We start from the raw sequence: 288358 nt of genomic DNA, 5'->3' as shown, positions 1-288358 counted from the left end.
ATTGGACCAGATAAACTTCAAGGTTATTTCCAATGTCATGACACAGTGAAAGGAAGGATGATCCCAACTGATATGAATCTAGTGAGATTCTTATTTTTTCACGTAACTCCTAACAAAGGCTCTTCTTCGTGGGTTGGGTGCAATGGCCCCGAGTTCTATAATCATTGGAGGGCCTGTGATGAGAGTTTCCAGGAGTGTGAGTGCTGCCCTTGGGAGGTGGCTGTGGATGGCTTGGGGGCTCTAGGGCACAGAATGATGAAAGGGATGAGAATGAGAGTTCCTGCTGCCAACAGGTCCAGCCCCTTCTGCTTTGGCAATGAGAGAACACGGGACTCTGGTCATCCACTGTCCCAAGGGCCTTATTTATCCCTTCTCATAAGATGTATCAGTGTCCTGAGTAGAAACTGTGCAGTGGGACGGCGCCCTCCAGTCCTTCCCCCTCCACTTCCCCGCACCCCCAGTCCAGCAAGCTGCCCAGGTAAAGCAAGTTCCCCAGACCTTCTTGTATCCTTTCCAGAATTTTCTGTATCTCTGCCCTATTTCTCATTTTCTCAGAGTCCGAGTCTTTCCAAGAAACAGAGCAACCAAGAGACAGTAGAACAGAAAGAATTCTTAGGAATCCTCCAGAACAAGATCAGTAAATAACCATTTGATCTGAGCTTCTTCCCCCACCGCCAATTTTCTCTATTTTCCGGCAGGCATCACTAGCCGACCATGGCTCACTTCCCAGCTGCACTCTGGGCATGGTCTTAGAATTAATTCCTTCTGACACAGTGCTTAAAGGAGTTTGAATTCATCAATCAGAGATTGTTTGGGAGAAAAGGTATATGTGCCATCCTGACTTTGATACAAAACCCTCATGTCATTAGATGGGGTTCCAGGGAGGTAAGATGCCTACACACAGCCACGCAGGTGAGCAAGGAATAACCTAATTCTACATTTTCAGTCCAGTGCTTTGTCCCTGTAACATTGAACTTCCTCCCATATAAAAACGTGAGTAGTTATACATTGGTATTTTACCAGTGGCTTTGGGAAGTGACTGTCTTGACCTCAAGGAGTGCCTGGGACTTCAGGTGTCCCAGCAGAGGTGAGGACAGGGATCTGCCTTTGAGGATCTTTCCTCCCTCTCCATGTGGTACCTGCCCACATGGACCTGAGCTGGTTCTCAGAAGGAGCATCTCTCATTCTATGACTGGTGTTGAAGGAATGCCATGGTCTCCTAAAAGGACACCATTGTACACAAAGACAGGTTCTTCACTGGGTCAAGGTCCCACAGGTAAAGCTATCTGGACTGTAATGGCTAATTTGATGTGTTAACTAGACTGGGCCAGAGGCACAGCGAGCTGGTTAAATGTTATTTCTGGGTATCTGTGTGTGTCTGTGAGGGCGTTTCGAAAAGAGGTTAGCATTTGAATCAGCAGAATGAATAAAGGAGATTGACCTTCCCAATGTGGGTGGAACTCATATAATCCAGTGTGGGCCTGAATAGAACAAAAAGGCAAAGGAAGGAGGAATTCTCTCTCTGCTTTACTGCACCAGCTGGGACATCTGTCTTCTGCCTTCGGACTCAGACTGGGTCTTACGTCATCGGCTCCCGTGATTCTCAGACCTTTGAGCTTGGACTGGAGCTATACCACGGGCTCTCCTGGGCCTCCGGCTTACAGACAGCAGACCATGGGGCTATTCAGCCTCTACAGTTGTGTGAGTCAATACCCTTATAATAAATCAATAGATAGATAGATAGGTAGATACATAGATAGATAATAGATAAATGAATGAATAGATATAGATGGATAGATGGATGGACGGACAGACAGACAGATCCTATTGATTCTGCTTCTCTGGAGAACCCTAATACATGGAGCAGTGGTCCTTTCTGAGATGGAAGGAGTCAGCCTGATATGACTTACTTTGCTCTGTGAACAGGGCCCTGGCTGTCCAACCTGACAAGCTGAGCACCCAACCTCACGGCAGCCTCGTGCACACTAAGGTCACCCTTGGGGACACTGATCCTTGTGAACAAGCGAGGACAGATGAGATGGAGCCACCTTCTTTGTTCTGACCTAAGACCCGCCTTCTCTTTGAGTTAACAGGATTTGGAGGATAATATACTGAGTGCCGGCAAGACAGCAGAAGCCGCCCACCCCAGCTGCTCTTCTGGGCAAGGGAGCACCCATAGACTTTTCAAACCAAAAGTCTTTTCCAGATGAGAGTTTTCAGTTGCACCCTATGAAACTGTCAAAATTGAATGACTTTTGATTTAGTAAATAGCAATTCTAAACTAATTCAATCTAATAATTCAATTAATTAATTAATTATTAATTGTTAATTAATTAATTATTAGAGTCAATCTAATAATACCTGAGATTTATTGAGCACTGTGCTAAGAGCCTGCTTCTATTACCACATTCAAACAAAACAGCCAGAATAGTTAATAACAGCTATTATTATCCTGGTTTACAAATAAGGACAGAAGCATAGAGAGCTTGGACAATGTGCCCAAGTCACCCAGCCAGCAGGTGCAGTGTGAATGCAGAGACAGGTAGGCAGACTGGCTCGCCCCCCCCCCACACACATGTGACATTGCCTCTCAAGGAGCATGAGGCCCTCACGAAGCACAGGAGAGTCCAAGGGACACTGGACACACTATTGCACAAAATCGAAACGGCACGTGGGAAAACCATTTTCATTAAATGCGGGTGTCAGTGTCCGCTCCTTCCTGTTGCAAACTGGGCAGAAGAACATGAGAGAAAATGCCTGAATTGTGCCTTGTCACAGGAGGATGAGAACAGCAGTTTGCTGGTTTACAGCAGTTCCTCCAAAGAGAGAGAGGGAAACCATCACTAACTGTGTACCAAAGACACAAGCCATCCTTGAGTGATGGGAGCTGCAAAGAGCCAGAGTTTGGCCACAGTCTGTGGTCTTGACCAATAGCCGTGGGACAGAGGACATGAAAAGGCCAATGGGCTTGGGGTTGTCTGTGGACCTGGGCTCTCTAACTGTGGTTCTGCTACTCACTTCCCAGCAAGCCTGTAAAGTGCTGGTCTGGAGACTCAGGCTGCAAAAGAAGCACCTCTGTGTGGGGGGCACACAGCCCCCTGCCCTGTTTCCCCCTGGCAGCCTTTTGTGACTCCAGAATCTGGACAAAATGGGTATTTAATGAAGGAGATCTCTCTCTGTTTCAAGTTAAAGAAAGAGAAGCTCAGCGATAGGCTGTGGCAGCCCCTGGACGGTGCCTCGCAGACCTCCAAGTGCAGGGAGCGTCACTGACCAAGGCCTTGAGATACTGCACTTGGAAACCCATCATGGCCATGTTTGCAGGAGGCCAGACTCCCTCCCAACCCCCCACTGGGATGCTGACTGGTGCAGCCAACGTCCCAGGCAGGCTTGTTCCTGGGAGGCACAAGCGTGCCCGACAGCCCTGCAGAACCTTCCAGAGACTGCAGCGTGGCATCCCAGGAGGCGTCCTCCAGGCCTTCCCTAGTTCCTTCTCCATTTTCTCTCACACGGTAGTTTCCCCTAATAAAATCATGTGCATTTAATCTCATCGTGACACGTGCTGCTCAGAGGACCCGGACAATATAGGACTTGGCTTGGTGTGCCAGAGCTCCTTGCTCAAACTCCCTTGATAGTTCCAAAGCTCCCTAATCTTTGCTACATACACAATTGGTGATTTGTTTCCCTCTCTCTTTGGGGCAGTGGCTGTAAACCAGCAAACTGTCAGAGCTGTACGTAAGTGACCCTGAGATACGTGAGTTCTGTCTTCAGAAGACAGTTTACACACTCTGCTGCAGAAAACGCACGTAATGCTTCCATGCTGCTTAACGAAAAGGTGCTGCTTTTCCCCCTTTTTGCTACAGTGCGCCCCATAAAACAGAGAAGGCTTTACAGTAGAACCAGCTTGCTTAAGGAAATGGAGTTCTAGGATCAGGTTGAACACCTCAGCCCAAACGTAGGTCAAAAACAGCATCAGGACATCTCCCATTTGAAGCAGCCACTCGCTCATGGGCAAAACCCTCTACACTCATCACCGCAAAACTGTAAGAGGGCCACCCATCTCAATCAGATGCTTGAAAAAAATACCCTTTCAAGCAGAGGGTGGCAATTCACTGCAGCCACATGTGAAGCTCAAGGAATCCGGTGCAGCCCAGGACAAGCAGGTCACCCCAACCTTGCCTAGCACCTAATGTGCTAGTGTAAGGTCACCAGACTAACTTAAGCAGATGTTCTGGGAACAGGGCGCTGATTGGGAAGGACCGACAGGTTCCCACCCAGCTCACGTCGAAGGGCCTTTTCAAGTTCAGGGACCCCAGCAAAATTAAAACAGTTTAAAGCCGTTTCTCCCTGACTGCTCTCCCAGTCCTGTGGACACACCAGACCAAGAAAACACCCAAGGGTCCAGCACCCATCACTACCAAAGGGGGAGTGATGGCGGGTGCCCAAGGCCTTCATCGGGCTGACAACGCATCCTCAATAAAATGAAGAATGTTCCTCATACGCTCAGCAATGAGGTTTTGAGTAAAATTATTTGTTTCCCACCCAAGCTTACGATTCAGATCATTAATAGTAACCGTGCCTGAAGCCGGTGGCATTTGTACCAACAGCCAGAAAGGACACAATATCATTAATATTAATCTTGGCTGAAGCAGTCATCACATAGCATTTGGGATCATTCATGGGCAGGGCTTTGCTGACACTCTTTTTTTAAAAGCGGAATTTACAACCAGAGGAAAATGGTATTTATTTCTATTATAATAGCAATGGCAGAGGAGGTTGAGTGTAATACCTTCTCAGAGGGTGTTAAATTGATGTTAATAAATAAAAAAGGAGGCCCAGACCATTAGAGCCTCACACACATTAACTTTTGTTATGAATATTTATTGGTAAATATTTACTGGTAAATTTACATTGATTCTTTTTTAAAATATTCACTCACATACACAACAACAAAAACATGGCATTTTGAGCAAGGAGGAGGGAACAATTTTTCTTTAATTCAGATTCTAGTATTCTCTTGAATTCCAAAGCCTAGTCCATAATGAATCTAACCTTAAATCTCTTAATTCCCTTCACAGCCATCCCTCCCCACCTAAGATAAACCACAACAGGTTTCTTTGCCATGAACTAGAACACAGGAAGCTTGCCTCAGATAAAGCAGCAGCCAGGGGTTTCCAAGGCTGCATTTCTGCTGCCCGACCTCCCACGTCCGTCACACAAAACTCACACATTAGATCCGCCTGTTGTTCTAGTTGGGTCTCTTTGCACTGGTCACCCAGCCAATAGGTGGCATCCTGGACCATCCTTGGGACACCTTGCTTGCAGGAAGACTGGGAGAGAACAGGCTATCCCAGCAGATAAATCATGTGGATAATGGCATTACCCAGTCACCTCCCAAAGCACGAGGAACGAGCTTTTCACACACGCTGGGTTTGAGATCAGAGAACAAATCATGGATGTGGGAATCAGATGGGCCTGCATTCCAGGCCTGCCTCTGCCACTTACTGTGTGACTCGAGACAACGTTTGTAACCTCTCAAAGCCTCAGTTTCCCCATCTCTTCAATGAAGATAATACCACTACTGACCTTGCAAGGTGGCTGTGAAGAATAGGTGCGAAAATGGACTTGAAGCATTTAGCAGAATGACTAGCACAGAGCACTGCTGTAATCGTATCATAGTTGATTTTGAATCTTCTCTGCCTGGGGGTGAGGACAAAGGCATGGAAGGTGGAGAGCGCGCTGGATCGCACAGCAGAGCTCAGGAGGAAGACGTCAGGGTGAAGCGGCCCATCCCTTCCACACCAGCAGAGGCAAAGTGACAATCCCCCGACCTGCACTGTCCACACACAGCCACTCCATGACCTTCTTTACAGGAAAAAGGAGAATAGCTATGGAGACGAAGGATGTTCTGGAAAAAAAGTACCATCAGCAGGAATAGTATGTCCAACAAACCCTGCCTACATCAATGATGAAATGTCTACTGACCATTGAGGGCTGAAATGCTAGAGTCCAAGAAGCCACTGCAAGCCAACATGTTTAAAAAGTGAATTCCTGGCTACTTAAATCTTTAAGACATTATGTTCTCCAGACCGGGAGGTAGCAAGCAGGTTTCATTAGAATCAATAGGCAGTGGATTCCAGGGTTTTCTGTTGAGAAAGATTCTGAGGCTAAGAGTGACATCACCATGTCGTCCAGTTGACTGTGAGAATGGGGATGTCATGCTACAAACTTGTCATCCTCCCCCTAGACACCTCAGAAATAAAAACCAGGTACACAAACACATAATATTTAGACGTGCAGGATCCTGACCACCGAGGAGTTAGGTCATTGTTATAAACAACACTGATAGCATAATTTTTTCTATAAAGCTTCCGCTAACTCTCAACGCCAAGGAAAATGCTGACGACATTCACTCCTGGCTTTGTAGTGACCGACTGATGGCAAGGTGGTGCAGGAACCAGGGTCTCTGGCTCACTGACCCCTCTAACTGGGGCCCTGTGGCTAGGCAGATGGGTCAGTGCCCAGACGTCTCACGTCTCAGTTGTGGAGAAGGCTCGGGAACTAGAGGCTGAGGGTATGTGTGTGAATCCTGGCTATCCGTCAGGTAAGCTAGTGGCCTGCTGATTTCACCATCCACCCTTGCACCAGTCAAGTCCATCACTGCAAGCAGTGGGCTACCCAGCCCTGGACTCAGAGCTCTCCTTCAGGGCGCCCCCTCTCACACTTCTTCCTGACAGCTCCCTGATCCCTGAGCTCAGGAACCCAGATACTCTCCATCTGAGGTCACACACTGTTCCTTCTGCCTACTTTCCCCAGACTCCTGCCGGATGCTTCTATCTAGCCCTGTGCATTATCTACTTCTCAGTCTCTGGCTTGTCTGAGGTCTTACTATAACAACAGAACTACCTAACAGGGTTTTTGTGAGTATTAAATAAGATTAAAATGTAAAGAACTTAACACAGAGTTGTAACTATTTCAGCCCAGCTATTCAGGCTTTGAGTCCAAAACTGACCTTCGTGTTTAACCCACTCCCAGGGTCCCCAGTACACTCAGATGCCATCCTCATTAAGGACAATGGCATAAATCCAGGAGACACAGGATGTCCTCCCGACTTCTGATACAAGCGACTTCTCTCCTGATCAGATCGTTAGTGTTTGAGAAGCCACCTAGCACAGTGGGGTGCTGGACAGTCTGTCCCAGTCATTCAATAAAGTGCTGGTTGATCAGCTACTGGGTGCTTAGTAAATGTGGGAGGAAGAGAAAAGTTGGTTTTGGGATGGACACTCAGGAAACCAAAAATTATGAGTAGGACTCTGGACCACGCTGAAGGAAAGGCAATGGAAGGACACCCAGCGCCTTCAAGAAAATGTAGCTGTTAGGCCTCAGAAACACTCCCAAACATAAGCATCTGATGTTAATACAACTGCAGTTGAAAATCACTGGAGTGGAATGACAGTCACACAAAGGCATTTCACATAGACTTATGTTCTGCAGAAAATCTGGTTTTCTTGCACAGTTTTGAATAATAGGCCTCACACTTGGTGTCATGCTGCAATGATGAGAATTGTGGACACTCGAGTTATCATTGTGAACGAAGGGTTACATTCAGTCAACTCCAGAATTAGCTCTTTAGCCGTGAATATAAATGGGTAGCAACTGAATAAATAGGAAAAATAAGATATTTAGATTTTTATTTTCTATACTATAGTAAAACCTATCAAATTTACCTCTTCATCATCAACATTTGAGGACAATAAAAGAAGACTAGAAGAAAATAATAAAAATCAGTTCTCTTTTATGGTCAAAATATGAGGTACTGGAATTCAAAGTATCATAGTGCCTCTTTCACATCTCTTTTCTTCCTACTTTTCATCTTCATATCTATGTTTTGTTTGGTTTTTACGTTTGCACTCGGAATGTTTTCTCCAAATAAATCCACTGATTTATTGAAGTACATCTTAGGTTGAACTTGTTCTGAAGAAAAAAAGCTCCATCATTCCACTGCCTGGCAGCTCTCATAAAACACTCCGATGTGAGATTTGCAAACATTTTCTACGAAACAACAAAATCTCCCATTTTCAATAGTATCTGCTTATAATAGGCGCCATTTGTTATCCTGTCTGATCAAGTTCTCCATAATTGCCCATGAGTGGAAATCTTTTTTTTTTTTTTAAGATTTTTTTATTGGGGAAAGGGAACAGGACTTTATTGGGGAACAGTGTGTACTTCCAGGATTTTTTCCAAGTCAAGTTGTTGTCCTTTCAGTCTTAGTTGTGGAGGGTGCAGCTCAGCTCCAGGTCCAGTCCCCGTTGTTACTTGCAGGGGACGCAGCCCACCATCCCCTGCGGGAGTCAAACCGCAATCTTGTGGTTGAGAGCCCACTGGCCCATGTGGGAATCGAACTGGCAGCCTTTGGCATTAGGAGCATGGAGCTCCAACAGCCTGAGCCACCGGGCTGGCCGCGAGTGGAAATCTTTGTGCTCAGAATTCTCCGGCACAGCAAGGCAGGTTGGCACTAACTCCTGGGAGTGTGCTTGTGGGAGCCCAGCAGAAGGAAGACAGTCTAGCCTCCTGGGGGAGGGGGCGCGGGATGGAAAGCTGAGTCCTATGGGCCCTGATGAAGGCTGTGGCAGCCAAACAGGCCAGAAATTCTCTCGGGTGGAGAGCAGCAGCTCCAGGACTCCCTGCTGATACTCCTTCTGCTACCAGCAATTTGTTAATGTGAGCAACCTCAAGAGGTGCCGGCAACAGAGTAAGTAGAACTACAAAAACATTGCAAGAATAATTCAGAGTGTTCCCACGGATCCTTCACTTACAGTCACCCATTCCAATATTTTACTAGGTTTGTTTTATCATAGTCTCTCTCCCAAAGTCTCAGAGGAAATGACTGTATACACACACACACACACACACACACACACACACTACCTGGGCCTTTCGAAAGTAGGTATTGTACATCATACTTCTTTACCTCTTAATAGTCCTCATGTATATTTCCTATGAACAAGGATATTCTTTAATAAAACACAGTTCAGTTATCAATTCAGGAAATTTAACATTGATAAAATACTTTAGTCTAAATATATACCATATTCCAATATAGACCTGTCAATTGTCCAAAATGAGAATATGGAGAATACAGTCCTTTTGTTTTTTGAAAGGACTGCTCAAAGTGGGTCTCTGATGATGTCTCCTCGTGATTAGATTCCTCACTGGCTGGAATTCCACATGGTGGTGATTTCTCCTTCTCGGGTGCCATATCCAAAGGCCCAGAATGTCCACCACTACTCATTGACGATGGTCGTTTTGATCACCCAAGCAAGGAGATATCTAGGATCTCCATTGTACAATTCCTATGTTTACCCTTGAGATGAATCACCAATTGATAGAGAGACATTTGGAAACCATGCAAAATATTCTTCCATAGGTCTAACATTTGTTGACGTTTTCTGTCCAAATTAGTCTTCACTACAATGGATGGTCAAGATGCAAAACAGTTTTAAGGTTTTGTTTATTTGTTTGTTTGTCTTTGCAACTTTTAATCAAGTGGTTTAAAGTAGAATACTTGATATTTTTTTCAATGACTAAAGAAACACATTGAATCATCCAGGCTTTACTTTCTGGGCCTTTGGACCCAGGCCCTACCTGGTTGCAAGGAGGAAGACTCCTAAGAGGTACTAGAGTCCCCAGGTAGACAAACCTTCCAAGGAGACAGTGAGTGACTTCATCCAAAGTACAGAACAGAATACCTATTTTTCAAATAAATATCTAAGTATTTATTCCAGACCTACAGTGTCTTCTTCTGAAACGGAAAATACAGTTTTTCCTGGCTATATGGATAATTTATCTTCTTTGTAAAAAGAAACTAGAAAATACACAGGCACAAAGAAAAAAAAAGGAATAACACAGTTGATGCCATTTATCAGCTTGTTCGCAGCTATGGTACTGCTTTAGCTTACACACACTTTTACATCCATTTTCACCTTTGATTTTCATAACCACTCTGTAATACGGCAGAGCTGAGGATATTATATTTCCCTGTTTTACAGCTGATGACAACCAAGTTAAAGGATATTCTGCCTTGAAATCTCATTCTGTCTACACTGTATCTCATTGCCCAGGAGACACACGTAAAGGAGACACACGTGAAGGGAAATGCACTTCACGTGTGAAATGCAACCACAATTGTAACAGCAATGAAGGCCAATAGGATTGACGTCTTACCAGGTGCATGCCTTTAAAGCTGTAAGCCACCTTATGAGGTGGGCACTAATGGAGAAAACGATGCTTTACGAGAAGAAGCAATCGTTCAACACCCATCTCACAGCTAGCTCATAAGGGATGGATTTGATATTCAAATCTAAACATGCCTGGTTTCTGTGCCTGAGTTCATGGCCAGTATGAATTAACCCCCTTACATTTTTTTAAAAATCAATCTTATCAAGGTATATTTTACATACAACCAAATGCACCACTTTTAAGTGTATAGTTCCATAAATTTTGGGACAAGTATCTGTGATACAACCATCACCACAAAGATTATGAACATTTTGATCATCCCCAGCAGTTTCCTTGTGTTCTTTTGCAGCCAATCCCCCTCCCCACTGATGCCCCCAGGAAGCCACTACTTACTTTCTATCACTATAGCTTTGTTTTGTCTTTTTCCAATGTCATATAAATGGAATAATACTCTTTAATATAATAAGGATGAATTTTACCTGAGCCTTGTACTCCTGGAAAACAGCAAAGGTTCAAGGCATGCCCCCACCCTTCTGTGTTCTGAGAAACAGTTTGCTACCAAGAACAACCTTCCCAAAATAACTAAAGACGCCTAGATGCCCTCCTTGTTTCTATATGAAAGGACAGGCACAGACCTTGCAAATTCCCTTTCCTTTGCCTCATAAATGATTAGATCAACGGCTTGTGCCCAATAATCAATCAGAACAAAATGCTTGGTCATCCAACTTGGCTTAAGAGTTTCTCCTTCCCACGTCCAACAATGAGATCCAAGATAGCTCAGTAAAGAAACACTGTTCCTGCTTCCTTCTGTGAACACATTAAAATTACAACTAAGTTATAAAACAACCAACCTGGAGAAGCAGGACCAGAAGTTTTATAACTAAGGATATGAGACTGGTAGGAGTGGCAGACACGAAACAGGCTGGTCCCAAACCTCTGTGGGGCAGTTGAGAATCAGGAAAGTTATTTCAGCCATGGAGACTCCCCCAGACGACCGAGTGATCCCAGCCCACACCAGGTTCCTCAGCTCAGAGTACTGGTGCTGGGAAGAAATGCCCCCACAATTTGGCTGCAAAACAGTGGGGATTTGGACCATCCAGGTGGGAGTGAAGGCTGCAGAAAACCCAGGCGTCCTCTTAAACAGCGCGCACACAGACTCCTCACTCGCAGGCACTCACCTTGGACTCCAGCAGAGGAATGATAACTCGGGCAGTATCAGACACACACAACGGGCAGACTGCGGTTTGTGGCTTGGAGGTGAGAACTGGAGGACAGTTACTATTTTCCCTGTGAGGTGGCCTCATCCCATGCAGCTGGTAAGCAGGCACCATGTTTGCTGTGTTGAGCCCGCCCCCAAAAGCCAAATCAGAATCTGATTGGTCTGGTGAGCTCCACTGCTCCATCCTGCTGACTCATGGAGACCCCACTTCGCCCAACTCCCCCAACTCCAGAGGCACTTTCTCCACAAGCAGCCAGCCCTGACCACATTGCAATCTTTCTTGGAAAACTATCAGAGTCGGCGGGCCCCAGGCAGGTGGTGCTGGCCTCGGTGTGCTCTGAGACTTTTGCTGAGTAGCTCCAGGCTCAGCACTGGCACCAAACTAGAGTCTGCATTAACCTGTTGACCACAACCTGTCGCACTCTAGTGACTCCCTGAGACCCTGCCTTGCCCAACTTGCACACCCCACAAGACTTTATCAGCAGCTGAACCTTAAGGGAGCTGGCAGGTGGCAGCAGGCCTTGGGGTGCCTTGGCTTTTTGTGGAGCCACCCCGGTCTGATACTGGTGGCAGCTGTCCTTGGTTCACAGCATGGCCTCTCCCATGTGCCTCCAGGATTAGTACAGGCGACAAACAACTGTGGGTTGCTTTGTAGCACCTACGAAGTAGTCCCTGGCCAGTCATAGGCAGTGAGTGAAACTGGGCCTGCACTAGAGCCCCTACCAAGAGGCCCCAGAACCAATATACTCAGAAGTTGGCTTCAGACCACAGCAGAGCACTTCCCAATTAGCCTCACAAGTGACACACACAAAGAGTGGTCTCAACAAGCACCAGAGCCCATTGGGGTGAAACCCACTCAATTGGGTAAACCCCTGCACAATAGCCCATAAGCTGTGGACGTGGCCAATCCCCACAGCCAGTCAGCCTGAGGGTCAATCCCACCCACTGATGTGCCAGTAGCAATCAAGGCTCAACTATAATAGGAGAGCACACACAACCAATACAAGGGACTCCTGGAGCACCTGGCTCAGGTGACAAGGGAGACTATGCCACTGGACCCCACAGGACATCTACCACATAAGGGCACCCGGCCAAGACTGGGAGACATAGCACATCTACCTAATACATAGAAATAAACACAGAGTGGCAGACAAAATGAGGAAACAAAGAAATACCTCCCAAATGAAATAACAAGAAAACTCCAGAAAAGAAACTAAACAAAATGGAGGCAAGCAACCTATCAGATACAGAGTTCAAAACAGTGGTTATAAGGATGCTCAAGGAACTTAGTGGAAACTTCAACAAAGAGATAGTAAGCATAGAAAAGGACATAGAAACCATGAAAAAGAACCAGTCAGAAGTGAAGAATACAATAATTGAAATGAAAACTGCACTAGCAGGAATCACCAGCAGACTAGATAAAACAGAGGATCGAATTAGTGATTTGGAAGACAAAGTAGCAAAAAACACCCAAGCAGAACAGCAACAAGAAAAAAGAATTTGAAAAATGAAACTAGTTTAAGAGACCTCTGGGACAACATCAAGCATACCAACATTCATATCATAGAGGTCCCAGAAGGTCAAGAGAGAAAGCAAGGGATTGAGAACCTATTTGAAGAAATAATGACTGAAAACTTTTTTAACCTGGTGAAGGAAATAGACGTACAAATCCAGGAAGTGCAGAGAGTCCCAAACAAGATGAACCCAAACAGGCCCACACCAAGACACATTGTAATTAAAATGGCAAAGGTTAAAGACAAAAACAGAATCTTAAAAGCAGAAAAAGAAAGCGACTAGTAACTTATAAGGGAGCCCCCATAAAATTGTTAGCTGATTGCTTAACAGAAACTTTGCAGACCAGAAGAGATTGGCACAAAATATTCAACATGATGAAAAGCAGGGACCTACCGCCAATGTTACTCTACCCAGCGAAGCTATCATTTAGAATTGAAGGACAAATAAAGAGCTTCCCAGACAAGAAAAAGCTAAAGGAGTTCATCACCACCAAACCAGTATTAGAAGGAACACTGGAGGGACTTAAGACAGTGAAAAAAAGATCAAAATTATGAATAATAAAATGGAAATAGCTACATATCTATCAACAATTACTTTTAATATAAATGGATTAAATGCTCTAATAAAAAAAAGTAGGAGGGCTGAATGGATGAGAGAACAAAACCCTTACATATGCTGCCTACAAGAGACTCACTTCAGATTGAAAGACACACACATATGCAAAGTAAAGGGATGGAAGGGAATTTTTGGTGAAAATGAAAATGAAAAAAAAGAACAAGAAAAGCTGGGGTAGCAGTGCTTATACCAGACAAAATAGACTTTAAAATAAAGGCTATAACAAGGGACAAAGAAAGACCTATCAATCCCACTTCTGGGTATTTATCCAAAGAAACCCAAAACCCTACTTCAAGGGAACATTTGGATCTATATGTTCATTGCAGCATTGTTTACAATAGCCAAGATGTGGAGGCCACCTCGATTTCCATCAATGGAAGAATGGATCAAGAGAAGGTGGTACATATATACAAAGGAATATTGCTCAGCCATGGAAGGGAATGGGTTCTTGCCATCTGGGGCAGCATGGATGGACCTGGAGGGTGTTGTGCTGAGTGGAGTGTGTCAGACAGACAAAGACAGATGCAATGTGATTTCACTTATATGTGGAATTCAAAGAACAAAATAAACAAACAAAACAGAAACTAACTCATAGATACAGAAAACATTTTGATGGTTACCAGATGGGAGGGGGTTTGGGGGTGGGTGAAAAGGGGAAGGGATTAAAAAGAAGAAATTTGTTGTTACAAAGTAGTTATGGGGATATAGGGTATAGCATGAGGACTATAGCCAATAATAAGATTATAATAACTGTGTATAGTGTCAGATGGGTACTAGATTTGTTGGAGTAATAGATGGGAGGGAGTTGGTGGCAGGGTGAAAAAGGTGAAGGAAATAAAAAGTACAAATTGGTAGTTACAAAATAGTCATGGAAATGTAAAGTATAGCACAGGGAATATAGTCAATGATATGGCAATAACTATGTATAGTGCCAGGTGGGTACTAGACTAGTCAGGGGGATCACTTCTTAAATTTTATAAATGTCTAAGCATATGCTGTACACCTGAAATTAATATAAAATAATATTGAATGTCAACTGTAATTGAAAAATTTAAAAAGGGGGAAAAAGTTGAAGAGGAATAAGAGGCCCAAATTTCCAGGTATAAAACAAATGAGTCATGGGGATGTAATGTACAGCATGGGGAATATAGTCACTAATATTGTGATAGTGTGGGACGGTGTCAGATGGCTGCTGGACTTATCATGGTGATCACTTCTTTAGGTGTATAAATGTTAAAAAACTATGGTGTACACCTGAAACTGATATAATGTTGTACGTTATCTGTATTTTTAATAAAAATCTTTAAAAAAAAAAACAACAACAACAAAAGAATTTCTCCCTTCGCATGCCCTAAACTTTATCCCACTCTTAGCCGGGGCCAGCAGATAGCCCCTCCAAGAAAAACAGATCCCCACTTCACTGCCCCTCCTGAGAACAGGCTGGCCTCAGGGTCAACATCCGGGCTACCCTGGAGAGTCACCATCCTTTCACCCCGACTTCCCCACCTCAGCAGTTTTACTCACTCTTCTTTCTGAGGGTCAGAAAAGTCTCCCTCTTGCAATATCCTCTTGAATAAAGTCTCTCCATACAAAGTCCTGGTTTGTTTTTCATTTGACATTATGTCTGGCTTTACTTGCTCAGCATAACGTTTTTAACATTCAGCATTTTCCCATGTGTCAGCCGTTGGTTTCTTCTTATTGCTGCTTAATATTCTGTGGAACATGTGTGTATGATGACACGCTTAGTTATTTGCCCATTCTCCAGTTGACAGCCATTTGGATTATTTCTTGGGTTTGGGCTGCTATGACCATTCTTGAGCAGGTCTTTGTGTGGACCTGCACTTTTGTTGCTCTAGTTAAATACCTACGAGTGGAATTGCTGGGAGACTCAAATTATATTTTAAAGTCACAATGTCCTCTCCTTTGATTATAGTAATCCACACTAGGAGACCAGCATAGGAGAGTATTTTCTGATTCAAAGCTTCCAAACGTGATACACCGCCTGGTTTTACTCATTTATAAGCACATCCAATGATTCCTTTAAAAACTTAAGCTTCACATCAAGTTCTCCCATTCCCAAGCAGCTCAGTGTTCACAATTCCAAAGAAGAGGTTGGAACGTGTGTGTATGAGTTTTGTGCAATATGTATGTCCCTCCTGGTGAGGAATTGCTTTAATTCGCAACATCATAAATATTATGTCTTTTTTCTGGTGCATCTGCTGCTCTCCCTCCACTTGTCTCTCCAGTTGAGCCTGGTTTATTGGGTTCATAAATAAGAAATGGCAAACATTCGTTCTTTTTAAGAAAACAAAGGCACATTTCTTTTCACTCAAACAAATTAAATTCAGCTATTCCGCTAGCCAAAATTACATAAGACAATTCCAGGGAGGGAGAAAGAAATCGGCACTAAAAACAAAATCCCCATTTGAATAGATAGAGAGGGAAGAGAATAGACAGGATGAACCTCCAAGGTTTCTTTTGTGAATTTTCATTTCCACCTTAAATGGCTTCTGCTCAGATGCCCATTGAACTTGAGCCTGGTTGATTTCCTCTCACCCTGTGCCCAGAGCAGAGGGGTGAGGACAAGCTATGGACACAGCCTGGAGGTGTGAATGGAGGAAACAGAGAAAGAACACCAGGAGAGAGGGCAGCGCTGGCTATATGTCTCCCCCACCACCACGGCTGGTCTTACAGTTCTAGAAAAGAACTTGCCACAACTCTGTTTTTACTCTGAACATTTCCACCTACCCAGATCTAATGCTTTCCAGCTTCCCAGCATCCAGTCGCCCAGTTCACTGCTTGTCAGAAGCACTGACTACTGCCATCAGTGATTTACAGGATTTAAATGTTTAAGCTCTACTGTTCCTGGAACATGGGCTGATCTGGAAGTAGTGGATTTTTAACAGATGCCCATATTCTCAGGTTAATAAAATAATGGTTCCACTCTCCAAAGAGTGCCATTGAATCTCCACATAAAGAGCCTGCAATTTTATCATTGTTGCAACATAAGTTACTTGTAATTACAGATTTATACAACAATGTTTAGCCCCATATTTAGATATTTCAAAGGACTAAATAAATCTACTTCTGGTTATGTGTATCTGTGAGCTTGTTTTGGTGGTGGTGTTTTGTTTTCCTTCCCTCCTTCCTTCCTTCCTTCCTTCCTTCCTTCCTTCCTTCCTTCCTTCCTTCCTTCCTTCCTTCCTTCCTTCCTTCCTTCCTTCCTTCCTTCATCTCCCAGAACAAAGCAGCCTGTTTCTTTGCTTTGGTTTGTCAGCAGAAATAGGGCAAACTGTAGTCACTATTAACAGGTCCCTTAACCACCCTGTTCTTTCCAAATTCTGTCTGTTGTTTCCTAACATGCAGCTGGATATTGTAAAAGGGGAGCAAAGTGAGAGGCCCGCGTTAGTCTCTGACCATGCTGCCTCTTTATAGGTGGCGAGAACACATCCTGAACCCCCACCCCAAAAGGAGACAGGGGTCCTTTCTCCACTACCTAGGGCCAGTTCCTTCTGCTGAAACAGTCACTGCTGACCCGGTAGTAGAGTTACCAGATTTACCAAATAAAACTACAGGATGTCCAGTTAAATTTAATGTTCCGATATCAACAAAAAAAAATTTTTAGTACAAGTATATCCCAAATATTGCATGACATATTTATATTTCAAAAATGACTTGTTTATCTGAAATTTAAATTTAACTGGGCATCCTGCATTTTATCTGGCAATCCTACCAGGCCGAGATGTCCTAATCTACACCAAGAATTCCTGGGAGGGCCTGCAATCTGTGGTCAGTTCTTGAAGTGTCTAAATGGACTTAAATAATAATGATCAGAAATATAATTTGATTAGTTGTTTTTATGGGCTAGATCCCATGCCAAGTACTTTCCCTGATTTGATCATTCATCCCTACAGGCCCTTTACGAGGTAGGTTTTATTGTTATTGCCATTCCACAGAGGAGGGAAAAGGGGGTGTAGAGAGGTTAAATCAGTTGCCTCGGGGCCCTGACTGATCCCCCAGGCCATGCATTTCACCTACATGTGGTACTGCCCTCTCCACATATTGCACCTTCCTCTGAAGCCATGACAGTCAAAGTTTAAAATACAGAAGCTACCTGCTAGCAAGCAGCACGTGGACTAGCTCCATCTGTAGCTCTCAGAACTCCCTCTGTATCAGAAGCTCCGGGGGTAACAATTTGCATCTCTAACAGGCTCCCAGGGAATGCTGCTGCTGCACACTTTGAAAGCTGCTGGTTTAGAGCCTTGGCTTTGCCATGTGCAGGCCCTGGATTTGTATCTCAGCCCAGCCATCCATTAGCTGTACCTCCGTGCACGCATCACTTAACCTCTCTGTGCCTCCATGTCCTCACCTGCAGCCTGTACATAATGATAGTCCTGCATCATAGGAGTGCACATTGAGTTACAGGAAATACTACATGGAAAATGCTTAGCGCTGCAGCTGGTACTCAAAAAAAAAAAAAAAAAAAGGCGGCTCTTATTATTAACATGATTAATAATCAAATCATGATTTGATTATTGGAAGAGCAGTTGGTTATGGTTCTGTTAGGAAGGAGAGCGGGACTCTAGATTCTTCTGTTTTCTTAAATGTAAAATGGAGCTCGGCATTCATTTCTGAAGACCACCAAGCATTGGACCAGACGGTGCTTAGCCCATCCTGGCCCTGAGAGCTTTGATTCCATGCTTTAGTGGGAGGACTAATGCTACCTGATTTCAAGAATTATTATAAAGCTACAATAACCAAAACAGTGTGATATTGGTGTATAGTTGGAGAATGTAACTACCATGGAGAATGAGAATTGGTTGTACCAGGAGAGATTTGAACTGGGTGATCGAGTCCATGCAGGAGAACATGGGACCGTGTTTCCCCGAAAATAAGCCTTAACTGGACCATCAGCTCTAATGTGTCTCTTGGAGCAAAAATTAATATAAGACTCGGTATTATATTATATTATATTATATTATGTTAATATATTATATATAATTATATTATATTATACTATATTATATTATATTATACCAGGTCTTACAGCAAAATAAGACCGGGTCTTATGCTAGTTTTTGCTCCAACAGACACATTAGAGCTGATGGTCCCGCTAAGTCTTATTTTCCAGGACACACGGGACGTGGGGAAGAAGCACGTCTCCCGTGGGCATAAGCCATGGCCGGTCTCACCCTCTTCCATGGCCCACGAGCCCAAAAGACACAATGCCCTGCATACATTTTTTAAACATACTTTATATTTTAGAGCAGTTCCAGGTTTACCACCAAATTGAGCAGAAGGTACACAGATTTCCCATGTACCCTCTGCCCCCACCCAGACATTGTCTCCCCAACTATCGACGTCCCCACCAGATGGTGCATTCGTTACAATCAACGCGCCTGCCGGACACATCATCGTCACCCCGAGTCCACAGTTGACTTTAGCGTTCACTCCTGGTATTGTATATTCTATAGGTTTGGACAAATGTAGAGTGACACATACAATGACAGAGTACTATCAATGCCCTCAGTATCTTCTGTGCTCTGCCTGTGCACCCCCCACCTGCACCCCCACCCCTGGCAACCACTGATCTCTTTACTGTCTCCATAGTTTTTCTTTTTCCAAAATATCGTAGAATTAGAGTCGTACAACAGGTAACCTTTTCATATCGGCTTCTTTCATTTAGTAATATGCATCACTGCATACATTTTGGAAATATCAGTGCTTAAATTCTACGTTTTTCAGTCACAAGCTGAGTGAATCAGTGGTGCTTACTCATGCTTACTCATCTGACCACTGGGGACCTTGGGTACCCAAGTGAGAACATGCCAGTTTGGTTGAGAGGTGACAGAAGCAACAAGTAAGCCCTACCCCAGGCTCTTGCTCTGATGGGCTAAGCACCATATAAGCTATTTTTCTTTTCTTTTCTTTTAAAGATTTGTATTCAAAACATAGCTAACATACAATATTAACTAGATTAGTCAGGGAGATCACTTCTTAAATTATATAAATGTCTAACCATATGTCATATACCTGAAATGGATATAAAATAATATTGAATATCAACTGTACTTGAAAAATTAAAAAGGGGGGAGGAAGGTGAAGGGGAATAAGAGATCCAAATTTTCAGGCACAAAACAAGTAAGTCATGAGGATGTAAGATACAGCATGGGGAATATAGTCAATAATATTGTGAAAGCTATTTTTCTAATGCAAGCCGAGGAGGATAAAAAAGAACTGAAGAGGAAAGAGAGAGTTTTCAAGGTTTTTTTAAAAATAGATTTGGGAAGAGGTGAATATTATTTAAAACATACTGTTTTCATGCTGTTTAAAGTGAAGCCTTCCCTGAAAATTTTAAACAGCGCTGTGTCGTTCTTTAGAACACATCTTTCTCCCCCACAGCAAGAGTACGGCCACCCCTTTACCGTCGATGCCCGCTTCCCAGTTAAGCTAACTCTGCCTCTCTGAGAACATAGCACAGGATGAAAACTGGACATTTTTGAAATTAAGATTATAGATAGCTGATAGGACATGTCACCGTATTTCAGTTCCTTTAGATGTTACTTCTTCATGCTGCCTCCTGATTCTGAATAATGCTTGTGGTTATGTGACATCTCTGGGATTCTTGAAGACTGTCTGGGTCCTGCTTTTCCTTAATGTCCTTTGGGCCAGGGGTGCAGTTCATTTAGGTTCTGTCTGCCTTGTATCATGTTTCCAGGATCTCAAGGCTAATATTATGCTTATTAATTACCGGCCCTATTCTTTTTAAGTGTCAAGGCTCAGAAACACCTTCTTGGCGATGTTTGCTGTGGGGTGGGGGGGTGGGGATGGTGACAAAGATACTGCCTTTGACCGAAATTTAGTCAGGCTCCTCTGACCTCTCTTCTCAAAACTATGCCTGACTTTGGCCTTCCACGTTTGTCCTGGCCAAGCCTGGTTTTCACAAGAATTCCTGTTGTCCTGTGCCTGGGTCTGAAGGTATGAAGGTGACTGATTGACAACATGGAGAGGTCAACGCCATTGAAAGAAAAGTTTCATGATGCTCACAGTTCCCCTAGGCACAAAAGGCACAGCTCATCGTGTAGTCCCCACAGGAAGAAACCAGGTTGGGTCAGGAAGCAAACGAAGGAGTGAAGGGAGGGCCTAGGCCCGGCCTTATTGGGCTCTCTGCAGGAAAGGCAAGGTAAGACGGAGTAAACAATTTAGGAGCGGTTAGTTTGATTAATTTTGGCGGGTTTTGGGCTGGAGGGGTAGTCCCTAGTGTCTGGTACCTGAGTCTGGGTTGATTTAGGGCAGGGGGAAGATTGGCCAGGTGTGAGAGTTAGATAAGAAGGTGGGTGGGGGAAGGCCCTGGATGGGCCTGTCTGCTCAGGAAAGCGGGCTCCAGGCAAGCTGGACGCCACCTCCAAGAATTAGCAAGGCCTGGGAGGGGCGGTCTCTCCCTAGGGTCTGTAGGAGCCCTGGGAGACGTCAAAACATCAGATTAAAAAATAAAAACATAATCAATACACCTGCTAAATCAGTTGAGTTGGAATCCTCCTCCCCTTGATATTTAAGTCCATGGCCTGTCTTCGGCAAGAATCCTCCTTGATGGCTCTTCTTAGTAATTTTCCATCCACGGACTCCCTCTCACGCCGCTCATTGATTATGACTCCCAGCGGTCTTTGCTGTATTTGGAATTGAGCGCAGTCTGTCTTCCCTATTACAAGAGTCTTGCGTAAAATCTTCCTTACCACTTTAACAAGTCAGAGTAATTTCTCTTTAACAGTAGTCAGACTCAAGTCCAGGGATCAACTCCCCTCCCCACCCTGCCCCCGGTGGGTCAGGAACAGGAAAGCTGTGTGTCCAAGCACAGCACCAATATTAGATGGAAAAATCTCTATCGGCATGTTATTGGCTTCTCAGGTAGCAGTTTTATCAATTTAAACCCATCTTATTCAATTGGAAAATAATTTTTTCAAGAACGTCTGTTTTCTATCTGAAATGTTTGTGTGTTTTGTTTTTTTTTCATAAAACCAATGGCAAAAATTCGTAACCTAAGAATTTGGTAACCCGAGGTGAGCTGAAAAATATTCTGCAAAAATGAATAATACAATTATTGATGGTATTTGTTACCAGAGAATGCTAAAAAATGAAGTTTCTTCAATTAAAGCAACCACCATCAAATTAATGCTGCGCCAAATTCTAGAACTGTTCAGGGAATTTGTGAAAATACTATGTACTGTAGTAGGTGTTATTGGTGCCCTGCCCAGATTCCTGTCACCAGCCAATGCACCCATCCCTGAGGTGCCAACCAATTAAGTGCTCACAGCTAACCCTTCTCACATGAATCGTGGAAAGGTGCATTCATGACCTTGGCCATGAATGATGACCTTGGCCATGAATGCAGCTTCCCACAGTTCACCCCCAGTCTATAGCCAATGACTGACTGATACCAGGATCAAAAGGCCACCGCCCCCTTTCCAGGAGGTGGGACAGGCTCCATGGTGCAATCTCACTGCACAGAATCAGGCTGAAGCAGGCCTCCAGCTGAACCAACACAGCTGTGCTCAGCATATTCCCTCCCCTATTCTGCATCCCTCTCCTGAGAGCTCGGCCTCTGCGAACAGGGCTCCTGAATCCCTGCCTGAGGTTCTGCCTCTGGGGAACCCAACCTGTTCCAAAGGCAGAAGAATCTCCCTGTCCTGACCTAGTCCCATCATGTGCCTTACTCCCTGAATATCATCAAGAGAGTCCCTGGAAGGAAAACCCAAAGCCAGTCTCCTCAGTGTGTTGTTCAAGACCCTCCATGACCTGGTTCCATCTTCATCTTCCTTTTACTCCTTGCTCTTGACCTTTCAAAAATGTAGAATTACTTGTGTTCTCTACCCCGACCCCTCCTTTGCAAATTCCACCACACAGCCATGCATGAGCTCACACACATGTGCACACACACGTGTACATATGCACACAAACACATGTACATGCATGCCCAAATATGCATGTACAAATATGCATATAAACACATATGCCTGCATGAACACACTCTCACGTGCACACATCCACACATGCAGAAACAACATGCATGTACACACAAATATATACAAATACATATACACAAATGCATACATGCACATACACAAAAATACACATGCCAGCATACACATGACAGCCACACTGCTATTTCTTGCCTTTATGGCTTTCTTCATGTCTTTTGCTCTTCCTGGAATGTCTTGTCCCCATCTAATTTTATTCATACTTTCAGGCTAATCTCAGGGGCCACCTTCTCCAAGAAGCCTTCCTGCTTGGATTAGATTCCCCTCTGTGCTGCCAGAGCACTCTGGACTTCCTTCTACCTTAGTTCCTTCATATCACAATAACATGGCTTGTCCGTGCCCAGTTCTCTGGCTAGATTGTGAGCTCCCTGAGCTGCCTGGGGTCACAGACCTCTTCATTGATTCCCCCAGACAGTGCTCAGTATCCAGAAGATAGTCATTGCTTCCTGAATGACCTGGGAAAGAATTGAAAATTAAAAGCTCTCAAGGTAGTCTGAAACAGTGGCCTGGGTTGACACTTATTATCAGAGTAAAGGGGATTTTCTTTTAAGTGTATATAGAATAAGTTTTTTCCAGAACAAAAGGTCTAGGATCTCCTTTGTGAGATTTTCAACAAAGGAAATGGGAAATCGGTAACCAGTTCATAAAAGCAGAACAGGTGGTGTCTGTGCCGCTGAAGGAGACAGGAAAGCACAGCACTGTGGCCCAGGTGACATCTGGAGGCCTCCGTGGTCCTTCTCAGTGAGGGCTGCCAGACAAGAAGATACCGAGCCAAGGCACATGTCTGCCCACGCAGGCAAGGCATTCTGGGGCGTGCCCTGCCTACCTATCCTAACCACTGGGGTGGCTCCACCCTCGCTGTCTCAGCAAGGGCCAAAGGTGACAAGCAAGGCAACAGGCTGTTACAACTGCTAACAACCCCAGCCAGTTTCTCTGAGGTCACCATGCTGGAAGAAGACGTCCAGCTGTCTCCTAGTCCTGGGGTTTCCTTTCCTGCCACGAGGAGCACAGAGGAGGCAGTACGCATGAAGGAACCATTTTCTGTATCTTCACCAACCACCAACTGGCCATAAAAGGGGCTGCAATAACAAAAAGGCACCGAGCCTGCAAGCTCAGCACTGTGCGTCACGCAGGGGCTCAGCTCCCGCGCCCCGCACAAAAACGCAGCATATGGTGAGGCCAAACAGGAACAACAGAGCCATAGATAGGGGAGTCCTACCACTATATTCTCGATGGCTAGTCGAGACACAAAAGCAAACGTCTGCCAGTACCCCAACGAGGGGTCTTCCTGCACCCCAGTCTCGCTGGCGGCCGGGGGAGACACAGAAAGTAGGATCCGCAATCTGCCATCCGCGCTTGCTAACCCCACTTGCTAGCCACAATCCGCAGACCGCTTCTCTGCCAACCAACCAACAACCTTGCCAGCCTAGCCACCGCAGTTATATTAGTGGCTAATGGCTAACCGGTCACAGCTGATGGCCACCCAGCCACAGCGGATGGCCATCTGATTACAACTGATGGCCATCTAATAACTGAGCCAGCACCTTTCCACGTGAGGCCGAGAGCCTGGAAACTGCTCTCTGGGGCTCTGTCCCCACACCGTGTCTACTGTGTCTTTGATTTACAACCTGAAGACACATCCTGCATACTTGGCTGACCCTCCCTCAACCCCCTGCCCAGACCTCCTGCAAGGTGGCTGGAGGAGCCTGCTCCATGCCTATTTACTGCTCACTCCTTTGGCTTGAGACTTTGCCCATTGGGTTCTCAGGAAAAGGGCACAGAGAGCCCATGGTTACCATGGTTACCAAGCATGAAATCAGCACAGGTTCACCTACAAGACATTGTTCCACAGGTAGTCCCAGCTAGTGACAGTCTCAGGAATGTGGTAATTGTGCAAGCTTCTCCTCCTTCTCTTATTGAGGCCCCTCCCTGGACCCATTAAATCAGAAACTCTGGGAGGGGGTCTAGCAATGTGTGCCTTAGAAAGCCTCTCAGGTGATTCTCATGGCCATTTGAGTGTGAGAACCACTGGGCTACAAGATACCCAACGTAATATCCCTTTGTCTTGATGACCCTCAGGGGCTCATCATATTGATCAGTGGGGATGGTCCTTGAAAAGAAGAATCACTGCCAATGATGAAAACAAGGGAAGCAGGAAAACCTCGTTTGTTCACTTTCCCTTCGAGGCCAGCCACCCTCCTGCATATTAAGGTGACCAGACAAAAATATTGGCCACTATTTGCTTCTTGCCTTTTTGGATTAATCAGGATTCATGATCCTCAATGATAGTGGACCCCAACATAAGAGAGCTTATATAAAAAGTATCATACATCATGATGGAGTGAGATTTATCCCAAGAATGTATCTTGGTTTAATATTTTAAAAAGCAATGTAACTCACCATATTAACAAACTAAAAAGAAATTTTTTAAAAGTATATGACCATCTTTATAGTTTCAGGAAATACATTTAACAAACTGCAACCTCCATTCCTCATAAAAACATCTCAGCATACTAGAAACAAAAGAGAACTTCCTCAACTTGACAGAAACATGTATGAAAATCCCACAGTTCACATCACACTTGATGGTAAAGGTCAGGAGGCTTCACCCCTAAGATCAGGAGCAAGACAAGGATGCTTCATCCTCACCACTCGTATTTGACATTGTTCTAGAAGCTCTGGCCAGTGCAATCAGGCAACAAGAAAAAAGAAGCACCTAGATTGGAAAGGAAGAAGCATAACTATCTTTATTCACAGGTGACAGGACCATTTATGTAGCATATCCTACGCAACATACAAAAAAGTTATGAGCGCTCACAAGTGAATTTAGTAAGGTTTTAGGATATAAGAATAATATACAAATGGCAGTAGCATTTCTATATACTAGAAACAAACTATAAGAAATACTTAAGGACAAATATGACAGAAGTTATGAATAACTTCTATAATGAAAACTGTGAAACATTGCTGGCTGAAATTAAAGGCATAAATAAAAGGAGAGATAAGGCTCTTTTATTCAGTATTGTTAAAATGTAAATTTCCCCAAATTGATCCATGGAGTCAATGCGATCCCAATCAAAATCCCAGAAAGCTTGTTCTGCAGTAATTGATAAAACAGATCCTGAAATTCACATGGGAATGCAAAGAACCTAGAATAGTCAAAACAACTTGGAAAAAAGAAAAATTAGAGGGCTAACGCTACCTGATTTCAAGAATTACGATAAAACTTTAGTAACCAAAACCAGTGTACAACTGATGTAAAGACAGACACATGAAGCAGTAGAACAGAATAGAAAATCCAGAATTAGACCCACACATAAGTAGACATCTCCCACCATGTATTGTGTGTTTATTCTGTGCCACACATTGGGCTAACAGCTTGAACGTGCTAAAAAAAAAACTCTTTTAATCTCTGAACCCCATTTTATAAATGAGTGTACTGGAATCAGAGAAATAAATAAACTCACTTGTGTGAGTCACCCAACTACAGTGGTAGAGTTTGGCTCTGATTTCAAGACCTACGTTTTTACCCACTTGTGGAAGGAAGTGGACCACATTTGATGACCAACTAAATAACCATGGCAGATACCTTGCCTGGGCTCCTGCCTCACTCTTCAGTCTTACAACGTTGAGATCATTTACACACGTGCAGGTAGGTGTTACCTGTTCTCAAAAACTGGAAAGGGTCGGCCAGGTGAGCACTCACTTCCCACTTGGCCCACACGTAGCCTGGCTGCAGTGTTGGATCTAAAACTCCACTGGGGTTGTTTCACTTCCTGGATGGTTATCCTGCTAGCCTCCTGCACCTTTCCCTGACCCTGTTCCCAGCAGGAATGTACACAGCCAGCCTAAACTGTAAGCTTCTTTGCCCTTTTTAGACTTTACAGGGACGTCTGGCCCAAAACCAGAACTCTGAGCTCCCAGAGTGCCATTAGGTCGCTGTTCTGGAGTAGAACAGGTGTGGGTGGCTGCCTTTCTCAACAAACTGGCAACCCAGCTTGCAGCTTATAATACAGAGTACTGAGGGCTAACGACAAATTTTCTCTCACACATGACCTTGGTGATTGAGTGTCTGATCACATCTAGGCTGATGATTCCCACTGGCATTTGTGATTCTGTCTCCTGAACCAAAGCTCTTCTCCGGTTGGATTTTGCAAGCAAGAGCAACGATTGATGTTTTCTATGAACGCTTTCATTTCAAAATCCATATACTGTCTGAGGAAGTTCTCTGCAGAAGACCCCAAGACACCTGTTATTGTCAACAACTTTTCCCAGAATCTTGGTTCTCCAGGCCGATATGTGTTATGCAAAGAAATTAAACAGCATGAATAAAATGTTTACCGAGGAGAAGATAAAAAGACTTACATGTTCTTCGTTAATATCCTGGTCATTTGGCTTTATAAGCTACTGTTGCATCCAGATAATCAAAACTTCCGCATCTAGCATCAGAATTAATTTAAATAATTGAGCTATTTTAATGTAAATTATCCGAAAATGCACAGCATGGATTCCTTCTTTCTAAAAAGAGAACAATAAACATAATTTAAAATTTTCTTAACGAATCACATTCTTTTAATACGTTACATTAAATATATTCAGTGTTGTTTTGTTTTGTTTTTTTTTTATCAGCAGTATTTCTGCTGTTGGTGGGTATTCTCACAAGACCTCACTTGTTCTCACTTGCTGTGGGCTGGAAGTCTAAATAATCATGTTTGTTAGGATTGTATATAAAGGTCAATAAGGAAAACCTAGTAAAATGCACGATTTTAACACTAAATGCTTTGGGGAAATTATTTTCCATATTAAAGGCCTTTATTTGCACATTTAGGGTTAGGTTTTAGAAATTTGATAAGTACGGAAGGAATATTTCCACCAGATAAATGGAATATAACAACAGCAACGATTTCCTAGAATTCTATAATTAAAAATGCTTTTCATACCGTGGTTTCTTTAATTCTCAAAACTGAGTCCTGGGGCAAGTAAGTGATTCTCTAACGTCACACTTCCACTATGGAGTGTTACAATTCCGACCCGAAGCCTATGTATTATAGGTATGAGAAAGAAACCCAAACCTTGTAAATAATGAAATTTGAGATATATATCAAATATAACACGTTTGCAGAGGCTGTCCTGGATTTAGTGTTGATATAGGTCAGTCTCTATACTCTGCATCTATTGCATCCATATTAATTGTACTTGGCAATGAGAATTTTTATGTAGGGAGGAAGCAAAGCTAGAGTACCTTATGAACCCTTAGATAAATTGTATTCATCATACTCAGTATAATTATGATAAGTTTATCTTATTATACTCTAATACCTTGGTCTGTAAAATAATTTGCATGGTGATCAGATGACTCATTAATACAACACCCCTTGACTACTCTAGATAAACAGAACTGGTCTCCTACTTTTACAAATAAAGTTTTATTAGAACACAGACACACTCATTGATTTACGTATTATCGATGATTATTTTTGCCCTACAACCACAGAGTTGAGTAATTGAGACATACACTGTAGGGCCCACATAGCCAAAAATATTTACTATCTGGCTCTGTAAGAAGAAAATGTTTCCAAGTCCTGTTTTATGGTGTAAATCATGCCAAAATTTCCAAGCTGACATTTGGAACACACGACCTGACAAGTATCAATGTATTCCCAGGATCACACTTCATTTATTCAGCAAATATTTATGGAGTGTGTCCTGTTGGCACAAGACGGGGAGTTGTGATGAACGAAGAAAAGCATCTCCCTGCCCTTCAAGACAGACGTCAGCCACATAACCAAACATCAAAGTAAAGTTACAACACTGATAAGTTTCACCGAACAAAATCATAGTACATTTGGAACTTCCTGCAAGGAATCAGCTTATGCAATTGTGGGGGCAGGCTAGAATTCTCAGCGAGTAGGCCACCAGTAGGGCAGGCTGGAACTGTGTGCACCGGCTGAAGCTGCGTTCACAGGTGGAATTTCTTCTTTGGGGAAGGCTCAGCTGTGCACTTCAAGTCTTTTCTGCTGATTGAGTCAGGCCCATCCAGATTAGCTAGGAAACTCTCCTTTACTTAAAGTCAACGGATTATGACCATCAATCACAAAATATCTTCCCAACAAGACCTAGATTACTGTTTGACGGAATAACTGAGGACTTAGCCTAGTCAGGTTGACACATCAGAAAACCATCACAGTGCTGAACTATTTTGTTAACTATTTTATTTTATTTTATTTTTATTATGTTCATATTTTTAACAGCTCTGGTGAAGTGTAATTTACATACAATAAAATCCACCCATTTTAGTTTTTCTAGTTTTATTGAGATATAATTGAAATATAACATTGTATTAGTTTAATTAAAATATAATATTGTATTAATATATTTATATATATTGTTCAATGTACAACATCAGGGCCACTTTTTTTTCTGAAGTGTCTAAGGGACAAATTATTTCCTTGTCTTTCCCAAATTCTAGAGTCTCCCACTTTCCTTGACTCAGGACCCTCTTCTTCCATTTTAAAAACCAGGAAGGGTGGATCAAGACTTCTCACATCGAATTACTCTGACCTCCTCTTCAGGAATCATATGTCCCTCTACCTCTCTCTGTCATTTATGAGGACCCTGTGATGACACTGGTCTCACTCAGATAATCCAGGATATCTCCCCATATCAAGGTGTTTAACCTGAATCACATTTGCAATGTCCTTTTTTCCACGTAAGGTAACATATTCATAGGTTTGGGCGATTTAGAACATGGACATCTTGGGGCTGGGGGGTGGTCATTATTCTGCATATGGTGCGTTACATTGATTGATTTGGGGCTATTAAACCCACTTTGCTTTCCTGAGATAAAAGCCAGATAGTCATGAGGTACTATCACTTTACATACTGTTGAATTCAATTGGCGAAAACTTTGTTAAAAACTTTTACATCTACGTACATGAAGGATATTAATCTCCAGTTTTCTTTTGATGCATTGTCTTGCCTTGGTATCAGAGTAATGCTAGCTTCATAAAATGAGTTGAGAATTGCTCTTTCCTCCTCTCTTTACCCAGAGAAAATTGGTATTGTTTCTTCTCTATGGTGATAAAACTCACCACCAAACTCACATCCATTTTTTGTGGGGATATGTGAAATTACTAATTCAATTATTTTGTTTTATACAGGAATATTCAACTATTGCTTTTTAAAAGATTTCTATTAAAAATATAGTTAACATACAATATTATATTAGTTTCAGGGGTACACAATAGTTATTCAACACTTACTTACCTAAAGAAGTCCATGATAAGTCCAGCAGCCATCTGACACTGTACCACGCTACCACAATATTAGTGACTATATTCCCCATGCTGTATGTTACATCCCCATGACTTGTTTGTTTTATACCTGGAAATTTGGACCTCTTATTCCCCTTCCCCTCCCCCCCTTTTTAAATCTATCAATTACAGTTGACAGTCAATATTATTTTATATTAATTTCAGGTGTATAGTATGGTGATTAGACATTTGTATAATTTAAGAAGTGATTCCCCGGACTAGTCTAGTACCCATCTGGCACTATACATAGTTATTACCATATTATTGACTATGTTCCCTATGCTTTACTTTACATCCACACAACTCTTTTGTAACTACCAATTTGTGCTTCTTGATGCCTTCACTTTTTTCACCCTGCCACTTAACTCCCTCCCATCTATCACCCCAATAAATCTAGTCCCCGTCTGACACCATACATAGTACAACAATATTGTTTACTCTATTCCTTATGCTGTACCTTACATCCCCATGACTACATTATAACAACCAACTAGTACTTCTGAATCCCTTCCCGTTTTTCTCACCCACACCCCCAACTCCCCTCCCATCTGCCAACCATCAAAATATTCTCTATATCTATGAGTTTGTTTCTGTTTTGTGTGTTTATTTTGTTCTTTAGAGTCCATATTTGTTTATTTTGTTCTTTAGATTCCATAGACAAGTGAAATCACATCGCATCTGTCTTTCTCTGTCTGACATACTCCACTCAGCACAATTCCCTGCAGGTCCATCCATGCCACTGTAGATGGCAAGAACCCATTTCCCTCCATGGCTGAGTAATATTCCGTTGTATATATATGTACCACCTCCTCTTTATTCTTCCATCGACAAACACCCAGGCTGCCTCCGCATCGTGGCCATTGTAAACAATGCTGCTATGAACATATGGATGCACACATCCCCTTGAAGTAGTGTTTTGGGTTTCTTCGGACAAATACCCAGCAGTGAGGTTACTGGATCCTTCTTTATCTTTTGTTATAGCCTTTGTTTTAAAGTCTATTTTGTCTGGATGTAGGTTCTGGGGATGCTCGGCAGAGGCTCTGTTAGGCCCAGGTCACTCACTGCCTGTGACTGGTCGGGGACTACCAAGATAGGAGCTACAAAGCGATCCACAGTAGGTCGCTGCCTCTGCTGGACATGGAGGCAAGTGGAAGAGGCCACACTGCAAACTGAGGACGGCTGCCACCTGTACCAAGCCTGGGGTAGCTCCACACAAAGCCAGAACACCCTGAGGCCTGCTGCCACCTGCCAGCTCCCTTAAGATTGAGCCACTAATAAAGCCTTCTGTGGTGTGCAAGTTGGGTGAGGCAGGTCTCAGAGAGTTACTAGAGAGGGAAGAGGGATGTTCATCAGATTAATGTAGATTCTGGTGACAATGCTGAGCTTGGAGCTACTCAGCAAAAGTCTCAGAGCCCTCCAAGGCCAGTCACCATCTGCTTGGGGCCCACGGACTCTGATAGTTTTCCAAGAAAGAGTGCAATATGGTCGGGATTGGCTGCTCCCCAAGAAAGTGCCTTTGGCGTTGGGGGAATTGGGTGTAGGGCAGGATCCTAGTGAGTCAGCAGAGCTCACCAGGCCAGTCAGATTCTGACTTGGCCGTTGGGGGCGGGTTCAACACAGCAAAGATGGCGCCCACCTGCTGGCTTCACAAGAGGAGGCCCCTTCACAGAGAAAATGCTAACTGACCTCCAGCTCTCGTCTGAAAGTCACACAGCTCAGTCTGACCCCCCGTATGTCTCCAAGGACCCCATATGCCTCCTATGACCCCCAAGTCACCATCCCTCTGCTGAAACCCAAGGTGAGTGCCTGCGAGCAAGTGCGTCTGTGCGTTGGTCGTTTAAGAGGACGCCTGGGTTTCCAGCACCCAGATGGTCGGAATCCCCACTGTTTTTCACAGCCAGTTGTTGTGGGGCCTCCTCTTTCTGGCACCACTACTCCAGGCTGGACAGCCTGGTGTGGGGGACTGGGGTCACTCGCTCCTCTGGGGGGGACCTCCGCGGCCGAGATAGCCCTCCACAGGGAGCTGTGGGGCTAGTTCCGCATCTGCACAGCTCCTACCAATCAGTCTCCATGGAGCTTCTTTTTTATATCCTTAGTTATAAAACTTCCGTTCAGCTAGACTTCACATGATTCTCCAGGTTGACTGTTCTATAATTTAGTTGTAATTTTAATGTGTTCATGAAAAGATGCAGGCAGTGTTTATCTACTCTGCCATCTTGGAGGTCTCCCAAATTTTGTTTTTTCTTACGTCATCAAGATAATGTGTTTTTTCCCCAAGGAATTTATATATTTCATATAAGTGGCCAAATTTGTTGACATAAAGTTGTTCATAATATTCTTTTATCATTATTTTAATGTCTGTAGGGTCTGTATTATCCCGGTACGAATAATGTGTGTCTTTTCTCTCTCTCTCTCTCTCTCTCTCTCTCTCTCTCTCTCTCTCTCTCTCTCTCTCTCTCTCTCTCTCTCTCTCTCTCTCTTCCTTGATCAATGAGCTAAAGGTTATTCTATCTATCTAATTTTTTAGAAAAACTATCCTTGATATTATTAATTTTCTCTATTGTTCATTCATTTTCTATTTCATTAATCGGTTCTGACGTTTTTCTTTTTTCTACTCAAATTTAATTTGGTCTTCCTTTTTTGGCTTTGTAAGATGGAAACTTCAATCCTGATTTTGGATCTTCTTTTCTAAACCAACGGTTTCTTTCTAAGATCTACTTTAGCTGAATCCCGCCAATTGTATGTTATGTTTACATATTTGTTTACTTTATTATTTCCACATACTTAGGGTTTTCTCATGTCTCCCTTTCTCTCCCTGACTTCTAACTTACATGGTGATCACAGAATATACCCTGGGTAATTTAAATATTTTTAAATTTGTGGGGAACCTATATTATGACTGAGCACATGGTCTACCCTGATGAATGTTCTATGTGCTTAACAGAATGTATCGTCTATTGCTGTTGTTTGGTGACGTGATCTATACTTGTCACTTAGATGTAGTTGATAATGTTGCTCAGTGGTCAATAGCCTTACTGATTTTCCGTCTACATGTTCCATCAATGACTGGTAGAGGAATAGTGAATCCACAGAAATAGTTGTCATTTGTCTATTTCTCTTCAATCCTGTCAGTATTTGCTTCATGTATTTTGTAGCTCATTGTCAGATACACATGCATTTACAATTGTTGTAGCTTTTTTTTAAATTAAAGTTTATTGGGGTGACAATTGTTAATAAAGTTACATAGATTTCAGGTGTACAATTCTGTAATACATCATCCATATATATTACATTGTGTGTTCACCACCCAGAGTCGGTTTTCTTGCTAAGGTATTGAAACTTTTATCATGATAAATGTCCCACTTTGTCTCTAGAAATATTCCTTATATTAAAGTTTATTTTGTCTGATACAGCCACTCAAGCCCTCTTATGTTTCTGTTTGTATGGTGTACTTTTTCTATTCTTTTTACTTTCAACCAATTTGTACCCTTGAATTTAAAGTACATTTTTTTTATAAGCAGCATATAGTTGGAGCTCAATTTTTTTAGTCAGTCTGACAATGTCTACCTTTGGATTATAAGGTTTAGTGCATTCATACTTATTGATTACTGTATGATTACATTTAATCCTGCCAAATTGCCAATAGTTTTTTATTTGTCTCATCTGTTTTTGCCCTGCTCTTCTTTTGCTGCTTTCTTTGTGTTAAACAAATATTGTTTAGCATACAATCTTAATTTTTCCAATGACATCTTAGTTATATTTCTTTGCCTTTTTTCTTTTCAGTTGCCAATCTCCTGACTAGACTATTCGTCTTTAACATATCACAATCTTCTTCAAGTTTATATTAATTTACTCCCAGTAGAAAACAGAAACTTGGAGCTAATATATTGGCTCAAATTATGTCCCCATGGTATTGTGGTCATATATAGTATACATATATGTAGTATAGACCCCAAAATATAGTTGCATCTTGTAAATTAAAAGAACAAAATATATAAGAACATACAGACATATACAAGCACACATATTTACTGTTTTCAATTCTGTTGATTCTTTCCTGTGGATCCGAGTTACCACCTAGCTGGTGTCGTTTTCTTTCCGCCTGAAGGACTTCCTATAGCAATGGAGCACATATGTGTTACCAATAACTTATTTCAGTGTATTTTTTTTTAATCTGGAAATACCTTAATTTTGCCTTCACTTATTTTAAGCTATAATTTACATACATTTACAATTATCCTTGTTTTAGTTGTGCAATTCTGAGTTTTGACAGATACAAACAGTCTAGTAACAATTGCAAAATCAGTATATAAAACTGTTATGTCACCCCTAATTTTCTCTGGTGCTTCTTTATAATACTTCTCTCCTCCCATCCCCAGGCACTAGCAATCGTTGATTCATTTTCTGTTTCATAGTTTCACCTTTTCAAGAACTCATATAAATGGAATTGTGTAGTATGTAGCTAGTTGAATGTTGCTTTTTCTCAGCTAACATAATACATTTGAGATTCATTCATGTTGCTGCATGTATCATAAGTTGTTTCTTTTTATTGCTAAGTAGTATTATATGGAGTGGGTGAAAACAGTTGTCTGTTCACCTATTGATGAACATTTGGATTGTTTCCAATTTGGGGGCCATTATGAATAAAGCTGGTCTAAACATTCACATACGGATTCTTGTGTGAACATAAGTTTTTATTTCCTTTGAGTAAATATGACTAATGTGATTGCTGCGTCTTATGGTAAGAGTATGTTTTTAATTATAAACTGGTCCAAAGTGATTATATCTTTTGAATTCCTAGAAAAACATGAGTGTTCCAATGTGTCCACTTGGTTTTGTCAGGGTAGGTTTTTTCTTTCCCCATTTGAATATATATATATATATATATATATATATATATATATATATATATATATATATCTCATTGCACTTTTAATTTGCATTTACCTAATGACTAATGATGTGAGAAACTTTTAATGTGAGTTTACCATCCATATATCTTCTTTGGTGACGTTTCTATTTAAACTTTTGTCCAAACCTGATTGTTTGTTTTCTTATTATTGACTTTGTGAAAGTTTTATATTCTTGATATAGGTTTTTATCATAGATATGCATTTTGCAAGAATTTTTCCCAGCCTACGGCTTGTCTTTTCATTTGGTTAATTGTCTTTTAAAGAGCAAATGATTTTCATCTTAATGAATTCAAATTTATCAATATTATCTATTATGAATCATGCTTTTGGCTTCATACTTAATTTTTTTATTTTTTTACTTTTTTATTATTATTATTATTTTTTTTTTTTTTTTGCCTAGTACAAAGTCACAAGCATTTTCTTCTATGTTTTCTTCTCAAAGCTTTATAGTTTTAGATTTCACATTTAGGTCTGTAATCTCTTTTGAGTTAATTTTTATATGTGGTACAAGTTTTAGCTCAAGGTTTATCTTTTTTTACGGATGGATATTTTGGGGGAAAAGCAGTCATGAGGGCAGTCTTTCCCCCATTCGGCAGCATAGGAATGGGCTTTGGACCTGGAACATTTCCTTACCAAGAGGTGAAGAGCCTACGCAGCCTGTGCTGGGGTCATCATCTTGTGTGGAAATATCTTTCCTTGTTTCTGGTTCAATGAGTGCTCTTTTGTCTCCACTTAAAGTGCGTGTGTCATCTGGCACCTGGCCAGTCTCACTGCTCTATCTGTCCTAGAAGGGGAGGGGACAGTGTTTCTTCCAGTGAAGCACAAGAGAGGGTATTCATGCCAATTGCCCTGCATCACCCACTCAGTGAGAGACCAGCGGGGTGAGAGGCCCTGGGGAACTGACACCCACTATTGAAGGTGATCTTGCTTAGTCCCTCCTAGAGGTAAAGGAAGTGGTGTTCCACTCAGGGCTTGAATGCCTTGTGTTTTCCTTGGTGACCCAGATACCAAGATGCAATGGGAAAGAAGTGTTTTCAGTCCTCCTCTGGAACTGATAACTGTACCTTATTCCCTAGGGGTTGATAACAATCACATGGCACTCTGCTCATCAATATTCGATTATTCCATGACCATTTGTTGACAAGACTCTGCGTTCTTCATTGATTTGCCTTTGCATCTTTGTCAAAAATCAATTGGCTGTAAGTGTGTGGTCTATTTCAGAATTCTATATTCTATCTCCTTGATGTATAGCTCATTTCTCTGACAATGCCACATTGTCTTGATTGTTTTAGCTTTGTAGTAAGTCTTGAAATCAGGTTGTATACGTGCTCCATTTTTTTCCTTCTTTATCAGTATTGTTTTGAGTGTTTTCATTCCTTTGACTTGTCAGTTAGTCAATTTCTACGAAAATTCCTGCTGCAATTTTGCTTGGGCTTGCATTGAACCTATGGATCAATCTGAGGAGAATTGACATATTAAAAATGTTGAATATTCTAATTCATAGCATGATATATATCTACATAGCTTTAAGTCAGGAGTCACTGAACTTTTTCTGCAAAGAACTAGATAGAAACACAATGTGCGTTGAGGGCTAAGAGGCAAAATCAAAGATAATATGGTCCTACTTATATAAAAGAGAAAACAAATTTCCACAAAAGTTTTATTGGCAAATTTCAAAATATAATAGTAATACTCGAGCACAATTTTTCTGCAATAGGAGTATACTAATGAGAAGAGTGGAATTCTTTTTAGGAGTAATATTTCATGTAACTGAGTGCTTAGTCTGGTGATATCGATGCATGCTTTATTCTCTGGCACAGTTATATTCATTGTATAAACACACATGCAATGCTTTTGCATCTAACTGAATAACACAAGATCCACGTTCAGACTCTCTCATTTTGACATGATGATTATGTACTAGCAATAAGAATATATACATAAAATGGTGAAGTCCACCTCATATTTTTACGTTTGTAAATTTGCCCAACCAAGTCTTTGTGATCCGCACATGTATTTATCACCATCAATTAGCTCGTTATGTAACTATAGCTGACTGACTGAGTTACCTTAACTCTACCCCAAACATCAGCCAATCTCCTTGCTACTCTCAGCCCCTGTCAGAGATCTTCTCTGTCATATAACTTCTTATGTTTTGGCGGGAAAGCAGCAGGATAAGTCTTGAATCCTCTTCAACTGTCCATTTGAAAGTTGTCTCTCAGCCGTGTAATTTCGCTCCTCAAAACCACTGTGCCTGGGCTACCATCACCGTGTAGAACTCTGGGACCAGAAGAATGGTCTGCAATTGGAAACTGCTCCTGTCTCCTCCACAGATGGCAAAAGAGGATAGAGTAAGTGACCATTTTCATGATCAAACTACCCTCTCACCTGTCCAAAACTCAGACACCTATGCTGGCATCTGTGAATCTCTACTGAAAGCCTGGGACAATTTACAAAAGAAAATACTACACATGAGGGGGAAAGGGGAAGGTAGATGCTAAACAGGATATTTACCAGAATTCACAGGGAATGTGTTCTCGTGTGTGGGTCTCAGAGAAGTGTCTCACTCCAAAACTTCTAGAACTTTCCCCTCTTGAATCTTTTCCCACCTCTTAGAGAGCATCACCCCTATCTAGACCCCTAACACACAAAGCACCACACATCATAAATTCCTCTATTACCATCAGTGAATTTCCCAAACTTGAGTCATCCTGCCCGGGAATCAGTACTAGCCACGTGTCAGTACTGGTCCTTGGCCCTCCAGCTTCCCCAGATAGTCTGATGGAAGGGCTTAGGCCCCAAGGATAGACATCTGGGTGGGGTCCTTCAGGGTGGTGTTAGGGTGCTGAGAGCTCAACTTGCAGGTGTACCTGCTTCTACCACTGACATCTACCCATTACGACAGTAACACACACACACACACACACACACACACACACACACACACACACACCCTTTCTCTGAGGCAAACACTCATTCTCAGGGACAATGCTAATTACAAAGGAAGGAAGGAAAGAAACCCTCTAGCAATTTGAACAGTTCCCTTATCTGAAGTCTTTCAGTTGGTTTCCATGAGGGGGTTTGCCAGTGGCTCCACATGCAGGGTAAACAGCTCTCTCTGGAGGGCCCTTCTTCATCCTGGCTTCGTTAAGTTCTTTTCCAAGATCCTCGATTCTCCATAGTCATAAGTGGAGGGAACGAAAAGGTATGACCTATTATCCCAGTTAAAAATATAACATAACAGCACCTAAACTTCACCTGAAAATATTCCTTGATAGATTGCAGTTAATTGCTTGAGAGGGATAGGAATTTTCTTATACATTTCTCTGTGTGTGTGTGTGTGTGTGAAAGAGAGAGAGAGAGAGAGAGAGAGAGAGAGAGAGAGAGAGAGAGAGAGAGAGAGAGAGACTGTGGTGCTTTTTCTAATTACCTGGAAAACACTGCTGCTTAAAAACACATCCTCCACGTATATTTTTTCATCCTAAAACACCATGAATATTTCAGTAGGCCAATTAATAATTGTAACCCCTTTGCTGTTCTGACAGAATTTGTTATCAAAGGTAAAGGAACTGTATATGATTTGTTTCATTTCAGGGAAAAGGAAATGCAAACTAGAATCCCCCATTTCTGTAAATGCGGTGATTTATGGCTAACACTGTTTCCAATCATCTCATACAACCTGGTTGTGAAGCAAAAAGACATAAATCAGAAGATAACTGAAAATGTAGAAAGATAATTGTATGCTTTCTGCAGGAGTTGGACAGTCAGGGTCTGTGTCACCATGACAGTGACAGGCTGGAGTCTGGGGTCTTCCAATGTGGTGCCGTTGCAGCCAGGCACACATTTGGCTCAGTCCCAGTTCCTGGATCCCTGAAGCCGGTGACGAGCCCGAGTCATTACTAATGTCAGCCCGTGTCCACTGGGCACTTCACTCTCTAGCAATTTATTTCACCTTTTATTCAGCTTATAAACAGTTACCTAAAAGAATGGAGTTCTTTTTTCCTTCTCACTTTCTTTCAAGTAAATATGCTTCAAAATTATTTCCATTATTATCAGGAATTCCCATTTGTCTGAATTTATTTGTTAATAATTATAGTTTGAATACCCTTTGGGGTCCATCCCACTCTATGGTCATATAAAAGAAAAAGGAGATATATATTTATTACCCTCTGTTCTGTATTACCCTCAGGTATAAAGGCTAATGGAGCAAAAACAAATAAATACACAAATAAATAAACAAACAAATAAATAGCAATGCATACTTTTGAAGATGGCCCTACTATGAGAAGAGGTTCAGCTGCTTTTGTTGCTGTGTGACTCTGACGTTCCCAACCTTTCTGCGTTTCCAAAATTGCTATAACATAATTCATTACCTAGTGTCTCCTGATATTTGCAACTCTCTTTGTCTATTGCGTTAGTAATTTCATAACTAAGAATTGGTTCTTCCAGGATTCCTTTTGTTCTTACTTAGATAGTCAGGTTATTTAGAGTTCCCAGAATCCACTGATAATAAAGAATCCAAAGTAAAACAAATAAATCATACCCCTACATTGAAATGGCAGTGCTTTGAAAGCCATAAACTGAACTTCCAATCCATTATAAGCTTCAGGAATGGAGTGGTGATCAATTGTTTGGCCTTCAGGGATCTGATTAGTGCTGGCATCCCTAGGAATCAAATAGATGCTTCCTGCTAATAGTATTGCTCTGCCTATAAAATCAGAAAAACCAGTCTGGAAGGTGGGCCGAATCCTAACTCACGCTACCTTCATAGGATTTACAGCCTCTTGTCCAGTTTCCAGACCTAAGTCAGCTCTAGACCCAGAGCCCTGTGATAGAGAAGGTGGAGGCCAGGGTCTTGGAAGAAGAACCCTGTAGTGTGGTCACAGATGTCAAACAGTGAAGTGTATGGAGGTTCTGGAAAGTTCTTGTAGGAGCATCACAATACAGACTTCTAGGCTTTAGAAGTAAAGCCAGGCTCTCTTCTGCTATCTACAATTTTCCATTTGAAAAGCACCCCCTTGCCTGATGTGAGGCTCTGGTAAAGACGAAATGCCTCCCATGGATCATCAAGTGACCAAGTAACTCAAACCATCTCTCGTTAACTGGGTGTTGTCATCTGATCCACGGAACCATCGAAACTCATGTTCATAGCAGCATTCTATTATAGAATGGGAATGGCACTGAATCAGCTATGCATTGCTATGCTCTTCTGCTGGTTTTACCTGGACTCATAAAGGCATGGTATGATTCACCGAGGACCACTGGTGTGACAGTGTACCATGCATTTTTATAAGACCGGTCCAATCAGGTCTGGAAAGTAGAAGTCTGCCCAAGCAAATGGCCGAGACTACTCTGATAGTTGAATCACTCATCGCTTCTTCATCAACCGCACCTATTTTACATAACTTAAAAGTTAAGTAATTTACCCAAGGTGGCTTAAATTTCCAAAGGCTCTATTATTATCTTGTTACCTCATGAAACATCTGGGGAAAAAAATCCATCCTGGTATCATCTTATTATCTTGTATCATTTTCTCTCCTGAATTATGTTTGTGTGAAAAAGATCCTATAACTACGGGAAATAAGTTTGTTCCTTTCATGTTTATGGTACTGAAAATAATCCATTTAACGCATGAAAAAGGATTAAAAAGATAGGAACTTAGTCAAGGAATGAGTCACTTGGAGTCAAAGTTGAGAACCTACAGTTTCAAGGAGAAGAGAAATTACTGGGGTTCAAAGATAAGAAATAAGCTAAACCTCTAAGAGTTAGCGTCAAAGGCTTTTACCTGGTCAAAAAGAGCTACCGACCCAAGATTTGGAAAGTGGAAATGAATCAACGTGTTTTGGTGGAATAGGCAGCCCGAGGGGGTCTTTACTAGGGTCAGAGAAAGACGCATGGAAATTGAAAAAGGGATCAGCTAATCTCTAAGATGACTTATGAATTCTGTGGTCTGTGGTTCTAGCATCTTTATATTGTCATTTTTTATTTTTTTTTAATATCAGTGTTCTCTTTCCTGCCGCTGGGTAGGTCTTGAGTCAGCAGATAAATACATGTAGTGACAACAACACAGGGACTTGTGACTGCAGATGTGATCTGTTCTTTGTTTGCCCAAAGCCATCAATTTCATGGATCCCAGTGTTAAATTGCAGCATAACTAAACCTTCCAGGCTGCGATGCTTGTTTTCCTGGTGGACTCGTTGGAATTTTTATTGACTCTGTATTCCATTTCTTCCACTTTAGTTCTAAATAAAGAGAAAATAGGAGGGGAGAGCTACCTAAATAACTCACTGAATGTTGACAATTACTATAACAAGGCAAAGCGAACCCATTGACTATGGTTACCAAAGTTGCCTATGAGCCTACTAATAGATTATTCTCATCACTATATGTTTTCATTAAAGAAAGAGAGAGAACCAAACTTCCTTGTTGTAATTAGAGGGTTGTATAACACTTACTAAACATGTACTGGTCTCTAGACCCCTTCCTTTTCAGCCTGAAGGAGAAGCCATTGATGCCAGAGCCTTGGGTTCCCCCATTCTGGAAATCTGTACAATAGGGGTGTCCTGACTTCCGCTCTGATGTTGAATCCCTTTGTGAACATTAATGTGCCCTGTTCCTGAGTCAAGGTACCAGACAGGGGTAGCAATGGATTCTAGGTACCAGCAGATCATGTCTAGCATAGCATCCTCTTGGCCCCAGTAGTTACTTCAGGGATGGGGCTCATGGATTCAGAGACAAGAAGAAACATTCTCAGCATTTTACTGGTGCTGGAAGAGGGATTTAAAACTGGGTTGAAGTCCCAATGGACATGAAAGTAGGTGGGAAAAATTTCTGGAGCTACTTGAGAACACACAATCTTGAGTGTGCTTAATCATAAGAATCACAGGTATCACCCATCAATAAGTAGCTGACATTTATTAAGCGGTTACTATACATCAGACCCCATGCTCCACTTTTTATATGAATTATGTCATATAAGTAGTGACAGGAACCCTGTGCAGTAGGTAATGCTATCATCCCCATTTGCGGGAGACATGGAGGTGTGTCACCAAGATCCCCTTCAAGAAAGGATGTGTTGGCCTAGCTGCCACAAGCCTCAGCAGACAGCCTTTAGCCATGAAATGCAGGCTGTTTTAACTCCTACTGAACAACAAGGCTAGTGGTTCATTTTAGCCTCAGAGCTCCCGTGGCATCAGCCAAGCCTGTTGTCAGCCTTACTTACCCATCTGCCCTCTTGCACTTCCTTTCCCTCCCTTCCATGGATGTTGATCCCATGGATATACCATCCCTTAGAAACATCCCTAATAAACCCCCACCACACTAAACTCCATCTCAGAATCTGCTTTCCTAACAACCCACCTGTGGCACCATTTTGCAAGTGAAACAATAAAGTGGAAACCCCTGGCTAAGCTCATCTCTTGGCATGGGTGCTGGGGGCTGAGACTGCTTCAGTATGTCAGTCTTGCTTACGACCACCAAGGCTGATCTGGAACTTGGGATTGGCCTCTGGACTGTATCTCTAGGAAAGAAGGCTGGTAAGACCCCTTGGAAAAGCCGAGGAAGCCTGAGAGTGCTGGGCGGGAGCTCCCCCTGTACTGAAAGCAAACAGGGTCCAATCCAGTCCCTTAGCGACTGCATGATGTGCCTGCCGGGTGATGGCAGGAGCTGAGCCACAGACAGTTGCAGTAACATACACAACAAGAAACTTCATCTCATTCTCTGCTAGGAATGTCAGCAAAAAAAAAAAAATAAAGAACCTGGGCATCTTAGCAAATGGTTAACTGCAGAAAGAGCATCCTACAGATTCAATTCCTTTATTTTGGCCTTCTATATTTTCATTGTGCAGATTTTATGTTAAAATTATTTCCAGTAAGAGGTACAAGAAGTCTAATTTATGCATCTCCTGAGGTGTTTTGAAATATTATATTTCAAATATATTATATTTGAAGCTGTTATGATTTTTTTAAATTGCATTTTAAAGAAATCCTTGGGGGTCACTGCAATTCAAAAAGATACCTACTAAATGATGAACAAATAAAACATTCTAAAGAAAAAAGTTTATCAAATGAGTCTTCAGATTGCACTCATTTATCAAGTCATTGAACAAAAATAAGTTATAATTTCAAAATATTTTATAAGGATATAATTTAAGATTAGTAGGAATAGTGACTGAATGGAACTCTAAAGTAAGAAAAATGTGTAGAAGACGAAAGTGTATCAAAAAGGGTGAAGTAATAACTAAATAAATAACTGGAGAATAAAAATGCTAAAGATCAATACAAAAATGCCTCTATGCTACGTATGGCGCTGAAAACTACCTGAAACCCTCCTTCTTAGCAAAAGTACTGAATTGTTTACACCTGGAGATATTTATTAAGAATGTATGTCCAAATTTATAATCAAAATCCAGAAAGGGAATACAATAACTATTAATAGACAGTCCCTAAATAAGAAACGTGGATGAAATCCAAATCTAGTCCATTGGAAGTAGAGCTGTAGAATAGAATAACTTAAATTTCTCTTTCTTGAAGATGTCCTTTTATAGTTAACATAAGTTATTTGAAAATTATACACCCATCTCTGCATTTTAAAGGTTTTCTGTGTGTTAGTTTTGTTGTTTTGTGATGAAAGAGGTTGGTGGGAGAAGTGAAATGGAAGAAAAACTGAGTCACCACAGAATTCTAAGGTCTTAAATATAAAACAAGTAGGCAAAATAGACAAAAACATGGAAGAAGTCCATGATGGCAGATTAGGAAAAAAAAAAAAAGAATTAAACCGATTTAAAAACTTAAAAAAAGAACAAACTAGACAAATGTATAGACAAGACAGAGACCGGAAGCACCACCTTAGCTGTACTGCCAGCCTGCCCAAAGCCAGGTCAGAGCTACACGTGGGCAAAAGAGTAGACTGGATTGTAGACTGCCACCATCAATGATGGAGAAAAGCAAGATTACCCACAACAAATGATTCCCCGTTGAAATAATTCAGTTTGGCAATTTTGCTACTAAACAGTCTCCATTACAGTGCGTGAAAATCCAGCCTTCTCTATAAAAGAGAATCAGTCAATCCCAGGAGCCACCGTCTTCATCAGCTTTGGAGCACTGGCCTACCCAGAGATGGAAAGAGCTAAAGAGCCCCCCTTCATCTGAGCCTTGCCTTCATCTGAAATCATAAAATAGATACATGAGTGAGATTCCAGACATGCTGAACACAGAGCTCAGAGGACCTGCCACATACAGCTCAGAAGCCCAGCTGGCCTGAGACTCCTAGTTATATCCATGCCAATCACTGTCGAGAGCAAATGAATTCAGTTAAGGAAATTCCTCCTGTCTCTAGTGTTAACCAAATGCCACGTCGTGTTTACGTGCTGCGTCTCATTCAACACAAGGGCCTACACCCCCAGGACACACTGCTGCCCCATCACCCTGGCAGCTCGGCCCAGTTAGGGGAGTTTTCAAAGTGTTCAGAGAAGACAAATCGGTTACTATGCTCTCTTGACTTACTTATTTAATCTGATGTCTCATAAGAAAGAAACTTTGTGAAATCCTTCTACTGGTAGGAATTTACATAATCAAAATTAGTGAGCATAGCCTTAGCAGCTTCACAGATCAAACCAAAGGCTCTTCAGACAAGCAGTCGATGTAAGTTGTTCTTTCAATGCCCGGGGGCTGTTTGCACTGAAATCCTGCATCTTGCATCCTTACTCTGAGATTCCTCAGGGGTTGTTGAATCCTGTTGTTCTGTATTAATCTTTATCTCTGATCCAGCAAGCACTATGGAGCATAAAAATCACATATTGCACATGCTAATATCTTCTGTACATGGGATCTGTGACTCAGAAATAAGAGCAAGTGAGATTACAACCTCTCAGGAAAAATCAACAATTGGAGCTCAAGGCTGTGTGTGCGATTGATTTGTACACAACTGATGGTGAAAATTGAGGAAAACACCTCTCCATACCAGACATCTGCAGAGCAGACAGCGTTGTTCATTCTTGAGGGGCCAACTGCTGTGTAATTAGAATGCATGAATGTAGAATGAATAATCTTGGAAATAAGAGGTCTCTATCAGTCCTTCATATGGAATAGGATCTTCTTGGAGATTAATATTCTTTTTCTATTTGTTTTAAATGGGTAAAGGGTTTAATCAGGCATTTTACCACAGAAGATACCTGGATGGCAAATAAGCACTTCAAAATATTTTGGAAAAATAATTTGGCAATTTCTTAAATAGTTATACATCTGTCATATGATCCAGCCATGCCACTCGTATGTATTTATAAAGGTTGCTTTATTTGTAATAGCCCAAAACTGGAGATTATTCAAGCATCTGTGAAAAGGCGAATAAACAAATGAGATATATCCATCCAATGGAATACAGCAACAATAAAAAGGAATGAACTACTGATACATACAACATCTTAAAATAGTTATGCTGAGTGAAAAGCCAAAGAAAGACAAAAGGGAGGGAGGGAAGGAAGGAATGAGGGAACATATTCAGTACAATTTTATTTATATAAAATATAAATACATGATATATGTAAAATTCTAGGAAATGCATACTAATCTATAGTGACGAAAAGCAGTTCAGTGTTTGCTTGGAGATGGAGCAGGGGGAGCGTGAGAGGGATTACAAGGGGCACGAGGAAACTTGTGGAAGCGATTGATACGTTCGCTATCTTGATCATGGTAATGATATCACAGCTATATACATGTCAAAACTAATCAAACAGTACACTTTAAATATATATATTTAAATATATAAATATACATATATTGAGGTGTCCACACCTCAATTTCTTAAAAAATGACAGAACAAAACAAAGTATATGCAGGGGGAAAAAGTGAAAAAAGTTTAAGAAGAGTCAGGAAGAAGCACTGTTTGTTCAGGAGAGGGTGGGTAGACGGATCCCTGAGGATCTGGAGATGAATATTCTGCATCTTGTGGAAGGAAAGCCACTGTACAAAGTGGCACATGAGCAGCCAGTTATTGAAAGGGTCATTACAAAATTATTAACTAATAATATTCATTGCTCTTGGCAATGTAATTGTCAAGCCATTTATCTGTAGGGAAAAGATGGCATGAAAGAGTGAACTGTACAGAAGTAGGAGCAAGTTATGGGAAGGCTTTGGAAATGTGGAAATACTGTTTGTGATGAACATAAGAAAAAGAGGAGTGCAGAGGGGAACACTGTGATATGCTTCCTGGAATAACAACGGAAAGCAAGTTAAAAAATCAAAGGAGGGAGTAGGCGATTGTCCAAGCCAGGGCAAAGTCAACTTTGAACACAACATGGATTATGCATGGTAAAGGCCATAGTCCCATTCCCCGTCTCCAATGCCAGAGACGTCTCCAAAACAGAGACGTCAGGGTGGGGAGGGGGTACAGTAACAGCGGGGACCCGGTTCCAGTTGCAGTGGACAGGACAGGCTGAATGGAGCCGCTAGCTGAGTCCTGACCAACGCAAGCAAGCAAAGCCCTGGGGCGCGGCCCCTCCCCTCCCACCCAGCCCGCTCGCTGCGCCCCCTCCCGGTCACTTGGACAGTGCGAGCTCCAGCTCCTGCATCCCGGACAGATCTCCTTCATTTCAGCCCAGAGGGAGCCAGTGACAAGACCCTCTTTCTCCTAGTGTCACAAAACCTTAACGAAGTAGCCCCGCCAACCAGCAGCCCAAAACTGACCCCCCGAGCTTCGGCTCTTTCCTGCTTTCCAGGCTTTCCTCTGGGAATAAATTACTTAGTGACAAGAGGGTAAAGGTGAGACCCAGAAGGCCAAACCCGAAGGTTCCCCCAGCACAGAGCGCCCTGAGTTTCCAGTTTCGTATCGGAGGGGCGGGGGTTGGCTGGGTTGTTTCCGCGCCAGCTCAGGTTTGGCGAGGGGTCGGTTGGAGTGCCCTCCTTCCCAGCCTGGTGCACTCCGCGCACCAATAACGGTGAAGATGGGCGGCGGGTGGGTGTCTCCGGGTCTCGGGTGCCAACCCTCCCCGCCCCCGCCTCTCTGGAACGCGCTGCTTGGCCGCTTCTCTCCAGCATGCGGCGCTGCGCTCGCTTTTATCCCCGGAGCCGCGTCGCTTCTTGCGCTGACAGCCGGGCTCAGCCAGTCGGCTGGAATAGAGTAGCGTTCACTGAAGCTGCAGCTTTCATGACGTCTCCCTGCGTGGTCCATCACTTTTCTCCCAGCCGGGGATTTTTTTTCCACCACTCTTGCCTTTTCCCCCTTTCCCTGTCCCTGCCCAAACCCACACCCCTCCGCCCCTCCTTTGGCCCCCGCGCCCACCCCTCCTCTCCGCTCTCGGCCACAGGGAGCCAGTTTGAAGACGGCCGCACCTGGCCGGAGAGGTCGCGCGGGCGGAGGGGTGGGATCCGCGGGAAGCGAGCCCCGGAGCTGGATGCACCTCGAGGAGAATGGAGTCTCCTGACAGACTCCCGGGGCTGCTGTGAAATTTGACCATCTGATTCCAGGGTTGTTTTTTTTTGTTTGTTTTTCTTTTCTTTTATTTCTTCTCCTCGCCATCCATCGGGTAGCGAATGATTAAATCTTGCTCCGTTTCAAGAAAGCAGATCATGATTGAGTGAAATCACCCGGTCCGCAGCAGGTAAGCGGTGTGCTGAGTTGCTCGAAGGCGAGAAGCTGGCATCAATCTGGGCAAGACGTTCCCAGCCCTCGGGTCTCCACCACCCCCTCCCCAAGTCGCCGCTGCCGCTGCATGCTTATCCACTCGAATGAGAAGCCAGATGCCCAAGTCAGGGGAAAGGGAGAAGCCGGTTACATAACAGAAGGGAAATCTGTTTCATACGGTTTTCATTAGCAACTGAAAACTCGCAAGGGAGGTGGGGAGAGGAGGGGTCTGCATGTCCTGGGCTCGCAGAAACCGTCAGTTATTGCAGACATCATTTCAACGTCCTTTGGCAAAGATGAAATGAATGCACTGATTGATTGACAGGGGCGGCTTGCGGTGTAGTCGTTTACAGTTGGGAAAAGCCCATTGTCTTTGTGGAAAGCTGTATCCTTGTTCTTTGCATAGAGGGGAGAGAGAGAGAGAGAGAGAGAGAGAGAGAGAGAGAGAGAGAGAGAGAGAGAGAGAGAGAAGTGAGAGAGAGAGAAGTGAGAGAGAGAAGTGAGGTGTGGGGGGAGGAACAGACAGGCAGTGGGAAACAATAACTCGGAACTGTTGTCTGTCAATATAACCAGAGGTGTGATATGATGACTACGAGCAGTGAAGGGGAAGCTTTCCCTGGAAGTAAACTGAATTATTTTGTAATTGGCAGTGGGGAAAAGCCTTCAGGTAAAATGAGATGTTTTTGGCATTTAGGGGGATGGATGAATCCATTGACTTGCTTCTTCCTGGTATATTTTCATTTGCATCCAGACATTAAGCTTGGATTCGTTTTAACAGAAATCACATTAGTATTCCCAAAATCCAATAAAATCTTGGGTCAATCCACAGGTATATCTTTAGTACCAGGCTTAATATGGAGAGGCTCTTAGGGAGGAAATGGATCTTAATAGAAACAGTCACAGAAATGGGGTGAGGTTAGTGGAGAAACAAAATACCAGCATTTTCCAAAGAATCCCGCCTCCACTCCTAAAAAAGGAAGGGAGGGGGGCGAAACCTCGTGTTTGGGAATTAGAGATTCATTACATGTTTAGAGTGTCTCCTGCCTGCTTTCATGCAAAGTCGGCTAGTCCGAGGGAGCCCCCACAGAACAGGACGTAATGCCACCTTCCAGCTAGCACCGTTCCCTGCCTACCTATCTGCTGCTGAGAAACCGAGGACGAGGATGCCCAGGAGCTGCTGAGAAAGAGAAAGGGGCTTGCTGCAGTCAGGGCTGAGCTAAGGAAGCTTCGCCCATTTTGCCCAGTGAGCCAGCGTCTCCATGGCGACTCAGGTGGGAGGGAAGAAGGCAGCTCCAGTTACAAACACACAAAAAAAGTTGGACAAAACTTTCCCAGCTCCAGGCAAATAAATAAGCTAGCCGCGTGCCCTGTGGAAGGTCCCAGGGCATCGGCTCTGCCCAACTTCCTGTCAGCGACTCGCGAGGGGGCGCCTAGAACCGGCAGCTGCCCCGCAAACCTCCCGAAGTTGCCCGGGGCCCCGCTGACACGGTTAGGGCCGCGGGTTCCCGATTCAGCACCAAGGCCAGAGCACGAGCGCTGGCGTTCCCCCTTCCTCCTGCTCCGCTGCCCCAGGAAGCAGTTAACTCCTTTGATCGCGGGAAGTCACTCACTTTCTGTAAAGGACCGATTCCCTTGCCCGTGCAAAATCTGGATATCTCATCCTCCACGGAATCGCATGGGAAAGAGAAGCTTGCACGTCATCCATTCCACACATGGTGGGGCATCAGAGTAGCTATTCAGAATCAAGAACACCTAAGCAGCAAAAGATCTCAGATGAACTGAGAACGGAGAAAGATCTGTTGTTCTTCGGGGGGCAAAGGGACACACACACACACACACACACACACACACACACACACACACACACCACGGATCCGTCTCTAAGGAGAATTGTCTAGTTTCAGCCTTTGGCTTCAAAAGCGTCCATCCATTCCTCACCCTCTCTCTCTTCTCTAACTTTTTATCTGGGGTAAATGGCAGAAACACACTGTGGGAGCACCCTGGTCGGTGAGACACCAGCCAGCCAAGTCCTGTCTGGGGTCCTGAGACCCACCAGGGAGGGTGGAGTAGTTTACTCCTGGTCTGGACCAGACAGACTCCTAAGCAGAGCTGGTGAGTTTCAGGAAAGGGAAGAAGGTGTGTTAGTGAGATGAGACCCACTGACTGTATCTTCAAGCCAGCATTTGAGCAGAGTGGCTAAATTTACAAGGTTGCAGCCATAGGAAACTGAGAGGCGAAGTCATTTTCTTAATAGAAGCAAAGAAGAAATTGTGCAACAGGGGTCAGTGTATTATCAGTCGAGTTCCATTTCAACATTCATACAGGGAACCCAGGTAAGTCCCTCCCGTGTTCTACCTTTACCTTGGGCAAGGCTGGTCTCTGCCCTGCTCTCCTCATCGTGGGTAGCAGCAGGTCCTCACAACCCCCACCATATGGACTGATACTGATGAGGAAAAGTAGTAGAGGAAGGTGACAGTCACATTTTGAGTAGAAAGCTTTTTAAAGTGGCATTCGGGCATTGCAAAGCACAGTTTGAATTGCAGACCCCACTCAGGTTTGGCAACTGGTTGGAAATGCTCATAAAGCCTCTGAAATATCTCTGGCTGCTTTTCTCTGTTGAGGATGCACGTGGGTGGTCTTGAGTTGGTTCTGGTTTGTTATTTATGAAGGTAAACAAGATGTATCCTGTTTTTTCTTGCTGGGTACGTTGGTGCTTTCCAAAGATGATGTGTATGGAGCACTCAGGATTTGATTACAGCAGTGTGTTTATACCTTCTAGTCTTTTTTTTTTTTTTTTCATGATCACTAGTGAAGGCAGAATCAGTCTGTTTCAAACCTGGGGAAAGGGTGAGATATGATACTGTTTCTTCCCTTTCAGTTCCTGATGGATATTGACCAGTTTACCTATGGTCCAATTTATAAAAGAGAACTGATGCAGTGTTAGAACTGAAACAAAGCAGCTGTACCCTGGCTTTGCTCCAGCTGATATCATCTGCAGAAGAGAAGTCGAGATTAGTTATGAAGATAAAGCCATACAAGAATATGGATTATTAGGAAAACAAAGTAATATATTTGTGAGTTCTAAAGTTCCGTTTCTCCCATGAATTAAAAAAACAAAGGTGAGAATGTAAATAATCGAGGTATAGGAATTTGCTCAATCAATAACCTTTAGTTCTGGTAGATTCCATGCTTGTGTCCTCAGTGATGATTTGCCAAACTATGACTTCCTTTCTTCCTCGGTGGTTAATTGCTGAGCAAAGTGTCAACACTTCCTTATGACAGCCAATAGCATACTCCAAAGTAATTGGTTTACCCATTTTGAATAAGATTTGTTAAGGGGAGCCACTTAAAATGTATCCCTATACACTTGGAGCCATTTTTGTATTTTTTAATGTAATACCTCATCCTGGTATTTCCTAACATTAGGGGAAAAAAAATTCACTTGTATGACCCAGGTCTTTATTTACTACATAGAACTTACACAGGTTGTTTCCTTTGAGTACACAAAAAGGCTTTAATTCACACTCATAGTCTTCCCTAACTTCTCACAAACTATCTCTACTTTACAGGACAAAAAGACAATAAGACATGAGAAACTTCAGAATAGCTGTTTAAGAAACAATAGAAAAAAGTCATCATAGAGTAAAAATAAGTAAATAGAGCCTTATGGAAGTGTAACCCCATTCACTGATTTTCACAGGTAGGAAGTGTTCCTTTCCTCAAGGGTTGAATGTTGATCGTGTGAATCTCCATGAAAACAAGATAAACCCTCTTAATTAAAATGAGCAGGTAGGCAAGACAAAGCTCTTCTCTTTTTCACTAACTCTTCATTAATCAAATGATGTAAGCCCTATGTAGATTAATAAAGGAAATGGACCACAGAGTCAGAATAAGGGAAAGGAAGGAAGCTAGGGAAAATGACAGTTATTTATTTTTACCAGATTTAAAGTGATGATACTTTCCAAACCAAGGTTTTGTGTGTGTGTGTGTGTTTTTAATTCATTGTATCAGAACTTTAGAGTTGGTGGAATTGAGATGTTTGAACAAATTTGAATTTATAGCTTATTGAGATAGCATTTATTATTTCTTTTCTTTCTTTTTTTTAAAGATTTATATTAAAAAATATACATAGCTAACATACATTATATCAGTTTCAGGTGTACACCATAGTTACTTAACATTTATATACCTAAAGGAGTGATCACCATAACCAGGAAACATCTGACAACTTCCTACGCTATCACAATGTTATTGATTATATTCCCCATGCTGTAAATTACATCCCTGTGATTTACTCGTTTTATACCTGGAAATATAACCCTCTTATTGCCCTTCACCTTTTCCCCTCCTTTTTAAATTTTTCAATTACAGCTGACATCCAATATTATTTTATGTTAATTTCAAGTATACAGCATAGTGGTTAGACATTTATATAATTTAAGAAGTGATCCCCCTGACTAGTCTAGTACCCACCTGGCACTATACATAGCTATTACCATATTATTGACTATATTCTCTATGCTTTACTTTACATCCCCATGACTATTTTATAACTACTATTTTTACTTCTTAATACCTTCACCTTTTTCACCCTGTCCCCTCACTCCCTTCTATCACACCGATAAATGAAGTACCCATCTGACACCATACATAGTTATTACAATATTATTGACTCTATTCCTTATGCTGTACCCTACATCCCCTTGACTACCTTGTAACAACCACTTAGTACTTCTTAATCCCTTTCCCTTTTCCAACCCCCCTCCCATGTGGCAACCATCAAAATGTTTTTTATGAGTTTGCTTCTGTTTTGTTTGTTTATTTTGTTCTTTAGATGACACATATAAGTGAAATCACATCGCATCTGTCTTTCTCTGTCTGACATACTCTACTCAGCACAACACCCTTCAGGTCCATCCATGCCACTGCAGATGGCAAGAACCCATTCCCTTCCATGGCTGAGCAATATTCCGTTGTATATATATACGATCTCCTCTTTATCCATTCTTCCATCAATGGACACCCAGGCTACATCTTGGTTATTGTAAATCTTTTTCCATCTCTCGACTTTCAGTCTGTGTTGTCTTTCAATCTGAAGTGAGTCTCTTGTAGGCAGCATATGTAAGGCTTTTATTTTCTTATCCATTCATCCACTCTGTGTTTTTTATTGGAGCATTTAATCCATTTACATTGAAAGTAATTGTTGATAAATATGTAGTTATTGCCACTTTATTATTCATATTTTTTATCTTATTTTTTTGTTAAAGGAGTCCCTCTAACATTCCTTGTAACAATGGTTTGATGGTGATGAATTCCTTTAAATTTTTTCTTGCCTGGGAAGCTCTTTATCTGTCTTTCAATTTTATTTTTTTTATTTTTATTTTTTATTAGTTTCAGGTGTACAAAACAATGTAATAGACATTTATACCCCTCACAAAGTGATAACGCCCCCTCCGACAATCTAGTACCCCTCTGATGACACATAGTTACATACAGCCGTCACATTTCCACTGTCTCTATTCCTTATGCTGTACTCCACTTCTTGTGAATGGATATATATATATATATATATATATATATATATATATATATATATATATATATATTTGACATTCATTATTATTGTCCTTCAATTTTAAATAATAACCTCGCTGGGTAGAGCACTCTTGTTTGTAAGTCCGTGCTTTTCATCACTTTGTATATTTCATGTCAATTCCTTCTGGCCTGCAAAGTTTCTGTAGAGAAATCAGCTGACAATCTTATGGAAGCTTCCTTGTAAGTAACTAGTTGACTTTCTCTTGCTGTTTTCAGGATTCTCTCTTTGTCTTTAACCTTTGCCATTTTAATTACAATGTGTCTTGGTGTGGGCCTGTTTGGGTTCATCTTGTCTAGGAATCTCTGCACTTCCTGGACTTGTATGTCTATTTCCTTTGCCAGGTTAGGGAAGTTTTCAGTCATTATTTCTTCAAATAGGTTTTCAATTCCTTGATCTCTCTCTTCTCCTTCTGGTATGCCTATGATGTGAATGTTGGTATGCTTGATGTTGTCCCAGAGATCTCTTAAACTATCCTCATTTTTTTGGATTCTTTTTTCTTTTTGCTGTTCTGATTGGGTGTTTTTTGCTACCTTGTCTTCCAAATCACTAATTTGATCCTCTGCTTCATCTAGTCTGCTGGTAATTCCTGCTAGTTCATTCTTCATTTCAGCTATTATATTCTTCACTTCTGACTGGTTCTTTTTATGGTTTCTATGTCCTTTGTTATGCTTGGTATCTCTTTGTTGAAGTTCCCACTGAGTTCTTTGAGCTTACTTATAACTATTGTTTTGAACTCTGTATCTGATAGGTTGCTTGCCTCCATTTCGTTTAATTATTTATCTGGAGTTTTCTCCTATTCTTTCATTTTTGACATATTTCTTTGTTTCCTCATTTAGATTTCCTCTCTGTGTTTGTTTCTATGTATTAGGTTGAGCTGCAATGTCCCTTAGTCTTGTCAGGTAGCCTTATGTAGTAGGTGTCCTGTGGGGCCCAGTGTTACAGTCTCCATGGTCACATGCACTGGACCAGGAGTGTCCTTTGCGTGGGTTGTGTGTGCCCTCCTGATATAGTTGAGCCTTGATTGCTATTGGCATGTCAGTGGGTGATATTGACCCTCAGGCTGATTGGCTGTGGAATTTGGCCATGTCTATAGCTTATGAGCTGATATGTGCAGGGCTTACCCCACTGAGTGAGATCCATCCTAGTGGGCTCTGGTGCCTGTTCAGACTACCGTTCATGTGTGCCACTTGTGGGGCCAATTGAGTGTTGTTCTGCTGTGGTCTGAAGTCAACTTCCAAGTATGTTCGTTCTGGGGCCTCTTGGGAGGGGCTCCGGTGCAGGCGCAGGTCAGCCATTACCTGTGACTGATAGGGAGGCTACCTGGTAGGAGCTACAAAACAATCTTAAGTTGTTCACTGCCAGTGCTGGACCTAGAGGCACATGGGAGAGGCCATGCTGTGAACTGAGGATGGCTGCCACCAGTACCAGGACTGGGTAGCTCCACAAAAAGCCAGGACACCCAAGGCCTACTCCCTTAAGGTTCAGCCACTGATAAAGCTGCGTGGAGTATGCAAGTTGGGTGAGGTAGGGTTTCAGGGAGTCACTAGAGAGGGAAGAATGGTGTTCACCAGCTTGATGTAGGTTCTGGTTTGGTGCCAGTGCTGAGCCTGGAGCTATTCAGCAAGTCTCAGCACACTAAGGCCAGTTGCCACCTGCCTGGGGCCTAAGGACTTTGTCAGTTTTCCAAGAAAGTGTGCAATGCTGTCAGGGCTGGCTGCTTGAGGAGAAAGTGCCTCCAGCATTGCAGCAGTTGGGTGGGGTGGGGTCCCAGTGAGTTAGCAGGGTGGAGCAACTGAGTTCAACAGACCAATCAGACTCAGATTTGGCTGTTAAAGGAGAGCTCAACACAGGAAAGATGGCACGGGCCTGCCAGCTGTATGGGAGAAAGACCCCACACAGGGAAAATGGTGACTGTCCTCAGCCTTCACCTCAAAACCACACACCTCAGTCTTATCCCCACATGTCTCTGACACCCCCACCCCCACCCCCCCCAAATACCTGTCCCTCCACCAGAACCCAGGGTGAGTGCCTGCAAGCAAGTAAGCCTGTGTGCATCCCTTTTAGAGGACACTTGGATTTCTCCCAAGCCTTCTTTCCCACCTGGATGGTCGGATCCCCACTGTTTTTTCACAGCCAGGAGTTGTGAGGGCTTCTCTTCCCAGCACCAGTACTCCAGGCTGGGGAGCCTGGTGTGGTCTCTTGTTTTTCTGGGGGAAGCCTTCATGGTTGAGATATCCCATCTTCCCATTTTCACCTGCCACAGGGAAGTTTGGGGCAGCCTGTTTTTAGTCTGCACCCCATGTCTTGACATGACTTCTACTTTATATCCTTAGTTATGAAACTTCTGTTCAGCTAGTCTTCAGAAGGTTCTCCAGGTTGATTGTTCTATAATTTATTTGTAATTTTGATGTGTTCACGGGATAAGGCAAACTCAGTGTTTATCTATTCTATCACATTGGATCTCTCCTCTTTCCTTTATTTTCAATAATTGTTATTTAAGTGCCAAAAGAGAATTGATTCATCTGGATTTTTATAAAATTATTAAATTTGGTAATATGAACAAAAGGGGAATTGGTAGTTAAGTTGAAAAATCATCAAGATACTTTCATTGAATTAAGGTTTTCTTTTTAGTTGTAGTTAAAGTGTTTAGGAAGATAGAAAAATTAAATGAAGTCATTTGGGATAAAAATACATTTTATTGTGTATTTTAAATAATTAGTTCTAGAAATAATTAAGATCCTGTAGAAAGAAAGATCATCATAATTGCAGTCAGTGTTTTAATGGTATTCTGACTCTCCTCTGATAAAAATACTATAATATACACCTACTTGATATCATTTTACTAGCACTAATTAATAACACAAAGTAATCTTCCTCAAATGAAGAACATTGTCATTTTAAAAAGAATATTCAGTATTTCCTAAACTGTCACTTTGGTCTAATCTTACTTGTTAATCAATTCTAGATATTCGTTTATTTATTTAATACTGAATTGAATAGTTACTTAAACAGACTCTCAAAGGATGACTCTGCTCAGCGCATAATTTTCAAATGGCCATTCAAATCTCTGTTTTGTCCAGATGCATTAAGACCATCAAGCACTTTCCTACTTACAATGTATGAAGTTAACCTTAAATTTTAATCAAATGGCTATTGAATTCATGTCCTTATAGATGAATACATGTCAGATTAATCCGAATAACCCCTTCAGTCTCACGTTTCACATTTCCTGTCTATGGCTCTGCTTAGGACCGGGGAGCACACAGTACTGGTGGTTCTTTCAGTGATTAGTCCCAGAGATGTGGTTGCTGGAATGAAAACTTTACAAAAGGAACCAGCAAGTGAATCTATGGATAAAATGATCCATGTCCTTCCCAACAATTGTTTTGTGGGACTAAATCTGAACATATTATCTGCAATGCGAGAGACAAATCTATAAATTAAGTTTGAGTCCTGGTGCTGTAGCAGTTTCCTCTTTAAGCTTACAGGCATCCACTTTTATCCTACCCAGAATGAGAACTGATATTTTTTTAACGATGTGTTATTTCTTCCTCATATCATCTAATAGAAATGTATGAGAGTGGAACGTTCTTGAGAAGTGCTGCTTGGTGATTAAGAGCACAGGCTGTGGTGTCTAAGTAGTAATAGCATTTGCACTGAGCTCTAGGTGTATCTGTCAGCCTTTACTGGGTTTGGTGTGCTAACAGCCATCCCGATATCTCAGTGGCTTACAAAATAAAGGGTTCTTTCTTCTTCACGCTGCATGCCTTTACTGCACAGCTGTGGCTTTACCCCCACCCTTGAGTCTTCTTCATTCTGGGATCCAGGCTGCAGGACCAGTCTGGTCAGGGTCATTCCATGCCAGTGTCAGAGAGAAGGAAGAATGCCAAATTAGAACTCGCTCTTCCAAGTCCTGCTCAGAAATGGCACAGGTTATCCTCACACATTTCGTTGATCAAAAGCAAGTCATGTCACACCAAGACCAATGGTCAATGAAATGGAGATGTATATGTCTCTCACAGTGAGGTACTGCAAGTCATATAGCAACAGGCAGAGACATATAATCTTCAAGAGAGGGAAGTGAATAATTGGGGACCGTTATATAATCCACTACACTAACTGTGTGTCATTTATCAACCTTAAGCTCTGGGCTGGCTTATCTCTAAAATAAAAAATAGTAGTACTTACGTGTACCCCAGAGATGTTACAAGGATTAATGTGAGAATGTAAGGTTCTTAGCACAATGTCCAGCACAAAGTAGGCACTTTATAAATAGTAGATGCTATTATTCATTTGTTACAATGAATTAAGTTCCATCCTCAGTGAAGTTATGCAGACTGTGTTAATTAGGTAGCTGCTGTAACTGAAAATCCCTAAATCTCAGCATTTTAGCAAAATAGAAGATTATTTCTCATTCCTATAAATCCAATTGGCTGATTCCATACAGAGACCCAGGGTGATGGACACTTTATCATCTCTAACACTTGGTTTTCATGATCTCCTGAGTGTTGATATCCAATTGGCAGATACAGGCAGAGAGGGAGTAGGTGATTATCCAAGAGATTTTTCTTTTGATGATCCAGGCCCAAAAGTAATTATATCACTTCTATCCATATTCTGTGGTCATACCTAACTGTAAGAATAGCTGGAAAATGTTGTTTAGCTCTGTGCCCAGGAGGAAGGGAATGGATAAGGTGAATACACTTGAGTCTTTGGCATATACATCCAATGTTAAACATGCCTGTTTGACTTCCCAATGTAAATGTCCAGCATCAAAGAAATACAGCTAGTGTGGGCCACAAATACAGTTAGAGTGGGGGCAGAGCAGGTCATGTGTCCCAGCGGTGAAAAGGTCCCTGATGGAAACTGTATATTGTTGAGACCTGGAATCATTCTTCAGTGGTGCCTTTTTAAAAAATAAATTCATTGGGATCTTCTTTTGACTTTTGGAGTGGGTGTGTTTGACTCTTACAAAAGAGATGCAAATCCATATTGTTTAACTGCTGGTGGCTGAACCATTAGACACAAAGAAGAGCCAACTTCATAACCCATGTTCAAGAGCAAGTTGCTAATCTTGACAGTTACACCCACATCGTGTCTAAGCGTGCTGAAGAATTAGATGCTGTCCCCCAATATCTAGTACTTGCTGTTGACTAGCAGTCTGCATGTTGTTTTGAATTGCGTAACTACCTATAGGTTAGACACATGCTCTAAGTTTAGGTTGAATTAATCTAACAGTAGTCTGTGTTCTCCTAAAAATAGACCACGTAATCTGCAAGTAGTCTTTGAGAACTCCTGCCTGCCTCAAGAAAAGCAGGTACCCTTGGAAACTAAAATCTATACCTTTTCACTAGAACGGAGAAAGACCAGCCTTAATGACAAACTTGTAATCTAGAAAAGAGAAATATCAGGGGGAAATAGAAGCGAAGCTCCGAGACAAAGAGTCGGGAGAAACATGGTGGTGACCCATAATGTTATAGCTCTCTGATGTCATTCCTACCCAACCGGGGCCCCAAAGTCACGGTCCACTGATGCAGAGCCCAAGGTTCCCAACCGGAAGTGGTGAACACCTACCACACCTGCCACTAATATGATGCCTTGGTCCTTCTCTGGGGCAGTTATCCTGGATTTGCGTACTCTTGAACATTTTGAATATCTTGCCATTCCAAAGTGAATAATGTTCTATAGTGTGTCCCCAGACCAGCAGCCACAGCATGACCAGGGAAAATGGTTACACGTGCAAATTGTCAAGCCCGCCTCACACCCAGTGAATCAGAAACTCTGCGAGTGTGCCAACCATCTGCATATCACCACCAGGGATTTTGATGTACATCAAAGTTCAAGAACCACTAGCTTAGGTTTTCCTCAGATCTGCTCTGAGGAGGAACTCTGAGGGAGCTGCCCAACTCACCAGCTTCTCATAGTGAAGCCCTCCAAGCGTGTGCATTTGAGAGCCACACAAAGCCACAGCTGGAGATGGAATGCCTGTCTTTAACTTCCACTGTAGAAGCAGATCTCACCTGGACTCAATGCCTAGGGGAAAGGACAGAAACCAAAAGGCTTTTGTTGCAACAGATAAAATATGCACCATCACACTAAGTGGCAAAGGTTATGGGCACAAAGCAAGGGCTTCTCAGTTGCCCTCATTGTAGAAATTAACTGCTTAGTCTTTTGGAATTCCAGTTAATCCATCCAGAAGTTTTAATTCTTATTTTAATTTAATAGGCTCGTGTATTATCCTTTAAATAAAAGACACTGTCAGTGAAATAATAATGGTATGCTCTGGAGAAAAGCCACATTACAAAAATTGAATAGAGGGCTTATGATGGCACACCTTCACGCAGTCAAGTGAAGAATAATTATAGTTACATAAGGTTCACTTTTACTTAAAACGTCTCTTGACCATCTGCATATTTCCAGAACTTGACCTTTAATAGTGACAGCCTGTATTATCATGGCTCCTTGGACCAGTCAGTCAACAAATCTTTAAATGGATCTACTAAGTAAAGAAGATAGAAGGGGAAACAGAGAAAAATGTCCTGATTCCACCCTCAGGGGCATTAGAGTTTAAGGAAATAAGAGTATCAATGCAACAATAAGGTACCAAACTAAGAAGCATAGCGTTAAACAAGAGAGTTTAAGTAAGGGAGAGGAATCTTGATGAGGGCTGGTGTCAGTAGGAAGCATCTGAGAAAATGGTAGAAGATTAAGGAATCTTGGAGGAAGAGTAGCATTTTGGTGGGGGACGGGGGCAGGGAGGGCTTTCCAAATGAGGAATCCACCTTCATCCAGGCAGTATTGGCAGTGAGGGTTGGTCAGGCAGGGCTATGGAGAAAACGGAAAGCCGTACATTGGCATGAAACATGAGGTCATAGATCTTTGAGCAGTAACTGCTTTGATTGGGAGCAAGTAGAAAGAGACACAGAGATTTTCACTTGGCAGCCATGGGCAAGGCAGCCTTGAGAGGATATAGTGGGATCAGGAGACAGCTGGCTGCTGAAAGAAGGGGAAGAAGACCAAAGCTCTCTTAGAGTAGTGAACTGATCCCGTGTTAGTGCCTCCAGTGGTGTTGAAATCACTCATGAACTGAGAGACCCGGCTGGTGATGGATTCAGCCCAAAGAAAGCTCTAACATCACACCCCATGAGCAAGAGGGACCGCATGTGGCCATGGTGCAGGTGTGGAGTGTTGAGGTCATTCTAATAAACAAATAACGTGGTGGGGAGAAGGCTGAGTGAGCACTACAACAGCGAGTTATGGCTGAGGTGAGAGCAGTGGCTTCACGTGCAAGCAGTAGGCGGCAGCATTTCAGAGCATGTCTTTGGGGATTTCTTTCCTGACATTGTGGGGACAAGTATGCCCAGGGGTGCAAATGGGGTATTTGTTAATCCTGAAGATGACGGGACCATTTTATTTTGTGGTACAGAGCAGAGAGAGGAGACAGGACTCCTTTCTCATCGGCAAAAACAATGTTGCTTGATATTCGTCTCAGTCATTGGTGGATGTCACAGATGTCAAACGACAGCATTTTCTCTGCTCGTGGAGAACACTCACTTAGCCCTTACGGAAGTCACTAGGGTTTAGCCTGACCCTGAATAGCGTGAATGGAGGAAACATGGAGTCTCAGGTGAATCCTCAGGACCCACCACGATCCCAGAGCTCCCACTGAGCTGCCACCAAAGAGAAAATATGAAACTACATGGATCCATATTAATCTGAAAGAGCCTCAGTGGCGTGGCCATTCAGTACAATGTGAGGTGTGGGTCAGATCTAGAACTGCCAAATAAGTGAAGATCATGTTCACAACACCTCAAAATCATAAAAATAATGAGCTGACATACTTTGTTCTCACTGAATTTTATTTGTCAGGGAAATAGTTTATTGGGTGTGGCCCATGGAGATAAGAGTCTTGATTCTCTGTTCCTGTCATGTGTATAAGGGGCGTTTATTTTAAATGAGCAATGCTGACTCTTGTGAAACTTGGCGGTCATGGGGAGAATAAAGAGATTATGCTGGGCACTGGGTAGTAGCGGCTTTATGTGAGGCTATCGGATCAGAACATGTATCTTGCCTGAACATTTCTGGTTGTCAATAATCACCAAAACAACACTGAAGTCATCCACAGTAGCCCACCATGAAGTGGGTAAAACCTGGATTTGGGGGCAATTGATAGAAAAGATGACATTGTGGTTATACTGTGTTTTCCCCAAAAATAAGACCTAGCCGGACAATCAACTCTAATGCATCTTTTGGAGCAAAATTAATATAAGACCCAGTAATGTATTATATTATATTATATTTATATTATATTATATTATATTATATTATATTATATTATATTATATTATATTATATTAAAGACCCGGTCTTATAGCAGACCCAGTATTATATTATATTATTATACTATACTATACTATATTATATTACATTATATGACCCAGTCTTATATTATCGCAAAATAAGACCAGGTCTTATATTAATTTTTCCTCCAAAAGACGCATTAGAGCTGATTGTCTGTCTAGGTCTTATTTTAAGGGAAACACGGTATTGACAAAACTAGTCTGGGATAATTTAATTAAAATCCACCAATCATTTTCAAATTTTTGTCACTGAGTTCATAAGATTTTCTTAAAATAAGCAATTGTTAAACTATATTAGACCTTTTGTGGTTACCCCCAACCAATCCAAAACAGATTGTCCTTTTATTACAAAAGGAGTGTCCAGAGGCCATTAGCACTGAGGACGGACCCTGAGTGTCCTCGTGAGAAATCATAATCCTTATTCAACTTCTCAAGCTCTGGCAATATGCAAGTATTGTTCTAGTTCTTTCCTTCCTTCGCGGAAGGAATCTGGATTCAGATGGATTCAAATCTTCTTTCCTTATTAAAGTTCCAGATGAGCTAGAATAAAGCAACACTGGATCCGTGGAAGGCCATACACACAGCAGTCATCTAAGTGACAATCCCTCCATACCCATCCTGGCTTCTTCCCATGCCTGATTTCAGATGCAAGGGACCTGGTTCAGTCATTTGTGCTTCAGACTCTAACCACAAAACAGATCAAATCACCCTTTGCCCTTACAGCACACCCAACGTTTCATAAAGGACCAATTACATGAGAAAAAAAGGAGAGAGAGAGAGCAATCCCACTGAGGTGACAAAGAAAGGGAAAACGCTCAGTAGGGCCTTGAAGCCCTTAGCACAAGAGAAGGATCTCAGACAGTGGGTAGGTGAAAGGATAGAGATTTCTAATAAGAGAGAGAAAATGGGCCTGAGGTATACCCAAGAGGGCCTCGCTGGAATCAGAGCTTCTGACACCCCTAGAATCTCTTTAAAAGGAAGAGAGGGTAATTCCTTTGCTGTCGTCTCAGAGAAATCAAAAGGATACACTAGGTGACTCCTAAGCTAAATGTCCGGGTCACAAAATTTGAGATGTCAGTTAGAGCCTATTTGAAATTTTCACAAAAATTCGAGGTCCTGTTCTCAGGCTTGAGCTGTCTCCCTCTCATGGTGGCTGCTCTTCCGTGGGCCTTGTCGTGCAGCCACGGCGCCAGCTGATGTGTGCCTGCAGCTGCCAGGCTCCAACCGCTTTGCCAACACGGACTAGGCTTAGAAATCACTGCACCTCCCTCTGTGTTTCTCCCCGTGGATTTCGTGGAAGAGCCATTCAATAAATGGTGTTTGAATAACATTTCTCTAATGCCTAGCATGTTCTGATTCCCGTAAAACTATTAGAAACTCTTAAAATTATTTTTAAATGGCTTTCTTTAGAAAATGAATACAGACTATATTATCCAAGTAGTCAAATTACAGTCATGTCTAAAAGTTGAGCAAAGACCCAACAAACAAGAAATAAAATACCAAATCAGGAGGTCAGAGGGGAGATGTAAAAGAAAGGACGTTTTTCTTCTCTCACAAACATGTACTAGTGAAAACATCTATTTTAGGTGTCACTCACACACAGTACTGGAATGAACGAGGAAAAGGAAGGACTGTGTGTTTCAGATGGGACAAGGCAGTGACATTCACTTTTCTGAACCATGTAAAAATTAGAGCTCAGTCATTGCCAGGTCATGGGTTTCTGACATGTCTGTGTTGGTGTTTTCCTCCGGTTGCTTTAAAGATCTTCAAACCCGAAGCCTTGTGCCACTAGCTGTAACCACAGGTCCTTTCCTGAAACCTGAGAGATGGGTGTCACGCTGTTCTGTGGAGTGAGCTGTGACAGACTATAAACTAGAGCTGCAACAGCTACAATATAGGGATAAATCTGGAAATAAACTCATTAAACGAGTAAGCTGTTTTCTCTATCCTTTGCTTCTAAGAGGATGTGGAAAATTATAACAAGCAATTTAATGATTTTATACTGTTTTAAAATGGCAAGTGTATATGTTACTTCAGGAGGCAGGTGTTACTTGGAGCTTGATTTGTGAGGCTTTGAAGAAGAAATAAGTTTCAGCATAGAATAATGACCCAGATACACCAAGGACACCCACACCCTCAAAGGCTGAACTATGTCTGGCCTGGCACACTCACCAACTTCGGGAAGTAAGCTCATGATTTAGGAAAAATCTTTCACAACTGAATTTCAAATCCTAGGGTGTCATTTTGTTTACTCCATTTTGTTTGTGTCTTTTGGAGTTGAAAAGATAATCCCAATCATTCAATTGAACAAGACCACCCCATTCCTGAGGCAGTTTGTAATCACCCAGTTCTACAGCAAAGTCAATACTGAATCTTGTGAGTACAGATGAGTTTCAAAATGTCTATAGGCTCGTGTGTGTGGATGGGAGAGCCCTCCACGTTCATGGAATCATAGAGTGCATGTGTAGCTTTCATCCAAGTGACACTTTCAAATCCACCCTCCTGTCACTTCCACCAATGGATCATAGAGAAAGTGCAATGTGGGCATAGCCTGAATTCTGGAAACCCATCTTCTCTTTCTCTGAGATAACTTACGTTTAAAGTAACCTGCCAATTGTAACTGTCCCATTGTTTTAACATTTCAACAAAGCAAGGAATGTTTATAGCTAATTCAGAAAAGGTAATAGATTTTGGCATTAATGAAGCCTGTACTTATATAGCTTGACTAAAGACAATAAAATACAGTCAATTTATTTTACCTGAGAATGTCTCATTTATTTGTTATGCAAGTAAGCTATACTCAAGGTAGAAAAAGGTGAAAATTCAAATAAGCCAAAGAAAAGGGAGTGGGGAGGCCATAGTAAGCTGGAAAGAAAGGAGGAAAGAGAGAGGGAGAGAAGGAAAGAAACAATACATACATAAAATATATGGGGTTACTTATGTTTTTTAACTAAAACCAGATTGTCTTATATACACTATTCTGTTGCCTTGTTTTGGGGGGTTTTTTTAACCTGATAATTCATCATCAACTTCTTTCCAACTCAGTAACTGTGGGTGGTTGTAGATTTCTTTGGCCTCATTTCCTTCTTTTGTGTGCCTCGCTCCCCAGACTTCAATCCCTTACCCAGAGACCCTGGCTGTTCCACGAACATGATATCGTGTTTCCCCGAAAATAAGACCTAACCAGAAAATAAGCCCTAGCATGATTTTTCAGGCTGACATCCCCTGAACATAAACCCTAATGTGTCTTTTGGAGCAAAAATTAATATAAGACCCGGTCTTATTTTCAGGGAAACATGGTAGGTACTCACTTCATCCAGTCCTCTTAATTCCCTGTTTTCTCCCCTGGGAATGTCCTCCCTACGTATTTCCCTTTCTTCCTTCAAGTCCTTACACGACTGCCGCCTTCTCAGGGACGGTTTCCATGACCACCCTCCATAAATCTGTGACCATGCGGACCCTCTACCCCTCTCTGCCATACCCTCCTGCCCTGAGTTAATCTCCATAGTATTTGTTAGCTTCTACCATGCTGCATAAATTAGATGCTGATTTTGATTATTTTCTGTCTCCTGAAATAGAAAGTAAGCTTCCCAGGGGTAGTGTTTTTTCCTGGTTGTATTTGTCAGGGTTCTCTGGAGAAACAGAACCGAAAGGAAATAGCTGTCTATAGCTATCTAGGTAAATCTATAGAGATAGAGATAGATGAAGAAATGCAGTTATTAAGGCTGAAAGGTCCCACAATGTGCCAACTGCAAGCTGTCCAGGTCGGTAGACCTAGGAGCTGGGGGATCCACTGCTATAAATCCCAGTGGAGAACAGGAGACGGCCTGAGATGTCCCAGCTCAATCCATGAGGCAGGAGAAGAGAGGAAAATGCCTCTGTCCTCCACCTTCTGTCCTATTCAGGCCTCCAAGTGACTGGATGAGCCCCCCCTGGGGAAGGCAATCTCACTCAGCCCAACAATCCAAATGCTAATTTCTTCCTTAAACACCCTCACGACACACCCAGAAATATTTCCTCTGAGCACCCCATGGGGTGTCAACCTGACCTGTAATTAACCATCCCAATGGTGTGTCCCTCACATCACAAACATTGCCCAGCGCACAGTAGGTGCTCAGTATTGTTGAGCACGTATAGAATATCATTGTCATGGCTACACTGTAAGCAATTCTAAAACATGCTTACCGTGTATGTACAACATCGTTTGTTTTGGACATTTAGTTGTTTTCCTACTTGGTTGTTGTCAACACTGCTGTCACAAGCCTCCTACACACATTGTATCTTTGTACACACCATGTCAGAATGGCTCTTTAGCATACAGTATTATAAATGTCATTGCTGGGTAAAAGGGGAGGCACCTTTTGAAAGCTCTTGTTACACTTCACCAAACTGCCGTCCAGAAAGGCTACACTTATTTACATTCCACCAGAGCCCAATAAAAGGGCTCTAATCCACTGACCCACTGACCACATAAGCAACCTAAATGGAAGCAAAGCCGTTTAAAGAAACTGAATCAGGTCCTTCTCAGCTATGAGAAACTATACCCACTTGAGCCACTCAGCTACACACACCAGGCCAATTATAAAGAAGGAATTAACATCAGACATTGGGCAAAAGCGTTCCTGCGGTAGAAATCATATGATACAAGTTTTCAGAAATAAAATCCCAGTCATTAAGCCAATTGATTCTTACAAGAACCCAGTAAGAAAGGGCACACACTGCCATTGTCCCATTTAGTGGATGGTAAACCAAAGGCCAGGTTCACATCGTGCAAAGTAACCAGGATTTGTAATCAGTCAGGAGCCCGGACATCTGCCCTTGAACTCTTCCCACCTCTGCTCTTTGAACGTTCTCCCAGACTTTATTAAGATTCACTCTTCAATCAGTGTTCACGCTGTCTACCTGTATCCAAGGTGTGTTCTGTTGAAGAGATTTTAAGAGTTGGCAAAACCGTGGCAGTATATTAGCTTCTTGAAATACTATTATACAATTTAGACTTAAGGGCTGGGGAGAGAAGGGAGTTGGGAGGAGAAAGGGAGAGGGAGAGGGAGAGGGAGAGGGAGAGGGCGAGGGAGGTAATAATCCAGCTAAGGGCTGTTTCCTTAACAATAGCCTTTGTAGTCTGTTTGGCCATAGCTCAAGGCCCAAAGAGTTATTCCCTCTGAGTTCACGAACTATTATTAGTTTCACATGCGCAAGAATATCATGGAAGAGATGCCATGATTTCTACTGAGATTATACACAAAAGATAAAGTTCTCTTCGTCTTGCACAGCCTTCCACCTCTCCCCAAAGACCTCTCAGCAGAACATTTCTCAGTAGATGGAGTCATCTCTCCCTTTATTATCAGATTCCCCTTAAAACCTAAGACAAGTACACTCATTGGAGGCTTGAAGGGTTTTACTTCTTCACAGAAGGAAAAATATCTTCTTTTTTTTTTCTATGTGAGATTTTTACCTGTCTTTTTTTAAAACATTGAAAAATATTTTGTCAAAAAGGACATTTAAATGTTTTGTCTGCATTCAAACTTCAATGAAGAAATATTGAAAGGATAGTATCATCAACATCTGTAAATTTTGCATAAATTAATAGGAAAAGAAATCTCTTTCCTGGGCTATGTCTTTCATTTTTAAAAGCACAAATGCGTAGATATTATAACGATTCAGCTCTTCCAATACCTCTGATACCCACGTTTGGTATTACCCACGTTTGACAGATGGAAAGACCGAGGCTCAGAAGGAAATAGCTTTTGTCCCCCAGCAATGCAAGGAGTTTGTGGGTTGCAATCTGTAGCTCTATCCACCAACTATAGCCTTTCCAGAACCAAAAAAAAAAAAAAAAAAAAAAAAAAAAAAACGGTAACACATTATTGGCTTTTTTTTTTTTTAACTTAAAAGAAATGAAATCCACTGGGAGCAACGCTTTGCAGTGGCCCATCTGGAGTGGGATTTTCCATGACCAGTAAAGACTCTGGAGCCAATCTGATGACCATTCAAATGAAAACAACAGGTTCCACTGGTGCCAGGCTGGAATCAGCACCGAAAATACTCAGACAAACAACGCTGCAGGGCCACCCCGGCCACCCCGTCATACAGCTTTAACAGGTCTGTGGTGACCACACACACACACACACACACACACACACACACACTGCTACTTCTTCAGAGCCTCCCAGGTGGCTTGAAAGGGCAGCCAGTGTGGCCGACTCATGCTGCTGAACACAGTCCAGTGTTCAAGGTTTGCTTCAAAGGCAATAACAGATCTCTTCCTGTATAGTCTCTCATGAGCTCCAGCTCCGGAAGTGCTTTCCCGTCTGTGATCTCATTGGACCTTCCCTCTCTGGGCAAACAGGGATTGGGTTCCACAGGGTCGCAGGTGCTGTGGTAGCTCAGGAGCCAGATGAGAAAAGCATGTCTTAGTGACAGGTGGAGCAGAACCCACGGCTGTGGTGCTGAGGCTGTCCCTGAGGTGGCTGTCCCCAGTGGGTACGGAGCAGTTGGGACATCTGCGCAGACCTCTGTTGGAGCCAAGGGTTAGAAGCAGAGATGCACTCAGTGAACAGAGGCGTCTGAGGTGTCCCTGGTGAAGAGAGAGGCTTGGCAGAATGAGGGAGCAGAGGGCAGTGTGACAGGACAAAGCTGTCTGTTTCACGGCCTGGACTACAATCTTGCATTAGCTCCCCGTTGAGATGAAACCTAAGGTCCTGGTCCTAAAGTGCAGGGTCACGAGGTTGGCCCCTGGCCGCCTCCTCCAGCCACTGCCAGAGCCACACCCAGCAGGCCTTCGCTGTGAGATCTACATCTAAAGCCTTCGTACTGAGCATAAGCGCGTAAGTGAAAGGTGCGTGCGGTGGAGCGCGCCCTCAGCGTGGTGTGACAGGTCATTCCATCCACCATGGGCAGCGCTGCCAGGGCCTTCCTTCTCCCTCCCCAGTCGCAGGCTTCACCTGGCACGTCTTTGGCTCTCATCCAGAGTTACTGTGCTCAGAGTCCTGTTCCCCATCCTTGCTGGGCAGCACCTTGGATAGCGCCAAGCATAGCAACCAGCTTGGATGGACACCCCAACAGGACTGCAATGTAACAGTAGAGGGGGCCTCTTTTTAGAGCTGTCTTCAAAAGATCTGTGGAAGCCAAAGCAGCCTCGTAGAGTGGCGAGAATCCGCTTCTCCCCAATTCTGTCAATTCTTGCATTTAGATGTTCTGTTTAAACCGCTCAACAAGATGAAGCCCGGTGTTGGTTCCTGCACGCATGTCTCCCTCACCTGATTTCTTTCTGGCTCTGATCCATCACAGCCTGCTGGCCTCCCTCGGAAAAAGCCTGGGCAGTGGTGCCACAGCTCCGAGATGGATTCTCAGTGGTCCCAGCAGCAGACACTAGCTGCTGCTTTTCCTTTTTGAAGCTCAAGTGCATTTTCCGAGGCAAACCCAGTGCTCCAGGCACTGTCTCCTCTCGCCTGTTTTTGGCAGGGACGTGTCTGCTAGCATAGTGCTTCTGGGGCCCACGTTCATTCTCTCCGAAGGTTGTCATCTTGTCTGTTCCCCTGACAGATGCTAGCTCCTGCCAGAGAGAAGTCCTGACTGTTCCTACAAGGCTTCAATGAGTTTGTTCACCGCCAAGACCACATGTCACCATCGAGCCTCCAGAATACGGAAGTGCAGGGCCCTGCCCCCTAGCCACACTGTGTCCTTGAGGTTCACCTTGAGGCCCAAGCAAGGTCACCTCTGCACCTTCGTGGCCCACAAGAGCATGCAGTTCCCACACCCAGATGCCCAGGCACCACCCAGATGAGGCACAGTCGAATCTCACTATCAGGCCAGTGAGAAGCTGCAAGCCCCACACCAGCCTTAACGTCTCAAGTGAAGCCAAGTGTGTGAAGTCACCAGCCTCCGCGAAGTGCTTCTGAAACATCAGCAGCTACTGTGGGCCAAGCAGCACTTAGCAGACTTTTGTGAGAAACAGTCCTGTTTCTGTGATTTCACCCTGGTCATGCCTGAGAAAATGCAGGATTCTATACTAAGACTTCACCACACCTTTCCATCTTTCAAAATAGGGAACTGAAAAGGGCACCCCTGTGAGGCTGGGGGTGGGGGTGGTCTTGGACACCCTTTGTACCTCACACCTCCTCTATCCTTTACACCCTCCTTCCAACTCCCCCCCACACACACACACACCCTTAGAGAAGCAATCAGAAGGAGGATGTGCTGAGACGATCCACTCTTTCAAAGGTGGGAGGGAAGAAGGCGAAAAGGGTTGGGCGTTTTTAACTAAAGATGCTGTCCAAAGAATGACCTCCAGAGGGTGGAAGGTCAGCACGAGTAGAAGGTGGTGGGAGCTGGGGAATGGGAGCAGAGATGGTGGGTCATGGGGACGGGGATCTGGGAGGCGGAGTACTAAAGCAGGGACACTGTCATCAGGCAGAAACAAAGTCGGTTCAAGGCTCTGTAATGCTCCTCCACCAGGAGCAGACATCCCCAAAGGGGCTATTAATGGGGTGATAGTAAGGCCATTGCTCCCCATTCTATCACCTGAGGGGGGACTCTAGGCCCCTCTCATTTTGGAGAAGCTGAACTTGGTGAGTCTTGATCTTTCGGGCCTTGAAGGACAAAGCCATGTTGACCCATAAACCCTTCAGAAAAGTCCTTCACTTGCTGATCTCTAAATGTCGGGACTTTTATTTAGGTTTTAGCATGAAGCTGACCTGGCATAATATGAAAGTTGTGTGTATTTCTCTTCCTTCCTTAGGATATATAATTTTAGTTAGAAAATAGTAACTATGACCCTGTGAATACAATTTAAAATGAAGTGATAGTCTCTAGATTCCTTCGAAAACCATGAAATCGGAATCATCACTCCTGTGTTAACGAAAGAAATTTGGAGAAAATGTTGATAGATTGGTGCTTTTTCCCCTAAAACTGCCTTACAAATAGAGGACCCAAGAGTGTCTCAAAAGTGGTGAGCCAAATCTCCCAGGCAGGTCCATTAATATTGCATGTGGGTTAATGTTGAATTGAGGGTACAAGTGTTGATTTTGTGCTATAAGTTAATGTGTCTCCAACAGGAACCATCTGGGGCTCTTGTTAAAATGCAGATTCTGATTCAGTAGGTCTGGGGTGGAGCCTGGGATTCTGAATTTCCTTGTGATGCTGGCCCTGCAAGGTTATAAATAACTTCCACTTACTTGCCAAGTGCCTTGTTCCTTTGATGAGTTTAGAGAGACATCAAGAAAGGATGAATAAGCTTCTAGAACGAAACTTCCCAGACCATCCCCTTTACATTTTTGTTTTGAATGGATAAGTAGGAATTATAAGGCTTCCTGACGTTAGGAAGTGATAGAGGATGGCAGGGTTTTGGTTACATCAAAATTTAACAGAGCGTTTTAAGATTTCAGAGGGCATGATGTTGGAGAGAATCCAAGAGAAGAAAAGAGAGGATGAGACCAGCACCGAGCATGGCTTGTTTGTATCTATTTTTGACATTCTTCTGGGTTATGTGTATAGTGTCTCTCTGCCAAAGTGAATTACAGGAACTTGGAAGAGGTTATTTACTGAAGTATTTTAGAATTAAAGTCTACCTCTTCAACAACCTTTTTAAAGTAAACATCTTCAAATGGAAGGACCAAGGAAAGTCAGCTGATGTCCTAGGAATATAATCCAGAACCCAAGGTAGTACTCGTTAGACAGAAATGTCAAAAAGCAGCACTTCCAAACAAAGGAGGGCCATCAGCAGAGCAGAACAAAGAAAGACCTCCCTCTGCTGTCAATGACAGGCACACAATTTGCCATTTACATTTGGTCTTGTTGACCAAAGACATCAACATTTTAATTAACAGAAATGTGGATTAAAAGATTAAGATTAAAAGGAACACCCAGGAACTTAATGAAAAGTCATGAAAGGCACCAGCTGGGTGATGAAGAATGCTAAACTTCTTGGGACCATTCACTTTTCCAAATAGTGGTTTCTTCTTTGAAACTCCTTATTAAAAATATTGTAACCTCATTGCCAGTGCCAGCAATAGACAAACTGGGGGTTGCCTTAGACATCCTAAGCCTCATGCCCATTCTGCACCCCTTTTCCCAACTTGTCTCCCCATCTTTGCCCAGCCTGCTGTCTCCACCATTGCCTCCACCCAGTTCCCTCACTTATACTAAAGTGTAAATGACCGAGAGGGGACCTAAATGAGCAACATGCTTTCTAAATACATTTGCCCAAATGTCCTGCAAATTTCCCAGTCCATTCATGTCTACCAGATATTTTTTAAAGGCCACATTTCAAAACTGGTAGAGAAGTATGGGATACTAATATCCATTAACTCTGCAAATGAAATCATGGGTATTCCGTGTCCTGAATTTTTGATATATTTTGGAATAAGTATTAAGAAATGAAGTGGGTGGCTTGGTTATCAACCAGACTGGTGACAAGGTTGTTCCTTCAGAGGGGTGACGCTACCTGAGTCTCCCTGTCACCGTAGCCTGCACTTAATTGGGACGCTCTGTTTGACCTGCAGTGGCTCAACACCTTGCCTGCACATCAGCTTCTCCCGGGGAGATTTTAAAATATGTCCACATCTGGTCCTCACCCCCAAACTAATTAAATCAGAATCACAGCAAGGAGAAACCTCTGCAGTGGTATATTTTAAAAGCTCTCCACATGGCTTTACTGGGCAGCCAGGGTTGAGAGCCATTGGTTTAAAGAAAAATCATCAGGATGCTTTAAAAAGGTACCTGCAAATTCTTAAGCTCACAATGTGAAAAATCTTTAATTGCCCAAAAATTATTTGAAAGTCATGTGATGTGCGTCCATCATCCTATATCCCATCCCTATCCCACACCTTTCACACTCGACCCACTCAGCACCACCACCATCACCACCACCTCCACCACCACCATCACCACCTCCACCACTACCTTCATCATCACCATCACCACCACCTCCACCATCACCAGCACCAGCACCATCACCATCACCACCACCATCACCAACACTAATAATAGCAAGAATAAAAAAAGGTAAAATACAGAGCTAAGGCATTTATCTTCAATCATCAACTTTTGTAGTTGGGCATTCAAACCCTTGAGATTTATATAGAAGGGGGTCCCAGGGGGATTGGTAGCTGGGAGCTGAAACAGTTGCAACCTGGACTCCCAAGGGTAATTCTAGGTTTAATTGGGTCTAAGAAACCCTGGAATTAGTCCCTCTTATCCAAACAACCTACAATTAGTCAATCTACCAATCTCCCTTTACACAAAATTAAAATCTGCATTAAAGTTAATTATTTTGTAGCTTTTAGGGTCATGTTTCTAAGCAATGCTTAATAATTCTTGGTTTTCCAGCTAGTATGAACCCTTGATAAGTGTGAAGCCAAATTCTGATCAAAGTATAAAAGATATTTTTGCTACAACTAAAATGACATACTGTACAGGGTGGAGAGAGAGATCTCCTAACTTGCTTTTGTAAATCATGTGTTCACCTTTTAATCTATCCACCATATACTGCTGAGAGGTCCAGCCCATGAACTATTCTACGAAAACAAAAGAGAGAAAAACCTCCTGCCCTCTGCCTTTTGTCCCTCTCCTTTCCTCTATAACTTGCCTCTCTGGGATAACTGAACATTATTTACTTAGATTCAGGAGATCAGGGTAAACCCTCAGAATTCCTTGTGTTTAACTTCAGGAAGAAATTTCTAGAATTTAACAGACTTTCCATACACATTATTTTACAGGAAACATTTTTTATAGAGTTGCCCCCACATGCCATCTTGCTATATTCGATTTTGAAAAGATTTTTTGGAAAAACGCAGTGGGTTACAGCTTCACGTGGGTTGGCTTTGTTTGGTGTCTTGCTTGCTGCCTGCTTGGATGGGGGAGGGTGGTAGAATTATAGTCAGCATTCTCCTGCACTGCACAGACATGGTGTGCTTCCCATGTCTGTGGGACGTGCAGGGAAGAACCTTTCGACATACAGAGCCGCCATGCTCTACTCATTTGTATGCGATTGACGTTTGCATGGTTCTTTCAACCTCAGAAATCAGAAGTCTCAGGGTGTGTTTCAGACATGGGAGGTCTGAGTCCAGGCATGAGTGGGCAGCTGTCCTTACCTGCACTTCTCAGCAGGTCAGGGATCTTGGAGCTGCGTCTTCCAGACCCACAGGCGGGGCCTGAAAGCAGAACAATTGTATGCCATCAGTTAAATCCTCTCAGGAAGAAAAGGGCCTTTCCTAGAGAGCTGATGAACAGATGTATAGGGCTCAAGTTCTTTGCCTTAGAAATGTGACTAGATTATAAAACACTTTTAAGAAACATGTAAGTTCCGCAATCTGATTTCCCTAACCTGGCATGCAGACCAGGAAACAAACAAAACAAATGGATTTCTACAAGCTCGCTCACCGTTATGAGTTGAATTGTGTCCCCACAAAAGATGTGGCGAAGTCCTAACCTGGGTACCTAAGGACGTGGCCTTATTTGGAAGTAGAGTTTCTACAAACGTAATCAAGTCAAAATGAGGTCTTTAGGACGGGCCATAATCCAACACAACAGGTGTCCTTATAAGCAGAGGGAAGATGATATGATGACAGGAAGAGAAGAGCCCATGTGAAGACAGAGGCAGAGGCTGGAGTGATGTGTCTGAGATCCAAGGAACAGAAAGAATTGCTAGCGACACCAGAAGCTCAGAGAGAGGCACAGAACAGATTCTCCCCTGGAGCCTTCTGCTGGTTCTGCCAATACCTTGATTTGGGGCTTCTGGGCTGCAGAGCTGTCAGAGAATACACTTCTGTGGTTTTAAGCCAGCCAGTTCGTGGTACTTTGAAACAGCAGCCCCCTGGGAAACGATACACTGTCCGAGAACCTTCTCAGGGTCAGCCGGCCCTCAGCAAAATTGCGGGGCACAGTCGTCCATTTCCGCAGCCCTCTTCCTCCCCTCTGGGCCCTCCTCCTACATTAGCCACCCTTCTCCAGGGACCCCAACATAGATATTCTAGCAAGTTTGTCATGCATTGAGTCTTATTTCTCTTGTGAAACAGAAGGCTCTTCTACCTATTGAAATGATTTGTAGGAAATCACGGATATGAATCTGACAATCACAAAACTGAAAGCGTCAGAGGTAAAACTTCACTTCCTCAGAACTGAACCCCACACAAAGCCCCCATTTCTGGGAAGTAGCAGAAAAACTCTTGCCAATTTACAATAAACCCAGTCACTTATGGTTTATATCTGTGTTTGGGCTGCTGCCCACCCAGCCCCTCCCTTCACCCTTGCAGGTACATGTGGCTTTGGGGAAGTCTGACACAGTGATGATCTATGTCCCCAGCAGGGCCTGGCTCTATGCCCTAACCTCACGGTCTTCACCAGCCTGCACGCTTCCTGACCCTCTGACTCCCAATGACGCTCTACGTTTAGTGTCTGGCTCTCTAACAGGTTCGCAAGTTCCCAAACTTGAGCAAACCAGGTGCCAATCTCCTCTGCACTGTGATCTTCACATTTATCTCCTGCCTTCTCCAGCTTTCCAAGTTCAAGGAGATGGCTGGTGGGCCCCACACCCTCTTCTCACCTCGCCAAGTCTTCTCCACCTTCCTCCCACTGCCAGAGAAAGGGTTCTTATCTCCTATTTGGTGAGGGAACTGCTGCTATGTCATCATGTCTTCCTTCCAAATCTGGAATTCATGAGCTTTGTCCTCCGAGTACCCCAGGCTTTGTGCCTGCTCTCTGAAGCCAAACTCTGGAAAACTTAAAAAACAATCCGTCTGGCTCTCGCATCCCAGAGCCCTGGCTCCAAGACTGTTTGGGGTGTGAAAGCCAAGAATGTGGCCATTTATTCCTGCGGTGTCCTTTTGTGTCACCCTTCCCTGGGCCAAGAGCAATAAGGAGTGACTGACAGTGCTGCAGAAGCACTGAGCAGGGAGGGAGGGCAGTGTTTGGGGTAGTCACAGAGGTTTACCAGCACCCCAAACTCATACACTATAGAGAGGCTGCTTACAGTATCTTCTCTGTCCCTCCCCTATCAACCCAGCTACGCCCAGAAGAGCCAACGCTGACTGCCACAGGCCCCCTCATGGAGGAGACTGGGAACGATCTCAGTTTCCATGGATCCCACCCCATCCGTTGCCCAGGTTTGCTCACGGTCCCCAGACATCCAACCACAGCAGCAAGACCAACACGTGGTCGGGCTGGGCTGGCCACCTGTCTCAGCCCCACACCGCTCCTGAACACCGACTGTCCAGCTGGGGTGGCCATTTATGGCCAAACAGGTGGGAGATTCTAACCTCCCTCGCCCCCTGCCTTCTTCTGTTTTATCCCAGTTCACCTGACTTTCCTTCCACATTTCCAGGGGGAAAGATAAGATAAATTGTATCTTATCATCAAGGCATTTATCATGGTGAAATGCTTGAGGTAAGCTCCTTCTAACCTCAGGACCTTGGCACGTGCCGTTCCATCTACCTGCATCACTTTTTTCCCCAGGAAATATGCATCCTATTCCTTCTCAAATGTCATGTCATTAGAGAGGCAATCTCACCCTAAACTAGCCACCACCCCAGCACTCTTAATCTTCTTTAATTTATAGCATATGCCATTTCCTGAAATTTACATTGTGTCTCTGTGTATAATACAAAGCGATTGTTTCTTTTTTATCTCCTACCAAAGTATAAGCCCCACGAGGATAGGACTTTGTCTCATTCTATTGCTGTGTTCCCAGGATCCGGAACACTACCTGGCATAGAGTAGGCACTTAATAAAGATTTGTTAAGTAAATGGTGACAGCAGCCACTGACAATTATAAGCAAACTTGAATGGGGCTTGGCTTTGCAACAGGCCAGCCTATGAGTAATAGCGGAGAGGGAGCGGCATCTTAGTAAACACAGAACCCGGGCGACTCCAGGGTGAGGCCATTTCTTACAAAACAGAGTAATCCTCCCTCCATCCCTCAGAGCCGGCGTAAGAGTTGTCCCACTTGGAAGCCTCCCACCAAGGGTCACAGGAGTGGAGACAGAAACTCCTTGGTCACAAGGAGACCGCGTCTGAGCCCTCAAGCCCAGGGACATGAGACACTCAAGAGGGTGGAAATGGAAGAAGCTGCTGTGGGGACGAGCATGGTGGTCAAGCTGGACAGAGGGGTAAAAATGAGTGAATTTTAACTAATTAAATCAGCAGACCCTGAGTACTTTCTGGGTGCCAGCACAGGGCTAGGGGCTGGGGGTGACACAGCCGAAAGTCATGATTCCAGCCCTCAGGATGCATAAGCCACAGGTTCTAGAGATGGCTGTGACACCAGAGTGAGAACTAGACTTTGAAGGGGGTTGTTCCTATGCTGGGAGAGCTTCTGCACCCCAGGTCCCTCCAGTGGGTTCATTCACAGACTTAATCATAGGTTATATTTAAAAGTAGCCTATATGTGAGATGCCTCAGTACAAGTGCTTTCACGGACTATTTTTAGAGGATATTAATCACGTTACCTTTGGATTTGAAATTGGGACAGGTTAGCTCTAATTACATGGGATTCGTTAAGGAGCTTGAAAAGACCGAGGTAACCTACCGCTAAGCCCACACTATTGTTGGCCGTCTGCTCTTGTTCTCAGGCAGGAGCCACCGGTCAGAAGCAGACTGGACACTGTACCCAGATGCTCGGGTGTCACCAGGAAGGACTGGGGAACCAAGGGTATCCCAGTAAGAGAGTCAGCAGCCACACGCCCTAGTCCACCATTAAAATGTAAAAGAAAAAACAGGACCCAGCCTCTCTGATGTAGAGTTAGATTACCCCAAAGCTCTGATAACAAAAGATAAAGGGTGTGTGTGTGTGTGTGTGTGTGTGTGTAAACCTTTTTTTTCCTTCAATTTTTTTTGGAAGGCTATGGCCAGCAGTAGGAATTTTGACAGCAAGTTGCAAAAAGAGCCTTTAGAATTTACCTGGGATCCTCTTCCTTTTACCTTACTGTGTTTGGAGAGACTGTCGTATCCATCACGCACCATGCGTCCTAAAGTCATGTATTCCGCCAGGAGATGCAGCCCCGTCAGGACTTCCTAGTACAATCATGAGCCTGGTGGTGGCAGAGTATTCATAGGTCACAAAGAAAAACAACCTGGAGAGAGAAGAAAGAATGCAGTAGTTATTTACCTAGTGCTGTGTAACATACAGTTAGCCACCTAGCACTGTGTACCAAACGGTTAGCTACCTACTGCTGCGTAACAAACAGTTAGTTACTTAGCGCTGTGTAACAAATGGCCACACACTGTGCAGCGTACAGAAGCACTCATTTATTAGCTCACGTTTCTGTGGGTCAGTGCCAGGAGCAGCTCAGCCGGGTCCTCTGCTCAGGGTGTCACAGGCTGCAGTGAAGATGTCAGCAGGCTGCCTTCCCTTCTGCATCCTCCTGTACACTCATGTGGCTGTTGGCAGAATTCAGATCCCTGAGATTTTAGGACTGAAGTTCCCACTGTTTCGTTTGCTGCAGGCCCACCACTGTGCTCAGCTCCTGAAGGCTGCCCACAGTTCCTGGCCATGTAGCCTCCTCCTTTTGCCCTCTCACACCTGAACCCTTCTCTTGCTTTAAATTTCTCCTGCAAGGAGCTCTTTCAGGTGCTCACCTGATTAGGTCAGACCCACCCAAATTCTTCTCCCTCTCTTAAAGTCAACTGATTTCCAACACGTATTGCATCTGCAAAATTCTTTCACAGAAACATCTGGTTTAGCATTTGGGTGGCTAACTGAGAGAAGGCGTGTGTACACCGAGGGTAGGGATTTGGGGGTCCACCAACTCTGCAAACCACAAGACACCAGCACCTTTGTCCATATCTCCTCAGTTTCAGGGGGATATCAAACAATGGTGACTATTTTGAAATTTTTTCTCTGCTCTCCACAAGTCCCACTCTAAATAGAGGACCCAGTGAGCCCTGCTGTGTGTTGAAGGGACCTTTTCTAGGAACCAGATCTCAACTCAGAATTGATCCTAATCCACCCTTCGGCCAAGCTCTCCTGGTGCCATCAGTTGGGGTTGGGATGGGCAGAGTGAGATGGATATGCCAGATAGATGGAATCCAGCACATGGTATCACCTACTATGCTCAGGGAGAGTGATAAAATCAGGCCATAGGTGCTGAGATGAATTGGAAGATGGTTTCTCTGAGGACACAAAACTCTAGACCAGCTTTGAAGGACAACAAAGAAAAAAAGAGGGCAGGAAACTGTGCAGCAGAAAGCTAAGAGGCGGGAGGACACTTTGCATGGTTTGGGTTATTTATAATGAATGACCTTCACTATTGTATTCTGACTCTAGAAGTGACACACATTTTCATTTACAAATTCAAGGACCGATGAACAGACTAGCTTTGTTTGAGCAGAGGTTCCTTCAGGCTGTGGTTCTCAACCCAGCAACTAGGTCCCTGGGGGTGAGGGTCCAAGTGTCTGTATTGATGATGATATTCTGAGAGAAAAATAGAGATCGACTGGGGACAGGGAGAGTATGGAAGTCTGAGGTTTAGTGAAGTTTGGGTTTGACTTTTGGCTTTGGGCATCCAGAAAGCTGAGTAAAGGGCGACTTGTGACATCAGTGGGCAAATTGCCACCTGCAGAAGGTTTATCTAACAACAGGGTGAACAACGGACTAGAGAAGCAGAAGGAAGACCAGAGCAGAGAGTCGACACTCCCTGGAGGATGTGTGGCCGTGGTGGGGACACAGGAAGCAGAGTGGAGCTCGGAGAGGAGATGTTGGAGACATAGATTAAGGCTCACCCACAGGCACCTCTTCAGTCTGTTGAGCTGCCTATGAACTTGGGGGTAATAACAAGTGAAAGCCCGTGACTCTTTCCAGAGCCACAGAAGACATGTCCATCGCTGCACTTCTAGCTACTTTCTTACGAGAGATGGTGCCAAGTGTAGAAACACCTGGACAGAGCCCTGACCCCCTGCCTGGCATATCAGGCCCTGACACTTCGAGCCTCGTCCCAGCAGACACGAGCTGGGAATCAAGCATCCTGACAAGCGGTTCCCTGAGCAGAAAGGTTTCTATACCTGCAACCAGCAACGTGGCTGTATTGCTTAAGACATTTCAAATATGGCAATCTTCTGGAAAATCTACCACAGACATCCCATGACACGCAAAGACAGAGAACAGGGAATGGAGGAGCATGTACCTCTTGACTTGTAGCAGACAGGGAGCTTCCTGCAATGCCCGGGTTCTGAGGTCACAGGCCTGGACAGCCAACAGGGGCTCACATGGGCTGCAAAGGCGGAGGGACTGGAAGAGCCGAGTGTTTACCTGCAAAGGAACTCAAAATACTTAGCTATCAAACATCACTAGAGTATATCATAGGATTTCAAATCTGAAGGGAATCTGAAGAGTTCTGAACACAATCGCCCAGGCAACAAGAGAAGTGACGTGACTTGCCCAAGGCCACACAGCTGGGAGGCAGCAGCATGAGGACACAGACCCTTCCTCTGGGGACAGAGGCAAAGACAGTGCCAGCCTCCTGACCCTCGAACCAGAGCCATGTCCCCACCACCCCTGTGTTGACTGCTTGTTCAAGTGGGACCATCAGATGACAAACCTTGGTGGCAGCTGTCTCACTGGGCCAGGGCACCACTTGACCACCTGTTTTTATAAGGCCTGAGCTAAGAATGGCTTTTACATTTTTAAAAGGTTGGGGAAAAAAGAAGAATATTCACAGACTACCTGGGACTTGCAACGAATAAAACACTTAATAGCTGACCCTTTACAGAAAAAGCTGGCCAACTCCTAGATTTCAGGACAAGCTGTATTTCCAAAGAATTGCCAAAGCCCGAAGGAGAGAGAGAAACTCCGAGAGATTGACCAACTATTTGAGAGAACTGAAAACTAGGACCCAAGCCTCTTATTTCTATTAAATAAAGTGAGGGCCTACACGGGCATAAAAGCATGTGAACACACATGTTTGCACACATATGCACATGCAGACACATGTATGTGTGCATACAAACACATACCTGCACACAAGTGTTCACACATACATAAACATGCACACACAGCCACACACGTGCACATACAACACACGCACACACAGGCCCCCATGAGCACTTGCCTGAGGGCCCATGATTATGGAGTAATGATATTAGCTTTTCTTTGTCACCCAGGAAACATTCCATACACGAAGGCAGTTTGCAAACTCTGAAGGTCCCTCAAGGCAGAGACTGTTCTTCTTATGGTCAGACTTCAACAGTGTCAGCCGTGGAGTACGTACAGGAAGGGCCGTGGTCACCACACCCCCACTGGACTTCCCCTCAGAGTGTTTTGTGAGCAGGGGCTCGTTTATCTCCATGAACAAGCCTCCTACTGTTTTCTACAACCTGTGAGGAGCTTGGCCAAAATGAAGAAACACAGGGATGTTTTAGTTACTCCCTGTCAATCACAGTCCAAAAATATCAAATGGAAATTTCCAGAAAGAATTGCACACCGTTCTGAGTAGCATGGTGAAACCTTGCACCATCCCCCTCCGTCCAACCCCAGATGTGAATCATTCCTTCGTCCAGCGTCTCCACCTGTATACACTCCCCGCCTGTTAGAGAGAAAGAGAGAGAGGCTCTGAGAGACCACATTCAGATAACTTCTAGTACAGTTCATTGTAATCGGTCTGTTTTGTTTTTAGTTACTGCTGTTAATCTCTTCCTGTACTTAATTTATAAATTAAACTTTATCACAGGCCTGTATGGATGGGAAAAAGCACAGTATGTATAGGGTTTGGTACTCTCCCCAGTTTCAGGCATCCACTGGGGGTCTTGGACCATATGCCCCGTGGATAAGGGGGGCTGCTGCATCGTGCAGTGCGGGCAGTCTGAGTAACCCTTGCTTGACGGAACGCTTCCTTCTTCTGTCAGTCTCACAAGTCCCCACTGGTCACAACCACATTCCCATCCCTGCCGTGACCACCCAGGCCCACTCTGTCAGGAAATTTAACGTCCAGAGGACCGTCCTTCCCACCCGCCCCCTCCCTGGATTGTGAAGAAGAGAATGACTCGCACAGCCGAGCCCCACAGTGGTCCAGGCCCTTCCTGGACGTCAGAGCCTGGGCCTTCCCAGAAGCAAGACTTCCTTTCATTATTTCCCCTGGAAGTAGGAAGTGGTGTACATGGGGCTTGACAAATGCTGGTGTCACTCCTCTTTCCCGGGCAATGCCTCTGTTCTGTCCATTTGACATCAGAAATAAGGTATGAATTTCAGGACCCCAAGAAGCCTGTGGGCCAGTCACAAGGTTTTTCTGCTACTGCTTTGGGCTCTGCGAAGATCGCCGGGCCACCTGCAAAGCCAAGCTTGCAAGAGCTCTGTTTCTTGTTGAATGTGGTCTTTTCCAATCTAGTACTACTGCCCACCTCTCGTCCCCAGGTCCGTACACACATACACACACTTTTGCAAGGCAGACCTTGATGTTTTTCCAACCGCTGGGCCTCTGCCTTGAGCTCTGATTTCACTTTGTCTGTAATGCTGGAAACTGACAGAGCCCAGACGTTAGCAAGGGGAAAGGGACCTGTTATTATACTTGGGGTGATAGGCCTTTCCCTGCACCTGGAAATGACCTCAGGTAAACCATGACGATGAGCTTAAAGCTGTCCTGTACGTAAGTGACCCAGTCGTGGAGCCCAGAGCAGCCAATGTTGGCTGACCCCCTCACCACCACCCACTAAGCTTGTTTCAGTTCAGGAAGCTTCATAACTAAGAACTTAGTATTACATAGAGCACCACATTCAGAACGTAAGTGCTAGCGCCGTCCAACAGTGCAACCCAGCTTTGTTCTGAAGACATACTCATACAGGCTGCCCTGTCTCAGAATCAACTGCCCCTCGTGCCCTGACTTGTGCACGTTGTCTGTAGAGCCAGTCATCGGCCTACCACGGCCCTCTCTAGCCTGCGAGCATTTGAAGGAAGGGACGGTGTCTTGTTCTTAACCCCCCATCCCGCGGTACTCAGTTAATTATCAGTACCTGGTCCCCAGCAGCAGCTCATCAACATTTGATGAATTGACGTGCGGTTGAAGATCAGGTTCCTTTTGTCCTTCCTCAGTCCTTCCTTCTCCGGCCCTTCATGAAGAGCAATATGTGAGCATGAAGATGATGGACATACACTGCTTGCCTCAAGGAGTTCAGGGTCTGGTACTAGATCCAGGCATATCCACGACCAATTGTAAAACTAGTTGGTAAGTGTGATGGAACTGAGCGTTTCCAGAACATGATGGAAGATCCCCATCTTCAGAGGGGGTGTGTGAGACAGAAGACAGCCCTCCAGAGGGGCTCAGTGCTGGTCCCCCACATTCCCGAGTCCTCCTCCCAGTGGGCCACTTCCACTTTCCTTTTCTTCTCTACCTGATAGCCCCATCCTGCACCACCTTTATCTTTCCCGTCTTGATTCAGTGGTATGAATACTTTACTAGATACACTAGGGGTCCTGATAGGATTTCAGCTGAGCACAAATGTAAACAAACCAACAAATGTGATTTGAACAAATAGGTCCCCTGGGTTCGGATGCTGGGCACAGTCCCTGGCCAGGGCCTAATGCTGCCACCTTCCTTCACCTTCGCCGGTCTGGGCTTCTTGCTGGAAGGCGGGCTGTGCTTGGTAAGGAGAAGGCTGGTTGACCAGGAAGTGCCCTGGAGGGCAGCCTGACTTCTTCAGGGGTGTCTAGAGAGTTGTGACGGAACCTGCTTTGCCACTTGCCTAACTCACAGTGCCGCTCTATAAATCCTACAATCCGACAAAGCTACTTACCATACTTGGAATTTCAAGTCACAGTTTAAGGAAAGAGGTTGAATATGAGCATATTTATAAGAAATACGAGCTCTGTTCCTCTCTTTAAGGTAATTGTTTAAAAATAAATAAATGAACAGCAACAGTCACGATGGGTTGTGACATTATAACTCCATGTCCCCTAATGATTCAATTGTCCTCACAGGTCACTTAGTTGGAGAGTAAGTTACTGAGTTTTCTCCCTCGAGCCTCGGCTGTGAAAGCTGAATGCGTACTGTGCATTCTGACAGCAGACAGGAAATCAAAGGAGAGCTCTGACCCTTGAGGAACCATTTAGCCATCCTCTCTTATTGAGGGCATTTTCAGAATTAAGTCATTTTTTTTGACTTCCACTTTCTTGAAGAAAATCTCATGATCCCTGTTCTTTCTCTTTAATGTTCTCTTCTCCAACTTGTGTTTTACCTTGCAAAATGCCAAATAACTGAAGTGTATGGACTTCTGGTGTGCTCCAGAGAAAGAGACCAACGATAGACACCCACTTTGGTTCTGCAACCTGGTGTTCCGTTAAGTTCACACGAAACAACTGAGTATCCAAATCCACAGTCCCAGGAAATAGGCCTCTGGGGAGGCAGAGAGGGGAAGGGAGGCCAGCAGCCTCTGGCCCGTCCGGCTGGTGATGGCTGGGAACACACGGGGCCCAGCACCAGTTCTGGGCCACCTCCATAAGGAAAAGCACGCTTACGTACAGGTTTACATCGCCGCGGCCTGTTAGCCTATCAGACGTCATGTCACTCACACTGCACTAGGATTGATGAGCTAACAAAAGATCCCGGCTCTTTCCCTTTCATTTGGAAAGCGAATTGTTCATCAGATTTTATACGTTGGGAAAAGAAGTATCTCGCAGGTTGGCGATGTTTTTCTATGCACATCCTGCAGAGAGCCATTAGATGCCATTAGATCAAAATCACAGAATGTTCTCCTGTGGTTGGTTCTGCTATCAACTGTTGACTGATGTAGAAATCGCAGACAACTCCAAGTGACAGAAAAGAAGGGGAGGCCTGCTTTAGATTTTCAGAGTTGTCAGGGGAGACCTGGGAAGGAAAGGGGCAGGTGCTCAGCGTTTAATCATCATAATTGGATGTTTCCACACCAGGCTTTGGGGCGTTTGCCTTTCTGTGACATCTGCCGCGGTGGATTCACTGTGGTAAGGTACAGCAGGGCGGAATAGCGTTTGCATGGCACCCAGGTGCAAAGCGGTTTCTATAAAACCATTCAACATCAACTCAAGGGCGGAGCGCTTTGGGACACAACTTGTAAGGATAAAAATGTTAAGTTTACTTGCACCTGGACCACACCGGGTAAACCAGTGAACCTATTGGTATTTACAGGTAAGCTAGTCAAGCTTTGCACACTTGCATTTGATGATTAGTTGATCCGAGGTTGCCTCAGGTCTGATATATTGGGGCTCTTGTTTGGTCTTTCCAAAATATGTGATTTCACAGATTCAGTTATTATCCAAAACGCTGCTCTGGACTTGGGCTTGGCCCATTTGCCCGTTTGCTGCTGGATCTACCCGTGTACATTCCACAGTGTGTGTTTGTTCAGTGACCAACCCACAGGGATGTGAAACTGTGACTGGGGCGCTGAGTTTTCATGTATTTATACATAGATGTGCGCTTGGGGATTGTTGCTCTGCAGTCTCTGCCTGGATCTGAATCTTAGTTCTCCTGATTATTAATTGGGCGACTTTGGGCAAGTGGCGTAACTTCTGAAAACCTCTGTTTGCTCATCTGTAAAATGGAAATAAGAAGAGTTTCTATCTCGAGGGGTTTTGATGAGAATGAAAGGATGCCATAGGTGTGAAGCATGTACTTTAGAGCGCTCCCTGCGGTCAGTACCCATCTCATGCATCCACGTGGGCCCAGTGCTCAGAGCGCCTCCACCGTCGGGTTCACGTTCTGCTATCATCGTCTCAAGGTTTTTAACAATTTTTGAACAAGGGGTCCTGTGTTTTCATTTTGCACTGAGCCCCAAAAATGATGTAGCCAGTCGTGAGCCCAGCAAATGTTGGTTATCTCGATCGTCCCCGTTGGTACGTCATTATTTCTAAGCTCAGCACACAGTCAAAACTTACAGAGTAGCACTGATTGCCTTTTAACTATACAAACCACCCAGCAATACCATTAAGGCTCTGAATCACTTTGTAATAAAAAAAAAAATGACTTAGGAGTGAGAGGATCACCAGTGGTGTCCCTGGCATAGAAGCCCCTGTGAGCAGCAAATGGGGAGCTCCGTTTTCAGAAGCGAGGGGCACGAGCTGCTGACACGCGCTTGTGCTGGGATGGCTGCTATGGCAAAGGCCAAGGTGATCCTTCCACCTTTTGAGTCTGGTTCAAAGAGAAAACTACTCAGCTTTAACTTTCACAGAAGCACTGAGGTCTGAGGCTACCTAGTAATAAGGGAAAATCAAACAATCAGCTGGCAGCTGCTGCATATCTGGCGGCAACCCCAGGAGCATACAACCACTGGCAGTTAGACCAAGGGAGTCCAGAGCACAAGGCGAGGTCTGGAGTGGCCTGGCCCCCAGAAGGAGGAGAGACTGGCTGCTCCATCTTCCACCTACCACCCCTCCCCCACTCTCCACCATAGGCTCTCCAGATCAGGTGGGGTTAAAAGAACTGGGCTGGAGGGAAAACAGGAACCGGGATGGGGGTAGGGGAGCCTTGGCATTTGGAATTCATAGGAAAGGAGGAGGCTCCCCACCCAGAGCTGGGCTTGGGGAGACAGAATGGGGCAGGGCTGCAGTTCCAGCCCTTGGAAGGTGGGCTTCTGCTTTTAGTCTCTTTTTTCTTTTACAAAAGTAATGCCTGTTCATTGGAGATAGTTGTGATTCACTCTGGAGGGGGACACTGTTCCAGAGAGCACTCCATATACCACGCACCCTCATTTCTAGAACTAGTCGTGGAGACGGAACAGACCCCCTGGGCGCATGCTGGGCTGCGGACAGTGAGAGAAGCATGCATCTCCCACCAGACTTCTCTACTCTCTGGGGCCTTGGGACTCACGGGAAGGGGACTGCTGGGCCTTAGTGAGACTTTGGCATTGCTGGAGCAAGGGAACACAGGACTGCCAGGACCACACATGTTTTGAAAGGACCACCGTGGCTGCTGTGTTGAGAATCGATTTTCTGGTACAGTGATGGACACAGAGAGGCTGGTCAGGAGGTTGTTGCAGAGGCAGGGACTTGGGTCAGGAGGGCGGAGGTGGTAGAGGCAGGAGCCAAGGCTGCCTGATACGTGAGTCTGCAGTTCAGGGCAGGTCCAGGTTGGAGCTCTAAGTGACACGTTTGGCCATGGTCAGTACATAGTTGGGTATTTAGACCAGAGAGAGAATGGAAAAGAGAGCGGGTCTGGGTCCGAGCCTTGGGGCATCACAGACAATGAGGAACCAACAAAGAAAGAAAAGGCACAGCAATGAGAAACCAAGTAAAGACAACATGTCAAGGACGAGGGAGTGATCGAGTGTGTCACTTGCCATTGATGGTCCAGCAAGAACAGGACTCAGTTACCAGTGAGTGAGCGGTGACCTCCACTGGGCAGGAGCCATCAAGGGCCTGGTCAGGAGCAGCTCACGAGGTGGGAGAGGGCCACGCCTGGTTAGAATGAGTTTGAGAGACATGGAGGGCCAGGAAACTGGAGAGGCAAGTATGGAGGAGTAAGTCTTCTAAGGAGTTCTGCTGTAAAATCGGGTGAAATGAAGGTAGAAGCTCACAGGGGGATGGGCACGAGGAAAGATTTTCTTTTGAGAATGGAGTAACAACAGTGCAGGGGAAGGAGCTGGAAAATGCTAAGAAATGCTGAGCCATGGTGTCTGTTGGAAGGCAAAAGGGGCGGGATCTAAGGTACAGTTGGGGTGGGCCAGCTGGGATGGGGGCCAGGGAGTTCATGGCTACTAACAAGACTGAAGGCAGAGATAGTTCAGGACGAGGGCCGGATACATGTCATCTGGGGACCGGGGGGCATTTCCTTATCAGGCCATGAGCTTTGTCGGTGACAGAGGAGGCTGGGTCTTCAGCTGAGAGCGAGGATGGAGAGAAGGGGCTGCAGGTTTGAGGAGAGAAGAGAAGGATAGCGGGAAAGTGGGTAATTTGCTCATATTTTTATCTTTACTCCCTACATACTGGCTTCATAATAAAGGCTCTTGAATGCAAAAATAAAAAAACTTATACATCGAGGTTAATTAAATGACATCAAGTCTAGACAAGTCTGCATGCCCTATCAGTGCTGTCTAGCTATATAGGGCCAGTATGTTTCATGAGCTGGCTCAGGAGTTCGGGTCCGTGTGTGGTTGGGCATTTCAACTTTACACGGCCCTGCCCTCAATCCAAGCATCCCCACTCACTGCCCACAATGTGATTTCTGGAAAGGTCATTACCTGCTTGAATCTTGGTTTTCTCATCTGTAAACTAAGACTGATAGTGGTATCTGTCCCACAGAGTCACTGTGAGGATTTGCTGGAAGGAGTCATGTAAAGTGTTTGGCGCATGATAAGCCAGGAATGAAGGGTAGGCGTCATCATCACTCCTGGTGTTGTTCCATTAATAAGAAATGACTACCACACGTACATGGTTGGGATGGTGACATTGTCCTGGGTGAGCCTGGTGAGTGGTGATTGGAGTCATCACCTGGTTCCAGGGTCCTCGGGCCCCAGGAGCAGCAACTGGATTTTCTCAGGGCCTGTAGAGATGGTTGCATGCAGGGAGCCAAACTCACATGAACTAAACTCAAAGCAGACAGATGTATAAACCAGAAAGCCCACTTAGAAAACATCACCGCCAGGAGAAGAATCTGCTGAGGGAGCCAAGTTCCAATGGGAAGGCTTTTGTTCATGGAGTCTGGTGAGTGAAGTGAATGAATGAATGAAGGGATGAGATCCGGCTGTGATAATCAGCCATCTATCCTGTGCCTCTACAGAGCATATCTCTTGGGTGAACCGAAGCCTTCCTGTCCGTAGCCAGGGCGCCCTGTTCCCTACCTAATGCCAGTGACACAAAGGAAGACTTGCCCTGTGAGCTTTCCAGGTCCAGACTCCAAGAGGCCAGCTTGCTTGGGTTCATCCATGTATCCTCTCCAGTTATGGCCCCTATAACATCCAGGCCCTTGATGACACTTCTAGGCCTGGGTTGTGCTGCTCTGTCCTGGAAGACGCACTCTTTCCTGGTGACTCCTGCAGGTGATATCTCCATGTTAAGTAATGAGTTAGCCGGCTTAGCTCTCCAAGGACGGCCTCAGATCTATGCTGATTGAGCAGAGCGGCCTGAGGCCACCCAGGCCTTGTCCATATTTATTTTGATTTGCATGTCAACATTTGCTTGGGCAATAATTAAACTCTCCCTCCCCCTAAAAACAGCTAAACTCTATTTTCATGGGGAATTTGCCTTTTATTTTCAAATCCACAAAAATATAAAATAAAAATAAAAATCCACACATTTAATTTAAGAAAAACAACATCCATATGTTTCCAACTTATTTATTCTGAATCCATCAACACATTTTAACAGCTGCCTAATGCCCAAGAATCATTTTGATGTTTCTTAATAGGTCTTTAAAAAAACCTTTTCCTTGAAAAATCAAAGAAAAAACAGGTGGTTATGCTTTATGAATGGGAAATATATCCCAACCCCAAAGTTCTACTTCATGCTGGTGACTCAGCTCTCTCCATCCCTGTTCATCTAGCAGTCCCCCCATCTGTCTGCCAGTGTACTCCTCTGTTGCAAAAGCACATTGTTCTTTGAATGACTTCTTCCGGATTTGAGGAGGGAGCCGTGACTCATGTCTGAACACTACCCAGGAGGACAGGTCTTACTGTTATTCCGGAAAATGTCTCAGAGCCAGGAGTGTGATGGACCCTAACTATATAGGGCCAGTAGGACTCTCCTCTTGTCAGTGGTGGGGTTGGCGTCTGGCTCTCGTCTGGCTCTCCCCCGGCCCTCCACCTGAACGTTCCACTAGGAAGGGGGGCCGGAGGTGCATCAGCCTTACATCTCACAGCACGGCTCCCGCCCACCCAGACCTCTCAGCCCCACACTTTGCTTTGAGTTCTAGCATCAGTCGGAGATTACGGTGCTAGGCAGAGCAGAACACTGGGATCAGAGACGTGGACAAAACTCACATCCTGGGACTACCGTGGCTGTGATGTCCCCAAGTCATTCTTCAGGCCAGCACCCACAGCTTGCCTGAGTCCACCTATCCTTTCATTCCCCGTGTTGCTTCTCATCAACTCCATTGTTATGAGTCCGTACGTAGCCAGTGGCAGTCAGCGGAGCCCTCAGTGTCAGGAGGGAAGATGCAAATCGGAAATGGAAGGTAGTGAGTGAATGGGAAAAAAGATTTGGCAAAGTAGGAAGAAGCCCTGAGTATGACGAAGCAATCTGGGAGACAGAGATAGCAGTGCATTCCCCTAAGGCTTGGAATTGGTGTCTGAGTCTATGCGATGGACAAGGAATTCCCCCAGGGCAATGACAAGACAAGGCTCCCATGAGTGTCCAGACCAAGCTGCAGTCCCCTATGCAGAACCCATCTAGGGCCAGGGGCAGAGGATGTGGGGACAGGCAGACCACGATGGACAGCGGGCTCATCACGTCACCCTTGATGCGTCACTCCAAAATGTATACGCTTCCTCATCAGCATAAACGTCTGATAGGAAAGAAACCAACACAGGCAGCCATACATTATACTGTGTGCACATTCTCTCTGAAAGGATTTAAAACTCATTTAAATCCCTTCCTAAGAGCTGATTTTGAGAAGAAAACAAAAAACTTCTTGAACTGTTTCAGGTTTTTTTTTTTTAATGCACTGTATGGAATATCTCAGCATTCTTCTAACAGAGCTCCGAAATCCAGAGAGACAGCTTTCAATTCTGGCAGACTGGATTTTTTAGATCCCAAGAGGCAACTCCAGGGATGGGTTTGGGTCCTTGCCAGCTAGGTACTTGGGCCTGAGCCAAAGAGATAAATACTGAGCTTCAAGTAAAACAGATGCTTAAAAGGTCTGTTCCGCTCCTGAGATCTCTGTTTAATGGTGGCTATTGCTGACACCATTGCTTTCAAATCTTTAATTTATCTAATCAGATGAATAGTACCACGCGTCCATCTACGTTTCAGCAGACCAGAGAAAGGCCGTCAGTGGTGGGCCCTCCTGGGTACTGCAACACGTAGATGAGAGACAGAAAAGGGATAACTCAGCCTCTACGAAGTGAAAGCTCCTGCCTCTCACACTTCTAGGATATAAGAAGTTACTGTGTAAGATGCCCTCCCTGGAGAACTGGGACCTCATTTTTTCTTCTCTCCATCCTCCCAGGGACCTTGCCATTCTGTCTTGGCGTGCCTCTGCCTGTGCTTTTCAACTCCTACTATCCATAGCACCTCACCTCTCAAGCCTGCCCCTCAGAACACAGTCCCTCATTTAAACTGTAGCGTCCTGGACCCCCAACTTTTCTGCTTAGTGTCGACTAAAGAGACCACAGCCACCTGGTCAATCAACATGCTAACAGAGCACGAGGAGTAGGGCTTTCCAGGCTCGCCCCCTAAGGGACCCTCAAAAGAACTTTACTTACTCATTTGGAAGTAGGAGTGACACAGTAGATTTAAAGCATATATAGAAAGATAAAGATGCCATGTTACCCGAAGGGTGGGAGGAGCTACAAAAGGGTAGAACCTATTTACTTCCTTCGATCCACTACAGGTCATCAACCACTTACATCATGTGTATAAATTGTTGCAACTTTTGACAGGTTTTGAAATGAGCAGAGTGAGCTAAATCCCAATTATACAAACATGTGAAGGCCTGAGGCAAATGTTCCTATCAGAATCCAGCTTAACCAGATCTGAGAATTATTGAAACTGACAACCCGGGGAGATGGTTATGCATTTATAACATGCACGCTAGCTAATTTACCTGTGCTCCACTCAAGTCTGTAAAAACACCTCTTGGATTAATACACGGAAATTAATACATGGAAAGCAATACCTGGCTTATAGTAGGTGCTCAATAAATATTAGCCGTTATTAAGATTAGAAGAAGGGGTCACCCATATGAGGAATGTGCCTTGAAGTCCATGGAAATGTCGATGACAGTCCTGTATCAATAATAGCTCGTCCCAGGCGGGACTCCTGTTCCTTCGGTGTCCGGCATGTGATTCGTTATTTACTCCCAAATCCTGCAGGCAGTTGACTCAGGCTGGTTGGACAGTCCCAAGAAACAATTCACCCAGGGCTCAGCTCCACAAAGCCCGGTCCCTCCCCTCCACCCAGCCCAGGGCCACTGTGCATTCTTGCACAACCTGCTAAATGCACTCTATCATCATTCCTTACTTACATTTTTCCCTCTCCTAAAATGTGAGTGAGACACCAAACACACAGCTTGACAACCATGTTTTAAAACTGTCACCCACATAAACAACTTCCAAGAATTTTCTGTACTGTGAATTCTGAAGGACGTTTTTGGTTTATTTGAAAATTGCCAGCTCCTGTTCCCTCCACACACCATCCCTGCCCATCGCAGAAGCCCATGGCCGTTCTGCTCAGGATACGGTCCGCGTCCTGAGCTGTGTCCATTCACACCAGGATGCTTCCCCGGCTGGCGCAGTCCCAGGGCTCTGAGACTGGTCCTCTGAATTTTCCGACAAATGTTTGTGCCCAACTCCTTCTTCCCTTTGTCTAAACACAGAGATCACTCCTGCCTCAGGACTTGGCAGGTTCTGTTTGTATTTCCCCACATATCCCTGGGGAAATGTTCTTCTTCCTTTATCTGGAGCTCAACTTTGGTCTAGATCCTTCTCTTGACAGCAGTCCCTAGAGAGTAAGAGAGTTAATATTTTACCAATTTCCCAAATGCTTTTCTTGATAAAAGTATGTGATTTACTTCCTGAAGGCACACTGTTCAATTGAATTCTTTGAAATTTTTCTTAAAAAGGTCTTTAAGAAAATATTTTAGAATTACATTCTGGACAGTCTAAATCTCGGTAATCACAGATCTATTCAACGCACCCTGAAGTTTCTGATACTCGCCTCTCTAGACACAGTCACGTAGGTTAAGAAAATAGGAGGATGTGCCTCCCTCTGCTCCGTTTATTGCATTGCCATCTCTATCATTCCCATGGATCTGGAGACAGGATGGCCAGGTAGAAAGGATACCTTACAAGCGGGAGGCCTGGGCTTCAATCTTCCTTCTCCCGGCTGCCTCTGACATCTTAGGGAAGGGACGGTCCCCATTCCTGCCCCAGTGTTTCCATCCACACAAGAGAACTAGCAGTGTCTGCTGTCCCAGGCTGTACTCTCCTGTCCCCACACCTCCAACAGGAAGGACAAATGATACTGAAAGCAAAACTACCCTTGGCTCTTTGGAGCTTGTTGACACAAAGCGCAAGTTCGCTCAGTCTCTCAGAGCTGGTGACCTTGGATGACCCCCTCCTCCCGCATTTCCTTTCTGTTCATCAGTCTCATTAGCTGCCTGCTTGTTGTTGCAATGTATTTACCGTGTAGCCTTCTGTTATTTTTATCATACGCCTATGGTTTTTCACCATCTGCTCTGTGGTTCTACAGATGACATTGCCCTTTGCAAAGTCTGACCTGCTATGCAATCTACTATTCTCTGTCCTTTTACCATTTGATCGCTTTCAAATGTGGTTTTTGGAAACACATAAGATCACACATACACAAACAAATGTTTGTATAAATAGGAGAGACAGAGGGTGCATTTAACTCTTCTTCAAAAAAGCTATAAAAGCATCTCTTGACATTAATCTCAAAGGGCAAGATAAAGGATCTATGAAGGTCTGACAATTAAATTTGCGAACTGGTTGCAACGATGCTGCTAACCTTTTTTGATATCAGAGGGATTATTCATTATGAATTTGTACCAACTGGACAAACAGTTAACCAAGTTTACTATTTGGAAGTGCTGAAAAGGCTGCGTGAAAAAGTTAGGCAACCTGAACTTTTGGCAACAATTCATGGCTCTTGCATCACGACAATGCACCAGTTCACACAGTACTGTCTGTGAGGGAGTTTTTAGCCAGTAAACAAATAACTGTATTGGAACACCCTCCCTACTCACCTGATCTGGCCCCCAATGACTTCTTTCTTTACCCGAAGATAAAGGAAATATTGAAGGGAAGACATTTTGATGACATTCAGGACATCAAGGGTAATACGATGACAGCTCTGAAAGCCGTTCCAGAAAAAGAGTTCCAAAATTGCTTTGAAGGGTGGACTAGGCTCTGGTGTCGGTGCATAGCTTCCCAAGGGGAGTACTTCGAAGGTGACCATAGTGATATTCAGCAATGAGGTATGTAGCACTTTTTCTAGGATGAGTTTGTGAACTTAATTGTCAGACCATCGTATATTCTACATAAAATATAAAGATTTTTCTTTTTTTTTCACTGTCCCTGCTACAAGCATGGCTGCAGAAGCCTTTCTGGGGCTTGTGGCCCCTCGGGTGTTTTCACTGGGCAAAATTTTGTCCCTTGTCTCTGAAAACGATGCAGCTTGTGGCATTATTCCCTGTGTGTATCCAAGACACCTCACGTCTTGGTAGACAATTTTTTTTTTTAAGGTAAAATCATGACTCTCATAGAAGTATAAAATAAACGTGTACCAACGATTTTATTTAACTCATTAATTAAATAAGGAAATCATACAAATATCACACAGATTCCAAGCAGTCAAAGAATCACATATTTATATGGAGTAGAGGAACGTTGAAATGCTTTTTCGGGGGGAGAAAGAGACCCATTGTACCTCCATCTGACAAAATTTATTTGCAGGTCTGTACCTATTTGCATTGGTAAATATAATTGTATTGCCATTGGGTATCTGCAATTTACAAATTATAAAAATAGCTCCAAGGCAATGACAAGCTAGAAACAGAAAATCTAGAAGGGAGTGTTCTCAATAACGCATAGTAGTTCATTGAAAACATCCAGTACTTTTCATTGCTTATTCTTCAAGTTCCTCACACAAAGCTTGGCTTCCTGTTCTGTGCCCTCCGTTCTCTTTCTGGAAGGCACCGGTTATCCCAGCTCATCCTGTGACCTCCTGTCCTGACCATGACCTGCTGGCAAGTAAATCTCTTGATGCTCTGATTTCCCAGGAGTTGCCATTCGACCATTTCAACTCTTTTCTGCACGGAGTTTCTGATCTACACTTCTCTTGCCCACTCTCCCTCTTCCACCCAGTGGCTGTTGAGCAGTGAGCCAATGTCCAGTCAGTCACTATATTAGAATCCAACCCTAGCCTCTGTGTCCAGCTGGGGCCAGGTCCATTCCTCAACAAGCTATTAAAGATCAGGCTTTGGTTTCAGGACGTAAAAAAATCAGTAGTCTGTGGCCTCCCAAAGCCTTACTTTCTCTTTCCATCCATATATGGAAACCCCAGGATACACTCCCAGCCAGTCAGATCCACTTGTTCATTACAATTGACCCCTGGTGTTTCAGTCAAGGCTCAGCCAGAGAAGTAGAACCAGTAGGAGAAACGTATTCAGAGACGTAGTGAAAGGAATTGGCTTTCAGGATTGAGGGGCTGGCTAGGAAAATCAGAAACCCATTGGGCAGGCTGTCAATAAGGGAAGGCTGAAACTCTCAGGCCTGGGTGGAAGCTGCCAGCCACAGGCAGAGTTTCTTCTCTCAGAGAAGTCTCAGCCCTGCTTTAGGGCCCTTCAACTGATTTTGTCAGGCCCACCCAGGTCATCAAAATCAGTTACTATGGTCTTTCATCACCTCTACAAAATACTTTCATAGCAACACCTAGATTCGCGTTTGAGTGAATAACCGGGGACTCTAGCCTGGCCGAGTTGACACAACCCTCGGGAAATGAACAATTGAGTTAATGACACAAATCCAGTCATGCTGGAGTGAAAAAGAGAAACTTGGTGCGTAGTAGTCACAAACCCTGGGTTCTAGACCCGGCTCCCTCCCTGGAGCCATTCAGCCTCCGTGTACATCTCTCCCTTCACCTGGTCTAGGTAGGATTCCTGGTCGACTGAGCTGCTCAGGGCGTGATGTTTTGTATTTGTGACGGGTTGTGACTGACGGGCATATTGGCAAATAACTGGAAACACGGTGTGTTTCTTCCAGTTGACTCCTAATAAAGCATCTGCAAGTTGTAACAAATTACCTTAATGCAACCTGTCTCACCATGAGAGTAGATTAGCAGAGAAGACATCGCCGTAGGACATGGGAGAAGAGCAAACACAGGAACTCCAATGACGGCGCATTTTATTCCTTTGTCCTCGGACGTGTTCAGAGTAAGAACAGTGCCAATGGGGTTAGGAAGCAAACTCTAAACCCAAGTTTGTGACGCTTGCTTCAATTCCATGATATGCAAATACCGACCACACAGAGAGAGAAGCTTACACATCCCCTGCTCTGAAGCTCAGAGATTGAGAGGATGTGCCCCCTGAGAAGGGGAAATAATAGACCCTTAATTTGGAGAATTTGCATGTTGCAAAATTTGATTTTCACACCGTTGAGATGAAGAGGTTTGTTCGTTTGTGTGTGTGTTTGTTTTTCTTCCATTTCGTTAATCATAAAAATTGACAGCTAACCCTTCCTCCATGCAGGTTTACGAACCTCATCAGGCTGCAGTGAGGAGTAATTGGAGGTTGATCAAACCGAAAGGTACTCACTCATTAACCTCTAAAGAGAATCCGTTGATGAAATGAGTCCTCGTTTGATAAAATTCACTTACCCTCAACATAGAATGCATCAGTTGCCTCAAAAAGTATCAGGACGAAATTTTACGACACCCCATAAAAACCAGAGACAATGAATGGGTCAGGATCCCAAGTTATCTTATGTTAAGATGCTCACACAGCATCTTTCTTTAACGCCCACCTGACCCTGTAAGATGACGTGTACCACTTCTTTCAAAGCTGGTTCACCTTTTTACAAGATGATCCCCGATTCGATAAGCTCAGGTTGCTGCTTCTCCCTCTGGCTTTCCAGCAGAGCAGCTGGGATCGCATTCCACAGGAGCAAGGCGAGTCCTGAAAGGCCTGACACATGGCTCCTCATCCCACACCTTTCTCTTCCCTCTTTTCTTGCCCCTTGCAAAATGTCCAAGAACTGGAGGTAGACATGGGTGCACGTGGCTGTCAAAGAAGAATATCCACAGTTATCGAAAATGTGTGTACAATGCCTCTTCCACTTTTTTCTATACAAGTCACTTCTGTTTTTCATGCCGACTGACATAGAATAGGTCTTATCTATTTCACCATCACAACGGAGATCCAGCTCTCTCTCACCTAACACACACTTGCAACAGTTGGGATGTACCCTGTGCATAAATTACCTGGTCAGTGGTGACTCCAGCTTTTCTAACACTGCCATGGAGATTCCTGTGCACTGGTTAGGTTTGGGGTTAGGACGAGGGCTCTGTCCAGGAGACTTGGGTCTAGTTCTAAGCAGTGAAGGCAGGTCACCAGTGTCCTTGAGGCTTCGTGGGCATAGAGAAGTCTTTCTTTCTGTTGACTTTTCTGTTAGTTTATTTGCCGGTACTGGAGGCTGATGGAGTTATGGGGTGCTAACGACCCTGAAAGCACTTCTCAGTGCCTTCTCTGCAGTAAAAGTAAAACAAAGCACACTCTTCTCCACTTTGAGAGGGGGTGTTGGCCAGTTGTATGTTTACTGGGAGCAGATGACTTTGAAGAGATCACTCCCTTGACAGTACAAATTAAGGTGATTCAAACACGTGACCTCAGCGGAAGGAGCTGACTCACGCGCACCCCTGAAGCCCAGTCATATTTTCAAATCTCTGTCTTTTAAGATACCTAATCACACACAAAGCTTACAAGCATGGGTAAATTGTTGTTTACTTCTGCTAGGTTTCATCTCTTCCCTGACTTGCTTTGCAGGGTATGAAACAATGACAAACCAATATTTTTTTTCTTCTTTAAATTGAAGTTTATTGGGGTGACAGTTGTTAGTAAAGTTACATAGATTTCAGGTGTACAATTCAGTTAATACATTATCTATATCTCACATTGTGTGTTCACCACCCAGAGTCAGTTCTCTTTCCATCACCATGTATTAGACCCCGTTTACCTTCTTCTAGAGCCCCGCTCCCCTCCCCCCTTACCCTCTGGTTACCCCTAAACTATTGTCTGTGTCTATGAGTTTTTGTTTCTCATTTGTTTGTCTTGTTTTTTGTTGTTTTTGGTTTATATACCACATATCCATGAAATCATATGGTTCTCTACTTTTTCTGTCTGACTTATTTCGCTTAGCATTATAATCTCAAGATCCATCCATGTTGTCACAAATGTTCCTATATCATCTTTTCTTACTGCCGAATAGTATTCCATTGTGTATATATACCAAAACTTCTTTATCCATTCAACTATCGAAGGACATTTTGGTTGTTTCCATGTCTTGGCTACCGTAAATAAAGCTGCAATGAACATTGGAGCACACGTATCTTTATGGATAGCATTTTTTCATATGTCTATTTGCCATTTGCATGTCCTCTTTGGAGAAATGTCTCTTCAGGTCCTCTGCCCATTTTTCAATTGGGTTGTTTGGCTTTTTGTTGCTGAGTTGTATGAGTTCCTTGTATGTTTTGGATATTAGCCCCTTATCAGAGGCACTATTTGCAAAAATCTTCTCCCATTCAGTTGGTTGCCTCTTCATTTTGTCGATGGTTTATTTTGCTGTGCAGAAGCTTTTAAGTTTGATATAGTCCCATTCGTTTATTTTAGCTTTTACTTCCCTTGCCGTTGGAGTCAAATTCATAAAATGCTCTTTGAACCCAAGGTCCATAAGTTTAGTACCTATGTTTTCTTCTATGCAGTTTATTGTTTCAGGTCTTATGCTTAGGTCTTTGATCCATTTTGAATTAATTTTGGTACACGGTGACAGATAGCAGTCCAGTTTCATTCTTTTGCACGTGGCTTTCCAATTTTCCCAGCACCATTTATTGAAGAGACTGTCTTTTCTCCATTGTATGTTTTTTGCTTCTTTGTCAAAAATTATCTGTCCATATTTTTGTGGGTTTATTTCTGGGTTCTCAATTCTATTCCATTGGTCTGTGTATCTGTTTTTCTGCCATGATTATTGTAGCCCTGTAGTACAAGCTAAAGTCAGGGAGTGTGATACCTCCAGGATTGTTCTTTTTTCTTAGTATTGCTTTGGCTATTTGGGGTCTTTTGTGGTTCCAAACAAATCTGATGATTTTTTTTGTCCTATTTCTTTAAAAAATGCCATTGGGATTTTGATGGGGATTGCATTAAATCTGTATATTGCTTTGGGTAATATGGCCATTTTAACTATGTTGATTCTTCCAATCCATGAGCACGGAATGTTTTTCCATTTCTTTGTGTCTTCTTGAATTTCTTTTTAAAATGTCTTATAGTTTTCAGCATATAGGTCTTTCACATCCTTGGTTAAGTCCATTCCTAGGTATTTGTTGTTGTTGTTGCAATTGCAAAAGGAATTGGCAAACCAATATCTAATATAAATGCTGGCATTTTAAAAAGAAACACTATTTAAAAATCGGACATTCCTTTCCTATGTTTCTGTCAGACATCAGGTTCTTATGCATCGATGCATTGCTGTTTTCACACCAGCCTTAGCCCTCCAACAGGGTGTGTGATGCCAGGAGACACACTGGCCGTGAGGAACCCACATTTTCAAAGGGTCTCTCCCAGGCTCCAGTGATTTCAGGCAATTTGAACTCAACCTCCAAGCTGCCAATATTATAAGCTCCGCCCCCCTCCTCATCTCCCTGCCAAAAAAATAACAAACTCCATATTTCCAAATTGCTTTAAAAAATAATACCAGGCAATAAAAGTTTTGTAAACCGTAGAATAGTTTGTTTCTTACACAAGTCACAGCAATGCATGTAAATATCAGCTGAACATTAGTTTAGAAGTGGAACTTTTGTGTATAAAGGTTTAAAAACCCATTATCTCTGAAGTCCTGCTAATTACGCATTTTGTCACATGTAGCAAAGTGCTTGTGAAAACCTATTTTAATAATATTTTAATGTTATTTCCTTATGCACCAAAATTGATTTTAGATGTCACCCACACACTGTGAATAAAGCAAAATTGAGTCTTAAGACATTAAATATATGAACGTCTAGCACAGATGTACTTCCTAAAGAATAAACTCTCAAGAATATAATCCTAAAATAGTCTTTTCAAATCTCTACACCCACTATAAACCAGATCTTCAACAATCCTAGTTGGTACTTGTGATATGTCCATCAAAATGAAGAAGTTGAGGCTGCAGCATGTGGCCAAACTGCTGTTCAGTTTCTCCTCATTGTCACAGCCACTGTCTTGATTACTTTTCAACGCACAGACCAGGTATTAATTCATGTCCTTACTAATTTAAACAAAGACAAACTAATTATAAGTCAGGCATTACTACTCTAAATTATTAATGGATTAAGTAAGACAAAATAAAGAAACATTTTTAAAGAAAAGAAAGAAGAATACAAAACATGGTTTGCTCACTCCTCGGTTTTACTGGATTGACATTCAGCAACAGTTTCTTCCCAACTGTTAATGTCAAGTGTCCAAATTCCTCATGGGTACTGCTCTGTTATTAGCTGTCTGGAAATCACCTTGTCAAAATCTGTTTTGCTTTTTTAAGAGGCTCTGTTCTACCTCCTGGAAAATCTTCCAGCTGTGGTTATTCTTCTGTAAATCTGACCCTTTCATCTTTGCCTCAACTCTTTTTTTTATAGTGGCAACAAATGATGTCACATGCCAGTCAAGATGTCTGCCCTAGCTCATTTCAATTAAACCCCAAACTGTCGAGGGGAATGACTCAGCAACTTACATTTTTAGGGCATTATACGCTTTCACAAAACGACCAAAATATGTTTAACTAATTCAACCTGCCAGACAGCACAAATCTAAGAGGAAGGAACCCGATTTCTTCACATTTCCCTGACAGTCCATACCTGGTAACCACAGTCTCTACAGCTCCTGCTGCAAAGTCAGAATTCAGCGGGTTAGTGCCCAGAATAAAGCAGGCTCCCCAAAGCTGACAGATGCTGTCTCTAAGTTTTTCATGATATTTTAGGTTAGAATAGGATCCTCATTTTCTACAGAGTTTGAGCTACTCAGTAAAGTCTTCTCCTTTTAGATCTGAGTTTGATACTGGATCCTCACAGAGGTCAAGGCAAAAATGTGTGTGTGTGTGTGTGTGTGTGTGTGTGTGTCTGTGTGTACATGTGTATACAGGTCACATTTACAAAACAGAAAACATAAATTAGATACTTTAAATAGTGAACCCTCCAAAAACCTGGGTTTAAAATGCACTAACAACCTTTGTGGGATTTTACTAGAGTATAGCAGGAGATTTGCCTGATTGTAATTAAGTAAAATACAGCGCTTTCCCACAGCACTCCGAGGAGCTATTCCAACCATCGGAATGCTGACACCTCATGTGTGATCGGACGCCGGTTCCAAGAGTGCTGTCTTCCAGGCCCCAGCCAAGGCGTTGGGGAGCAGCGCCCAGCAAGGGGCAGCAGCTGGCTTCATTTGATTGGAGATCTGTCCTGCCATGGGGCTTGAACCACCTCCCTACCTGTGTGCTGGCCGGCTGCCCTGCTGCCAACAGCTCAGTGCGCAGTGCCTCCCTTTCCTTTCCCTGTCCCTAAATCACCAAAAAGCCCCACGCCAGTCAGCTCCTCAGAGAGGCTGGTGGACCCCTACTGCACTGGGGAGGGGTCACTTGAGTCCCAGCGTGGTGCTTCTCAAGCACTCAGCACGGGCCTCAAAGGCCTCCTGTACTCAGTGTTCCGCCGCCTGTGCTTCCGCCTGTGCTCTGACACAGGGCAGAGCAAGAGACACAGGTAGGAGGTCCTGTCATGTTCTCAAGAGATACTTCTGGAGAAATGGGATACACTGGGTGGAGTAAGAGCCAGGAGGTAGGAGCCACGTCCATTGGTTCAAGAGGTGGCTATGGAGAAACTGAAATGTGAGACACACATTCCTTACTGCTGAGATACCTAGTGTGCACGTTGTAATCCTTGCCGTCCAAATGGCGGGAGCAGAATTGTGTCTCCCCAAATTCATGTGCTGAAGTCCTAACCTTCCATATCTCAGAGTGCGACCATACTTGGAGACAGGGTCTTATAAGTGGTGACTAAGTTAAAATGAGGTCACTAGGGTGGGCCCTGATCCAATGTGACGAGTGTCCTTATAAGAAGAGGTTAGGACACAGCTGGGTCCAGAGGGATGACCAGGTGACGGCAAGGGGAGAGGAGGGTCGTCTACAAGCCCAGGAGAGAGGCCGCAGGAGAAACCAACCCTGTTGATGCCAGATCTTGTCCTTCCAGCCTCTAGAATTGTGAGAAGATAAATTTCTGTTGTGTGAGGCCACTAAGTCTATGGTGCTTCCTTACTAATCCACCAGAGTTGGCCGTCTAGGGTGGGGACTCAAGCAACAATGAGTAAATAAATACCAATTTTATTATAAAGCACATACTTGTGTAGTCTGCCTGCCACCTCTCTAAGTGCTTGTCATTCCTCATGACAGTCCCATAAGTTGGGTATCGCATTACATCCATTTTCCAGATGAAGAAACTGAGCAGGGGGAAATTCGGGACTTGCCCAATGTCACACAGCTTAAGTAGGGGAGCTGAGATACAAACCGAGGCAGCCTGACCCCAGGTGACATTTTCCATTCTCGTACATAGTGAAGATGAATGTTACAAAGAGAAATTAAGCAGGGAAAGAGTTAGGAAGTGATGGGGGAGAGAGGAGCTCTACTCTCGATAAGGTGTCAAGAAGGCCTAGGAGGAGGGGACATTTGGACCATGACCTGAAGGATGTGACAGAGAGAGGTAGCAAAGACATAGAGGAATAGCTTCCCTGGCAAATGCAGCGCCCAGGAAGGAATGAGCTTGGCGAGTGGAAAGAAGAGCAAGAGAACCCCAGGGTGTGGCAGTGAGCTATGGGGAATGTGCTTCAATATCCTGTAGGGACTCATCAGTCCCCTGAAGCTTAGATCTTATCACAAGTGCACTGGACAGCACTTGAAAGATTTTTAAGCCTGAGAGTAACAACACGACTTAATGCTCAAAGCTGACAATGGCTCCAGCTTCCACGTAGAGAACAAACTCCAGAAGGCACAAGAGGAACATCAAGGTGACCAGTCAGGAGTGGACCAGGTGAAGCGGGATGGTGCCTTGAACTAAGGTAGTAGCTGTGAAGAGGGTGGGAAATGGGCAGATCCAGGATTGACTTAGAGCATAGAGCCCCATGGTCTGCCGCTGGAAGGGGTTAAACTCAAGTTGGAGGAAAATCATAGATGAGGTAACCAGAGAACAATTAAAGGTTAACTTGTGAGATATTAACGATGAGTATAGGAGGACTCAGGAGAGCAAGGATTCCATGTAAGACTGAAGAGTAGGTGGGTTTGGGATTATTCCCAACTGGGAGGCAACAGGAGCAAAGATGGAAATAAGGGTCATGCCTGTAGCCAGCAGGTACCTGAAGAGTGTGATGGGCAGACTACAGCCGTGTTATGCTGGGCATTCAGAGCCAGAGAGCAGAGTTCATCTGATGCAGTGCCTACAGGGAGCCATGATGGAAGGGATCCAGAGGGTGGAAAATGGGGAAGAGTGAGACGAAGGACAAAGAGTCCAGAGTCCGGGAGCTAAGCTAAGAGGCATTCTATTAATTCGGGGAAGTTGAAATTGAGCACTCCAACATTAAGACAAAAATTGAAATGGTAACATCGAGAGGCCCAGTGCTTTACAACACCGTAATTGAGATTTTGTTTTTACCATTTTTAAGTTGACTATAACCTATTGAAACCAGGAAACTTCAGACACAAGTAAATCAATAAGACCATCTGCTGGTCTGCCAAAAACCCACACGAAATAGAGACAGCAATCATCATCTGTATCCCTACCACTGAGATGCAATGAAACAGTCATTAGGTAGTCAGAAGCCCTAAAATGAAAAGCCAGGCTGCTCGGCCTCCCATGCAGATCAGAATTACCTGTGTGTCTTTGGAAGTAATTTATATATTTCAAAGAAAATCATAAAAACCCAGTTAAAATAAAAGATACAAAATCACAGACAGTGAAAATCCTCCCTAGACTCCAGTTCTCAGCCTTCTTCCCAAAGACACCTGCGCCCAGTTACCAGTTTCCTCTGTATCCTTCCAGAAATTCTCTATGTATTCACACATACGTGTGTGTGTGTGTTTATAGGTGCCTAGTTATATAGCCTAGAAAAACTTAAAATACATTTATGTACTTTCTTAAACACAAGTGGAAAACTACCCATCCACTCCCTTTCATAAATAGCTTTTTCACTTAACCATTATCTCTGGCTCAACGTGAAGCCCTAATACTGGGTTTTGTCGGAGGGTTTGGTCCTTACATCCCTACAGACAACAAAGATTGGCAGCCACAGAAATGCTACTCATCGGTTTCTCTGTCATCCGCTGCACGGAGAGCCTGCTTCTTACAGATCCGAGCATTTTCTCATTTCCTTCTGTTCCCTCTGTCCCCTCTTGGTGTCACACACTGTCCAGGCCACTCCCACAGCCAGTCCTACACCTTCATCTTGTTCTAAATATTGGTCATGTGTTGGCTGCGCCTCCAGGATAGAAAAGGCCATGCCCTGCTGTCTGCCACAGGCCTGCAGGGCCCATCCCCCTTTCTCACTGACTGCCTTCCCCCTGGCCCAATTTCTGCAGCACGTCATATGCATACCTCCATACAAGCCTTGGGATAATATAGATTTCCTAGTTTCATCAAAAATGAGCGTTCCTTTTCTATGTCTGGGTCTCCTTGCTGTTTTCTGAAAAAGGCAGAGAAGGCTTTGTCCTACCATCTTAAAATTAGGTATCTCCACAGAGAATGGATTCAAGAAATCGCTAGTCTTTGCTTCTATCCCCAACAGTTTCAATTCAGTAAGTCTGCAATGGAGACATTGCATTTTCCCATGTCGGCACCCTGGCTACACACCTCCCCCAGTGCAGAGACCATCGTTCGGACCTGAGGCTGAAGAGAGGGGGCTTATCCTTACCAGGCAGATTTGTCTCATTTTTTTTTAGTTTTGAAAACTTTCAAACCAACAGAAAAGTCACAAGACTAACACAGTACACCCACGTACCCTTCACCTAGAGTCCTCAACCATTAACGTTGTCGTGTTGCCGTATGGGTGTGGTCCCTCTCTGTTTTGAACCACTTGAGAATTCATTGTAGATGCCAGGACACTTCACCACGAAGTATTTGAGTGTGTTATCTCCTAAGAACAAGGACTTTCTCCACACCTGTCCTCAGGCAGACTTGCTTATCTACGTAGAGATAGAGAGCCAGGAACAGAGAGGCTGGCCCGACCTGAACTGCTTCCCACATATGGGCCAGAGGCACAGTCACCCTGAATCCAGGAAGTGAAAGCAAGGAGTAGTGAGAGAGCAAGAGAGATGGTAGCAGGTTCTCTGGGGGAACGGGGCCAGGCCACAGGAAGGAAGTGAATGTGTTTAAGCTGGTTGCTACTTTCAGCACAGTAATTCTATCCCCGCCCCTATCCCAAGAAATATGGCCTCAGTGAATGCCACACATTGTATGGAATTGCCTCTGTGGTATTTAGAAAGCAGAATTATGAGATTTACTTTTTAAATGCAGGGAGCCTGAAGACCTTCAAAAAATGATGGTTGGACACCCCGACCCCATGCTTCTGGCCATGGCTCCCAACGGGTGGAGAAAGCACCATCCCTCCCCGTTGCCTTCTATTGTCCTCAGAGACAGGGAGGGAGCAGCTGCTCCCTGTCAGAGATGGGCTCCCAGCCATGCTTGGCCAATAGCCCACCTTGCACCTAATGGTGGCTGGAGTCAGTTTTCCTGTCCTACTATTGATAAATATCAAACAACTGGGAGCTTGTCAGTGAGCCCCCCATTATTGGGAATACATGTTTCTGAGAGATTCTCCACATGTGAACAGGAAGGGCTTCATGGCTTGGCAGCACCCAGAGGGCCCTATGAACATAGCACCTGGTTACGCAATGGCTGGTCCACAGGGGCAGAGGGTCCCCAGCAGATGCCGTCCCTCTCAACTTCTGCCTTTTGAATTTTTAGGTCTCCTAAAACATAAGGAAAGCTATTTTTTTCTGCTCCACTTAATTTTTTTGTCACAAAACTGCTTAAATTATACAAACGATGCAAACCCATTTTCAGTGACAGAGACTCAGAATGTCAACCATCCTTCTCTCTCCTCTGGTGTTCTGTAGGAAGGGATAGTGAGACCAGAGCAAGGTGAGGGGCGTGGTAATTCTCCAAGAGGAAAGAAATGGTTCTAATTGAAAGGCTTATGCGAATGTAAAGTCCATTCTTCTCCTTCCTTTAAAGCCCTGGAGCATGACAGCCACATGCCACTCCAAAACTCCCGTGAACTACATTCTCCTGCAGTGCGAGTGAGAGCGGCTCACAGTGGTGGGGTGTAGAGGGCGGCACAAATCGGAAAAGGAGGAAAAATAAAAATGGATAGAGGCAACAAACAGAAAGAGAAAAACAAGATTTTCATTTTAGTTTAATTGCATTGTGGTCAGAAAACATAATCTGTGTGATTTCAGTTCTTTTAAGGTTGTTGAGGTCTGTTTTATGGTCTGTCTTGGTATATATTCTGTGGACACCCGAAAAGAGTGTGTATTGTGGTGTGGCTAGGGTGGAGTGTTCTATGAATGTCGATAAGGTCCTACTGGTTGATGGTGTTTCTGAGTTCCTCTGTCCTTGCTGATTTTCTCTCTAGTTGTTCTATCAACAGTTGGGATAGGTATGCTGAAGCTTTCAACTGTATTTGTAGGTTTGGGTATTTCTCCTTTCAATTCTATTGGGTTTGGCTTCACATATTTTGCATCTCTGTTGTTTGGTGTGTATATTTAGGATTGCTATGTATTCTTGGTTGGTTTGACCCTTTATCATTATGTAATGTTTCTCTCCAGCCCTGGTATTTTCTTTGCTCTGAAGTCTATTCTATATAATATAGCCACACCAGCTTTCTTTTGATTATTGTTTGTGTGATACATTTTTTCCATTCTTTTACTTTCAACCTACCTATACCATTACAGGAAATGTAAAGTCTTCTGTATTTACCAATATATTTGCTCTTTCTGTGTCCTTTCTCCATGTATGAGGTACTAAAAATCCTTATTTTATTATTTTCTCTTTGTGTATTAACTTCTTTTCACCATGCCTTGGGTGTGAGTCTGCTCTTTTTTTCTTTCACCTAAGAATGTTGTGACTTCCCCTGAATTCATGCTGGAATAGAATTCCCGGTTGGTGGTTCCTTTCCTTCAGTAACTGAAAAATATTGTGCTATGTCCTTCTGCCTCCATGGTTTCTGATGAAAAATCCAGTGTCATTTGAATTATTTTTCCCCTATTGGTAATGTATCATTGCTCTGGATGCTTTTCAAGATTTTTCTCATTTTCAGAAGTTTGATTATGATGGATCTTTGTGTGGTTTTCTTTAGATTTATCCTGTATAGAATTCACTCAGTTTCTTGAATCTTTATAAAATTTGGGAACTTTTCAGCCATTATTCTTTTGAATACCTTTTCAATCTCACGCTCTTTCCCTCTCCTCCTGGTACTCTATGACATAAATGTTAGATCTTTTGTTATAGCCCCACATGTTCCTAAGGCCCTGTTCATTTCTTTTCCAGTCTATGTTCTCTCTGTTGCTCAGATTGAATAATTTCCATTCTTCTGTCCTCAAATTCGCTGCTCCTTTCCTGTGTCCCCTCCATTCTGCTGCTGATGCCACTCGTTAAGATTTTTATTTCAGCTATTGTAATTCTTAGTTCTAAAATTCCCGTTTGGTTCTTATCTGCACCTCCTAAAATAATAGGCTGAGGCTTATTGTTTCTTTGCTGCAACTTCTGTTTAAATTTGTTTCAGTTATGTTTGTGATTGCTTGTTGAAATGTTTTTACGATGACGGCTTTAAAATCCTCAGATAATTCTAACATCTGTGTCATGTCACTGTCGGTGTCTGTCTTTTCTCATTCAGTTTGATCTCATTCAGATTCTTGCTGTGACAAGTGAACTTTGTCATTGGAAGCTAGACTTTGGAGGTCTTATGTCATAAGACTATATCTCATTTAAATCTTGTATTATAACAAGCCTGCTCTGACACCACTCTGGTGAGTGAGGGAGGCACCGTCTCATTACTGCCTAGTGTGACATCAGTCTCCATTGACACCAGGGTGAGGACATTGACATCCTCCTAACCGCTGGGTGGGAATGAGAGTTCAGGCTCCCCACTGGGCCTCCAGTGATAGGTCCCTGGCTGGAACAAGAGTGTGCCTCATTGATGCTTCCCATGTGGTCTCCACTACACTTTGGGTAGTACCTACCTGAGTGGTAGCGTAAGTCCTGCCCCTACACTAGCATTCTTCTAACAGTACCCCAGTGGGGATGGGGAGGGCTCCTTCCTTACTGCTAACTCTGGAGAGAAGTTCAGGTTTTCCGTGTGGTCTCAGTGAGGGAGGCTCATTCTACCTCAACGTGGAGAGAAATCTGCTCTCCTCACCCTGCCTTCCCTGACACCACCTGGGCAGGAGGCTTGAGGTGCTTTGTTATTGCCTGACGAGGGTGGGAGTCCAGGCTCCCTTCTCATCGTCTGCTCTTGGAGTAGGGTTGCAGTTTTTTCTGTGATGTTTGGTTGGAGTAGAGTGGTTCTAGTCTCTAAGATGTCTGTCTTTCTAAGCTGCCTCTTTCCTGGTTAGCTGGCTAGAGAGGGCTGACTTTTCTTGGGACATTTTTGTCTTTACCCATTGATAATTTCCAAATTTCCAGTTTCTCCAGTATCCAGTCTGAGATGTAAGAAGAAAAAAATATATGGGAAATTCACCACATGCTATTCCTTGGGCCCTAAGGTTTCTGGCCAGTCTGCCTCTTCTCTCCACTTTTCATGTTTGTTTTATATATAATGCCCAGGGATTTTTAGTAGTACTTAGTGGGAGGAATAGAGAAAAGTACATCTACTCCATCTTTCCAGAAACTCAAATCAGGAAATTAATTATAAATAAAGACAGGGAAGGGACAAAAGAACAACAGAAAAAGGAGCTTACCATGGCGTTCCCTTGTTTCCCTTTCTTCTCAAAGATCTCTGCTGCTGAGAATCAGTTGTGAGGTACCAAATGAAAGGGTGACTTTCTCTTTTTTCCCTCCTCTGCCCAAACAGAAGTTCAAGCTGAAAACACGTGGCAAAAAACACAAGAAAATGATATGATTTCTATCAATAAATGTTCCTCATTCTCCAGCCCAGTAAATGTCACATTTGGTTATGAAACTGAATTTTGCAAAATAACATTTTTTAAAATATTCCTCCAACTTAGTATCTTTTATAACTATTGACACAGACGAGAGGTTGAAGAATCACATCTCCTTGTCCCCTACACCCTTTCTTCCATACATAAGTAACAGGCTGACTTCCTGGGGGATTGCAATAACTGGGGCTCCCCATTGCCCTTTTAGCTCCCCTGTGACCCATATTAGCAGGGGTGATGTTCTGTTTTGAGAACAAGCATTCACACCACTTCCCTGGATGCTGACAACCCAAGAGTGGCCTGGCTTGGGAAGGAACTGTTACTGTGCTCCACTGGGTTCCCCATCTGATTGAGGAATTTCCGCATGGATTATCTACTATTGGGCAAGTTAGTCTTCAATTTTAGCATTGGATTAATCTCCTGTCAAAAAAAAACTAATCGTGGCCCTCCCAAAGGAGGTGTATTATCATAGCCTCAGAAAGCTGAGCAATGAATGACCGAGCGAGTGAATCTCTTGCTCTTCACTACAACCCATCCAGTTCTTGAGGGAGTACAGGACAGATTGTCTCACACAGCACAGCACGGCCCTAGGAGAGGAAGCTGGCTCCAGTGGAAACTATAGGCAGAAGTTAAAAGGCAAGCAAGTCTGGAGCATTGAGCAGTTGCTTTCTCCGGGGAACCAGGAGCCTCCACAGTACCGTTGCACAGGGCTCCCTAAAACAACATTAGACAAACACAAGTGTTGCAGTGAAAATAGCAAGCTCACCACTGGACTTGAGTGACGCCTTCAAACAGGGTCAACCTGTCAGGTGATTTTTTTCTAAATATTCCTTAGATGTCAAAGTAACTAACCAGTTACTAGTTATTTTGCCAGTTCGTCCCTATCATCATTCCCACTTTACTTCCACTGCTACCCTCACCACCTGCCTCTGATTAAATAATAGTAAAAAAAAAAAAAAAAAAAAAACTCCATATAAATAAAAACAAAAAGAGTTGGGGCGTTTTTCCCTTGAACTATGACCACATCCCTGAAACAGTTTTAAAGGGTTTTTACAAATCATTTCATTGCACCACTTTCTGGAGCAGAAATCCTCTGGAACATTCTGGACGAATGATCAGCCAGTATCCCATGTCAAAAAAGTCATGACTGCTCCAAGAAACCCTATTCATTCTACGCATTCTTCAGTGTTGTTTGGAGATTCTGTTTCTTTTTCTTTGGAAACAAAGAGAGTAATTATTTTTCAGTTTTCCACTTGCTCCTGAAGTTGTCATGACTTTAAAGTTGCCTCTGGCTTGTTCTGTAACTTCGGAAGTTATGGCTCCAGGAATGAGAAGTCCTAAGACAGAAGTATGCACAGATCCTGGGGTGCAGAGAAAATGGTCACGAGGAAAAGGGTATCCAGGGACCATGTCAAATAAGAAGTCAAATCTGAGCTGAGTCCTAGAAGACAAGTAGGAGTTCACTTTGCAGGCAAATAAAGCAAGAAAAGGGATGAACCAATGCAATGTGTTCAGGTACTGAAAGGGGCTCGTTTGGCTGTGCCACAGTTTAGAACCAAGGAGTGATGGGAAATGGTCCTGGGGAGGCAGGTGAAAGCCAGATCTTGCATGGGAGAATTCTGACATTCTATGGAATGGGGCAGAGCTGGGAGTGCAGAGCAGCTACTGGATGGCTCAGTGTGCCCAGAACTTGGATCGTGGGCAACCTAAAAACAAAACAGAAAAAAAAAGGGGGGGGTGGAGAAAGGGAACAATATAGCATCTGCTCCCTGTCTTCTTGTGAACAGAGACAGTTTAGCGAGGTTTGTGCCTCAGATGAAGGCAGGTGGGAGAGGCATCAAACATTGTAAGGTTTAGGATTCCTGGAAGATAGCCCTGGAGTCAAGGCAAGAGCCTCCAAGAGCTGCTGGTCCAAAAGAAAGCAATATGTTGTGTGAAAGAGACCAAGAGGAGAGTCTCTGTGCTTCCGAGATTCAGCCCTTTGCAGTGGAGTCCTGGGGAGCCCTAGGCAAACCTAGCACAGATGCATCCTGGGAGCAGGAGTGCCCACTGATAGTTGGCAGCAGCATAAAGGGTTCTGAGTGCTTCAGCCGCCCAGACATCTTCCGTGCCTCTCTGCAGTCTAGCTCAGTATTTTCTTTAAAAGAAATTTCTTGATGTAACATTGGTGATAATGCTTGTTCTATATTTTATGATATTTCCAGGAGCTCTAGGAAAGGAGGAATGACTTGTTCATCAATATTCTGAGAAACCAACCACCCTGGGCATTCAGGGAATGTTGCCTGGATATCGATGATGGAGTGTGGACTGTGGCCACAGGGTTACAAGCAGGGCAGGACTCATGCAGAGGTGGGGTTGGGAGAAACTCTGCCGCCATGTGGCCCAGCAGTTTTTTCTTAGCCCTGCAACCCATTGCTCTATGGAAGAGAAGTTCATGTGCTCAAGAAAGCACCCAGGTCCTTGCTCCAAACCTTGCCTGCCACTTGAGACTCACCCTGAAGCACAGGTGAACTGAGGTGATGTCAGTACAAGTAGAACGTCGAATCTGATCTAATTCCTTTTTGGAAGACATCCGAATGCCTCAAGGTCTTAGGACTGTCCCTCGTCTGGTCCACACAGCCGCACCAAGGGCGTCACCCGGAACCCAGCAGGGTGACATGTACATAGGACCTTAGAAAGGGTGTCTGAGTGAGGCAGGGGCTCTCAGCCTTTTGCAAAGGAGGTTCTATCACCAAGAGCATCCCGTGTGGCCTGCCCAGAAAGAATTTTATCTTCTCCTTCAAGCATGCCCCTTCAGATTTTTTTTTTACCCCAAATGATGAAAACTTTAAACCGCTTTGGGAGTCTTTAGCTGAGTAAAGCAGGATAAAAACTAACTCTCCTATGTATAATGGTATCACCTTCTGATGGACACGTTTTTAATTCTTCAAATCACCATGACCCTTAGCTTCCAGGAGAGAGTGTGCTCTCTGGGTTTCTCCAAGGTGCTCACACAGGTTCAGGCCTTGGTCCCCTCCCCCCCCACAGCTTCAAACATCTCAAGTCCAGCCTCAGTCTCCCTCCTGACAGACTCAGCCTGATGCCATGTTTATGCCCTAACTTTTTAAGCTAGTCCCCTGCTATTCTTCTCACACTTGGCCTCATGTCACCTGCCACCTGCTGTTCCTCAGACCAAGGTTCCCCACCTCTAGTCATAGTGTTCCCTATCTGGAATATTCTGCCTTGCTCCTTCTCTCCCCGCATCAATCTTCTTCCCTTTTAGACACATTGACGTTCTTCCTCTGTGAAGCCTACTATGGTTCCATGAGGTAGAACTTTCATGGGTTTGACACCCAGCTCTACTCCTTACCAGCTGTGCGACCTGGGGCGATTTGCTCAACCTCTCTGTGCCTCAATTTTTCCATCTGCAAGGTGGGGACTGCAGCACCTATTTCATAGGGTCGTTGTGAGAATTAAATGAGATTGTCTAGTGATGCATGCCACATAGTGCCAGGCTATAATAAATGTGAAATAAATGTTAGGGGTTACTATTTTTGTATGTCCCAAACCACACTGCAATGCTGGCCACTTATTTCTATTAGGAAAAAATGCTAATTTGTGGCCCTTAAATCCTCCTGCCTGCAGCAACTCAAGGCAGTATATATGGTACCATATTATAAGAACATTTATTTGATTGCCTAGCTGAGAGTGTGACATTTCTTTTTAAATCAGTCCTCAGGTGACCTGCTGTGGTATCATGTCAGGAAAGAGGAAGTGGGCCACAGCTGGCACATTTGTAGAGAACCCTAAGAACAAGGGGGCAGATTTGAGGGCCCCTGTTTCAACCTGGAGATGAGGTCCGATTGAGGATACCAGGTCATAAAATAGCATTGATTTCTCACTTTATATAAATGTTGCTTGAAATGGTTGTAACTTGAAAAAAATCACAGTTTTCTGATGAATATAAGCACACATTTTAGAGAGATAAAATTATCTGAGATGGAAATATGACTGGTTTGAAATGTATCAACTATGATGAGTTTCCCTTAAAGAACTACTTCTGGAGAGCAGAAAGGAAGGCATCACCACCACCGAACATGTAGACCTCACTCAGGTCCACTGACCCCTGTCCTCTGTGTGTCAGGGGGCCCAGCCGAGAAGCACTGCCCCCCCCCCAGGAGCTTGGCGTTCATGAGTCTCTCTCTCTCTCTCTCTCTCTCTCTCTCTCTCTCTCTCTCTCTCTCTCTCTCTCTCGATCTCTCACTCTCCCTCTCTCGCTGTCTCTCCCCGCTCTCTCCCTCCCTGCCTCACAGTGGTTTAGTCCTACTGCTGAGCTACAGTCAGACTCTGCTATAATTGCCTTCATTAAAAACCCCTCTATCATTTCAGACAGTCAGACAGAAGGATATATCTGGCATGGTTCCAGTAGAAAACCACACTCGCCTTAGCTGAAATACAAGTGTGGGTATAAATCGCACACACACACACACACACACACACACCAAGCAAACCACGGAGCTTTTGTTTACATTCCCAGGTGTGGTAGAGAGAATACAGTCAGAAAAAAAAACAAAATTAAATACCCACTGCCCCTGACGGTCAGTACCTAAGGAGTCTGGTATGATTTTAACAAGACACTTACGACTTTTTTTTTCACTATCTGTGGGCATGTTTTGCTCAAACACATCATCATGATTCCCCCCCCAATTTTAAATGTTTCCATTTTTCTATTAAATGTGTAGAAACACAATTGTAAAAGGAGTGCCTCCTAGGACAAAAGAACCCAGCTCTTCCAAGAGGCACGCCAAGGTTCTGGAACCTTGTATTCTGGTAGAAGATGTTAGAAATGGGGGTGGGGGTATGTGGTCCCCAGCTGTTGACACTCATGATGGGTAATCCCGTGGGAGATGGGCAGCCTTAGTGACATAGACGCCCGTCTACCACGTACTGTCTCACAGCCATTGTGGTTGTGTCCATGGGAGCCCCCAGTGAGGCTACTGGGCACAAGACGTGGCTTGTCCAGAGGTCCTGGAGTCCCTTAGCTCCATAACAAATTATGGATGTGATGCGGGACAAATTTGAGCATCGGCATTTTTAGAAATAAAAGTCAGAAAGATGGTCAGGAAGAATAGTGGTGTCCAGTGGTGTTCTTAGGGATGGATTTGGGAAACGCAAGGAGGAAATGGAAAGTGAAGTGTCTAGGGAGAAGGAACAGTGATTGCCAAGGCAGGAAGGCAGCTCTAACTAGAGTGAGTGGAGAGCCTAGAGCACCTGGCAACCAGGCCTGGCTGAAAGACAAGGGTTGCATCCTCATTTGTTAGAGGGGGATTGAAGGATTTTGAACAGGGGGTGCCTGGGTCAAGTTTGCACTTTCGATAACCTCCCCAGGTATTGTTTCAAAACAAACCCTCAGTGCTGCAGGTGACGCTGGAGGCAGCTGGATGCCACATTTACAGTCCCTTTTAGAGACAGCAGCTAAGGAAGGTCAAATTTAATACATGAAATATCAGGCGTAAGGAACAAAGAAGAGGCAGGGGTTTCCACGTTTCTAGCTTAGGCATAATGTGGGTGGTAATACCATAAGCCAATGACAGAGAGTGGAAAAAGAAGCCCAAGTGTGAGGGGCTGGGGTGGGATGGGGAGCCTTGGGGAGGAGAACTGGGGAATAGAGAGCAGCTTTGACCGTGTTGGTTTGGAACATCCATTGAGCATCTGGACGGGACTGTCTAGTAGAGAGCCAGAGTTTGATGGGGAGAGCAGAGCTGGATAAATACATTTGGAAGTCCTCAGCCATTGGTGGAAATCAGGATGGTTGCTGAGAGTGAGATTGCTTGAACAAAGATACAAAGAAGGTGAACACAGCACCGGATTATCGTATAAGGAATCGTGTCCCAATACATTCGTGTGTGGTGGACCTTGAGGTTTCGGGGCAGTAGAGGTTATTGACAAGGGGAAGAGACCAGCTTGATGTAAATTCCTTTCTTGGCATAAGGAGTTTTGCCGACTGCAGCACTAAGGGGTTGGACTTGATGATCTCTAGCAGAATTTCTTCCAGGATAAATATGCTACAAGTCTTCTAAGTCCCTTCCCAGTGTTGTAAATCTTATAACTAGCAATGTACTTTGGAGGAAACCCTTGACTTTAGAAAAAGGAGGATTTGCTTGGGATGGAGAATGGAATGTCAGTGCCTTATGGGGATACATGCCAGGCAAACCTCAACTTTCTGATCATGAGGGAAGGACATAAGGAGTTTAAAGACCCATAGAATAGCTAAAGTACTTACACAGAAACATATGTCATGATTTCCACCGTAAGTTATGATATAGATGAGTCAAACTGAGAGAGCTAAATTTAGGATTGTTAAGGGTCTCTACCCCAACGATGTCAGAAGTTTCCGTTTAACTACAGAGAAGGGAAAAGTGCTGATGCAGGTAGTATTTGGTGTCTCCAGAACTAGGATATCCAACACATCTGAATATGAATAGTTGCAAGGACCACAAAGCAACAAGATTGGGATAAAAAACGATGGCAGGGTCCTTGGCCACAATAGGTAAAGTGGTGACACACAGGAGGAAAGGCCAATGTGGCAGGGCTTTGTAAGGATAGAATGCCTGGCATCTGGGAGCCTGTGGTTTGGGGAGTCTCACCACTGTGGCTGTCAAAGGAAAGCCAAGGTGAAGAGGTCAGTGATCCAGAGACTGACAGGAGGTACAGAGCCAGATAATGAAGGCGGAGCAAGTCACAGACCAGGAAACAGGAGAGATCGAGTAAGAGGGGCCAAACCCACAGCAGACTGGCCTAAGAGGTGAAGTGCAGCACCAATGACAGAGCGGGCAGAGACAGAAGGAGTTTCCTACAGGTCAAGGATGAGCTTCACTGAGTTCTCACCACGGAATTGCTTCCATGTGTGAATTGCAAACCACTAGGGTCAACCTGTCTTGGAAGCAGCCTCTGTGCACACTCCTGTGGGCCAGTGTTGGGGTGACAGGTTCTTCTCTGCGTGTCTTATTTGTCTCTACTACACGACACTCTTAGCCTCTCCAACAGCCAGGCTATTTCTCTGCATCTCGATTTAAACCGCATGGCAGCCTAATATCACGGGTTAAGTGCCACCGCGGGTAGGATGTTGGATTATGCTCCCTTAACGCCGCTGTTCTCAAGGGCAATGATTCGTTTAAGTAAGAGGCATTGCCCTGATTTCATTGCTATGAATACAGGGCTTGTGAAAATCAAGCATCTACTTGTGATGCAAAATGCTGTTTGTTGACACGCAAAGTAGACTCTTAGTGGCACTAGAAGGGTGAATGGTGATTTCGTCAACTGTACTTCAGCACCTGAACCACCATAACACATCAACTCAAGTGCTAGCCAAGCAGCTGTGATGTGCTCGGCATTGTACAACAGCCGTGGCGAAAAATAAGTGCCACCTTTGGCTTCTAAGCACTGAAATTATTGATGGCAGGGGAGATGGAGCACTGCAACAGGACCCTAAGAGTCAAGGTCGTACTGATTACACGTGAAGGAGTGGCCTGATTGTCCATAAAGCAAAGGTCAGAGAAAGGAAAACGACAGTGTGAAATAACAAGATACCACTTTATGCCTATCAGTTCAGCATAGATTGAGGAGGGAAGTGTGCTAGTGCCACTGACAAATTCTCAAGAATGTAAGGAAACGAACAGTTTATACACTATGAGACCCAACCTCCGTGGGGGACAATCGTCAAAATTCTTAATAGTCATACTGTGTGACCTTCCCTTACCTAACCCTAATTATCCTCAGTGGTTAAAGGACGAGGACACCAAGAGGTGAGTTCCAGAATGCTCATCATGGCATTTTATAGTCGTGGAAAATTGTAAGCAAATTAAATGGAATCTGGTTAAGGAAATGATGGCCTAACCCGTGACAAATGCTGTGCAATCATTAAAAAATGATGACGTATTCTAACCTTATTGACATAGAAAGACGGAGGGTATGGTATTAAGTGAAAGACCAACTTACAACATTGTATGTAGCATATAGACATTTATATTTCTAGAACTGTGATCATATTTCCGTATTTGTATATAGTCACAGGTATAGAAATGGAAATAAAAAGGTGTTCACCAAAATGTAATAGTGGTTTCCTCTAAGGGTGGTATTATGAGAGCACTATATTTTCTGATTTATAATTTTTCAATATTTTCTGAGTTTTTAAATAATGAGCATGTATTAGTTTCATAATCAGAAAAAGAAAAGGTCTTCAAAAAAGAAAAATAATAGTGGCCAATAGTTCGGTTGCTGTACATGTCAGAAAATCAAAGAAATATGAAGAAATTGAAGAGAACTTTTCAGTAGAGATGACCATTATTCTTAATATCCCCAAAGTAATTTTTTAATTAGGACAGATTCAATTTCTCTATGTATCGTTCTGGCTCTAAGCTCAGTGGGTTATAACCTATATTCCAGTAGAAACAAAATGTTTTCATCCCCAAATAGATAAGGTTATAAACCCATCAAAAGTGATGACTTTGAAAAGCTTCCAGGACCTCAAAAAAGTAAGACAAAGAAAAATGTATAAACCCTATTTAGCTTTTAGGGAAAAAAGAAGCCAAATGACTTCAAAAATACCAGCTCCAAAAATACCAAAAAAGCTTCAACAGGAGAAAATAGAGAGGAGAGGATTGGTGTGTGGATGTCAGAACTCCAGTGTCAAAGAGGTTCTAGAAACTGGTCGTGCGTCACCAATTATATATATCCAAGATCAGTGTGACAGACGCTCATTTCCAAGAGCAGTGGCAAGTTTTTTAATGTCCTAGAAAAATCTCTTTTCAGTGACTAACTGATCATATAGCTATAATGTGAGAGTTTTTAATTCATTTTATCGTCGGAGACCAAAATTTCACATAGGAAAAAGAAGGGAGAGAGCTAGACCTGTAAGAGACCCATCGTGTTCATTCATAGCTAAGATGTGCCTTATACATAAATCGTCTTTTCTTCTCACCCCCAGGAAAAGCACAAAGAAGAAACTACAACAATGGCCAAGTTGACAGAATCCATGAGTGAGTAACTTGAAATTTATTCTTTGCTTTTGGTTTGGAATGGAAAACCACACAATCTTGCAAAAACCACATCCCTTACGAGTATGTGTTTTCCTCTTTCGATAGCTAAAGTCTATTTGACACATATCTACTGTGTTGATGTTACATCATGCGTTGTTCAAAATCCATCTTGCGTGAGTTCAAGTTCTGTGCTGAAATTGTTGCTGAATGTATGGAGCTGAAAATCAAAATGGATTTTATTTGTAGCACTGCATTGGGGATCAAGACCCACAATTATTTCAACTTGATTTTTAGGAGATTTAGTCTAAGTCAGCTGAAGGTTTATGTGTAGATATTGCATAGGCTGGATAATCTAAAGAGAAGAAAGAATGGTTTCATTGTTAAACCTTTCAGGTGTAGTTCGGAAACTTCAGACAGAACTGTTAAAAAACGGAGTGCTAGAGGTATAAATAGCTTGCAATGATTTAGGTTTGGAATAGATGAGTGGTGTAATGCTCTAAGCTCTTAAGCTACATAAACAGGATATACATTTTTAAGAAGTAGAATTAATTAAAATAAATCCTCCAGCAAAATGAGAAATGCAATTTTTTTGGTTGAAGTTTAAATATTAAAGACCAAGTGGATCTGAAATAAACAGACAATGCGGGGTTTATTCCCTTTGAAAATATACATTGTTCCTGGTGATAGATTTCATATCTAAAGTAACAAGGGAAGCTTACAAACACTTCTCGATTATCATTAGGGCCATGCACACCTAATTAAATTTGGCCTACAAAATTCACCATTACTCTTGTCCACATTTATTGGCCCCTGCTTCCCTTCTACTACTCCTCAAATCATGAAACTATTGAAATACAAGTGTTCTTTTGTAGCATCATTGATGAACACTTACCCCAAAGGTCTGCCATCCAGCCCAAGAAAAGATACTGTTAAAAAGTTATTTACATTGCACTTCTTTAATTCCTGATCCAAAACCCCTGCCTAATTTCATTGCCTTACATGCATACTAACTTCACCATGTCAACTCTGCTTCACGGGGAGTAGGAACAACTGCCCTGCCTTACTCACCACCTCCCTTCCATTCTCATTTCTGTACCACCCCTGCCCTTTGTCCGCCCTGCCCTTCTTCCTCCCTCTAGTCTTGCAGACTGAAAAGCGTTCAAAGGACTTGCCACTTGGTTTGAGGAACCTCGGACTGGTTCTCTGTAAGGAAAAGGATCTGAAAGTCACGGGATGTTCTCTCCTCCGACCTGAATGAAATATGTAGTGAGGTTGCCAGTGTCATCACAGAACGGACGAGGCTGTGTCGGCAAAATATGGAGTGGGGCTATGAAGCGTTTGAGGTGTAAATAGCTTGTAATGACTTAGGTTTGGAATAGGTTTGTGGACAACACCAACTAATCCACAGCATGTTAGCAGGCACAGGTCTAATCCCTTAAGTCCAAAGTCACCAGCACAGAAGACCCACAGATTCTCTGAAGGGTAGAAAAAGTCATAGCTTGGAACCTGGCATCACTGTCAACAAATGGAGTCTTTCGTGTATATGCCAATTAAACTGGGTAGTGTCACACATTGGTGATGATGCTAATGGCGTTTAAGAGGAGGCCCTTGTTAGAAATTGATATTCTAGTTTAGTGAGTATTATTTTTTTTTTTTTTACTCATCTAACTGAATTGTAAAACATTAAGAATACCGTAAGAGATCTACTGGTTAATACTGTCGTGGTCGCTCAGGTCGTGAAAGAATTCACAAGGCACAAAGGGGTGAAAGTCAGAAAATTTATTTAAGAAGAAAAACACTGGCAGAGAAGTTGCCAGGGGCAGAATTAGAGTAGACAACTGCGCTGAGTGTGTCTGTTTAGCTGGGGAATTATACTTTTCTAAGCAGGATGTAACTTGCTTCAGCCTGTAGGGGAATCTTCCATTGTGGTCAGCTTTGTCCGTGGAGGTGAAGGAGGGTATGATTAAGCTTGCTGTCACAACCTTTACAGATGTTGTGTAAACTTAATTTGGAGCCAGAAGCCTGCCCCCGAAGCTAAACGGCTGCCCCCTGGGCTCGTTCCTGTTTACCCATACCTGTCTTATCAAATACTTCCCATGAAGGTATCTGAATTTTTTTATCTCTATTGGACCCAAACGCATTTATATAAGAGCCCCTCACTTGGACCACTGATTTGTTGGTTTTAAGTTTCAGCTTGGCCTCTGCCATAATTGTAATGACTTTGATCTATGAATCCACTGGCTTAACAGAATTCTGTCCAAGTTGAATTCCAAACATTTGGGTGGATGAAAGGGCATGGTCATTCTTTTAATTCGCTTTGTCTTTATGAAAAAGATCACATTTCCTTGTTCAATGCACAAGGAAATTTAAAATGTGAGAACAGACCTTGGAATCACACCCAATATTCCAGTTCACTGATCCTTATAAAGATAAAACATATTATAAAATATATAAGACAAGCTATAACTCTTCTAGGTGCTCACTATGAAAGTTAGTCATGCAGTCAATACTAGTAAACATTTCATCAAAGTTAAACCATGAATAGTGTTATATACAATGATACATTTATTCTAATAGGAAATCTACAGGGAAATAAAATACATAATTATGTGGGGAGATTCTATCAGTAGGCTAAGCAATGGATTAATATATAATTACTACATGGTAAATTTGATGGGAACATCAAATCCACGGCCACCAGAGCAAAGAGATATAAACAGAACCATGAATGCCCAGGACACAAGGCACTGGATGGTTTTCCAGAGCCAAAAAACACTGTGCTTCTTACCCTGCCAAGCAAAACCCATCTGGTTCCTAGATCTCTATGCTTAACGAGAACTGAAGAGAGAGTCTTCTCCTATCGCCACAGGGGTCCACCTGTTATCCATGGCTGTGCTGGTACCATGATGGGGATGGGGTATCCTCTTTGACCTCTGGAGCAGGTATGGGGAGTGTTTCTTGCTATCATGTGCCATTAATCAACTTTAGACATTTTCTAAAAGGGCAAGCAAGAGACATAAAAATATTAGCAGGCGTTTAAATGTTTAATTAAAAGCAACCTATTTAATGAATACAAGGTAATATTTCAAAATATTTTTATGTCATATTGTTGAAATGAGGAGGGAGCATGATAAGGAAGGAAAAAGAGAAAGAACAAAAAAACAAAGGAAGAAGAAAGAGACAGCAAAATTACACATGAGCAAACACATAGGAAAAAACTATATCTATATATCTATATTTGTATATATCTATATCTATCTATATCTAGCAATGTATCTATATATCTATATATATATCTATATATATATATCTACATCTACATCTATATACATACACATATACATATATATATATATATATATATATAAATATATACTGAGGGTGCCAAAAAAATGTATATACATTTTAAGAAAGGAAAAACCTGTATTAAAATTATGCTGATGGTAATCACTTTGAGCACCTCTTGTAATTGCAGAAGTCAAACATGACTTATATTCATCTTTTGTTATGGTATATATTGAGTATTACAATTTTAATGCAGTTTTTTTTTCCTTTCTTAAAACGTGTATACATTTTTTGGCACCCTCCATACACACACACACACACACACACACACACACACATACATACAGAGGATGCCAAATATATATAGATATAGATATATGAGCTATTGAGGAGGAAAGAGACAAAATCACATGGAGAAAAGAGAAGACAGGCCACGAAAGGGAAGGAGGCAAAGAGAAGTACTGACAAAGAGAGGTGCAGTGAGGTCTAAAATTAGTCAGCTATTAACCAGCTGTGGATTTTCAAACTTCCCAAGGCCACTGATTACTGACCACTGCCCTTTGACATGTGAATCTCTGTTTGCATCTTGGAAATGGCTACTTTCCTACTTAGACCACCAGAAGGCCCGTTCCAAATGGTGCAGCCCAAAGCCCCACATTGGAGGTAATTCCTACGCGCTTGCCCCCCAGGAAGCAGCACTTTGTTACCTCTTCCACTGACCGAAATCGAACTGAAAGCCTGACCAGCCCTTTCTGGACACTCCCAGCCCTATCCAGAAATAGATAGATGGTGACCCAACCCAGGAGACCAAATCCTGCACTGTGGAGCCATTAGAGGTGCCATGGGCGCGTCCAGGCTCTGTCCTGGGTACTGAAATCTGAGTAAGACAGTGACAAATTGGAGGTTGTCCAGAGGCGTGCCAGTAGCCTGAGGCCTCTGGGACAGTGGTCTGTACAGAGCCCCTTTGTAGGCTGTTCTTACACAAATTTCTGTAATAATTCACTTCATGGTAACGGCGTGCTGATGTATCACGACCCACCCCCACCCCACACACACATACACATAGAGCTCCCGGAACGTGTCAAATACAACAAAGGAAGTCTCGCTGTGGGTCCATTAACAATGTAGATTATAATCGAATATCTGGTCTTGTGCAAGGTGACAGTTCCACGGCTGGGGCAGGTAGGGAGGCTCGGCCCGGAGGCCTTCTCCAAGCTGCAGGGCCCCTTTCAGAGCCCGTGACCCGGTGTTCTCCTGGCATTCTTGGAGCCCCACTCCCACTTCCTGTCTGCACCAGTCATGTCTCTGCAGTGAATCCGAGAGCATGGTGACCACCAGAGGGCCGTGAGGCCAGCTGGGGCTCACTCTGCATCTCGGCCAGAGGAGTTGACTTCCCACTGCTTTCTGTGGCCATCTGCCCCGCCTCTCTCAGGCATGCATGCCCCCAGGGTTTCCTTTGCCAGCCAGAGTACCCCTTCTGGTCTTCCTCACAAGTCATTCTAACCAGGCTGCCCCCTCCTGCGTGGTCCACCTTGATATCACAACTGTACACATCTGCACAGGACAGAGAAGAGTTACTCACCATCATTTCTGAATAAACAGTGAGTGGCCGCTGTGCCCTGGGAAGCTCCAGGATGGCTGGTCCTTCCCAAGCCAGGGCAGAGGAACTGAGGGTGGTTCCTTCCCCTGCCCAGAGCCCAGGGCCTGCGTCAGGAGGGGCTTAGAGGGCTTGGCTGTCTGCTTTGCTGTACAGGGAATTCCTCCTCCTCCTATTAAAGAAATGGCTCAAATTTAGCCTAGACTTGAAATTTTCTAGTGTCAAGTGAAATGAAGAGTGAGAACCAATTATAATTAGCACACATTAAATTATCTCTATTAAAGTACGGAGGGGGTTTTTTAAATCATTTTTTCATTCCCTCCTCATGGAGTAGTTATTATAACTCTGGCATTGTGTTAAGGCAGGCACAGGTAAGAACATGGGGCCTCTGCCCACACAGTGTACAGCATTTTGGGGTGAAGGAGACAGGAGACTCCCAGCCCCAGGACAGAGAAATGCACTCTTGCAGTGGCCGCCTGTGGAGGGGCCCAGCAAGCCTCTCCTTCCAGCCCGTGTGCATCATAAAGGTGGGAATGTGAGTGCCAGGACCCAGGACCCAGGACGCAGCACTGGGAAGGACATGGCGAACCAAGGAAAGAGTAAAACATGGATATGGCAGCAGCAAGGAGCTGGGGCCGTGAGGCAGCCGCAGGCTGAGTACATAGGCAAGAGCCAGATCATGGAAGACTAGAGTGGGGCTTGGGCTTTCCTCTGAGTGATGGGCAGCACTTTAGGCCTTTAAGCAGGGCGGCATTTTAGATCAATGGCACGAAGGCTTCATGGGGTGGATTTCAGGCTGGGGCAAATGTAGACGAAAGCAGCGAGGAGCTGGTGTAGCAGGAGCTGAGAGCCTCTGAGAGCCAGAGGAGGGTGGACCTGACACATGTGGAAGAGGGTGGTGACCCATGGGATGTGGTAGAGAGGAAAAGGAAGGGCGTGGGGACACTGCCCACGCTTGGAGCTTAGGGGACAGGACTGGCTGAAGCATCCGTGAGCCCCCACGGCTGGAAACACAAGAAAAGGAGCCATGTGAGGAGCTGATACAATGAGTTCAAGTGTGAGGACGCTGAATTGAGGAAATGCACACGGTAGGGTACAGACTTTCGCTGTTTGGAGTCACTGTTAGTACATCACCAGAGTGCCTCAGGAAGGAGTGCCCCAGGCTTGAGGGTGCAAATGGGGCAGCTGTGAGTATACCAGAAGGCAGAGGCTGGGTCATGCTGCAGTCACAATAAAATAGGTATCTCTGTGGCTTGGCGTGTGCACACACACGTACACATGCGCACATGCACACTCCTGCATATGTACACACATACAACGCGTGCACACACATGCACAGCCATATTTATTTCTCCTTTATGTTACTTGTCCATCCTGGTCAGCTGTGCACTTGGCACTTCGGGACCTCCCAGGGCCCCAGCAGTCAGAGGCTCCCTCTCCACCTGTGTCTTCACATTCACTGCCATGGGGTACAGAAACCATGGCATATTGACACTGCACCTTAAAATTCCACCCACAAGGGACCCACGTCACTTCTGCTCTCATTGCATTAGCCAGAGTCAGCAGCCACATCTAACCTACAAGGGGAAAGGGGTACAATTCCTTTCATTCTTGGAAGGCGGACGTAGGCTAGCTCCCACCAGAAGGCAGGGGGCAGTAACTGTATGATGGAAACGCCGAGAAGCCAGAGTGGAGTTCAGGGAGACCATGCACTTGTTGGCAATGGCAGGGGACCACCACGACCCCTAGGTCAGGAGGTGGAGGGGGATAACAGTTTGGGGCCACATTGGAATGTGATTCCTGTTGGAGATTCCTCCTGAGGCTAAGAAGCGGGAGAGAAATACTTTGGCTTCTCTCCTTTCTCCTGCCTCCAGGCTCCTCAGTGGAGCCTCCTTTGTGTCAGCCCATCTGGAAGTCAGCTGACAGGGAGCCCCTGTGATAAAGAACTGAGAGGGGAAGGGGGTGGGGGTTTGAGGACTGAGGACAGGCAGGGTGGGTGCAGGGAACACCAGAATAGTCCACCACAGGGCACACTGCCGCTGTGGCTCCAGAACTACCCCTCTAAGAAGAGGAAGCTCAGGTTGGAACAGCCAAGACCAGGAACCGCAGGAAAGCAGGAATCAGAATTCTCCCCCGGAGCCATTCATCCCAGCGTTAGGTCTCCTTACAATGGAAGCCTGACTCCCTGAGTGTTAAGCCCACGGGGCCTGTCCTGCTTGCTGGGATACTGTAAGCTCCTCATTCCCATAGGAAAAGTGCCCACCCACCCTCTCACACACACTGCTGCCAGCGCCCCAGCCGGGGACCTCTTGGGCAGGGTGCAGGATTTTTACACAGTGTAGCAGTTTTGCCTCCCCCTCCCCCATAGGAAAGGGCAGTGGCCTCGGGTCCAAGCACAGGTGGCACCCAGACTGTTCCTGGCTGGAAACAGAGCCTGCAGCTGGACTGAGAGCTGAGGACGGTTAGGATTTCCGGCAGGGCAGAACTCTTCTTCATGCGCAGTCGTCAGGGCACAAAAGAACACTTTCTCTTCAGGAACTAAAGCTACATCAGGCCCACGAGACGGTGCTTTTTAAACAAGTACCTTCTCCCCACCAATAAAACTCCGACACTTTAAATATCGAAATGGCTCAGGCTCACTCACGCTCACACAGGTAGTTGCAGCGTCACCTAAAAAGTAACACGACTTAAAGCCAAATGCATCGCTCTTGAGTACCCAGTTCCTGCCAGGACACAGTCTGAGTTGTCGCTTTGTTACTTCTCATTACTTGGATGAGCTCCTCAGGGCCGGCCACCCAGGGAAGTATCGCTACATCTCATACCGGGGCAAAAGGTCCCTCTCAAGGGGGGGTTTCAGGTCTTCTTAAGCCCCCCAGGACCCTGTCACTCACTGTCAGCTCTCCCTGGCACTGTGCCTTCCACCCTTGGCTGTCATCCTCTCTCCAAGCCTCTCTTCTCATTTGCCTTCCTTCTCAGTGCAGGGCATGGGTCACTGTGGCCACCAGTATCTCTTCAAGACTCTCTTTTGATACTTTCCCACCTTCCCTCACTGCACACCTCCCAGCCTCCTTTGTGGACCGGGTATCAGCCTGGGACGGGGAGCCCCTCCTACATGTGAGCAGAAGCAGGTGAGCTGCAGGGCCGGGTGCCGCCAGCCCAGGTACTGATAGAAGCAGCCCTTCCTTTACCCAGCAGTTCTGCCAGGTGCTTGTGGAGTGGGTTCTGGAAAACCAACCTGGAGGCTGGTTCTCTCTTCTCCCACGAGTCTGGGAGTCATATCCCTCAATCATCTCGCCCACTCTCATTCATCAGACTGTCTGTCCTCTTGACTCAGCCCTGACAGACAGGCTCCTCTCTGTGTGTTCATTCCTGGGTTACCTGCAGGATGAGGGGAGGATGGCACCAGAGTGGATGCCAGGAGCAGCCAGTTTGCAGGAGAGGAGAAGCAGAATGCAGACCTAGGCAGAAGATCGTACTGCACCTTTGGTATCATTTCAGTCCCACATTAGGCAGATAAGCGTGCTTTGGTCCAAAGCAGAAGAGAGCCAGCAGCCACTTTCCTGTCTGCGCTTCTCTAAAAAGCTGTTATTTGTTCACCAGGAGGCACGTGCTTGTCCTTACTGGAAGACATCTTTCAATTTCAAGGATAGTTGCTTCCTGGCTGAGATTAGGGTCGTGTTCAGTTGGAATCAGAGATCCTAGCTAGAGGCCAGAGGGCCTGAAATGGGCTGTAACCTCCATGGAAGTCAGCGTCACCTCTCTGCTCCCTTTCATGTCCCTCAAGGTGGGGACTTACGCATGCTTCTGTCAGTTCCACCTGCTGTCTCCCCACCCCCCCACACACTGCCAAGACCCCACCCCATAATGGCCAGCTCCAGATAAGACTGCAGTTTCCTCCCTTCCCATTTCCGGGGCTAGCGTGTAGTTTAAAGGATTTACTGGTAGAATTCCATAGCCATGTTCAAAGTGGCAAAATAAGTGAATAAATTTCAGCTTAGGCTGCCTGACATTTGTATAAGTTATTACTGGTCTTCGGGCATGTGGGAATGGCACTAGGTCTGTTTTCTCAAACTCATTTCCCTTTCTTCTACGATCTTGGCGATGACTTTGACCCCCCACCTTCTAATGAATGACCCTGACTGGGTCGGTCGGGAAGAAACTCATCTCTGACACTAGGAAGATCTAATCAGGATTTCTCAACGTGGGCACGGTTGACATTTGGAGCTGGCTGATTCTTCTTTGGGAAGTTTTGTGTGTTGCGGGATGTTTAATGGTACCTTTGATCTCAGCTCGCTAGACGGCCAGTAGCACCTTTTTCCGGTTGTGACAATCAAAGGTCTTCAGACGTTACTAACTTTGCCCTGGGGCAAAGTCAGCCCCTGTTGAGAGGTTGGGAATGACCGCTCTAGATAAAACCAGGCAGGAGATGCAAGGCTAAGCGATGCCAGTCCTTCCTTCTTCTGCAGCAGTGGTGGGTGGGACGTGCTAGTAGGTCTCAGCCCTGCCCCAGGCTTCCGTCTCCAATGTCAGTCCACATTACAACTCCACCTCTAGGTGCTTAATACAGGAAGGATCAACCCGAACCGCTCCTGGAGGCCACCAAGAGCGTCCATCTGCTTTGGCCACCGGACTCTGGGGACAACAAACCCATTGGTGTTTCCATTTTATTGGTGATACAATTGAAGCTCAAAAAGATAAAGTGCTTTTTTTCAATGTGATAATGTTTAAGAGGGGAGTTGGAAATTCCACAACAGTTCTTGGGACTGGCGGAAACAGTGAAGGTGGAAAGTAGATGGGGAGAGGAGGCGGAGACCCCGATTTTCCTGGAAGCCAGCAGGAGTGTCATTCTTTACAAAACAACAGTTTTTAGGACCAAATACATTTGGCTCTCTCAATAATAATTTTTCTCGCTCTTTTGCTGTTTTGAGCTATCAGTGGTAGGAATCCCAGATGTGGGGCAGCCGAGTCCTGTTGGACCTTCTTCACTGGTTTCCGTTCGCCCCAATCTCAGGGGGCACTGGTGACATCCGCATTTCGCTGGGGTGTCTTCCTCCCTCGTTCGGCATCACAGGGACTTGGGTCCTCCCTCATTTTCTTCCCCCTTTACAGAAGGTAATCGCACACAAAGCAGATGTGCAAGGCGTGAGTCTCCACGCTACCAGCCCAGCTTGGCAACTCGGAGACAGCAGACTGAGCCAGGCTGCCACCACCATCGGCTGTGAGTGGCTGTGAGCTCTCCAAAATCTCCATCACACCACCAACCCCACACACGCCCCAGCAGCAGGTCATGCTCCTCAGGCCCACTTTGCCAAGCCAACGGCGGGCTCAGGTGACACCCAGGGCCATGCAGGAGCCACTGCCCCCTGGCAAGACCCCCGTGCAGAGAGAGCCCCCTCTCCAAGCTGGGGGCCCTGCTCCCAAAAGGAATGTAAAACACGCTGCCCTCAACTGCCTTTGCTCCAGCCCAAAGTAAGAAAGTAAACAAATACATTTTTAAACTCTTTTGCCTCACACTTCCTCCACTCCCCTGCCTCCCACCAACTGCCACCCCATTTCGCTGTCCTTCCCCTCCCGCCTCCCACATGCTGCCACCTGGCTCTGAGAGCCTGCTCCACCCTCCCACCACCTGCCACCCTTTCCGTGATCCCTCCCCTCCCGCCTCCCACGGCGGGCTCCATTCCTCCCCCTCCTCATCAACTGTCAGACCCCCTGCTCCTTGCCTCTGGGAAGAAAGACAGAGGGGGGATGAGAGGATGTGCCGCCCCCCTCTGCCTTTCTTCCCAGAGGCGGGGAAGGTCCAGTGCAGGCTGGGGGGCTGGCATTTGGGGTCTCAAGCTTTCTCCGGGGCCCTCGGGTTGCAGAAAGAAGGGTCCCCTGCGCAGAGGCATGGCAGTGAAAAAGGCTGGACAGTGGAGGACAGAGGGCCAACTGGGTAAGCAAGTGTGGCCAGCCCCGAGCAGGGGCCCGTGCCGTGTACGTGTTTAGGAAGCGCTGAGCCTAAGATAACACCCGGGAGATGTGAAGGAGCAGATGGTCAGAGGGAGCCGCAGAGAACACTGGATCCCAAAGGCTCGAGCTCCTGGAGCTCAGCCACAGGGCTGGGGAAGGGACCCTCCCACACCAGGCACACAGGCGCGTTCTCAGGCCTGGACTGATGTGAACCCATGGGTGGAGGGATTTGCGTTTTCCCTGGAGCAGCTCTCTTTGCCTCATTTATATTCCCAGCGAAAGAGAACAGATCCCTTCAGGGAATTAGCGTCAATGATCTGTCACCCACTTGTTCCCTGGCTCAGGGCTGCTGTGCCCTCCCACTCCCACCCTGCTCTTCCTCCTGGCGACAGGTGTGTGAGCTGTGACAGCAGCTCCCTGTGCCTCCCTGTGTTTGTTTGGGGCTGGGGAGAGGCAGAGAGGGGAAGCACCTGGCTTCTGGGAAGATCATAACTGGGAAAGGGGGGTGTCACCTGGTGGGACAGTCACTTCCCAGACTTGACCGATCTTGGCTTCGCCAGGGGAACAAGCTGAGGGGAGATATTCAGCAGTAAAAACATTGCTGCCTACATTTCTTGTGTGCTTTTCTGCTTTGAGTTACTCTCCCTCACAAGATATTAATTTTAGGCTCAAGGGCGTTAGAAGGCGGAGGCATCTTGGTGTTTAAATATTGACTCAGAGAAGGGCTGTGAGGCCCACAACTGCATTCACAGAGGTTTCCACACACTGAGCAGAACATCCCTGATGAGTGTGGCAGGTATGGTGTGACGTGCAAGTCAGTGTGACCTTCGGAGGCAGAGCTGGGTCTGCCTGCCGCTCAGCCACCTCCTAGCTAGGAGCCCGCCCTTCTTCTCTGACTTCCTGCAACTGAGCGTAACAACTACTTGGCTGTGTTTTAATAATGTACGTGAAGCTAATGTGTATGTGTATCCGAGCTAATAGGGGTATTTATGTACGCAAATATGTGTGAATAATTGTGCTTAAATATGTATATACATGTGTAAGCTAATAGGTACATTGAAAGCTAATATATGTACAGAGGGTGCCAAAAAAATGTATACGCATTTTAAGAAAAGAAAAAACTGTATGGAAATTGTATTAATATATACCAATAACAAAAGATGAATACAAGTCACGTTTGACTTCCGCGATTACAAGAGGTGCTCCAAGTGGTTACCGTCAGCGTCCAGACACTTCTGATGACGGCGAACTACTGCTTGAGCAACACTGACCAGTGTTCACTTGTACTGCTGCACACGCCATTTCACTTTCTTCCCAAAGTGCCAACAGTGTAGCCAGTTTCCTACGGTACCCCACATCCTTTAAGGTCCCCCATAGGTAGAAGTCAAGGGATGTTAAGTCAGAATATTCTTGAATTTCAAATACCACTTCAAAATGGTCTCGTGCTCCTCGAACAACAACCGTGCTTTTGCCATTTTCTTTGACTGTCCTGCCTGTCGCTTGGTGACGCTAGCTTCCGTTTGATTAATACCATCTTTTGAGCGAACATCATACTACACATTGCTACTGTAATTCAATTCAACTTCGAAAAGTACTGCATAGGTAACATCTCTTAAAATGGGTACACATTTTTTGGCACCCCTGGTGTAGCGAATATATATTCACATATTGAAAGCTAATCTATTTTAAATGCATGATAACCCAAAACAAAGGCCTTTCAAAGTGAGAGGTAGCAAGCATTTATTTGAGATCCATGAGACTAGCTATTTGGGAATCATTAATTCAGACAGAAGCCCAAGTACTGTTCTGATTTGGAGACAAAGGCAATGAGTATTTATGAGAAGGGCAGGGGAACAGTGCCATCAGTAGAAGGAAGGCGTTGCTATCAGAGCAGATGACACAACAGAGTGATGCCAATTCTAAACCCTATTTTTAATGTTGGGGCCCATAGCCATCAGTCCAGTAATCACGATCGTTATCTTTGCAAACAGTTCTTTGGGACACACGGTTGCTTAGGCCCAGTGCAAAGGTCATTTTGCACTGCTCTCACATTCCAAGGTTTGAGGCAGGAGACGTGCAAGGCGGTTCCTCTGGGATGGCAGCTGCACGCCATTTTAAAGTGGCTCCGTGTATGTTCTTTTATTTGGACATGCATATAAAGCACTTAGAATAGCAACGGTCCCACATCAGGTACACAAAAACAAAAATGAAAGTAATTATTCCTGTACCTCATTTTACTTACTATTCTCAAGCCCGTTATAAGGATATTCGTATTGTCAAGTTTTGTCACTTTGTACTATATTCAACTCTTAAAGAGCCGACGGTCATGGCATGGCTCTAGGATTTTATAAGTTGGCATCGTGTACTAAAAATTTCTTTTGACCAATTTCTGCTACTTAGGGAATTTCAGTATGTAGTGTTTGTTACCTGTAGTACCTTTATTCTGCCAGGTAATACTGTACCTAACACTTGAATTTTCATTGTCGCCAGAGTTGACTTATGGGTTTCATTGCTAAATAGCAGTAATCCTTTTAACTCAGTATACACATGCTTCCCTCCCAATATCATGTGTTCTCCCCTGGAACGGATGTAATATCGATGGTGTTTGCTCCCTGGACTCACACAGGCTAGCTCATAGAATTAAGAGAAATCAACCTCGTTTCTGACTTCCTGACGTCAAACCCAAACCAAACATCATTCCCTGCTTGGTATCTAGGGATTTTTTTCTCAGTTGATATTTATTTAACTCGGATTATGGCTCTGGCACTCACCTAGGAATAACTTTCCAATGAAATCAAAGGAAAGAACCCAATGGTCAGTGTGCCCCAACTCCTAAATAATCCCCTTCCCCAAATCATTTTCTCCTCCAAGTTGCTGAGTCCGTAACCCACAGGGACACGCTTTTGCAGTCCTTTCTCCAGCACACATTCTCAATAAGAACACTCTCAGTAAGATAATAGATAAAAAGAATATGTCTGGATGTTTTTGTTTTTTTTTTAATCCAGAATGCTCTCCTCCTGTGTCTGATTCACATTCTCTTTCCATGGCTTTAATGAAAGGAAAGGTGCCAGACTTATCTCTGAAACTCCCACGGAAAAGGTTTTCTTACCATTTTCTCCCACCATACTTTTACATGTTACTCCAGGGTTATCATGGAAGGAAGAAATAATTTTTTGAGTAAATCTAGAATTGTGTTCCTCAAAAATTACTTTACATGATTCTTCCCTGTATCCTCCTAAAAAAAAAAAATAATATCTGAATTGTTTTTCTAAATCCAGGGTGAGTCCATCACATATAATTAACTAAGGAACCAGTAAGTACTTCCCAGCTGGCACTGCGAGTGTGTGTGGGAGGGGAGGTAAGTTATATAACAAGAGCTGTGCCCTTCTGGCTGATATAAACGGTTCAACACTACTTTGGACAACACAGCAAGAGCTCTTGTCTTGTCATAGGAAGTAGATGATAAAATTCCACAGGAGTGGGGTGCACCTGCAGATCTCACTTTTTTTTTTTTAACCAAGACACAAAATCAGATGAAATTCATCTCACGACAACCCATTTCCCAGCAGAAACTCAAGATTATGTAGTAATTCACCTCCCTGTCTTTCTTTCCGTATTGGAAAGACAACAAGATCACTATAGGGATAACCTGGAATCTGCTCGTTGTAAAACAAAAAAGTAACCATTTGCACGTTTCTGAATTTGGTTATTATTGATCCTGGCATATCTCCACATCGAAGCTGAGATTTGAAAAGGGAGAAACTCTTTCTTGGGGGACCCAGGAAGGCTTCTGGAAAGCTGGGCTTTGGACAATGGCCAGGGCTTTCATGAGGAGAAGCCGCGGGCTAGAGGGGCAGCGGGGAGTTTAGCGGGTCGAGATGGGGTGGGTGGTGCTTCTCTTAGGAGAAAACTAGGGAGGCAGACAGCACAGGTGTGCTGGGAGAACAATGACCAGGACATGTTGGCTAAAGCTGGACATTTGAAGAAGGGACACAGTAAAAATCTAGGAATGGTGCAGTTCAGTTCAAAATGTCTCACTGGGAACATCGTGAGCAACGAGCGTTTCTAAGAATCGTGTGCGATCGTTCCTGCATTGACTCTCCTCTGACCCCTTGCATCACACACGGAACCACATTTCTTGTTGCTCTGGACTTCTGCTTGCATAAGGAAATCTTTAAAATGATACAACTGTTTGACAATATAAATTCTAATCCCATATGATTGCAATAAAACTCTGTCGTGTGGCATTTCCTATGTATTTGCTGTGTGTCTGCCTTTTGCTGAGTAAAATGGAGGGTATAGACTCTCTCTATGGGGCAGAATTTACTACTTGACTAACCAGACCCAGCTGACTAGAATCTTCCTATAACCATATACAATACATTTAGGAAAAATAAGAAAATAAGGGGGGAAAAGCCCTCGGCAAGTATCCCTAACGCAGTAGGAATAAATATTTGTTAGGTGGATGACTGAAAACAGAGATATTGTTTAAAAATAATTACTCTCTGAAGGAGAGTAATTGCTTAATGGATACAGATTGCCTTTTGGGGGTGACGATAATGTGTTGGAAGCAGACAGAAGTGGTGGCTGCACAACATAGTGAATGTACTAAATGTCACTGCATTGTTCTCGTTCAAATGGTTAACTTTGTGTCATGTGAATTTAACCTCAATTTTAAAGAATAATTACTTCCCATATTATGTCCTGAGGACAGAACAAATTTAGTCACATCTTCACAAAACCATGCAGCAGTGGTTGTGATGACGAAAACACAGAAAAGTTGATAGGCCAATAAATCACTGTACGTGAGAAGGAAGCTTTTACTCCGCCAAACTATTTGATAAAACAGAAGTACTTCCAGAAAAGCCGATTCACCCTATCGATTTATGGCCATCTAAGTTAGAATATCCGTTTTTGGGTTCGGACTGCTTGAAGTCTTTCCCGTCAGTATGGAGTTCTCAAATTGAAAAGAAAAAATCTTAATTTCCTAGGCACTGTAGTTTTTGTCTTCATAAGAGAAAAATGTTTTTTTTTAATTAAAGTTTATTGGGGTGACAATTGTTAGTTACATAGGTTTCAGGTGTAAAATTCTGCAATACATCATCTATATATCACATTGTGTGTTCACCACCCAGAGTCAGTTCTCCTTCCATCACCATATATTTGACCCCTTTTACCCTCATCTCCCACCCCTCTCCCCCCACCCTTTGGTAACCATTGAATTATGGTCTGTGTGTATGAGTTTTTCTTTCTTCATTTGTTTGTCTTGTTCTTTTGTTGTTTTCAGTTTTACATACCACATATCAGTGAAATCATGTGGTTCTCAACTTTTTCTGTCTGACTTATTTTGCTTAGCATTATAATCTCAAGCTCCATCCATGTTGTTGCAAATGGCACTATTTCATCTTTTCTATGGCAGAATAGTGTTCCATTGTGTATATAAACCACATCCTCTTTATCCAAAAATCTCATTTTGTTGATGATGCGGAAGTAAGCTACTGGTTAGTTTATTGGCCCAAGATGTTTTATCTCCGTGGGTGGAGATAAAACAGAAGACACAGACCTGAAGTAGAAGCCTCCAAAATGCTATGTTAAGGAAACAATTTTTGACATAAAAGTCAGGATTGAGAGAGGAGGCAAAGCAAAAGCATAAAAGTGATTAAAACTGCAATAGAAGATAGCAGAACTCACGTGTCATGATATGTTAATGTATATTGGCAGAAATCAAAACAAATAACCAAAGAGAGGATTAGGCACTTGACAACAGTGCTAGAGGGAAAGTGACAGATTTGGTCGTGGTGTGCACAAAGCAGCTTATGCCTGATACTGGGGCAATAAAAGCAGGCCTGTGAGTGGCTTGTCTCGTCACTTAGATAGGTATTGTAGTATAATAAGAATATATCTGGTCTTTGTGCTGGGAGCTGGCACAGAGCTTCAAAACCCCTTGGAATTTCCTAAGTGATAAGAATGGCTTTGTTCTGTTATGCAGTGATTTGTGGTAGCTCCAGGATGGGGGGCTGGCCCCCAGAACTACCAAATCTTGATGTCTGTGGGAAGGAGGGACTGGTGATTGAGTTCAATGATGTAGCCAATGATTTCACTAATCATCCTGGGTAATAAAATCCCAACAAAAGCTCAGGACACTAAGCTCAGTGGAGCTTCCTGGTTGATGAGCCCCTTGACGTCCAGCAGTATGATGTGCCCTGGCGCCACAGAGGGCAGACAGCGTGGAAGCTCTCTGCTCCCTCCCACACCTCATCTGTGTGCATCCTTTCTAATTAAACTGTAATCACAAGTGTAGCGCTTTCTTCAGTTCTAAGAGCCATGCTAGCAAATTGTTGAACCTCAGGTGGTCATGGAAATCCCGTAGTTATAGCCAGGAGTATGGTCGGAAATATAAATGAGAAGTGCGGGTGGCCTGGGAACCCCAAAGTACATCAGGAGTCTAACGTGAGGGCAGGGCTGTGGAGAAATGAGCCTTACCTTGTGGCGTCTGATGCCATTGCTGAGGGATTAGTGTCAGAATTGAATAGCAGCACACCCAGTTAGGGTGCAAACAGATTACATACACAGAGGGTGCCAAAAGAAATGGATACATATTTTAGGAAAGGAAAAAACTGTATTAAAATTACACTGATGGTAACCACTTTGAGCACGTCTTGTAATTGCAGAAGTCAAATGTGACTTGTATTCACCTTTTGTTATCAGGATATATTAAGTATTACAATTTTAATACAGTTTTTTCCTTTCTTAAAATGTGTATACATTTTCTGGCACCCTCTGTATATATAAAATTTCAGTTTCTACCTCACCAAACAATGAATAACACCCTTAAACAGGCAAAATTCTGACAGTTTAACTTTGGGAAACAAAATAGGAAAACCTCCTGCAGAACTTACCTATGCAATTTATTTTCATTCATACTTACACATTCTGATGTATTCCTAATGCTATCTTTGGCTCTTTTTTTTTTCAAGAAGAAATATTACTTCTATTCACATGATATTAGAAGTATAGGTGGGTTTTTCAATCTATTTTTCTGTCACCATGGATTCCAGACTTTTCTGGTGGAAATATGACTTAGAATTTAATTAATGGCTTCTTGGTGACCTGGCTGTCTTGACAGCCAAATATAAAAGATAAATGAATCAGCTTTTGGCAATTTTGAAAAGCGTACCTGCATTCTTTTTAGGAGCCTTTATTTACATCTGAACCAGTAGCTTAAAAATACAAGAAGAGGCCCAGTTTTAAGAAGAAGACTGACAGATTTACTAAAATGAATAACCATGTAATTGTAAAAATGAATAACCATGTAATTGTTATTTGAGAGAGAATATGGTTTCAGACATTTTTCTTTGAATATATAATTTCCTTTTAGGATTGTCAAATGGAATATCAATTTCCAAACAGTCTCAAACTGTAATCTCTCACCTTAATCACTCTAATAATAAGTAATGAGGTTTTTCCAATGCCAGGTGTTAAGCCATCTAAGAAGCAAGCAGAAGAAGAACCTCAGGTTTTGAGGCAAGGACGTTCTGATTTCAATTCTGAAATCACAGACGACTTAGCACAGTTTACTTCTCAAATCTGATCCTACATTTTTTCCCTAGAGCTTTCCAAGCAAAGTGGTCAAATTGAAAGAGATTTACAATATCACTATTAGCTGCCATAAAAATCCAGCACAACAACAAAAGAAACAATAAACAAAAAGTAAAACAATAATCACTGGAGTTAAATGTCCAGTTGGTCCAGTGTGGATGACGCCACATCATATGGAAAACTGTTCTAAGATCCAGACAATTATGATACTGAAAGAGCTTTCATAGTAATGAAGAGGTCAAGTAATATGCTTGTGGAAGACATCTGTGGACTCACTGGTTTTTAGCTCACGAAATATGTTTTATCCCACCTGTTAATATTTATCCAATGTACATATCCAGCGCTTTATACCTTTTACCAACAGGATTACTAACTATTTTGATCCCCATCAGAAATACAAAAAGATTGAGTATGTATTGTTGAGAGCCTTAGTACCCATCCTTTAACAGAGAAAAGGTGGAAGAGGATGAGGGAAAGGTTAAAAAAATCAGCGTATTCCTCTTGAAAACACCTTCTTTTCTCAGCAGATTGAAACAATATCACTGTGACAAAAGAACAAGAGAAAACATGATAAACACACAAGAGACACAAAAGGCAGTGAGTTGGAGGAGAGTCGTCTTAGCCTGATGAAGAAATGATCATTTTTAAACAGACTGTGTTGTAGGTTACTATACAGACCTACATTTAGTGACAGGATGGGAGTGGTGAACCCTCCAAAAGTTGTTTGGTAATCAAAGCCTGTGCACACTTAAGCTTTGATGGGTTAAAAGCATGGGATTCCGTCATCATGTGGACGCCCCTGGTTAGTCAGGAGTCCCAAAGAAGGTGCATGGCATGTGGTATATTCTATTAAGTTGCCTCATCAGACCCTTCCAGTCTTGCAGATGACGCATTCCACACTGCAGAAGCCCCAGGGATGGACAGGCTGGTTTCCATGGAGATGTTTCACAGCTTTGCTGGTATTCCCTACAGAAAGGAGAGAAACTACCCCAGTGCTCAGCATGTACACACAGAGATACACACATATATACATGCACACACATGCACATACATATACACATATGCACACGCATACACATGCACACACGACACTCATTCACACACTCGCACACATGTACACGCACATATATACATGCACAAACACACACATACGTTATAGTTAGACAAACTAGTTATAACTGCTCTATATGCAGCAAGAAATGTAAGATAATTGAAAGGGGATGCTGGGGTTTGAGGAACAAGGACAAGACTGGAGAATGTTTGAGGCCACACACCTTTTTTAAGTATCTGTCGCCTCTGAAACATGGGTTTAGCTAGCACTGCATGAGACGAGAATGCCATTTTGTCAGCATGCTGGGCACAAGCAGATGGCCTTTGAACAAGACCACTGTACCTGAGTGGGCAACACTCCCTGAGGGTGGGGGGCCTGGCCTGGGGTGGAGCTAAAGCCAACCCCCGCCCCCTCCGCCCCAATGAGCCTGGGAGACAACAGAATCACTTCCCAGAGTAATTGTCTGGGTGATCAGCAAATCCATATCGAACAAAAGCAACAGCAATAACACCCATCTCTCCCTGACCCAGGCTGGGGGGGTTCTATTGTTAGCTGATTTAGAAAGGGCTGTGCACAACCTGACAGGAAGATTAGGGCTGTGGGAGAAACCCGCTCTTGCTCTCCCTCTAAAGGAAATACTTTGGAAAAACACAGGTACATTTCCCCTTTTATTTGAGAATCTGGTCTCCCCATAGTCTCAGCTCCACCTTTTATTAACTGTGTGACTTCAGGAAAGTTGCTTAACCTCTCTGTTTCCTCATCTATAAAGCAGAATTAAAAAGTTACTGTTTGTATAGCACTTAGTAAGTGTCAGAGGCTTTTCCAAGTACTTTATTTTCTCATTAATTTGTCACAACAACCCTCTGGGATGAATATAGTTATTATCATCATGCTGTTGGGGAAGCGACTCAGGCACAGAGAAGTTAAGAAAGTTGCTGAAGATCACACATCCAGGAAGGAACGGTCAGGATTCCAACCTGGGCCACCTGTCCTTAAACCCAGTCGCCTAGACTCCACGCTGTGGCACCGTGCTGTAATGCTAAGAGGTGCTGAATCAGTTTTATCCTAAGTGCTTTACATGTAATAATGTATTTAATCTTAACAATTCTATGAAGGTGCTGCTAATAGACTTTCAGAGGAGACTGAGGCACAGAGAGGTAAAATAACTTGCCCAAAGCTACACAGCTAGAGTGTAAGGGGCCTGGGATTTGAACTCATGCGTCCAGGATCCGGAGCAATCAGGATGAAGGATCTGAAACGATGTCAAAAGAAACCACCAGAAGGGGGCAGCTCAGAGAAGCGTATGTGGCCAGCGGCAAGGACCAGACCAAGCGGGTCTCCTGGGCCAGTGCAGTTGTGTGGGTTAGTCCCGAGTGGCGGGGGTCTTGCCTTCTTTGGGACCACAGCGGTAGACCAGCCCACGTACCTGCCCACCATCCACACTCAGTGCAGGCAGCGGCGCTCTTTGCATGTGTCAGCAGGTTTCACTGCTACAGCCACAGGGGTGCCCCTCCGCCAACCAACATGTCCCCGCCAACCAAGGTCTAGGCCATTTCCTAACATGTCCCAGTGTCAGGACTACTTAGGATCTCTGGCCGTTCATGGTTCTCATGACAGAATGGGAATGGTGAGAAAACACATTATAACAAAAAATGAAAACCGACTTGATCTTTAAATGTGTAATTAGTTATCACAACGGCATGTATTCACTTGGGACAATAGCAACACCAATATGAACCGGAAACTTCTTTCATCTGTGGATGGTGCTTCAGGCATAGAAGCAGACAGGGCCTTGCCATAACTTCTCCCGTGTCCCCTTCGGGGGACTTTAGAGTTGAGTGTCACAAATCTCAGCCCGCCTTCCTGAAACACAAGGACCTTATCTGTCCTCGGTCCCCTTGGCATCCAGCACAGTGCCGGCACAGAGCAAAGGGATAGTGGAGGTGTTTCGGCGGTCAGGTACTGGGACCCCAGCCCTGAGGGCCCCAGAGACCCTCCAGGACTCTGGGCATGGCCACTTCCCGTTCAGAGGCCAGCATGGCCACCACCTCTTGCTGAGGCCACTTCCAATGAGGACACTGGAAAGGGGCCGGAGGTGAGCGTGCAGGGAGCAGAATGTGTTCACCAAGACGCCCGCCTCACATTCTGCCTTTGCCCCTGTTGGGGTGTCAGCCCCACCTCCCATGCCACACACAGGCGTTCATCTGGCCTCTGTGACACGCCTGAAACATCAGGTGTGCTCATGGGTTTTTCCATGATGGGGCTTACAGCCAAGGGCTTGACGATTTTACCTGATCCCCAAAGGGGAACAGTTCCAGGATGCTAAGATCCATGCTCCCCAAAGTCTAGACTCGGAGTGCTCTTCAGAAGAGTCAAAGGGGTTCCCTCTGTCCCACCAGAGACACCCACCTTCACCCACACCCACCTAAGCCATTTGCTCATTTGGACACCAGAGACCTTGTGATTGCTCCCTCACCATCTGTGCAGGACCCAGAGTTATGGGGAGTGGAAAACTTCCTCGGGCTGCTTTCAGGACCTGCTTTGTCCTGGGCAAACCCGATTGGATTAGCTGCTGTCCCTGGAGTGCCAGCTTTCCAGGACCTCCCCTGGAGGACCAACCGCCAGACCACTGTTCTGGAGACTTAGCCCCGGTTCCCGCTCCAATGGCTTGTGGCGCTGGCGAAGGCGAGGTCCCGTGGTCACGGTGCCACCTCCTCAGCTGCCACATCCATTTCCTTAATGGCCGAGTAAGATGACCTTTGGTTAGATCCCCAGCTCTGAGGCCAGATTAACCAGGTTAACCAGACTCTGAGATACATGACGCTTTACTGCTCACCACTCTGAGCACTAAGGGGAGGGCCGGGGTGTGCCTCTCCAGCGTGGCCGAAGGTGGTGACAGGCCACAGGGTTAATTTTAGCCAGGAGGATCCCAAACGCTAGAATGACAAGCCCAGATACGATTTCATCAGAAAGCTTTTTTATTCATAACTCGGAAGGTAATTTTACATTCTTTCCAATTTCCTGGGGGAGGAGGGACCCCACACGGGCCACGTTCCTTTCGCACCTCAGCTCTTCCAATGTGTGAGACTATTCCCTTCTCTCCACCTGAGCCGTATAAATAGCCCTGCCATTTCATCGTCTCCCCGAGTTGGCAGTGTTGTGATTTATCCTTCTGGGACCTCTTTCTATTTGCAAACTGTTTTTCCAGTGTTGTCTGTTGGCTAGTTTCCCCATGTCTCCCCTTTCATTGCACAATCGCCTCTCAGCCTTCCCTCGGGAGCACTGCTATATTCACCATGAAACTGCTGTGAATTTGTTTCTTCCTGATAAATGCGAGGTGCACAGGGAGCTCTCGTGAACCCCTCAAAGATCCCTTAAATTCCACTGCTTGGTCATTATGTAAGTTTCAAAGCACATTTCACTAGCAAAATACAAAAACAGGGAAGAAAAAACAAACCCACAAATATGAAGAGCAAAGGACAATCTCTTGCAAATGAGTATGAACAACGCAAATGCCCCAACAGAAAAACAGTCCAAATATACAGGCAGACAATAGAGGAAATGCAAATAGTCAAGGGTCAGTAGATATATGGAAAGAAGGTCAATATCAAAAGTAATAAAAGAAATGCAAATGAAATCACCAATGTTACCTCTCTTTGCCTATTTTATGGGCCACGATTCCAAAGTCTGACAATACGAGGTGGGTGTAAGTGGGGTGCTTTTCACTGCCTGTTAGTTGACAAGTTGATTATTATAAACTTTGGAAGGCAGGTGGCAATGTGCCTCAAACCTCTCTTGCAATTCTCTTTCTGACACTTTATCCGGAAGCTGTAATTGGACCAGAGCACAGAGGTTATCCACATGGCTGTTCATCTCAAAGTTGCTTATAATACTGAAAAATTGGAAACTGACCAAATTTCCATCAATGAAACATGAATTCATTTGATTGTGATGCAATCGTTGAATGAAATAGCGTTTGGCTTTATAAGGATGACATATGTTAATGAACAATATATGGCAATATCTCCACCAGAGATCATCAAGTGACCCCGAACTCGTTGTAGTCTGATCCTAGTAGGAAAAAATGGTGTTTGCATGCATATGTGTGGGCACATGGGCTCACCCCCATCAGTGTTACTCATAAAGAGATATCCGGAATTATATTTATGAAAATGTTACATCGTTATCTCTGATGGTAAGATATTGTACTAGTCAGGATAAGATAGACTATGCTGCAGTAAGAAATAAACCCAGGCATGTAATGATCCAATACAATGAAATTTCATTTCTCACTCATGTAAAGTCCAAACGATAGGGGTAGCTGGTTACAGAGGGAATGCAGGCCCTAACATTTTATCTTTTACCATCTCCAGTGTGTGGATCCCAAGGTCACTTTGAGGGACCTCTCTGTCCTTGTCTGACAGGGGAAGAAAGAAAGACTATACAATATCATAAGGAAGGCTTTTAATGAGTCAGGCCCAGAAGTAATACACCTCCACGCCTCATGGCTTACCTACCTACAAGGGAGCTGGGCTGTCAGTACAGCTGTGTTTCCACCAGGAAGAGGAAAGGAGTTGGATGAAAATCCCAAATCCCAGATAGACCAAGATTTTCACTTTTTATATATTTTTTGTATTGTTTCAATTTTCCAAATGAGCTTGCTGTTTTATCTTTTAAATTTTTCAAATGAGCTTGCTATTTTATCAGAAAAAATTACAGGAAATTTTCTTTTCAAGAGTAACAGTATCTTTAAAACAGAGAATAAGAGAAAGAGAATGACAGAAGAGGAAAGGAAGGAGGAAGGGAAGGGAGGGAGGAAGAAAGAGAGAGAGAGATTCAAGACAATTTGGGAGAGCTAGCCCAAGAGAACAAGAGGTTCTAAGTGGTACAGACCTAGTGTAGCTGTGTACCTTCTGGCTTTTTGATCCCAGGGGTCAGGTGCCCTCTCTCTGTCTGGGTGCCTCTACCTTCAACAACAGTCAACAAGAATTTGAAGAATGGAATGATCTCAGCACTTGAAAACTCATCTTCCTGTTTCAATATCTTAGATCTCTAGAGCACAAAGTAGGGTGATATTATTGAATTTGATTTTTAACACAAGGAACAGTCAACTGCATTATTAAAGGATTAGCTGCTGTTTATTGCAAAGTGCACACAAGGCCAGGCATTATCTCATAAAACGAATGATTCGTGTATTTCTGGGATGGAGCGCTGGGAAACCTTACTAAGATTCAAGTTTCTACAGTCCATCTGTTTATTGTTATTCTTGCTCATGACTTCTGTTTAGGGCAGACTGTGGTCCTTAGCTCCATCTTCAGAATAACATGGCAAAGCTACCTTGATAGCTCATGACTGAAATAACCAGCCCATTTGAGATCACACGCAGTATTACGAGTAACACTTTAAACGTAATACCCCACCCCCACCCCCCGCCCTACCACAGGATGAGGTTCTGCAGGTTTCAGCAGAGGCACCCTTACAATGTATTCTAAGGTCATCTCACTACCAGGTTGTTATCACTTAACTCGTAGAAGAACCCATGCATTCCACACTCATCTTATTACACAGCAAATGTGTCACCACTTTGAATTCTACAGAGAAAGGCTTTTGCAAAAGAGAGTCACAAGTTTCCATAAATGGCAGGCAGCCTCCCAGGACATGGTCACTGCCCACTTCCCCTGCATGTCGCTCCTGTGTGCCTGGTTGCTCCCCAGACTCACCAGTACCTGGGAGGTGCAGGCTGTTGCAGAGGCAGGTGTGGGTTTTGTCTAGCCTGATGTCTCAAGGCCCTGCAGGGTCTGGGGTGGACTGGGGCTGTCACATGTGCTTGTCAGCCAGAAAGGAGGCACGAAGATAAATCCAGCCTCCCCAAAGGGGCTCTGTGCCTGCAGAACAAAAGCTGGGTCCTATGGTGTATGCTCAGATGTGACCACGGCCATTGAATCCCCCACAATGCTTGACTTTCAGGGTCACATTTCTGTGACTTTGGGGGCTCGAGAGGTCACTCCAGGGCTACACTGCATTTCTGTTTATTGGTTTAATGTAATTATGGCATGTAGTTTTCTACTCACTTCTCTCAAGGCCCCAACTGCATCAGCAGTTGCTCTAATGAAAGCAATGTTTCCAAAGATGGTGAGATATTAGTTTAACTACACTCAGTGCCCCTGACATGCAGAGAAAGTGTAGGTCATAGAAGTTAAACACTGTCCCCAAATGCACAGATAAGTCAGAAACTTCCAGGGAAATCTAGCTTCTTTTACTCAGCATAATGTTTTCAAGGGTCACCCACGTTCATTCCTTTTTATAGCTGGATAATATAGAGGCATGTACCTCATTACACTTAGCCATTAATCTATTGGCTTTGATTTGGGGCTATTATGAATAATGCTTCTATGACTATTCATGTAGTAATTTTTGTGTGGACGTACATTTTCAGTTCTCTTGGATATATACCTAGGAGTGGCGTTGTTGGATCATACGCTAATTGTATGTTTAACTTTTTGAGGAACTACCAAAATAGTTTCCAAAGCAGCTGCCCCATTATACAATCCTACAAACAATGACTGAGGGGCCCAAGTTCTCCACATCCTCACCAACACTTGTTACTGTCTGTCTTTTTCATGACAGGCACCCTGGGTGTGAAGTTTTACCTCACTGAGGTGTGGGGCTGCGTTTCTCTAGTGACTGTGGATGTTGAGTATCTTTTCATGTGCTTCTGGGGAATCTTTACATCTTCCTTGGAGAAGTGACTGTCCAAATCTTTGCCCACTTTTTAACTGGGTACAGAGCATTTTTGTTCACACGGATTTTGAGCCTAGAAATAAAATTCAAAGAGGGAGATTTGGAAAGAAGTGAAGGGCTGGCAACGTTAGCAAAACTTTTCCCCCAAAGGAGTCCCACTCCCTGACACCTCACCCCTTTACTCCATGCCCCTGGTCACCATGAGGTCAGGAGTTAGATGGAGAAGATACATCCAAAAGGTGAGCCCAGCACAAATGCTAGGAGAGGAACAGATGTAAGTAGAATATTGTCATTTCTTCAGGTGGAAAGTAGGTGTTATCCATTCATCTTAATTTGAAGTGAACACGGTACCACTTTCTTGTCGCTTTGCCTGTTGTCTGTTGTCTAACAGGCTCAGAAATCAGGAGGGGTTGGGGGAGGCTTCTCCTCCAATTTAGGGGAGCAATTGCCGGCCACAGTGGTGCTATCTGCTGCAAAACCACCTCAAAAAGCAAATTCCCACCATGAAATATTGTCCAACACTGTCCAAAGCAGACTCTTAAGCCAATTAGAGTGACAGGCATGATGACAAATGCTGTAATTATGATTCAGGCGGGCTGACTACAGCCGTGAATCTTCTGCCCCCACTCTGGCCCCACAGACTTATCTCTATGGTGAAACGAGGTCTTGTTCTGTTAAGTACCTTCCGAGATCACTTAAGTGCTGTTTTATGGGAAGTGTGGATTTCAGGTCATAGATCCTCAGCCAGGATTGCTGCTGGAAGGAGAGTCCTAAAACAGGAAGTTGAGTTTCACAGTCGACTCAGCTTTCTGGGGCCACTGGGGCAGGAGGACAGGGTTGATTTCTTTGCTCCCCATCACATTCCTGCTCTTCCAACTGGCCCTGGAGAGAAAAATATAGTTTTCTGTGTAATAGTCAAAGGCTTGAAGCTTAACTAGGGCCCTATGCTATGACAACAAAGAACCGGAAAAATTGCCTATTTGAAACTCACCACCTTCAAAGGTTTTCAAAATTCTTACCCCGTCTGATGGAGTTGAAAGCCTTGCTGAGACTTCTGGGTGAAACGAGTCAGGAATGAAGTGTCTGAGTGAGTGTGGTCGGGGCAAAGGATCCCACTGGCCTTTGGGCGAAGATTCCACTGTCTGCCATGGGTGAACTGTTGCTGTGGGGGTTGAACTGGTTCTTTAACTGCTGCAGACACCTCGTCTCCCTGCCTGTTTGTTTCTGAGTCTTTCTTGCAATGTTCTCCCTTGAACCTCTAAATGTTTAAAACATTCTTTTCCAGAGGGACAGCTACAAAACATCTAAATCTTTGTTCTTTTAAGCCACTAAGTTTGTGGTAATTTCTTACAGCAGCAGCACAAAGCTAATAAAGATTTATTCTCTTATAGTTCCCGTGGTTCAAAATCTAAGATGGGTTGGCCTTGGCCGAGTGGAGGCTCAGGGAGGAGTCCATTTTCTTGCCTTTTGTAGGTTCTAGAGCCCCCCATACTCCTTGGCTGTGGCCCCATTCTTCGTCTTTAAAACCATCAGGGTACATCTTCCAATCCCTCTGTCTCTGCTTCTGTCATTATATCCCCTTTTTCTTTCCGACCATCTTGCCTCCTCTTTCTAAGGACCCTTGAGATCACATTGGGCCCATCCAGATAATCCAGGATAATCTCCCCATCTTGACGTCCTTACCTTATCCCATCTGCAGAGTCCCTTTTGCTGTATAAGGTAGTACGGTGCCATATTCTGGGAAGGAGGGTGTGGGCATCTTTTGAGGGGCCACTAACCAGCCTGCCACGGACAGAGTGGCGTCAACGCCATGGATCTGCCCTGTGTCTGTGACAAGAACCTAGAATGTGGCTTCAACTCCAACTTCTCCACTCAATGTCTGCATACTTTTGCAAGCAAGATTCCTCAAGTAAAATGGGGGCATACTTTGATTTGGGGCAAATCACACCTTCTCTCGGCAGTCACTATTACTACTAATTTATTAACCCCTTTTGGAGACTATCTTTTATACCTACCACAAAAGGTGACAAGGAAGAATAATTTTGAAATAATTTACTAGAAGGAACTTTTAGAAATAAAATGTCAAATAAATGTAGGTTTTTCGAGGTTCTCACCTTTGTCCCGAACACACCCCTCTGAGTCAGGGAGAGGGTATGGGGGCTCCACTTCAGGGGTGAAGAGAAGCACAAGCGTTAGAGAAGCAAGGTGGAGACGAGCCCTCCAGGGCTCTGCCTTTGGTGGTGAGTTGGAAGGACACTTGCACGTTAAAAAAAAATAAACAACTGCAGTTCCATGAAGCAAGAGATCTCTGGAAAGTACTGAGTTTACACAGATGGCAGGATGACCAACAGGCAAGCTTTCCCAAGTGCTGCTTTGAATAGCCAAGCACTTCCCAAGTGGAGTTCCCTAGAAGGTATCACAGAGAAAACACTTGGGCAGAACCTTTGTAGAATCCTAATTGTTTTCTTAGAGTTTTGTACACAGTGCATGCTCAAAAAATATTCCCTTGGTATCAATCTGCAGACAATGCATGAAGCTGAAAATTGGGACTGTTTGCAAGATTACTCAAGCAAAATGGGGGTGTACTTTGATGCAAGATATCCAGAAGACTGGAGCCAAAGCGTCAGGTTCAAATACTCCTATTATATAGAAAGGATCCTGGTTATCAGAGTAGGAGAAGTTGGAAGGTTGAATAAGGAAGTAGAACTTGTCATGATGAAGAATATTCCACAAAGAACTGGCTACTTCTAACGACTTGTTCTCCCTTAAACATAGCTCTCCATTTATCACCAACTTCTCTCTTCCCCACCTCTCATCACCCCCCAGCCACGGCATTAAATCCTTCATAGGTCAGTCTCCTCCTGAGTCACAGAGGTTGGCCGGTAATCCATTGCAAGTGGGTTACAAAGTGAAGCGTGAAATCTTGCAGTAGACGCAGGGTTTCATAAAGTCAACTGACATTGATCAAGTTGGGTATCTCAGGGGAACTTGTTGATGGATGACCACCTGGCAGAGATGGGCCCACAACAACCATGGAGAAAATGGCCACTAGGATAGGCCTTCAAAGAGAAGGACGTGAGCATCAAAAGGTTATCAGAGTCCTTGGGAAAACAAAGCCCTGCATATTTTTGTACAACTGACCCTCTTTATTACCTTCCTCACGTGTAAAATGAAGACTACCTAATCGTACTAACATTTAGTGTTGCCAGAAAAACTCACCCAGATGAAAAAGAAACAATTCCTGCATTTTCTTTTTCTCAGAACTTGTGCATAGTTGTAATTATAACCAAAAGCATGTTTAATAGATAATGATGTAGACTTATTTCATAGTTTTTGTTCCAGTTTTCAAGATAAAGTCCCAACAAAAATACCTTTTTTTCTTTTTCCACTGTTCAGCATGAAGTTTTGGTCCCCATTTTATTGAAGTGGATTCCCCCATGGCCTTTCTCCAGCCTAATGGGAGTTTCCCACACTCCACCCTCCCTGCTCATTACCCAGTGTGGAATAGTGGGTACCTTGGCATGTCGCTCGTGCTCTGAGGAGAGAGGTCAGCCGAGCAGTTCTAGATTCTCAGAGCTATTAAAGGACCATTTCCCTTTGTTTCTCTTGGCCTTCTCCTCTTAGAAGTAAGAAGGCTGCCTCAGCTCCACACATCATATCCTGCCTCAACTAAGTTCCAAGGCAGGATGAAGCAGGAAGAGTGTTCTCCTCTCTCATTTCACTTCCACCCACTTCATGTGCTGACTTCTCCTCAGGAATGGAAAACACAGCCAACCCTTAATTGTAAGGGAGGCTGGAAAAGTGGATATCTGGCACGTGGAACTTCTGTTGTGGATGGTGGACTGGTAAAAAAAAAAAAAAAAACAGAACAAGTAGAGAAATGTCTGCTGGTAGTTGGTAACAAGTCAATGTGTCGCCATCTTGTTTTTATTGTTGTTATAATTCTGTATTAAGGAAATGCAACCATATAAATTATTAGCTCTGAAACTTAGTTTTCTATTGCCCACTCCCTGCCAGTGATGGGTTTTACAGATTGTCATGGTTACACAAGGAATCTCCCTTGTTTCAGTTTATAACCCACACCCAAATCCTTCTGCATCGTTGCTGCAATCCAGAGAGACTGCCTTATTGCCAACTGCAACCATACAGACAAATAACACAGGGACTCAGTGTATGTAGTGAAAGTCACACCTGAGCAGGTGGTCTCCAAGGAGACCTGACTGGGGCAGGGATGCGGGATCGGATGTGGGAGGGTCCTATTTTGACTACCTCAAATCTCAGAATTAGAATTAGGAGGGATCTCAGAGACCATCTCATCCAAGCATTTCACTTTGTAAAAGAAAGGAATGAAGCTAGAAAGTCAATGAGATCCAATTCTTCCAAATGAAATGAAGCTTGGGCCTGTCTGGCTACTCAGGTCAGGTTACTGGCCTTGAACCTGCCACCTTAGGCTTCCAAAATAGCCAGCTGTTTCGCCCCTTGACACAGAAGTCAATCTTTCCTGGGGTTCACAGGCTTAATCCATTTCAATAGATTAATCTATTTGAATATCACTTTAATTTTGCTTAGTTTCCAACACACCAAGCTCCTAAAAAAGGCAAAACAAAGGCCATTGATCAAGCTAAGAACAAATGACATCAGCATTCCAGCTGGTCTTGATGGTCTTGGCAGCATTCCAGCCTTTTATGCAGCATCTACAAAAAAAGGACATAAAGAAAGGTCTAGTTGCAACCGTGGGTTGAGGCAAACTTAAACCCCACTTTCTGGCCCCAAAGCATAGACAGTGGCCAATCATAGTTCTGTTCTGTCACACAGCTTCCTGCTCTTTCCCATGCTGTTCTTAAAAGGTCATCTCTCTACCTCAGTCTCTTATAGAACCTATAATGTTTCTACATCTTAAATGCAAGGGGCAGGATGGGACTATGTCAGACTACATCAAAACAGGAGAAATCCCAGGGGGTTAATGGCTGAGATGTACTTTAATGCCTCAGGAAACTTCCATAACCTCTCATGCCTCAGTTTCCTCATCTATAAAATGGGCATAAGAAAATAATACCCACTCCACGAGATTATTTGAGGCCCAAACAAATTATTGAATTTTCTTTCTTTTCTTTACTTAAACTCCAGAAAAGTTTGGTTGAATTTCATGAAGTAATTTCCCCTTGTCAGGGACCTAACCCAAGGAAATCCCGTTGTCCTGCTTAATCAGGGAGGTTGGCCGTGAGGGTGCTAATTTCCTTGTCCCCAGCACCTCCTGCTGTATAAACTGTAAACTCCAAATGGGAAAGTTTTCATAAAGCAAACTTTCATCTTCCCACAGACGTCATGGGAAAATGTCCCCACATGAATGAGTCTCCCAGATAACAGAATTTACCCCTTCACAGTGCCAACCCTGTGGTTTCATTTTATTATCTTGATGGAAATTTTTCTACAGTGTGTTACATGTTTCCCTACTTTTTTACACCGAGTTTAGGCTTCTCTATAGAAATCATGTCTGTATGACGAACATAGAGCTATGTTTGAATTTTAGTTTGGCTGTTTCCTACCTTATATCTGCCTCTAAGTCCTAAAAAAGTGGGGTTTTATATGATTATTACCAGACCTCTAACTCTCTCATAGACAAAATTGCGTCCCTCCCATAGATGCCCATTGCCTTAATTTTTTTAAAGGTTATCAAACAGAAGATATGGATGCCCCACTTAGCAAAACAATATATTGTCGAAAAGTCATTTGTAGCAATTAAGAACTAAATAATAACTAACATTAATTGCGTATTTACTTTCACCAGTCCTTGGTTTCGGCACTTCATCTATATTATTTCACCTATTTGCTATAATAAGTCTTTTTGAGGTAGGTATTACTTTATTATGTCCACTTCATACAAGAGGAAACTGAGGCATGAAGGGTTAAAGGGATTTTCCCAAGGTCAAACAGCCAAGAAGTAGAAGACCTGCACTTCCAAATCAGACAGTCATCCCAGAGACATAGCCCTGTGAACCAGTGTTTGTGACTAGGGGTCACGGTCTCCAGATTGAGAAATGAAACGAATATAACCAGCACTGAAACAATGACTTAGAGAAAAAAAAGAACAGGAAGTCTTTCAGTGCAGAGTACATGGTAAAGAAGAAAGCATTGTTCCATGAAACTTTTAGTTTGGGTCTACACACACATATTTGTAAGTGTGTACACTGAGTCACAATCAAAAATATATTTCTGACTGTGAGGTATTGTCCAAAAAAATGTTAAGACTTTTAAGACACGGAACGATATGACTTTTTTTCTAATGGATGGATTACCCTTTATTTGCCTCATACATGTGTGACTTCCTGCCTTCCATTTCTGATAAGTGAGGGCTGCATTAATTTATTTCAACAAACTTCCATGTCAAATGGCAAATTAGGTACCAGCCCACGCCTAAGCTGTGTGGCAACATGTTTAGGGCCTGAGGCTTGGAGTCAGAGTAACCTGAGTTTAAACCCCAGCTCTTGAACTTTACACTTGCATACATTCCAGGGGTGTCCAAACTTTTTTCAACGTTTTTCACCAAGGGCCGTATGCGGTAAAATACACAAACAGCCGGGCCACTCACTCGAGGTGAAGGACGTATTGCCTCCCCTGGTTTATTTAAGTAAACTAAATATATTTTTGGAATTTGCTGCAGGCCAATAAAATAATGGATTGCGGGCCGCAATTTGGACACCCCTGGCGTGGCTCCCTGGGAATCAGCTTCCCCCGGAATGAGCACCTCTCTTGCCTCGTTCCAGCCAGGAGTCAATGAGATAATGCACTTCACGTGTTTAGTAACGAGCCTGGTACTGAGGAAGTCTTCAACACTTGGCAATTCTTGCTTCTTTAACCACATTTTTTACTCTAAAACACATGTGCCAGAAAGTGGTGGCTTTGAATTCTGGGGTGTCTGCCTGTGAAGCCCAAGGCAGCTCGGCCCATGGCTGGAGGACATGGGGAGAAGGAGAGGGCTCACAGTGTCACAGGTGTAGTCACCTTCGTGGGGTGGTCCCTCTGGTTACATGGACGCCCGTTCACAGCCAACACCATTCTTCAGGCATAAATGAAATAACTTTGTTTGACAAGGCATGAGAAACCAACCTCTCAAAAAACAAAAAAAACAAACAAAAAAAAAAAAAACGAAAACAAGAAACTATTCCTTAATAGGTTGGGAACATTCCAGAAATAACACTTCAACCATGAAGATTTTCTAAGTCTCTTCCAGCTCCCTCAGGATGAAGCCATCCCATCCTGATAAATGGAAAGCATGACTTTTTCTAGATTCTAATGGGGTATCAACAGGGGGTTGACAAGCCTTCCACAATAAGTCTCCCTGTGACCCTGAAAGGGACGAGCAAAGTTGCCCAGCAGGACACCCTTTCTTTGGGTGAAAGTCGGCACCTTCAGGAAAGTGGCTCGTGGCTTCTGGACCTTGCCTTCTGGGTAGGCCTCATACATTAGAAGACCTCGGTCAGCCTACTTGGTAGAAGTGACCGAACCACCAGGAACCTAGAGCATTGACATGCAGGAAGCTACAGCAACCAGCTTTAGGCAAGTGCTCCAGAGTTTACTGACATGCTTTTGTGTGCATTGCCTCATGTAACCTTAACTGAAAAATGCCCCTTGATTAAAGTGGACAGATATTCTCATGGTCAAGAAGACGAAAAGAGGGCAGGAAGCGTAATGAGAACAGGGGTATTGGTGTCCTCGTGTGGTCTTGGGGAAATTACTTACGTTTGCTGAGACTTACATGCCTTGTCTGCAAAACGCAAGTGATAGCTAAATCTATTGTGAGGATTAGATGAGGTAACAAGTATGAAACCCTTAGCTTCTAGTAGATGCTCAATAAATTGCAGCCCCTTACTCCCTCTCGTTTTCTCTCCCTACACTACTGGACTCCAGAATCTGTGCTCTTCCCACAATATTGCATTAAGGTTTGCTTTGCTACTTGCAAATTTTTAACATTATGCTCTTCAAAAAGCTGGACAAAAAGAAACATTGTTGTGTATTTCCCAGGAGGCCACAGGGATAAATGCAGAGAGGGGAATTGAGCTCAAAGGAAACAAAAATAATTAACTTGGTGACTGATTCAGGCAGCTGGTGGCTCAGCCAGTGTGTGAGCTGGGACCCCAGAACTAGAACACCACAGACAGTTGGGCAGTGTTTGCTGGAGACCTGGGGTCTTCACCAAAGGATGACTAACCACAGAGCAGCAAACGGGAGGGTGGCAGCTGGGCCACCAGCATTCATGGTTCACGAACTGAAGTGTTTCTTCACTCGTTTTCTTTTCTTTCACCTTCTGATGAGCCTGCTAGCCCAGGAGGATACACAATAAAGTCACATCTCTCTGATATTAATAAAAAGCCCCCGCCCAATTCATATGCAAAAAAATAACGTGGGAGGAAATAATGACATTTTTTTAAGCAAGCTAAAAAAAAAATTCAATCTTTGCCAACAGATTAGAAAAGCAATGCTGATAGGACTATTTTATTGGCCTGTCACCTTAGAGAATTACAAAAAATGAAAAAAGGTGGGCGTAAAACCTCCCATCAAGAAAACTCTTTTCAAATATTGCACAGCTATGGTCAAAACCATTCCAGAATTATATTTTCTTTTATGTACCCTGGTTCTTTCTTTTATTAGAAATAATATGTGCCAAGAAAAATATTGTTGGCCCAGGCTGCCAGCCCGTCTCTCAAGGTATTCTCGAAAACTTGCTTTCTTCTTGTCAAAGGACAAGACATTTACCTCCCCCACCCCGGGGGCCCTAGCAAACCTGGCCCCGAGCTCAATGGCCAGGTCATTCCAGGATGGACCACAAGAGCTGCGACGGAGGACAGTCCGATGATGATAGCACCTGGGTCTGCGTTCCAAGCCCAGATGAAAGCCATTTGGGAGTAGCACAATCGCGTTTCTTCATTTTAGAACACACAGGGAAATGTGTTTTGTTTTTATGTAAAATTAATCAGAAACTGCCTAGGGGAGTGAGAAAGGGCTGGAGATGTTGTTCAAGGACAGAGTCCTCCTGTGACCTCACGGTCGTTCCAGAGGACGCCGTGCGGCTGAAGACAAGGTTCCCTCAGAGCATCCAAGCCAAGCCTTTGTCATGAGACACCCAATAGGACTGTGAGACGCATCTAAAAATAGTAAAGATCTAGCAAAGGAGAAATCACAACGTAAATTGGCTTTTGCAATCCAACTGTGATAAACAGTGGGAAGTAATGAAAATGTAATTGTGGGGCCTTGCATGAGGGGGTAAGCTGTGAACAGAAAGGATTCACGTTAGCAAACACCGGTGTGATCCTTTGAGGGAGGGGGGTGATTTTGATTTGATTAACCTAACCCTTTCAGTCCTGTTTACAAAACGTTCTCCAAATGCTTGCAAAAGGTCGGGGTGGGGGAGATGAAGAAGCCATCCAGCCAAGCATTCCTCCTGCATTTTGAAAACACCAGAGTCACAATCCCCTTAGTCGTATGGAGTCACCTACAGTGATCAGACATCCGCGCTGGTTCTTAGTCACTTGGTTTCATTCTATGAATGTACACAACGGGAAGCTACCAGGGGTTTAAGTCCTGTTGTCTTGGTCCACAGTAACCTTGGGCAAAGTGTTTGATGGCTCTAAACCTCAGGCTCCTCAGCTAGGAAATGGGGCTAATAACTGTGCCTGGAGCACGGGGTCACTGTGACAACTAAATAAGGAAATATGTGTGAGATATATGGTGATGCTACCTGAGAAAAAGAGGGCAAAAATCAAGCTAATTACTGGTTCATGTGGCTTTCCGTGGCAGACAGGTACCACTTCCTCTTCCTCCTTGCTGATTTCTCATTTCCCTTCATCTCCCTTTGATAAAAATATCTCAGGAATTGATATCGTCTCCCTGATGCAGTCAAAGCTGAAGACGACATGTCTGCCAGTCACAACTCAAGGCGTCGCAACCCAGGGCCCCAAGAAGCCACAAAGAGGGACACTGATTTCAAATGCAGTAACCAGATATGGAGAAACTAGACCGGTCACAGGTGAAACTAGACTGCTATCCATGCCCAACTCACCAGGACCTCAGGATGGCCCTTCCCCCACCCATCTCTCACACGCCTGGGTTGACGTGGCCTTTGAATTCACCAGTACTGTACAAGTTTTCAAGCCGTTAGTCTTCCACTCAGACCACAAACCAGTGGATATGTGTCCAAAGGGGCCCGAGACTCCACGGGTCTAAGCCAGAGGACATGTCTGTCTTACCGGCATCACTTAGGAATGCTTTGGGCTGCAAATGACAGGGAGGCTATGGACAGTGGACCTTACCATGGGGAGGGGTATGCTTTTCTCACATAACATGAATGGTGGTAGGAGTGATGGGTGGTGACTCAGTCACCCACAGGTGCCGTGCAAAAACTGAGGCTCTCCCTTTCATCTCTGCCAGTCTTAGCAAGTTAGCCTTTCATCCTCAAGCTTGTCGTCTCTGGGGTGTCTTAATCTGCTCCGGCTGCCGTAACACACTCCTGGAGACTGGATGGCTTAAAGAACAGAGATTTGTTTTCTCACTTTCCTGGAAGCTGGGAGTCTAAGGTCAGGGTGCCAGCTGGGTAGGGTTCTGGAAAGGACTCTCTTCCTAGCTTGCAGACAGCCACCTTCTCACTATGTGTTGACATGGCCTTTCCTCAGTGAGTATTCATGGAGAGACAGATGTCTCTTTCTTCCTCTTCTTATAAGACCACTAATTCTATCTGATTAGGGACCTACCCTTGTAACTCATATGACCTTAATTACCTCCTAAAAGCTCTATCTCCAAATATGGTCACATTTTGGGGTTAGAATTTTAACATATGAATCACGAGGGACAATTCAGTCTATAGTAGGGATTGAAAGTGGCTGTCATAATCCAAGCATTGCGTTCCTAGTAAAAAGTAGGAAAAAAGAAGTGTAGAAAATATATATCCATTTTTCAGGAAACAGCTCCTTGACTGAGTTTGACTCATGTCCCATGGCTGTTCCTAGCTACAAGGAAGACGTGGGAGTGAGAGAAGAGGCTGGGACTGGCCATGTGTGCGTTATGCCAAGGTGAATGTAACTGTTTACCACAATTTTCTTGAGAGCAGTGAAATGATAAAACTTCCAGAAGAAACTTCAATCTTTTTGATGATGAGTCTATCATGACAGCCATTTTTTTTCGTTAAGGGGTTCTTGAGAGATTAACTTTTGCTACATAACAAACTACCCAAGATAGTAGTTCAGTGGGTTGGTAATTTGACTTGGGCTCCTCCAAATGGTTCTTTGAGTCTTGGTGGGGCTCACACATGCACCTAAGTCAGCTCTCGAGCCGGTGGAAGCTGCCTGAGATGGCTTGTCTCTGCTCTACGTGGTCTGTTCTCGTTGGGCAGGCTAGCATAGTCTAACTCACCCGGGCAGGTTTCTAGAGAGGAAGAGAACTGGCAAACCTTCTCTTCTGTCACATTCTGTTAGCCAAAGCAGAATTGTATTGGACAAAGCTGCAAAGTCACAAAGAGCTTGACTGTGGAGGGCAGAGGGAGGATGGTGGCCATTTTTACCATCTGCAGGTACACCGGTCACACTGCAGGAACTATGCTGAACAAATGTGGAGGTAGGAATAAGAAGGATGCTCCAAATCTGTATTTTATTGAGTTGTGTTAATAAGCATTCCCAAAGCAAATTAGAGTGAACATTCTATACTATATCAAAAAGATCAAAAACATTCTATATTCCACGATGAGCCCCTGGAATTGGGCCCCAACTCTGTTAAATCTTCATATATTCACCTTTCATCAAAGCAAAAGTGACAAGCTCTTTGATGAATATTATTTGTCTGAAATCCATGCAGGACTCCAGAGGAAACCTGGAAATCCTCCAGCAGCTTCATTAAGTGATCAATAAGTGCTGGATGGCATTAAAAGTGCATGCGCGAGTGCCTTGAGCAATAACAGATCTTTCTTCTCATCTTCTCAAGTCTGCACACGACTGAGAAATGCGAAATCCAGGCCATAATCACATTAGCTTTCTGTCCCTGACCTGGAAGGAAAGGTCTCTCCACATGGGATGGTAATGACACGAGAACGAGGGTAGAAGTGATCCAACCTGTGATTCTTAATTCAAGTCACTGCTGAGGGACTCACGACCTCACGGAAAACATTTCTGACCTTTCCATGACTAGGCTCAAACTTGTAGCTTTAATTAATATTCCTCATAGCTCTGCTGCCAGTTGTTTTCTTTTTAACTCCGTTTCAGAGAGTCCTGTGCTGATTTGTTTTGTAGGCCACTTCCTTTATGCTTTCAAAAATAATCAGTATCAGATTCCCGTGGGCAGCAGGCACCACCTTTCCTGTCTTATTCCCAGCATAACTGTATCCATTAAAATTCACTGCGAGTTCCCAAAGAAATATGTTCATGTATTTGGGGATTCCAAGGCGGACCAGCAGACCCAGGCCCCGTCGAAATTCCCTGGGTGTGGTCAGAATGGAGAAGGCTGTCAGACAGCATCTCCTGCTTTCAAAAGACAGTGAAGTTTCTTGACACTCTTCAGTACTCGCCTTTCTACTCTCTAGTACAACCACTCAACCAGGGTAGGTATTGTTCTTACTTGTTAATAGTGCATCCCTGACGAATGTACACATTCTCCTGTGTTAGCAACATACAAACAAAACGTACCCATGGCAAAACACTGAATGCACTGAGATAATGCAAAGTCAGTGCACTGTCATTCCCAGATGTTAAGACATGGACGTCTGTTAATTATGGGAGGACAACAGAGCCTTTTTTGAAACTGCCATGTGGCTTGTGAACAGGGTCGGTTCTCCTTGGCTTGCACATTGCTGGTCTAAAATCTCCTTTTAAGTGAGTTTTGAGCATTTCTTTAATGGTCAGAACTCACTTGTGACCTAACTTTTCCTGCTCCTCCTCCTCACTCTCGGCTGCATGTAGAGTCCTGCCAACAATGCTCACCTCAATTCACTGGTCCTCCCCACGCAGGGTCTCAGCCTCCTTCAGGACCCCTCAGGCTCTCATGGAGACAATCAGTAATCCCTGGGCAGGGCACTGGGTCTAAGGAGGTGACGCCTCTGCTCCTCTAGTTTTACTAGAATACCTGCTCTAAGATATGTATTTGCATCTGTGGGCTCTTTGGAGATATGGCCATGGGATCACATAGCCCCTTGATGGCTGGGCCTTAGAAGAGCTAAGCAACATATAGTGAGTTTCTGGAGGAAGATATTAAAGTTGCCTAGAAGAACCATTTTATGAGAATCCTGAGAGCATTTCTAAGACACAAGTCATAACAAGCAGATGGAGAAACTGGGGTGCTGGTTGGGAATTTTAACATCCAGTGCTGCCAGCAATTCAAACATCCCCAGAGCCTGGCAGGCACACACTCTATGTGCGAAACACAGATCCAGCCCTAGACATCCGAGCAGCAAAACAAGTGACAGAGAGCAGACTGGGGATATCCACTGTGACTCAGCACCGTGTAATAGTTTGCAAGCTCACTGGGTGTCAAGATGCCGGGAAGGCCCCATGCTAACTAGGATGAAGCACCTGTCCTGAAGAGCAGGTGTGAAATCAAATACCTGTACCATGTGGGGTATTGTGTCCCAGGGCTGCCACAACAAATCGTAAAAACTTAGTGGCTGAAAACAACAGAAGTTCATTCTCTCACAGTTCTAGAAGCCAGAACTCTAAAATCAAGTCGTCCACAGGGTCTCACTCTCTCCAGAGTCTCTAGGGCAGGATCCTTCCTGCCTCTTTCAGTCTTTGGTGGCTCCTGGCATTCCTTGGCTTGTGGCCGCGTCACTCCAATCTCTGCCTCTGTCTTCACCTGGCTGCTTCCCTCTGTCTCTATGTTCCTTCCTCTTCTTATAAGGACAATTTAGGAATCACCGTAAATCCAGGATGATCTCCTCTCCAGGTCCTTAACTTGATTACATCTGCAAAGACCCTATACCAGGAGGTCACATGCTGAAGTACTGGGTAGACCTGGATTTGGGGGCACCATTCATTCCCCGACGCATGGCCATGATGAAGCCCAAACTTCCGGTAGCATCAGAGGCAGAGAGCTGGGTCTGGCTGAGGGCAGGAAGGTCTGTGGACAAAGCAGTCTTCCAGTAGGTCTGTACAGGGAGGACAGGATTTTAACTTATGGAGCTGGGAGCAGAGGCTCTGGGGTGGAAGACCACTGACAGTCAGCAAGAGGAGTGCAGGCCTGGCCACAGTTTAGACACATCAGTGCCCTTTTTAGTGGTGGTGAACAGTTTATATGTGGAAATAGAATTGTGAGTGGGAGGGTGAGAGAAAGCTAGAAAGAAAGGGGGTCACACTGAGGGTCTTAAATGCCAGGCTGACCTGGGAGACAGCTGTATCAGTCTGCTCCTGCTGCTGTAACAAAAATCCAGTACAGGCGGCTTCAACAACAGACATTTATTTCTCACAGTTCCAGAGGCTAGAAATCTAAGATCAAGGTGCTGGCTGATTCCATTTCTGGTGAGACCTCTCTTCCTGGTTTGCAGATGGCTGCCTTTTCACGTGTCCTCGCCTGGCCTTTCTTTGTGCATGCAAGTGAGGAGACAGAGACAGAGACAGAGAGAGCTGTCTGGTCTCTTCTTTTATAAGGATACTAATCCTGTAGGATCAGGGTCCCACCCTTATGACCTCTTTTAACCTTCCTTCTTTTCTCAGCATCTCTTTCTCCAAATACAACCACCTGGGGATTAGGACTTCAACATACAGATTTGGGGGAACATAAACCATTCAGTCTATAACAATAGCAAAGATTGTTGATACCTTCAGTCGAGAGACTACAGAACTCCACGTGCTCAGGTGTCAGGCCTGGCAGGTTACACAGACGTTTGCATGCATAACCTCCTTCCAGAGAGTCTTGAGTTGGAAGGCTGGATTTGAATTCTGTTCTGCTTCTTACAACCTGGGTGATCTTATCCCAGCCACTGAATCTTTCTTGTATCAGTTTTCTCATCCATAAAATGGGATGAAGGTAGACCCTACCTCTGTTGCTGTCAGTTAAATAAGTTTATATTTGTGAAGTGTTTCGACCAGTGCCTGGCTCGTGAGAAACACCGGCGAATGTCACCGTCACCATGTCCCTCTTCGTCATTTTCACTAGTGCACTGCAGGTCCTTCTGTAAGTGTGAGTTATGCCTTTTTCATTAGGAGTACATTCCAGCTCTGACGATGGCAGGGAGAGTGACCGCCCAGTGCTGCTGTGTCAAGGATGTAAACGCTTCTTTCTAAATCTAACACGCTGAGACTCTGAGAACACCTCCCGTCTGCCTCCTCACCCTGCCTCTGCCAAGGTTTGGATTATACTCATGCACAAAATTATTTGTCACACAATCGAGGCAGCTCAGATACTCTGCAAACGAGAGAGCTCAAACCTGACATCCCCAGGGGAACACTTGCCAACCAGGAAGCGTCCCTCACGACTCACAGTATCAAAAACTCCATTTGACTAAGTGCGGGATGGGTGGCGGGTTGGAAAAGGTGCTGTTGGGAGCCTGGTTGACGGCAGCAGGCGTGCGCTGCGTGGCAGACTCCACACGTGCAGGAGCGGTGCCTCACCCCTTACCCATGTAACTTCCCTCCCTACACGATGTTTAGCACTCATGCCCTTTGCGCGAAAATGAGACACACGCGCTTCTTTCTTTCCTTCTTCCTTTCTCTCTTTCTTTCTTTTTAATTGACTTTATTTTTTAGAGTAGTTTTAGATTAACAGAAAATTGAGCACAAAGTACGGATGTCCCCTTGTGCCCCATCCCAGTTTTCCTGTTATTGCATTACTGCAGCATGTCTGTTACAATTGTAACAATAGTGATAGATTATTATCGCCTGAAGTCCACAGCTGACATTAGGGTTCACTCGTGCTGTTGTTCACTCTGTGGGTTTGGACAAATGCATCATGACATGTATCCACCATTACAGTAGCATACAGAGAATTTTCACTGCCTTAAACGTCCTCTGTGCTCCGCCTACTCATCTCCGCCTCCCCCCAGCCCCTGGCAACCACTGTTCTTTTTACTGTCTCCACAGTTTTGCCTTTTCCAGGAGGTCATAGAGTTGGAATCAGACAGATTGGCTTCTTTCACTGAGTAACAAGTGATTGAGTTTCCCCCAAGTCTTTTCCAGGCTTGAGAGCTTATTTCTTTTTGGTGCTGAATAATATTATGTTACATTCTTTTTTTATCTTATTCTGTCAAGGTAAAAATTCTGATCGTCACTCTGTCTCCAAACAGGCTGAATGACCCCAGACCAACAGAGGACTCACAGGCAGTTAGAGACACTCCCCATCCCTCCCTAATCCACACACACACACACACACACACACACACACACATCTGTGCGTGAGAGGGCACCAGAAGTCTCCACAACATAGCAGGATAAAAACACAGCTGTGAGCGAACCTGAATCACACCAAGTCCAACAGAACCACATTCCAACGCATACACTCTTACATTTTTATCTCAAGAGTAGAAGATTGTAAGGATATACACTGTCATTTGTAACTCCAAAATGTTTATCTCGGTACCACATGACTTGCAGGCAAACCTTCAAAGGTTTTAGTCATCCCAGAATCAATAGCTTTGGTTCTTTTATAGAAACATTACCCTCTTCTGAAGGAGCTCGTTCCTGTTCCCAGAAGCTCCTGAGGCCCAACCAATCTTTGAACTTCCTCAAGTCCCCTGAGGAGGTTTTTTCAGTCAAGTTCTTCTCTCCCAGGCAGCCTCCATGACTTGCCCATCAAATGAATGCTAAATGTCTAATGCAGAGAAAATTCACTCCCTAGTGGGGTCTACAGGCAAACAGGGCAGGGGCAATGACTGGGCTTTGTACAAGTTCATGGTCCCGCATGTCTATATAACCAGCTTCTCCCAATCGCATTGCTGCATCTTGAAGTAAATTCATCAACAGACACCTCAACGTGGTGCCCTGGGAAGGCTCGAAGAGTGTCAAGTACAGACAGAGCTGCCCTCACAAAGCTTAGAATCAAGTGGGAGAGGAGTTCCGTTGTGTGACAGGGGCCTGTGATACCCCATACACCCCTCACACCTTTAAAGGACTGAATGAACAGGGCTTGGGATTGGGGCGAGGCACTGGCCTTGGGTACAAAATTGAAGAGGCCACCAAACACTCGAGAATCAGGAAAAATACTATTTTAATGCAAGGGATTTAAAACTTAAAATGAATGCAAAAAAATTATGATGAACAAAATATCAACATTGTAAACAAAGGCAAGCTCAATCCCCGCACTTGCACACCGCCGAGAGTGAGTGCCTCACTCTCCTCACCCTGAGATGAAGTAATAGGTGTGGAGAAGCTCTGCAAACAGCCAAGAGCTGTTCAAATGCAAGGCACTCTCACTGTGAGTATAGCATCATTGCAGATAATAAGGGCAGTTAACGATTCAGAGAAGAGACTGCTGTGTCTGGATGGACCCAGCTGATTCAAGACAGTGTCAGGGATCAGTGAGGATCTTTGACAGGCAGATCAGGATTAAAGGGTCAGAGGGACATGGGGGGTGCTCCAGGTGGGGGGGCCAGGGATAGGCAAGGGAAGAGCAAGGGGGACACTCACGCTGGGGGGAGGGAATACCAGAGATGGGGAGATATTGTCTTGATTCAAACAGAAGACGGATATGGAAGCATGAAAAGGACTATGGTGAGAAGGGGCCAGAGTCTGGGGCCTGAAAGCTTCATCAAAGAGTTTGGGATGGATGTGACAGCCAGAGTGGGTTCTCGAGCAGTGGTCTCTAACACCAGTTCAAGAGCAAGAACTAATGAACAGAAGCAATGCTGTTGCTGCCTTCTTTATAGACAGACTTATTTTTCCATTATAAAAAATAATACAAGCTTATTATATAAAATTGGGAAAATACAAAAGAGAAACACCTCCAGAATTGTGATCCATTCTCTAGGAAAAGGTAGTTATGTCAGGAGGGCTTGTGCAACAATCTCAGAAGAAGAGGAGACTCAAAAGTCAGGTGTGTGGAAACAGTGACTTTGAGAAAGCAAAGCAGCCGTGGCAGGGTGTGGGAGAATAGGCCCTTCCTTTGGGAATTCTCACTCAGGCAAGCACTGGCTGAGGACAAAATCGTACTCCGTTCAGCATCAGTAGTTGCCCCCTAGAAAGCTCCTGCCCAGAAGAAACCTCTGCTGTAGATCAAATACGCTTCTTTTGCTAACATGGAACACGCAGAATGGCTTTAATGTCCCGGGCCATGTTTTCCCTTCTTTTCAAACATCTGCTGCCAGCTTGATGGTGAAGAGCGTCAGGAACGTTTTCCTGTTCTTCTGAGACAGGCATGATTCCTGAGTGTCTGAACTCCAGAGACTGAGAATGCCCTGAGCTCCTGAAACAATGGACCACAGGAGAGCTGGGCTTAGGTCAAGCATGGCATCCTGGTGTCCACCCGTGGGAATCCATTGCCTCCCTTTCTTCTGGAAAGGTTAGATTCCTTTCCAAGCACCCATGAAGTATCTCTTCTATCAGCGGGTACCCAGAACTCTGGTGGAAGAGCCAGACTGAGAAGTCTGCACCAGATGCTGTATTTCCTTGGAGCAAATGGGCAAGATTTGTGTTGTGTGATTCCCAAAAGTACCGTCGGATATGTGGCCGTTAACATCACTTCATACTAATCTTTAAAAATGCAATTCAACTTATAGAAAGAGATGCCGATTCTTCACCTTTAAGTAAGCAGAATACTTAGGGCTTCATTTTTAATAAAAAGTGCTAAGCACACACTGAGCTGTATTCTAAGGTCTGGCGTGCACAGCACGGACCATGTCTGTGAGAAGAGAAAATGCAAGTAGCAAATATAGCAACCGGAGGATAAAGTCGTACAGCCAGATACAGTCCTACGGGTCGCCACGCAAGTGCCAGCTCACTGTTGAGTCAGGTCCGTCAGCCAGAACTTGAGGATGGTGAAGCTGTGCATTGGGAAAAGGGCAGCAGAGGTGGAGCTGAGCAGAGGGGGCAGGGGAAGAGAGCAGTAACCTTCATTTGCTCACAGAAGGAGAGCACAGCCCTGTATAGATGTGCATTGCTATTATCTCCTAAAATCTCACCACAAATAATTATTTAGCATCTTAACCAGTCTTACAAAGTAAATGCTATATTGTCATTTTATAGGTGAGGAAAATGAGGCCCAGAGGATTGAGAAACTTGCCTGAGGTCACACAGTTATCAGGGGCACAGCGGGGTTTCAGACCCCCCATGTGACACTAGGATCCTTGCTCTTAACTGCTATGCAGTAAGTAATGACAAGACCTGGATAATCCAGGTATTCGATGTTCTGCCACAAAGATGAGATTTGGTTTGATAAACAGGGAAGCATATGGAGAAAAGGAGGTGTTTAGGAAAATCATAGCACCAGGATGACTTGGAGGGAGCCAGAGCGTACAGAAAAGTAGGGGGCCCACGCATGGAATAAAGAGGGGGTGGCCAAGAGGGCAGGAGGCATGCCTAGGGGGCACGCTTCTAACTGGAACCACAGGAAGGATCCTCGGAAATCCAAGTCCAGGTTGGGGAACTCGGGAGGGAGGGAGCAGCAATAGCCCGAGATAATGAGGACACCGCAGCCCGTGCTGTTAGCTCTAACGCAGGCACGGGTGCCCCCTTGTGGGGCGGGGGGCTGGAGAGAACCAGAGATGAGTGCACAGGGCAACATGTTAAATTCCAGTGTCCGGGTCAAGAAAGCAATTTCAAAGCGAAGTCAGCAGTCCATCTTCCCCTTCCAAAGAACCCACATCCATTGTGCACACGAAAACCACGTCTTTCCCCATTCAGCTACTGTAGAAATGCTGCAGTGAACATAGGGGTCACTCATAAAAAAGATGAACCATCGCCATTTGCGACAACATGGATGGACCTTGAGGGTATCATGCTAAGTGAAATAAGTCAGACAGAAAAGGACAAAAACTGTATGATTTTACTCGTGTGTGAAAAACACAAAAAGAAACAAGCGAGCAAATAAAACAAAACAAAAACAAACTTACAGATACAGACAACAGATTGGTGGTTACCAGAGGAGAAGAGGGATGGAGGGCCTTTTGGTGATATCGAATTATAAAGTTGTACACCTGAAACTTATATAATGTTATTAACCAGTGTTACCTCAATTTAAAAAATAATAATCAGAAAAAAAAGGAACCCACCTCCTCGTGGACGCACCATCGTGTGTCATCTGGGGAGGGAGGGAGAGGAAGGGTGAAAGGGACGAGATGAAGAACAGCCTTAGTGATTTCACACCCTCCCTCGACTCCCTACTCACAGGAAGCAGAAAATGTGCTTACATTTTCCTTACTAGGAACTATCCTGTACTGGGGACATCAAGACACACAGGACATGGTGCCTGCCCTTGGACATGGGTTCAAGCAGGTGGAGTGACTTGCCCGGGCGGGAACCCAGCATGCTACAGAAATGTTCAAAGAGCCGGGGCTGAGCCCTGAAGCCTCTGACCCACCTGCCACCTCCCCTCCCCCGAAAGGCAACCCTCCCAGGCAACACAACAGACAGGGCTCATCATCCACAAGGAGTTACTTAGTGCCTACTGTATACAGGCCCCCACGTGACTTGGTAGACGGGCACAGAAAAAGATAAGTTTTTCTCACTATTTATGATTTTGCTAGTGTGTTATGGATGAAAAAGATCTTTCAAATGAACTCATCATTTTTCCTGAGAAAATGCAATCATTTCATAGTATCCTTGTTGAATTATGTTGTAGTATAGCATATATACAGCATACATATATATAAAACATTAAGAAATGCTAGAGCATATATGCAACATATATATATATATATATATATATATATATATATATATATATATATATATAAAACATTAAGAACCGGTGGCAGATATCTTTACACTACTGAAATATGTAAATTATATATATATATATATATTGTTTTAAAAGTACTTCATCAGATTTAGTAAAAAATAAAAATTTTTAGAATGTAAAGCAAAAGATATGAAATGTATTAAAAATATATAAAAGTAAAGATGATAAGAAAGCCAAATAAAATCCCCAAAATTTTTGGCTGGAAGATACTAAGGAGCAAGAGAAACATATGCTATAAAGATAAAAATTGGAAAATACTAAGGTGGCAGCATAATCATCAGTCTACCCAATCTCTTGAGCTTTATAATTTAGTCTTTTAAAATGAAACTCATTTAGAATATTTCATTTTGAAGCGTTGCTTGTTTCTTTTTTTCACTGTTGGAAAGATCATAAAGTAGAATTTAAGGGTATGATGATTCTAAAATATGTATTAAGTGCCTGAATTGAAAAAAAAACAGATAATTTCCATCTTCTGTAACCCATAAATTGGTTGAATTTCTACTGTAAAATGTGTTATGCAAGTGTGAATGCGTGTGTGTGTGTGTGTGTGTGTGTGTGTGTGTGTCTGTCTGTCTGTTTCTATCAAGGAATCCTAAATGTACATACTAGAGATTTCCTCTTCACCAACTGGGTATAAACATAATAATATGTACAACTAATAATAAATTCTCAGCATGCTCTGTTTCCACTGGGTATCTTTTTGAGAGTAGGATATGAAAAATCTTTTTTCAAATATGGTTTTGGAGCACTGTTTAGTTTTTGATTCTTTGTTGTTATTATGATATGTCTTTAAATGTAGGATCATGGTCTAATTATAATTTACCACAGGTGAAATAAAAGGCAAGTTAATGAGATAAGATATTTCCCATTTAGAATTTTATTTACGGACCATCTATGTGTGGATAAGTGTTTCCTAAAATATCTGTTATGTAATTCTAGTGCTGCAATACCCACAGCATGGGGTGAGGGGTGGGGGTGGGGAAGATTGTTCCATATTCAAATAAAATTAGGAGACATCTCATATTACGTTCATTTTTGGACTGCTAGTGCCCCGAAGCATTATAAAGACTACGAGAACTCCTAAAATAGACAAATCACTTTAATATCATTTCTCAAATGTATTTGGCCAGAGAACACCCTGCTTCTTTTTCCTTTGGGAAGTTCAAAAAGCGATGTACACTGAACTACATCTACCTCAACCAAAAAAAAATAATTATAATCTAGGTGGTCACTAAAACATTTACTATAAGTCAAAATTAACCACCTAGAAAGTCTGCTGGTGCTTTGAGCCCCATTTGTAAGGTTAATGAGAAGATATCCAAGGCACACCCACTAGAAGGTTAGATCAAGTGTATCAGTCAGGGTTTACCAGAGAAGCAGAGCCAGTACGAGACATGTATTAAGATATTTACTGCAAGGAACTGGTTAAAATCATTGTGGAGGCATTTCAGGAACAGCAAGTTCAAACCCTCAGGCACAAGATGAAGCTTCAGTCCACAGGCAGAATTTCTTCTTTGAGGGGAGTTTCAGCCTTGCTTTCAAGAACCTAAACCGATTGAATCTGGCCCATCCAGATTATCTAAGATAATCTTTATTTTAAGTCTACTGCTTATAAAATTTAATTACATCTACAAAATACCTTCACAGCAACTTCGAGGTCAGTGTTTGAGTAAAATACCTGGGGACTGTCGCTTAGCCATGTTGACAGATCTAAAAGACCACTGTCTTTGCCTAGTGGGATGACCCAAATCTTAATTCTGGAAGAGTCAGAACCCAGTCCTGCAAGGATTGGGTTTTGTAATTTCCCGTTGACTTTAATCACAGGGCATGGTAGTACTTTGAGATGCTTTAAAAGATCACCTGTATGGCAGACATATTCTTCATTGCCTGTACTGTGTAGTGGCAGTCCAGTTCCCCTTGGCCCCCGGGATCCATCACTCCAGTCAGTACGTTAACCCCCTTCTTTTCCTGTTGGTTCCGAGGCATGAGATGCCCAAAGTGGCCAATGACAGTCACAATTTTCAGTCCAATGGGGTTGTTGTGCCTCCTGGTGAAAGCATGGCTTCCTTTGGGAGTAAGACCCCTAGACCAGAGAGCCTCAAGATTGAGAGGATGGGAAGCAAAAATGTTTCTAGTGGTTAACTGGGGGTAATGGTGAGTGGATCTGTGAATCCTGGCTGTGGGAGAAATACCACCATGTATTGCACACTGATTGAGAGCATATACTGCCTCCCAGAGGACATTGTCCAAGCCCTGCAGGGTATTTCCACCTAGCTCTGGCTGTAACTTGAGTCTTTAAAAGGCCGTTCCGCCATCTTATTATGCCAGCTGCTTCAGGACAATGGGGAAAATGGTAAAACTAGTGAATTCCTTGAATATGGGCCCATTGCCACACTTTCTTTAATCTAAAGTAAACCCCTAGATGGAAGCAATGCTGTGCAGAATGTCCTGACAGCGGTGAGCCATTCTCTAAATCCACGGGTCGTATTTGTTGCAGAAGCACTGCACGCAGGAAAGACAAATCCAGACTAAGTATCTACTTATGTAAAAACAAAGCACTGCCCCTTCCATGGGGAAGTGGTCAGTGAAAGCCATCTGCCACCAGGGAGTGGGCTGCCCGCCCCATGGAATGGTGCCATGCTGGGAAGTCCACGTTGACCGATCTGCTTTTATAGCTCGGACGTTCAGCAGTGTCGGGAGACGGGTTAGTCTTGCTGAGTGGTAGGCCGTGCATCACCTCCATCCCTGCCACCATGGCCACTTCGTTCACGAGCCCATTGGGCGATGACAGGGGTGGCTGGGGAGAGAAGCTGACTGGCAAACACTGAACAGATCACCCCATTCGCTTGGTTTTTAAAATCTTCCTCCGCTGCGGTCACCCTTGGCGGAGTAGTTACAGGGACCACAGTATCATTACATTCTTTGCACATTCAGAGGGATCTGTCCATATACTTGTATCCAGACCTTCTTGTCTCCAATTTTCTCATCACATTCCTTCTGAGTCCCCGTCTATCCAGCCCCACTATTAAGCACAGACAATGACTCTGTATAGCCTCGTGCTTCTGGCCATTTCTCCTTCCAGACAAACTGAACAAGTAGGTGTCCTGACTGAAGTTTATACCATTGCAGTGGTGTTTTGGGTATCCTGGAGTCAGTGTCAGGTAAGACCCAGAATTCAGTAAAGTCTAACATGACTGATTGTTTCCTTTCCCCACTGCATAATAACCCCCGGTAATGACTATATGTGCCCCAGCAGAAGGCTGGGAGAAAGACTAACAGTACAAAGTTTTCATAGTGTCCTGGAATCCGTCCTCAAGAGAACAGAGCCTCCCCTTCGTTGGACCAGATGTATTACCTGGCCCAAATCTGGGAATTGATTGAGGGGCCCTGACTTTGTTTCAATGAGTCACGTCAGGCTTTTGTTTACTAGACCTAGAGCTCTTCCATTTATACATACAGATCAAGTAAGAATTTAGTAGACTGTTCGTCTGCTTCTTTTCTAGAGAACTGTGATCCACCAGCCAAAGCCATAGGTCTCTGTGAGTCAGACTGTAATGATTACTGCTTTGACACCACTGTCCATCACATGACCATGACTACCTTGTATGGTGCAGTTAAGTGCAGACACATGACCCCTGCCACCCTGGGCTCCAACTAGCCTCATTGTACTTGGGGATTTCAGCTCAATGCTAGAAGTTACCACTGTCATTTCTGCTCTACAGAGAAGAGCGAGCACAGAATTCTTCAAGGATGTGAAGTCTTGCACACCAATTTCCTTCTCATGCTCATGGTGAAAGCCGTGTCCTGTGGACCCTCCCTGAATGAGGCGGCAAGCCTTATATGACAATTCCTCGAACATTCCAGCGTACCCTTCACCAGGGGTTACCTTCCGCTAGAGTATACTGTGGCACTGCTGACATTTCAACTACATTTAGCGTAGGTCACTTTTGAGTCCATGCTTTAGCCAAACACATAAACAAACTCGTAGAGCCCTTTCTAACCCTCCAGATAAAATACTGAATCATAGATCTGTATCAATGACAGCGTGAACCTTGAAGAGAATCGGCCCTGCCTTGCAAGTCAATGACCTGAGGGGCAGCCATTACAGCTCCCTCAGGCAAAGCAAGGTGAGCAGGTGTAGAAGGCCGCTTCTCTTGGCAAAGAAGCCTGGGCAGAATCGAGGGATTTGATACCCCGTTTTCATAAGAATCTGCTCACATGTCCCCATTCCAATTTTCAGGGTCCAGTTCCTTGCCAGTCAGTTCCCTAACTTTCAGGGATTTTTCACTGTTCTCTGAAGCTCTGAAATCTCTCAGGGGGAAAGGAGATGGAAATGAGCAAGTTCTGGATCCTGGCTGCCATCTCATCCAGAGATGCTTGGCTTTTATCTATTACAAACACTGAGTTTTTATGTAAAATTGCATTTGAAAAAAAAAATGTTCTGCTACTTTAAAAACAAATTGTAAACGGGACTAAATTAGCTTTTACGTCTTTCTCAACCAAAAATGTCTGCAGTTGTATGAAACTGAAAACAAGGCAGTATCCCTGGGGGGAGGGTGTACGTTGATGGTCAGAGGCTGGCACAGACACGTTAGCATCTTTGCTTGTGACCGTCCGTTTTCCGGAGGAGCAGGGTTCAGTTTGCATCTGTAACCTCGCACAAGCTCTTAGGGGAAGTGGCTTCCCCATGCAGGGCTGTCCAAACCGACACAGGCTTATAGCGCCCTCTACCTCAAAGCGCCCTGTACCCTTAGGACATCACCCCTCTGTAAGCCAGCTTGTCAGCTTTGGTCTGACCTCGAGACAACTGAACCGTGTGCACTATGTCTGGGCCTGATGACCCCACATTTCCACAGAGGAGGTAGCTAAGGAAACCAGAGTCTAGAGATGAAGAGCTGGATAATGTCTTCAGCCAACATGCGGTTCAATCCGTTACCATCTATGCAACACGCACAGTCCCTGCCTAGGAGGGAGTTCCTCAGGCTGCTTTGTCATGGCTGACATTCTCCCCTAAACACTACATCTGTATACAGGTAAACGTCCACCTGACCTGTGGCTTCACCTTCGAATAGCAGGGCTTCCCCAAAACATGTTTCCACACCAACTCGAAAGATAAGTGCCCCTCTCTATTCAGTTATGCTTTGCCATTTCCCTCTGTCATCCACCTTGTACTGAGAGGCAGTTGAACTAAAAAGCAGAGAGAAAAGTCCTGTGTGTGAATTCCAGGCCAATTGCATACTCAAAGCACTGGGACAGCTCAGCCCTGAACGTGTCGCCTGTCACTTCATTTGCTTATTAGAGATAATACCTACATCCGAGAGTGTCTGCACATTAAATAAATCAGTGCAACGAAGTCCGAGCACAGTGCCTGTGGCTCATCCTAAAGATTTGTTCCCGCCTTTTACAAAGCAGCAGGCACATTGAGAGGGCTGGTGATTCCACATATTATGTAACACCTCCCATCTTCTAGATGCAACTGTTTTATTTTGGCTGCTCAGCTTTTTCATGTTTCTTCTTCCTTACTTTCCTGTATCTTGATAATTTGGTAAGACTAAGAGAGACTATCAGAAATCTTAGAGATACAAGTGCAGTAACTCCTCAACTAGCTTAGCGGTCTTCTGATTGTGTTGTTATTAATGTACAAATTCAGAAGCCAAAATCAAACCACACGGTCCCTCAGAGGATTTCCTGAATGTCCCAGATGTCCCTGACTGCCATATCACACAGTAGGTGGCCCTGAGTATCATGTCACAGGAGATGCCCCTGACTGCCATGTCACAGTGCCCTGTATGGGGTGGCCTGAGACAATCAACTCTACTAACCAACCAGCTCGGGAAGGACGAATAGGCTGACATATGGCTGAGAAGACAAAGTCAGACAACTCGCAATGACTCATACAAACGCTCGAAAATAAAAAATCCATACACAGCCACCTACGGTATTTTAATTTAAAATTTTTACCCAAGTCCTTTGCAAATAAAATTTGCATGAAAGCCCACATTTCTAAAAAGGTTTTCAGTTCTCACATGTGATTTCCCAGACCTCCAGACTTCTATGTGTCCCTCTAAGTACAGATCATTTTTCAAAGCTTTGGTATGTAAAACACAAACAGCAATTTAAGCTGAAATCTAATCAATTCACTCTTTTAGTAGAAACATGAAAATTAAATTTAAATTCTCCTCTCAGATGTTTTTTTAAAGGCAACTTCAGGACTTTGGGAGGGAGAGGAAAACAGACCTTTTGACCCTCTTTTTTTGTCTGGATTTGTAACTTTCCTGCCCTCTCCTCATCCTCTTCTTGGCTGAGAAGTTGCGAGAGGGCAGGGAGCCCAGGTTGCTAACCTTCTCTGGTTGCTTCCTTCTCCACGAAGAGCAAGATTTGAACTTGAAGCTTCAGAGGTCCCTTGCATACCACAATCCTACTCTGCTTGATCCCCCTCCCCCACCCTGTGTTGTCATTCATGGATTTGAAAGCCAATCTGGGAACACAGATGATGACACACACCTAGGATTTCTCTGGGGCGTGGACAAGGCAGCTGGAATCCCTCCACGTCTCTTCTTTCTCACCTGGACAAAGTTGTGTGTCCCACAATTCATAAAGCTATCAGATATGAGGTTCAGAATGATTCTGATCCCATACACAAGGTGCTCAGCGCTAAGATGCGGTATATCGGGGGCGGGGAGACCTCAGAATATCCAGGGTGGCCTCGTGAGAGTTGCATCCCTTTGTGTAGATTCAGTCTTCATTTCCTTTGGTGCAACTGAAAAGCAGGTGAAGCGTGCCTCTCCCCTTGGCTCCCTTGGGGGCCCTCCCTCCTCAAGTTCCCTCAATGCCATGTGCCCTTTTGATGGGTCCTCTCAGAGACCCCATAGTTACTTCTCACACCCGGGGCTTCCCATCCCATTTCTGCTATCATAGTTTGCGGGGCCGGTTTGCCATTTCTTCTGACTTCTGCTCCAGAAGGACTGTAATGGGTCTAATAGATTAAACGCAAGATCCAAATCTTGCCAGAACTCTAGGCAGTTACTACACTACCCACCCCCTGGCCTTCTGTCCCTGCACCCATCCCATTCTAGCCAAGTGACAACCTCTGTCTCCAAAAGGACCCGTGTCAAGTCCTGGAGACCGGCCCCCAGAGTAGATATTTAAGGAGTGGTAGGTAGACTCTCAGTGTGCCCGAGAGAGGCATCCTACTGCACCCCGAAACCAGCCCGAGCACACACCCGCACTCATCCCTACCCAATCCTTCCCAGAAAAGAGCTACCCAGAACTGCACTGCACCCTCTCTCCATGTAAAATTCATGAACATATTGTGTGGGACATAGAACGAGGGCATCACATGTAACATTAGATAACTTTGCAGCTGCTCAAAAATGGTGTGCTGGTAAATGTTTATCAACAGGTTTCCCAGGAAAAACAATGTACACACACACACAAACACGTTTTTAATAAATTGTACTGATCTGAAGGATGTATAGCACACCGTTGGCAAATAATAACATACATAATAAGCCAATTCGTTCTTACAGAATGTTCTTGTTGAATTTTACTGAACATTTATTTCTGAAGCCAAACTATGGTTCCACGTGACAAATGAGTATAGTTCCAACATGAATCTTACTTGAGACCCTCATTCAGTGAAATAAAGACGATGAAGATGCCACCACTTCCCTCATTCATTGACTTGAACAACTTCTTTGCTGAATCAAATAATAGTTTTCCAATACTAGAATATGCCTCAGTTTTTTTTGTGCTACTCACAGTGTAACAGGGATAGGCCTGAGACCGTCTTAAATTTAGTCTACATTATTAATAATTTCCCATTACTTCCTTAAATCTAGACAAGAATTTCTCAACTTCACTATTGACATTTCAGACCAGAGCATCTGATCATCCTTTGTGGCGGGGACTGTCCTGCGTGTATAGAATGTTTAACAGCATGCCTGGCCTCTACCCACTAGATGCCACCACCCTACATGTGACCATCAAATGTGTCTGCAGACATTTCCAAATGTCCTTGGGGCCAAAATTGCCCCCAGGTCACAGCCACTGACCATGACGATCCATAGAACAATAAGCAAAGCCTTGATTGGTTGTGCCTGGCAACTTCCGTGGTACCACTGCTCCCAGCTTGGCCAGTTTCCACTGTCACAGTGACTTCAGGAACAGCATAACACTGTTTTCACCTCAGAGATACAACAGACATAAATAACCGCAAGAACGTAGATACAAGAAAATAAGTAAGAAGGTGACGGCTTTTGAATATTGATTACCTTTGTCTTCCAGATACCTAATTTAATTGTAAGTTTACCTAATTTAATCTCTGACAATGGCTGTGTTTAACAACAGCTCATAAACCTGATAATTTGGCGTTCAGCTCTCGCCAGCCAGTACAGCCAGCCCCAGCTTCCACCCCAGGAGAAGGTAGATTTGGGGAGTGAGATATTTCCTCTGCCTTTAGGCCTGCACCTTGGAGCACAGCATCTGATTTATTTGTATGATCTGCTTCTTCTCAACTCTCCCCTTTCAGAACATGTTAAGGCATGTTCTGAAAGCATTTTCAACGTACTGGAAGGTCGCAGGACAACTGGGCACACATTCACACTTAAAAATACAACTGGCCAGCAGCCTACCTGGAAACTCATTTTGGAAAGTCCCATCCAAAAAAAATAAATAAATTCCTTCAAAATTTTCTTCCAAACATCCCGGGCTAAAGTCTCCCTCTTCTTTTTCTCTGTCCCTCACTTGTCATGCTTCCCAGATTCTCTGTGTCGACATAAGCAACATACAAACCTGTAGAGAATTTTTGTAAGAGTTTATTTGAGCCAAACTGACGACATATGCCGGGGAGCAAGATCTCAAATGCTCCACCGAACAGCAGTTTTGCAGCTTCTTTTATGCATTTGAAATTAAGGAGGGAACATAAGGAAGATGACGTGGAGGTGGGAGAAAGCAAGGTGGGGGTTGGATTACAGGGGAGTTAACAAGATTCTGGGCTCTCCTGATGGTGATCACGCTTATTTCAAAGGTGTCTTAACCTAGATGCACAGAAACAATGGACAGGGCTGCTTAAGGCAAAGATAAGCCTTTTAGGAAAGAAGTTGCATGTCTAGGGCGTTACCCACCAGGGCCAGTTAGATGTTTCTGATCAGAGGTTACTCTCCATAGAATCCATTTTTCATCCCCATTTCCTAATGGCTCACATGGTTCCATTTTCTCAACCTGCTTCTTTGGAAGGAGAGCATCCCTTCGTGCAAAATTCTCCACTACTTATTTCCAGGACAAGACACCTCTCGCAGCACCAGGCTTTCAATCTTACTCACCATCAGTTTCCTAAAGCGACGGTGTCAACTGTCAGTTTCCACAGGTGGCATTCAACCTAGGATTCAGCTTCATTTTAAACAGAGCTTGTGTTATAATAATCTACTTTATTGATCCAGGACTTGGTTCCACTTCTAGTCAGACACGGCCTTTGGATGTGTGGTGAGTGACACGTGGCCCGCGCTGGGGGAAACAAAGGGTTTCAAACAAGCAAAACCCGGTCGTTTATTTAAGACACATTCATTACACTTCCTATGGGCAGGCACGGTCCATACAGACCCTGTCTCCCCCACCCTCTGCAGGGGGTACTCCACCGGGAGGGCCAGTTGTCACTCACAGAACCCCTAAGACACATCATCACAAATCATGCAGAGGGTGATGAGAAGGAGGAACACGTGGGCAGAGCCCCAGTGTCATAGCGGCTAAGAGAGGCAGCAATTCACAGGAAAAGAATGGTTTACCCAGGAAGTCCCCAGGTGGACTCTTGGCCCTCCCCGTCCGCCCTCCGACCGTGCCTCAGAGGACCTCAGGAAAGTCTCAGAAGCCTGAATGGTGCATGTGTAGGCCTTGGTTCTCCACCAGGTCGGGGAAGGGAGGACTTGTGCTCAGAGGAAGCCTGCCCCAGCCTGCAGGAATGGTCAATGTGGCAGAGGAAAAAGAAAACCCTGGACGTGGCTGCTTGTCTTACGTAGCAGAGGGTGAGCCGGAGGGGTCTGTCCGGCTCCTGCAGGCACGGTGGGTGAAAGGACAGCTTCTCCCTGTGCAGAGAGTTTGGCAATCTGGCAGTCCCTGCGGGAGGCCAGGGCAGTATCCCCTCTCCGGGCAGGGACCCAGAAGCTCTCTCCCCTCTTGAGACAGCAAAGTTGGGTGTGGCTCCTCTGAGGAGGCGGGTTGTCCACATTTATCTTGTGGACACCCTGTGGACTCTTTGCAGGCAGCCTGGCTGGGCAGGGCAGGACGGCACCCAGGAACCAGCCCTGACACCTTTCTGCATGGATGTCTCCGGGACAGCCAAGGTGGTGAGGTGAGCCTGTGATCACCAGGCCAGAGGGTTGTGTGGATTCTAGACGTCCTCAGTAAAAGCTGGCCGCTGTGTCCAGGAGATTGTCAGGATCCAGGCTGTGGCCTGGGTGTTGGCCCTGAGGAAGCAGCATCTATGCATGTTGGGGCCATTTGCAAATGTTTCCTTCCTGGAAACGGGCTCGTCTACCTCCATTCCTGCAGGTGGCAGTGTGCACATGTCTGGGGGAAGGTGCCACGGTCAGGGATCAGGAGAGTGGCAGTTCTGTGAGTCACCCTGGTCTCTCTTCACCCAGCACAGGGGTGACAGCTAGTAGCATGCTGGACAATATAATGGGACATGGGGCCTCCAGGAATCCCTGCGAGTCAGGCTCAAATCTTTGAAGGGACCATGGGGACATAGCAGAGAGGGGACAGTGGCACCGTGGGCAGACACATCGACCAGCTCTTGCGGACCCTGTCCTCCCAACATGTAGGAGGCCCCAAGTTGGCTGGGCCCCCGAATCTCAGCCAGCTGCACCACACATAAGCCCCTCACTCTTTCCAGTCTTGGGGGGCTGGCAGGGGTGAGGGTGGTCCTGAGGACGGACCAATTAGCCCTTCCCTGAGGAATCTGACAAGAGGTTGGTCTGCAGCAGAACTCTGATGTAAAATGCAGAGGTTGCTCATCCAAAGGACAGAGGCCAGTGGGCTTTGAGCCAGGAAACGTGGACGGTGTGGGCAACAGTGGCAGCTCACACCAGCGCCCCAGCCCCCATGCCCTGGAGTCGCTCCTGCCAGGGGCTCAGGTGGCCTCGCTGCCCCTGGGCTTAGGCCATGGCGCTGCCCAATCCCCTAGTCAGACTGGGGTGCGGTGAAGTGAGGGAGGGGCCCCCTGAGTCCTTCCTCTGCCAATGGGCACAGAAGGTCCCGGAGTGGGCCCAGCGAGCACCTAGTGACACACAGAGCCACCTGCCCTGCTGGCATGCCTGAGCACACAGAGCAGCTGGGCCGGGATGGGATCAGGAGCGGGAAGCAGGGCAGGGAGACATAAGAAGGGCGGCGATGACGTTTTCCTCGCCATTCCGATGGGAATCGTCTCCTTATCACATGAAGGCAGTTGTATGGCACCCACCCCCAAAGCTCCACCCTGGCCTTCAGGTCCTGGGGGGCAGGAGAAGGGGTCTGCAGGCCCCTCCTGTGGCAGCAGTGCAGGGGGTGGAGGGGGGTGGCAGGCCCAGCCGCTCAGAAGGCACACAGCCGGGGAGGGGGACAGCCGGACTCATGCTCTCCCAGAAACAGGAAAATTCCTCTCGTCATTCGGTTCCATCACTGGAGCCTGCGGATCAGTGCGTTTCGATGACTCGGGGCTTCTCAGAAGCCCAGGAACCACGGGGAGCAGCCCTGTCCTCATGTGCCCAGGTTTATTCCTCGAGCAGATTCGCTGGAAGAAAGGGCTCCCCTGCTGAACGGAGATCAAAACATGGTGCTTCTCACCCCAGCCGCCCATTAGAAACGCTGGGAGTGCTGCAGACAGGCCATGCCCGGGCCCCTCCCCAGAGACTGGGGTTTAATTGCTCTGGGGTGGGGCTTGGATGCTGGCATTTTTTTAAAATTTCCCCAGGGTCCTAATGTGCAAGCAGGCTGGGGACGACAGCTAAGTAGCACTAATCGTAACGTGCACTTCGATGGGTCCCCGAGGCCCCAGGGCAGATGACTGCTCCACACGGGCCTAGTGGGTGCCCAAGGCCGTGGCATTGCCTGCTGGCCTCCTCGGGGCCCCCACCTCTTGGTGGTGAGTCCTCTCAGCTGTCGTCAGCAGGTGCACACAGCTCTGCGTGCTGGCAGCGCACAGGTGTCAGTCTCACCAAGGGCCTGAGGTCTCTTATTTGGGGCACCCACAAAAGGTGTGGGCTGTGCTTCTGGCAAAGCAGCAGGCAGTCCCCCACGCCAGCACTGGAGGGGGGGCCGCTCTCCCTACCCGACTTTAGGGGACCCTGAGGTAAAGCTGTAAAAGGGTCAGCACAGTGAGCATGTGTGCCTGTGCAAATGTGCACCCACACACACCACACACACACCACACATGTGACCTACACACCACATATACACCACATATACCTACACATCACACACACCACACACACACCACATACACATGCACAGCACACACACTCATACATAAACACATCATACCACACACACACACACATACCACACACACACCACACGTGACATACACACCACATATACACCACATACACCTACACACCACACACACCACACACACACCACACACATACCACACGTGACCTACACACCACACATACACCACATATACCTACACATCACACACACCACACACACACCACATACACACGCACAGCACACACACTCATACATAAACACATCATACCACACACACACACATACCACACACACACCACACATGTGACCTACACACCACATATACACCACATACACCTACACACCACACACACACACACACACACACCACATATACAACACACAGACACATACACACACACCGCATGTACACCACACACCACACATACATCACACACACTCACACAAACACATCACACACACACCCCACACACATACGACACCTAGACACATACACACACACACCACACGCACACCACATATACATCACACAGACTCACACACACACACACACACCACAACTTGCCCTTGCTCGGAGGGGCATACCGTGGTAACACTTGCTAGCCCAGTTTCCTGAGCCTGGGCCCAGATCCCCAGGACTCACAGTGTTTCTTCCAGCTCCTTCCTCCCTTCCTGGCGTTGTCTGAGCAGCTGTGCCCCTTTGAGCCCAGGCGTCTCGCCCAAGGCCCTCTGGCCATCACCCCCTTCTCAGCGCAGGCCTAACGCAGTGCCCCCGCCCAACTCCTGAGATGTGTGTTGAAGGGAAGGAAGGTCCATCCCCAGCACAGGTAAGGAAAGAGAAGGGACTGAGCCATGTCCGTTCTCGGCCTCCTTTCTGGATGACAAGAGGGCCAGGCGAGCAGGCTCTGATGAAAGGTGTTCTGGCACCCAGAAGGCCGCGGCCAGGGATGAAAGGAGAAGACAGTCTCTTGAGCATGAAGAGCTCACCTGAAGTTCAAAACAGACACAGAAGCAGGGGCGCCAGCTGGATGGTGTGGTCAGGAGGCAGGATTCCCATCCCTGGGGTGTGGGACCCCAACTGGGTCAGGGGACTCTCCCGTTGGCAGGGCCTGGATTTGCCTCTGGCTGCAGCGGGGAGGGCCCTGTGCCTCCCACCACAATCAGTCCCGAGTTTGGGATACATTGTCCACAAGTATAAGGGTTTGAGGACAGCAACTTATTTGAGGCAGAAAGCAGAGTGTAGTGGTTAGGGGCATGGGATGTGAGATCCAACCACCTCTGTCCAAATCCTGATGCTGTGTGACCTGAGGTGAATCATTTAACCTCTCTGTGCTTCAGTTTCCTTACCCATAAAATGACGATAATGATAGCACTTTAATGTATATGTTAATTCTCTATAGATACATAACAAAAATCCCAAAACTGAGTGGCTTAAAATAGCAGGAAACATGATCTCTGGCAGTTTCTGTGGATAATGCATTTGGGACTGGCTGGGCTGGCTTGTTGGACTCAGGGTTGTTTCAGTTCCCACCTGATGTTGGCTGGGGTTGGAGTCATCTGAAGACCTAACCTGGCTGGAGGGTCTGCTTCCGAGCGGGTCACGTACAGAGCTGGAGAGTTGAGGCTGGCTGTCGGTGGGAGGCTTCTGTTCCTCCTGATGTGAGCCTTTCCCCCAGGGCTGCTTGAGCATCCTCACATCGCGGCGCCTGGCTTCCCCCAATGAGAGTGAGAGAGCGAGAGACGGAAGGAGAGGGAGAGGGAGAGACAGCCAGGCAGCAGCTGTCCTTTTTATGACGTAGCCTGAGAGGGTCTAATGCCATCACTACTGCCATGTTCTATTCATTAGAAGACAGTCACTAAGTCCAGCCCACAATCGAAAGGAGAGCAATTGGGATCTACCTTTTGAAGGAAGGACTGCCAAAGAATGAGGGACCTATCACAATGTGTTTTTTCCTATGAACACGGAGTGAACACATAGAAAAGAAATAGGGTGTTATATGGAGAAGACCAGGAGAGCTACTTAGATGGGATGATCCAAGAAGGCTTTCTAAAGGAGAAGGAGGAGCCAGTGATGAGAATAGCCAAGGAATGAGCATTCCAGGCAGATGGAACAGCAAGCTCAAGGGCCCCACGGAGAGAGAAAGACCTTTGGAGGGTCTGGAACGTCTGTGTGGTCAGGGCGACTAGAGCCCGGTGAGCAAGCACGAGTGTTGCTGGAACAGGGAGAGGGATCGTGTCACTTCTCTTTCTGGTGTCATTCTCTCTGACTTTATCTCCAAGTTCTCAAATGTTCTGCCACTTGGCAGTTTCACCACCTGTTAAGGACAGTGAGAGGAGAGAGAGGGCATTGGGAGACATCCAGAGTATTGAGCACAGGACAAACACCAGCAGCACGGCAGCTCAGAGTTGGCAGAGAGGAGGAAGAGGAAAGCAAGCTGTGGGGCCGTGGGATGCGTCTAGAACAAATCAGCTCTCTAAGGCCGGCTGGCCCCGCCTGACCTGGGGGAGCAGGAAGCTGAACTGAGAGATAACCTCCTCCCCAGCCTTGAACATGGGGCAGTTCACCACTGGGCTGAGAGCCGGATGGGGGCCAGGAGGCAGGGAAGAAGAGGACTCAGTCCTAGCCAATCCTCGTGGGTGAGCCATGTGACCTCTAAGCCTCAATTTCCTCCCCTATAAAATCTCGAAGACTTACCGCCTATCTTTGTAACATCCCCTCCTTGCCTCCTATGTGCTGGTGCCATTCCTCTGGCTCATGAGAACTGCCTGGTAAATAAAGATTGAGGGATTTTGTGAACTGCTGGTTAAACTACTGATAAGCTTGAAATCAGCAGCGATAAGAGCATTTATACCATGGAAATCAGCAAACACTACAAATCAAAGTTTTTTCCACACCGCTCTCCAGAGAGCTAGTCACCAGCTTGCCACTGTGCCCACTCTTGTTTTAAGAACTGAAGGAGGAGAGAATATTTACAGCACCTGGCACACGGCAACTTCTCCCCAAACAGCAGCGATCCCATAGACAGACACTCTCACCAACGCAAACATAGTGGCCTCAGAACACCTTTTGAGTCCAAAGAAATACAGTTACAGATCTCTGAGAAGTCATACTGCATCACCCTTGCAGACAGCTCCATGGTGACCCCTGCTCTGAACCTCACACTCTTAGTCAAAGACTGTGTGCCCAGGGACACTAAGGAAAAGGCAGCAAGAACAGCCGCCCTAAAAGGTCCTCCACCTCGGCCTGGTGAAGCATGTGCCAGGCTCGGGGCCCCTCCTTCACCTCCCCACCCCCTCTACCTGCCCATTTAGGACCCAGAACCTACAACTTACCAGCACAATAGTGGGCAGCCATTCCCAGGGGGTGAGCAAATGAAGGGATATGGGATCAAAACCTGATCTGACGCCAGGAGCTGAGATTCTGAAGCCTTCTTCTTACTGTTTTAATATGGGATCATTTGCTAAGGGAAGCATTTTGTGATAGGTTTGGATTTCCGGTCAGATGACCTGGGCTCAGGCCAGACGGTTGCTAGATGTGTGACCTCATCCAAGTCCAGGCCATTTTCCTCTTTTCTATAATATGGAATGATTGTTTTGACGATAAACGAGACTATGATCCTTATTGTGGGGTTCAGTACGGGCTAGGTGCGCCCCATGGTGCTTTCCATGTGCGTAGCCACAGAGCAGGCAGTAGTGGCCTGTGCAAGTTGGCTGCCCTCCCAAGTGGAGGGTGGAGCTCTGACGGCTGGAGCCCCACGCTCCTGCCTGCGCCTCTCTTTCCGTGCACTTAGGCTGTGTTCTCCCAGGGCCCCACGCCAGCCCCAAGCCCAGGACACGTTCTCTGAGAGTGGGGTCTGTGGCCCACACAGTCTTTCACGAGATGGTCTCATGCTCCCCATGTTTATTGTCAAATAATGTCTAGCCTTTCCTTTCTGGCATCGAATGAAAAATCATCTGTGGTATTGTTTATTTTCTTTGAGTTGCTTTTTCTACTTTTGCTCATTTTTAATGATGGCACTGCCCAGATCGTAAAGGAGGCCAGCAGGCACTAAGTTGACAGCTAGGAGCTTGACCGGCCTACGAGGTATGATCAGGAAATACGGTGAATGCGGCTGCCAAGTGCCATCCAATGGAAAGGCAGGGATCTTCAATACGGGAAGCAGCGCATCGAACCTTAGTAACCTTGTGTGACAGGTTTCACCTTGTTTGGTGCAGTCCATCGGGTGTGAGCTACGGTGGAGAGAAGGTATTTTTGTGGGGTTTTTTTAATTGGGGAATATTGGGGAACAGTGTGTTTCTCCAGGGCCCATCAGCTCCAAGTCGCTGTCCTTCAATGTAGTTGTGGAGGGCGCAGCTCAGCTCCAAGTCCAGTCGCTGTTTTTTTCAATCTTTAGTTGCAGGAGGTGCAGCCCTCCATCCCATGTGGGAACTGAACCACCATCTCATGCGGTAATTGAACCGGCAACCTTGTTAAAAGCTTGTGCTCTAACCAACTGAGCCACCCGGCCGGCCCAAGAAGGTGTGTTGTAAAGAGTGTCGTTAAGTCATGGATCATGAACAACACATTAACAAGAAATTTCACTTCAAACTGTAAAAAAGGACTAAAGAACCCCACGGAATGTTAAGATTAGTTTATGTTGATGCTGCAATGACCTTGAGGATGGTTTACAAGTGGTTTGAGTGATTTCGTAACGGTCGTGAATCAATTGAAGACGAGGAGATATCGGAGGTCCTTCAACATCAGAAACCCAAGAGAATGTTGAAAGAGTAAGCAAAACGATTCCGTCAAACAGGCGAATGGCTATTAGAGAACTTTCTGAGGATCTGAATATCTGTTATGGTTCCGTTCAAAGCATTTTAACAACAAACTTGAACATGAGGCGAGTGAGTGTGAAAGTTGTTCCACGCGTTTTACTGTCGAACGAAAACAACAGCGTTTGTCAATTTTGTTGGAGTTGCACGATCGTGCCGCTTCAGATTCCAGCTTTTTAAGACATGTCATCATGGGACATGAAGCTTAGGTTTATGGTTATGGTCCTGAGACCAAGGTTCAGAGTTGTCAATGGAAATCGCCCAGTTCTCACATGAAAAAAGCATTCAATCAATATCTAACATCAAGGTGATGTTAATTGTGTTTTTTGACCTTGATGGAATTGTGCGAGCTGAATTTGTACCTAGCAACACTACGGTGAACTCTGATTATTATAGGGACTTATTAGCGCATTTAAGAAACGATGTGCGTAGAAAATGGCCTGAGAAATGGGCAAACGGTTTCATCCTCCATCATGACAACACTCTGTGTCACACATTGCTTCTGGTATGGCAATTTCTGCCAAATAAAAACATCACGGTGTGTCCTCATCCACCTTTTTCACCGGATCTGACACTGTGTGACTTCTGGCTCTTCCCCAAAGTCAAAATGACCATAAAAGGTAAACATTTTGAATCGATTCAGGACATCGAGGCAGCCACGACAGCACAACTAAAGACACAAAAGAACCTCCAGAACTGCTTCAGAAGGGGTAAGAATGATGGGATAATTGTGTTCAAAGCGAGGGGGAGTATTTTGAGGGGGATTAATGGCAATGTGTCTTTTACTGTAATAATTTTTTTTAATTTAAACATTCATCATATTTTTCGATCACACCTCGTACCTCACCAAATCCTTGTACTGCCTCCAGAGAGGTATGCCAACATCCTGGTTTCCAAGCCTGGGAGCTGTGGCGTCATCCGTCCATCCATAGAACCCAAGAAAGCTCTAATTCAAAAGCATCTCGATGAAACTGACCCTGTTGGGTATTTATTTTCCTTCTAAATCTCTACTAAGTGACCATTTAGAGCCATGAGTAGACTTCAAACAGTCGTGCATTCTGCACGAAGCATCCACCCGACAGGGAGGTCTCCAGAAGTTGGTGGCTCCACCAAGGGCCAACAGATGCAGTGTGACAAGTCCCCGAGGGGACCAGCGGCCTCCACTTGGCTGGACATGGAGGTCCTGGAGCCTACACCCTGGCCTCTTCTTCATCCCCTCATTTGAGGTCAGCCCCTTTGTAATACCCACCCTGCCCCTACATGGCTGGGGGCTCCCAGTGGCTGGGCCCCATTTCTGGCAGAAGACAGATAGAAGCCACCTTTGCAGCCCCTACAATGATGAATAACTAAACCCCGGCCTGTTCACCCCCTTTTTCCTTTTGCTGCCGCTCGTGACAAAGTGCACACAGATTTGTGTCTCTAAGCCACACTGCTTTCAAGAAAACCGGTCTCTCCCTTCTTTTGGGGTGGGAGAGGGGTTGCTTTAAAAAAAAAAAAAGACTTTCAACTACAGATGAAAAGCTCTTAGGTAGCATTTGAAGATTTACAGGACGTAGATAACAAAGAAAAGTCTCAGAAAAGCGCCTTCTACCTCTGGGGCCCAGGTTTTTCTTGCCTTTGAAGCCTTTGCGTGTGTGTTGCTGTATTTTTATTTTTTTTCATTTTGCCACTAAACATAGATATCCCAGAAAGAGAGAACCAGGGACAGTGAAAGTCAGCCAAGTTCCTTTTGATTCTTTTCCTTCTTTATTGTAACTTCTGTTCCTTCCATGGCATTGGAAAATTCTTTTTATCTTGACTTTCCATCAACTTCGCCTGTTACAAACTTTTTTTCTTAGAATTACAAGTGGGTCTCCTGTGGGTCTTTGGGGAAATCAGACTTGTTCCTCAGGCATACTTGCTGTCTGTGTGTTTTACTGTTGACCACATCTTAGAGCTGGTACGCGTTTGTCACTTCACTACGTGTTGAGAAGCCACAGTCCTTCGGGAAATTTGGAAGCCCTAAGATACCTCACCTGTCTCCATCCTAACTGCATCATTGCTCAGATGTGCTCACACATGCCACCCCTGAGGCCAGCAGTGCTGTAACCCTGGGCAATGAGACTGTGGCTAAGTCTCAGGGGCAGCCCCCCAGAACGGAAGCCAGCCGCTCCCAATCCTGAAAGAAAACCTCCAGGCCTTTCCTCCACCATCACAAACACCTGAGGCAGGAAATGTATACCAAAATCAGGGGTAAGGCAAACCCAGCACGAGTCTTTCACCCCAGAGTAGCACACTACCCCCGATCTGTGCTGCTGTTCCTGGTGTGCACAGCCCTTTCACGTGTTATCACTGGAACTTCACACAACCCATTGTAGGGGTGAGTAAACTGAGGCAGGTGATGGGATTCAGTCCAAGTCCTGTCTGCTGTAGCACAGTCTGAAAACAGATCCCCCAGAACCACAAGAGATAAAAACATAGTGTGTTTCTTCTTTTATTTTAAACCTTCATTTATTTTTTCAACAGTGTAACATTTATTGAGTGCCTAAGTGCCAAGCACTGGGAAGATATGTACATCAGTCCATACCACAGGCTTCAAGCTCCCCTGGCCAGTTCCGTGTTTGCTCACAAACGGTGGCGTTAGAAAAAGGCTCATAAAAGCCCTCCTACTCATTCAGCAACCTCATGGTTTCTTAAAAGGCATGTTTTGTTTTGTTTTGCTCGAGCAAGCAGGAATGGTGACTTAGAATGCTTTGCCTTGTTGGGATCCCAGAAGCCCTCCTTCCTAGGGAAGCCTCACCATCCAAGCAAAAACACGAAAGCATCCTCAGTAACTGCCTGGCATGGGCCTTCCATACCCTGGAGATTCTCTTCCTCTAGTTATGTCTGTTTCGGATGCAAAACTCAGAGAATGAGCTTGTAGAGGCCATCCACGTTGACTTCTCTGTTGGCTGCAGTATCTCTTGTATTACCTGGCCCCAGGTGTTTTCAAACCTTCAGGAAAACTGTCTACTAGCATACTTTTGATCTCAGACCCCACGACGGAGCAGCCCTCTGCTCTGAAGTCGTGTAGCACATGCTCGAGGGTCCAGCCCTGTTCCCAACGGAGTAAAACCAACCAAGGAGGAGGAGAGCGTGGCACGTGAGTGAGGACATCGGGCTCAGAGGCCTCTGCCGCTGAGGAGAGTGAGGACCGAGCCCAGCCCCTGCCGTGAGAGTCAGAGGGCCCTGGGACTTCTCCCGAGTGGTCTTACTCCACAAGGCTCACCTATAAAACACATCAGTGACAGGGTTCCCTTGTGCAGGTAACACTTCACATGATGAAATAAGAGGGATGCACTTTCCTTGACATTGTCCATTCCAGGCTGGTCTTTACCTGCTCTCCCTCTCTAGATTCCCCTTTCAGCACCAGGAGCTGAGCCTGGCCAAGAACATGTGTTCCTAGGCAGGTTGCCAGGCAGACCACCGGCCATCTCTGCAGATCCCACCCCATTTCTAAAGCTGAGACATATCCTTGCTGTGTGAACAGAACACTCGGCAGCCCTGTGGAATTGACGCCTGGCTTAAGCTTCTCACATCGTAGTCTATCTATCTCCCATCAGAAATCTGTGGCTCCCAGGAGGAAACCCAGACGTGCCATCAATGTTGATTACAGGGCACTAGGGAACATCCAAGATCACAGCTGTCACCCAAGCCGGCGAATGCCATCTGGGGTCCTAACTGTTCACTCTGGCTGTCGTCAAAGTTCAGAGTGCCACGTTTCCACCTCTGGGCATCAGGAAGCCTAGTGGATTTGCAGAGACCCCAGCTGCCTTCCTCGCCGTGGTGCTGGCATTGTCACTCCTGAGCACGTTTGCCAGCTGCTTTCTATGTTGCCATCTCACCCACATTCAACATTCAACCCCAGCTCAGGGGCTGCCTCCACAGGGGCCTTCCCGCTACGCCCTGCCCCGCAATTTAGTACTAGGTTGGTGCAAAAGTAATTGTGGTTTAAAAGGTTAAAAATTGCAAAAACCACAATTACTTTTGCTCCAACCTAACATATACCACCTTGGGTTTTTCTTGCATCCTCTGCTTGAGTATAAATTCCTTCCTGAGCCGGGCAAAGCCTGACCGTTTCCTATCGTCCCCTCAGTTCCCCACAGCGCACAGCACCCAAAAATCACAGATTCAGTGCTGCATCTCTAGACCAGCCTGGCTTATTCAATGGACCCCAAACCCAGAGAAGTGAAGTGCAGGGAGGAGGCTGGCGTCGTGGGGTTTATTTACATACACCTGTGGCCACCGGGCCACATTCCTGGGAACCAAGGTCGCATTTGTCACCACGACTTAGCAGCACCACTGGGTTCTGGTGGCTCTGGTGACCTGCTAGCAGTGTGCCCACCGTGTCTGGCACCCGGCCCCTCCCCGCTACTCCTCGGCCTGCCTGCATTTACTGCCGACTTTGCTCTCCTCTCCCTCCAGCTCCCTCAGAGCTGCTTCGCCTTGCCTTCTCTCCGACGCCCTCTCAGCTTTTGCTGCCACCTCTGATTTCTCCATCTGGCTCACATGCAGACTTGCATGGAAAGAGGAGACTGGATGATGGGCCAGCATCCCGTATAGTCATCTCCTATTGGACAGAGCTCCATGGCAGGCCACCTCATAGGCTGCTGGTCAGCCTATCACCGCTGCCGTTTTGGTCAGGTGTCCATCTCTGGGCCAGTCAGCTGTGATCGGAGTAGCAGGGCCTCTTAGGAGGAATCAGGGAAAGTCGCCCTGGGAAACCCCTCCGACGGGAGCTGTGGGGATGGCAGGATCTGGTGTCCACAGGTCCTATGAGGACCCAGAGCCGCCTGCCTTACAGGGCAGTGCTTCTTTGCCTCCCGTGGGGGGAACGATTGACCCTTGAGATTCCTGGAGGGCTCTTCTTTGAGTGACATCACTTCCAGTCGCCGTTGAAGGCTGACTTGAACTTGCAAAGGAACAAGAGCACGGTACATCGTGGACAGCTTTCCATTGCTGCCCTTCCTTTAACTGCGCATGCACTCGTTTGAACTTGATGTGTTCTGTTCACACAGTAGAAATGTCTCTCCCTCCCTCCCTCCCTTCCTTCCTTCCTTTTTTCCTTCCTTCCTTCACCAAGAATGCATTGAGCACTTACCATATGTCAAGTATTGCGTTGGAACCTGAGAGTACAGAAATCAAGAAAACACAGTTCTAGGCGTCAGAGACCTCATAATGGTAAAAAGAGCTCCCAGTGCATTAGTTTGCGATGTGTTCATCATTTTCCCACATCATTCTCTCTCCCTTCTGCTGAGTATTGGAGAGGAAGGATTTTAAAAAGTGCCACAATCACACTTGTAAACTCAGCGCACAGTATCTGAATTGCTTTTAGTCAGGACCCCCCTATGGCTCCATAAACACTGCATCTGACGGGGAGCCCATCCTTGGTGGTGGATTGGGCCAGGACAGCGGGGATTCCCTACAACCCCCCAGTTGTCTGGGTCTGCTAAGGAAAGAGCTCCTCCCACTTCTCACTGCGCTCTCAAGCAGTGCAAACTCACTCCAAACCCAGGCCAACCTTGCACTTCACTCCCAGAGCACTCTTATGTGTCAATGTGGGTAAATAAAACAGCAAACCAACAAACCAATAAAACAGCAAACTTTTTAAATATATAAATAGAAATGTTTTATCTAACAGATAAGGTTCAGCTCTGATGTTCGAGCCCAGCTCTTACCTCTCCTAAAATAATGTCCAACTGATAACCAGTTCACACTGGTTTGGAGCTCTCTTGGCAAAAGATCGACAGATAGGATTGTTATCCTTTGCCAAACGTCAAGCACTCTCGGGCACTGCGATCCAAAGGCGGTGGTCTGCCCTTCATCCCATGCTGCCTCAGTATATTACGTCCTTACAGGAAGCTAGAGGATGTGCTTAAGGCCATTTTTCATCCTTCTACATCTTTTAGATTCAATCTTTGAGCTAATAGAGTGGAAGTCACTTAAGATCATGACCTGCAAACATAAATTTCCTGGTTCCTTGCAATACGATGAGCTTAAACATGAAGCTTCCCTTTATGCTGGAGTCTAAATCCTCTTGAAAAGCGGCCAGGACAGCCCTGACATCTCTGCTTTTTCTCCACAGCAGAGGTACAGCCAGGTTCCAGGTGTGGGTGCTATAAAAGTTCCATCTCACACAGCCTAGTGACAAATCCAGTCCAATATTCAGGAGCTCTTGCCGAGTCCCCGGCACCGTGCCATGTTCTGTCCACTGACAGAGGATGTTTCTTTGGGTTCTGTTGGTATTTGCCCAGCCTTGCCCACATGAACTCATTTCCCAAGCAGACCTGTTCCTGGTACAAACCAGCTTCCTTGGAGTGATGACAACACCCAGTCCCACTCATCTCTTCCTGGGCAAAGATGTCCTGTGACCAGCTAGTTGAAGTCTGCATACCTGCTGCTGTGTTACCCAACCCACCTCCTCCCTGTCCCCTAAACTACCCAGGCTGCAACTCGAAAATTAGAAATTATAGAAATTAATCTCTACATTTCGAAAATTAGTGCCTCCCATCAAAAAGTGTATCTGTAGGGGTAGACGTGTTATATATACATAGGGTTCCATGTCCATTGCATACTCAGGATTAATTAGCCTTGGCCTAGTAAAACAGCACAAAGCAAAGGTCCTTAAAATACATAATGTTTAGGTCTCTCTCACAGCACTACCCCCAGATTTTTCCCTTGTCATGGCAGCTTCATGGTCTCCCAAGTTTCGGTTGACAAAACCCTATTGGGGCACTCAGCCCCCCGGGTTTGTCCCTTGTACTTACTACAAAGCCAAGTATGAATTTGAGTAAAAGGAACAACAAAAAAATCAAGTTAACTGCATGTTTCTGGAACAGGTGTCAAACCTCAGCAAAGCTCGTTGGGACAGTGGGAGGGGCAGAAGACCTGGTAATACTGAAGGAAACTGGATCTTCAAAACTTTCTGCTGAGACCTGACCCTTTGATTGTGAACTCTCCCGTTTTCTATCACCAGTATACGAATTTTGTCCTATTCTCACCCACATGAATGCAAGCTCTGAGAAAACCTAAAACGCTGTTGAGATTTCGAGAGATGGACTCCCGCCATACATTTCTGTAAATTTTTCCTCCTCCTATTCTTGAAGTCAGTGAACTTTGTTCCCACCTCCCCACCCACCAGTCCCTCTCTGTCAAAACCACGACTGAAAACCCACCTCTTTTGGGAGCTCGCTCTGACAAGCACAAGTCTTCAACCATTAGCATATCCTCTTAGGAAACTCTCGATTAGCATAACGTCTGAGAATCCATCACCACCTTCAGGTGCCAGGCACATCACAGCCCTCCATTTTCCTGGATTGAATTCAACTGGCTCCGGTGCGTGCTGCCCAGGTTTGGGAAGCCATCCTGTATCCATTGTTATTGGAGGATACCACCCCTCCCCGGGGTCCTACAAAAGGTCCCAGAGGCTTGCACAGTCTACCAGATGTGTGAAGGGGCTTCCGCCTTGGTGTGAGCTTTATGACCATCTGCACAATCCATTCAAAGGCACAGGACGGTGTGAGCATGGAAGTTCACTCCTCTCGCTCTGACAAGAGCCAGCCGGAAAGCCACCAAGAACTTCGCTGTGTCTCTCTCAGTCTCAGCACTGTGGCTAAGGTAGCTCCATGTCACCCTGTGTTTGTTCCCTCTTGCTGCTAGAGCAAACTACCATGTACGTAGTGGCTTAAGCAACACAAATTTATTACCTGACCAGTCTGTAGGTTAGAAGTCTGAGACAGGTCTCAGTTGGGGTAAAGTCAAGTTTTCAGCAGGACTGTGTCACTCCTGCAGGTTCTAGGGGAGAATCCATTTCCTTGGCTGTTCCATCTTCTAGACACTGTCCACGTGACTCATGGCCCCCTTTCTCCCTCTGCAAAACCAGTGACATTGGGCCAAATGCTTCTTGTGCTGCCATTTCTGGTTTCCGGTCCCGCTTCTAGCTCCCTCCTCTACTTACAAGGACCCTTGTGATTATATTGTGTCCCCTGGATAATTCAGGAGAATCTCCCTATCGTAAGGTCCCTTTGCCATGTAACTAACATACATGGTCACAGGTTCCAGAGATTGGGGTGTGAACATCACAGGAGCCATTATTTTGCCCACTCTGTGCCACATAAAAAGGTTTGGGGAAAAAAACCTATATTCTAATTTGTGATGCCGGCAGCGCAGTGAAATCCTAACCCCGTCTCCTGCTGCCATGCCTTGTGACACGTACCCCCAGCAAACCTGATCTCTAATCTTGAACGTCTCTGAAAAACATAACATAGGAGATAAGTTACCCGGCCTCCGATGCCTGAGCTATTTCTTGCTGGCCCTTCATTCAGCAACCACTTAATCACCACTTCTCTCACCTGAATTATTACTGTAAGTGAAGGATAGTCTTTTTGGGAAAGGCTTTGGAACGGGAGTTCTGCCACTTTTGTTGCCCTTCCCCCTCCCCAAGAAGACATGTGTGATGAGTGGTAAACCATAGCTGAACTCCGCAACGGACCTGATATTTTAACATTTTGAACCTCGACATCTTACTGTGTCCAGTGAATCACAGATCATCTGCCTTGCTCCTAGTCGTCTCTCCTTAAGTTCTTTCATCTGGAAAACAGATATCTGTGCCGTCCATTATTTATAGAGTCGTGTGCTCTCTTATTGATCTGGGGAAAGTAAATTTTCCTACAAAAAGTTCAAAGCATTTTCCTGCAAATACAACATTTTATTCCCCACGAAACCTTTGTGGGACGATCGACAGGAGGAATAAGAAAGGAGGCAAAGTATATATAAGTGGTACTGACCACATTCAAGGGTAATAATTGAGGGGTTCTTTTTATGGTTTAAATGGTCGCCCCATAGAAAGTACAAGTTGCATTTTCTGTTCAGGATGCAAAATGAACCTGATATGTGATCATGCCATGTACAGATATGTGTATGGAAACACACAGGCATTCATCTAATTTCATTCATCCACCCACTTATTCATTCAGGCAATGTCTACTGAGCCTCCACTGGGTTTCCAACCCGGTCACAGACACAGGGCTGTGGAGAACGAGAGTGAGGCAGAGCCGCTTACCTTGAGAGTACAGGGCCTATCAGGGCACAGTGACAGAGAAGCCAGCCACTGTCCTACGATGTGCTGATGCGGTCCTGGGGACAGCAACTGGATGGAGAGGACAGGAACCAACCATCTTGGGAGCTCCCTGGGGATGTGGAGTTGGAGCTGAGTTCTGAGGACTTAGGTGAGCTGTGGGGGGTGGGGAAAAGCATGGAAGACCCTGGAAGTGTCATGTGAAAGGGCGCACGCATCAAAGAGTACAGTACCTGAGAGAACCCTGAGTTCTTTACAGTGTGGAGAAGCAAAGGAAAGTTCAGGCAGAGGGAGAGCCGGGTCACCTCACTGGGGGCATGGGGAGCCCTAATACGAAGCTTGGACTTTATCAGTGGGACCTCTGAACGATCGGATCGGAACTGGAGCAAGCCCCTTCTGAAACTGTGAAAAAGGAGAGGGTGGTAGGAACGCCGTGGAGACAGCCGCAGTAATCCGATGAAAACTGATGAGAGGGCTACAAACACGTACAGGCTGGTCCCTCGTATGTGAATGTGCGCTGATGCACAGAGAGACATCTGGAAAGATGTCACTGAAATGCTAACAGCGGTTACCTCTGGTGGCAGAATATGGACTGAGTGTTTCGCTTTCTTCTTTTACTTCTTATGCTTTTCTGGGTTGCCCAAAATTTTCTACATGAAGATATATTAACTTTATAATCAAGAACCAGAAAAGCTTTGTTATTGTTTATTGAAAACTGACAACGACCGTAAGAGAATGAATATGCAAAGGGACAATAGTCAAACTATATATAAAAAGAGAACTCTGACCCACAACCGACAGTAACCAGCCCAGGAAGTGAACCTCTTGTAAGTCAGAGGCGTAGGAAGCCAGACTGCTGTCTCTGGTAACCATATAGGTAGCCAATCAATAACTCCTGTAACAATTGGCCACAAATGGTCGGAACTTGATTAATCGTTGACAGCTTTCCTAATTTTTGGCTCTGCTTCCAACTTAGGACCAGCCAGAGAAAGTGCAATCTGCACCCTAAACAATCACGGGGGACCCCTGCTCCTAATCAGCCCTCCCGCAGCGTCCCCACCCCCACAGCCTCCAGCCAGGGCGCACTTGAAGGCTTCCGTTCTTCCCACTTTGAGTCTCTACCAAAACACAGGTGGCACGATTGACACCCTGGATATGGCAAACTCTGAATAAATAGCCTTTGCTTTTCTCATTAGGTTCTTCTTCATTTATTTCCACAACCCAACAATTCTAGTGCATTGGAGATAGTGAACAGGGGCCAGGAGGAAAAACTTTTAAGGAGAAACCGTGAGATGTCGTGTCTCCTGGCTTGAGGTCCTGAACAGATGCTGGTACCACCCATGGAGTCGTGTGGAAGAGGAACACATGGGAGGGGTATGCGTCAGAGTCTACAGGACACAGAAGGCACACGCGGTTGGGGGAGGGGAAGGTTAGAGGAGAGACTCTGTGAAGGTGTGGGAGAGGCTAGGGGAAACCATCAAGGGACGGGGAGTCTCTCCAGGGCTGACAACAGTTGCAGCCATGACCACCCTGAGCCTAAAGGAGCAAAGGGAGGAAACCAGGCAGATCTGTGGGAGAAACGGGCACTGGGTGGGACCGTGCTATGAGGAAGAGAACTCAGCCATTGCAACTTCCCCTGGGGCCTACAGGAAGGCTCCATCCTCCACCTGCCCTTCCATCTCCTGCCAGTGCCTCCCAGGAGCTAATCCCAGCAGGAAGCCAGAGGACATGAGAGACCTGGTACATCCGTAAAAGTCCTCCTCCTGGGATGGAGAGAATCAGGAAGGGTTCAGGGAGGCTCTGCAGCGGCAGTGGGAAAACACTTAGTCCAGATAAGACAGAATGGGGAACATGAGCTCCCCCTTGAAAATGTTCATTTCGAGGCTCCCATGGGAAATGCAGATGGAAATGTCTTTCGAGCAAGTCAATATGGCCATGTAGAAATTGAGAGAAAGATCTGAGTTGGAGAGCTAGATCTGGGAGTCATCTGAATACAAGGAGAGTTTCAGCCACAGGGAACCTGTCGCTGAGAAAGAGGGAGGGATGAGAAGAGAAGCAGGCTATGGATAAACCCTGGGGTCCCAGTGCTAAAGTGAGAAGGCAGGAGAGGAGATCAGGGAAAGTCACAGAGAAGGATAATTGATCAGAGACTTAGAAGCAAAACCTAAGCATTCGCCAGATTCTCATGAGTACTTTTCAGCAGTGAGGTCTACCAGAGCATTAGGCAAAGAGCTAAACCAAAGGTATAGACCAACACAAATAATTATTGAAGTTTCTGGTCATTGGAGGCTCCAGGGGAAGGGTAACGGGGATCACACCATTGCACTTTCTTGAACACACCTTTTAAAGTAGTCCCAGCAAGCATCCCTGACAAAGCACTCTGGAGCACTTGACTTGGCAGGGCAGAGCAGAGTGACAGACTGTATGATTGTCACACAGGTGATATCACCAATGCTTCGAAGGTGTGACCAGGACTCATTCCTTCAGCACTAGATGCCACAGCCTGGTCATTATTATTTATTGTAATCCCTGGGGAATTTTTAAAGGACAAAAAGAATTTTTTTAATTAAAAGTAAAGAGATAACACATACATTCACCTAAATCAAAAGACACACTACCTTTCCTCACCTCACTTTTTCCATTTGCAAGTGTCCGTTTTGCTGTGAGCTGTAGGTCCCGCCCCTCATCGTGCAAAGCACCAACACAAGATGCTATCAGTGTCTAGTTTCTCCAGCCAAGCACAAATTAGGATAGTGGTGTGCAGAAAGCCAGTCCGTGCTTGAACGAGCTGGTTAAATGGCCACAGCTTCCAAACCAAGATGAAAAATTGTTTGCACACATATGTCCATAATCTCTCAACACTTTTTCAATTCGTTGGAAGACCTTTATTAATTTTTTCACCAATTACAGGGCCCTCAAGTTCACTCCTTCCGTAGGCAACCCTTCTTTTCTGACGTAAGCCAGCTAGGTGGCAGCTCTTTGGCCCCAATTCCACTTCAACACACTAGAAGGAGCAGGGCTCGCTGGGTACTGGATGTTCTGTAACAGGGCTGTCCAGGGGAAATATAATGCCAGCCACCTGTGTTACCTTAATTTCCTAGTGTGCACACTTCAAAGCAAAAAGAAATGGGTGCTACTACTAACATAATGATGTTTTGATTTAACCCGATACACAGAGTGTTGTCATTCTTTTTTTTTTAATTAACATTTGTCTGTTTGCCTGTTACAGAACATCCAGTACTCAGCGAGACCCGCTCCTTCTAGTGTGTTGAACATGTTTTTTTTAATTAAAATTTATTGGGGTGACAAATGTTAGTAAAGTTACATAGGTTTCAGGTGTGCAATTCTGTAATACATCATCTATAAATCCCATTGTGTGTTCAGCACCCAGAGTCAGTTCTCTTTCCATCACCACATATTAGACCCCGTTTATCCTCTTCTAAAACCTCCCTACCCCCTTACCCTCTGGTAACCCCTAAACTATTGTCTATGTCTATGAGTTTTTGTTCTTTCAGTTGTTTGTCTTGTTCTTTTGTTGTTTTTGGTTTATATACCACATATCAGTGAAATCATATGGTTCTCTGCTTTTTCTGTCTGACTTATTTCGCTTAGCATTATACTCTCACGATCCATCCATGTTGTCACAAATGTTCCTATATCATCTTTTCTTACCGCCGAATAGTATTCCATTGTGTATATATACCACAACTTCTTTATCCATTCATCTATCGAAGGACATTTTGGTTGTTTCCATGTCTTGGGCACCGTAAACAAAGCTGCAATGAACATTGGAGCACACGTGTCTTTATGGATAAATGTTTTCAGATTTTTTGGGTGGATACCCAGGGGAGGGATTGCTGGGTCATATGGTAATTCTATTCGTGATTTTTTGAGGAACCTCCACACTGCCTTCCATAGCGGCTGCACCAGTCTGCATTCCCACCAACAGTGGATGAGGGTTCCTTTTTCTCCACAGCCTCTCCAACACTTGTTACTATTTGTCTTGTTGATGATAGCCATTCTGACTGGGGTGAGGTGATATCTCATTGTGGTTTTTACTTGCATTTCTCTGATGATTAGTGACGTGGAGCATCTTTTCTAACATGTAATCTACATGAAAGCCAGCAATGAACTGTCTGACGTTAGTGCTTTTTCATTGTATCCTCAGCCGCCCCTGTTCACTATATCCCTACAGAACATCTCAGTTCAGCTCAGGCTCATTTCAGATGCTCACCAGCCACACGTGGCCAGTGGCTGCCCTATTAGTCAGTGCAGCTCTGCAAGGTCACAAGACACCAACCAGGGAGCTTCTTGTCCCCTCCTCTGGTGACCACAGCAGAATTCGCTCCAGCAAAAGTTACTCATGTTTTCCAGCTAGAATGAGCCCATCAGCCCCACCGTGCTGGCTAAAGAGGACCTCTTTGTTTCGCACGTATCAGGAATTATCCAAGTGCTGGTGTATTCGATGGCACCCAACCCATCACGCCTCACTGTGTTATCAACAGTGTCATCCAAGTGGGGTCCACCAGAAACGAATACTCAAACAGAATCTCTCCTGGGCCACCTGAGAATTTATTTAAGGAATGTTTCTCAGGGCTGAGGGAAGAGGTAGGACTGTCAGGAATGGGAATATTAGATTTAAATTTGGTATTTTATTGGATTTAAAGTCTTGTTGTTTACATTTAAGGTTGGGTACACCAGCATCACCGAATTTAGGATAGAAGCCAAAAGTTGGCAAAACTGGATAAAACATGACTTTTCAAGGACACATGATTTGCAAAAATTAAGCCCCACAGGCCAGGCCAAGTCGAGAGAAGAGCAGAGACTTCTATTTTTCCTTTAAAACAAACAAACAAACAAAAAAGAACCGATGTAATTACTTCAGTGTACGTACTTGTGTTGAGAATTCAATCAAGTGACTTTAAAGAAATCAAATCAGCCTTTGCCGGAGAACTGAAAGGGAAGAATGATTCAGCTGAGCACAGCCCAGCGCAGTGGCAGTGGGCCTCAGGGGGAGAGCACAGACGCAGGAGAAAATGTAATTCTAAGAGGACCACATCCCAAGTGCACAAAACCCAAACAGCATTACAGCACACAGGCCACAGGGGCAGGGAAGCCCGAGGCCATTTGTCATCTGTGGGCTATTAATAAGTCAACCCCAGGAGACGCAGCCCCAGGAGAACACCAAATGAGGCATCACAGGGCCCTCCCACCTCCACCCCGGGCCGCCTGTCACCGTGTCTCATGCCCATTGTCTGTGTGAGCAGGGAATCAGAAAGAGCTCACCGTCTCACTGTTAAAAAAAAAGAGCATCATGTGTACATCAAATCCATACAGTGGTCGAAAGCCCCAGAAGCCACTGTTCTGGAACCATCTTCCCACCCAGGCTACCCCAAGAGTGGACCAGGTGCAGAGCCCAGAGTCCCTCGTGTTGAAGGAGAGGATTTTCTCCCTTTCTGACCAAGGCATCTTCCATGAGAAGCACCCTCTCAGCCACAGATCCTTCCATCTCAGCCCAAACTCATTCACCTTGGAAAACTCAGGACCAGAACGGCCTCGAGTCCCCAGGTAGGACCCCTGTAAGGCTAGACGGGTTCATTGGGTAGGAAAACGCCCCTCTCTGTATAGAAACAGTCCAGGGCGCATGGCTTGGTGGACAGAGAAGCAGCCCGGAGCCTCTGCCAGCGCTTGGAGTCTCCCCGTCACCAGGCTATGAATGGACAGGAGGAAATGAACAGCCCCCTTTCCAGACCTGTATCCCTTCCAGCACGGAAGACTCATTCGAGATAAATGTGGTCAGGGCGGCCCCAAAGTGTTCCAAAATGCAAGGTCATTGCTAGGAAAGCCGCTTCTTCCTCTTAGCAAGATGACACCAGAAAAAAACAAACGAACCAAAAACCACTGGCAAGCAACTGCAGAGAAGTCGTCCTCCTGACTTTCCTCTGCTCCATTTCACAAACGCACTTAATTTTGCAAGAGAAGCACGCCTCCTGAGCTGGGAGAAGAAGGAAAATGCAGATATTTCTGATGCCTGGTGAAAATCCACAGAGTACCGCAGGATAAAGTAGGGACTCATTTCAAGGAGAGAATGAATGAATGATAGGCTCCAATCCAGCTGGCTTCTGGCCATTCTGACCCCAAATGAGACTTTCTCCTCCAGCAGATGTCCCCAGAGAGAGGCCAGATGAAACTGGTCTCTTGGCCTCAGGCCCTGACAGAGAGGGAGGCCCTCATGGAGAGAACAGCTGTGCTTTCTAAGGAAACTCTGTGATTTCCCCCGCCCCCCACGGCATGTCAATGCCAACACAGGAAGAGAATGTTGAGGAATAACAGGGAAAATCTGATGTCACAGAAGGAAAACCATGGTGCACCCAAAGTAATTTGTTAGGAAGAAAGATGATCGCAGAAGCAAAGCCCGGTGTCACCCAGTCAGCGGCAATGGCCCGGTGTGGCCACTTGTGTCTAATTTGCTTTAGAATCTTATTAAGGATGGTCCCTCAGGTCGAGTGATCAGGACGCGCTGAATTCAGCTGCTGCTCCTAGTTATTCACCCGTCACTGGCTGTCACTGACTTGCCAGATGCTATAGCCCGGCTTTGGGAGCTGTTGTTGGTGCCGCAGACTAGAGAGGTGGACGGTGCGTGAGCAGAGAGCAGACCTCTCCAGCTGACGACAGGCATGTCCATCTGCGTGTGCCCTCACCTCTCTCCATGTCCCCATGGGGGCAGCAGCCCTGGGCAGACATCCCAACGTGCTCTATCTGCCAGATGCCCAGGAGACACAGCCCTGGCTCTCAGGCTTAGGCCGATGGGGAAGTGGGACCCCCCGGAAAAATGGGTCTTCTGGATTTTTACCATCCAAAGCAACTTTTTATAAAGGTGAAATCCACATAAGATAAAAATGAATCATTTCAGTGGCATTTAGCACCTGACAATGCCCTGCAACCACCACCTGTGTCAAGTTCCCAACCCTTTCATCACCCCAGCAGGAAACCTCAAGCTCGTTAAACAGCTTTAGGACATCTCATCTAATTCCAAAATCTATCCCTCCCACCCCCACCCCGCCCTGGCCCCAGACCTGCTTCCAAGCAGAGCTTCCGGCAGGGAGTTGTGCTTTATTCAGCTTTGTGTCCCCGGGCCTAGCACAACACTTGGCACACAGCAGACGCCCAGTAAAACTATGGGATCAAAATGGTAGAGCCAGGGCACCAAGCATGAGCATTTCAAGTCATGGATGAACATAAGGATGAGCATTTCAGCTCATCTGTTTTGAGGCGAGCCCTGCCTGTATTTCATCCAAGACTCAGCACAAAGTTCGCCCGAGGCCCAAGTTACCTTGGGTCAGTGACAGCCAGAAGAGAAGGCTCCTTCCTTCCGGGGTCCCACCCCCCAGGGTGCATCCCACAGCTGAGTACCATGACCCCTTGTCCGTCCTCAGGAAACCCAGCCTGGGATGGCCCGTGGGACGTTGTGATGGATGGAACATCACAGTGGGGATAGCAAGCATTCTTCAGGGAAGGGCATTTGGTTGTGTTTGCTCTTGCCCGAAGAGTTCTGTCTGGCTCCAACAGCGGCAGCTGCAGCCTCTCGAGAGGTGGGGGCTCTGCCCTCAGCCTCTGCCAGCCAGTTTGCTTTCGGCCTCATTCAGAGCAGGTGTCCCTTTGTCTTTGCCTCCAGCTGTGGGTTTCCACCAAACAAGTCCCTTCAAGGACTTCAAGTCACTTCAGGCTTCAGGCGCCCTTTCATCCCCACAGTTCCCACACTTTGCTCCTTGGGGAGGGTCGGGGGCTCACATTGTGCCTTTGGGGTGGGGCCCCGTCTGGATACTGCGTTGGCCCTGGCACCAGGCTCCCTGGTTGTCAGATCATGGTTCACCCAAGCAGAGAGGCATGGGGAGAAGGCCTGGAGGGGGATAAGTTCACAAAAATGTCCAAAGCCTGGGTGCCGAGGTTTGGGGACCCCTGTCACCCTGATTTGCAGCACCATGCTCCAACATAGAAGAATGGCTCCTTCCTCAAGCCCGTAAAGAAAAATGGACTGGGTGGAAATGCAAAACACCATGAATAGTCTGCAGGTAATTCCCAGCCTTGGGCTGTCCCCATTTTCTGGTTATGATGCTATTTTAGAACCTTTACTTTCATTCTACCTTCTAAGTCGAGCAACAGAGTCTAAGCTAACCTCCCATTTGTGTCAGAAAATCTTCCTCTATTTGGGTAATATGTCACTCTCGTCTTTGCTCAGCGCCGGTTGACTGAGTCACGTCTCTCTTTACTAAGCCGAGGCGTGGAGAGGGAAGAGGTGCGTGGGTGTTTGTGCAGAACAATGGGGTTGCTGAGAGCAGGTGCCTAAGCTGCAGCTTGGGCTGTGTCAGAGGGAAACGGAGAGAAACGGGGAGCAGGGGGCAAACAGTGAAGAAGGCACAGTGTGGACCTGACAGTCTCCAATTTCCGTCTTCATTCCATCGAACCCTTTATAGCCGTCCCCCCCTTATCTGCATGGGATATGGTCCAAGACACCCCCCCCACAGTGAATGCCTGAAACCTCAGATAGCCCTGAGCCCTAGATACCTGCCTACGATAAAGTTTAATTTTATAAATTTCTAAATTAGGCACCATACGAGATTACTAAGAATAATTAATAATACAATAGAACAATTTTAACAATATACTGTAATAAAAGTTAGGTTATATCTCTGATAACTGAGGCAGCTACTAAGTGACTAACGGGCAGGTAGAGGACATATTGTGGACAGAGGGACGATTCATGTCCCAGGCGGGTCAGAGCAGGATGGCGCACGATTTCATCATGCTACTCAGAACGGCCGGCAATTTAAAACTTATCAACTGTTGATTTCTGGAATTTTCCATTTAATATTTTCAGACCACAGTTGACTATGAATAGCTGAAACTTCAGAAAGCAAAACCATGAATAAGGGGGGAACTACTGTATATTTCAGAAACATGTTCTACAGAACCGAGATGTGCAGAGGTTGTCTTGATCTTAAATAAGCCTGAGAGATTCTGAAGGAAGCAAATTTAAGCAATTGTGTGTGTGTGTGTGTGTATGCAATTATATATATGTGTATATATATACATATATTGTGTACATACACATATATTTATAGATAAGCAATTATACATAATTTAAGAATATATATGTATATATTTATATATATACATATATGTATATATATATGTATATATATATATACATACGTGTGTGTGTGTGTGTGTGTGTGTATGTATATATATATCTTGGACTCCTTAATATGATAACTTGTTCTAGAACGCTCCTAGAGGGAGACAGGGTAGGTAACATTTTCTAAACCTATTATCCCTTTATTTCCCTTCCCCTTCACCCCAACTCCTCACCACCTCCCAGCAAAACAGAAGTCCTTCACCCCCACTTCTAGGATGTAGGATTCCATGGGCGGGGGGAGGTGCTACAGTAAGCTACCAGTTCATGAGAGGTGACTGTTAAATATTCAGGAATTTTTGGAGCTGGTCAAGAGTTGATCATTTGAAATCAGCCATGGTGGAAGGTTTTATACCTCAGAAATTAGCAGAATCTCAAATCAGAGCTTTTTTTTTTTTTTTCTGTAGAGCTATTTTAACAGCATACCACTGGATTTAGCCCAATGCATAGAGTCTCCTGGAGCTGGAGGGGACTTCTGGGGGATTCCTCATAGTTTACTCTCTCCTCTATGGAATGCTTGGTTTGGGGTCCTCTTTGAAGAGCCTGGTGAGGCCTCAGCCATGTCCCCTTCACACAGACCGGAAGTTGGGAGATACAGGCATGCAGCCACGGGCGACTCAACTTCTCCCCAGGGGACCCCTGGAGACCATCCCCCCACTCTCAGCCCTTCTCAGGTGGGAAGGAAACCCACCACATGGCTTCTATAAAGTATCCCGAGCAGTGAAATGATTTGGAGAAGGAAAAACCACATTCCGGGAACTTGGTAAAACAGAGAACCAGAAACCCACATCTCTGCATCCTGAACATTCAGACCTCTGCTTGTCAGCTCCTCAGAGACTTGGGTGGGCAGCACACCGTGATTCAAACAAGTGAGGAAAGCACTTCCAAGGAAGAGACTGCTGAAAACGGAGCCGGAGAGACTGAACGCTCTCTCATGTGGCCGGTGGCTCGCTTCAGTCTCACAAGGAGAATCCACTTTCAGGAGAATCCGGAATGCTAGTAAACGCTCATAGAAAACCTAGTAATCCAGAAAATGAAGGCAGACAAGAGAGACGGACCAATCAACATGTCTGATGCAAGAGGGGGAGAGTCCTTTTCTTCTCTGAAACCTGGGGAAACACAAGCCTCATGGAACACAATCCTACGTGTGAGAAGGTGGTGAGCCATTACCCTCACATCCCCTGAAACCTGCTGAAGCCTTTTGAGAACTTATGGCTAAAATGATATTTCATTTGCTTTCCAGGGAAAATAAGATGCAATTTATTTCACTGGACACCGGTCATGCAAAAATACATCAAGCTTCCTTTTAAAAGAAATTTCTTATTTCATCCTAAAACACACTGTAGGTAGTGAATATTTATCAGGGTGAAAGCTGGGAAGGTGAGTTGTCTGCCAACAGTCCCTAGAGGAAAGACCCTGAGGTGTGGGGAAGTTAGGCCCAAGGTGAGGGACCAGGTGGTTCTCTGAACACTTGCGTCTTCGGACCCCAAATCCAGTGCATTTCCCTTCACAACACCCTGGCTCAGGAAACGCCCATTTTTGAGGGCTAAGACAATGACAGAGGGCAGCAGGCTTTTCTTCAAAAGACCCTGAAGTGCCAAGTGCAGATTTCTCCAGAACAACATAGATTTAATGAAGTGCAAACTGTAAGACTTTTGCATTCTGATCAAGCTTCACTAGGAATGTAAACCACATCTCAGTAAAAGCAATTCTGTTTTATTGATGCAGGAATTAGAGTAACCACTGAAATACACTCAGAGTACACAAGCCTTCGTAGGAAAAGACGAAATCGGCATTAATCCGTTTAAAATGCTAACCCTTACACTTCAAGTGCAACTTCAAACAACCTGATGCCTGAGTTGTGCATGAAGACAAGGGGGGAAAAGACGCAGGGAAATAACCGTTTTCTTGTGAAATTAAGCATACCTTGTTAGAGCAGAGAAAACACCCTGAGTGCCTGTTCTCCAGGCCCCCTTTTTTCTGCTGGTAGCAGACAATGCAGCCCAACAGGTGTTTCCTTGTGGGGAGCAGTTATCCTGAACTCTCAATGACGCGGTCACTGCTCAAAGTGAATTACCAGGACCCTTCTCCTTCTGGAACCCAGTTATTGTCGCCCCCAGGAGAGGGACAGCAGAGGAAATGAAATTCAGTTTTCCACTTGCTAGAATTCTTAACAGAAAGGGGTTTGTGTGAAGTGGGCTGAAACGTTTGTCTAAAATTGGAACTCTGGCAAATGTGAGGGTGGGATTGACTGTTCTTTCCTCCGCTGTGAGAACACACCATGCGCTGTGGTCTGAGTGACTCCCAACCGGTCTTGCCCCAGAAAATGTACAAGGAAACGTCACGCCCATCAGGTGGAGAGGGACTGGTTATTCTGGAAGAGCTTCCCTTTTCCTCACTCTAGAGCTAAGCAAACACTTGTGGAAGATTTGGCATTCCACAATTCTAGAACCTGCCTGAAGGGGTCTTGTGGCTGTCTCAACTCTACCAGGGAGCCAAGAACCCACTTTCTCACCTCTCCTCACCCCTCTTCATCCCTCCTTTGGAAAATGGGTCTATTCTGTGGGCTCTCAAGGGAGGGTGGGCACAGTCCATGACAGGAAGTAGAAAGGACTAGAATGGCTCTCACCATTCTGAGGTGGGCACAGGCTCGTCACCCCTTCTGTTCCCTGCACAGTGACGTCTGCAGATGGAAAGGGGCTGGTCTTCTTACTGAATGGAGGGCAATGCTTGGCCGTGTATTCCATTCCTTCCAAGCCCCGGGAGACCTTGTTCACTTGTTTTCAGAATCTCCCATTGCTCCATTTCCACTGGCACCTTCCCTCCCGCATTTGGAAGGACCACCCTGCCACCTCCCTCCTTGGCCTACACGCAAGATGTCTCTTGCAGCTTCAGTCCAGCCTCACCCTCTTCCCCTACAGCCTGGCTTTCATCTTGACCACTCTATTCCCAGCCTCCAGGGGTCTCCTGGCTGCCAAAGCCAACGGCCTCTCCTTTGCTGACCGCCCCGCCCTGGCCTCCCCAACCTGGACCCTCCCCGTCCACGGAGCCTCCTGGCCTCCACTCCCTGCTCCTCCCTCGGACTTCCTGCACCATCTGCTCTCCCGATCACTCTCTGTGGATGCCCCTCGGGTGTCTGTGGTCTTCATTCTTCGGTGGTCCATCTACCCCCGTTCTCCCGGAATGCTCATCCATCTGCTCAGCACTGCTGGGCTGGGCTGGGTCTCATTTCTGTGCTATTTGGTTCCTGGAAAGAGCCATGGATTTGGACTCCGACACAACACCCTGGACCGATTCTAGCTGTATAACCTTGGCCAAGGTGTCCAGCCTTTCCCAAACCAATGATGCGATGTACCGCACAGATTTAAGAAGGATGGAAACAAACTGCAATAACAGTAAAGCCACAGAGCTCGGTGCAGGCACATAGGAAGGATTCAATAAATATTCATCCTGCCCTCCGACGGCCAGTCCCTCTTCCCAATATAAAATTTTATAAAAACACCAGAATTTTCCCACTTACCAGACTGTCATCTAGAAAGTCTTTTTGTTCTACCTGCCCCTGCCCCTCTGTCTTCATCCTCCCCACTCTCATGTTGACTTTTACCCCAGACACAACCCTTCAAATCTATTGCTCCTTTATGGCCACTTCTTCCACTGCACTGGGGTAATTCACTCCACTGGCACAAGGGTGAGGCCAGATCCTTCTCCTCCCTACTCTTTTCCTCACATTGTACACACACACACACACACACACACAACACACACACACATACCTGCACACACAACACACACCCACATACCTGCACACATTTCTGTTCATCTATCTGCAATAGCAGGAGAGAAAGAATATGAGCTTCAGAATAGGGCGACTCCTATTTCTGCCAGATACAAGGTGTACTCAAAAAATTACAGTGAATGTTTTAACTAAAAAAATATATTACAGTAAAAGACACATTGCCATCAATCCTCTTCAAAATACTCTCCCTCACTTCGGACACACTTATCCCATCGTTCTTGCCACTTTTTTAAGCAGTTCTGGAAGTCCTCTTTCGTGAGTGTCTTTGGTTGCGCTGTTGTAGCTGCCTCCATGTCCTGACTCGATTGCAAACATTTACCTTTCATGGTCATTTTGACTTTGGGGAAGAGCCAGAAGTCACACGGTGCCAGGTCCAGTGAATAAGGTGGATGAGGACACACCGTAATGTTTTTATTTGACAGAAACTGCCATATACCAGAAGCGATGTGTGACATGGAGTATTGTCATGATGGAGGATGATTTACATCACACTTTGAAAACACACCTTCTCTCAACTGTACCTCACACCCGACTGACTGCACCTGAACAAGTTGAAACTTGTCACACACTGTTACTAAGTTTCGACACGCTGCTTCCCATATTGAAGATCCCTGCCTTTCCATTGGGTGGCACTTGACAGCAGCCTTCACCATATGTTTTGATCACATCTCATATTAGATGTGTAAGCTTCAGCCAGTGACTCAACCCTATGGCCCTCCATTGCCTCATCTGTAAGATAGGTCAGCACTTCCTGTGTGGCTATTGTGCCCAGCCCAGTACTCGGCACATAGTAGGTGTACAGCAAGAGTTGGCTTTCTGCCTTTCACACATCAGAGCCACAATCATTTCCCACCTCCTTCATGATGCCTTTTCTGATTAGTCCAGCCACTGCTGACCTCTGTCTCTGATTTGCTAGAATGTTCTTAGTCCCTTGTCCTAGGCATCAATGTGACTGCACAATGGTATGGCACAGTGAGCAGGTCTTGTGTTACCATGCAGGCTCTTAGCTTCCAGATGGGGCTACCCATCTGTGTCTTAGATTGCTGCTGAATTTCCCACAGTTTCCAGGACAATGTTGAGCTTATAAAAATAGTGATTATTATAGCTACAAACTGTGTACCTTCTCCGACCCAGGCACTATCATAATTGCTGCCATTTGTTCAGCGTCGGTTATGTACCAGGTGCTATGCTGCACGATTCCTTTCTCGCAGTCACCCTGCAAAGTAGGTCTCATTGTTCTCATTTTACAATGAGGAAGCAAACTCAGAGACAGAGTGGCCTGCCCAAATGCACACAGAGTGGAGGTGGAAGAGCGGGGTTCCAATCCAGGCCTTCCTGCTGCCAAAGCCCATTGCCTTGTCACCAGGCTACACCGTCCAACAAGCATTGCATCGTTTATTTCTCCCATCAGCCCAGCAGGGTAGCATTTAACTCTGTTTGCAAATGAAGAACCTGTGGTTCCTTTATGGGCAACAGAGCAGGGACACGCCTGTCTGGGTCACTCCACGCACCACCCTGCAGGAATCAGGAGCAGTGTAGGGATTCTTCCACCAAATCCAAGTTCCTGAGGGACGGAAAAGCTCTGGTTCTGCCTCCTACCAAGTTAGTTGGCTTCTTTGGGCCTCACTTTCTTTGTGTGTAATAAAAAATGGAGATGGAACTAAATCATGGCCATTGTTCCAGGACTGCTGCTAACCCATACCATGCCTTTGAGCAAGTTACAACAGGTGCCCTGTCCTCTGAGTAGGCTCAGGCCTGCAACAGGGCAGACAAGGCACAGGCTGGATTTCAGCCTCCTTGCCTCCCTCATCTTTGTGCAGTAGACAACCTACACAACTGTGTGCAGGGGTCCTAAAAGGTTCCTAATGGTTCTAACTGTTGAAAGTTCTGATTCTTGAAATCACCTTTAAAAGAGAAAACAGGATATTGAATGTCAGTCTCCTTCGTCCAGCCCAAAGTGACCTGTCATTTCTCTCCTTTAAGCAATGATTGCACATTTTATCACGCCACGTCCCACGTAGAGCTACCAACGTTAGTCCTTTGACCTTACAGTGGATACTAGACACTCTCAATTTAGGTTCACCTTGTGAGGCCCCAGACTAAAATGTTAACAGGGACCTTTGCCCTTTCGTATCCGTCACATGTTCCCAGAGGAATGTAGGAGCTGTTCTTCCACACACATCTTTGACTTTAAACTTCCCAGTCCGTCTGGATTTCTGATTATAATAGCCTCCTATAGTCACAATAGCTCAAGGTACATAACAGACCAGCTCACCTTCCCAGGACACATCAGGCATAAAAGACAAGCATCACCACCGGTCCCAGTGAGAGAAAATCTTCAGATTAGGAAATACACAAGAAGACAAGCATCAGGGCAAAGGGTCAAAAGGAAACTACTGATTTTAAACTTCAGGCACCACTTGTAACTACAGCTCCGAGTTGTCTTTCAAGTGTGTCTGGGTCACAAAATGGGAGCATGTAACGAAAAATGCAGGAATGACAGTAACGGGAAAACCCCACCCTGGCCTCAGTCTAGAATAGAGGGGAATGCATTTTAGAAGCTAACCTCCTTTCGCTTAGAAAATATATATCCTTTCCTTTTTATAAGACAATTTAGTTTTCAGTGTGGTAAAATACACATAACATACAGTTTACCATTTTAGCCATTTTTAATTATATAGTTCTGTAGCATTAAGGACATTTATAATACACTGTTGTGCAACCATCACCACCATCCATCCCCAGAACTTTTTCATCTCCTCAAACTGAAACTCCATATCCATTAAACACTAAGCCCCATTCTCCCGTCCCTCCAGGTCCTGAACACCCCTGTTCTACCTTCCGTCTCTATGGATTTGATTTCTTTCTCCTTTAAAAACCTCATATCAGTGGACTCATACAGTATTTGTCCTTTTGTATCTGGCTCATGTCACTTAGCATAATGTCCTTCAGCTTCATCCATGTTGTGGCAGGTGTCAGAATATCTTTCCGTTTTAAGGCTGAATAATATGCCACTGTATGGATAGACCACATTTTGTCCATTCATCCATCCATGGACATTTGGGTTGTTCCCACCCTTTGGTTACTGTGAACAATGCTGCTGTGAACATGGGTGTGCAAATATCTGCTTCTGTGTGCTGTTCTTGTCAGGTAAAGATGGGGAAAGTTTTACCTAATCTGTGATTATACCGAGTTCCATTATTTGCATCGCTAGACACAGGTTCAATTCAATGAGTCTGCTGAGATATGATTTTCTTGAAATTCACTCTAAAAAATGAGTCAGTTTGAAGCTCCTTCATGACACAAAGCCCAAGAGAGACGTCTCCAACATTCCCTTCCCATTTGTCTCCCTTATTTCCCATGTCGTACCTATCCCTGGGAGGCAGTTTCATCCCTTTGTCTGGATTTGCCTCTCCCTCCACCTTTGCTCTTGACAAGGTCTTCTACTGACTTCCATCCAACAACTCATTCCACCACTGTCCCCTAATAGGGTCACCTCTCCTCTTTGGCTTCTTCTCAGCATGTAAATGTGCTTAAAACTCCCCCAGTTCACATAAACACCCATCACAGACACACACACACACACACACACACACACACTCAGTCCGCTTCATCGGCTCCCTCCAGCTCGCTCTGTCTTTATGCTCATCACCTACACTTCCTCTCCCTCACTTCCTCCCGGACCAGTCACTCCTCAACCCACTGCGATCTGGCCTTAGACCCCACCACTCAGCCAGACTCACCAATTTTATTAGTTTCCTGTAGCTAAAGTCAAGGTAACACAAACTGGGTGGCTTAAAACAGCAGAAATTTATTCTCTCACAGAGTCTGAAATCCAGGTGTCAGCAGGGCTGTACTCCCTCGAAAGTTCTAAGGCAGAATCTTTCCTGCCTCTTCCAGCTTCTGGTGGCCCCAGGCATTCCTTGGCTTGTGAGAGCATCACCCCAATCCCTACCTCGGTAATCACATGGCCTTTCTGAGTCTCTGTCTGTCCATTTCTGTCTCTTCTGAGGATGTTCAAATTGGATTTGGGGCCCACCCTAATTCAGTATGACCTCATCTTGATCCGTATCTCAATTACTTCTGTAAAGACCCTATTTCCAAATAAGGTCACATTCTGCGGTTCGGGCTGGACATGAACTTGGGGGAGGCACTACTCCACCCACTGCACTAGTAAATCCCTCTTGCCAAGCCTAATGGACATTACTCAGGAGCCCTATGCAGCATTTGTTTTGCTTATTCGAAACAGAAATAGCTTCATGTTTCTTACTGATCTTTTAGATGATAGAAGCATATATGCATATTAAGGGAAATTTTAAATATAGAAAAATCGAAGAGAAAGAAAAAACACCCACGAACTCACAACTCAGAGATGGATCAAAATTAACATTTTGGAGGACATTCTTCTACACACACACACACACACACACACACACACACACATTCACATTGTTGCAAGAAGGCAATCTATTCAAAGTGGACTACATGCTCCTTATTCTGCATTTTCACTTAACGCTATGGCATGGACAGCCTGCCAGGTCAATAAACACAGACCCACCCATCCATTGGATAAATAGGTGCTGGGGGCCTGCTGTGTACTGGGTCCTTGTTCCAGGGCCTGAGATCCATCAGTGAATAAAACACACATAGATCCCTGCCTTCGGAGAACTTTCCCACTGGGGCCAAAAGACAATAGAAAATTAAAAGAATAAATAACCTCTATCTTGCTAGAAGGTGGAAAGTGCTACAGAAGAACTAAACAGTAGCATGAGACGGGGACGTGAGTGCTAGAGAGCAGTGATTACTGTTTCCAAAAGGGGGGTAAACGAGAATCTTTTTAACAAGATGATCTTTACACAAAGAGGTGAAGACCCCAAAACACTAAAAACTCATTTTTAATGACCACAGAGTATGCCATTGATTATATCTGCAGCAGTATATTTAACCAGTGCTTTGTTGATAGATATTTAGGTTGTTTCTAATTTTTCACTATTATGAAAAAGGCTGCAGTCTATCCCCTGCATACAATTGATGAACGTTTGTGAAATTATTCCTTTAGAATAAATATCCAGACCCTCAACCAAGATATCTAATCATTTCTAAATTAGTGTACCTACTGTCACCCTGCCCCCAGGTGACGCTTACTACTTCTCAGTTCCACTGCCTCTCCCAACACACACACTCAGCACACTGCATGTGTCGTTTATTTTTAATTTTGCTAGCTTTAGGATAAAAAATGTTATTATATTTGCATTGCTTTTGCTTTGCCATGGTTGAACAGACTTTCCCTATGCTTTTGTCTCTGTGTATTTTTTCTCTTATAAGCTTTCTATTCGTCTCCTTTGATCATTTCTTCTATGGGACAGTTATCGCTTTTGTGTTTCAGGAATATATATGTTATGTGCCGCAAATAATTCTCCTGGCTTGTCTTCTTATTTTTCTTACAAACATTTGAAATTTTTATATTGACAAAAATAACAACCTTTTAAAATAGTTTCTGGATTCCTATCATGGTTAGAAAGGCTTTCTCAACTTTTAGAATTATAAAAATATATCTTCTATGCTTCTGAAGTTTTTCTTGTTTTGCATTTAAATTCTTAATTCACTTGGAATTTATTCTGATATAAGAAATAAGGAAGGGACTCATCATTTTTCTCCCAAGTTGGCAACCAGTTGTCCCCATGGCATGTGCCAAATAACACTGTCTTTGTCTGCCCCAAGACACGGGTCCCTTCTGGCTCCCTGCCCATTTCTCTTTCTCACCTCTTTCTCATCCCTGTCTCTGCACCTCCTCTGACTCCTGGACTTCTAACTTCTTCATGTAATTGTTTTCCAGGATCCTGTGCTGCTGTATTGTCTTCTCACTATGAGCAGTCCCTCCATAATTTTCATCCATACCCTTAATCACAACTCCCCATCATACACACTGATAGCATCCAAATCTGGAGCCAGGCCAGGTCACTAATAAGCTTCAGCCCCACACACCTGATTTCCTACAGGGGAGCTCACCTGGGTGTCTGTAGACACTTTAAACAGAACCAACCCAAACCAGCAGTAACCTCAGCCCTCACTGGAACAGCCCCTTGAGGTCTTCAGGCCCCCAGGACTGCCTCCTCTTGTGAGGGCTGCAGGCCATTTCCAGGGACAGCTGACGAGCTTTGCCCATGGGGCCCTGCCCCTCAGGTGGTCTCACAGCCACAGGCATTCTGTTTTCCCACTGCTGCTCCCCCCACAAGACCCCATGGGATTTAGTCATAATTTTCTTAGATTCCTGAAATCACACACCAGAAGAGCCTCAATGTCTTTAAAATTATCTTGTTCTTTTTGATTATAAAGTAATATAAACTCATTCTGGAAAATTTAGAAAACTCAGAATGTTTAAAAAGAAAATCAAAAGCACCCGTAAGCCCCACCCACCCACCTACCCAGAAGTACCGTGGTAACATCTTCATGTAAGTCCTTCCAACCTTTGATTCTGCTTGTGTGTTTGAGATCTACCCTGTTTTTCTGTTAGGTTTTCCCCACGACATTAAAAATTATCAAAGTACTTTTTTAATGTTTTCTTCGATAGTGGTCGTTTCACTCATAGAATACATGTATAATTAGAAATGCAAGAATTTCCCATCAGGAGGACACGTACACGGGTCAGGGCCTGAGCGACAGCCTCCCTCCACAAGCTCTGCAGCCAAAATTCAACAACATGATTGCAATGACTCAGAGACGGGACCCCTTCCAGCTTGTGGCTCTGCCACGCGTAATTATGTCTTTCAAGTTGCATTGCAACACTAGGCTATTTTGCACCTTAGGTCTCTGCAAATTGATCAATTCTCTAAAGAGAGAGAGAAAAAGAAACAAGCATGACGGGAGTGGATCTAGCTTTTTCACACAGACCCACATTTACTCTCAGCCAAAATCGAGAAAAGCAACTCGAGGAAAGTAAATCAAGAGCCTCACCAGCCCCTCCGGTCCTCTTGCACGCTATACACACCCCACCCTCAGAGGAGGGCTCCTCTACATTATCTCTGGTCACCTGCGTGCATGAAGCTGGAGGGTGCATGCAAATAGTGCGTGTAACTGAGTGGACAGCCGGGGCCCAGGGCAACTTCCTGCGCCGGCGTGGGGTCATGGGGGCCAAGGGTAGTGACCAGCTTGGGCCAAGGGCTGTGCAGGAACATGGGAGTCTGCGTTCCCAGCCGCAGGGGCAGCTCGCCCTGCAAAGCAGCTCAGAATGCTCTTGCAAATGCAACGCAGATCACCCCCTCAAATTCACACCTGGGATTCCGAGAAAGAAAGAAACATTAAGAGCTATCGTTCACATTCCCTCCCTTATCCCCCCCACCAACACATTTGCATTTGTGCCCCCTGGGAGCTGAGCACACTCACTTCTCAGACCCAGAACAAATGGGCCCTCGCTCCCTAGTGCAGTGCTCCCCGCGGTTGCTAAAGACACAGTCTCCAGCTTGCCCTCCTCTTCTGCCCACTCCACACCCCACTCTGCCTCTCACTGACCTCACCCTTCCTGACCCATGGGACTCACCTCAGTCTCTTCTACTTCCCAGGTCCTAGTCACATGTCATTGGCTTTTTTGGTTTAAGTCTGAGCCTGTTTCCCAACAGCCACTATGCGGCCAGAGGCCCAGCCTTACCTCACCATTGTAAGGGGAAAAAGTGCTCCTGGACTCTCTTTGGGTCTCTGGTGGGCTTAAGAATGAAACTGATATAAGATAGATTAACAGGAGAAATGCACACAAACTGTATTGAATTTTCACATGCACTTTGGAGACTTCACAAGAGAATGAAGACCTGAAAAAAAGTGACCAAAACAGCTTTTACTCCATTTAGACAAAGAATACATTTGTGAAGGAATAGCAAGACAAAGGTGTTTGGGCTATAGGTAGTACGTGGTGAGACAGTTACCAGGAAGATATGGGTTCGTTGAACAAGATTTTTTGCTCGACTTCTTGGCCCTGAATTCCTGTCTCTGGACGCAAGGATGCTTTCTGCAGGGAGGGCCCCTGTCACAGGGTGCATTTATCTTTTGCTTTCAGGACAAAGGAGGGTCAGAGTGTCCTTCTTACAACAACTGTTTAAGTACCTTTAACTTAAAATAATCAATATGCCAAAGTGGCAAATTTTGGGGTGACCTATTCTGAACCCCTCCCCCATATTCCCATGGATGCCCCTTGCCTGCACACACAGCCTCACCTGCAGAGCACCTTGGAGGCCACCTTCTCCCCACACTCCCAGAAAGGTCTGGCTTTCTTTGCTTATTTCCATTTTTGTTTATTTTGACAAAGCACTTCAATAACATATGCATTTACATGTTCCCCCAACACCACACATGAGCAGGCGATGAACCACATGTTAGTTCTTTACAGACAGCAAACCCAAACCTCCGTCTTCACTCTTTTCTGCTCCCACTGCTCTTTCCCACACCAGTCCCCCTGATCGCTCTTCCATCTGCTTCTCCAGGTCAATAGTGCTGCCCATAAAATTAGAGAGAATGCTTGATTTGATAGCAAACACAAAATACAGAATGGCTCAAAAACAATCATGTGTTTTTTTTTTCTTTTTTTCTAGTTAGCCTAGGGACGCAGCCTCTCCATCATCCCCTGGAGAAGGGCAAGCGCATAGTAGGGGCACATACACTGTGTAAGGCCAGAAGGGCACCTGCTCCAGACAGGCCAGGCCTCAGCACGTGGCCACCCCTCAGTGCAAAGGAGGCCAGGAAATGAGGTCCAGTCCTGAGCTAGAGAAAGGGAAGAAACAGATTGGAGGATCAACAGCCCCCGACTGCCCAGAGCCCCTGACTTACTCATTAACCATTCCAGCAGGTTCCTCCAGCTCAGGATAAATGCCTAGAAAGTGAAGCCAGAAAAGGAGGGAAAACAGCTTCAAAGTGGGTTGTGGGGGTGGCTGTAGATTTCCTCTGTGACATTTTAAAGTATGAAATATCACTGAAGACGGTTAAAAAGCAGCTAATCTGACAAATCCTCTTCTTCCACTGAAGGACTGAGGCAGCTTTGCACGGTCGGGGAGTTTACCACCCAGGTCAAAGCAAGACCGTACACCAGGTCTACACACAAGGCCTTCCCAACCTGGTAGTGTTTGAGCCCAGAGCTTGCGCCATGTGAAGTTATATTTAGAGACTTCCACTCAGGGAAAAAATAGCATCAAGAGCTCAGCCGTGACCACCCTGGGCCACAAACATCGTGCCGTGCAGGGGTGCTAGCAGTGAGCACGAATGTCACTTTTGCTACCATCCAGATACTCCACCCCATCTCCATCTTGCTCCCCTTTGACTCCTGTCCTGGAATCTATTCGAAGAAGAAGAAGGAAAAAAAAAAAAAGGCAAAGTTTCTCCTTTACAAATGAAGGAGAAGTTAGCTATTGAGGGCAGTGATCTCAAAGTCAAAGTTGTCAAGCCAAACAGCAGACTCTGTAGACCAGACCCTGAAACATAAAAACAGATCGATGGGATTGAGTTTTAAGGAAACTAATCAACCATGAGCAAGATTTAATCCATAAATTAAGTTGGTACTACTCAAGTCCCATGCCCAGCTAATTTTTCATTCAGACAAATGTTTTCTCGCAGACTGCATTTCTTTTTTAACCAAGGGGAAATAAATGTAGTTACCACAGGGTAAAAAAAAAAAAATGCATCACAGAGTCAAAAGATACAGAAGGAAAGTTTGGGAGAAGAAACTGCATAAAAAATTTATTATTAAAAGTTATTTTAAAAAATTTTAGAAAGTTTTAACATTATTGGCTGAACAGTAATTTCATATAGTGGTTTCTATATACTTAATAGCAGTATCAGTTCCAAATTTCCCTTTGCACTCGGATTCTAGGAGAGTTTTTCTAATGCATCATTAACCAATTATTATGCCAATGCATTAATCATGAAGACCATAAGATAAAAAGCAAATAACCACCAGCCAAAGCTGCAGATATTAAATGTTGAGGCAGAAACCAAATCAAATGTGTAAGCACATGAAAAGAAAGAGGAGATTTCCCCCATATATTTTTTTAATCTTGGCATTGAATCAACCAACAAAACCAGAATGATTTTTTTTCTCTTGCCAACTTGTTTTAATTGAAAACAAATTTTGTCTATCAAGATTACTATGATTATTCTTTTTTTTCCAGAGAAAACATATTTTTTCAGAGAAAACATAGTTTATTAATTTGCACTTAAAGTATAATTTGTATTGAGCCAGGGTCATGAGATTAGTAGGAAGTGAAAGCTAAGTAAATAGTATCATTTTGGAAAATGATATTAGTAAGTGAACTTAACCTTTAAAATGTTAGTCCAGGACAGTTTTAATCTCTTCCCCATTTTTGGTTTTACATAACTATATTTCAGAACGATTTTTTTTAAACTCTGAAATTTGATTGACAATTTAAAGAGCTTACTCAAAATTCTAGCCCTAAATATAAGGAGAGTAGCAAAGAAACAATTTATTACAAAGGATATTTATTATATGTCTGTTCCAAGCAGGTATATATCACATATGTGGTTTCACTCAACCTAATAACAACACTAGGAATTGGGTTTCATGATCACCATTTTGTAAATGTGGAAACTAGGGTTCAATGAATTTGGATAGTGTGTTCGTCTACTCGGGTTGCCATAACAGAATACCACAGACTGGGAGGCTTAAACAACAGAAATGTATTTTCTGGCCGTTCTGGGAGCTGGGAGTTTTAGATTAAGGTGCCAGCAGGGTTGGTTTCTGGTGACTTTGGTTTCTCTAGAAGACCTTTCTTCCTGGCTGGCAGATGGCCGCCTTCTCATTGCCCTCACGTGTCCTTTCTTCTGTGCTCACACCCCTGGTGTCTCTTACAAGAACACCAGTCTTATTGGATTTAGGCCCTCCCCTTTTGACTCGTTTAATCTCAATTACCTCCTGAAAGGTCCCATCTGCAAATACAGTCACCTTGGAAGGTAGGGCTTCAACAGATGGATTTGGGGGGAACACGATTCAGTCCATAACAGATAGCATGTCCAAGAGCCCACAACTGCTAAATGGTAGAACCAAGACTGTCTGAATCGGAACATTCCTTTATCCAGAGTGCGCTGCCTCTCCCATGCGACGGCACGCCGGTCAGAGTGGGGAGACATCTTCCTGTAAGAGATGACTCTTAGAACTTGCTGGCAAGGAGACAATTTCACAGCAGGAAGGTTCGTCATAGTCAAAGGGTGGTGAAGGATTTACACGAGCTAGACCGCAGAGCACAGGACTGCAAGTCAACTAGAGGCCTGTCCAGATGACACCAAATACAAATGGCTTCATTTACTCTGTTAATAGCTACACAGATGGTATTTGGTTTCCCTACCAGATACCATACACGGTGTGGTTTCCATGATCCCCAAAGAGCCAGCATTTCATTCGGTGTTTCTTTTCTTTTTTCCAAACCACCAGCTAACGTCCTGGAGGGCGACTCCATGGATCAGGACGTTGAGAGCCCTGTGGCCATCCACCAGCCAAAGCTGCCTAAGCAGGCCAGGGACGACCTGCCAAGACACATCTGCCGAGACCGGACCAAAAGGAAAATCCAGAGGTACGTGCGGAAAGATGGCAAGTGCAACGTCCACCACGGCAACGTGAGGGAGACCTATCGCTACCTGACCGACATCTTCACCACTTTAGTAGATCTCAAGTGGAGATTCAACCTGTTGATTTTCGTCATGGTTTACACAGTGACATGGCTCTTTTTTGGGATGATCTGGTGGCTAATCGCATACATCCGAGGAGATATGGACCACATAGAGGACCCCTCATGGACTCCCTGCGTCACCAACCTCAATGGGTTCGTCTCTGCTTTTTTATTCTCAATAGAGACAGAAACCACCATTGGTTATGGCTACCGGGTCATCACGGACAAGTGCCCGGAGGGGATTATCCTCCTCTTAATCCAGTCTGTGTTGGGGTCCATTGTCAATGCATTCATGGTGGGATGCATGTTTGTAAAAATATCACAACCCAAGAAGAGGGCAGAGACCCTGGTGTTTTCCACCCATGCAGTCATCTCCATGCGGGATGGGAAACTGTGCCTCATGTTCCGAGTAGGGGATCTTAGGAATTCCCACATCGTGGAGGCTTCCATCAGAGCCAAGCTGATCAAATCCAAACAGACCTCGGAGGGGGAGTTCATCCCTTTGAACCAGACAGATATCAACGTAGGGTATTACACGGGGGATGACCGTCTGTTTCTCGTGTCACCACTCATCATCAGTCACGAAATCAACCAACAGAGTCCTTTCTGGGAGATCTCCAAAGCCCAGCTGCCCAAAGAGGAACTGGAAATTGTGGTCATCCTAGAAGGAATGGTAGAAGCTACAGGTAAGACATGCTCCATCCTGGAGTATCTGTGGGAGTGATGCTCGCTTTAAACTGGATGTGATTTTCTTATTTACAGCAAAATGTGGAAAAGTGAACCCCACTCACTCTTGACACCATCCCCTTGCTTCATGAAATAGTATTCCTGTGTGTCCTTAAGTATATCCACCAAGAAGTCTAACTATTTAGCTTTTAAAAAGCCCTTTGGAAAATAAGTTAATAAATAAATCTTTGAAAATACTGCTTAATATATGTTAAATTTCCAAATATTTACTTAAATTAAAATTTGTCTCTAATGCACTTTTTAAATGGCTCTAAAGCATTCCTTAATTTAAATACTTGAGGTTATTTATTGCCAAAGCAGGAGGAAGAAGTTGAGCCTTTCAAAGGAAGCCTGACAAATGGCTTTAATAAAAATGCAATTTCATCTCTTCTTTGGGAGTCGTTTGCAAGACCCATAGCATTGGTTTTTCTTGTATATCAAGTGACTGCTTGGTGCCTTTCTCCATACTCTACCTGCTGAATCCCCAGTAGACAGAATACTGCAGATCCAGTAAATAATTCCAGCAAGAAAGAAAAAAAGTAAAGATCCATTCATCATTATCCTATTGAGCCTTCTGCTGTGAATAGCTAATCATTGGTGTGTTTCCAAGAAGGTGATCTCATAATAGAGAAATGGTCTGTTTTTACTGAAGTCTTCATTCATATCGGAACTTTACACGTGTTATACATCCCAACAGCAAAGCAGGTTCTGCCCATGTTTATCTGTAACATTCCACAAAGCAGAGCTGTAAACTCTGACTTCAGCAACAGTGGTACCCCACGGGAAAAGTATAAACTAGAACCCTGGTTCATTAATTCTCTACTGTTCTTCTGAGTATCACCATTAACCTTTGGATCGTGTTTAGTTATACGATCTTCCCTTCTGTGCTTTGAAGTCTCCAACTGGAGACTCAGAGTTGGTTTATATAACCTGAAAATGCATGGCCAACAGCCTGGCCCCAGATTCTTCATCAATCCATGAGCTGATCTCTGTCATCCCTTCAAAGGAACGCCATTGGTCCCATGTCTCTGTCTCCCTGTAGCCAGCAGGCAGGGTCATAACCTCTAACAAACGTCTCTCATGGTGGTAGAAATCTTTGCAATAGGTTTTTTTAAAATACAGCAAGCAATGAAAATGTAAATAAAAGGTTTTGCATGGAGCTCAATGATATGAGTGGGCTCCTTTCCATAGAACAAAAGGAACATGGACCTAATCTGAAAACGGCTTTAAAGAATGACAAAGTAATTCCTGTAAAATACTAAATAAGTGTTGCAGATGTGAACGGGGCTATCTGTACCTTGAGCCTGACATCGCGTGTGCTTGTGAAGCAGTAGTTGTTGGGGAGGAGGTAGGAAAATGGGGAGGAAACAATTTAAACAGGGAGCTCTGTCATTTCCCACGGACCAGAAACTTCTCCCACTCGGCTGAGCACAGGGACTTTGGACGCTCCTAATGGTAGCCACTGAGATGCAGCCTCTGGCGGCACAAACTGACCACTTGTGATGCAGTTTTAATATGAGATTTCTCACTGTAAACTCTCCAAACAGGACGTGAGGGAGGGTAGTGGACAAGCCTTCTTATCATTGCATCTCTGAGCTCAAGAAGCAAAAGCCACTGGAAATACTTACCCTCTGGTTACTGGTGTTAATCGAGCTTTAAATTGCAGGAGCTGAGCGTTGTGTTCCCTCAAACCAAAGGCCACTCAATCTAGAAAAATAAATGAATCTAGACTAAGCATATTATCTTTATGACGTCGCTGGGTCGGCATTCTCCTTGGAGCAGACATCTTTCTGGTGACAGCTTGTAATGAGTGAGCTTTTCCAAAGGAAGGAACGTTGTTTTCCTGGTAATTAGCAGTAATACTTGTCTCTGAGCATCCAGCAGTCTTTCTACTGCTTTCTTAGAGAAAAATGGGTAGGTGCCACCAAAAAAAAAAAAAAAAAAAAAAAAGTCAAACCATTTACCCCTGTTCCTGGGAAAAGGCAACCACTATTAATTTTCTAACTTCCGGAACGTGGAAGGAAGAGTGTTCGAGAAAGTTCTTGGTTTGTCTGGAAGTTAGACATGTCTTGATCCTTTCCTGATGGGATTCGTACAATTCAGCACTTCCAGCACAGCTGATCTTTTCAGAGGGATACTTTTTCTATGTGAATGAAAAGAATAATTGGTATTTATGGGCATTAAACAGGCCCTTAGGGGGCAGAAATGCTTCAGTGAGTCAAAGCCACAGGAAAAAAATGAATGTGGGCCGAATGCACACTGAGGAAAACAAATTCACAAGGGTCTAAGTATTCATTGTAGGGCTAGCTGGGAAGTCGGGAGCCATGAAAACAGCAAGCTGACACAGAACAGCTTCTGCTTTACTCATTTCTGCATTCAAACATGTCTTAGTTGACTTTAAACTATTATCAGTGATCTCAGTTAGCAGGCGTCTTGCAAGGGTGAGCCCCACACGACCACGTCGACGCAGTGCCCCCTTCTTGTCACGCACGTTAGGGGCACACAGAGATCTGAGTCATCTGATCTCTTACCTGCAGTAAACTGGCCGCCAGAGTCCTTCAGTCTCCTGGGTCTCAGGCTTATCACAGGCCACTTGGTTCTCCATTGACACATACTATTCCAACGCCAGTTGTACTGAAGCACCCTGTTTTGCTACATCACTCAGAGTAAAGCTCATTTTTAGAAAATGAAAGTAAGATCCTTGAAGGTAGGACATGCATCTTGCCCACCCGTGATGCCCTGCAGGTCCTGGACACAGTCCTTCAACTCAGCGAGTTCTCTGACCTTATAAAAGACTTGCACCCACACAAGGCAGACCCATATCCTTGGTGGATGGCTTCAGTCTGGTCCATCCCAGAGCCAGAAGGGTGTGTACAATGACCTCTCAAGAACCTTCCAGTCATGTGATTCTATTTTTGAAAATGAATCAAACCCTGGAAAATTCTGCTACCAGCCACCCAGACATCTGGGAACTGGCCGTGTCTCATCCCACAAATGTATTTTTAAAGGGGGCCCTTTATGTTCCTGACACATGGGTGATTTTGAGATAGTGATGTTTACAGAAGGGTTCATAGCTACGTAAACAAACACGCTCAGCAGCTGTGGCGAATGTGCGTTAAAATAGTAAAGCATTCATATAGACTGTTATTTATAGAGGGCAAATTGGCCTGGAGGCTAGATGACAGCTACACAGAGCTGGGCCCGTTGCCAGCAAGCTCCTCACTGTAGTCTTTCTGATTGACGAACTTCCAGATTTACCCCCAACGATTATGCAACTATGACAAGCAGCCCTTTCCAACACCTCAGCAAATGTGCCTTGTTAGGATGAATCCTATTAAGCTTTTTATTTTACATTTTGTATTATGGAAATTATAAAACTTATACAGTAGGCCAAATAGTATAATTAACTTCCATGTACCCATCATTTAATTTCTATAACTGTCAATTCATGGCCAAAACTTGTTCCGTCTATATCACCCCTCACTAACTGCCCTCCAGAATCATATTATTCTATCTGAAAAAGTTTCTAAAAGATAAGGACTCTTTTAAAAACATAATTATACCATCATTGTGACACCTAAAATAATCAATGATCATTTCTCCAGATTTAATATCTACTGTGTTTCAATTTCCAATTGTCTCTTAAATGTCTTTCTTTACTTTTTAAAAATCTGATTGTTTGAATCAGGATCCAAATGCGGTTAATATACTGTGCTTGGTTAAGATCTCCTTTAAGCCTCTTAATCTGTGAATTCCCCTTCCATCTCTGGTTTTTTTTTTTAATGTTGTTTGGTTTTCTCTTTCCTTTTACATTTTCCTCAAAGAAGAGAACTTCTGAAAGATTTAAATACTGCGTAGAAAACTGGAGAAAGTGGAATGTGGGAGGAAGGCAATTTAATGAAGCTACAGTAGATTACACTTTATGGATGAGGAATTAGTACTGACTGCCCAAGTTGGTATCTGTAAGTTACCAAGGAGAAGGGAGGAATGTGCATCAGAAGTAGGTGAAGGCAAACCGGAAGTGGGTGAAGGCAAACCGGAAGTGGGTGGGGGCAAACAGTCCTTTGCTGTAAAGCTTGATCTCATTGCTATGGTGTTTCCCCGAAAATAAGACCTAGCCGAACAATCAGCTCTAATGTGTCTTTTGGAGCAAAAATTAATATGACCCTATATTATATTATATTATATTATATTATATTATATTATATTATACCTGGTCTTACAGTAAAATAAGACCGGATCATATATTAATATATAAAAATAAGACTTGGTCTTATTTTACTATAAGACCAGGTATAACATAATATATTAATTTTTGCTCCAAAGGACGCATTAGAGCTGATTGTCCGGCTAGGTCTTATTTTCGGGGAAACACAGTAAAATAATATTAGTTCAACTTAAAGAAAATTTAATCATATAAGTCACATCACAGATCGCAGCCTTTTTTAATTAGAAAGAGTCTGTACCCAACTCTTACTTTACAGATGAGGAAACGGAAGCCCCGCCAGACTAATGACTTGGCTAAGGCCAAATAGCCACGGGGAGAACAGGAACTTGAAACCCAAGACCACTGATGATGTTGTTCATCCTTCACGTTTAGTGTTCTTTGCATCATGAATGCTATTAGTTCATGAAGAGTCTATAGAAAAATGTGCCCCAAAGAAACAACTGATATATAATATGCAGAGAGGGCTTTCTTCTTGTCCTCTTTTTCTTTAAGGTTTCTCTATTGGTCCCCAATGTTATCAATTCACTTTAAAATTCTTTATGCATTCACACAAATTTTTAACAACCATATATTAAGCAGAGATATGCCACAAAAGAGTTCTGAAATTGAAATTAAGTCAGCATTGTCTACAAAAATACCTCTGGAAGAATATGATGTTTCGTTAGATCTGATTTTGAAGTGCCATCTTTCTTTGCTGTAATCAAAATGCCACTTCTCTATAATAGGGGAGAATATGAGATCACAGAGTTTGAAGAGTTTGAAAAGATGGCATTTCTCAGATAAGATGGTTGAAGATTAGCATTACCGTTCTCCTAAGCTGTTTTTGGTAATGGTACTTCATAGCCATTACGTTTTTCAAGTCTTGTTTTCTCCTTTTTATCAAAATAACTTATCGTTATTGCTAATCCCTCAATTGGCAAGTCATTTTCTCCAGATTTACTGTTTTTCTCTTAAGAGTTATAACCCCAATTAACCTAGCCTGTGAAGAATTAATTGTTGAGATCTGAAATGCTAAGCACTTGGGTTAAAATCTGGTAAATCTCTATAATAAGTAATCTTTTTAAAATCAAAGACGTGTGAATTTATTTTTCCTAGATAGAAATCTACCATTCATCAAGAAATTCAACTGTCCCTTCTTCTTTGAGCATTAGGTTCAAGTGATCTATTCAAGGCTTCCTTCTAAAATGGCCACCTCAATGTAATATAGCCTGGTAGCATCGTTAGCTGGATAAAAACTGATGACACATACTCCCCAAATATGGTAAACTTTTTGTGATCCTCAGCAGTTTGGGGACACTGTGTTCTAGTTCACCCAAGGTCCTACAAATCCGAGGTTGGATGCTGTAGAGCACAGAGAGTTTTAAAATTTCCACCATCTCTCCGAAAGGCAGAATACTGTAACTCTGTGAAACTCTCCCATAACTGAAAAGGCATTTAAGCCCCTATAATAGGCAATGTATCAAGGTCACCAATATATTATTGTGGTTGAAAAGAGCAAAATACTGGATAATTATAAAATTTTTTATTCTTAAAACAATAGTTCCAGAAAATTCATTGTTCTTACTTCTCCAAATGGGGCATGAGATGCTACTAAAATGAACGTTCAGTAGACGTCAGTGATGGTTACCCCCTTGGGTTTGAATTTAGAATTTAGAATTCAAACCCAAGGGGGTAAAAAAATGGACTAGTACCTAAAAGTTAGGTCTGACTCGAGCTCTGAAAGCAATATTCATGGTGGGAAGAAACTGCACCATTCACATCAAGAGAGGAGTATCAAATAGTGGGAAGCCTCTAACTAGCATATCTTTAAATGGAGTTTTATTATTTCCTAGGCCATTCAGTAATATAAGTACTGACAGCATGTTGCCAGTAAAGCAGTTCTACCGAGCAATTTCTAATGACCAGAAGAGGATCATTGGGAAAAACTATAAATTACAGAGAGAGAGAGAGAGAGAGCGGTTCTTCTTCCCCAGTTAAGTATATTCTTATTCTTCTGTCCTACACCAACCCATTCAGAATCTTGTTTGTTATATTATTTAGTATACACCTCTTTTAAATAATAATAATAATAACCTCTCTCAGCTATAGCTCAGTTTTTCTGTGCTTCTTCGCATCATTTAGTGTCAGACCACTTGGGTTCAAACTACAGTTGCTGCACTCCCTGGTTTGCTCAACCTCTCTAAGCTGCAGTTTTGCCACTCAAAAATGGGAACAAAAATGGTACCTACCTCACCAGTGACCTTTCAACTTCCCAAATTCTATTAGATCATTTCTTGCTCCCACTGACTGGACAGGGGAAAGGCAATAGAGAGTAGAGCTTTATGAGGATGAAAAGCTAGGCAGGCAAAAGAGCTTCAGTCCCAGGGAGTGGTGCCACCAGAATGATAAATGACTCTCCTCTGAAAGCTCTCTGAATAGTCAAAATGGCAAATGTTAACCTGTGATAACCAGTGCAAGAAATGCACACTCACCGCGTGAGAGTAAATGCCAGCCTGGCCTCTGCCCCAGTTACCTACCATGAATTGTAAATTGATAGGATCTGAATTAACGGACATCACTGGATTGAGAAGAGACTTTGCATTCCTATTGATAGTAACGTTTCATCATGATCATTTCTGCCCAAAGTGGACATGAATATAGATCATTCTCAGGTCTTCCAAGGCAACAGCTTAGTGAGGATAGACCCATAGCCTGCATTTGAAAACATCTCTATGATCCCAGATCCCCTCCTAGGTTTTTCATAAGAACTGTGACGTGTCAGTTGATCCTTCAATTTGAAGAATGTATTTTTGTGCTGCTAACTCAACTCAAAACTAAACAATATTTACTGACATAATAAGTCCTTATAGATCCTTCTGCTTTAAAATATAGATGTACTTCAACGAAGTGGACAGCAAATGTGAATTTCTACATAGCCAATTCCATTGTTCTCTATTTACTAAGAATGATAAATATATATGGTAGCAGTGTGCTTTGGCTAAGCCATGTTGCAGGAACAAACAACTCCAAGGGCTTAACACACAAAGGTTTATCTCTCATTCACAGTATATGTCAGCTGGGGCTCTGTTCACATCCTGCTTCCTCCAGCATGCAGTCCAAAGGAGCAGCCTAGGTAGAACATGCTATTCTCAGGGCAGGGAGAAAAACGAGAAATGGCAGAATGCCTTGCTTCTGCTCACCATTTATTAGTCATAGCAAGTCATATGGCAGTGCCTGATGTCCATGGGAGGGGAAAATATAATTCTCTCACAGGGACTTGAAACACGTGATTAAGAACAGAATAATACAATCTACCACCAGTACCTAAGCGATTCTGAAAACCAGTAGACTGAGTTGAAAACTTTTTGAAGTTAGACTTTAAAAATGTGTGGTAGTCATTGGTGTTGTTCACCAAATATGTCCAGCTTTCGTCCTTCCAGACACATACATTCACATTTTCCTGTTCCAGTCTTGTGGTTACAATTGTCCCAGAAGTATAAGCATAAGCCATGATTATCACTCGGCTGGAAACCTTGGAAGGTAATATGCATAATCCCTTCCCACTTTTATGGGTCTTTTAGAAGCAGATGTCACAATGACCTTTGTCATCCTGGACCTTTGACTGGCTTTGAAGAGTAGACCCCTGCCAAGTCACTTGGGACATGTAACATGACTGAGAAATAACTTCACGTTGGGTTAGCCCTTGAAATGTGGGTTCTTTGTTACCACGGCAAAAATCTAGCCTATCTTGTCTGATACAAGGTATCATGCTAACATTTTGACAAGCTGGCTAGTGTACACTGCTAATAGCCCAGACTCACCATGAAATGAATTTGTGGCTACCCTGTTTCCCCCAAAAAAAAGACCAAGCTGGACCATCAGCTCTAATGCATCTTTTGGAGCAAAAATTAATATAAGACCAGTATTATATTATATTATATTATATTATATTATATACCCTGTCTTATATTATAGTAAAATAAACCGTGTCTTCTATTAATTTTTGCTCCAAAAGACGCATTAGAGCTGATTATCAAGCTAGGTCTTATTTTCAGGGATACACGGTAGTTATTCTGCAGAAATTCTCCCTCTTTTAAATTCTCTTTACGCTTAAGACTTAGAGGTCAGACAGTCTGACCTCAAATTTGTCTCCACTCATTATCCATGTGACTGGGCGTATCACATCTCGATCACAAAACTTCATCTTCCGTTCTGAAAAATGGGAATGGTAGTTATATTTACAAAAGGATTCCATGAGATGATACAGGGAAGTCATATATCCTGGGGTCTGGTGCACAATGAGTGTTCAGTAAATGTAGAGAGCGAATCAATAATTCTATGAACCACACGATTCTCATCCATCATCCATTAGGTGTCTATTGGATGCCTATTACTTTATTAGATGCTTTAAATAGATTATTTTCAATTCTCAAAACAATTCTGAAAGGTAGATACCATCCTGTTTAACAAATGAGAAGGTTGGCTCTGGAGTGGGGAGTTGGGAGAGTAACCTGACCAAGGTCACCTAACTGGTGAAGTGGCAAAGCCAGGATTCCATCTCAGAGCTGCCCACCTTCCCAACCCATCTGCCTTAGTGTCTCTCCAGAGGAGGCACAGGACACAAAGTCACGCTTAAAGTAGTGGTTATTGATTCAAGTTTATTAGTGCACAGACAATTATGGCTCAATGATATATTTTCTTTTGATTACTAGCCTCGGCTTCCCCATCAGGCTCACCTCACCAGACCACAGAACACAGTCTACTCTTGCATAACAGTTGGCATCGAGTCTCTTGAAAGGGCACCTACTGGCTCATACTCTCAGATTGTGCCCAATTAGATGTTATCAGGTGACTGTGCCAGTGGATGCTCTGGGCCAACCCATCCAGAACACCCTGGTGCCATGCCAACTATCACCCAAGGGGAGCCAAAGAGCCAGCTCACAAGCCCTGAAGGGAGGGAAAAGTAAAGTTTAGCATTGAAAGGGAGGAATCAATTTTGATTCTGCGAGAAAGCCCTATAGTAATAAAATATTTAGGCTTTGCCCAGCCTAATAATCAAACCCGGTTGGGGTTTCCATCTGCAACACATCCAAGAAGACCCGTTTTGGGGTTTCATCATCATCATCATCATTTTTCTCTGGGGCCATCCTTAGAAGTTTGTAATGAAATATTTGCTAAGTAAATACATTTCCTTTTACATTTTCTCAAGCATATTTTATACAGGGTAAATATTAATAGAAATCTGTGACAGCTGATGGATAAAGGAGAAGCCAATACGCAATGACATGAGAGAAAAACACCCAGTAGGGAGGGCCGAGGAGACGAGACTAGAGATTGAATCTAAAACGGACTAGTGCTACCTTCACATTGGAGGAAAACTAAATATATATAATACAACTCAGAGAGCTAAGGTAGTAATAAAATATTACTCTTTTATTTGGTTTAGCTACTTGGTTATCTATATTGTCTGTCTCCCAAAACAAAGTTTGAAAAGGTGTGCAACCTAAGGAGAACAAAAATGATGCTGGTCCATGATTCTCGCAGAAACTCTTAAGAATCCACAAGCTCCAACATGGGACAAGAAAGATGTCCAAACACCTTTCTGGGTCTTTCCAGCATGATTCTGTGGTGTTCACCCAGAGGGACCGGGGCATAGTCAGCCTGGCCTACACGAGCAAGAGGTCACATTCATTAAGCCGACAATAGATGGGTCATGACTACATGTGAGGAGGCAGGCAGTTTCACGGGCCATCAGCAAAGCAGGCCAAGAGCGAGGAACGGCAGGGATGTTTCCAATACAACTTCACAGCCTCCACCGTTGTAGGCACCTGGCAGCTGGCACAGAGTCACACGTTTGATAGATAGGTTTGCAAGAGCCTCACCTGTGGCTCGAAATGCCTGTTCCTGACATTGAAAAGAATACCTGTGGCCACCTCAAGTTCCCATGTCAGCAAAGCAAGGTGTCCTCCACTGCCACGATGAAGGGGAAAATGGCACCGTGGCATTTCTTTCCTTGAGTTTAGCCTGATACATGCTTAGCCAGGTAGAAGGGGGCATCTCATGAACAGTGAGCATCCATAACCTGGGAAGGCGGTGGCCTGGTGGGCAGGAAACAGAGAGGTGTTAGACAAGAACGTGCAGTTGGCTTCAGTCCTTCTCACATGAGCCGCCCTAGGGTCTCTTCTTACGAGGAAACAAAATCCATAGGTGGATCCAAGGAGTACGCATTTAAATTAAATGCTTAGTCTGCTTTTTGTTTTTCCATCCACCAAAATCATCATTTCCACTTTCTGCTCTCTCTTCAATCTTCCAGCTCCTTCATAGATAACAACCTAGCTTCATACTTCGTTGAGAAAATAGAAAAAAATCAACATGCTACATTGCCTTTTCACACGGCCAATCTACGACCCCACCTGGGCCGTAAGCACTGTCTGTCTTCCCTCCTGTTCCACCCAAGGCCAACTCTGGGTCTTATCCCTTGTCCTTACTCAAAGACTTTTAGGCTGCACCATATCGTTTCTTTCCTCCATCATCAGTTTTTCTTCTTAATAGTTTATTTCCATCAACATGAAAACATTCCCTAATATCCACCATTTTCAAGCGCAAACAAAAACAAAACTGTACTTCTCTGGGTACCATGTCCCTTTCAACATTAGTTGACTAATGTCCCATTTCTCAACTCTCCTTCCCACCTTATTTCTAGAAAGAATTGTTTGTCATCTCCATCGCCACTTTTTTACTTCCCATGCCAAATGGGAACTCCCATTGCCACACACCTCTGAAACCCACCAACCGTGTCCGTCCTGACAACTCCACAGTCCACCCTTCTGTCCCTGTCCTGTTTGGCCCCTCCACGTCAACACAGCTAACCACTGCCTCCTTCCCCAAGCTTTCCTTCCTGGCATTCATCATGACTTCTGCTTTCTCTCCTTCTTCAATGAAAGCTTTTTTTCATCCTCTGCAAACTATTTCCCCAAAACCCCAGAGCCCATTCCATCTAGAGTCCTAGTCCCCATTTACCCTCTCAGTGACTTCAGTCAGACCCTTGTTTTAATGACCATCTTTTTTTGCTCGTGACATCAAATTTCTATCCCTGGTCCTAACTTCTCCCCTGGGCTCTGCACTCAGAAATCCAGTTGTATACGGGGAATGCCTGTTTAGACGACCAACAAGCTTGTACCACCAATGTGACCAAAGCAGAAACTAGAGATTCTAGAATCCCTAGAATCTGTTCCCCTCTCCATCTTCCCCACATCCGTGAATGTCATCGTCAGCCATGAAATGACTTACATCAAAAACTTCAGCCTCATCCTCAAGTCATCTCATTCCCTTAGCATCCAGAAGCTCTAGAGATACGACTTCCAAAATATGGCTGTCTCTGTGGCTACCACTCCAGGTTAAGTTTTCATAATATGGAGGTGACGGCATTCACCTGTGTCTCCATGCTTTACACTGACCCAACTACCAAGGTCCATTTTGTACACAGCAGCCAGAGGGCTCTTAATAAAATGTGAACCAGAGGAATCATTCCTATGCTTAAAATCATTCCTGTCCTATCCTCCAATGGATTCCCCCTGCACTTGGAAAATCCAGATTCTTTTCCACGCCTCCTAGGCCCTCTGGCCTGGCTCCAGCCTGTCGGTCTCCGGCCACTCTCCCACCTGACTCAGCATGCTGCGGCCACATGGCTTTCCGCATCCTGAGCTCTGTGCTCGGAGGTCTTCTAGAATCACCCAGTAGAAACCTGCTCCCAGCACTGGGCATCCATCATGCTGTGTGGAACTTGTCACCAGCGGATGTCATTTTGCTGACTTGTTTATTCACAATGAGAATGTAAGCTCCATGCGAGGAGTGCCTTGCCCTGCTCTTTGGTACACTCCCAGCACCTGGGACAGTTCTTGGACCATAGTACGCACTGGATAAATATGTAGGTGCAGAATAACTCATCAGAGAATGAATGAGGGAGATGCCCTATATGGTCACAAACCAAATTGCTCCCTTAAGCACTAGAGAAGGTCTAGAGTCATTTAAAACTGTGGGGGGAAAATCAACCTGGTCTTGGTCAGCCTGCAGCCTCTCCCTCCTGACCTTGGGAATCCCTCCAGGAACACGTCCCTACCACCCCTTCTCGGTCTCCTTCAAGGCTCCCATTTACTACCCACCATTGTAAATCTTGGTGGCTCCCCAAGGCTCTGTCCCTCATTTCATTCTCTACAAAGTAGAGAAATCCTCCCAAAGTAACCCATCCCTGCCTCTTGGCATCAGCTCCCATAGGTGTGAAGGTTGTTCTCACAGGTGCAGCCCGACACGTGTCTTCTGAGCTTCAGACCCAGACAGCTAACTGCCCTGAGCATCCCCACCTACGTGGCTCTCAAGCCCCATAAATCTGCCTTGTCCTAAACTCAGATCTGCTCCCTCTCCTTGACGACTGGAACCGCTAGTCTCCCAGTTGCCCAGGTCAGAAACTTGGCTGTCATCGTATGCTCTCCCCTCCCTCAGGGACTGCAGCCTTCTCACTCCCACCCATTTCCCTAAGCCTTCAATGGCTGCTAGCCCATAGGGCTCTTTGGTGCAAATGAGGAAGACATGTCTCTTCAAAACACTCTACTGCCATCTGCTGGGAATTGGTGTACTAAATCTACAACTCGGTACCCCACACTTAGATGTGGCGAGTTGTGTAGTGTATAACCTGCACAACTGTATGTAGTGGCCCTGGCTAAGTTTGTCTATTCCATCTCGTACTTGTATCTAGTAGCCCAATGTCCTCTTCTCTCCAGCATCTTGGTCACTGCACCGGTTCACACCACCATTCCTTTCCCCTGGACTATTACCCTGTTTCCATATTCGCTATTTATGGACTCTAGTTTCTGCAATTTCCCCTCCTCGCAGTTGTCAGAATAAACTTTATAACCTACAAATCCCATCCCCTCAACACCCCCGCTCAGACATTCTCAGTAGTCTCTGAGTAGCTGAAGAAGAAAGACCAATCTCCTTTGCATGTCACAGTCACACCACCTGTCCGAGTGCCCTGTCACTTGCTCTGTGACATGTATATGCTGCTAAAATTCCCAAACACACCCTGGCCTGCACACGTGCTATGCTATTATCTCCACTAGACTATCCTCCTCCACCCACCTTCCCAGCAACTGCTCCTCACCCACCAGACCTCCCTGCAAACACTGCCCCCTGTGAAAGCTTCCTGGCCGGTCTTGCAAACCCAGGAGTCCTCCAGCTCTGCTTCCCCTGAGTTTCTTCAACTCTCCATAATGTCTTACTGCATTGGGGTGATTGATCATGTGGCTGGGTGTCCCCAACAGACTCTATCTACATTTTTGAGACTAATAATCATGTATTTTATTACTGTTATTATTATTATTATTAATTTTAATCCCAACAACTAGCACAATCTGGCACATGGTAGATGCTCAATAAAAGCAATGCCTACATAAATGATTTTTTAAAAAGCAAGGTCTGGCCTTTCTAAATGTGTCTCAGACTCTCTGAAGCATCATTTCCTTGTCACCTGGCACCATGTCATCTCAACTCTACCGAGAGCCAGTGACTACATCTGCCTTCCCTGTGAGACTGTTACATCATTTAACTGAAAAATTAAAGGCACATTTTGCTAAGAAAGAAAAAAAACCTGTTTATTCTACAGGATCTAATATTCGCCATGCATCTTATAAACTCCATCCGATAGAAATACAGAGCGTTTAAAGCAGAGACCCAACGGGCAAACTTGTCCCGGAATTTGATCTCGAATCACACAGAGGCTGTGCCAAGTAGACATGTCCCTGTGTCCCTTTTTAAAGCAGGTCTAGTCCACTGGACACTCGCCGGGGCCAGGAGACAGGACTCCCAGAGCAAGGGTCCCTCACGGCTTTCATTTGGCCTCAGTCTATGCACGGAGATTTCCCTCTGATATCATCTGGTTCCACTCACGAATCTCTCCCCTCTGCCAAGGGAACAAGTGAGTCTCTCAGAAGAGCAAAGAGTGGGAAAGGGTGACGCCTTTGCTCAAGTTTCTAATCCACAGAGGAGGGTCTCTCACTGAACAACCCTCACCCCTGCAGTAATGAAGGATGAGGGCAGATGCTGAATCAGGACACAGAGCCACGTCACCTAAGCCACATCAGAGTCCTTTCTGAAGGTCAAAACTCAACAGGAAAGGTGTCTTAGGCTGAGGTGTGCTCAGTCTGCAGGCAAGAATTTTCTAGAAACTTCCATGTGCCTGGCATTGTGCAAAGTCAGAAAAACACAGTTCTGCCGTTAAGGAGCTCACATTTTAGAGCAGGGGGTTGGCAAAATGTTTTCTGTAAAGGGCCAGGTAGAAAATGTTTTAGACTTTGTGCTGGTCCCTGTCACACCTACTCAGCTCTGCCGACATTGTGCGAAAGTGGCCATAGGCAAAAGGTTTTAAAATGAGTGTGGCTGTGTTCCAATAAAATTTTATTTATGAACACATATAATTTTCACGTGTTACAAAATATTATTCTTCTTTGGTGTTGTCAGCCATTCAAAAAATGTCAGTACCACATTTAGCTCTCCCCTGTTCTAGACGATAGCGGGACTGACATAAAAGCAAATTACTAGACAATATAAAATGGAATAATGTATATACAGCGGACATTTTCAATGGGGAGGTGGGCCAGCGGGTACAGACGCTCTCCTCGCATACTCCCCACCAGAATTGCACTTCAGATGGGCCCCACAGAGTCACTGCCAGCCCAGGCAGAAACAGCTAGCGTGGCATCTCCCAGAAGAAGGAGACGCAGCCACAGTCCAGGAAGAGATGAAACCGTTTTCACTTCGCATTTGCAGTCCCCCAGAATGCGGCTATAATAGGGAGCAGAGGTTTCCTGACCTTTGAGAGAGAACTAAAATTGAACTTCTGTTCAAATAAAGATTCATCAGTAAACAATACTATGATTAACATCGTGTTTTCAAGAACAAGAATAAAAGAATGTGAGCGTTTTTGTTTCGCAAGAGTTTGCACTGACTGGCCCGTTTCCTTTGTGCTTGCTCTGTTGTTCTCTGGGTGAAATGTACTCCCACTACTTAAAGTTTCCCAACTCTCCTCACAGCAACATTTATTCTTAAATCAATTCATTTGGAGGTTAAAGGTCCTAAACTCCATTCCAACCCGAAAGAGCCTTTCTTTGTCCTAACTCCCCCTGTCACCACCCCAGCTCCTGCTCTTAGGAAGCTGAGTGGAACCTCCAGTAATCAGCCAGCAATGGAGACACTCAACCTTTGCTATAAATTACATGGCCATGCAACACATCCCTGCCATCTATCAGGCAATGATGAGACAGTCTACGCAGGAAGGTGTCCTTATAAACTCATCAGAAATGCCTCCAATCGTACAGAAGAGCGTGCTGTCGACACAGTCCCCAAAGAGACATTGTTCAACCCTTCTAGTCACTGACCCAACGAACTATGGTCATTGAGAAGAACTCACAAAGACCCACCACATGCTTGACTAATCACAGGATCTTGGATCAGAATAATTGCATTTCTATCTAATCACAGGATCTTGGATCAGAATAATTGTAACAAACTCTTAAATAATAGCAGCACATAGGAACTTTCCTTAATAAACATCATTTGTCCTAGGATGGATTTTCACTGGGAAACACCCATCAGGATGCTTAGGTTCTCTCCTGGCTCTCTCTCTCTCTCTCTCTCTCTTTCTCTCTCTCTCTCTCTCTCTCTCTCTCTCTCTCTCTCTTTTTCCCCACCAACCCAAATTCTTCACATCCCATGAGTTTCGACAAGAGGCCACCTCTTCCATGAGGCCCTCACATGCTGCCCTGTGTTCTCCCCTCTAATCAGGTCCTGTACCGTCTCCTGCTTTTCTGAGTGTCACTGTCATCTCCCAAGTAGACTGTAAGCTACATAGTGGTAAGACCCTAGTCTCCTGGTCTCTCTCCCACGTGCCCCTGGAACCATGCTGAGCACATGACGACCACAGGGCATGATTGTGACAATTCAGGGACCTGTCAAGGTACCTCCTGCCCTGCCCCTGTGGATCCAAACCATGCCAGAAGTTCTTTGGCAAAAATTTGACAAGTGTCGGGACCAGAATTGGTTACGAGTTCAGTTAGAGATGCTCAACTGAGCTAACCCCTTTGGGACCCGCCAGTTGATCCTGTCAGCCATGCTATAGCATGACAATCACCTACATTTTACCACATTGGCTTCATCATTCTCTCTACATCGAGATACAGATACCAGCATAGACATATGTGTGTAGCCATGTATATACATTGGATTTTTTTTTAATCATTTGAAAGTCAACTGTAGATAGGATGCCATTTTAACCCCCAAGTTCTTCAGCGCGTATTTTGTAAACGTGAAGACAGTCTTACAAAACCACAGCGTGATCACCAAAATCAGAAAATTCATGTTGCTCTAATGCTATTATCCAATGCACAGATTTTACTCCGATTTTGCCAGTTTTCCCAATAATTTCTCTTCTTGTCAAAGAAAATTCCAGGTCATACTTCATTGTCATGTCTCTTAATCTCCGATAATATCATGGAGCTCCTCTGCCTTTATCTTTCATGACATTGACTTTTCTGAAGAGTATAGACCACTTACTTTGTAGACTGTCCCTCCATTTGTATTTTTCTCATGCTCCCTCTGATTAGACTCAGATTATGTGTTCTTCGCAAGAATACAACCGCGATGATGCTGTGCCATTCTCAGTACGTCATGTCAGAGGTACATGATGTTGGTTTTTCTCAACTTGGGTGATGAACTTCAATCACTGGTTAAGGGGGTGCCTACCAGCTTTCTCCACTGTAATGTTATTATTTTTCACTTTGTGAAAAGAACCTTGTGGATAGATACTTTGTTTGAGACCATATAAATATGCTGTTCTTTCATTTTAGCATCCATTGATTCTGACCTGAATCAATTATTATTAGGATGGTTACCAAATGGTGAACTTTCTAATTTTGTGATTCCTTCTGCATTTATGTATTGGCTTGCAACTATAAGGAAGAGCTTTTCTCCCTCCATTACTTATCTATCTGTCTATCTATCTATCTATCTATCTATCTATCTATCTATCTATTTATCTATCTATCTAAATACCTATCTGTCTATCTCAGCATGGACTCATTGCGTCATATTTTAGTTAGCGGATTATAATCTGCTACTATCACCATTTATTTGTAATGCTCAAATTATCCCAGAGGCTGACAGTGGGATCCCCTTCAAGGGGCTTCTTGTCCTTTGAATATTTCCCCATCATTTTTTGTGCTTGTCTTTTCTTTAGGGTACACAGGTGTTCCAGGCTCACCTTGTAATTTTCCAGTCCCCACTATGAAATCAGACATTTCTCCAAAGATTCCTCATTCCTGTTAGTAGAAAATGGTCTTTACAAACCAAGACCTGGGACTAGGCGTACAGAGCAGGTATCTACAGTAGGCTCCTCCTGCAAAAAAGGAGGTCACTTCTACCCCAGCTGCACTGGCTGCTAAGTGTATGTAACTGAACCAGGAGCTCAGAAGCACTGCACTCCAGAAACTTGTCAGGGAGAAAGCCTAAGCTCATCCCCTCCAGTATTTATCACACAGTTGGTCTGGAGTGAAACCATGGGGAGGCCTTCATGCAGTCGCATAGTCGCTACATTTCCACAAGGTCTACAACCCAGCTTCTGCACCCACCAGAGAAGTAGAGCATGACCCTGTACTTAGCAGCTCGCATTGCGCTGCATGATGTAAAACCAGCCCCTTGAAACTGACCCTGTGTCTGCGAGAAGGCGGTGCCATGTAAGTTCACAAACCCACCACCTTCTCGCAGACTCTCGGGAGAAATGTCCTCGTATTGTATTATCAATACTAAAGAATAGCTGGACTTTTGCTTAACGATGGATTTCCTTTTACGTGATAGATGCTGGAAATTCTGTAACTAGTCCGGTCTCCCTTGTGGTTGCAATAATGAACCAAATTGGTGGTGCATGTAGGCTGCCCGTCATGAAGCTATGCATTTTTATCACGTCGCATTCCTGGTACTTTTCAGGCCCTCTTCCTCGGTGGTTTTTCTCTCCATAGCATCACCCTATCATGATGGTTGCTATTTATATGCTATGTGTATTATTCTACAAGTTGTCTAGGGCTGCCATAGAAAATACCACAGGCTGGGTGGCTTAAACAACAGACATTTATTTTCTCACAGTTCTGGAGGCTGGGAGTCCCAGATGGAGGCGACAGCAGATTCGGTTTCTGGTGAGAGCTCTCTTCCTGGTTTGCAGATGGCCACCTTCTCCCCATGTCTTCACATGGCCTTCTTCATGTGTGCCTCTTCTTATTAGAAAGACAGCAGTTCTATTGGCTTACGGCCTCACCCTTTTGACTTTACATAACTTTGCTGCTTCCTTATGGGCCCTATCTCCAAGAACAATCACACTGGGGTTTAGGGTATCAGCATGTGGATTTGGGGGGGACACAGTTAAGTCTATAACACTATGTAAATTGCTATATCCTTTGGACCAAGTTAGAGTAATAATAACGGATGCAGTGTTTTCATCCTCACGAAGAATGGGCAGCCTTCACAGAAATCCCCACACTCCACGGACACTTAGAATGCAGAACCTGCAATTCTGCAGGTTGAAATGGAGTAAGGACCACACCTGTCACTTGATTAACTGTACTTGATCCAAAACTACGTAAAGCAAAATGCATTCAAACTTGGCTCATTATTCCATAACCACGCGGTATGGAAAAATCCTAAAATGCTTCATTGTCCCTTCCCCAAAGCTGCCACACCCCTTCTCTCTTTACTGGAGCATCTGAGCTTGTTGTTGATAACAGAGCCATCCAGGGTAAGAAGGTCTGGGGTCTGAGGAAAGGTGCCGCGTCGCTGTCCTGGCGAGAACCACTGACGTAAACACACAAAAGGGCATTCATGCGTGGGTCCGGTCATCTTCTGGAAAGTACCTTCAGGAAAAGCCTAAGGACACGTGGCCATCCAAGGCTGGAGTCCAGGACACATCCCATCTGTCCTCCATCTTGGACCGTTCTCCTTCCAGAACTTTCTCTACACTTACCCTCTCTGCTCCCCTGGCAGGAAGGCTGCTGTGTGCCCGGCAGGTGGCACAGCACATAACATTGTTCATCTTTGAGTCCGGGAGCTCTGTTCTGTTTTTATACCAAAATCACCTGTCGGTTCAGTTTGCATTATCAACTGTACTGTGTCACCTCCCCTCCCACAGCTCCCCGCTGACTTTCACCCGACGGGCTCTGTGTTCTCAGGGTAAGCGTGCTTGTCCACTGGAAAGGCCCAAGAGCCCCATGCAAAGCTGCCACCTATTGAGACAACCACCCCGCCCATCTTCTGTCCCTCTCCAGAGCCACACAGCCTGCCTGGCCAGGCCTCCCTGAAGACCCGCTTCTTGTCCACAGGATTTGGCCATTAGGACAGGGGCTGTCATTTCTGAGCCCTCAGCCAGGGTTCTGTCTTCCATCATAGCCCGGACCTACACGCTCCTTCATTCGCCAGCTCAGGCACACCCCCAGACACCCTCCTTGTCAAAGAGGAAGTTGAGACACCATCCCCCAAAACAGTACCTTAACCAAGAGACAACAGTATCCGTACCCCTGCTCAGATGTCCCTGGGTTAGTCATTGCTTGAGTACTGCCTAAAACATCAATTCTGTCTTCAAGAAGCAAGAAAATACCCGCAACGTAGCACCAGGTCCCACCTATTTCAGAAGGAAGAATTATGACAGTTAAATAGTTGATTTGATAGACTTCCCACTTGGATTAGTGGTATTTGTCTTCTGCTGTCAAAATAGAAAATATCACAAGAATGTTTCTCTCTTCCCCTTCACCCTTTTAATCAAAGCTGGGAAACAAGATGGAACAGAAACAGAGCGTAGCTAGTTATTAATGAAGTTGTTTTTACAAGATTGTTTACAGAATTAGTTCCACTGTGGTTATTTACAACACAAACAAAGACATGTATAAAAAGCTACCCCTTCTTGGTATCTATATTAAGAGTACAACTTAACAAATCTAATCCAGCCGTTTTATTCTAACTTTAACTAAATCACTAAATTTGAGGGGAGGGCCTTTGGAATTGGGGCTAGACGGATGGTTCCCTGGCATGTCACCAGATAACTAGATCTCAATGACAGAGGGAAGGACGCGCACTGGGCCCCAGTCCTGTGAGAAGCGGGAGGTCGTCGTATGTCCAAACAAGATGTGGTTCAGACTGGCCCTCACAGTCCATCATTTTCCAGATTTTTCTGCTAAAATGGGATTCAGGGATAGAGGCATTATTCTTATAAGTGTGGGAACTGGAGTTGATATGGCAGAAGAGATTATACTTGCTTTTCTGTCTACTTTAAACCAATGAGTTTTAAACACAACTCAAACCCTATATGCAACACCTTGGAAATTAGTCTGAAAGAGGAAAAATTGCATTGCATTTATTTCTCAAAAGGAGAGAAAGAGAGAGGAAATTGAAACACAAAAGTTAATGGAAATGGGGGTGCCAATCAATGCTTTTTAATCTCTGGAAGTGGATACCTATCAAATTCCATTGCCAGAAACCCCAAGTGACTATCAAAGTGTGTTAGAATTCAACTCCATCAGAAATTGCTTGAAATAAATGGCCAATTGGCTGAGGTTAGAGAAATCTTTCTTTAATTACAGAGCGAAACATCTCAAAAGAGGTCTTTGATCCACGGTGACAGATCCTAACAAAAGCGTATTCGCCTCACCACCGTGAGCAGGTCCTGGGAGGCCCATGGAGTTCTAAGGGCTGTGCTTGCCAGGTGCGCACAGGTGTGCTCGTATCGACACAGATTCCACCCCTGCCAAGTGTCTCATTACACCCCAGTAACGTTATCGGCTTTCGACCTGTGCTTCAAACAACAAAGCACGGCAGACTGAGGCTGTTTGTTGAGGTGGCTCCGGCCAGAGGCAAAAATCGTGAGTCCGATGTGCAATGGGACCTTTTGTAGTCAGGCTCACCTGGTGTTCCCATCCAGGAGGCATCACCTCCTTCTAGCTTCCAGCAAGAGCTGAGGGCTCCACACAGGCTGAGCAAAGCAAGCGGTTGGAACCCAGTTTGGTGGCCCAACTCCTTGTCCACAGTGAGGCCAAGAGGCAGACATTTAACCTCAAAGACGTGACCTGACACCTCTACACCCCCGTACCTGGCCAGGGGCCCCACAGTGGTTTAATGGGCTCACAGCCCTCACTCAGAACCACCATCTCCATCCTTCCTCCTCAAAGGTGGGAGCGCGCTCAGCTTGCAACTGAAATGTCACCTGAAGCTTCACCCCTGAATGTGTGACTCGGCTCTCTGAGGGCCTATGATCCATTTGGGTTTGGAAAAGGAAGGGCTTCTAGGATTTTTAAAAATTCATGTCTGTGCCCTAACTGCACCAATAGGCTGTTAAGGGGCCGGATGCCATGGTTGGTAACTGTGGTGCTGTCCTCAGATTCAGGAAAATATTTAATAGGCCTTTGGCAAGTTCAAAAATCTCCGAGGTTTCCTAAGAGAGCCACAGTGCAGGCCGTTTATCCTACTGACCGATGCATGCTACAAAGAAAAGGTGTGTAGTCCCATTCTAGACCGTTGCTGAAGGCGAAAACCTACCCCACATAGGACCCATTATTTCAATGCAGAAAGACACTTTATTAAAAGTCCTGTGGTGGAGAGTCCTTGAACCTTGATAACTTTAAACAACATTCGAGGGGAGATGGCTTCTGTCGGGTCCGTGTTGTAGAACGGAAAGCCATGAATATTTAAAAAAAATTAAATAGAAAAGGATAAACCTCTGGACATAGAATGTGTCATAATGATGACATAAAAATTATACTCATTGGTAATTATTTCACGCGTGTGGATATTTTAAAGTAATTTATAACATGTTGATTAAATGCAATTTTAATTACATAATACTGTATTGAGAAGGGAAGGGTTTTTATAAGGACAGTCTCAAGCTGATTGCAGATGTTAACTTTCATCTTTCCAATGGCTGTTGGACACAGCAGCATGGGCCATTGACGAAGCCTGAGCTGGTGGTTTGGCCATCTGAGGGCCAACCTGTGACCCTTGGCCTGAGACCCAAGTCAGCCTTGATGATGGGGAGATGGCTGATTCTCGGGTGTGACTTAAACGGTGTGAGGAACGGAGCCTCAGCCCAGCCAGGGTCCCAGCCCATCCTGGGGTCTGGCATGAGATACGTGAGAGACTAAGCCTTGTCTTTCACAGTCAGAGGTTCAAACAGCCCCATGTGCCATGTCATTTGTTCTGACACTCGGTATAACTGTTTCCTCCATATTACCATGTGGGGACAGAGTCCCAGCGAGCAGTTTCCAGGCTCTCAGCCTCACGTGGAAAGGTGCTGGCTCGGGTAGTAGATGGCCGTCAGCTGTAACTAGTTGGCCGTCAGTTGTTACCGATTAGCCATTAGCCACTGATAGAACTGCCATGGCTGAGCTAGCAAGCGCGGATTGCAGTTAGCAAGTGAGGTTGGTTGGAAGAGAAGCAGATGGCGAGTTGTGGATCGTGTGGCTCTTGCTTCCTGTGTCTCCAGCCCAGCCACCCGTGAGAATATAGTGGTGTGACTCCCCTACCTATGGCTCCGTGGGTGTTCCTTTTTGGCCTCGCCATATCCTGTGTTCTTGTGCGGGGAGCGGGAGCTGAGACCCTGCCTGAGTCCCTGTATGACATGCCAATAGATTGTTGATTTTTGACGGGGAGGAAGAGAGGCGTTCACTGAGTGCCTACTATGTACTAAGAAGTAGGGCCTGTGGTTGGATGGATGGAGCCATAAGTCACACCCTGAAAAATCCAAGCTGACTATAAATGCCCCCCTCTTGAGCGGCTTTGATAACAGAGAAACAGCATGAAAACCCTGGGACCCTTAAAGGGAAAGAGAAAAACAGGCGGAACCCATTTGAAGGGGAAAATGAGAAGAAAAGGAAAACACACTTTCCCTACCAAATTTCCTTGTCAACCTTCTCCTTTATGAACCAGCAGACTTTTTAACATTTGTGCTTTTGAAGTGATTCCGAGCAGCAAGTCTATGAAGATTTCATCTCACTAAGGATGGTGGAGAGTAGGAGAGAATCATCTTCTTCATTACTAGGACTCTGTCCACTAAAAAGGGATCTCATTTTAAAAGCTGTAGATTTTGAACGTTCTGTAAATAGGACTTCTCACTCCCTCTGGCACTTTAATTGTACTGCCAAGAATATATATACACGCATATAATATGTTATATATTGTACATATACATACATATATGGACACATTATACATCTATACAGAGGGTGCCAAAAAATGGATGCACGTTTAAAAAAAGGAAAAAACTATTAAAATTGTAATACTCAATATATACCAATAACAAAAGATGAATACCTGTCAGGTTAGACTTCTGCAATTACAAGAGGTGCTCAAAGTGGTTACCATCAGTGTCCAGACACTTCTGATTACGGCGAACGACTGCTTGAGCAACGTTGACCATCTCTTAAAATATGTATACATTTTTTGGCACCCCCGGTATATGCAAATATACACATTCACGTGTATCTATAATATATCTATTTAATATATCTGTACTACAATGGAATTATATTAATTCTATATTAATTCAATATGCAAAGACTTCTCCATTTACTTCTATTATGCTTTCTTCGGATTTGATAGTTCAGCTAACACTTCCACCCATCATGTCACTGTCTATTAAATACGTTTTCTAAACCACTCAGACTAAGAGAAAATACTTATTAAGCAACCAAGTCTGGTCCCCAGCCAAGCACCTGCAAAGACAGGTCTCATTAATGGATAATCTCAGGTATCTCGTCTGACACCCACATCCCTCTTCCCCACGTCTTTGGCCGTTAGAATTCAATATCGCAGAGCAAGCCTTACTGGTGTTAAAGAAAAACTAGAGCCTGACAGTAGCTAAAGCAGTAAAGGCAGATTTTGATCAGGAACTATTGCAATAGAGGGAAAGAGACCTCAGTACAGAGCTGGGCTCAATGCCCGATGCAGCATGGACACGTGGGACAACATATAACCAAGGTGGAGAGTGTGCCAGTGAATGAAGAAATACTGAGGAAACATCAGGGGTCCAGGGGATTCTGGCTGAACTGACCTGGCAGAATCCTTGCTGAAGGCAGGCCGGGGTGATCGAAGGTCACCTGGGGGATAAAGGAGGATGAAGAACCTGGTCAGATATTGAAGGTGATCAGCTATTGAGGGTGGAAGGATTCTGACTTAGCAGGACTTTTGATAAAATTGGGAGTGTAAAGACAAACACAGAAGGTCAAGAGCTAGTTGGGAAGAGGGTTTGGAGGAGCCGGACTAAAGTTGGGTCAGGGAGAGTCTTTGTCACTGGTAACGGGTAATGTTACAAGATCCATTAGGCTGAGGCACGAGTGTGAGGTCCACCGAGGAAAGCCCTGGACGTGTGACCAGAAGACGTGTACATCTTGACTCTGCTTCTCATTAGCCTTGCCCTTGACCTGGACCTAGTTCCTTTACCTGATGAGAAGGGAGACAGTACCTAGGTTTGATGATTATTAAGTGAAATGATATAAAAGAGACAGAATCTGAAATGTAATAGACAATCAATAAAAAAAGTGGCTTTTAAAATCCTGGTATATCTCTAGTGTTCAGAGTTTCCATTCACCTATAAAATGACAGATGGTTTAGACTTCTAAAAAGGTCAAGTTGGAAAAAGCGCTCGTCCCCCTTATTAGCTGGCAGCTCTATCTTAGGTTGAATCTCAACAAGATGATCTGGGAATCCCATCACGTATCATTCAAATATGTTAGAACACTTTGGCTACAAAATTATCTTTACAAGGGAAAAAAAAATACCTATATACCAAGCCTGTACAAAAAATCAGCTGAACTGATTGAAGAGGTCTCTGTTTCTCATTCGGATGTTTTATACCTGGAACAGGTCAGAGAAGAGGAGTGCTTTCCACCTTGGATGGTAGGACTCAATGAACAAAAGCATTTTAAATCCTCCAGAATCCCTGAATATGCAATAAGTAGAACAAAGAAACTTTTCAACCATCTGACACTTATTTATCTGGCAACTTGATCCATCTAGATTCCAGAATATGACTAAGAACCCAACAGTGAGTGTAAAGGTGCAACCACAAAAGATATCACATGTCTATTCATTAAACCTCATGCATTTTAGCCCTAAAAGTAAGACTCATATGAAGATAAGAGGAGTGTGTTTCTCTGTTTTCTGATAAGAAAGCTTAAGTACATTTGACTGGATTCCCAGACCAGAGAAGACTGGATGCTGCAAATAAAGGGAGGTGGGTTTGCTCAAAGCTGGCACATTGAAAGCAGTGTGAGTTGAGTCTGGCAGTGAACGGGAAAAGTCCAGAGCTACAAATTAAAGGGAGAAGAGCCCAAACACGTAGCTGTCTGGAAACATTTCTGAGAGAAGGCAATGTTCCTACCCACGTTTTAATCTCCTGAGCTCAGGTCTGCACTGAAGGACAGAATAATATTTGAGGATTCAGCAAGATGGCACAAAGACATGAAAAACACGCTTCAGTGACACTCAGTGTAGTCTGCTTGCAAAGAAAGGGAAGTGTTTGCCACAATGTAGAAAGATTTCTGGCCTCAGCTGAGAAGTGTTTGTCTATCTATATTGCAATTTAAGGGGAAAAACCTTGGTCATCCAGCAAATTCATCCTGTGGCATCTGATCGCATGTCGCAGAGACGGCGGCTAGGGCCCCACTATTAACCTTCCTCACTTCCAGCAGCCAAGTTTCCCAGACTAGGGCGTCCCGCGTGAGGACACTTTTGTGATGTCGCTTTAACCAAAGCCAGGAACTGAAGCTCCTCTCGGGGCCTGGAGCCATTGTCCTAGCTGGTGTGAGTGAATGGTACCTCAGCCCTGGGGGGCCTCCCGTATCCTAGAAGGGACGCTCCTGGCACCCTGCCCTTCTGGGAGCCTCGCGTGCGGCTCTCTGGAGGGATATGCGGTGGCAGCTCTACCTGCCACCATGTTTCCCGGTTCCTAAAGGCCAGGGGGTCATGAGGACGGCCTGGACAGGAGGACAGACCCCCTGCACTAGCCAGCGATGCTACCACACAAGTCACTCTGGGCCTTGTTTTCCTCGGAAAGGACCTTCATTTGGCAGAGCATTTCTTAGGGACTTGAATTTGCGTGGCTTTAGAAAAGGTGTGCACGCCGCGCTTCGCCCAGGCCTCCCAGCACTCCTTCTCACACTTCTCCACTCTCCTGCCTGTGACGTCTGTGTCCTGGCACCTGGTGCATAGGAGGTTGAGGCCTGTGTCAGATGCATCCGAGTAGGTCCATGTCTACCCTAGGTTCTGATCGGCATCTAACGAGACAGGGGACGTGTGCAGGTCACAGATTAGAAATCCCAGCTTCAGTGCATATTTGTAAGATCCCAGTGGTTCTTTCCTCCCTAGGTGATAGCCATCCAATCTCCCACCAGTGTCGCCAACTTGACTTGCGTAATGAACCTCCCTTTATTTGCTGCAGGCTGAAACAGTTGAATTGTGCCTGCCCCCGACCTCCGCTGTGTGGGAAGAAAGCATCTCAGAGGAGCCCAGAGCAAAACCTCTTTATTGCCAGAGAAGAATCAATTTCTTGTTCCCCATTTCTTTAATTTTAACTTTGATGTTTTAATAGTAAAAGTAATACTTGCACATAGTAAGAAAGTTAAATAGTATAAAAGAATATATAATGAAAACTACATCCCGTCCCATGCTCTGGTCTCCCATCCCTCCACCAGGAGACCGCTGCTCAGTCACTTGTATGCCTTCCACAAATGTCCGAGACTCATTCCAGCATATGCCCACGTGCATTAATACATATTTATATTTTTGTCACACAAACGGGAGCGTGCATTTTGCCCATGGTTAATGCTTTTTTAAAAATGTAATATATACTATAAATTTTTATTAACACATTCACCTATTCTTTTAAACTATGAAATAATATTCTATTTTATGAATGTACCATCACATATAACTAGTGCTCCCTTGATGAACATTTAGATAGCTTCCTACATTTCGTCTATTACAAACAACACTACAAGAAACCTCTTTGATTTCCATAGGATAGATTCTCAGAAGTGAGATTAATGGCGTAAAAGTGGATATGCATATTTTGCTTTTAAAGACATTGAATAGCTGCCCTCCAGCCATTGGAGTCGGATCGGTTCACAATCCTACCTCCCGAGGGGAAAGTGCTTGCGTACACACACTTTCGCCGCTAGGAGACGTGAAAACTAGATGTCACTTACATCTCTTAGGGTACAGTTGAGCATCTTTCAATATATTTATTGGTGTTTCTTTTTCTGCACTTCGCCCATTTCTCTAAAGGATTTTTATTGATTTGGAAAAGCTTGCTTCATATAAAGAAAATTAGCCCTCTGTCCATTATATGTTTCACAGATACTTTTCGCAGTCTGTCCTTTGTCTCATGGCTTTCTCTGGTAATTGTAGTTTTATTTTTAATCTTTTGCCTGCAGGATATTTTTATTTTATGTACTGAAACTTATCAGTGTTTTCCTTTATGAGATCTCAGTTTTATGGCCTAGAAATGTTTTATGTTTTAGGAATGTAGGAATAGTTCATGTTAGAGGAAGAGGCCTTCCCTACCCCTAGATTATTCACTTCAAGTAACACTGCTTTGTTTTCTTGCAGTCCGTTGACCAGTTTTACCTTTAGACTGAGACCTCTGACCCCGCAGTTCTCAGCCAGGCAGCGGCCTGCACTGCCCTCTGGGTGCCCGGCTGACGGCCCTGGCACCACCCACTGAAGAACCCATCTTTTTCCCCACTGACTTGAGTGCTCCCCAGTTTGCCCTCCGGGATCTTGCCCGACCATCTCCAGCAAAAGCAAATGGGAGTCAATAAATACACCTGATCTTTGGGCTGTGGTAACTGTTTCAAATATCAGTCAAGCTCCCGTAAGCTGCCGAGGCCAACACAACTTTTCACAGTTGTTATTGTTGAATTGTGTCCTCCAAAATTCGTATGTTGGAGCCCTAACCCCCAGTACCTAAGAATGTGACCGTATTTGGAAATGGGGTCCTTGCAGATGTAATTAGTTAAGATGAGGTCACACTGGAGTAGGGTGGGCCCCTAATCCAATGACTGCTGTCTTTATAGAAAGGGGACATTGGGACACAGGCACACACTCCGGGAGATGCCATGTGTAGATGAAGGCATACTCTGGAAGCCAGGAGAGATCAAACTGCCGACACCTTGATCTTGCACTTCTAGCCTCCAGAATTGCAAAACAATATACTTCCGTTGTGTCAGGCACCGGTCCGTGGTCCTCTCATGGCAGCCCAGCAGGCTAACATGACAACTGCGGGGAAAGTTATGATTCCTCATTTATGACGGGAGGCCTGTTGTTTATGTTGGAGCAGCTATGATCCCACACATCTCCCTCTGCATAGGTGAGCTTCACACTCCCGGTCACCATGCACCACAGGCATCCAGGAAACGCACTGCAGCCGCGCTGCCAGCCACCAGCACGCAGACAGCTCACTGTACTCCACCTGCCTACGTGATGGTTCCTTCCTCTGTGACACATCAGGAGACAGCCCTGGCCGCAGTCCAGACCACGAATCCAGCGTGGGAGGGTTGGGCCTCCCAGTCCTGGCCAGCTCAGCTCCCCACCCCACAACTCTGCCCACCTCACTTCCCAGGGGTGGCTTTGGCTCAAAGGCTTTGAGTGTTGTCTTCCTCTTCCTGAAAACAAACAAACATGCTGAGCTGGGAAAACAGACATTCTGACCGTTAAAGAGACAGTGCATTGAGGTTCCTCCACGGGCGAGTATCATCTGCAATGTGCTAATCAAGAGGCCATGGCCTGAAAGGTGGAAGAGAGGGGAAAAGAGATGATGGTTTCAGGAAGCTCTGAAGAAGGATTTAGTCAAAGCTGCTCTCTTTAAACGTTGGGTGTTTTTTTTAAAAAAAAAAAAAAAAAAAAGCAAGGATCTTGAAAATCCCTCTGAGAATGGAGGCTTCTCAACTGCACATCGCACTGGTGTCCCCAGCCATTTCTGTCACCCAGGAATCTGCTCCATCTTTTTCTGCAAATATGATTTTCCTTTCAGGCTTGCTTTGTGCTTATGTGTGAATTTTTGGTGATATTTTGTAGCCGATTTCCTCCCCCTGGGAATACACAGCTGAAGAAATTATCGTGTAAATCAGGGTGGTGATATGACTCAGAGGACACACGTTTCCAGGAATACTTCCCTCGGGTGATGCCAGAGTCTGAGAGCAGTGGGTGGGAGGGAGCTGGGTCTACCTGGGGAAACAAAGGCGGTGAACGCAGGAGCTCTGGTTCGGCCTGAGCACCTTCCCAGGGCTGCAGCTTCTGGAAGCTTCCCTGCCTTCGCTCCTCATCGCTCCAGAGCTCGTGGTAGCTAGCGACTCATCACCTCCCTGGCAGGCAGCAGGGGGAGAAGGAGCACTCTTCGGCAATTCTTGGGTCCACAGAGACCACTCTGGACCCACCCAGCTGCAGGGGGTTTGTTGGTGTCCCCTCAAAAGATACATTCACATCCAGAACCTCTGAGTGTGACCTTATTGAAAAAGTGTCTTCGCAGAAGTAATTAAGAGTTTCAAGATTACCCAGGTGGCTTCTAAATCCTGTGACAAGTGTCCTTATAAGATACAGGAGGAAAAGACAGAGGAAAAGGCCAGTGAAGATGGAGGCAGAGACTAGAGTGACGCAGCCACCAGCCAAGGACCGCCTGGGGCCACCAGAAACTGGAAGAGGCGGGAAGGACCCTCCCCTGGGGCCTTGAGAGGGAGCATGGCCCTGAAGACACCTGATTGAGACTTTTGACTTCCAGATGTAGAAGAAAATAACTTCCTGTTGTTTGCAGCCATCCATTTGGTGGTAATTTGTTATGGCAGCCACAGGAAACTAATAAGCCATCCTTACAAGTAACCCTTCAGAGACCATCTAAGCAAATAACATGTGTGGAATGAAAGAAGCAACAAGACAGTGAGGGGGCAGACCAAGCCCAGAACCCGACACGTGGGTTCACCTGACCTGTGTCCCCTGATGAAGAAATGCAGCCAGCCGGGAAGAGCACCACACACCCTGACCTCAAATTGCACAGGAGCTGCATGGCAGGTGTTCTCTGTGGGCCATGGTGGCTGCCCCGAGCCTGGACCTTCCAGAAAACTCAGTCTCGGCCACTCCCTCTCTCCTTTCTCTCCTTGTTGTTGTTGATGCCAACTGACTTCACGAGTGTAATCCACCAGCTACATATACATTCACACAGAGAGTTCATTGAAGAGCAAGATGAGAAAATACTATCCTGTTTTTCCTTTTGGGATGGATAAAGGTTATGAAACATCCGACTCATGCAGACCCTGCCGAGGAGGCCAGCCCTCTTGGCACAGATCAGAGTGAAGCCAGCCGGCGTGTGTGCACACCTGTCAGGAGCTCCTGATCAAATCACAGGTTTCTACTCATCTCAGGACATGCAGGATCCTGTGCTAAATTCACCAGTCGGCACCTGTCTCTTTCCTCTCAGACTGATACCAACACAAGAGTTACCTACAGAAGATGAAGAGAAGGGCCAATCAGAGAGGCTTGGCGAGTTATCAAATTACCATCTGGCTATTTCTAGATCATCCTTCATTAGGCACATTATCCCTGCCTACACCTTTGGGAATTTCCTCCCCTAATAGGAGAATTTCAAATTTCTGGAAACAAATGAAAAAAGCCAGGAAAAGTAACATGTAAGAACCCTCACCCTTTGGAAAGTTAAAGAGACAAGAGGAAATGTGGACCACGGCATTGTTATTTCTGACTGGGGCCACAGGCCCTAAGCCCTTTACTCCTCCATACCTAGAGGACAGATTCCTTCGGGTGAGTTAGAAATCCTGCAGTCAGCTTTGGGGGTCGTAGCTCCCCGACAATGAACATGACTGTCATGCAGGGTGTCATGCAGGGTCTCAGCTCCCGCTCCCCACATAAGAACGCAGGATATGGTGAGGCCAAAAAGGAACACCCACGGAGCCATAGATAGGGGAATCACACCACTATATTCTCGATGGCGGCATCCGCCTCTCTGTAATCCGCGCTTGCTAGCTCAGCCACCATCTTCTTGCTAGCCCCCATTTGCTGCTAGCGTAGCCACGGCAGTTATATTAGTGGCCAATGGCTCACTGGTTACAGCTGACGGCCAACTAGCCACAGCTGATGGCCATCCAATCACAGTTGATGGCCATTTACTACCTGAGCCTGGACCCTTCCACGTGAGGCCGAGAGCCTGGAAACCACTCCTGGCTCTGTCCCCACAATGACCCTCAGCCCAGTGCCCTTGATAGGAACCTCTGCAGAAACCCAGGATTGGCCAGTAGGGGTCAGTGCTGCTTCCCTGGCGAATGGACCCTCAGGTGAGCAGCGAGGTCCCGGAGGTGTGGGTCAAAGAAGCTTCATGAAGGGTCACGAAGGTGGTGGCTGCAGTGTTCTAAGTAGTACGTGTAGTAGACTGGGCTCTTTAGAGACCAAGAAAAGGAAGATAGAGATAGAGATGAGAGAAACAGATAGAGATAGAGACAGAGACAAAGATAGAGATAGCGATAGAGGTAGAGATAGATATAGGTATATACACATACATAGAAAGAGAGGTTTATTACGAGGAGCTCATAGTTATGGGGCCAAGAAATCCCAAATCTGCAGTTGGAAAGCTAGAGACCCAGGAGAGCACACGGTGTTAAGTTCCAGCCCGAGTCCAAGGGCAGAGGAATGTCCCAGCTCAAAGGCTGTCCAGCAGGGGAGCAAATTTCCTGTCACTCCACCTTTCTGTTCCATTCAGGCCTTCAAGGGAGTGGGTGATGCCCACCATGGAGGAGGGCAATCTGCTTTATTCAGCCCATCAATCCAAATGTTAACCTTACACAGAAACACGTGCACAGAACACCCAGAATAATGTTTAAGCAAATGTCTGGGCACCCCCATAGCCCAGTCAAGTTGACACACACAATTAACCATCACAGTATGGAAACCCCAGGTGTGGGGACAGAGTCCCAGAGAGCAGTTTCCAGGCTCTCGGCCTTACATGGGAAGGTGCTGGCTCGGGTACTAGATGGCCATCAGCTGTTACTGGTTAGCCGTTAGCCACTGCTATAACTGCCGTGGCTGAGCGAGCAGGCGCGGATTACAGTTAGCAAGTGGGGTCAGTTGGCAGAGAAGTGGAAGGCGGGCCGCGGATTGTGTGGCTCCTGCTTCCCGTATCTCCAACCCAGCCGCCAGCGAGACTACAGTGGTATGGACTCCCCATCCATGGCTCCGTGGGTGTTCCTTTTGGGCCTCGCCATATTCTGTGTTCTTATGCGGGGAGCAGGACCAGAGACCCCGCATGACACCCCGTCTGACACCAGGTTTCACTGGCGGCCACATGCAGCCCAGAGCTGGTTGGTCAGCTGTTCTGTGCCTCAGGCAGTGAGTACCCTTGGATGTGGTCACGGTGAAACGTGCTGGGGGGTCGTGGGGAACACAAGTCTGAGAAGCAGCTCCATCACCAGGGCTGAAATGGGCGTGCCCTGGACAGCAGCTAAATATTTTGGGAGCGAGCACAGACGGTGTCGCCAACATGCTGCCTGCCTTTCCTGCAGGTGCCCTTAGAAGTTCACTGTCACCAGCTGCTCACAGGAGCCTGACCAATCAGGCCCATCTCCTAGTCTCCTGGCCTGTGGTGATGACAGTCCCGTGGCCGGCACACTCGTGCATCCTTCATTCTTGGCCACACGTCTTTCACTCCAATCTGCCTTGAGAGGGCTTGCTTCCTTAGGCATTTCTGGGAGTTGGAATTTCATTTTTTCACCCCAAAAGGAAAATAACAGCCATTAAAAATAGGCTGTTGTTTATATATACTCCTGGCCAGCAGGGGAGCCCAGTGGAGAGACAGTGAACCATGTACAAATCTAGTTTTTGTGTCTGAGGGGAAAAAGCATGAGTCACCATATCCATTTGTTTACATACAAATACCTGGCTACTACTGTCAAATAAGAACTTTCATAAAAATAGTCACAACGGTAGCTGGTCCTTCTGCTGACTTAGGGATTCCCTGGGCACTGACGCTCACAGATGCTCTCAGTTGCTTCAAAAGTGAGTTAGGTTTGATGAAGCTTCTTAAGGTTAATAATATACAGGATTCTTTCTACCAAGTTAGAAGGTGAGTGAGTGTGACTGCTTTGTCACTGCAAAAGGGGCCAAGAGACTTACCGAGGTAACAGGATGCAGGGCTTAGGGCGCCCCCAGCACACAGGAAGTCCCCCCACACTGAAGGTGAGCTCCCTTCACTCCTTCCCTGATTGGCCCGTGACCTTCCCGACCATTATGCTGAGTCTGGATGGACAGAGCTTGCTAAATGGTTAAGATGAGCGTTGATGTCCACCTTCTATTCATTCAGCAAGAGCTCTAGTTCTTCCCTATTCTTCTACCTTTGCCCAAATTCAAGTAATTCCCACTAATAACACTTAAACTAACACTTATTGAGTACTTACCACACGCCAGGCACTGTTCTAAGTACATTGTATGTATTAACTTACAAAATCTTTACCGTCCTGCTCACCCCACTTAAACAAGTGAGGAAACAGAGGCACAGGGCCTCCAAGGGCACACAGCTTCCGTATACAGTTATCTATTGTTGCACAACTTACCCCAAAACTCAGTGGCTGAAAACAACAAACGTAAGTCTTCTTGTAGGTCTAGAATCAGGAACTGCTTAACTGGGTGGCTTGGCTCAGGGTCTCTGGTGAGGTCACAGATGCAGCCAGGGCCACAGTCATCTGTAGGCAGGAGCTGGACGACCCACTTCCAAGACGGCTCCCTCACATGCTGCTGGGTAGAGGCCTCGCTTCCTTGTGAAATGGGCCTCTCTATAGGCTACTCGAGTGTCCCTCACAACCGCAGCACCTAAGTTTCCCCAAAGCACGTGACACACACACAAAAATACAGACAGAAAGCCGCAGTGCCTTTAATGACCTCGTCTCTGAAGTCCCACGTCACTTCTGCCTCTACTTATTCATTACAACGAGTTACTAGGTCTAGCGCACACTAGGGGGAGGCAAATTAAACTCCACCTCTTAACAAGGGAGTATCAGAGCATGTAAATGGAGAAGATGGGATTTGAGCCCTTCGGTCTGGCTCCAAAGGCCACGTGCTTCACCACTGTGGTTGCAATCCTGAGTTTACCGGCAGACAGGGGCTGCCAAGCACGTGTGCAAAGCTCTGCAGCTAGGACAGTCAGCACTCCCTTCCAGGGCCAAGCACCACTGCTTACCGTGGAGGCTTCCTGGCTGTTCCCAGGAATTGTGCGACAAGCCCAGCACCCCAAAACAGGTTTCTAAACCTCCGAGAGAACCTTAAAACACGTAGGAGAGCATCCCCGCTTCTCTGTGACTTTGAGGTGGAGAAGCCATAGTTCTCAGGCTACGATTCCTGCTCCCAGGGGTGTTGATCTAAAACAAAACACCATGTCGAGCCCACCATTCACCCCCTCAGCTCATCAGTAGTCCCCATTGTTGGCAGGATTCAGTGCAAATTCCTTCTCGTTGAAGGCCCTTCACAGTGTTGACCTAATGTACCTGCGCCATGTCTACTGCTCCCACTTCGCCTCAGTGACCCGCGTCTGAGTCCCAACAAACCACTCACTAGCTGTTCCCTCCAGATAAATGCTAGTCCCACTGCCCAGGACTTTCCTCCAAGGCTCTCCTGCTAAGCCCCTACTCGTTGAGATCTTCCTGACTGCACCCCAAGTTAACTGGCAGCTTCTCTCTGGTCCCATATGACTTTGTACATACCACTCAGATTGCATTTAACACTTTGCATTATGAATTTCTAGCCTCCACTAGAAGGATATCTCTGTGAGAGTAAGTCCTGTAAGCTGGGCAGACAGCAGACACGCCAAAGTTTTGCTCATGAGTAGATGGATGGACAGATAAATGGATGGATTGTTGGACGGATGGATAAATTGATGGATGGATGGGTGAGGAGACGAATAGGTTGATGAATAGGTAGGTGGATGGGTAGATGGTTGGATGGATGGTTGGATGAATGGTTGGGTGGACAAATGGTTGGATGGGTTGGTATATGGGTGGGTAGATGGATGGATGGAGAGACACAGCTTCTGATCTTGTGGAGCTTACAATAGTCAAATGAAAATAAGATTAACTATATATTCTGGAGAAATTTACCGAGGAAAAATGTTATGGAAAATAGCCTAATCTCAATAAAACCATATGAAAGACAAAGCGTAAATGTTTAATGCAAACAACAAAAGTGGAGGAGAAGGAAGGGAAGGGACATGAGAAAAATGGAAAGGACACCAGTATTTTTGCAAAACCATGGATTCGGTTCTCTTGAGCAAAGTGGGGCTATGTGAGATTGTTTTCATTTTTTTCCCCCAGAGGATTGGAAATAAACTCTCTTAGCCAACGGGTTCCCTGGGTGGGACACGAGAGCAGCACATGGCCAGTGTGCAGCAGGACCAGGCTGGGCAGGAGCTGCTCTCCCAGCACTGAGCTGTTGCCATGGCAAAGCCATTGTCTCCCTCCCTTGCAGTGTTTACCAGTCCTCTCCCTCCCCACCCCCAGGCTGCCACACTGCAGCAGGAGGCATGGGCCCTGCAGTCAGAGGCAATAGTCCAAGGCCAGCAGGGCCGTGGGTGCTGCCGGCATCCGGGCATCTGGGGAGAGGGACTTGAACCAGTTACAGATTTCTGCCAGTGGACAGTTGGAGCTCCCAGGCGCAGCACCAGCCTTGCCCCTACAGACAACTCGGACCAGGACTGCAGTCACTCCTAATAAGGGTTCCGGTCCCCGCGCTGGGGGTGGTGGAGGTCGTGAAGGGGACACTGGGAGACCAGAAACCTCCCACAATGCAGACAGAGCCCCTCTGCTTCTTCTCACCGTTAATCAACCTTGGCACTGCTGACACTGGGGCTTCCTTGTGACGGGGCCAGCCTCTGCATTGTACAGTGTTTTCCCACATCCCTGACCTCTAGATGCCAGTGGCATGCCCTCCTCCTGTGGTGACGATCAAAAGTGTCTCCAGACAGAGACAATGTCCCCAGTGGGCAAAGCAGCCCTGCTGAGAACCACTGGTCCGGCAGGAGCACTGGCCCCTCTGCTTTCCCGTTTGGTTCATTCACTTGATACCTCCCAGTCGGGCTGACCCTGGCACAGCCACTTCACCGGCGTGCCAGCGCCCTCAGGCAGACCAGCTGCCCAGCACCACGAACACACGTACAGGCCCTTGTGGCTCCCCTCGGTGGCCCCTCCACAGGGCACTGCGACAGTCTGTCTGCGTTCATGCTTCATTCCACAAGGATGTCTCAGCCCAGCATGGGTGGTAGTGGGGTACCACGATGAGCAATGCTCAGGGACTGCCCTCAGGAGCTTAGCGGCCCTGGCCCCCTTGCCTACCTGAGGTCTCAGGACCATCTCTGGAGGTAGGCCTCACTGCTCCCTCTCAGCCGCTGACCCAGCAGTCAGTTCCCGGGGCTGTGGACCCCACGAGCCTTGCTCGCTGCCCTCTGGCCACAGCCCCTGCCATCCATCCAATGCCAGTACTTGTCAAGTTTTCAGGTGCCCACGAATCCCCTGGGAATGGTACGAAATGCAGGCTCCGGTTTCGGAGGTCCAGGTTCTGCATTTCCATCCATCTCTCTGGGCTGCTGCTGGAGGTGGTCCTGGACCACACTGAGGGTGGAGGGCCACGCTCTAGTGAGAAAATCTGACAAATACACTAGCAGAGTTAGTGCACCCGGCATTCTCACAGACGGGGGACCCCAGGCATTCACCCTAAAGATGACTCTAGCAATAGCAATTCGGGAATCCATAGTGACAGACTATTCAGAGACAGACCTGCAAATTCCCCTTCCCGAATCCAAGGAAGTCTGCTTGCTGGTTGGAAATTGCTTCCGGGAGAAACGAGGGTCCCTACTGACGGCATCCAGAGGTCACTCCACTCTTAACACACACCCTGGCCTCCGAGCTGGAAACTTCTGCTCAGGTTGGGGCAGAGCGGAGGCACCCAGGGACCAAGGAGCAGCTCTGGGTCTAGAGTCATCACCGCAGCCTCCCCTCCCAAATCTGGAGTCCTAGGAAAGAACAAGGTAGAGCCCCTCCCAAGGAGGCCGGGACCCAAGGACCTCTTCCCCCCCCAAAACCCCACCGCCGCTCGAGGCGTCCCGGCGATGGCACCTTTCCCGCACGCATTCGCAATGGCATCCGGTGGACGGCAGTGGGCTGCTCTTTCCCCAGCGTGGTCATCAGTGACCGGAAAGCTGCCGGGGCCGTCTGACCGTCCCTGAAAGACACGCGAGCGCCACCTAGTGGTGCAGTGGCCAAACCAGTGCAATCACTCGCTGAAAAACAGCCCCTAGCTTGACAGCTTCCCTTCTGAGGTTTAATGTGTAGGCATTTACATCGCTGAGGCATAACCATCGTCTCTGAACATCCAGATAACAAAAGGACTTTGGGGTGTGCACTGACCATTAGTGAAAATGTTGCCTGGGCCAGACACAGTAATACCACAATAAACAAAACACGGTTTGTGGCTCGAGGGAGGCACTTAGCCTCTTCCCCTTCTTGCCTCCACTGAGCCACCTGGTAAACTCCTATTCATCCTTCAAAGCCCAGCCCATCTGTTTGAAGACAACCCGACGTCACTTTCACCCAGCCAATCCCTCCTTTCTCCCTACCCCTCCAGCCCTGAACACACCTCTAAAATTACATGAACCACCTGTCCGGTTACTGTGCACATGGCTGTGTGTGTCCTCGGGTCTGGCACCTCCCTATGACCCGATACCCAGCACCGCATCCTGTCTATACCAGGTGTGTGGGAGTGAGGTTCAGCCAGCCACAGAAACAAGCGGGCCCTGCCCCTGGACCAGGAGCAGCACTGGGAAGCGCCCTCATTTTTGAGGCCGAGGAAATGAAGGCTGTCGCTGCAGGAGGGAGGACAGATGAGTTCAAGGAGTCATTCCCTGGAAAGAAACAGGTTTGGAGGGGGGAGGGAAGCAGCCATCTCAACACCCCCTCCTGACCTCAGGAGTGTCTTTCCAATAGTAGGTAAGTCATGCAGGGACTCATGCGGGGTCTGTGGTCCCGCTCCCCACATAAGAACACAGGACGTGGTGAGGCCAAAAAGGAACACCCACGGAGCCATAGACAGGGGAGTCATAGCACTATATTCTCGCTGGCGGCTGGGTTGGAGACACAGGAAACAGGAGGCACACAATCCGCAACCTGACGTCCACTTCTCTGCCAAACAACCAACTTGCTAGCTGCAATCCGCCCTGCTAACTGCAATCTGCTCTTGCTAGCTCAGCCACCATCTTCTTGCTAGCCCCCATTTGCTGTTAGCGTAGCCATGGCAGCGATATCAGTGGCTGAAGGCTCACTGGTTACAGCTGACGGCCAACTAGCCACAGCTGATGGCCATCCGATCACAGTTGATGGCCATTAACTACCCAAGTGAGCACCTTTCCATGTGAGGGCAAGAGCCTGGAAACTGCATTCCTGGCTCTGTCCCCACAAGGTGTCACCATGTTCTCAGCATGCACAGAACCACCAGCACACCTGCAGCTGAGGTCAGCCCATCAAGAGTGTGGGCTCCCATCCACTGGGCGCCAGTGACCAGTGGTTCTCACCTACGGCCGCATCAGGACCTTCTGGGGAGCTCTGAACAAGTACCACCCACAGGCAATGACATCAGATTCTCGGGGGGGTGGGGAGCCCAGGGCACCAGTTCTTCTGAGAAGTTCCCAGAGCTCTGCTGTGCCTGGGGATGAGAAGCCCTGCCCTGGCAGTGTGCTTATTTCCCTCCCCCCAAGGCCAGGTTGGCTCTGGCATGACCCCCCAAGATGGACCTGGAGCAGTGGTGCTCGGGTGGGGGCGAGTTTGTCACCCAGTGACATTTGGCAACGTTTGGAGACATCTATGCAAGTCAGACCATTATACAGTACACACCTTATACACTGCTGTACACCAATTATATCTCACTAAAACTGGGAAAATAAAGGGGATCACAACAGGGGATCAGGGGTGCTGGGCAGAGGCCGAGATGCCTCTCATTGTCCTACAATGTGGGTCCAAGAGCCAATGTGGGTCCCCCTACTCCTGCATCCTATCAAGTTCTGCCAAGACTTCTGCCATCCGTCCCCGGGTTTCTTTGAGAAGAGTCTAGGCTGAGCTGGACCTCCAGGTCCAGGTCGGGTGGGCATGGCTTGGGGGCTCTAAATGCTGAGAGGAATGAGCTATCATGTGCCCCCCCACAACCAAAAATTATCCAGCCCCAAATGCCCACGGTGTGCGGTTGGGGAACCTACAGATATGGAGGGTGACCCAAAAGGAACTAATTGGCCCTTGTTACACACCCAGCTCTGGTCTGGATGCTCTGCCTGTGTTGTCTCATTTGATTTTTAAAGGGAAAACAACGGAAGAGGTACTAGCATTATTATTCCCATTTTCCAGATGAGGAAAGTGCGTCTCGGGAAGGTGACTTGCCCGCGATTAACCAGGCAGCGTGCATTGAACGTCCCAACAGCTTCTTAGCAGCACTTCCCTCTCCTCACATAGCAGCCCCCGAGCCATGGCGCCCTGTCCGGAAGACGAGGTCCAGCTCAGCCTGGGGCCAGCCCCATAAATCCCAGTGTGGGGACTTGACACTACTCAACAGGAAATCAGGACGGGGGGCTCTTGGGTCAACCGAAGCCAACCATGCCCTTCTCAGATCTCTCCTCTGTACCCCATCCTCTCCCTCCCCTCTGAGCCTCGTCCTGGGTTAGACCCCCTCCACTCCTGCTCGTGTGGCTCGGGGAGAATCACTTAACCTTTGCAAACCACAGTCTTCTTACGTACAGAGTGGGCAGTAGTAATATTCTGCTCTCAGGTTCTCGGGGTGGTGGTGGGTAAGAAACGAGACCTCACAAGAAAGGCACCTAGCCAGTCCCTGGGCCTCGAAGGGATTTCCATGAGGAAAGGATGCAGGTTCCTTAGTAGAGGTGTACGGAAATTTTAGCCCAATTTCGTTAACTGTTCACTGTTAGTTGAAGAACAAGCAAATTCCAACAAGTCACAAGAAAGGCTGTATGCTATTGCTGGATTCATGGATGACTTGAGACACTTCTGATAGTAAAAAAGGACCAGATTTATGAGCAAGCTCTAGAAAGGGCAGGTAGGTACCTCTCCACATAATGTTTTTGGGCCTCTCAGCTGCTGCCAGAAGAGGAATAGTGGCTTGGACGTGACAGGTCTGCCATCCAAGGCCACCCAGGCAGCCATGGCTCAATGGCTGGCACAGAAGCCTTCTTACTGAACGCCGTTCAATCAATTCACTGTCACCAAGGCCCAAACCTTTACAAGCATGCGGAATGTAAACTACACTTTTCCAAAATTTGCCCAATATGTCAACTTAAGATCAGATTTATTAGAGAGCCCGTAAGAAGATGCCTTTGCTTTTATAAACACGTTGTCTCTATTGTATTGCCTTCCTGGCACTGGATTTGTGGGTCAGGGTGTAAAGATCTATTTCTTTTTTTTAACAATCTGTTGCTTTTGGTTCAAAAATCCTTTAGGGTTTGTTTTTCAAAATAAAAATCGCTGTTGTCGACACTTCTCACGTTTGTTTCCTCCTCCCTTCCCTGTGGTACGCCATTAACTTGAAGAAGAATTTAAAACACGCTTGAAGCATTGCCTTTATTTTCCAATGAGATATAATTGGCACACAGCAGTGCATCAGTGTATAGTGACGTGACTTGCATATATTGTGAAATGATCACCACAATACGTTTAGTTAATGTCCGTCACCTCATATAGGTACAAAAGAAAAAGAGTCTCTTTTTCTTGTGATGAGAACTCCTAGGATCTCTCTTAACAAGTTTCACATATGCCACACACCAGTGTTAACCATTGTCACCCTCCGTGCTTATTTGTCCACTGCATCCTCCGTGCTCATTTGTCTGATAACTGCAAGTTGGTTCCCTTTGACCCTCTTCCCCCACCCCCACCTCTGGTAACCACAGATCTTTTCCTATGAGTTTGGTGGGTTTTTTTTTTTTTATTCCACATATAAGTGAGATCAGACAGTATTTGTCTTTCTCAAGGCATTTCCTTTTGACAGGCTATTAAGACAGAGTACAAAGCGGTCCTCTGAGAACATGGAAATTGTATCACTCTGCCAATTGATCAAACGTGGCCCCTGAGATGCAAAATTAATGAAAATATAAGCAATTATGAACAGGCAATAAAAGTGAATTATGCCTAGGCCAGGCCTAAGATATACTTACGTTTCAGTTAAGGTTCTCCAATTTCCGTATGCATCGGAAATGTCAGACAGATTCGTACACCAAACGCAAAGTCAGGAGGAGACGGTCCCATGCTCTGTTGCCCTCCCACACGTAAATTACCCAGGTACTAAAAACAATCGCATGGTACACATGCATCTTATAGGCAGAAAGAAGTCTCATTCTGAGGGGACTACAAGTTGTTTCAGCAGGTGTTAACAGTTGGTGTTCTCTCTCTAGTAGCTGTGCTGCCTTCATCACACCCTTCTTCTCTCTTCATTTGCCGCCTCCCAGAAAATTGCCCAGGTGCCAATTTGTGATGAAGGTTGGTCAGGAGACCTACGTCACCTGACACCACCAGTTCCCACAAGATGCCATATTTAGCTTTTCTGGGTCTACTTCTAAATAGTATCACCTTAGTCGAGAGTTTTTTTGCAAATGACAAGTGGAGACTTTAAGACACACGGTGGCTCATGCTGACCTAAAGTGCCCTCCCGCCTGTTTTTCAGGGCCCAGCCAAAGGCTTCCTGGTCCAGAAGCCTTCCTGGCCAGCCCCAGCCCACAGTCAACCCCACACGGCCCTTGAACTTGGAAACTCCCTGGGCTGCTGGCTTAGCCTTGATTGTATGCAGCTTCTAACCACCCCTTCCATTTTTCACAAGTGAAGGCATTCTCTCTCCAGCTGGATTTACGCCATTGTAAAGGTTATCAGTGTAGGAAATGCTGCTTCTTCTGTGGAATTTCCTCTCACTTCTTTACTTCCCCAAATCTTTATTCAGCCATTACTATGTCCCACTCTGAGCACAATTCCAAAAACATAAGACAGGCAGTCCCTGCTATCATAGAGTTTATGTTCTAGTAAGGAATACAGGCGTTTTGTGAAGAATCACAAATGCAGTGGGAGTCTCAAAGGGGACAAGTGCTGTGACTGGCGAGTGACAGGGAGACCTAACTCAGCGTGGGGATGAGAAAAGGCCCTGAGGATGGTCTACAAGCCAGGTGGAGGGAGGATGGCCAGGTAGGGGAGCAGAGACCCTCAGAGACGATTGACAGAATTTTGGATTTTATTTTAGAAGCAATAGGAAGTCACGGAAAGGATCTAAGCCAGACACAGAGATAATCAAATCTCCTTCGTTCCAAGGTCACCCTAGTGGCCAGAAGAGAAAAGAGTAGAGCAGAAAGGCTCAAGGCAGGAGTTGCTGCTGGAGATGAGGGCAGCATGGCACGGGGGCAATGGTGGGGCGAGAAGCCGAGATTCGAGGTGCCATTCAGAGGGAGAGTCAACCATGTGTGTTAACGGATTGGATGTTGGGGTGGGGAGAGAACTGTCAGAGTGGTGGCACCATTGAATGGAGTCGGGAATCCGGGACGAGGAGCAGGATCGGAGGGAAAGGGGACGTGAGTTCACTTAGGGGCATTTACGAAGACGTCCAAGGGAAGACGCCCAGTGGGCAGGTGAATGGATGGGCCTGGAGATCAGGTGTGACGTTCAGGATGCAGGTTTGAAAGTCAGCAACACAGGAAATCACCTGAGTGAAGGAGGTCATCCAAGGAGAGAGTGTAGACGAGAAGCTCGGAGCCCCACAGAGAGGGTCCTGACATCCGAGGACCCAGGAGGAGGAGATGGCCAACAGGGTCCGATGCAAAGCAGCCCATCGAGTTGGCATCATAGGAGCTCCAAGACTACATAACTGATTCTCACAGGACAGTCGCCAATCTGTGGCCAGCCCACCGTAGTGGCCCCACCTAAGGTTTGGGTTTATGAAGAGCTAGATAAGTAGGATTAGGTCGCCATCTAGAGTTTGCTTTTACTATTTTTAACCTTGATTGACCCAGAGACTGTGACTCACAGTTCATGTAAGTTTTCACCTTCTCAAAAGCACAATACTTGCTTTTAACACCAGTGAACTACATGCTAGGACAAGAGCCCACAGGACCACCGAAATGGCCCATCTGGACATCCTTTCGCCACCAAAAAGATTTAAGTTTCTTGCTAAAACTAAGTGCCCCACCCATCTCTATATTGTTCTCGTTATCAAACTCCAAACTTGGAGGTCTGTTCTTTTTACTAGCATCTTAAAGTCAGTTGAAATGAGTTTATGTTCAACTATGCAAAGACTAATGGAATCATATAAGCTTTCCGAAGCCTCATAAACTTGTTTTTTTCCTGCAAGATGAAGGTATTTTAATTATAAATGTCATTTTTTGTTTTATTTGGGAAGGAGGAGTTCTAAGAATTTTAAGCCAACTTTAAAAAATATGTTTGAGGAGAGTTTATTATTTTAGACACAACACTCAAGTAAATAGGAATAGAAATGACTTTATTTCTACAACTGAATTTAACTTTGTTCTTAAGCTCCCTTTCTGTTCCTCCTAGAAAAAACTTAAATTTGCCAGTTAAAAGTAATTTAGTCACTTCCAGCTTTAAATGTGATTAATTCAGGTCTAAACTGCCATTCAAGATATTCCCCTCCTCCACCCTGGGAATGATCTGAATTGCATGCAGTGCGTTATGCATTATTTAGACATGGGGGGGGGGGTGAGGCCGGAATGCCCAAGAACATTCTGTCTCCTTGCTACTCCCTCCAATGTCTCTGGAGCATCACAAGGTATCTCCTTTTATGCTCCAGGTGCATGGTGCTTGGTCTCTCCCCACGGCTTCTGGGTTAGAAGCTGCTCGGTCTCTCCCCAGTGGTGCTGGGTTAGAAGCTGCTCGGTCTCTCCCCAGTGGTGCTGGGTTAGAAGCTGCTCCGTCTCTCCCTACGGTTCCTGAGTTAGAAGCTGCTCGGTCTCTCCCCAGTGGTGCTGGGTTAGAAGCTGCTCCGTCTCTCCCCAGTGGTGCTGGGTTAGAAGCTGCTCCGTCTCTCCCCACGGCTCCTGGGTTAGAAGCTGCCCCGTCTCTCCCCAGTGGTCCTGCCAGTGCCCCCACCCTGTGGGCTGTAGGAGGCATGTGGAAACTCCTTCCCACACGCACTTCTGCACACACTCGCCCCCACACACATGCACACACACACTAGCACTCTCACTCTGGCGTCCATCCCAGGCTGCCGTCCAGACATTCCCTCCAGGTGCTTCTCCAGCACTGCTGCCAGGCTGCTCTGGCTCCCAGCCAACAGAGGCTGCTTGGTGATGCCTGAAATCTCCCCGCACTCCACCAGAAAAGGGCCTCGAGTCCGTGACAGTCTCCAATTCCCCTCCATCTGTCTGGGGTTCTTTCATCTTGGCCCCCTTCCCACACCTAGGTCAGGCTCAAGGCAGGAGGCTCTGAGCCCCTTCTTGGACATCTGGTCACATCCCCCAGCACCACCTAGTTCTGCTCCCCAGCTGGTGTCACTTTCACTGCTCACTGCGGTGTCAGAATACTTCCATTCTCAGAACTGTGGCTTCTCGGATTCCCAAAGCCTTTGTATTTTCCCTCAACAAAGCTTTGCTCTTGTAAATAAAAGTCCTGCTTTCCAGGCCACTGTTACAACTTTGGACTTCAGTGTGTACTTCATGGTGTGGCCCCTTTGTGCCAGCCTCTCTCCGTCTACCCAATGAAGCCATGCAAAGCATGGATTCCGTGGGTGGGAAGACCCAGGGCAGCCAGGACCAACCGGATCATCAGGAATAAAGCTCCATCCATTAACATTCCAAACTACTTCCCCTGCATGTTCACATCTCCCTCCAGGAAAACCCAGACCCAGGAATAATCTCTGAAATGATGTTTCCTTGAAGGTCTTCTCCATGCTGTGGACATCAGCACCAGATAGGTTAACCCTTAGGGTGTTTGACAGCATCTGGACAGAGGTCTAGAACGGGTGAAAATTCTCACTATCTCCTTCCCAACCCCCTCACTACTCAACCAAAATCACTACTTTTATAAAAGAAAAGGTAGGTTGAAATGAAGAATAGCTTTGAAGAGGAATTGAAATTTGGGGAGGTTTCTTAAGGCAATATGCCATTCAGGAGAACGTGGGCCAATCATCCTGAACTGTCTTAGTGATAACGGGCAGCTCACTCATTCAGTCATTCAAATTTAATGAGAATTTACCCTCAATGGCGTTGGGTCACTGGATCCACTGCCGCCCTCCACTGGATACTGGATGGTGGCCTCTCTGAGGTCAAGGATTTACCACTAACTCCCCATCTCCAAGCACAGAGCCTGGCACTATAAAGGCGTTCAATAAACTCTTGTTGAATAAATGAATATATTAATCTCTACTTGGTTTGGGTCTAGTTGGCGGGTCAGTGGACCATGTCTTAACCCCACCAGTCTGGCTGGAGATGGTAATACATAACAGCAAATTGGTGTAAGAGTCACATGGATTGTTTTAAGATGCTGGTGACAACCAGGCTTGAAAAATCATGGTGTTGGTTGCCTCTCATAAATGTAAAGTCCATAGACAGACAAGGCATCTGAGCCCAGCCGTCTTACCCTGGCCCTCTTCTCCCGCAGTCCCAATATGGCTGACCGCAGCCATCAGGGCTGTATGTGTCCTGGTTCACAGTCATGGGGGGAGCTCATTTCTGACCACCACTTTATGCAGTGATCTTTTAATTCATCCTCAATGAACCCCTCCCTGAGTCCTCATGTGCCTTCTGGAACCAATGACTGTGGCCAAGGAAACAGAATATGCTAATAAGCTTAAGCCAAGTGGGGCCCCAAAGTTCATGGGCTACAGTGGAGGCGGGCACCCAATAAAACTCTGGGTACCATTAGGAAGGAGGAAAGGAAATGGACGTGGGGGTATATAGCAAACAAATACTCACTGCAGATTCATGATTACCCACCTGTCTAAATCCTTCTTTTCACTGACCAATCCACTCTGCACAGAAAATTTCAAATCTTCCCTCACCCCTTCACTTCCCACTTCACAAAGAAAAGAGGAACTTTGATACAGAAATTCCCTCAAGTCTTTGCCATCATATCACAAACCTACCGACAGTCTGTGAGGACAGAGGAGGGGCCGCTCCATCCGACTTTCCCAGCCTCACCCATCGCTCCAGAACCATACGTGATTGATTACCTCTTCTTCTACCTGTAGGCCTAGCCCTGCCCACTCAACCAAAGCCTTTCTCGTCAGTATTTAAACATGGTCAGGTGTCCCACATCTTTAAAAACTCACTCAGTCCCATATCCCTTGCTAACTATTACCTTCTCTCCTCATCATCATGGTCAGATTCTTGAAAAACTTTTCTATCCTCACTCGTCCCATTTCCTCACCTCAAACCCACCTAGACTCCTTCACCGGCTCCCTCACCCCTCAGCTCTCATGAAGTTAACTATGACACCATGTCTGAAATCCAACGTATACTTTTCAGTTTTCGGCAATTTTCTCTCTTAGCAGTTCTTGGCACTGTTAACGATTTGTCCTTCTTGAAACATTCTCCTTACTTGGCTTTTTCCCTCCTATCTCACCAGCCACTCTCTCTCAACATCCTGTGCAGGCCCCTCCTCCTCCACCTGTCCATCACAAGGCTCTGTCTCCTCCTCAGCCTCTCCTTGCTGCATATGCTCCCCTTCGCAATCTCATCTGCCCCCTGTCTTCAGTTACCATCCATATGTCACTGACAATCCAATGTATATATGTGACCCAGACCTCTTCTGTGGGTTTGAAACTTGGTTATCCCGATGACCTACTGAATTTTCTTACACGTCTTAAAGTCACAATAAAATTAACATGCCCCAAACCAAACATACCATCTTTCTGCACTCAAGATTCCCAGTGGCACCACTGTCCAGTCCCATTGTCCACTCCAGAAACCTGAATGTCATTCTTGGATCTTCTCCCTAACTCACCCCCATGAGTCACTATGGAGGTCTGTCCATTTGGCCTTCTAAACGATATCTTGACTCCATTTCAGTCTCTGCATCTCCATTGATTCTCTTCTTGTTCTGATACCACAATTTCTTCTTTGGACTTAGAAATAGTTTCCTAGTTATTCTCTACACATATACTTCGCCCTCCTTCGTCCAACTCATTTTCCCCTCTGCAGCAAGAGCAATATTTTCATTTTCATTTGGTACCCTCACCCCTTTCCCAAGCATACTCATCTTGTTTCAGTTTCTTAGATGCCCCAGGAACGCTCCTGCAACAGAGCCTCCCTCTGCCAGTGCTGTTTCCTCAGCTATAGTGCACTTATCCTCACCGCCAGCCCACATCCTCTTCACATTTTAGTTCAAATGTCACATCCTCAGGGACGCATTCAATAATTTCCACACCAAACCAAGTGTGGCCTCTCTGTTATGATTTTATAAAAGGCTCTACCTTTTCTTCATTGCATTTATCACAGTTGTAATTTTACATTTACATTTGGACACTTGTTTCCTTCTCAGTCAACTATAAATCTAGTGAACCCAGGGTCCATGCCACCATAATACCTCCAGAACCCATCAAAGTGCCTGACATGTAATAGGTCCCCAGTAAATATATCACAAATGAATAAGTGAGTTTTTTATCACCTGGATCCTTTCATTCATTTAGCCATTCACAAATATTTATTGGACATATTGCCAAATACTGTTGTCAAACACTATACCAGGGAGTGGAGAGGAAATGGGGGCCAGGACAGAACTCCTGCAGGAACCCCCATCTCCAGACTTGAGACGGTATTAACAAACATTGCCAATTGCAAGGCCGTGAGGACGATTCTGGTGGGTGAGCAGTGGGCACTGTGAAAGCACGTGGACAGCCTATAACCCAGTCGCAATGTAAGTAAATCCTCTCTCCCCAGTCTTCTCTATTTCTCCTTAATCCTCTCCCTCCTTGTATGCATGCACACTTGCCCCTAAGCAGAATTGTTTCATTCTTTTGCTTTTGCTCCTTTTTGTTTTCTTTGAACCTGGGATCCCATGGGCTTTCATGAGTCCGTGAGCACCTGACCATATACAAACTTTTTTATGTACCCATATGTGTGTTTTCAGAGAAGAGGATTCATGAGTTTCATCAGATTCCCACAAGGTCCCAAAAGGACTAAACAAAGTTAAGAACCACTGCCTGAAAAGTGCAGAATAATGGGGGGCATTGAGTGACTTTTCAAATATCAAGCATCAAAGAGTATTTCGAAATGTTCAAAGAACAATAATGCACAAAGTAATAGTCAATAGGAAGCTGAGTCATGACGCCTCCAGACCTTTCCCTGTCTGGTTTTTATTCCATTTGAAAGAATCAACAAACAGCAAAACACTCGATGGAAGGAACAAACGCTACTGATCAATGCTGCTAATTCTGTGAGAAAGGTCAGCTTTTGTAATTATTGCTTTTATATTTGACCAAGCGAAAAGGAAGGGAACTAAGAGAATTGCCAGTCCACAGGGAGAACCCTGTGTTAAAACTTTCATGTGCAAAACTTAGTGGAGCTGCCATCACACCGTACTCTGGTCTTCATTTTCCCGGTTATGACAGATGAGGAAGTAAGAGAAGTTAAGTACCTGTCCAGGTCACACTGCAACTCTGGGCAGCCCAGATTCAAACCTGGGCCTCTCTGCCTCCAGCTCCCAATGGTCAGCTCGGCTGTGTCACGGAGGAGCGTGTGCACTCAAAAAGGAAATGAGCATATCAGCGATTTCAAATTACCTTAGCAGAAGGAAACCCTCATTCAGTTTCTTGTCCTGGAACATATTCCTTCCGTAGGTCACAATGGGAAATGAGAACATGTGTATATCCATGTTTGCTTGTTTTTACAAAAGGGAACAGAGGAAGGCTAACGCAGAAACTAATGAAAATGGCCACATGTAGAAGGTGGGTGGAAATGGGATAGAAGGGATAGAGATGGGAATGAGACTTCTCTGAACGTATCTTGTTAGGCTGACTAATGGCTTACAATTTTTTTAAAAAGAATGACAAAGAAAATCCCCAAAAGCAACAATTAATATAAGACCAGGATATAACATAATATAATATAATATAATATAATATAATATAATATAATATAATATAATATAATATAATATAATACCAGGTCTTATATTAATTGTTTCTCCAAAAGATGCATTAGAGCTGATTGTCCAGCTAGGTCTTATGTTTGGGAAAACACGGTACACAGCCACATAGAAAAAAGAATTCAAGTAACTTGTGACCACAGTATTTTGATTGTACTACCTCAGTCGGAATGTTCAGAGATTAAAAAGAGCTGCAAAGACATTTTAATTTTACCTCATAAGTTTGTGGTTGGTAGGGTCAAAAGGACAAAGAACACCTGCAGAATTTACAAAAGTGGTTTATTCAGATCGTGTGAGACAGTCTGCTGCCATCATTGTCTTTCTAGTAGAAACTCAGAGGACTTTGAAAGGAAAGCGGGTTTTAGAATCACAGCAGGAAATCTTAAGACAGTCTTTGATTGATGAGTGTTCTATTCCGGCAGAATTTTCAGAAGCGGGGAAGCTTTCTGATTGGCTTTCAGGTGCATCTGGCAGGCTCTGATGGGTCCACTCTCTACTGGTCCATTCTGGGGCTTTCCAGGCTGGGCAGGTCACATGGGTTTTCCTGCTTCTATCTAAAGAATAGCTGGTCCTTCACTTTGAGATCTGAGTCTTGCATAAACAATTTTTCAGTAGAGTGTTGGATGTGGTAATGCTAAAACTACTTTGTGTGCTTGTATAATAGGATAGAGCTAATGATAAATATATAGATTGTTGGGAACTTGGGTTCTCACTGTTGGAGAAGAGAGATACAAACCTAGCGTGGGAGAGACTGAAGAAGAATCCTACAGTCTGCAGTCTGATTGGAGGCTACCTCATGATTTCCTTAAAAAGGAATGAAGGTTGCTTGGTGTCTCCAAGCAACTTTCTAAAGATGGTAGCCAGTGCCCCAGATTTAGTGAATAATAAACGCATTTGTGTGGAAGACAAGGTAAGAGCGGACAGGCTTAGAAGGAGAGCTGGTAGAAAAAAATGGTAGGTAACTGGGGTCAGACAGGTGGTAGGCAGGTGTTAGCTGACAGCAAAGTTACAACTCTCAGGGACAGCATCCTTTGGCCACAATGCTTCATCTGCACTCCATTTTATTTTGTAAAATGTAAGTGTAAGGCCCTTACAGGAGTTAAAAAGAACATAATTGGCACATGGTCTCTCTTGTTAAAAATAGAAAGAATAGCGTGCTGGTTGAGGGAATAGGCTCTGGTTCCCTGAATTAGAACCCTGGTTCCTCTCCTGCTGGTTTTAGTCTGCTGTGGCTGCCATAAAAAATACCACAGGCTGGGTGGCTTCACCAACAGAAATTTCTTTTCTCACAGTTTTGGAGGCTGGGAGTCCAAGATCAAGGTGCCATCAGGGTTGGTTTCTGGTGAGGCCTCGCTTGCTAGATTGTAGACAGCCGCCTTCTCACTGTGTCCTAACAAGGCCTCTTCTCTGAGTGAATGCAAAAAGACAGAGAGCTCTCTGGTGTCTCTTCTTCTCACAAGGACACCAATCCTACTGGATTAGGGCTCCACCCTTATGACTTCATTTAACCTTACTCACCTCCCTAAAGTTCCTATTTCCTAGAGGGTTAGGACTTCAATATGTGAATTTTGAAGACACACAATTTGGTCCACAATACTGTGTACCCCAGAAAAGTTACTTAACCTTTCTGTGCCTTACTTTGCTCATGTAAAATAGTAGTTTATCAACTACTTTAGTGAGAGCAGAATTAGGAGTATATATATAGAATGCCTTGTTTTAGACATTTGAAAAATACACATTTCAATTTGTTTTTGCACAGCTAGAGGTAAGCCTCACTGGCCCTCCAATATTTGGGTAACAGAAGAATCACAACTATGTATTGAAGGGATTTTAACCTGAGCATAAAGTAGGGCTTGATGTTTTTTAGATGATCAGCAGTTGGCTGAAGCTACTGAATAAGACTGGTAAGAATTAGTCAGCAAATGAAGAGAAGAAAGTTCAGGCAGAGACAGCGATTTCTGGTGCTGTTCTTTCCTTTACGTAGATCCCTATTTCCATCCAGATCTTTTTTATTCCCTATGTCTGAAGGACTTCCGTCTACATTTTGTATAGTGTTGGTCTATGATGACAAAGTTTTTTTCAGATTTTGTAAGTCTGAAATGTCTTCATTTCACCTTTATTTTTGAAAGATATTTTTGCCGGATATTGAATTCTAGTTTGACAGGGTCTTTCTGAATTTACTGAATTAAAACCACTGTTACATATGACAGATATTACACTATACTGCTCCTTTCTGACCCTGGGCTTGGTAAATCACAAACACTGTTCTCCCACACGAAGACTTTAACCATAAATGCACACCACCTTCTTACTGTGCTAATTCAGTGCAGTTTTTACTAAGAATGAGAACAAGGAGTAAAGGACAATATCACATCATGTAGCCTGGCATTTGAAATGAAAAGGCAAAGCCTGTACAGCCGATTCTTTATTTCTGAATAGTGGCAATACAGATTAATTTTACAGCATTCAAAACTGGTGAGGGTGGTTTGTCTCCAGTTTACTGTACTGGAATCACAGTCTCAGAAATTCTGATATATTATTTATCTATTGAGGGAACCCCTCTGGCTTTTTCCAGAGGGTTCTCTCCTGAGGATGGGTTTCATCATATTGGTATTCTGCACAAAACATATGCCATCATTAGTTGTTGCTGTGAATCTAAAAATAGGGCTTTGCCTGTGAAATTCCGTCTTGTGGGACCTGACCCTGTGTTCGATCAGTGCCTACTGCAGATTCCAGAGCTGTGCCTCACTTTGGTTTCCTGGCTTCTAGATGGAGCAGGCTTTGCCCCGGCCTCCAATAACAGGCACCCCCACCCTCTCCACTTTTTACTAATTACCTGGTCTTGCTCCCAGAATGAAATGGCCTCCAAAAAGATGGGCTGTTTCTACTCACCTCACTGCAGGCTAAACTCTTCGAAGATTAACCAGAGATTCAAACAGAGAAGCAGTCAGTGGAGAAATTTTGAAATGAAATCATTTTTAAGACACACACACACACACGTTTGGGCTTTGGAGAAATAACTTAGACTAGGCAACACTGCTGTGGAAATCACGCGGCCTCCCCAAACATAAAGTCAAAGGCTTGCCTGGACCTAAGGACACTCCAAGGGGCCCCTGCCTCCCCCGTCCCACTTTGCCTCAACGGGATCTGTCGGTGACCTTTGCACCACTCAGCAGCGAGTCATTTCTCCTGAGACTGTGAGGCCAGATTCCCCAGGGAGGTGACGGTGGTCTCTGCACACGATCTCCTCATCCACAAAATGAGGGTATAACAATAGCACCCACGTGTGGGGTTGTTACAAAGAAGAAAGGAAATGAATGCAGAGGGCTTAGAAAAGCCTCTGGCTTATCGTAACCTGAAGAACGTGACATGAAATGCTATGCCAAGGATGAGGAAGAGGAAGAAGGAAATTGGGGAACACCCTTCATGCCTCCTCCACTCCCCAGTGTAGTCTTGCTCACCTCTAAGTTGGCTCTCAGTTGTGGAATTTTCCAGGGTTATAGAAACAGAAAGCAGTCAAGACGGCTATGTAGGCAGTATCCTACTCTCCCGAGACCCAATTTCTGACTCACTGTCAAGGCAATAAAAGCATATGAACAACTAGTTGAACATGGGAGACACAATCATGTGTTTCTGTCGAACTCCATTACATGGAGCACAGCGGCCCCAGAGGCATCCAGCCTTCCTCTTTCCCAGCCCCCACCGTACACCCCGAAGGCCCCCGGCACCCAGTAGGATCTTAGTCATCGTGAGCCCTCAGTCACTAGAGGACCCAAGGAAGTGCCCTCACTTCCGGAAGTCCCAGGCAGAAGACCTGAGCCTGAGCCACTGCAGGGGTCTCCTGTGGGTTGCCCAGGGGAACACCGAAAAGGGTGGCATTCAGTGTGGGGGTGAAAAGGCAGAGCAGGGGTGGGGAGTGAGTGAGGTTTGTGCCGGCTCAGGCTCTGACAGCTGAGCTGGGTCATTCACGGCAGCCCCTGGCACCCCTGTTTCTCCTTCTAGCCACGAGCAGCAAGCACAATGCTGTGGGGACATTCTGAATCCTTCTGCGTGGTCATCCACGTGTCCTCCTTCCTCTCCTTGCTTCGCCTGCATTCCACACAAAGCAGCTGCGGAACAGACCTACCGGCGGGCCCAGGGAATGACACAGTGCCTGACGGGCGCTGTCCTGACAGAAGCACACAGGGCCGCAGGATGACCTTCATGAGTCCTCGGTAGTTTTACCGTCATGGGCTGCTAGTCCATCAAAAAGTGTTTAATCGTATTATATGGTATAACTGTGTTAGTAGACTTATGAATATATCAACATTTTCCTACCTAAAAGTTTACTGTTTTCTTCTGATTTGAGAAGTTAAAATTGTCCGTGGGTCCCTAAGAGTGCTGTGGGCCCTGGACACTGGACCCACCCAGCTGATGGACAGGCACCCCTGAAGGAGTGGCTGAACGAATGCCTCCGTGTCCTGAGAAGTTTCCGAAGATAAAAAATGCACCCGCGGCATTCCCCATATTTTATACCAAGCTTGTTGCCTAGTTTTCTAAGGAGATGGACGGAGTTTCCCTCATTCAATCATTTCACATTTAAAAGCTACTCCTGCCTCCTAGGCTGCCAGGAGCTCAGATGGCATTTTTGTGCCAACTAGGAACCGGCTTCTTTTCTTTAGGAAGAGACAGGGGAAAGCCTTTAAAAGTATTATATTATTGCACAGTCTGAACAATTATTCCCACTGGGCCTGGGGCAAGTGGAAACTCAGGTGGGCACCCCTTTCCGCCTCATTGGGGGGCCACAGTCGTGGCCCGCACGGCGTGGACATGGGAGGTTAAGAGCAATTCACGGCCTCTGGCTGACGGGCACTGGAGGAGCAGTTCCATAAGCCCACTTCATCCCAAGTCCGTGGCTCCAGTCCCAGCAGGTCTTAGGCAAAGTGGGAGGAGGTGACAGTCATGGCCTCAGGGCTCTCTGTCCCAGAGCAGAGTGGACAAGACGCGGCACATGAGTGTGTGCACATACTGCCCTGCATGTTTGTACATGGCCTGGGGGGCAAGTGTACGGCCCGATGGGAGCCAGGAGGGTCACGCTGCTCCCGCGGCTGTGGAAAGCCCACACTCACACGCTCTAACGCCACCCTTCTTCTCTCGGCAGGGATGACATGCCAAGCCCGCAGCTCCTACGTCACCAGTGAGATCCTGTGGGGTTACCGGTTCACCCCCGTCCTGACGCTGGAGGACGGGTTCTACGAAGTCGACTACAACAGCTTCCACGAGACCTACGAGACCAGCACTCCGTCTCTTAGCGCCAAAGAGCTGGCCGAGCTGGCCACCCGGGCGGAGCTGCCTCTCAGCTGGTCTGTGTCCAGCAAACTCAACCAACATGCAGAACTGGAGACCGAGGAGGAAGACAGGAACGCGGAGGAGCAAACGGAAAGGAATGGTGATGTGGCAAACCTGGAGAGCGAGTCGGAAGTCTAGTCCCCCAGCCGGGCCACCCCTCCCCTCTCCTCACACCTTTCCTCGTCTTGCATTCTCTTCTGTCTCTCTTCCTTCGTTCTTTCTTTCTTTGCATTTAATTTTGGCATTACCAGAAAGCAAATCTTCAAGGTGTAAAATATCTACCTGCCCTCTCTCAGTTACTCAGATTGACAAGGTAGACACAGATTTGGTTAAGGTACAATGTGCCCTCACTTGTGGCCGAACCTTGTCTCCTCCCTAAATGCCACCCACCCAGCTCCCCTGCATGTATTGTACAAATACCACATCGCTCCACAGAGGGCGTCAAAGATTCCACCCGGGGTAAGACAAGTTAGGTCTCCAGTGCCTGTCTCCATCCAGTGGGACAACAGAGGACAGCCTTCCCGTTTATAGACACCAACACATTTCATCCCCAGGGTGAGGTGCCTGCCCCCTGCAGGCGGGCACTGCAGCTATTGGACCCAAATGAGGTAAAGACAGAACACTGTACATATATACGCCTTATGCAATTATTTTCTTTTGCAGTTAGTAACAAAACCCAGCATGTACAAAGTACTGCAGGACACACCTTCTAAATAATGTACATACATGTATAACGCATTTAGGTTTAGATATATAACTTTAGAAATAAGATGAAAAACAATCTCGCAAGTACAATAGGCATTTTGTTCCGATGTCTTTGTTTTCTGAATTCCTTTGGTCAGTCCCCTGACTGCTGCCCGTTAGAGCATGGCCTTTGTTCACTGTCCCAGACTGGTGGCCTGTGGGGTACCTCACTGTCCCCTTGCTGATCCTTTCATTGAATCTACAAGCCATAGGTCTGGGGAAAGTTGGGAGGTCCATAGATGGTAAAACCCACCACCAATACACTGATATACTGTGAAATGTTTACATACAAACTGAGGTCTCCTTTAAGATAACAAGGGCCTCGCTGACTAGCCTGGGGGAGAAATCCAAGAAGGGGACATTCTCTGGCACGTCATCAATGATGTGTGCGTGCTATGCACACAAGCTTTCACCCTTTGTACTACAATAGTTGGGGAAACTCTTTCACAAAACCATTGATTCTCCAGCTGTTCCACTCTGTAACCACGAGGAACAATAGACTATTAAAACATGAGACATGGAAAGTTAGCAGAAGATGGTTTATGTCTAAAGCCATGAAATTCATGAAGGCTTGTAGTGGGCACTTAGGTTGTAATCATTGACCTCCCTCACTTTGACTTCATCTGGCACTCTTCCCGTCCCCGGGAGCTTATCCATCAGCATTGTCTTATTGTTATTTATTCTTATTCTTATGTTTTTACTATTATGAAATGACCAGAGTTCAACATTCAAAGGTTAGATCAACAATCTTGGTGACTGTCTAAGAAATCTCTCTAGAGTGTGCCACAGGTTAGAAATCAAATTCAACGTATGTCTCAATCAAACCAAACAAACAAAATTGCAGCCTTAATTCATTTTAATCTGCAAAGATAAATGGAGAGAGACAGAGAGAGCGAGAGAGAGCGAGAGAGAGCGAGAGAGAGAGAGAGAGAGAGAGAGAGAGAGAGGAGAGAAAGAAGGAAAGAAGGGAGGGAGGGATGGCGGAAGGAAGGGAGGGAAGTATTTTTTACTGAAAGTCTAAATTTCAAAATACAAATAAAATTTCAAATGAAAAACAAAAGGAAGAGAATCTTAGACAAAACCTCAAGGGCAGGTGGAGATTTTGCACTGTAACAGATCGTTCACCTTAATTTTGCAATTGTAAACTGTTTGTTCCCCAACACAGTGGCCTATCAAAAATATCTATTGACTGGATTCAAGTTCACTGTCAGCTCCTACAGCTGTGCTGAGTTTGAGGCTTTGCACCACGGAGGTCGAAGAGCTCAAACTAGCTGTCCCTCCCTGTTGCCCTTGCTTTCTCTGACCAGATCAGGCCTTTGCTGTGGTTTGGGGACTTTGTCTACTAAAAAACATGTCCCAGAGATAAGGAAAGTGGCCCTCGGTTTCACAGGGGGATCTCTCTTCTCCCACTCCCGAGACTTTGCACCAGGACAACTGCTTCTGGGCACTGACTAATGGAAAACAGAGCTGTTGGCCACAGCCCTTTCCTGCTTGCCACCTTTCTGCATTGAATATGTTGAATCATTTATTCATTCCACACACTCTAAGGAGGAGGTTGGGGTCAAGGAGGAGAGAGCCCCATACGCTTCCCGCCGGGCTGTGGGGACGTACTGTGGCCTTACCTCCATGTGGCCTTATAAAGGGCGCCCTGGACTTCAGGGCGCTAACCAAGCAGCATCCCCCAAGTCGCAGGGCGTGGCGTGGCAGCACCAAGCAGGATGGAGCAGGGGCTGCAAAAAGTCTGCTCATTTAGCTCTTGAAGACTCATTGGGCCTTTTTAAATCCGTTACTAAGGGTTAAAGGGCAACACACACCCTGTTGTCCGGTTGGAAGAGCAGCTCGGGGCTCTTTAGCACAACCTAACAAAGAGCCTCGCAACCGTTTGGTCACTCACGTCAGTTCTGTATCTGTGGGGCCGGGTGTGAGGCCTCTCCACATTTCCCACTGTCTTTGGTGTCAGTGTAGTTGGAGACAGAACATGAACCAAATCTCGTTTTTGTAATGTGAGCCTCTGGACCTTTGAACAAGGATGCTCCAGAAAAACCTTTTACTAGAATGTCCCTATCAAACATGTCTATTTTTCTACAACCATCGATAACACAGTTTAACAGTGTATTTTGTGTCCACTGTTAAAATTTGGAACTGAAAGAAGCTCATCATTAAGACTGAATTTTCTAAGCAGCAAGTACTGAACGGTGTTTTTCAAAGACAACCCGGCGATTTCCAGTCCCCATATTCCATACCCAGCCCCCGATCCCTTGGTCACTCTGTTAGCAAATCACGTGCTATGAAAATAAATAAGCCTATTTTTAATGCAGCAGAACTCATAACGAATGAGGATCGCTCTCAACTCTGTATTTTGGTTTGTTTGGTTGTGTACTTGAGTCTCTTCCCCACAGAAGCACAGTGGGGTCCATTAGCCAGATAAGCACTTACAACTAGAGAGTGACACTTGCTACAGTTGAGCCCAATCTGGAGAAAAGGGCAGATGCAGCTGGAAGTTCCATCCCAAGGGCTGCTGGGACCCTCCGATTCTCACTCCCACCCACCCCAATGTGCTTTCCAACTAGAAGAGCACCTACCTATTCAATTACAGTCTTTATACAACGGACACAATTGTTTATGGTTTGGGCTGCCCCCTGGGCAATGAACACAAGTGCAGTACTTTCAGGTCCTTGCTTTTCCAGCCCTTGGAAACTTAGCATTCGGGCTGGGTTGGTCCAACTTATAGCCACTCTGTGAGCATGAGAAGGGACTCCCTCCTGTCTCACTCCCTCCCTCCACCCATCCCTCTCTTTTGCTCTTTCCCTAGTCCTCCAGCTCCAGATCCATTGAGGTAGTTCAGTACCTTACATTCCCTAACCGAAATCCAGCCACTGTCTCTAAAAATGTCAACCTATTTCTTAAGCACAATTTTCTCTTCCAGGTTTAACCAAACTAGGGCTCTAAGATGTCTATTTTTTCATTATATTCTAATTAAAAAATTATTTATGATGTAATTTACAAGCCTAAATTTTGAAATCTCCAAAGCAACACCCGTATGTTTTCCCTCCCTATATTTTCTTACATTTCAGGTTTCTTGCTTTTTTCCTCTTTGCTTTTTATTTTAGATTTAAGCAGGTATTTTGGGGATGTTCATCAACTATTTATAAAGGTGGAAGCTGATGGACAGAGAAAGAGACTATAAAAAATGGTGGTAGAAAACTACTTGAATTCACCAAAAGAATGTGAAATCATTTAATTAGCTGAGTGACTCAAGATTTTAAAAAATTAAAATATTCAGTCATTTCCAAGACAGCTTGCCAATAATGTGATTAGTTTTCAGTTGACTTGGGTAATACTTTGTGTAATTCAGAAGAGTCAAAAGGGTAGTTGAAAATTAAATGTTCTACTTAAATGGTAAACATTAATTATCTTCTATGATTTCCTTTCAATGGATGGCTATAAAGTCAATAAACACAGGCAACAAATATATAATAGCTGATGCATCGATACTGCATTACAATATACAATAGTTAAATAATATCATCATGTTTCTAGACTTTATGGCCAACCTGCATTTAAGAAAATGTTATCTTTTAATTTAAAATGGAGTAAAACACATCTTTTCCTAATATTTCTGCCCTTAATATCTTGGAGAGCTTCTGATACAGAGTGTCATCTAGAAGTCAAAATTCTGTCAGGTTACTATGAGATTTTGACAAAGCACAGTATGTACAATAACAACAAAACGATACTGTACCTACTGTGTAGTGTTTGGAACACTCAGAGAAGTTGCACAAATTATTTCATTTAATTCTAATCCATCATGAGAGCTTGAGTATCATAATTTACATTTTATAAATGGAAAACTAGGTTTTGAGCAAACTGGGTAACCTCCCCACAGTGGCAAGGCCAGCAAAGCATAAAGCCTGGCCTCAAATCCAGGTGCCCAGGCTTCAGCCATGGAAAATTTTTACTACTAAAATGCTGGCGAACCAAACCTGCTCACAGAATCTGGCCCACTGCCTGTTTTCCAACCCCCCCTTGCAAGCTCGGAATGATGTTACATTTTTAAATGGTTGGGGGGCGGGGGCGGGAGAAGACTATTTTGTGATGTGAAAATTATATGAAATTCTAATTTCAGTGTCCATAAATAAAGTTTTATTGGAACACAGGCACACCCATTCATTATGTATTGCTTATGACTGCTTTCCCACTACACTGGCAGTGTTGAGTACTTAAAACAAAGGCCATATGGCCAGAAAACTAAAATATTTGCTATCTGGCCCCTTACAGGAAAAGTTAGCTGACCACTGTACTATACTATTAAATACTATTAGTGCCATTAAGTACTATTAATTATTATACTGTAGTATTAAAAGATTCCTGGACAGCTTAGAATAATGATGCCCTTTTTCAGTATAAATCTACTGCAGTCACTCATAGGTCTGTTCAACAAAAAAATAACACACTTTTTGATAAGAGGGACTTTGAGAGCCCAGTCATATAGTCGGGTCTCAAAGATAGGCTCCTTCTTTTTCGTAACCATCCCCTGGTAAGTAGAATAAACAGCCAGCCAGGATTCAGTGGCCAACTCAGAAGGTTGATATGGTAAATCTACTCATTAATTAACCATAAAGATTGGAAATTCCCAGTGCGGGGACTGGGCTAGTAGTCCTAGGTGTTTAAATATGTTGACTGTTGGGCCACAATGCTGTTGAGTGGGGTGAACTGGACTCGCAGTGGTCGCCACACATCTAGCCAGCTGCCCCTTTCACTCATGCCTTCTCTTGGAGAACTAGACTCCTGAGCCTTCTCTGTGTCCCTGCTAGTTTTCTCTAGCCTACAGTTGACTGACATGATAAGATGAGCCTTGACCTACTATTCGTGGTTAATTGTACTAGTTCTGGCTCCCTCTTGTAGCTAAGTTAAAAGCTTAACATGCAAATAAAGAATGAAACACTTCTCTTGGAAAACCAACAGGTTCTTTGAAAAGAGCTCAAGGAGAAACAAAAGAGTCATAAGGGGTGACTGGGTTGTTTGCTGCTTTGTGAGTCTGAAGCAGAAGATAAAGATTGATAATTACAGAAATACTGTATAGAAGAAATCCAGACAATAGGGTTTTGAGACAAGAATAGGGAATTCTTTAGCATCACCAAGCTGAACTCACTCGTGTTCAAAGAAATTATTTCCATAGCCAGACATAGTCGGCCAAGCTAGATTTGTTTTTTTTATCTCTTTAGTCTATTGAAAAATACATCAAATTCTCTTATGAGTGCTTTCCCAGAAACTACGTGGGAAAGAAAACTTTTGTAACAAATCATTGTGATGTTGTGTTGCCAACAGATAAAGGATGGAAACTGAGATGAATTTGGTCCTGAGTCTGAAACTAAGTAGAAACTAAGTTGATAATCTGCAATGTAGATCATGCAAAAAGCTTGCGATCCTGCAATGGCATGGAACAGCGTAATAATTAAGTGGGAGGGGGGAGAAAAATCTCAAAGTTCAAGGCCATAAAACCTACATAAATGTAAAAGGAGTCAAACTTTTACTTGGCCTCATTGCCTAGGTAAAAGAAAGCTTCATGCATCCACCCAACTCAAGCAGGCGAGTCCTGGGGAGAGGAGGGCAGGGTACTTTAAGATACACAAGAATAGTTCACTGAGGTGGCCAACATGACTAAGTGACGGACATTGGTCACCAACGAAAATGGCATTTACCAACTTGCTTTTACATACTTACCACCGTGACTCCTAATGTGCTCTGTCATCGGCCAGAGAACTGTGACCACACAGGCACCAGATCTTGATTTCAGAGAATGAAATGTCCCTACCAACAACATGTAACTGACCATTTCATGTTTAAGACTCTGCACCCATTGTGTGAACACTGATCACGAATACTGTGACATCAACCGGCCAATCTTTATAAGCATACAAAGGGCTGCTTTTCTCAGGCAATGCAAATCTCTGCTACCAACAGACACTAGTGAAATAAACATGTAATACATCATTTCTAACATCCTGATGGAAATCATAAAACATCCATGCAAAGGAGCAAGATGCCCCAGGAGCCTGAGGTCAGGGTTCACTGCTACTAAAACCCAGTCCCACCTGAATGCCCTGTGGAGAATATCAGTGTTGGGTCTGTCAGCACGAGACACAGTTAGTAGAACTGGACCAGCTGAAGAGCAGAGAGCTGGGCTCCGGTCTGCTGTGCATGATGGGAACCCCTGGGTCCTCAGCCAGCATTCTTAGAGCAGAAGGAGCACTGCTCTCAGATCCAGCCACAGCAGGTATTATTCTGGCAACTCCTCCCATCATTGCTGCTGTGGGGGGCGTGGGGGGAGATGAACAATACCCACCTTGGCTCAGCCTTGGGTAGTGCAGAAGCCTTGGCCATGCCAACCTCTCTGGGTGAGCCTCTCCCTCCAGGTCTGGTTCTTCCCCACCTAGACAAGGACCCCCCAGAAGTGTCTTCCAGGAACCCTGTGTCTCTTAAGCTTATCTTGGATCAGCACCTAAGGTCCCTGAGGACCCACATAAGGACCCAGAGCTTATCTTGGCCAGCACACTTACCCCACAGAGCACCCACCTGGGCCAGGAATGACAACTCTCCCTAGAAGGACTGAAGTAGACCTTTTGAATCCCCTGGGCACAGGGGTGCCCCTCCATATGTAAGTTAAAACCAACAATACCAATGCATAAATGGAGTAAGGGTAAGGAAATCCAAAAAAGTTTCAGTTTTTTCATGGTGATTATCTCAGTGTTTGTTTTGTCTTCACATATCTAGTTCTCCAGCCTCTAGGTTTTCACTTTCTGGTATTGTGCCACTGTGAACGTAAATTCAGCTGGCTCATCGGGCAATCGTACCCATCTCCCTGGATGGTCTGAGCCTGTTCTCTCTGTTTAAGTAAGGGGGCTTGGTCCGTTCAAACCCACCCCACAGCCAATAACAAACACCACCCTGGTCCAGAAACAACACATCCCCTCCCTTTCCTCTCACAGAGCCACCAAATGAGGACAGCAATGTCAAGTCTTCTCTTTCTTTGCAAGGAACTCTGGGTTGCGACACCTGGAGACACAACATACGCTGTCCCCAGGTGCCACACCACTTTCAGGTCACCGCAGGTTCTCATCCAAGCATTCTACCCAGCTCTTCTTTCCGAATTTCCTCCCTCGGCTCACCACCAAATGTTGTCGCTCCTGGCACTTTCTTCTGAGAGTCCATCCCATTCTTGAGCAGCACCCTAGAACCTATTATTGGGGCTAGTCCTACCTCTCACCACTTAATTGTCCACCACCAGCTTTAACTGAGCATGCAATGTGTTCAGAGTCTGACTACCTGAGATCAAAAATGTTATATAGTTTGTTCCTGTCCCCATAGACACCTGGAGAGTGACGGTTGGGCATTGTGACATCAGCCCATAACTCGGCAGAGGGTAAGGGCGGTCTGGTGCCAAATAGACAGCTAGACTTCTCCAGGGGATCTTCTTGTCTTTTGCAACATGTGACTAGGCTAGCCAACTTGCCAAAGATGGCTCTGAACATCTGTCTTCATCCCAGGGGTTCTCATCTAAGATGAGAGCCCCACGGAAACAACAGTGAGCGCTCACACCTGGACGACATTCTGAAATGATGACCCAAATATCTGCCTGTGTTGGCAAAGTGGGTTTCTCTCCCCCACCATCTGCATAGACTGTGCTCTGGGGGAGAAAAACCTAGCGCCCATGTGGTACCTGGTTACCCAGGGCATACATGGCTGCTGCCACGGCAACGCGCAGCCTATCAGCTTGGATCTCTCCATAGAGTCTCCAAAGAGAACTGGCAGAGGCCCGGAGGCTAAAGTTCCCAAGGGCCGCCCCACCTGCAGACAGCCTTGGAGAAAACTGAGGAGATATGGGGCAGTGCCCAGGCAAAGGAACCTACTCGGCATGCCAGGTGTAGGATAGTCCTACCCTTTCTTCCAGGATGGCATGTGCTCAGGTGGCCAAACAGCTCCTTTCAAAACCTATTCTTTAAGCCATCACCCCCATACACACAAGTCCATACCCAAATCACATCTACCTTAAAAAAAAAAAGAAAGAAAAAATCCCCAAACTAAATTTACATTATCTGATGTAACGCATGTCCAAAGAGTTGCCATTTTATTCATAAATAAACTTTGCCTAAAAGATTACTATTTGTCCAAAACCAATAGTTAAATAGTGTTTCAATAATAAGCCTAAGTACAAACAAAAGTGATTTTAAAATTTTACTTACAAATTCTTTTTTAAAAACCTGATTTCAAATCAGAGATGTTCGTTTTTGCTCTCTGATGCAAAGTCTCCACAACACTATTTCGCTGTGAACTTAACCACTTGCCATCTGGCTTTGAACCTGAGAATAGACTCCTTTACGTTGGCATAGAAAGGTGAAGTAGAATTGAGCACTGAGGCTCTTGGTGCGGCAGTACCACTGGACACGGACCTCAGGGGACACGGGGAGCGCAAGGTGATGGCCTGCTTCCAGGGAGAGGACGTGCGTGCTCCAGTCTCTGCGTCATGACCACACTGCAGGTCAGGCCAGATCAGATCCCAAAGTCTGCTGCTCACCTGGTCAGCAGGCCATGTCTGCAGGGGGCGTGAGGGACTAAATGAGAACGTGGAGGTTTACTTCCCTCTTGCTTTCTAATTCTGTTCCAACGGGCATCAGTAATACCTGGGGCCTGTTATCATGTGGTTCCTATTTGTATTTTCATATAGTATTTTTTTTCACCTTTTCTAAAGAAAGAAGACTCCTCTGAACACTACACAATGCAGTGGTCGTGTTCCCATTTCTTTGTAACTCACACATTAACTATCAAGTGCAACAAACCTCTACACACACACAGACACACGCATACATACACGCATGGGCACACACACGCACCCGCAAATACACACATGCACGCACACAACTTTTCCTTCCCAATCACGTATGAGCTGGTCCACATAGGTGAATTTTCAGAAGACAAAAGCCTTAAGAATAATAATCACTTCTCCCACCATCACTGTGGTATACTTTCTAAAATGTACCATATGTACACTTGAAACTAATAGATTGTACGTCAACTGTAATTGAAAAATTAAAAAATTGCTATACAAAAACAAAATATATATAAATAAATAAATGTATCATATGCTTCCCTGAACCCACAGGCAATAGGTCATAAAGTAGCCTTTCTTTTCATTGTTTTGTAGGAAACCTGGATTCGGTCTGAGGAAACCGGCATTCTGGTCCTGGTCCCATCCCCAGATGAGCTGTGTGGTCTTGGACAAATCACTGGACTGCTCTGAAACAGTTTTCTTATCTTTTTTTAAATTAATAAACTTTATTTTTTAGAGCAGTTTTAGGTTGACATCAAAATTGAGCGGAAATCGCACAGTTCCCATCCCCCCCATGTGCCCACAGCCTCCCCGATGACCAACATCCCCACCGGGGGGGCATTTGTCACAATCGATGAACCTAACTCATTCTCATCACCCAAAAGCCACAGCTTCCATCAGGGTTCACTCTTGGGGTTGTGCATTCTATGAGTTTTGACAAGTGTGTAATGACATGTGTCCACCATTATATGATACAATGAATGCAGAGTAGTTTTACTGCCGTAAATATCTTCTGCACTCTGCTTATTCATCTGTCCCCTCCCCCAGTCCTTGGCAAACACTGATTTTTCACTGTCTCCATCGTTTTGGCTTTTCCAGAGTGTCATAGAGTTGGAATTAGACAGTACGAAGCCTTTGCAGATTCGCTTCTTTCACTTAGTAACATGCATTTAAGGTTCCTCCATGTCTTTCTGTAGCTTGATAGGTCATTTCTTTTTAGCGATAAATAACATTCCATTGTCTGGATGGACCACAGTTTCTTTATCCATCATCTACTGAAGGTTGCTCCCAAGTTTTGACAGCTATGAATAAAGCTGCTATAAATATCCATGTGCAGGTTTTGTATAGAAAAAGTTTTCAATTCATTTGGATAAATACAAAGGAGGATGATTACGGGATCATATGATAAAAACTTATGTTTAGTTTTGTAAGAAACTGCCAAACTGTCTTTCAAAGCGGCTGCACCGTTGTGCATTCTCACCAACAATGAATGACAGTACCTATTGCTCCATGTCCTCGCCAGCATTTGGTGTTGTCAGTATTTTGGATTTTGGCCATCCTAACAGGTGTGTGTTTGTATCTCATTATGGTTTTGATTTACATCTCCCTAATGAAAGGATGTGGAACATCTTTTCATATGCTTATTTGACATCTTTATATCTTCTTGAGTGTGGTGCCTGCTCGGCTCTGCCCATTTTTGAATCAGGTTGTGTTCTTTTTTTTTTTAATCTACTTTTTTTTATTAGTTTCAGGTTCAGATTGTTTTCTTATTATTGAATTTTAAGGGCTCTTTGTTTATTTTGGATAACAGTCCTTTATCAGATGTCTCTTTTGCAAATATTTTCTCACAGTTTGTGCTTTGTCTTCTCATTCTGTTGACAGTGTCTTTTGAAGAGCAGAAAATTTTAATTGTAATGAAGTCCAGCTTATCTATTCTTTCCTTCACAGATCATGCCTTTGGTGTTATATTTAAAAAGTCATCACTATACCCAAATTCATCTAGGTTTTCTTGAATGTTATCTTCTAGGCGTTTTATAATTCTGCATTTTACATCTAAACCTATGATCCATTTTGAGTCAATTTTTGTGAAGACGTCTATATTTTTTTGTATGTTAATGTACAGTTATTCCAGCATCATTTGTTGAAAAGACTATCTTTGCTCTATTGTATTGCCTTTTCTCCTTTGTCAAAGATAAGTTGACTATGTTTATAGGGGATCTATTGCTGAGCTCCCTGTTCTGTTTCATTGATCTATTTGCTTATTCTTTCAACAGTACCACACTGTCTTTTTATTATTATTATTAGTTTCAGTTATACAGAATAAATGAACAAACAAAAGAGAAATAGACTCAGAGATATAGGGAAAAAGAACTGAGGGTTGCTAGATGGGAGGGGGGTGGGAATGAGGGAGGCGGTGAAGAGATTAGAAAGCACCACGCTGTCTGGATCACTGTAGCTTCATAGTAAGGCTTGAAGTTGGAGAGTGTCAGTTCTCCAATTTTGTTCTCCTTCAGTATTGAGTTAGCTATTCTGGATCTTTTGCCTTTCCATATAAACTTTAGAATTGGTTTGTCAATATCCAGAAAACAACCTGCTGGAATTTTAATTGGAATTGCACTGAGTCTATAGATCAATTTGTTAAGCACTGATAGCTGGACAATATTGAGTCTTCTTATCCATGAACATAAGCCATCTCTCCATTTATTTAGCTCATCTTTGTTATTTTTCATTAGAGTATTATAGCTTTTTCATATAAATCTTGTACATATTGGGTTAGGTTTATACCTAAGTATTTCATTTTGGAGGGTCCTAACGTAAATGGCATTGTGTTCTTAATTTCACATTCCACTTTTTTATTGTTGGTATATAGGAAAGTGATTGACTTTTTGTATATTACCCTTGTATCCTGCAACCTTGCTATAACAGCTTATTCCAGGATTTTTGTGTTGATTCTTTTGGATTTTCTACATAGACAATCATGTCATCTGCATCAAAGACAGTTTAATTTCTTCATTCTCAATCCATCTAAACACTGCTCTCACTACGTCCCACAAATTTTGATAAGTTGTAGTTCCATTTTAATTTAGTTCAAAATGTATTTTTAATTCCCTTGTGATTTCTTCTTTGACCTACATCTTATATGGAAGCATGTTGTTGAATCTCCAAGTATTGGGGGATTTTTCATCTATCTTTCTGTTATTGATTTCTAGTTTAATCCCATTGTGGTCTGAGAGCAAACATTGTGTGATTTCTACCCTTTTAAGTTTGTTAAGGTGTATTTTATGGCCCAGAATATTGTCTATCACGCTGAATGTTCCCTGTGAACTTGAAAAAAATGTGTCAGGTGTTAGTTTCCTCATCTTTTTCAGCAAGAATTTGAATCCCCCAGTCTGCCGCAATGATTCCAATATCAGTCTGGTCTATACCACTCCTACATTAAATGGCCCCAAATGATTTAGCTTTAAGTCTTAGCTGTTTTTGATAGTTTCACTGATTCTTTTGCTGGCAGTGGTGAAATTTCACTACCATCAATACATTTGTCTCCAGCATCCCCTCACTAACCACACCCTTCTCTCTTCTCCTTTACCACTATAACCCCCATAACAAATAGACAAGTTGTGAGTTAGGTGCCTTCTGGATGAATGAGGTGTTACTGCATAAGCACTATAGTCTTCTCTACAGTAGAAAAAGCCCCAAGGAAAGTTGGCATCTTTGATAGAAAATATCTGCATGGTTATTACAGCAGCTCATCCATGAACAGCTCAATGGGCTCCAACAGGTTATTGACAACTTGCTTTTAACCTGACTCCAGCTCTCCTTTCCCTGAAGCATGCATCTAGTACCCCAGACCAAGAAAAAAAAATTAATACTAAACCAAGCAGAACATAACTAGGGAGGCAAAATACTTAAACCGTAATAACATTTTAATTCAATTGCTTCATTTCAGCCTTATCACTGTTTTCCACTATTAATTGAAAGATCACATCCTACAGAGAACTCCTATCCTACAGAGAACTAAAATGTTGCAATTGCCTTTCCTAATAAAATAGCAAAATACTGAGGCTCAAAATATTTACTATGGCCCAATAAAATACGAGGTTCTTTTGTGAGCCATTTCCTAATATAGAAAGAAAAGTATTCTGGAAAGTCCACTAGTTTAAAAGTCTACAGGAGTGCCTAAACTTTAATAGTATTTTTAATCCTGAATCTATGAAATTGAAGATAAGTAGTAGTAGTAGTAGTTTGAGGATTGCATGTGTATAGATATTTGTTTCTACTGACCTGGAAGTTCCATTTTTACCAACACATGGAACTGTCAGGAAATTTTTTAAACAAAAAAAAAGCCTGGCCTCTCTCCGAACCAGATCATCAAGCTGGGGTGTCTTTGGGGTACAGGTTGGGGTTCCAGTTCCAGTATCCATTCCTACAGAACACAAGTCTTCTAAAAAGACACAAATACAGACATACTTGATCTTCAACACAGTTCCCAGAAATTCTTTCAAGAAGTTGAGTTTTTGATAAAATGCTCACATCCTACAGAGAACTAAAAGGTTTCATTTTCAAGGTGCATGAAGTTCACCAATGCTGGGAGCAGGTACGCATTTGTATTTCCATTCTCAGGGACCCAAGCAGTCAACTAAAACTAAACAAGGACAAAACTGCACTCAAAGTATTCTGAACGCTGGCTGATGCCCCCTATTTTATTCTCAATCTACATTTTCTTGACTGAGTGTTGGCTGACAAACGCTTACAGTAGTACAGCAGGCAATGTTCTAGACAAGCGACTCTGAAGACTCTAAGAAATAGTGACATCTTCCTCTGCCCTCAACAAGCTTACAACCTCCTGGCTACCAGCTCTGACCATGTGACAATATTGTGCTGAGGGCATCATACCACACTAAATCCCAGTGAGCAACTGACTCCCACGTTACAAATGAAGAAACTGAGGCATAAAGAGGGACATTAACTTACTGCAGTTTTAGAAGTAAGACAACCTAATAAAGAGAGTGTAACAACTGTCCTGAAATTTAAAGAAAGCAGATCAGCTTCCATGGAAGCAATCAGGTTTCCTGGGGAAGGAAGGGTGTCCCGCCATTCCTCAAGACGGGGTGGGATTTGCAAGATGGAGATCCAAGATGGACGGACTGCCTTCCTTTCTGTTTGAGGAGCCAGCACAGGAGAGGGTCCAAAGCTAGACATGCACAAAGCAAGTGTATGGGGTGGTGCCTAGGCCAGCCTAGATGGGCTGGGATTTCTTATCGTAGAATTTGAAAAAATGTGCATTTTGAAAACTGGTGTCAAATTGTAGAAGACTTGGGATTCCAGGCTAAGGAACATGGACCAAGGAAGGAGTAGCATGGCAGTATTTACCAATAATCTCCCTCTCCCTCCGAGGCTTAAAAGGCTCCTAGATCTTTAGAACTAAATTTACATTTTAAAAACTGAGTAACTTTTGGTGGTAAAAAGCAAAATCTCCTTGACAAAATTGTCAAGCTCCTTCAAATGATTCAGTGAATCTGTGAAAAACCGAATAAACCATTGGTGGAATTTGAATAGCATTTAGTACTAAACTTCATGTCCAGAAAAATCATAAAACAAGCATTATTACAGGAATGATTTATAGACATTAACCAATACAATGCACAAAAAAAAGTTTTATCCGAGCAAAAGCAATGATCCTTTAGAGATGAACAGAAAGTAAGGAAATGCAGATTGCCAAACATTCTACCAAAGCTTGACTTGTCTTCATACGTAACTAAGATTTGCTTCTGGAGTCAGTGTTGCCAACCTTCCAAACATGCTTTTGCAAAAGGAAAGCCGGGTAGGGCTCAAGTACTTGTTTGGCTCCTGACCCACCTTTCGGTCCTTTTGTAACTCTCTTTACTCAACTCCAAGTATGTCTTGCACTGACAATGAGACGAAAGCATGCTAAATGCAAAAGCACAAATCATGTATTGAGATATCACTACGATGCCAAAATTTTTAGAATAAAAAAACATATCTTTAAGAACTTGCTGTGTTAGGGAACTGTTTACATATTGAGGTGTTCCTCTTTTTTTTTTTTTTTTTTTTTGACTGGAACAATAAAAAAAGAAATTTGACGTGGCCTTGATTTTGTGTGGCTGTGTGTGTGTGTTGTTTTTGAAGTGCTATATCCTGCCACAGGATGTCAGACCTCCCTCCCATAAGTCAAGGACAGTATCGTGGGTTTGAAATTATTCTCTCGCTCCCTCTCTCTCTCTCTCCCCCTTACCCCTTTCTCTCTCTTCTATCTCTCTCCCTCTTTCCCTCTCCCTTTGCCTTTCTCTTTCTTCCTCTGTCTCTCCATCTCTCTCTCTCTCCATATTCTTCTCTCTCTCTCTCTCTCTGTTCCCCATCACCACCCCCCCGCCCCACCCCAGTCTTCTGTGGTGGATTTCAAACTAAGCTGCAGAAACTGTCCTCTGAAGGAACTCTCACACTAGCTCCCTACTTAAGGCCCCCCTCCAGACCCCCTCCAGACCAACATTCCACCCCGCTAAGCCTCCTTATCAAATGTCTGCCTTACCCCGACAGGGCGTGCCCTCCCAGCCTCCTGGACTTTGAAACACTGTTCTTCCTGGAAGGTGAATCTGGAGCCACCTGAGGAGCTCAGGCATCCTTCCCTGACTCCCCCACCCCCAGCGGCTTCTGATTCTAAGTCTTCAGGTCTCGTACACTAGCACTGCATATGTACTGCCTCTCCCTGTCTGTCCTCCCCAGGAGACAAACTCCTTCCAGCCAAAGGTTGTCTCACTCATCTTTCTCCCCAGCACCCTCCATATGCTTAGCACCTAGTTGGTGCTCAATGCTTATTTGTTGGATGGATAGATGAATGAATCAATGAATGGACAGATGGACGAATGGATGGATGGTTGGTTGGATGGATGGATGGATGGATGGATGGATGGATGGATGGATGGATGGATGGACGGACGGACGGATGGATGAGTGGATGGATGGATGGATGGATGGACGGACGGATGGATGGATGGATGAGTGGATGGATGGATGGATGGGTAGATGAGTAGGTAGGTGGGTGGGTGGGTAGATGGAATGAAAAGAGTAAGACATGCATAGATTGCAATTCATTTGACTGCAGCAGCCACAGAATCTCCTGTTATCACTTTCACGTTTGCATTATATTTTGAAAATCACTCTTTTCCAGCTGGAAATGATCTGGTGCTTCCTTCCATCTTTGGGAGAATGGTTTATTCTACCAAATCATATCATCTGACATTTTGACAAAACATGTGGCACTGCTCACATCCGGACATACCCCTATGGGTGATTTCTGTGAGATTCTTTAATTGACATTTTTGAAAGAAATCCTCTTGTCTGATCATTGCTCATTACTGTGACCCAGGTACTTACAACCAGTAGGCTGCAATTTAGTCACCTAAGGTCAGTATATACCGCACATGGGCAGGGCCCCTGGGGAGGGATGGACGTCCTATCCAGTGGGACTTAGAGGAGCAGAGTAGAGGGGACTCTGAACAGCCAGCACCTCCTACCACTAATGCTTTCCTGAATGCCACTTCAGTCTTTCTTTAGCCAGCACAATGCACATATACTTTCACAAGTCTTGCTCAGATAATATGATCTTTCTTTTCTTATAAAGAAATATATTGCTTTGGGTCTTTCCCAACAATTGCTTGCATTAGTTTTCCTAAATCGCAACTTCATGTTTCTTTTTCTCAAAATCCTGAAGTCATCTCTAGAAGGAAGACTTGGGGGCAAACTTCCATCCCCAAAGGACGCCTTGAGCAGACCAGGCTCTGCCTCCTGCACCCCAGCATCCAAGGTGCCCAAAGATAAAAAACATGAGAAGACCAGCTCCCCAAAGCCCAGCTTGTCCACCAGGGCTGGTAAAGTGACCACAGAGCAGCTCCACAAAGGCCACCGTCAATACACCTTAGGTCTCATTTCCAGAGGCTTTCCCACCAGGCCAGGCTCAAAAA

The 288358-nt window shown here is 45.0% G+C and overlaps 1 protein-coding gene across 3 annotated transcripts; it reads left to right on the top strand.

Moving 5' to 3' along the window:
• Positions 1-46972: 46972 nt before the first annotated feature.
• KCNJ6 (potassium inwardly rectifying channel subfamily J member 6) lies at positions 46973-282173 on the top strand. Of its 3 annotated transcripts, XM_033129268.1 has the most exons (6): positions 46973-47441; positions 117378-117429; positions 190781-191032; positions 215296-216216; positions 270840-271127; positions 280974-282173. In XM_033129268.1, exons 3-6 carry the CDS (start codon positions 190933-190935, stop codon positions 280991-280993), a joined length of 1329 nt encoding a protein of 442 aa, XP_032985159.1. In that variant the 5' UTR covers positions 46973-47441; positions 117378-117429; positions 190781-190932; the 3' UTR covers positions 280994-282173. The 3 variants fall into 3 exon arrangements, with proteins under 3 accessions (XP_032985159.1, XP_032985155.1, XP_032985166.1); XM_033129264.1 differs by lacking the exon at positions 280974-282173 and having other exon boundaries at positions 270840-272708; XM_033129275.1 differs by lacking the exons at positions 190781-191032; positions 280974-282173 and having other exon boundaries at positions 270840-272708.
• Positions 282174-288358: the final 6185 nt, after the last annotated feature.

This window comes from Rhinolophus ferrumequinum, chromosome 2 (assembly GCF_004115265.2).
Source record: "Rhinolophus ferrumequinum isolate MPI-CBG mRhiFer1 chromosome 2, mRhiFer1_v1.p, whole genome shotgun sequence".
NCBI lineage: Eukaryota > Metazoa > Chordata > Mammalia > Chiroptera > Rhinolophidae > Rhinolophus > Rhinolophus ferrumequinum.
Note: the sequence above shows the minus strand (reverse complement) of the source record. Positions and strands in the feature narration are given on the sequence as shown.

What these genes read in the sequence shown, in the direction of transcription:
- KCNJ6 (XM_033129264.1), top strand. Translation starts at nt 190,933, where the DNA reads ATGCGGTCCTGGGGACAGCAACTGGATGGAGAGGACAGGAACCAACCA. An exon ending in GCTGAGTTCTGAGGACTTAG is followed by an intron (nt 191,033 to 215,295) that starts GTGAGCTGTGGG and finishes CCAAACCACCAG; the next exon opens with CTAACGTCCTGGAGGGCGAC. An exon ending in AGGAATGGTAGAAGCTACAG is followed by an intron (nt 216,217 to 270,839) that starts GTAAGACATGCT and finishes TTCTCTCGGCAG; the next exon opens with GGATGACATGCCAAGCCCGC.